Here is a 238,704-nt window from a genome sequence, read left to right as displayed (position 1 = left end):
TGTATTGTAGTATTTAACATTAGAAAAAGGTCCCTATTTTAGAGTGAAATTGGAGGACTTTAAATGATTATAATTCTGTTTCTACAATAGTTATAAGACATAGGAACACAGATAATATTGTACTCTAATTTATTGCATAGTTTCACGAGTAACCTGCTCCGCGCGTATTCACTGTATTGTAGTATTTAACGTTAGAAAAAGGTCCCTATTTTAGAGTGAAATTGGAGGACTTTAAATGATTATAATTCTGTTTCTACAATAGTTATAAGACATAGGAACACAGATAATATTGTACTCTAATTTATTGCATAGTTTCACGAGTAACCTGCTCCGCGCGTATTCACTGTATTGTAGTATTTAACGTTAGAAAAAGGTCCCTATTTTAGAGTGAAATTGGAGGACTTTAAATGATTATAATTCTGTTTCTACAATAGTTATAAGACATAGGAACACAGATAATATTGTACTCTAATTTATTGCATAGTTTCACGAGTAACCTGCTCCGCGCGTATTCACTGTATTGTAGTATTTAACGTTAGAAAAAGGTCCCTATTTTAGAGTGAAATTGGAGGACTTTAAATGATTATAATTCTGTTTCTACAATAGTTATAAGACATAGGAACACAGATAATATTGTACTCTAATTTATTGCATAGTTTCACGAGTAACCTGCTCCGCGCGTATTCACTGTATTGTAGTATTTAACGTTAGAAAAAGGTCCCTATTTTAGAGTGAAATTGGAGGACTTTAAATGATTATAATTCTGTTTCTACAATAGTTATAAGACATAGGAACACAGATAATATTGTACTCTAATTTATTGCATAGTTTCACGAGTAACCTGCTCCGCGCGTATTCACTGTATTGTAGTATTTAACGTTAGAAAAAGGTCCCTATTTTAGGGTGAAATTGGACTTCAGGAATGCAGATACTTACTATACGGAGGATGTGGTTGATGGATGGCGTGATTTGACCGAGTTTGGTGATAGCCATGGGTATTGGTAATGTATTGAACACCGTAAAGTGTGGGATGGAGCTGGTTCTATGGTGCGTGCTATTCAGGAACCCCATTACCGAATTATAAGGTGCGGCCGAATGTTTCACGAAGGTACCTATACATACAATCGCATGTCAGCCAGTCACGATATGTTCAACTAGACACCTAAGGGTGATATATATAGCTAATATACCTTCCTCATATCCCATTATATATATATATATATATATATATAAATATATATATATATATATATATATATATATATATATATATATATATATATATATATATATATATATATATATATATATATATATATATATATATATATATATATATATTTATATATATATATATATATATATATATATATATATATATATATATATATATATATATATATATATATATATATATATATATATATATATATATATATATGTATATATAATGGGATATGGGGAAGGCTATATATATATATATATATATATATCACCCTTAGGTGTCTAGTTCTGGAGGTCCCGGGTTCAAATCCCAAGGGGGGTAAAATAAATATAAGTGATTTTTTCACTGTCATATTTATTCAATATTACCCTGGACTGGTACCTGAAGCGGAGGGCTGATCACCTTTCCTTCATGTGTAAACGATCAAGATAACACGGCGTTTATATGACGCAGTGCCCTATGCACCATTGGGGTGCGGATAAGGGTTTTATTATTATTTTTATATATATATATATATATATATATATATATATATATATATATATATATATATATATATATATATAAATATATATATATACATATATATATATATATATATATATATATATATATATATATATATATATATATATATATATATATATATATTCATTTAATATTACCCTGGATTGGTACCTGAAGCGGAGGAGTGATCACATCTCCTTCATGTGTAAACGATCAGGATAATAAGTATATGTATTAATTTTAAATCAAACACAGACTTTTTGAGTCTACTTAGTTGTATTTTATCAACAAAACCACATAAAAAATTATACTGTGACAATTGTTTCACATTCGTTTGATAATGCCCTAACGAGGCGAAACAATTGTAGTTGTTTATGTTTTAATTACCTACATGAATGTGGAAAAGACAAAGATTGTTCGTAAAGACAGATTCGTGGGACGTTCTATTCTCTCTGCCTACCTCTGCGGAGAAGCGGCGTCATGTTTAGTTAAATATGTTTTAGCTGCATATTAAACTACCATAAAATTTGTTTTACCGTTCTTTCCTCACTCATTCGTTCCGCATGCCCAAACCCTCTCAACACACCTTTTATTAGATGGATAATGCTTATCTCAGCCTTGCACCCTTTCCTTACATCACAATCGAACATCTACCATGAACCGCTTTGCCACACATCCATCTGAGAGATAGCATTTGGACTGCATTCAGTATTTACATCTAAAATTCTCTTTGATATCACCGCATTGAAGCAAATCTCAGAAACTTTCAGCATCATTTATAATTTATTTATTTTCTACTCTATAATTACCGCTTCTAATTTTTTAATTACAGGGCAGATTACGGTGGCGATGTAGCGCGTGTTCAGCGGGAGAAGGTCTCGGGTTCGAATCCTGGGCGGGACTCACAGCTAAACCGGACCATATTATTATACAAACATATTTCGTCCGCCTCCGTAGTGTAATGGTCAGCATGCTCGGCTACCATTCTGGAGGTCCCGGGTTCGATTCCCAGGGGGGGTTAATAAATATATGTGATTTTTTCACTCTAATATTTATTCAATATTACACTGGACTGGTACCTGAAGTGGAGGGCTGATCACCTTTCCTTCATGTGTAAACGATCGAGATAACACTGCGTATATATGAAGCAGTGCCCTATGCACCATTGGGGTGCGGTAAGGGTTTTATTATTATTTATTATTATTATTATTATCATTTAAAAAAAGGGGAAAATTCTTATATTTTTTTTTGTTGTTCCTTTTTGCACCTTTTTTTGCTGCCAATGGTGCACTGGGCACTGCATAAAATCGGCACCATTGGTTATAACTCATGTTGAATATACATCCAGGTAAAAATTAAAAAAAAACAGATGTTAACAATGTATAAATATAGAATAAAATATAAATTAAACAAAATGTAATATAAAATAAAATAAACTTACTAACTAAACTAACTAACCATCACGCCGCTTCCCCGCAGGGGTAGGCAGAGAGAATAGAACGCCACACCACTCTGTCTTTGCAAACATTCTTCGCCTCTTTCACGTTCATGCATCTCCTCATACATACCCGCCGATTGTTACGACTCCTAACCTGACCACTTTCGAGTATTTGGCACACCTGATCGTGCCATGTTTTTCTCGGTCTTCCTCTGCAAATAAAATAAAGCGAAGGATAATTAGGGTAGAGAAACGTATAAACTAATAATTAATATATTATTTTTCATATTATTTTTTGACATCTCATCAAAGATGAAGAAGAATATGGAAGTCTGGGCATTTACGGGGCTGACGACCGTCATAGGCTGGTTTAAGTGATTACTTTACACACGTGTAACATTCACCAATTCTACCCATTATTGACAACCACACTACTCAAATTCTTGGAAGTTCTATATATATATGAACCAATTTAGAAACCTTGTTCTTGAATCACTAGAACTTCACTAGAGACATCTATTAGTGAGATGCCCATAGACAGCCCCGTAAATGCCCAGACTTCCATATTCTTCTTCATCTATGATGAGATGTCAAAAAATAATATGAAAATAACTCCTGTAATTGAAGATAATCCATATTTTGTGAACAAATATTTGGACACACTCAAAATGTTGTAAATATTATTTTTCCATATAAATATATATGTCTAAGTGAAACAAATCTTCTTTTTCGACTGAAGAATATGGCGTTTCATCCTCTTTGCTTACCTCTGCAGAGAAACGATGAAATAGTACTAGTAGTAGTAATGAGATTTAAAAAAAGTGTCGGGTTGTGGTCCCGTGGTTAGTGTCGCGGACTCTTAAGTCAGAGTTCCTCGGTTCGAACCCTATCACAATTTGATACCTATTTGTAATAATGAGCCGCTTAGGCTCACAGAAACAGTATGAAATAAAAATATTTGTGTTTATAATAAAAACAGGAATATTTCTCTTTTTAATATAAAATAAATATAATTTTTTGACATCTCATCAAAGATGAAGAAGAATATGGAAGTCTGGGCATTTACGGGGCTTACGACCGTCATAGGCTGGTTTGAGTGATCACTTTACACACGTGTAACATTCACCAATTCTACCCATTATTGACAACCACACTACTCAAATTCTTGGAAGTTCTATATATATGAACCAATTTAGAAACCTTGTTCATGAATCACTAGAACTTCACTAGAGACATCTATTGGTGAGATGTAAATTTAGACACACTCAAAATGTTGTAAATAAAATAAATAAATAAATAAATGAAATACTTAAAAGAAAGCATAGAATAATTAATGTAGACACTTTGATTTATAATTTTTTGAATTTAAACGTACAGAGTTATAATTAATCTATGATTTTTCTATATAAATATATACGAGGGTAGTATTTTCATCCCTTGTAGCAATTATTAACGGAACAAATCTCTGTTTTCGTTAATTACAATTCTATAAATAACGACAGGTCTCTCGGAGGTGGAATTATCCTCCAATTAGAGCCGGTCCAATCGACCGCGGTTCGGGTACAAATGTTCTCGATCCGTTTTATATTTTATGATTTCCTGGTAGGTTTGGTCCAATTATACAATTATTCGCGAGCAAAGGGTTGCTCAGGGCTGAGGGCTGGGGGCTGAGGGCCGAGGGCCGAGGTCGGGGGGTGAGGACATTCGACCCGAGGCGACTGGCCCTTAAAATCCGACTACAGGCTGATCGCAAACTCGCTTCACTTTTTCAAATTAGGTATTTTTTGGTTTTACAAAAAAATATTTGACTTGTCCGCCTCCGTAATAATATCAATAATTTGAATAGCCCCATTTTCGTAAAATACTACCTTTCATCAGTTGAACGCTAACCTTTGTAAAATTATAGCTTTTTTTAAAATTTTGAGTTGGGCATGTTTTCAGAATGCCCAGAAAATGTACTATATTCCAGCAAAAGAGGCATATTTTTAACTTAATATTTACCCGCTACAGGGCAGAAAATGTTTTTTTTTTGCATTTTGAAGAAAAGGTATTGTTTAATTATTTTATTAAATATACTAAATATTTTTCTAATGGAGAAAAAACCTTCAGGTTTTACCTAAAAAGATCTATTGCATAGTAAAAAGTTCAATAAAGGGCTTGATATTGAATTTTAATACATTGTGTTTTATTTTTAAACTTTAAAAACGTTCTCCTGAAAAATCAAGTTTTTTTTTATTTATGACGTTCTTGAAAAGAGTGAGCGATATATGAACCAATTTAGAAACCTTGTTCTTGAATCATTAGAACTTCACTAGAGACATCTATTGGTGAGATGTAGAGAAGCTTTTTATTAATGCCCAGACTTCCATATTCTTCTTCATCTTTGATTGGATGTCAAAAATAATATGAAAATAACTCCTGTAATTGGAGATAATCCAGATTTTGTGAACAAGTATTTGGAGACACTCAAAATGTTAGAGATAACTTGTTTATGAACAGCCTGTAGCCATTTCCTTGTAAGGATGTATCCTGCCCAGACGAAAACAATTAGATACCTACAGCATTTAGGAGTTAGGATAAATATAATGACCACTCTTTTTTACAGCTAATAATACCATTCATAGGAACAACCACAGATTTAAAAAAAAAAATAAAAAAACAAACATCAAACAAAACACGCCGTTTTTCTCGCAGCAGCCTGGAGCCCTCGCCTTTTGGCAATGGTAACGTTACAGACGCCCATCCTGTGGTGCACAAGGCACTGCGTCGGACCGACGCGGTGCCATCTGAATCGTGAATACGAAGGATGAGTCAGTCCTGCGCTCTGAACTGCGAAATGCTGAACATGGCTCATGGCGGGCAGCGTGGTTCTTGACACATAAAATATGCCAAAAAGTATACATATATATATATATATATATATATATATATATATATATGTATATATATATATATATATATATATATATATATATATATATATATATATATATATATATATATATATATATATATATATATATATATATATATATATATATATATATATATATATATATTCATTCATTCATTCGAACCCTTATCCGCACCCCAATGGTGCATAGGGCACTCACCATATACACGCAGTGTTATGTTGATCGTTAACACACGAAGGAAAGGTGATCAGCCCTCCGCTTTAGGTACCAGTCCAGGGTAATATTGAATAAATATTAAAATGAAAAAATCACTTATGTACCGATATCGTATACCCACAGTCGTTAAATAGAGAGATTCTATGCTTAATAAAAGCATTCCCTTTGTAACATAGATGTCGGTGGTGAACTCACATGAACTGTGTCACGAGTTTGATCAATATATCTAGGGGTTCCGAAATATGAGTAGTGTGGTTGTCAATCATGGGTAGAATTGATGAATTTTAGGTGTGTAAAAAAAAGCGAGTGTTTTTGCCTAGAATTTTTACTCATGAATTACATGAAATTATAGTAACTTTAAACATAAAGAGTAAAAATCCACTCACTAGTGGGGTCATGATAAGCGGTGTTGCATAAGCCGTAGATAGATTTCAGAGTCACTTGGACGTAAGGTAATTTAAAAAAAAAAATGTGTGTAAAGTGATCGCATAAACTCGCCTATGACGGTCGTAAGCCCTGTAAATGACCAGACCTCCATATTCTTCTTCATCTATGTTGATATTGGGGTGTCAAAAAAATATTTTTAGCCTTTCATTATTAAATTCGATATTAATATAAATAAAACCCTTATCCGCACCCCAATGGTGCATAGGGCACTGTGTCATATAAACGCAGTGTTATCTTGATCGTTTACACATGAAGGAAAGGTGATCGGCCCTCCGCTTCAGGTACCAGTCCATGGTAATATTGAATAAATATTACAGTGAAAAAATCACTTATATTTATTTTACCCCCCTTGGGAATCGAACCCGGGACCTCCAGAACGGTAGCCGAGCGTGCTGACCATTACACTACGGAGGCGGAAATTCGATTTTAACATAAACAAAACATAAGTAGGTAGAAAACAATGATTTTCTCTGACTTTTTAAAACACCCATGGTTTTCCTATGGTAAATCAAAATTAAATTGTCCGCCTTTATAGTGTACTGGTTAGCGCGCTAGACTACCATGCTGGAGGTCGCGGGTTCATTCCCAAGATGTTCAAAATAAATATTAGTGATTTTTCAGTCTAATATTTATTTAATATAACCCTGGACTGGTACCTGAAGCGGAGGGCCGATCACCTTTCCTTTGTGTGTTAACGATTAATCGTCTTAAGACAACACTGCGTTTATATGATGCAGTGCCCTATGCACCATCGGGTGCGGATAAGAAGAAGAAATTATAAAGACATGTCGATTTTTTGTGGCTGGTTGCGGTTACTGTAGGTACCCTATTTATATTGAAGGATAATTTCGACCCTTTTTTACGCTACATCCGTTCTAAAACTACCTCTAAAGGTAATTTTATACAATTATATAAATATTTTATGTTATTAAATATTAATGTCTCTGCTATGGGTGTAATTTTTCGATAATAAATAATATTTAGGTCTTTTTTTTATCTATGGAAGACAATTATAATATTTTTCCTTCACGATATGCTTTTGTATCGTACCAAGACACGAAGGGTAGCTGGCTTAAGGTTTTTTGGTTGGTTGGAAGATGTTGCTTTTTAGCAATAAGACCGCCTATGTATTTATTTATTTTCAGTAGATGAAGTTTAAATAAATAAATATGCGGCCAACCGCCGAAGAGGTAACACGTCTTTCATGTTTTTAAATAATGCATATTGGAATTTATACCTTTTTTAGAATATATCGTAGTCGTAGAGGTGAAAGTGGCCAACTAACAAAACGTAAAATGTTCAGGAGGGCCATTTAAGACACTTTTGCTTGGCAACAAAATAAACATCAATGCAGTTAGTCATTTTTAACAAGTTAATATATTATACTTACAAGTTTAAAATCCTTTGGGATATTTTCAGGGCAATATTAAGCTAGTAAGATATCAAATAGTCAATGATCGCGTTTTGTAAAAAATTCTCTACAGATTTCAATAAGAATGTTACCGATAGTCTTTAATTTTTCATATTAATTTATTAGCCAATAATCACACATCGTGATATTTATCCATTGTAGTTACCCCATCTGCGCCTAGTACCACAGTACATCCCGGCTATGACGTACTCGTAAAGCTACATGTAAGTACATAAAAGCACAAGTCTTGTTCTCATTCAAGAATTGATCAAAATGTGTTTCATTTTAATTCTTTCTCACATACATCGTCGTGGGGGGAGGCCGTAATTATGTCCTGGAGGTACGAGTTTCCTCGTAAGCGGCATATCTCGGCGTGGCGTGTACCGCATTATGTAGATACGCGGCTGTGAGGGAGCGGTCACTCCGGAACACTCCCACTAAATTCATATGTGGCTCTGAATCGTGCGTGATGTCTGCCGATATGCAGGGGTGTGGTGTTCGAGGGTTGGAGGGCGAATTGTTGTTTGGGTGTGTTTATTTGTACTATATATGCACCTCGGTGTAGAGAATTTGAGGTTAGAAAGTGTTCCATGTCGCGCAGAAATGTTCAAAGTTGCGCAGAAATGTTTGGATTGCACAGAAATGTTCAAAGATGCGCAGCTATGCTGTCGGAGTTGTGCAGCAATGCTCTTAGAGTTGTATAGGAATATAACATGATAAAAAATTGCAAATTATAACAATTTGCGCATAAATGTTTAAAGTTACGCAGAGACGTTTGAAGTTGCACATCAATGTTCTCAGAGTTGCGTAGGAATGTATGAAGTTGCACAGAAATATTTGGAGATGCATCGAAATGTTCAATGTTGCACATCTATGCTCTCGGATTTGCACAGGAATGTTCCAAGTTGCATAGCAATGTTCTCGGAGTTGAAGTGGCACGGAAATGTTCGGAGATTCACAGAAATGTTTAAAGTTGAGTGGCAATGCTCTCAGATTTGAACAGGAATGTTCACAGAAACTTATATGATTGCACAGGTATTCCAAGTTGCTGAAAAAGGTTTGGTGTTCCCAGTTGTCCCAAGTTGCAAAGAAAAAATTATATTTACAATATCACAGATTTTATGTATATGGAAAGTGAAACAAATAATAAAAAAAACTTTCTTAAAAATTGTTTTATTGTCTACTTACCTAGTTAAACCATATATAGTCGAACTCGGTTATAACAAGGATGAAGGGACCGACTCAATTTGCTCGTTATATCCGAGAATAGGTATTCTTTTTAAAAACATACCTACCTACCACATGAAGTATGTTATCTGGAATGGTCACATAACACAATATGTCGCAATCGAAACAAAATTCATACAATCCACCCATTACACACATCGCTCACTCCTTTCAAGAACGTCATAAATCAAAATACTTGATTTTTCAGGAGAACGATTTTATGGCTTATGACCGTCGTAAGCTAGTTTCAGTCACTTTATACATATCGCTCACTCCTTTCAACAACGTCATTTATCAACAAAAAAAAACAGGAGAACGTTTTTAAAGTTTAAAAATATAACACAATGTATTAAAAATAAATATCAAGCCACTTATTGAACTTTTTACTGTGCAACAGATCTTTTTAGGTAAAACCTGAAGGTTTTTTCTCCATTTGAAAAATATTTAGTATATTTAAAAAAAATAATTAAACAATACATTTTCTTCAAAATGCAAAAACAACACTTTCTGCCCTGTAGCGGGTAAATATTAAGTTAAAAATATGCCGCTTTTGCCCCAGCAATATATGTAGTACATTTTCTGGGCATTCTGAAAACATACACAACTGAAAATTGAGGATTTTTTATTTATGACGTTGTTGAAAGGAGAGAGCGATATTGTTAGTAGGTAATTTGATAATTATTAAGTTAAAAACATGCCTCTATTGCTGGGATATAGTACATTTTCTGGGCATTCCGAAAACATCCACAGCTAAAAAATGTCGATTTTTGATTTATGACGTTCTTGATTGGAGTGAGCGATATAGAATATGGAAACTATCGTAAAAATCCCCGAAACAAGCATGACGTTCAAAAACTATAAAATAAGTTATTTATTGTAATAAAGTAGGTCCTTACAGACATGACAAAGATGGTTTTTTCATCTATGCTAAGCTGAAAAAAAAAAATTTTTTTTTTCACAATTGTGATAAACATTGAGCACCCCTGCCTTACAAACGAACTCAGGTCATGTTTTTTTTTATCTGTTCTTTAATTCCATTCGTATGAATAACTACATATGTATATGCGATGCATATGTTTTACATATGTATGCAAGGTAATATACGAAGGAGATCTTATCCATGTATTATGTATTCCGTGTATACCAGTAATATCGCGCTACACTCAAACTCTGGCGTCAGAATAAGTTTATTTATTCATAAAAGCTTACTTAATTCGACCATAGATGCTGCCGAGAACTCGCACGCGTCAATTGTTGGATTAATACTTAATAATTAATATTGTAAGTTAAAAAATAAACTTTTTCTTCTAATAATAAATAAATATTTTATTGTTTATTATTGAAATGCTTTATTTTAAGTATATATATATATATATATATATATATATATATATATATATATATATATAATAATTAAAGAAAACACTTCGTTTTTTACCACTTGAGTTTAATTATAGACTACATGTTTCAGAAGCTAAACTTCCATCATTCAGGTCTGTATAATAACTAAAATATAAAATATTAAATTGTTCTATAAATAAGGATAGGGGGAAAGTAAGGGGAAGGGGTTAGTCAAGGAATGGAGTTTGAAAACAAAGGAAAAATTGAAAGCAATGGCGAAGAATTTTGAAACAATATATTATTTAATAAATTATTATTAGAATTCAGGTTTTTTTGTATTTCTAAATTTTCAAGATAATTCATAATTTGGCCTTTATAATTTATATTTTATATTTTATATTTATATAAATTTACAATTTTATATTTTATATTTTAGTTATTATACAGACCTGAATGATGGAAGTTTAGCTTCTGAAACATGTAGTCTATAATTAAACTCAAGTGGTAAAAAACGAAGTGTTTTCTTTAATTATTGTAACATGTCTTACCACAAAGTTAATGCCGAAACAATAAATAAAATATATATATATATATATATATATATATATATATATATATATATATATATATATATATATATATATATATATATATATATATATATATATATATATATATAAATATATATATATAAATCTAATGAACAAAAGCTAAACTGGTAGTACACAACGGAGTCTTGGTAATGTATGGAAGTGAAGCAAGGAGTTGGCAAAAGAACGATGAAAGTAGACTGAATGCAGAACGGTAAACGAATTTACGGGGCGAACGTCGTTGGAAAAAGGAGCAGAAGAAGACCGAGAAAAACTTGATAAAATCGGATATGTCAAATACTTGAAAGCGGTCGGGTCATCGTCGTGTATGTATGTATGCGGAGATGCATGAATTTGGAAGTGACAAATTCACTTTTGAAAAGACACAGTAGTATGGCGTTCTATTTATTGTACCTAGCATGATGGTAAGTTAAAGATATTGTCTCTTAACAATCAACGGAAAAACCATGTATGGTAGATGTTCCAATGGTGATATAAGGAAATAATGCATGTTTAAGATGAGCATTTTCCATCAAACCAAGAAAGGTGTGCTGGGATGGTTTGGGCACGTGGAACGAACGAGTGAGGCGAATGTACTTGTAGAATATTTCCAGTACGGGATCTTCAACCGGACCTGGGCTGCAAACCTGCAATTATGCATATAGCAGTTGGCTCGTTTCTGCATAAACACATCTATATGCAATTCACAAGATATCATTGCGGAGAGTATATATTATAATTAGCCCGCTGTAATTCAGTTCCACACGCTATCCATAATATTAAAGTATTGGGATTTAAGAAACCACTCCGATTCAATATATTGAAAATTAAAAGTATCGTAATAAAAGAAACCATTCATTCTACTTAATTTTTTTTTTCAAACCCTTATACGCACCCCAATGATGCATATGACACTGCTTCATATAAACGCAGTGTTATCTTGATCGTTAACACATGAAGGAAAGGTGATCAGCCCTCCGCTTCAGATACCAGTCCAGGGTAATATTAAATAAATATTACAGTGTAAATCACTTATATTTATTTTACCCCCTCTGGGAATCGAACCCAGGACCTCCAGAACGGTCGGCGAGCGTGCTGATCATTACACTACGGAGGCGGACTAAATTTCGGACTAAATTAACGGATTCAATATACTGAAACCATTCATTCCACTGTGATCAATTTAAACAATTCAAGATTTGGGATTAAAAAAACCATTGCATTTCGATAAAGTGAAAATAATAAGTATCGGAATGAATGAAACCATTCATTCTACTTTAGTAAATTAAAAAATTGAAGCTTTGGGATTCAAAAAACCATTGCATTTCGATAAAGTGAAAATAATAAGTATCGGAATGAATGAAACCATTCATTCTACTTTAGTAAATTAAAAAATTGAAGCTTTGGGATTCAAAAAACCATTGCATTTCGATAAAGTGAAAATAATAAGTATCGGAATGAATGAAACCATTCATTCTACTTTAGTAAATTAAAAAATTGAAGCTTTGGAATTCAAAAAACCATTGCATTTCGATAGAGTGCAAATAATAAGCATTGGAATAAAATAAACCATTTATTTTACTTAAATAAATTTAAAATATTCAAGTTTTGGCATTCTAGAAACCATTGTAATTCAACATACTGAAAATAATAAGTACAAAATTTTGAGTGTGTCCAAATACTAAAAAAAATATTTAAAAAAAAAAAATAAAAAAATTATATGAAAATAATAAGTATTGGAATATAAGAAACCATGCATTATGCTGTGTTAAATTATGAATATTCAAGTCTCGAGATTCAAGAAACCATTGCATTTCGATAAAGTGAAAATAATAAGTATCGGAATAAAAGAAACCATTCATTATACTGTGTTAAATTATAAATATTTAAGTTTGGGATTCAATACACCATTGCAATTCGATAAACTTAAAATAAACCAAGATTTGGAAACATTTTTTGTTTTAAACGCGGTTGATTAAAGTAAATATTAAATTTAAAATAGTAGTATTTACGCACTGGGTACCTAAAACATTTAAAACAATTAAAAATGAAACCATTCTACCAATAAACTAAAAATAGTATAGTATTGGAATTAAAGAAACCATTCTACTTCAATTAACTAGAAATATAATCATATTGGGTTTAATGAAACCATTCTACTTCAATTAACTAGAAATATAATCATATTGGGTTTGAAGAAACCATTCTACTTCAATTAACTAGAAATATAAACATATTGGGTTTGAAGAAACCATTCTACTTCAATTAACTAGAAATATAATCATATTGGGTTTGAAGAAACCATTCTACTTCAATTAACTAGAAATATAATCATATTGGGTTTGAAGAAACCATTCTACTTCAATTAACTAGAAATATAATCATATTGGGCTTGAAGAAACCATTCTACTTAATTTAAATAGAAATATTTAAGTTTTGGTATTAAAGAAACCATTCCACTTAATTTAACTAGAAATATTTAAGTTTTGGTATTAAAGAAACCATTCTACTTAATTTAACTAGAAATATTTAAGTTTTGGTATTAAAGAAACCATTCTACTTAATTTAACTAGAAATATTTAAGTTTTGGTATTAAAGAAACCATTCTACTTCAATTAACTAGAAATTTCAATGTATTGGGATCAAAGAAACCGTTCAACTTTAATAAATTAAAAATATTATGGTATTTGGATTGTAAAAACCGTTCTTCTTTGATAAGCTAGAAAGATTTAAGTATTAGGATTTAAGAAACCATTCTACTTCAACAAAATTAAAATTAAATTATTGGGATTAACTGCATCTTGGATATGACGTTAGTGAAGGAGCTCAGCGCAGAGGACATAACTGCTACCAGGAAAAGGAAATGGCAAGGGGATGGTAGGTACAACGGGATACAAGCTACTGCTAAGGGGACGAGTCCTTTGAGGCTTCTGAAATATGTTGATAAATAAATATTACATGTGTCGGACATGAGGTCTGGTCTCTTAACTCGCCAGAGGCGTAACTACGTACACGCACTTACGCCAATTCTATCTGCATATCATTACGGGGAATCGCGAGGTGATTGCGGGTGACGGGAGGTGACAAAAGATGACGTCAGGCGTCGCTATTACACGTGAGGTTTAAAGTTTAAATCGACAAGGTGATTTAAAACTAGAAAAAAAAATCGAGTGTTTGATAATGTCTTAATAAGACGAAACGCCTAACAAATTATGATATGTTATATATCTAAATAAAAGTAGAATTCAAATACGATCCCTCAGACGAATGTGAGGCAAAACGATGTTTGATTGATGTTCGAATAAGAAAAGAATGCAAGGCTGAGATAAGCATTATCAAGAATGTTTGCAAAGACAGAGTGCTATGGCGTTCGATTCTCTCTGCCTACCCATGCGGGGAAGCGGCGTGATGGTTAGTTAGGAAGTTAGTTAGAATTTAATCCAATAACCTGGTTTAATTTTTGATATCGTAGTCATGCAGGAGAAAGTGACCAAGTGCATTTTTACAAAAACGTGATCATTGACTATTTGATATCTTACTAGCTTAATATTGCCCTGAAAACATCCCAAAGGATTTTAAACTTGGAAGTATAATATATTAACTTGGTAAAAATGACTAACTGCATTGATGTTTATTTTGTTGCCAAGCAAAAGTGACTTAAATGGCCCTCCTGAACATTTTACGTTTTGTTAGTTGGTCACTTTCTCCTGTACGACTACGATAAATTACCCAAAAATTAAAAAAATTATATAATAACCATTTTAAATGGTTTTTACATCCTAAATACAAAATCCGCCTCCGTAGTGTAATGGTCAGCACGCTCGGCTACCGTTCTGGAGGTCCCGGGTTCGATTCCCAAGGGGGGTAAAATGAATATAAGTGATTTTTTCACTGTAATATTTATTCAATATTACCATGGACTGGTACCTGAAGCGGAGGGCTGATCACCCTTCCTTCATGTGTAAACGATCAAGATAACACTACGTTTATATGACACAGTGCCCTATGCACCATTGGGGTGCGGATAAGGGTTTTATCATTATTATTATAAATACAAAATAGTTAGTCAAAATTGACCACGGTTAATTTTAATATGGAATTTGAATGTGGAAGGGGCGAAGATTCTCTTCAAAGACATATTTTAGTGTTGCGTTATATCTCCCTGCCTACCCCTGCGGGGAAGTGACGAGATTGTTAGGTTAGGTTACTAATAGGTTAGGTTGAGTTAGGTTACTAATAGGTTAGGTTGAGTTAGGTTACTTATAGTTTAGGTTAGGTTAGATTACTAATAGGTTAGGAAACTAATTGATAGTCAGTTTTTTAAATAAGTCAGAACATCCCATGGCCTACGACCTGGCATTTGGCTGGCTTAAGCGATCGCGTTACACACTTGTGTAACGTTCACCATTCTGTCCATTTTTGGACATCCATATTGCATGAATTTTGTGATGTTTACATATCGCTCACTCCTTTCAAGAACGTCATAAATCAAAAATCGACGATTTTCAGTTGTGCATAGTTTCAGTTTTCGGAATGTCCAGAAAATGTACTATATCCCAGCAAAAGCGGCATATTTTTAACATAATATTTACCCGCTACAGGGCAGAAAGTGTTGTTTTTGCATTTTGAAGAAAAGGTATTGTTTAATTATTTTTTTAAATATACTAAATATTTTTCAAATGGAGAAAAAACCTTCAGGTTTTACCAAAAAAGATCTGTTGCACAGTAAAAAGTTCAATTAGTGGCTTGATATTTATATTTAATACATTGTGTTATATTTTTAAACTTTAAAAACGTTCTCCTGAAAAATCAAGTTTTTTGAATTATGACGTTCTTGAAAGGAGTATCTAAGCGATATGCGCTGGTGTATGATTCATGTCGCACGTTAGTTTCCAGACATTCCCCATACATCAATTGTCATTTTAATAAATCGATATATTAAATGTCTCAGAGTGTGTCATCAATTCCGAAATGAAAGAGACATCTATCCTTAACCCCGTTTCACACTCATATATAGCAAATATATCAGCATGTGGAAGTCCACAAGAAAAGAAATCCATCGCGTCATGTCGAAAAGACACCGTACAGGCTGCGTATGTGCTCTTTTTTTTGTAAAGTTTGCAAAGCCCTTACTTAAGGAGGCTTGTCTGAAACTAACTAACTAACCATCACGCCGCTTCCCCGCAGGGGTAGGCAGAGAGAATAGAACGACACACCACTCTGTCTTTGCAAACATTCTTCGCCTCTTCCACGTTCATGCATCTCCTCATACATACCCGCCGATTGTAACGACTCGTAACCTGAACACTTTCAAGTATTTGGCATACCTGATCGTGCCATGTTTTTCTCGGTCTTCCTCTCCTCTTTTTTCCACTTACATTCGCCTCATAAATTCGTTTTACCTTTTTTTCCTCACTCATTCGTTCTACATGTCCAAACCATCTCAACACACCTTTCTTTAATCGATAATGCTTATCTCAGCTTTGCATTCCTTCCTTGTTTCACTATTCGCACATCTATCATGCATCGTTTTGTCGCACATTCTTCTGAGAGATCGCATTTCGACTGCATTCAGTCTACTTTCATCCTTCTTTTGCCAACTCCATGTTCCACTTCCATATATTAGAGTTAGAACCAGGACTCCGTTGTGCACTGCCAGTTTAGCTTCCGCTGAAAGGTTTTTATTTGCTATAACTGATTTCAGTGCACCATTCACTTTGTTTTCAGCATTCATATTAGGATAGTAAGGATTTCATTTTTATCAAACCCTTATCCGCACCCCGATGGTGCATAGGGCACTGCGTCATACAAATGCAGTGTTATCTTGATCGTTAACACACGAAGGAAAGGTGATCAGCCCTCCGCTTCAGGTACCAGACCAGGGTAATATGGAATAAATATTAGAGTGAAAAATCATTTATTTGACCTTCCTGGGAATCGAACCCTGGACCTCCAGAACGGTAGCCGAGCGTGCTGACCATTACACTACGGAGGCGGACAGTAAGGATAGGGAAGGTAAATGTGAAAAATACATTACTAACACCCAGACCAATTGAAAATAATTCTTTCTTGAATTCATTATGCAATTGGCAGGAATCGAATCGACGACGCCAGTTTCGCAGTCGAGCGGCTACCCAACTACGCCACACCGCCTAGAAGAATGATAAGTCATCACTGTCTTATCATTCTTCTAGCTTTATATACATACAGTAATGTACTCAATAAATGTAGGTACCTACCTTTAGGGTAGGATTGAGTACCTTACCTAGTACTGTTCAATTGAAGATTGCGAAAATGTGCAGTGCCCTATGCACCATTGGGTGTGGGTATGCTCTTTAGAAGAGTTTTAGAGAAAAAACGTGCTTAATATAGAAAAAAACGAGCTTAATATAGAAAAAAACGTGTTTAATATTTAATATATTGGTTTTTGAAAATATTGGATGAAGTCTACAAAGCTCCGAGCCCATTTCTGGAGGCCGTCCACCGCCGCCGAAGACGCTATCGCATCAAAAACGTGAATAATAAATCTTTTAATTCGACAAAATGTCATACCGGCCGCCATCTTGCGTCCGCTCCAAACGTCAGATGGAGAAAGAGCGGGAATAAATAAATAATGTTGCCAGGCGTGTAATTTTATAGGTGGATATATCACGGGCGTGGGCGCGCGGTACCTACCCGCCCGGCCCACGGACCCACACACATGCAAATGCACATTTATACATATTTATATCTTTTATTTATGTTCAGAGACAATACCAGGCTCGGATTATAATTGTGGACATAAAAAAATACTTAATTATTGATAAAATTATTTTTTAACATAGAAGAAGAATATGGAATATTTATTATTAACTAACTAACTCACTAACTAACCATCACGCCGCTTCCCAGCAGGGGTAGGCAGAGAGAATCGAACGCCACACCACTCTGTCTTTGCAAACATTCTTTGCCTCTTCTACATTCATGCATCTCCGATTCATCATGATTATTACGACTCCTGCATCATGATTATTACGACTCCTAACCCGGACGCTTTCAAGTATTTGACATACCTGATTGTGCCAAGTTTTTCTCGGTCGTCCTCTGCTTCTTTATCCGCCAGGATATTTATTATTATTATTCTTATATATATATATATATATATATATATATATATATATATATATATATATATATATATATATATATATATATATATATATATATATATATATATATATATATATATATATATATATATCTTGTCCGCCTCCGTAGTGTAATGGTCAGCACGCTCAGCTACCGTTCACAAAATCTGGTTTATCTCCAATTACAGGAGTTATTTTCATATTATTTTTTGACATCTCATCAAAGATGAAGAAGAATATAAATAAGAATATGAATCATCGCCAGCTTCTCTTCATCGACTTCTTCGTCTTTGATGAGATTTCAAATAGTAATATTGTTTTAAAATCACTATTTATATTATATTATAACTTATTATTTTTTTTTTTGATATCTCATCAAAGATGAAGAAGAATATGGAAGTCTGGGCATTTACGGGGCTGACGACCGTCATAGGCTGGTTTAAGTGATCACTTTACACACGTGTAACATTCACCAATTCTACCCATTAATGACAACCACACTACTCAAGTTCTTGGAAGTTCTATATATATGAACCAATTTAGAAACCTTGTTCTTGAATTACTAGAACTTCACTAGAGACATCTATTGGTGAGACGTATAGAAACTTTTTTACTAAGCAGAAACTCTTATATTAGTATGTGAGATCCGAATCCTGGATTATAATCACACACATGAGAAACGCCAGAAAATACCATTTTCATTTTTATTATTGAGCTTATAATTTGACCAGATAATTTATTTACAACATTTATTACCTCACCAATAGATGTCTCTAGTCTGTCTCTGTCTTAGTAATTCTCTCGTTATCCATTCGCTCCACATGTCCATACCACCGCAAAGAACTCTTCCTAATATTTTCAACTATTCCTCGTTCAGCCTTACATTCCTTTCTTGTATCTTTGTTTTTAATTCTGTAATACAATTATTTTCCACACATTCGTCTGAGGGAGCGCATTTCAACAGAGTTTCACTCTGCTTTTATCCTTCCTTTGCCAGTTCCATGTTTCGCTTCCATACATTACGGCTGTCCAAATTTAAAACACAGTAAGGGACATTTTTTGTAGTAGGTTTTTTTTGCATTTTTGGACTTAGTAGAGTCTACTTAGTCCATAAATACAAAAAAAAACTACTACAAAAAAAATGTCCCTTACTGTGTTTTAAATTTGGACAGCCGATTAGTGTCATCACATATATATATATATATATATATATATATATATATATATATATATATATATATATATATATATATATATATATATATATATATATATATATATATATATATATATATATATATATATATATATATATATATATATATATATATATATATATATATATATATATATATATATATATATATATATATATATATATATATATATATATATATATATATATATATATATATATATATATATATATATATATATATATATATATATATATATATATATATATATATATATATATATATATATATATATATATATATATATATATATATATATATATATATATATATATATATATATATATATATAAATATATATATATATATATATATATACCGTCTCGCAGATGTAAAAGTGTAGAGGGTTAAATCGAGTGAGTAGGTACGACCTTTTCCCGCGTCAGAAGAACGCCACAGAATTCTCGTAACACATAAATCATGAAATACCAACGAAATTAATAGCGTATGGTCTCCTAAAATCTAAATTCATGGTGTGTGGGTACCTAGTACCTTACCTACCTACCTACATGGACAATAAATATTACCAGGCGAACATATTTAAGGAAAAGCGCACTTCTGTGTGGTTACGCAGAAACAAGCCAAGCGGATACTCGATTTAACCATAAAATATATTTATTGGTGAGATAAAAAGAAGCTTTTTATTGAGCAGAAACTCTTTTATTAGTATGTGAGATCCGAATCCTGAATTATAATCACACACATGAGAAACGCCAGAAAACATCATTTTCATTTTTATTATTTTAGCTTATAATTTCACCAATTAATTTATTTACACCATTGCCCATATCCTTCTTCATCTTTGATGATATATCAAAAAATAATTTCAAAATTAACTCCCATGTTTGGATATAATCTAGATTTGTGAACAAGTATTTGGACACACTCAAAATGTTGTAAATAAATTAACTGGTCAAATTATAAGCTTAAATAATAAAAATGAAAATGACATTTTCTGGCTTTTCTCGTGTATGTGATTATAATCCAGGATTCGGACCTCACATACTAATAAAAGAGTTTCTGCTCAATAAAAAGCTTCATTTCATCTCACCAATACATGTCTCCAGTGAAGTTCTAGTGATTCAAAAATAAAATATATTGATATGTGTGGCGAATGTGAGCGGGAAAACAGAACGAAGACTGCCGAAAAAGACTTGGCACGATCAGATCAATCAGAACCTAAAATCTGGTGGTGTCAAAAGTCTGCGTAATCGAAGGGCATGTATGATTAGATGTATGGATGTGAAGAAGGCGAGGAGTGTATGCCAGGACAGAAGAGAGTGGCGTCCCATCCTCTCTGGCTACTCCTGTGGGAAAACGGCGTGATAGTAGTAGTAAAAAATTAAGGTAAATGATTCATTTTCATCTTGGTATGGTATCTCTATAGGTGTTGAACGGGGATGTGTAATGTCATCGTGAATGTTCAATATATTCTTCGAACCCTTATCCTCACCCCAATGGTGCAAAGGGCAATGCATAATATAAACGCAGTGTTATCTTGATCGTTAGCACATAAACATTATCGATTGAATTAATGTTGGGATGGTTTAGATATGTAGAACGATGAGTGAAAAGAAAACAGTAAAATTAAATTATGAGGCAAATGTAGTTGGAAATTAAAAGCAGAGGGAAACCGAGGAAAAGTCGGCACGATGAAACGTGTCAAATATATGGGCGTGATCAGGTACTTTGCAAAGAAATGTTTGCAAAGACAGTATGATCTGGCGTTCTATTCTCTCTGCCTACCCCTGCGTGTGCAGTGTGGTTGTCAATCATGGGTGGATTTTACACGTGTATAAAGTGATCACTTAATACAGATCGGTGTGGCGTTCTATTCTCTCTGCCTACCCCTGCGGAGATGCGACGTGATGGTTACTTAGCTTTTTATTTACTTTTGTTTTAGCTAAATTGATACAAAATTTGATACTAATCAACCAATTTAGACGAATGGCTACCAGGAGTACAGAACAGCGCAGAAGGTATTTTAACATGTATCCAGCGCGAGCAGGTGAATGGAAGCGAGGGTTGGCTCCTTCCCGTTTATCTTCGACCAGTGAAGGAAGGCACATTCATCATGCCGGCTACACGGCCACAAGATGGCGTCCGCCGGGGCGTACTTTAAATTCAAAATATCTCCAGAAAATACATACGGACAGAATTATTTATTATTTTCGCTGTGAGAATGAATACTTGTGATATGTTACCGCGATATGTAGGTAGGTACCTGCCTTCGAGTATGTAGATATCCCTATATGTGCTGGCACCAACACAGACAGGCGAAGGGTCTATATTTGTTTTTTTTTTAATTAAATAATATACTGACTTCTCTATCGTAGTAAGTAACAAAACCTAACACATATCACTTTTAGTCAAAATAGCTTACATTTTTAGGCAATAAACTTCCATTGTACATAAAAAATAAAAATAAACTCAGAACTAAGTTTGGATACTTTCGTTAAAAGGAGGTAGATGGGTTATATTGGGAAATATATCGGTTATATTTGGGGAGAAAGATGGTTATATTGGGATAAAGATATATTATATTGGGATATACCATAGATGGTTAATATTGGGATAAGTATTGGGTACTTTTGGATATAGATGGGTTTATATTGGGATAAAGATTGATTATATTGGGATACAGATTGATAAGTTTGAGATATAGATGGGTTATATTGGGATAAAGATTGATTATATTGGGATACAGATTGATAAGTTTGAGATATAGATGGGTTATATTGGGATAAAGATTGATTATATTGGGATACAGATTGATAAGTTTGAGATATAGATGGGTTATATTGGGATAAAGATTGATTATATTGGGATACAGATTGATAAGTTTGAGATATAGATGGGTTATATTGGGATAAAGATTGATTATATTGGGATACAGATTGATATGTTTGAGATATAGATGGGTTATATTGGGATAAAGATTGATTATATTGGGATACAGATTGATAAGTTTGAGATATAGATGGGTTATATTGGGATAAAGATTGATTATATTGGGATACAGATTGATAAGTTTGAGATATAGATGGGTTATATTGGGATAAAGATTGATTATATTGGGATACAGATTGATATGTTTGAGATATAGATGGGTTATATTGGGATAAAGATTGATTATATTGGGATACAGATTGATAAGTTTGAGATATAGATGGGTTATATTGGGATAAAGATTGATTATATTGGGATACAGATTGATATGTTTGAGATATAGATGGGTTATATTGGGATAAAGATTGATTATATTGGGATATAGATGGGTTATATTGGGATAAATATTGAGTACATTGGGATATAGATGGGTTTATATTGGGATAAAGATTGATTATATTGGGATACAGATTGATAAGTTTGAGATATAGATGGGTTATATTGGTATATTATTAGATTAAAACCAATATTTTTAGCTTTTCCACTTTATTTTTATTTGACCAGCGACCGGGTTTCGTCGTTACCGACATTATATGTCGGTAACGACGAAACCCGGTCGCTGGTCAAATAAAAATAAAGTGGAAAAGCTAAAAATATTAGTTTTAATCCAATAATATATTAAAAATGCAATTCCATCAAGAAGTGTCAGTGGATAATATAAATCTATTAAAAAGGTTATATTGGGATAAAGATTGATTATATTGGGATAAAGATAGGTTATATTGGGATAAAAATTGATTATATTGGGATATAGATGGGTTATATTGGGATAAAAATTTATTGTATTGGGATATAGATGGGTTATATTGGGATATATGTAGATGGGTTATATTATATTGGAAGATAGACGTTTTTCTTGGCTCGTAACGCCGATATAGGTTTGTGGCAATATGATTTAATTTAGTACATTGTATTTCGGGGTATTATGCCCTTTATTGAGTTAGGTTTTTGAGAATGATCAGTGAGCCCCTGAGGTAATATAACAAAAATTTATCCAAGAATTTTCGGTTGAATTATTTTCATCCTAGCAAATGTATCACAAGGTGGAGATAAAATACAGGAGTCGTCAACATTTATATAAACTGATTTAGTAACTAACCTTCACGCTGCTTTCCGCAAGGGTAGGCAGAGGAAATAGAACGCCACACCACTCTGTCTTTGACAAATTACTCACCTCTGCCACATTCATGGATCTCCTTATACATACCTGCCGATTATTCCAACGTCTGACCTGACCACGCCTAAGTATTTGATATACTTGATAATGCAAAGTTTTCCTCGGTCTTCCAATGCTCCTTTTCCCAAATAATTCGCCTCATAAATTTGTGTAAGCGTTCTTTCGTATCGAGTGATCGTTTAGCTGGCAAAATGCCAATTCGTAAGTCCTGGGAATAAATCCAACCATAGATGGCTGTATTGAACTCAAATTTACAGTGTCATGAGGTTAAATGATAAATATAAGTGATCCGAGAATTTGAGTAGTGTGGTTGTCAATCATGGGTAGAATCAGTGAATTTATGTATTATTATTTTTTTTTGACATCTCATCAAAGATGAAGAAGAATATGGAAGTCTGGGCATTTGAGATGTCAAAAAATAATATGAAAATAACTCCTGTAATTGGAGATAATCTAGATTTTGTTAACAAGTATTTGGACACACTCAAAATGTTGTAAATTTATGTATTAATTTTAAATCAAACACAGATTTTTTGAGTCTACTAAGTTTACATAAAAAATTAATATCGTGACAATTGTTTCGACTAGTTATGGCGTTTATAAACGAATGTTTAAAAACGCCATAACTAGGCGAAACAGTGTTACAATATTAAATTTTTTGTGTGTTTTTATTAATAAAATACAACTTAGTAGACTGAAAAAAACTGTGTTTGATTTTAAATTAATACAAAAATTAAAATGGAGTTCTACAAATTAAACGCCAAATCATTAAATGAAGAATTAGTGAATGTTACACGCGTGTAAAGTGATCACTGAAACCAGCCTATGACGGTCGCAAGCCCTGTAAATACCCAGAATGCCAAATTCTTCTTCATCTAAGTGTGATTGTCAATAATGGGTAGAATTAGTGAATATTACACGTGTGTAAAGTGATCACTAAACCAGCCTATGGCGGTCATCAGCCCCGTAAATGCCCAGACTTCCATATTCTTCTTCATCTTTGATGAGATGTCAAAAAATAATATGTAAAAAAAACGCTATTTTATTGAAAATGAAAGGTTGGTCACTCCTGGAGCACATTGAACATCGATCTCGGGATTTTGGTCGATAATTTTTCTGTCCGACCATTCGCGGGAGCAATCAATCAACCGGGAAATACCTGGTTCGCATCCCGGCGACGGCGAAACTACGAACAAACTACAATCAAAATGCCCGCTCCCATACCAGCCTCGTACGTACATGATCAATGCGAGATGTGTATGGAGCCCAGAGAGGGGGTAGACGTGCCTACCAGCAAATTCAATTTTAGTTGCTACACAAACATTGTGAAATTAAACATATTAATTCGATTAATTGATTCGGCAGTCACTTTGCGGTAAAATCTATCCATTTTTAATTCATATTTGATAAGTAAATACCACATTTTTAAACACCATACGCTTTGAAAATGATACAGTAGATTTTAAGAAAAAGTGGTATTTACTAAGTAAAATATTAATTAAATATAATAATTCGAGACTGGCTAGAACACTTTATAAGGCTGAAAAGCCATTAAAAGGAAGAAGAAGAATTAAACATGTTAAGGTAACAGACGTGTATTTTATTTTACCCTGGACTGGTCCCTGAAACGCAGGAGTAATCACTCTGCCTTCATGTAAGTAAAAATCAAGATAACACTGCGTCAATACGATGCAGTGCCCTATGCACCATTGTCCTATTTATATATATATATATATATATATATATATATATATATATATATATATATATATATATATATATATATATATATATATGTATATGTATATATATATATATATATATATATATATATATATATATATATATATATATATATATATATATATATATATATATATATATATATATATATATATATATATATTATTCCTTGTTCAGCCTTACATTCCTTTCTTATATCTTCGTTATTAATTCTGTCATACAATGATTTTCCACTCATTCGTCCTTTGCCTGTAAAAGAAGTATATAAGCCTGCCAAAAGAAGTATATTTTTAACTTAATGTTTACCCGCTACAGGGCAGAAACTGTTGTTTTTTTCAATTTGAAGAAAAGGTATTGTTGAATTATTTTTTTAAATATATCATATATTTTTCAAATGGAGAAAAAACCTTCAGGTTTTACCTAGAAAGCTCTGTTGCACAGTAAAAAGTTCAATAAGTGGCTTGATATTTATTTTTAATACATTGTATTATATGTTTAAACTTTAAAAACGTTCTCTTGAAAAATCAAGTTTTTTGATTTATGACGTTGTTGAAAGGAGTGAGCGACATTTTATTTCAACAATTAATTTATAATTTTTCACAAACATCTCGTGGGTTAGGTTTACACAAGACGAGAACACAATTCTATATATTAGTGTTATATGTTCCTTCATATATTTCTTGTCTGAAAGACGTGCGTGAGGCATTTTTTTTCAGTTTTTCTCGCAAAACACGCAGGATGCTAGCACAGTCACGACATGTCCCCGCAGGGGTAAGCGGAGACAGGGAAACATCGTTTAAATTGGACTATAAGTCTTATTATTATCTTATCTATTATAAATAACAGAATCTTTGAAAATAACTGAGATTTTTGAAGCGAACTGATAATTTTAAGCGTGTCCAAATACTTGTTCACACATATGGATTATCTCCAATTACAGGAGTTATTTTACATATTATTTTTTGACATCTCAACATAGATGAAGAAGAATATGGAAGTCTGGGCATTTACGGGTTATGGGTTAACTTTACACGTGTGTAAAGTGATCACTTAAACCAGCCTATGACGGTTGCAAGCCCAGTAAATGCCCAGACTTCCATATTCTTCTTCATCTTTGTAGAAATGTCAAAATAATTCTGATAATTTTGCATTGAAATCAGTTTATTTTTTGACATCTCAACAAAGATGAAGAATTTGGAAGTCTGGGCATTTACAGGGCTTACGACCGTCTTAGGCTTGGTTGAGTGATCACTTTACACACGTGTAACATTCACCAGTTCTACCCATGATTGACAACCACACTACTCAAATTTTCGAAATATCTAAATATATTGATCAAACTCGTAACACAGTATGCGCGAGTTCACAATAGCCATCTATGGTGGGATGAGCAAAGCTTTCATTAAGCAGAGAGTCTTTATATTTGTATGTGAGGTCCGAATCCTGGATGATATTCAAGTGTGGAAATTAGTTATAGCAAATTAAAAACCTTTCAGGAAAAACTCAACTGGTCCTTATGCATGGAGTTGGCAAAAGAAGGATGAAAGTAGACTGGATGCAGTCGGAATGCGATCTCTCAGTGCGGCAAAACCATGTATGGTAGATGTTCCAATGGTGATATAAGGAAAGGGTGCAAGGCTGAGATAAGCATTATCTATCATACTAAGAAAGGTGTGTAGAGATGGTTTGGATGTGAATCGAACGAGTAAAGAAAAAACAGTAAAAAAATATTAACAAGGCCTATGTAGTTTGTAATATTAGCAGAAGAACGCCGAGAAAATCTTGGCAAGATCGAGTATATAAAATACCTACTCAAGAGTCACAACTATCGGCGGGCATGTCGCTCACTCCTTTCAACAACGTCATATATATTGTAAAAAAACTTGATTTTTCAGGAGATCGTTTTTAAAGTTTAAGAATATAATGAAATGTATTAAAAATAAATGTCAAGCCACTTATTGAACTTTTTACTGTGTAACAGATCTTTTTAGGTAAAACCTGAAGGTTTTTTTCCACATATGAAAAATATTTAGCATTTTTAAAAACTTAACTAAACAATACCTTTTCTTCAAAATGCAAAAACAACACTTTCTGCCCTGTATCGGGTAAAAATAAGTTAAAATTTGCCGCTTTTTCTGGGATATAGTACATTTTCTAGGCATTCCGAAAACATACACGACTGAAAATTGACGATTTTTGATATATGACTTTGTTGAAAGAAGTGAGCGATGTATGAGGCGATGCGCGAATGTTGGAGAGTCAAAGATTTTTTGCAAAGACAAATCGGTGTGGCGGTCTAGTCTCTCTGCCTACCCCTGCGGGAAGGTGGCGAGGTAGGTGTTATGATTTTATATATAGGGAATATTTATTTGTGTTCAAGTTTCCCGAAAAATAATATCATTAATCGTAACAGGTCTGAAATGAAATAATATTTTATTATTTATACGAAGTAGAGGTCGAGTTAGTATCGTACGAGCTTGAAGTATGATATTTATTGCTGAGTCCTTACAAATTCATATACACAGGATGCTCTGTTTTAATATTTACTTACATGAGAAACGCCAGAAAATACCATGTATAATTTGACCAGATAATTTATGTATAATAAATTATCTGGTCAAATTATAAGCTTAATAATAAAAATGAAAATGGTATTTTCTGGCGTTTCTCATGTGTGTGATTATAATCCAGGATTCGGATCTCACATACTAATATAAGAGTTTCTGCTTTATAAAAAGCTTCTTTACATCTCACCAATAGATGTCTCTAGTGAAGTTTTAGTGATTCATGAACAAGGTTTCTAAATTGGTTCATATATATAGAACTTCCAAGAATTTGAGTAGTGTGGTTGTCAATAATGGGTAGAATTGGTGAATGTTACACGTGTGTAAAGTGATCACTCAAACCAGCCTATGACGGTCGTAAGCCCCGTAAATGCCCAGACTTCCATATTCTTCTTCATCTTTGATGAGATGTCAAAAAATAATATGAAAATAACTCCTGTAATTGGAGATAATCCAGATTTTGTGAACAAGTATTTGGACACACTCAAAATGTTGTAAATATATATATATATATTGATATATATATATTGATATATATATATGCCAAATTTTTGTAAGCGGTCAGGTTAAGAGTCGTAATAATCGGCGTGTATGTATGAGGTAATGTTTGCAAAGACCGAGTGGTGTGGCGTTCTATTCTCTCTGCCTACCCCTGTGGAGAAGTGGCGTAATGGTTAGTTAGTTAGTTATATATAAGTATATATATATATATATATATATATATATATATATATATATATATATATATATATATATATATATACATATAAATATATATATAAATACATATATATATATATATATATATATATATATATATATATATGTATATATATTCTTCTCCGTCTTAATCCTCATTGCTGAGGGTTGTGACCCTTGCAGAAGCAATGACTCTTCTCCAGTTATCCCTTGACTGCGCTGCACGTAGCGCTCCAACCACTGAGGTGCCTGCTGCTGCCTTAATTTGATCGGTCCATCGTGTGGGGGATCTTCCTCTCCCTCTCTTTCCCTCCAGGCTACCGATCACAACTAGTCGTTCCAGGCTATCCTCGTTGCCACGCGCAACGTGTCCAAAGAACTGGAGAATCCGTCGGGTACAGATATTGGCCAGAGACAAGCCATCCAAGCGTAGTTCCTGGCGAATGGACTCATTGGTGCGTCTAGCTGTCCATGGAATTCGGAGCATGCGCCTCCAACACCACATTTCAAAGGCATCAATTTTTCTCCTTTCTGCTGCTTTTATAGTCCATGTTTCAGCAGCATAGAGAAAAATGGAGTGGACCAAGCTCCTGACAAGCTTCATCTTGGTGTTGTTACTCACACTCCGGTCTTTCCAGATTTTGTCTAGCTTAGACATGGCACTTTTGGCGATGGCGATACGACGTCTAATCTCTCCTTCACAAGTTCCTTCATTGCTGATTTGAGATCCAAGGAACTGGAACTCGTTTATTATCTCTAAACCTTCGAGTGAGTTCCCGAGATCACCAAACTTCTTAGATCGATCTATGATCATGATCTTGGTCTTGCTTTGGTTAATCTCTAGTCCCAGTGCCTTGCTCTCAATCTCTACTCGTTTAAGGAGATCTACCATCTCTTTTGGGTCTTTGGCCAAAAGTGTTGTGTCGTCCGCATATCGTATATTGGACAGCTTTACGCCACCAATGGACACTCCTCCATTCCATTCGTAGAGAGCCCTGCGCATGATGTATTCCCCATAGATGTTAAACAGGTCAGGGGAGAGTATGCATCCCTGTCTTACACCTTTCTCAGTGGGGAAGCTTGCAGTGTTTATGCCGTTGATTCTTACGATTGCCTTACTTTGGGCATAAAGTCCATGGATGAGTTTTATCAAATGGGATGGGACTCCCATCTCCATGAGTACTTTCCACAGATGTTCCCACTTCACGCAGTCGAAAGCTTTTTTGTAATCGATAAAGCATAAAACTGTTGGCGTCAGGAACTCTCGGCTTTTTTCGATCACTTGGCGGATGTTGAGGATCTGCTCTCTTGTTCCTCTTCCTTTCACAAAACCAGCTTGTTCCTTTGGTATTTGCCATCCAATGTAACTGTGTAATCGTGCTTTTAGAACATATAGCATTATCTTGCTGGTGTGAGAGATAAGTGCTATTGTCCTATAGTTTTCGCACTTTTTGGATGAGCCTTTTTTGTGAAGAGGAATGAAAACAGATTCAGCCCATTCCTGAGGCCATGTTCCCGTTCTCCATATGAGGTTGCAGAGATCCAGCACTGTTTTTATGCCCTTATCCCCTAGTTCTTTTAGAAGCTCGGCCTGTATGCAGTCATTGCCGGGGGACTTGTTGCATTTTAGTTTTTTCAGTGCATTTCGAATCTCTTCTTCCAAAATGTCGGGTTCCATGGTTTGATTCTCAAAGGAAGGACTTCCTGCTGTTGAGGTCTCGGCATATAGTCCGGAGCAGTAACCTCGCCATCTCTCCAAGACGCTGCCAATGTCCGTCAGAACGCTTACATTTTGGTCCTCTATTGCCCATGTCTGAGGTTTGAAGGCACGGGTTAAGAGTTTAACCTTTTGGAAAAGATCCTTTGTAGTGACGCTATTCGCTTTATCTTCTATCTCAGCACAGATATCCGAGATTTGTTTATTTTTGTCTCGTCGGCAATGTCTTTGTATATCTTTATTGAGCCATGTATATATATATATATATATATATATATATATATATATATATATATATATATATATATATATATATATATATATATATATATATATATATATATATATATATATATATATATATATATATATATATATATATATATATATATATATATATATATATATATATATATATGTATATCTCTGTCTATATCCATAAATTGATTATCATAGATTAAAATAAGAACTCTGTAATTTTTTCCACAATAATTTTATTTGACCAGCAACCGGGTGTCGTCGTAACCGACATAACTGTTACAACGAAACCCGGTTGCTTGTCAAATTAAATTCACGTTGAAAAACTACATATGTTTTTTTTTTTATTTTATCACCCTGTATAGGTCGGTCAATGTAAGGATTTTGGCTTGCCCTAACAACGTATGATTATCAAATTATAAATTGGTTCTAGTAATACATTTTTAAAAACTCAAAGGAGGGGGGGGGGACTGCCACCACCCGGCGGAGGGGTGATTTATGTTCCTGTTATATGTAATTGCAGAACATTTAAATCTAATCCATGTTTCTATTTCATTATTTACGACTCCAGCTGATACAGGCGGACCAAAGTCATGTCCACCTCCGTAGTGTAATGGTCAGCACGCTCGGCTACCGTTCTGGAGGTCCCCGGTTCGATTCCCAAGGGGGGTAAAATAAATATAAGTGATTTTCTCACTGTCATATTTATTCAATATTACCCTGGAGTGGTGCCTGAAGCGGAGGGCTGACCACCTTTCCTTCATGTGTAAACGATCAAGATAACACTGCGTTTATATGACGCAGTGCCCTATGCTCCATTGGGGTGCGGATAAGGGTTATTATTATTAAAGTCATGTTGCGTTTTGAAGTCTCAGCATAGACGAAGAAGGACATGGAAATCTGGGTATTTACAGGGCTTATGACCTGTCTAAATGAAGACATTCTAAGATAAATAGAAGGATGATTGCATACTCGATTTAAGACTTAGGTATGAATAATATTGATAGATTTTTCCGCATCTCAACAAAGATGAAGAAGAATATGAATTTCATCAATTGATTCGGCAGTCACTTTGTGGTAAAATCCATCCATTTTTAATTAATGTTTTACTTAGTAAATACCACTATTTCTTAAAATCTACTGTGACACGTGTTTCGATGCATTCCGCATCATTTTCAAACACAGTATACGGTAGATTTTAAGAAATAGTGGTATTTACTAAGTAAAACATTAATTAAAAAAAGAATATGGATTTCTGGGTATTTACAGGGCTTAGGACCGTCATAGGCTGGTATAAGTGATCACTTTACACACGTGTAACGTTCACCAATTCTACCCATGATTGACAACCACACTACTCAAATTCTTGGAACTTCTAGATATATTGATCAAATTCGAACCGTACTTTTTGAATCACTAGAATTTCACTACAGACATCTAGGATAAGATGAGAGAAGCTTTTTCTTAATCAGAAACTCTTTCATTTGTATGTGAAGTCCGAATCCTGGATTATATTCACATATCGCTCACTCCTTTCAAGAACGTCATAAATCAAAAAAATTTATTTTTCAGGAGAACGTTTTTAAAGTTTAAAAATATAATACAATGTGTAAAATAAATATCAAGCCACCCATTGAACTTTTAACTGTGCAACATATATTTTTATGTAAAACCTGAAGGTTTTTTCTCCATTTGAAAAATATTTAGTATGTTTCAAAAAATAATTAAACAATACCTTTTCTTCAAAATGCAAAAACAACATTTTCTGCCCTGTAGCGGGTAAATATTAAGATAAAAATATGCCTCTTTTGCTGGGATATAGTACATTTTCTGGGCATTCCGAAAACATGCACAACTGAAAATTGTCGATTTTTGATTTATGACGTTCTTGAAAGGAGTGAGCGATATGTACATACTGGAGAAACGCTAGAAAATATCACTTGGCTCATAATTTTACAGTTTAATTTATTTTCAAGATGTTGAGTGTGTCCAAATACTTAATAATAAATAAATCCCTTACCGCACCCCAATGGTGCATAGGGCACTGCTTCATATAAACGCAGTGTTACTTCGATCGATTACACATGAAGGAAAGGTGATCAGCCCTCCACTTCAGGTACCAGACCAGTGTAATATTGAATAAATATTAGAGTGAAAAAATCACTTATATTTATTAAACCCCCCTGGGAATCGAACCCGGGACCTCCAGAACGGTAGCCGAGCGTGCTGACCATTACGCTACGGAGGCGGACGGGAATACTTAGTATATAAAATACTTTAATAAAATACTAAACAAATTTGAATTATCTCCAATGAGAAGTTATTTTATTACATATTTTTTTTACATCTTAACATAGATGTAGAAAAATATGGAAGTCTGGGCATTTAAGAGGCTTATCGTTGCATATTTTAAATTGTCACATTTCTTTCGACCTCGCTGTATACGAAGCACATATGTATACGTATGTTTATACCTAATATATTATACATTTTTATATGCTAGAATATGTTATTTATACATTCCTGGTAATATTAGGTAAAAACCTTTATTTTTATGCCTTTTTATAGCACAAAACATCAAAGGGTTGATTAAGATATTACACATTTCACCCCTAATGTGAAAAAATTATGAGTAATCTAAAATTTGACAATTTTATTAGATAGAATGAACACTTAGCTGTTTTGTAATTTTTAAAAATTATACCTACATATGTGCATATATGGTAGAGACTGCTACTGGCTGAAATAGGAGGCACTTCAAAGATGGTAGTATGTATGAATATATGTAGGTACCTACCAAAAATAGGTCTGCTTCAAATTTTACTCTGAAATTCTCAACATTTTGAGTGTGTCCATATACTTGATCACAAATCAGATATATTTCCAATTATAGGAGTAATTTTTATATTATTTATAAACAATAATAAAACCCTTACCGCACCCCAATGGTGCATAGGGCACTGCTTTATATAAACGCAGTGTTATCTCGAACGATTACACATGAAGGAAAGGTGATCAGCCCTCCACTTCAGGTACCAGTCCAGTGTAATATTGAATAAATATTAGAGTGAAAAAATCACTTATATTTATTAAACCCTCCTGGGAATCGAACCCGGGACCTCCAGAACGGTAGACGAGCATGCTGACCATTACACTACGGAGGCGGAATAAATATTTATATAAATTTATAAATAATACGGAAAAACTCCTATAGTTGGAGATTTTACAGATTTGTGAATAAGTATTTGGACTCACTCAAGTGTGGCGTTCAATTCTCTCTGCCTACCCCTGCGGGGAAGCGAATCGACACTTAATTAGTCAATTAGTTTCATATCGTCTCAAAAATTCACCTTTTTTCATTCAATCGACGCAAAACAATGCTATAGAGACCTATGACTTATTTAAAGTGCTAAGAAATTTACCTGTATTTCGATAGGGTTCGCGTCTTCGCTAAAAGCTCTTTCAGTGGTTCGCTACTCGCCGCTAGATGGCAGTAGACGACGGTCCAATTAATTTAAATTAAGTCTACAGTACCTGATATATCTTTTAATGGGGATAATTGAATGGGCTAAAATACAATACAAGCGGCGCTGTACGTTTAACGTTAATTGTGCAAACATTCATCTTACTGATCGCTTGTAGCCGAATATTTTGTTAGTATGGCAATATCTTCATATCTTATATTATTTTTCGACATCTCAATTAAATGGGCTTACGACCGTTATAGGCTGGTTTAAGTGATCACTTTACACACGTGTAACGTTTACCAATTCTACCCATGATTGACAACCAAACAAACTAACTTACTAACCATCACGCTGCTTCCCCAAAGGGGTAGGCAGAGAGAATCGAACGCCACACCACTCTGTCTTTGCAAACATTCTTCGCCTCTTCCACATTCATGCATCTCCTCATACATACCCGACGATTATTAAGACTCATGACCCGGCCGTTTTGAAGTATTTGACATACTTGATTGTGCCAAGTTTTCATCGGTCTTCCTCTGCAAATTCTTGGAACTTCTAGATATATTGTTCAAATACGAAAGATATCGCTTGAATCACTAGAATTTCAATAGAAACATCTATGGTGAGATGAAAGAAGCTTTTTATTGAGCAATAACTCTTTCATTTGTATGTGAGGTACGAATCCTGAGTTAAACCAGCCTATGACGGTCGCAAACCCTGTAAATGCCCAGACTTCCAATTCTTAATTTATATTTGAAGCACTAACGTAGTGATTTTCCGTTTTATAAATAAAATGCAACTTATTTTTAAAATCACTGAATATTTTATTATAACTTAATTATAATGTCTACCGGTTTCCAAGCTAACCGCTTCAATGGTTATAATAAAATATTTTTAGTGATTTATTACATTATTACATTTTAATTATATATTTTTTATTTTACAGTGATTTTAACTTAAAGTTTTATTTTAATTATTCCATATTCTTCTTCATCTACATGTTGACATGTCAAAAAATGACACCTGACATCTCATCCGTAGGGTGATCATCTTCTTCTTTCTTAAAAAAGGGAAGCATGGTACATGTTTCAAATCAACTTGAGATACCTTTAAAAGTATTGATTATCAGAAAGACTTCACTTGGTTCTTCACACATCATTCTTCAGCAATTCCTTCTCTGTCCAAGCGGCCAGACTATGGAATGAATTACCTCTCCGCGTAAACAAATGCACCTTCTCTAATAACTTTTAAGAAACGTCTGAGACATTACTATCTATCATTAGAATCCTAACTGTCCATCAAAACCTCCTTCCCTACACTCCCTTCTTCCTTTGCCCTCCTTATTATCATCAATTTGTAATTTATGTTTTTTTTATGTTCTAGTACCATCTAACCTCTGATTGCAAACAGCTATATATGGTAACAAACGTTTTGACCAATATCACTAGTCTATTATTTTTTAACATCTCATCAAAGATGAAGAAGAATATGGACGTCTGGGCATTTACGGGGCTGACGACCGTCATAGGCTGGTTTAAGTGATCGCTTTACACACGTGTAACATTCACCAATTGTACCCATTATTGACAACCACACTACTCAAATTCTTGGAAGCTCTATATATATGAACCAATTTAGAAACCTTGTTCTTGAATCACTAGAACTTCACTAGAGACATCTATTGGTGATATGTAAAGAAGCTTTTTACTAAGCAGAAACTCTTATATTAGTATGTGAGGTCCGAATCCTGGATTATAATCACACAAATGAGAAACGCCAGAAAATACCATTTTCATTTTTATTACTAAGCTTATAATTTGACCTGATAATTATCTGATCACTAGTCTGTTTTTGATTGGTTGGAAGATATTGCTTTTTAGCAATAAGCCCGCCAATGTACTAATTTCTTTTCTGTACATGAAGTTTAAATAAATAACTTCATTCATCTCTTTCAAAAACCATCACTCATGATCATTTTTTTTTAACCATATCCGCTCCCTAGGTGGAGCATATGGAGTCCACAAACTGTCTCCAGGCTTTTCTGTCGGCTGCCAGCTCCCTTGCATTCTCCCAAGTCAGACCCGCGTCTCGAAGTTCTGACGAGAACTGCCGACGAATTGATCATAAACATGTAATTTATATGTTCAAGTACTATCTACTGTCTATTTTGTCCGCCTCCGTAGTGTAATGGTCAGCATGCTCGGCTACAATTCTGGACGTCCCGTGCTCGATTCCCAGGGGAGGGTCAAATAAACATAAGTGATTTTTTCACTCTATTACGTATTCAATATTACCCCGAAGCGGAAGGCTGATCACCTTTCCTTCATGTGTTAACGATCGAGATAACACTGTGTTTATGTGATGCAGTGCCCTATGCACCATTGGGGTGCGGATAAGGGTTTAATTGAAAAAAAATAACTATTTACCCCCTGATTGCAAACAGCTATATTATATGGTATCAAACGTTTTGATCTATATCAATAGTCAGTTTTACGTTGGTTGGAAGATATTACTTTTTAGCAATAAGCCCGCCAATGTAGGTAGGTACTTATTTCTTTTCTGTATATGATGCTTAAATAAATAAATAAATAAATAAATAAATGAATAAATAAATAAATAAATAAATTAAACCATCGATTGCCTTTTTCCGCATCGAATTCTTGTCACCTGTCGTCAATATCCCCGACAAAGCGAGTCCTCAAATTACACTACTCCCTTCATCCTGCGTGCCTAATGACACTCGGGGACGCGGGACTGTAATTTGCGACCCTCTGACGACGCCCCGAGACGGCGAAACCGCACAGATGACTTTGAAACTCACCCCCAATGTCCTGGCACGCTAACCACTGATCTTACCCATTTATACCTGCAAGTTTAAAAGGTTTTCCTATCATACCTGACGTCTCTTCATTCATAATTTAACCAACTAACTAACTAAACATCAGGTCGCTTCCCCGCAGGGATAGGCAGAGATGATAGAACGCCACAACACTCTGTCCTTGCAAACATTCTTCGCCTCTTCCACGTTCATGCATCTCCTCATACATACCCGCCGATTGTTACGACTCCTAACCTGACCACTTTCAAGTATTTGGCATACCTGATCGTGGCAAGTTTTTCTCGGTCTTCCTCTGTTCCTTTTTCCAAGTACATTCGCCTCATAAATTTGTTTTATAAACACAGTTACTTTAATTATATAATTATTATAATTATTTTTGATTTTCAAAAATAATTCAATTCACTTTCTAGATATATCTACTTATACAATTTTAAAATAAATAACGCAGTTCTCTCCAATAAAAAAAACTGAGCTCTTGTGCTTGGAGAGGAACTCACACTCATTATTTATTGTTACTTTGTCGGAAATATAATTTATTTTTATTATAAACATTTTTGGGTTTATTTTTTCATTTTTAGATTACATATTCATACATCTCCTCATACATAACCACCGATTATTCCAACTCCTTGACTAAACGCTCAAGTAATTGAAATACTTGAACATGTCCAGTTTTCCTCGGTCTTCCTCTGCTTCTATTAGCCCAACGACATTCGCCTCATAAATTTGTTTGACCGTTCTTTCTTCACTCATACTTCCACATGCCCAAACCATCTCAACACACCTTTCTTAGTTTGCTGGATAATGCTCATCTCACCCTTTCCTTATATCACCATTGGAACATCTACCATACATGGTCTTGCCGCACTGAGAGATGGCATCCCGACTGCATCCAGTCTACTCTCATCCTTCCCAAACCATCCCAAGCCGCCTTCCTTAGTTTGCTGGATAGTGCTCATCTCAGCCTTGCATTCTTTCCTTATATCACCATTGGAACATCTACCATACATGGCTTTTAATTTTTATTTATTTTTATAAAGTTACATTTTTAAGTACAATATAATACATTTTCTAAACATTTATACATATGGCAAACTTATAGTTTTAGATTCGCTGTGCCTCTCCAAAAAAGAGACTGAGCTCTTGTGCTTGGAGAGGGACTTACACTCATGGTTTAATGTTTTATATAATTAATGGTATAATAGTATTTTTTATATATTTTTTCAAGATTTATATGTATGTAATGGGCATTAATTTTTAAAAGAATTTTTATATGGTTTTGCATGTTTTTACATGGTTTTGCCGCACTGAGAGATGGCATTCCGACTGCATTCAGTCAACTTTCTTCCTTCTTTTTCCAACTCCACGCTTAAATCATTCAATTCACTGGCTAATGCTTATTTAGGCAATGAACACATTACAAATCGCATCAAATTTGTCGATTATTGTTTAAAAGACCCATCGCACGCGTTTCGCCACTGTCGCATCATCAGACGGGCCCTACTTAAGCCATCCGAACGTATAGTTAAACTAACGAACTCGGTATTTGAGATCTGACGACGCCTGGTCACGTGTCGATGGGCGAAACAGCTATTATTATTTTATCCTGCGACCTAATCACTGAACTGGAAATATCGTGTGTCATACTATACAGAAAGGGGGTATCTTTTGTAGGATAACATGACGATTTAAGGCTTAGTACTTGTAAAGTAGCATTCATTCCACTGGAGACCACCGGAGAGGTCATATGTCCCTTCACGAATGATTTAAAAAAAATAATGAATATGGGATTTTTTGTTTTTTTTAGACTAATCTTCCCTTCAAATCTTGATCGTTGTCTTGATCGTTGACACACGAATGTAAGCTGAACAGCCCTCCGCTTCAGGTACCAGTCCAGGGTAATATTGAATAAATATTATAGTAAAAAAATACCTATATTTATTTGATACCCCCCTGGGTATCGAACCCGGGACCTCCAGAACGGTAGCAGAGCGTGCTGACCACATTGCGGATGCGACCAATACATATATATATATATATAAATATATATATATATATATATATATATATATATATATATATATATATATATGTGTGTGTGTGTTAAAATAAATATAAATTTAACTATTTTTTTATTACACACCCCCCCTCCCCTGGGAATCGAACCCGGGACCTCCAGTACGGTAGCTAAACACGCTAACCATTACACCACGAAGGTTGACAAATACACATTTAGCTAAATGATTCGTAAAAAAGTTCATATGATCGAATCTAGAGATGCCAGATACCCCCTACGCGCTTAGTACTGCAGTAATCCTATTAGGGGTGTGGGAAAAGGAAAATCCACTCATCTGTGAATGATCTCGTAATTGTCTCTTCAGAGGGCGTTATATCCTCTACATGTACCTTCTTACATTAAATAAATAAAAGTGATTTTTTTACCGTCGTCCGGAGCATGTCGCTCACTCCTTTCAAGAACGTCATAAATCAAAAAACTTGATTTTTCAGGAGAACTAACTAACTAACTAACTAAACTTCCATCATTCACTAACTAACTAACTAACCATCACGCCGCTTCCCCGCAGGGGTAGGCAGAGAGAATAGAGCGCCACACCACTCTGTCCTTGCAAACATTCTTCGCCTCTTCCACGTTCATGCATCTCCTCATACATACATACGTTTTATAATGTTTAAAAATATATCACAATGTATTAAAAATAAATATCAAGCCACTTATTGAACTTTTTACTGTGCAACAGATCTTTTTAGGTAAAACCTGAAGGTTTTTTCTCCATTTGAAAAATATTTACTATATTTTAAAAAATAATTACACAATACATTTTCTTCAAAATGAAAAAAAAACACACTCTGCCCTGTAGCGGGTAAATATTAAGTTAAAAATATGCCTCTTTTTTTGGGATATAGTACATTTTCTGGGCATTCCGAAAACACGTACAACTGAAAGTTGACAATTTTTGATTTATGACGTTCTTGAAAGGAGTGAGCGATGTGTAGGTAAGACGGAGGATATCGTGATGTGGGGACGACAACGAAGGCGATACTGGAATTATCATGTAAACAGAATGTCAGATGACAGACTTCCATGTATCGCCCTTCGAGGAATCCCTGAAGGACGCTGACCCCCAGGCAGACCTCCATAAAGATGGAAAGACAGCTGGGAGTCGACATCCCAAGAGCTACAAGCGGAGGCACAAACAGATCCCTAGGATCTACAAAAAGAAGAAGAAGATTTTTTCAATCTAATATTTATTCTATATTTCCCTGGACTGGTGCCTGAAGCGGAGGGCTGATCACCTTACATTCGTGTGTTAAGGATCAATATAACAATGCATTTATATGAGGAAGTGCCCTATGCACCATTGGGTGCGGATAAGGGTATGAATATGAAGAAGTTCTTAGATTATATTGTAAACAGATCGATATAAAACAGAAATAATATTTTTTTAAATATATGTTTATATATTTATGGTGTCAAAAGTCTGCGTAATCGGAGGATATGTATGACTAGATGTATGGATGTGAAGGAGGCGAGGAGTGTATGTCAGGACAGAAGAGTGTGGCGTTCCATCCTCTCTGCCTACCCCTGCGGGGAAACGGCGTGATGGTAGTAGTACTAGTAGTATAAAAATGTATGTTTTTATTTATATGAAAATATGCGTCGATTATTCCTGACTCCAGACCTGACCACTTTCAAGCATTTGAAATATTTGAATATGCCAAGATTTCCTCGGTCTTCGTCTGCATTTATTACTTACCACATTCGCCTCATAAATTTGTTTTACTGTTCATTCTTTACTCATTCGTTCCACGTGCCCAAACCATCTCAACACACCTTCTTTGGTATTATTTTTTGACATCTCATCAAAGATGAAGAAGAATATGGAAGTCTGAGCATTTGCGGGGCTTACGACCGTCATAGGCTGGTTTAAGTGATCACTTTACACACGTGTAACATTCACCAATTCTACCCATTATTGACAACCACACTACTCAAATTCTTGGAAGTTCTGTATATATGAACCAATTTAGAAACCTTGTTCATGAATCACTAGAACTTCACTAGAGACATCTATTGGTGAGATGTAAAGAAGCTTTTTATTAAGCAGAAACTCTTACATTAGTATGTGAGATCCGAATCCTGGATTATAATCACACACATGAGAAACGCCAGAAAATACCATTTTCATTTTTATTATAAGCTTATAATTTGACCAGATAATTTATTTACAACCAGATAATCCAGATTTTGTGAACAAGTATTTGGACACACTCAAAATGTTGCACCTTTTTTGGTTTGATGGATAGTGCTCATCTCAGCCTTGTATTCCTTCCTTATATGACCATTGCAATATGTATGAGTGCCATGAATGTAGAAGAGGCGAAGACTATTTAAAGATACACCATGAGATGGCGTTCTGTTCTCTCTGCCTGCCCACGATGGTTAGTTTTGGTTAGTTATATGGTTTATTCGCTTGATAATGAGACTCTCACAAAATTCTTTCCCTTTGATTTAGACCCTCGATAATCAGTGTGTAGCTAAAAGGTGGTCGACTGTTAACAATGTTTTGACAAAAGGGACTAACGACAAAGCGATAATCTTTGATTTCGCATGGAGAATCGATGGGGTTTCTTTGTATGACACGTGCTTCGACTCTATGGGGTTTGTTAATATTAGAATATAATTAGTCCAAATCAACATACGAGGGGAGGTGATCAGTCGTGGGTTGGTCGTTTTATTGAAGTGAAACTTGCAGCGCAGGGATAGGCAGAGAGAATAGAAGGCCATGCCATTCTGTCTTTGCAAACGATGTTCGATTAATGCATCTAGGTACTCCTGTGGCTTGTACAAGAATTAGTCAGGTAGGCAGCATGGGTAGGTAGTAAGGTAAGCTAGATACTACTTTATTTTCTGACGTCTCAACAAAGATGAAGAAGAATATGGAAGTCTGGGCATTTACGGGGCTTACGACAGTCATAGGCAGGTTAAAGTGACCACTTCACACACGTGTAACATTCACCAATTCTCATTATTGACGGTCACAATATTCAAATTCTTTGAACTTATAGATATATTCATTTAACTCGAAACACAGTTTTTTAATTCTATATATATTTAGACTAACTAACTAACTAACTAACCATCACGCCGCTTCCCTGCAGGGGTAGGAAGAGAGAATAGAACGCCACACCACTCTGTCTTTGCAAACATTCTTCGCCTCTTCCGCGTTAATGCATCTCCTCATACATACCCGCCGATTATGAAGATGTATCTACTATATCCCAGCAAAAGTGGTCTATTTTTAACATAACATTTACCCGCTACAGGGCAAAAAGTGTTTTTTTTTTGCATTTTGAAGAAAAAATATTGTTTAATAATTTTTTTAAATATTAAAAATGTTATCAAATGGTGAAAAAACATTCAGAATTTAAATAAAAAGATCTCTTACACAGTGAAAAGTTCAATAAGTGGCTTGATATTTATTTTTAATATATTTTATTATATTTTTAATAATTTCATTAATTGATTCGGCAGTCACTTTGTGGTAAAATCTATCCATTTTTAATTAATGTTTTACTTAGTAAATACCACTATTTCTAGTATTATAGTGGTATTTACTAAGTAAAACATTAATTAAAAATATATTTTTAATCTTTAAAAACGATCTACTGAAAAATCAAGTTTTTTGATATATGACGTTGTTGAAAGGAGTGAGCTATGTATGGATTTCTTCATTATGGAGTTATTCTTACTGCAATTTTGGAAAAACAACATATATATCTTTATCCATCCTTACTGCCTACCCCTGCGGAGAAACAGCTTGATGGTAGTATTAGTAGTAATAGTATAAATGTATTTATTATTTTTTTAATTAATAAAAAAAAAACAAAATCTCCAGTTGAAACCCCCTTTCCAAAACACAATACATAAACCTTATATCTCCGAGCCGCGGTGTGTTTTTACGTTCCAAGGGGTCCCTCCGTCCCTCTCGCACTCGCGGGGCTCTCTCATAAGGGCAGCGGGTGCGAGCGAGACGGAGATAGCGTCGCCGCCCCCTCCTAGCGGCGCGCGCGTCTCGCTCGCTCTAGAGGGGAGCTTGGAAGAGAGAGAGAGACGGAGATAGGGACAAAAATCGTGAGGCTTGTAGTATCGATTGTCCTACAATGGAGGATGCAAGTGAAGTTGTGTATTGATTGTGTTCAGGGGTGTTCAACTGATTCATAGATTTGGCGTTTAATTTATGGAACTCCGTTTTAATTCATGTATTTATTTTTATTTTAAATCAAACACTGATTTTTTCAGTCTACTTATTTGTATTTTATTTTTAAAAAACATATAAAAATTATCTCAATTAAAACCATCAGAACCTAAAATCTGGCGGTGTCAAAAGTCTGCGTAATCCGAGGGCATGTATGACTAGATGTATGGATGTGAAGGAGGCGAGGAGTGTATGTCAGGACAGAAGAGTGTGGCGTTCCATCCTCTCTGCCTACCCCTGCGGGGAAACGGCGTGATGGTAGTAGTAGTAAATATTAATATATTGACATTGGTTTCGCCTAGTGAAGGCGTTTTCAAACGATAGTTTCGTTCGAAAATGCCATACATAACTGTCACAATATTAATTTTTAAGTGATTTTTTAACAATAAAATTCAAACTTAGTAGACTAAGAAAATCTGTGTTCGATTTAACAATCAATGCATAATATTCACTGCATATTGATCTTCAGCCCATAACGCATGTTTGCGCTAAAACCTTTAGTGCATGTTGGTCTTCGGGTCGACCAGAATCGCATGTGTTAAACATTTTGTGTAGTTTTAAATAGTAAATATAGTGTAAATAGTGCTATGGTAGTAGGTATAGTAGCGAAGGGTAGAATGGTTTGCATGCTGTGGTTGTGATTGTCCTGACGAAGAGACGGGTACGTCTGGAAACCGGTAGACATAAATATCTCGATGATGGCACTGCTTGCATTAGGGTAAGTGGTTCATTTTCATTCTGGTTTAGCATCTCTAAAGGTGTTAAACAGGGATGTGTAATGTCACCGTGGCTGTTTAACCTGTACATGGATTTAACGAATGTCACAAAATCTATTTTAATGTGTTTTTTAGACAATAAAATACAACTTAGTAGACTCAAAAACAATTGATTTAAGAATTAATACATAATATTTATTTATTTATTAAATATACTTACGTATACATATATATATATATATATATATATATATATATATATATATATATATATATATATATATATATATATATATATATATATATATATATATATATATATATATATATATATATATATACTTTTATATATTTTTTTAAACATATATAATACAATGGAAGTCTGGGCATTTACGGGGCTGACGACCGTCATAGGCTGGTTAAAGTGATCACTTTATACACGAGTAACATTCACTAATTGTACCCATTATTGACAATTATAATACATAACACACTACTCAAATTCTTGTAAGTTCTATGCAGTTCTATGAAGTTCGTCAGCCCCGTAAATGCCCAGACTTCCATATTCTTCTTCATCTTTGATGAGATGTCAAAAAATAATATGAAAATAACTCATGTAATTGGAGATAATCCAGATTTTGAAGTATTTGGACACACTCAAAATGTTCTAAAAATACTTCTTGGCGTGTTTTTTTTTGTTGAATTACCTAACGTCCAAGTGACTCTGAAATCTAGCTATATATATATATATATATATATATATATATATATATATATATATATATATATATATATATATATATATATATATATATATATATATATATATATATATATATATATATATATATATATATATATATATATATATATATATATATATATATATATATATATATATATATATATATATATATATATATATATATATATATATATATATATATATATATATATATATATATATATATATATATATATATATATATATAACGTGGTAATATTTTCCTTTTGAAAATTAAGTGTAAATAATATGTAAAGTGGGTGTATAATAATAAAATAAACAATGTGTTGCTTTGTAATTAAAGTTTATTCTTAATTTATCTTTATAATAATTTTTATATCTATCTATCTATCTGATTCTGACAGTTAACAATATTATCGGATCTCTTTTGTTTAATTCTGTGCGACGCATGCGACATCTGGTGGTAACTGTTTTATGTAGGTACTATTTGTAAGTACTTAATAAAATGTATAGGTAGGTACCTAGTTATTTTATTACATCTCCCCCCTTGGGGAAGAAAATTCATAGTAAAATTTTCACTCGTCCTCCGGATCATCTCCTTGTAGTGAAGGGACTGGTATAAGTTTAGTGATATGATAAAGTTTTTTGTTTTTCTTTTTTCCGTTCTTTTTTTTTTCTTTCTTTTTTTTTCTTCTTAACCCTTTTAAAGTAGACAAAGTTTTTTTTCAATCCATTTGTTATTTTCTTTTGAATTCCTTCATTTTTATTCTGATCTCTTAAAGTATCTTCTAATTTAACCGAATTTACAACTTTTAATTGTTCATCTGCATTTTCATTCGAGTTTAATACTGGATTCTTGCTTAGACAATCTACTTCTAAATTCTTCTTTCCTGGAGAATATTTTATTTTATCTTTCGTAGAAGTTTTTTCTACTTTATTTTTATTTTCATTTTTCAAGCACTGTTTCTGTGTTATTTGTATGTCTTCATTTTTATTCTGATCTTTTAAAATATCTTCTAATTTAACCAAATTTCCAACTTTTAATTGTTCATCTGCATTTTCATTCGATTTTAATACTGGATTCCTGCTTAGACAATCTACTTCTAAATTCTTCTTTCCTGGAGAATATTTTATTTTATTTTTATTTTCATTTTTCAAGCACTGTTTCTGTGTTATTTGTATGTCTTCATTTTTATTCTGATCTTTTAAAATATCTTCTAATTTAACCAAATTTACAACTTTTAATTGTTCATTTGCATTTTCCTTCGATTCTAATACTGGATTCCTGCTCACACAATCTGCTTCGAAATTCTTCTTTTCTGGAGTATATTTTATTTTATATTTTGTAGAAATTTTTTTCACATTATTTTTGTTTTCATTCTTCAAGCACTGTTTCTGTGTAATTGGTAAATCTTCATTTTTATTATTAATCTTATCATCCTCCTTTGTTTTAAACCAGCACGTTGCTTCAGGGTGATATCGAGTTCCCTTATTTAAATTTTCACAAATCTTACATGGACTTTTATCTTTGATTTTATCACTAGTTCTTAGATTTCCACGTCTTCTTTGATTATCTTCTGATCGTTTTCTTTGATCATCTTCTAATTTTTCTCTCTCACTCCGAACATATTGTAGTAATTGTTTTAATACATCTAATGTTTCATAATCCATTTCCAATTAACAAAATTGTCGTTTTATAACGTGGTAATATTTTCCTTTTGAAAATTAAGTGTAAATAATATGTAAAGTGGGTGTATAATAATAAAATAAACAATGTGTTGCTTTGTAATTAAAGTTTATTCTTAATTTATCTTTATAATAATTTTTATATCTATCTATCTATCTATCTATCTATCTGATTCTGACAGTTAACAATATTATCGGATCTCTTTTGTTTAATTCTGTGCGACGCATGCGACATCTGGTGGTAACTGTTTTATGTAGGTACTATTTGTAAGTACTTAATAAAATGTATAGGTAGGTACCTAGTTATTTTATTACATATATTTATATAAATATATATATATATATATATATATATATATATATATATATATATATATATATATATATATATATATATATATATATATATATATATATATATATATATATATATATATATATATATATATATATATATATATATGTATATATATATATACATACTCCGTCATTGACAACCCCTGTCTTCGTAATTCCACACAAGTGTAAGCCGGTACATAACAGCATATGTAGGTAGTGTAGGTTGGTACATAGCCATCTATCTACATTCACAGGTGAGGACTGGGTAGATATGCCATGAGAAATATCGTCGGAATGGTGCCCGCTGTGTAATTACCATGGGCGTGCAAGCCCGAAGGTCTCTGGTTCGAATGCTCGCATGGACACGACTATAATCATCGAGGAAGAAGAAAAAAAAAACGAAAAAAATATATTAAAAAATATAAAATTCATTATACGGATAAAATTTCAGGCTTACCTATTGGAAATTCTTGGCTAAATACAGGTTCTGAATTGATTGAATATTTTTTTATAACTTTTTATAAATATGTAGGTACTAATTCTTAGAAATACAATAATTAAAATATAATTTAAGGCCATATAAAAAAGGATTTTTTGACATCTTTACACGGTCTGGGTATTACGGTGCTTATGACCGTCATAGGCTGATGTAAGTGATCAGTTTACTCAGGAGCAGGTTACTCATGAAACTATTTAAATAATAATAAAATAATATGTTATGTACAAAGTGATCACTTAAATCAGCCACTGACGGCTTTGCAAATGATTATGACGTATTAAAAACGATACCAAACTCCAATTCGCAATTTTTAAAACTTTTGTATAGAGAAGGCACCATTTTAGCTTGCATACTCGTATGTAGGTAATATGTACAATTATTATTTTTTGACATCTCATCAAAGATGAAGAAGAATATGGAAGTCTGGGTATTTACGGGGCTGACGATCGTCATAGGCTGGTTTAAGTGACTACTTTACACACGTGTAACATTCACCTTACAATTATTACCTTAGTATATATCGCTCACTCCTTTCAAGAGCGTCATAAATAAAAAAAAACTTGATTTTTCAGGAGAACGTTTTTAAAGTTTAAACATACTTATAATACAATGTATTAAAAATAAATATCAAGCCACTTACTGAACTTTTTACTGTGCAACAGATCTTTTTAGGTAAAACCTTACGGTTTTTCATCCATTTGAAAAATATTTAGTAAGTCTCTTTAAAAAAAAATAAACCATACCCTTTCTTCAAAATGCAAAAACAACACTTTCTGCCCTGTAGCGGGTAAATATTGAGTTAAAAATATGCCGCTTTTGCTGGGATATAGTAAATTTTCTGGGCATTCCGAAAACATTCTGAAAATTGACGATTTTTGATTTATGACGTTCTTGAAAGGAGTGAGCGAATTATGCTCGTTATGAAGGGTTCCAATGTAGTTGTGTCAGATTAAGTTAAAAATATGCCGCTTTTACTGGGATATAGTACATTTTCTGGGCTTTCTGAAAACATGCACAACTGAAAATTTACGATTTTTTTTATTTATGACCTTCTTGAAAGGAGTGAGCGATATATAATAATTATTATTATTTCCTTGAAACATGCTTCTTACCTTAGGTACCTATGTTTTTTATATGTCTATTTATAGTACCTTTTATCGCTTTTATATTTACCCTGTGTTTTCTTATTCATTTTTCAGTCTTGTTGTCCTAAAATGAGTAATGGAAATTACTCATCAAGAATATTATATATGTTACTTTTGTATGTAATATGTTTAAAATAAATAAATTTATATGAATTATTCTTAGCCTTCTTATTGTCAATAACCGATTGATTTAAGATTTTGAACAAAGTGAGACTCGGATTTTTATTTATATGGATTACAATGTAAGCAAAAGAAAAGCATGGAGTTGGCAAAAGATGGATGAAAGTAGACTGGATGCAGTCGGGATGCCATCTCTCAGTGCGGCAAGACCATGTATGGTAGATGTTCCAATGGTGATATAAGGAAAGGGTGCAAGGCTGAGATGAGCACTATCCAGCAAACTAAGGAAGGCGGCTTGGGATGGTTTGGGAAGGATGAGAGTAGACTGGATGCAGTCGGGATGCCATCTCTCAGTGTGGCAAGACCATGTATGGTAGATGTTCCAATGGTGATATAAGGAAAGGGTGCAAGGCTGAGATGAGCACTATCCAGCAAACTAAGGAAGGCGGCTTGGGATGGTTTGGGAAGGATGAGAGTAGACTGGATGCAGTCGGGATGCCATCTCTCAGTGCGGCAAGACCATGTATGGTAGATGTTCCAATGGTGATATAAGGAAAGGGTGCAAGGCTGAGATGAGCACTATCCAGCAAACTAAGGAAGGCGGCTTGGGATGGTTTGGGAAGGATGAGAGTAGACTGGATGCAGTCGGGATGCCATCTCTCAGTGCGGCAAGACCATGTATGGTAGATGTTCCAATGGTGATATAAGGAAAGGGTGCAAGGCTGAGATAAGCACTCCAGCAAACCAAGGAAGGTGCGTTGAGATGGTTTGGACATGTGGAACGAATGAGGGAGTAAAGAGCGGTACAACAAATTTATGAGGCGAATGTAGAAAGGGAAAAAGCGCAGGTGAAGACCGAGGAAAACTTGGCATGATTAAGTACCTTTATTTTTATTAAGTACTTGGTGATATAAGGAAGGAATGCAAGGCTGAGATTAGCATTATCAATGAAATTGAGGAAGGTATGTTGAGATGGTTTGGGCATATGGATCGAATGTGTGGAGAAAGGCTATTTTAAACAAATTTATGCTAGTGTGTTTGGTAATATAAGCAGAGGAAAACCGAGTAAAACTTGGCATGATCAATTATTTTAAATACTTGGTCGAGAGTCGAATAATCGGCGGGTATGTATGAGGAGTACCATGAATGTGAAGAGGCGAGAGAATCCACTCACGAGTAAGTACCTATGTATAGTATAGGCCATAAAACGTATAATGCTTAAGCCTAGGCTTACGTAGTGCTATTATAAATGGTGTTGCATAAGCCGTAGCTAGATGTCGGAATAATCGGCGGGTATATATATATATATGAAGAAATGCATGAATGTGAAAGGGGAAAATATTTTTTTTCAGAGACAGAGCAGAGTGGCGTCCTATTCTCTCTGCCTACCCCTGCGGATAAGCGATATGACGGTTGATTAGTTAGTCAGCTTTAAGTCAGCAGTATTTTTAACGTGTATTTTTATTTCCAAATCAGCTTGAAGGCGCTTTAATTTGTTTTGTAACGTAAAGAAGTGTAGTTTGACAGGCGATCGGCCAATGGGCGTCGAGCTGGCGGCCGCCATCTTGCAAGATGGCGCCGCGCGTTCCCTTTTCGAATTCCCGATAGCGCAGAGAGGCGGGAAAACTGTACAAAAATTACATGTTTCACGTTTCCAACACATTCAGGCACACACGCCAAGAAATAGCGAGTGTTTTTGCCTAGAATTTTCACTCCGCCTCCGTAGTGCAATGGTCAGCACGCTCGGCTACCGTTCTGGAGGTCCCGGGTTCGATTCCCAAGGGGGGTAAAATAAATACAAGTGATTTTTCACTGTCATATTTATTCAATATTACCCTGGACTGGTACCTGAAGCGGAGGGCTGATCACCTTTTCTTCATGTGTAAACGATCAAGATAACACTGCGTTTATATGACGCAGTGCCCTATGCACCATTGGGGTGCGGATAAGGGTTTTATTATTATTATTATTATTTTCACTCATGGATTACATGAAATTATAGTGACCAACTTGTTTAAACCCCAGACTTCCATGTTCTTCATCGTCTATGTTGAGATATCAAAAAATAACTCGTAATTGGAGATTATTCAGATTTAACAAGTATTTGGACACACCCAGTAAAATTTTAAGCAAGGATCATAAATTTAAAAGTATATGTTCTAGCGTTTCTCATGTATGTGATTATAATCCAGGATTCTTCTTTCATCTCACCAATAGATGTCTCTAGTGAAATTCTAGTGATTCGATGTCAATATTGAGATGTCAAAAAATTGACGTTCGTTTGAAAATGTCATAACTAGGCGAAAAAATTGTCAGAAAATTGATTTTTATATTTTTTTTTACAATCAAATACAACTTGGTAGACTCTAAATATCAGTGTTTGATTTAACATTTAATACTTAGATACATTAAAGAAAGTTATTATTTTAGCCGCATTGGGAATCGAACCCGCTACCTCCAGTCTTCTTCTAACCCTTATCCGCACCCATTGGTGCATAGGGCACTGCATAATATAAAAGCAGTGTTATCTTGATCGTTACTTACATAAAGGCACGGTGATCACTTCTGCGCTTCAGGTACCAGTCCAGGATAATAATAAATAAAAATTGGCGTGTAAAATCACTGATATTTTTTTCACCCCCTCTTGGGAATCGAACCCGTGACCTCCAGCACGGTAGCCAAACATGCTAACCATAACACCACTGAGGTAGACTAACTAATACTGTATGGAAACTAAAAATTACTGCCATTAAAATATGTCCCGGCTCCAAAGAGTTACAATACGTACGCTAATAATATATTTAAAGCTCTTTTTCATGTGTAATTAAATTTATTAATCGAAATATATGTGGTTACATTTTGGATATGTTATGTTCCTTAATACATACAGCCCAGGTAAAAAATACCTCACCACCCACACGCCACAACTATGTTCCCAGTACCTACGCATCTACATCCCAAGGCATAAAGAATCGCATTAAACTAATAATAAAAATTTGAAAAATTGATAGTATAATATGTATATATATATATATATATATAGCGCCATTTTCCTAAAGTATTACCTGAAGGGCGCTTCGCTGTGAACGAATTTGGGAAAATAAGATTTTGGAAATGATTTAGCAAATAAAAATGTTTTTATATATTTTTTTATATTTCAAAATTGATGAAGAAGATCTCTTCTTCATCTATTTTGAGATGTCAAAAAATAATATTAAAAAAACTCCTGTAATTAGGGAAAATCTAGATTTGTGAACGAGTAAGTATTTGGACACACTCAGAGCGTTGTAAATATATTTCCTACATGGTTTTGTCTGTATATACATATATACATATATCATGCATGGATTTGCCTGTAAATATATATTCTACATGGTTTTGCCAGTAAATATATATCCTACTTGGTTTTGTCTGTAAATACATATATATCATGCATGGTTTTGCCTGTAAGTATATATCCTACATGGTTTTACCTGTAAATATACATCCAACATGGTTTTGCCTGTAAATATGTATATATCCTACATGGCTTTGCCTGTATTTACAGGATATATATTTATATATCCTACATGGTTTTGCCTGTAAATATATATCCAACATGGTTTTGTCTGTAAATATACCTATATCCTTCATGGTTTTGCCTGTAAATATACCTATATCCAACATGGTTTTGCTGTAAATATACCTATATCCTACATGGTTTTGCCTGTAAATATACCTATATCCAACATGGTTTTGCTGTAAATATACCTATATCCTACATGGTTTTGCCTGTAAATATATATCCAACATGGTTTTGTCTGTAAATACACCTATATCCTTCATGGTTTTGCCTGTAAATATACCTATATCCTTCATGGTTTAGCTTGTAAATATACCTGTATCCTACATGGTTTTGCCTGTAAATATACCTATATTCTACATGGTTTTGCCGCACATCGTGAATAGCCCCTCAGACCGCCGAGCGACAAAAGAGGTCAAGCTAGCGTCGCAGGTATGACGAGTCGCCGAGCCCAGTGCGGAACACGTAACGGCACCACGTTTACGTATTCCTCCTGCCTCCAAACTAGTAATTTTATTTATTTTTCGCTTAGAAAACCGTCGTATCTCGGGCAAAAATCTTAAACGCCACTTCTCTGCCTCGAAGGTCGGCCCTCTACCACATTCAAACCCGTCCGACGTGAAATCAACACTCGCAACGCAACTAGATCGAAACTTAAAACCCAGTGGACATGTGTGGAAAAATTGTAAAAGTCCACTGGGATTATGGAGAAAATTATCTATTGTATAAAACAACAAACTGAGTGACCAATGCGCCGTTTCCCCGCAAGGGTAGGCAGAGAGGATAGACAGCCACGCTACTCGATCTTTGCGAGCATTATTCCCCTCTTCACATTATTGAATTACTTATCTTACGTTCAAGTAGGTCTAAAATGTAGTTACAGCTTATGCAACACCACTTTTCATGACCTTACTTACCTAATATAGTCAGAATAAATGGTAGACTTTTAAAGGCATATAGGTACACAAGCTCTGACCTACACAAGATCTGGTCATCTGGAGGGTCTACAGAGTGTTCGACTAGATGTATCGAAGTAGAGTATGGCCTTCCATCCTCTCTACCTACCTAACATTTTGGTGTATCTGTAGTTCTATATTAAAATACAGATACCTCTCCCTAATAGCAAGAACTTAAGTATATGTTATATAGACAAGATTATCGCTCACTCCTTTCAACAACGTCATAAATCAAAAATCTTGATTTTTAAGGAGATCGTTTTTTAAGTTTTGGAATATAATGAAACGTATTAATGATAAATATCAAGTCACTTTTTGAACTTTTTACTGTGCAACAGATCTTTTAAGGTAAAACCTGAAGGTTTTTTCTCCTTTTGAAAAATATTTAGTATATTTAAAAAAATAATTATATAAAACTTTTTCTTCAAAATGCAAAAACAACACTTTCTGCCCTGTAGCGCGTAAATATTAAGTTAAAAATATGCCGCTTTTGCTGGGATGTAGTACATTTTCTAAGCATTCCGAAAACATGCACAACTGAAAATTGGCGATTTTTGATAAATGACGTTGTTGAAAGGAGTGAGCGATATATAGAAGCTAAAATCTGGTCATATGTAAAGTCTACAAAGAGTGTTTGACTCCATATATAGAAGCAGGACCGCGTGGCCTTCCATCCTATCTGCCTACCCCTGTAGGTATGACACAATTATATTTCGAGCCTATTTTAACGACCGTATGTCGCCAGAGCTCGGGCGGTTGGGGTCCCTCCATTAAATAATTATTTTTCAAAAACAAAAAAATATCGTACGACAAAATTACACGTCTGACATCTGCCTGAAGTCGGAACGGGATACAAATTAGTACCAAAATGGTGACTCCGAAGCATTCTATAAAAAATATTTGATAATTTAATGATATCCCTCTGTTTTACCCTTATTTGCGAGCCGTGGTGCACAAGGCACTGCGTCCTGTTAGCGCATTTATAACCTCAATCTTTGAAATTGAATTTGATTTATTATTTATAGATTTGATTTGATTTGTAGTAATTCATTTTACTTATAAATTCATTGTTAAAATCAAGCACTGATTTTTGGAGTATACTAAATTGTATTTTAATCTTGAAAACATATAAAAATCAAATTTGTGACAATTTTTTCGCCTTGTTATGGCATTAGTTTGAAAATGCCATAGCAAGGCTTAAGTGCTTTTAACAATAAAATCAGGTAATAATTATATCTACATACATAATTAATTATATCTACAGAAAATAAATATAAGGGTACATACCTACATCCCCCATTACCTAATGAACAAACCAACCTTATGTCTTCACTACTGCTAAACATATTTAAATAGACTATTACTGTACATCATCTCTCTCTATGTAAACGCTTGCATGATGCGTTATTGATAAACTAATAATCACATCTACATATATAAATTCTTAAAAATAATATTACCAACAATTGTATTAAGCTTTAAAATATTAATTCTCTAAAATATGGCCATGTCAATAAATTCTTCCTTTCCCAGAAAATAAATATAAGGGTACATACCTACATCCCCCATTAGCTACTGTTGTCTCCCATAAATTATTGCTGCACGTGTTAAAACTGTCACTTAGAATTGTATAGCTACATAAGGACCGTAGTCCATTTGATCTTCACATTCGTTTGATAATGCCCTAACAAGGCGAAACAATTGTCACAATATAATTTATGTGTTTTTGTTAATAAAATACAACTTAGTAGACTCAAAAATCTGTGTTTGATTTAAAATTAATACATAAAATAAAATCAGGGTTTAATTTTAACATTAAATATTATATATATATATATATATATATATATATATATATATATATATATATATATATATATATATATATATATATAATATATATATATATACATATACACTTTACTACTTACTACTACTGCTACTACAATCACGCCGTTTCCCTGCAGGCGTAGGCAGAGAGGACGGAACGCCACACTCTTCTGTCCTGACATACCTTCATAGCTTCTTTAGCATCCATAGATTCAGACATATATGCTATTCGATTCCGTAGAAATAAACGACTAACTAACTTACTAACGGCAGGGGTAGGGAAAGAGGGTAGAACGCCATACCAATCTGGCCTTTGCAAACAATCTTCGCCCGTTCCACATGCATGCATCTCCTCATACATACCCGCCAATTTAGTTTAGAATTTAACAATTTCATAACAAGCGAGAGCTAAGCTGGAAGTGCACAATGGAGTCCTGGTTCCAACTCTAGTGCATGGAAGTGAAGCATAGAGTTGGCAAAAGAAGGATGAGAGTATACTGGATGCAGTCAGAATGCGATCTCTTAGTGCGGCAAGACCATGTATGGTAGATGTTCCAATGGTGATACAAGGAAAGGGTGCAAGGCTGAGATGACCACTATCCAGCAAACTAAGGAAGGCGGCTTGGGATGGTTTGGGAAGGATGAGAGTAGACTGGATGCAGTCGGGATGCCATCTCTCAGTGCGGCAAAACCATGTATGGTAGATGTTCCAATGGTGATATAAGGAAAGGGTGCAAGGCTGAGATGAGCACTATCCAGCAAACTAAGGAAGGCGGCTTGGGATGGTTTGGGAAGGATGAGAGTAGACTGGATGCAGTCGGGATGCCATCTCTCAGTGCGGCAAAACCATGTATGGTAGATGTTCCAATGGTGATATAAGGAAAGGGTGCAAGGCTGAGATGAGCACTATCCAGCAAACTAAGGAAGGCGGCTTGGGATGGTTTGGGAAGGATGAGAGTAGACTGGATGCAGTCGGGATGCCATCTCTCAGTGCGGCAAGACCATGTATGGTAGACGTTCCAATGGTGATATAAGGAAAGGGTGCAAGGCTGAGATGAGCACTATCCAGCAAACTAAGAAATGTATGTTGAGATGGTTAGGAAGAAATAACAGTAAAACGAATATATAAGCAGAAGAAAACCGAGGAAAAAGTGTGTCAAATTCTTGAAATTAGTTTAGATCAAAAGTCGGAATAATCGGCGGGTTTGTATGTATGAAGAGATGCAAAAATATGGAAGAGGCGACGATTGTTTTGAAAATACAGATCGGTGTGGCATTCTATTCTCTCTGCCTACCCCTGCGGTGTTAGTCAGTTAGTTTAAATTTCATAATAATGTAAGTCAGATGATAATGATCGTTTTCCTGTGTGTTTTCTGAATGTAAGCAGCGTTCATGAATATTTATCGATAACCCATGGATCGACGATTACGTTTTATTGGTGAACCCATTTAAAATTCTAATTCAAGTAGCCTTTTTAGATTTCATACTCTTTTAAAATTATCATTAAATATATATTATAAAAATATTATTAATATACTTATTTTGGTATTGGGGTATTACTTTTAATTTTTTTTTTAATTATTTAATATTTATTTCTTCAGTTAGCTTATTTTAACAACTAATGTAAACAACTAAGGTATATATATATATATATATATATATATATATATATATATATATATATATATATATATATATATATATATATATATATATATATATATATAAATATATATATATATATACATATATATATGCATATATATATATATATATATATATATATATATATATATATATATATATATATATATATGTATATATATATATATTTATATATATTATATGGTTTGGACATGTAGAACGTATGAGTGAGGAAAGGACGGTAAAACAAATTTATGAGGCGAATGTTAGTGGGAAAAGAAGCAGAGGAAGACCGAGAAAAACATGGCACGATCAGGTATGCCAATTACTTGAAAGTGGTCAGGTTAGGGTCGCGGGTATGTATGAGGAGATGCATGAACGTGGAAGAAGCGAAGAATGTTTGCAAGGACAGAGTGGTGTGGCGCTCTATTCTCTCTGCCTACCCCTGCGGGGAAGCGGCGTGATGGTTAGTTAGTTAGTTATGTTTATATATTTTTTTTTCCAGTAAACAAAACAATTATTTTTAAATTCTTTCAGACTCTTTTCATTCTCCATACATTCAGGCATCTCATCATACATTTTCAAACCGTTGTTTATTAAACAATTTTGCGACTTGGTTTTCTTCAACGATGGTAGTCTTATTTTATCCTTATTTCTAGTAATATTGTATGTTCATGAAAATTTTTGTTTTAAACTATTTATTTCTATTAACTATGTGAAACTTTGAAATAGTGAACTCGATTAACAAGTATTTGGACACACTCAAAATGTTGTAAATAAATTAGCTGGTCAAGTTATAAGATGAAATAAAAAAATGATACTTATATACGTAAAACTTACCAACCATGACGCCGCTACCTCGCAGGGGTAGGCAGAGTGCTCTTATATTATATTCTTCTTCATCTATGTTAAGATGCCAAATAAATTATTTTTTTAGCGTTTTAAAACGATGGATGTTCCATTTAAAGTCGGGACACATATAATATTTAAAAAATGATTATCTTCTTCAGGAATCTATGCGTTCCGCGGTGAGTTGGAACTTCTGGGATAAATAATTATGCAGAGGAACCCTCATTATCCCGGCGTTTCGGCGACGCTTTGCGCTCCATCCTCGTGAATACAGGATAATGATATGCTAATGCATCCTCCGAATTATATTAAAATGATTCCTCAAAATTGTATCCTTTTTTGGCTAAAAAAAATACCGAAAAAAACACTTTCGGGCTATTATTTTTTAATAAAAACACTTGTACGTTTTGAAAAATAAATTATTAATATATTATCATTATGTCGGGGTCCTTTTTTCGTCTTTGGGCGAGTTTGGCGCCAGGGTATCGAATGAAATGATAATTAAATTAATTTTATTTGTGATTTTTTTATACGTCTCAACGTAGATGAAGAGGAATAAGGAAGTCTGGGCATTTACAGGGCTTACAACCGTCTTTAGGGTATTATAAACGATCAATTTGCACACGTGTAACATTCACCGATTTTACCTACTCATGATTGACAACCACACTACTCAAATTCTTGGAACTTCTATATACATCTATATATATATAAAGAAGAATTTGGAAGTCTGGGGATTAACGGGGCTTACGACCGTCATAGGCTAGTTTAAGTGATCACTTTACACACGTGTAACATTCACCAATTCTACTCATTATTGACAACCACGCTACTCAAATTCTTGGAAGTTCTATTTACATGAACCAATTTAGAAACCTTGTTCTTGAATCACTAGAACTTCATAAGAGACATCTATTAGAGAGATGTAAAGAAGCTTTTTATCAAGCAGAAACTCTTGTATTAGTATGTGAGGTCCAAATCCTGGATTACAATCACACACATGAGAAACGCCAGAAAATATCATTTTCATTTTTATTATTTAAGCTTATAATTTGACCAGATAATTTGTAATTAAAATACTCATAATTAATTACATTCCCTTAACAAAAACTTCCATACACTTATTTTCAATGTTTTATAATTTGATTAACCCTGATGATGACAAGGTTCTTGTTGAAACCGGTAGGTCAAAGTGTAGTCATAATAAAAAGTGGTTAAAACAAAGTTCTTTAATTTTATAAAGTTTAAAAAATGTGTCAAAAAGTATCTGCGAAAAATATTCAAGAAAAGGAATAAGGAAGTCTGGGCATTTACAGGGCTTACGACTGTCTTAAGGGTATTATAAACGATCACTTTACACACGTGTAACATTCACTGATTCAACCCATAATTGACAACCACAGTACTCAAATTCTTGGAACTTTCCATTCCATTCCTCGCCATAACACATCATTCTTCAGTGATTCCTTCTCTGTCCAAGCGGCCAGACTGTGGAATGAATTACCTCTCCGCTCCAACAAATGCACCTTCTCTAATAACTTTTAAGAAACGTCTGAGACATTACTATCTATCATTAGTATCCTAACTGTCCATCAAACCTCCTCCCTCTACCTCCTTCCCTAAACTCCCTTCTTCCTTTGCCCTCCTTATCTTTTGTAAAATATGTTTTTTTTAATGATAATTTGTAATTTATGTTTTTTTAATGTTCAATTACTGTCTACCCTCTGATTGCAAACAGCTATATATGGTATCAAACGTTTTGACCAATATCACTAGTCTGTTTTTGGTTGGTTGGTAGATATTGCTTTTTAGCAATAAGCCCGCCAATGTACTTATTTGTTTTCTATACATGAAGCTTAAATAAATACCACTATTTCTTAAAATCTAATGTGACACGTGATTCGATACATTCCGTATCATTTTCAAACACCGGAAACACAAACAAAATACTCACTGTGTCATCGAGGTTTTAAAAAAAAGTGGTGTTTACCAAGTAAAACCTGAATTAAAAATTAAAGAAAATATATTTAAAGTGGTAGTTTTTAGATAACACCTACAGTAGCTTATAAATCGCTCACTCCTTTCAACAACGGCATATAATATATAAAACATCGTCAATTTTCCATTGTGCATGTTTTCGAAATGCCTAGAAAATGTAGGTACTACATCCCAGCAAAAGCGGCATATTTTTAACACAATATTTACCCACTACAGGGCAGAAAGTGTTGTTTTTGCATTTTGAAGAAAATGTATTATTTAATTATTTTTTAAATATACATAATATTTTTCAAATGGACAAAAACCTTTAGGTTTTTCCTAAAAAGATCTGTTGCACAGTAAAAAGTTCATGGTAATTTTTAATACATTTTATTATATTCTTAAAATTTCCTGAAAAAATCAAGTTTTAGAAACTTCATTTTACATGTTAATATATCACTCACTCCTTTCAAGAACGTCATAAATCAAAAATCATCAATTTTCAGTTGTGCATGTTTTCGGAATGCCCATAAAACGTACTATATCCCAGCAAAAGAGGCATATTTTTAACTCAATATTTACCCGCTACAGGGCAGAAAGTGTTGTTTTTGCATTTTGAAAAAAAGGTATTGTTCAATTAGTTTTTTTAAATATACTAAATACTTTTAAAATGGAGAAATAACCTTCAGGTTTCACTTAAAAAGATCTGTTGCACAGTAAAAAGTTCAATAAGTGGCTTTGTATTCATTTTTAATCAATTGTATTATATTTTTAAACTTTAAAAACGTTCTCCTGAAAAATCAAGTTTTTTGATTTATGACGTTCTTGAAAGGAGTGAGCGATATATACTCTTCATATTGTTGTTAACAATTAAATATATGTTTTATTATTGTTTTAGTTCGTAACAACATGCCCCCGCCTTGTAACAACTTGCCCCTGTGTGGGGCAAGTTGTTACAATTTTTCAAATGTTTTAAATATGCTATAATTATTTTTGTGGACTTTGTTGGTACATATTTTAATTGTCTTATTATATTTTAATATATGTACATTACGATATAATCAATATTATCAAAATAAACAGTTACCAGATATTTAGCTTTTAATTTTTTTGTAACCACTAGCCCCCCCTTCCCCTACCTATGACATATATCAAAAATATACCTATGACGTTGTTGAAAGGAGTGAGCTTTATATAGAATTACCTTATCATTTAAATCTCCATGAGCCTTAGAAATCGGACCTATCCGCCTTTGAAAACCAGCTTCTGAAATTTAATAAATATTATTTATATGCATATGTAAATGGAGTTGTGTTCAAATGCAAATCAAACCCGCAAAATGGATTGGTAATCAACCATTTATCCTGTAAGCCGCGGGGCGATCGCTAGTCGCTCCTGTTAGCCGCATTGGTTCCCATAGAAGCAAAACAACACACAAAAAACAAATTACTGAAAATAAATATATTCACAAACTAACTACACCGCTTCCCGCCGTGGTAGGCAGAGAGAATAGAACGCCACACCAATCTGTCTTTGAAAACATTCTTCGCCCCTTCTACATTAATTCATCTCCTCATACATACCTCCGCCTCCGTAGTGTAATGGTCAGCATTCTCGCCTACCGTTCTGGAGGTCCTGGGTTCGATTCCCAGGGGGGTTTAATAAATATTAGTGATTTTTTCACCCTAATATTTATTCAATATTACACTGGACTGGTACCTGAAGTGGAGGGCTGATCACCTTTCCTTCATGTGTAATCGATCGAGATAACACTGCGTTTATATGATGCAGTGCCCTATGCACCATTGGGGTGCGGTAAGGGATTTATTATCATACATACCTACCCGCCGACTATTCCGACTCCTGACCTAACTGGGAATCGAGCCCGGGACCTCCAGAACGGTAGCCGAGCGTGCTGACCATTACACTACGGAGGCGGACAAATAAAAATATATATAAATGTAAGTGCAAATTTATAACATTTTGAGTGTGTCCTTATCTTGTTTTCAGGCGTTTCAGGCGGAAAATTATGTTTTCAGGCGTCTCCCAGTATATTTATTAATTCGGTAAGGTATTTGCATACATTTAAAGGGGTCTCTGTTACCCAATAGGTATTGAAAACCACACTACTCAAATTTTCGGTACTCCTTGATGTATATATTGATCAATCTCATGACGCAATACATATCGCTCACTCCTTTCAAAAACGTCATAAATCAAAAATCCTCAATTATGACGTTCTTGAAAAGAGTGGGCGATGTGTTAGGGTGACTGGTTCATTTTCACATTATTTTTTGACATCAAAGATGAAGAAGAATATGGAAGTTTGGGCATTTACGGGGCTGACGACCGTCATAGGCTGGTTAAGTGATCACTTTACACACGTGTAACATTCACCAATTCTAACCATTATTGACAACCACACTATTCAAATTCTTGGAAGTTCTATATTTATATACGAACCAATTTGGAAATCTTGTTCTTGAATCACTAGAACTTCACTAGAGACATCTATTAAGTGTCCAGGATTCCATATTCTTCTTCATCTTTGATTAGATATCAAAAATAATATGAAAATAACTCCTGTAATTGGAGATAATCCAGATTTTGTGAACAAGTATTTGGACACACTCAAAATGTTTAAAGCATTTACTTTGTAATAAGTCATTTTTACTTTATATATATATATATATATATATATATATATATATATATATATATATATATATATATATATATATATATATATATATATATATATATATATATATATATATATATATATATATATATAAATATTTTTTTACAAAAATGTTAGTATCTGACATTGGTACAGTGGAACCCCTCATAACGAGCATAATTCGCTCACTCCTTTCAAGAACGTCATTAATCAAAAATCGTCAGTTTTCAGTTGTGCATGTTTTCGGAATGCCCAGAAAATTTACTATATCCCAGCAAAAGCGGCATTTTAAACTTAATATTTACCCGCTACGGGGCAGAAAGTGTTGTTTTTGCATTTTGAAGAAAGGGTATTGTTTAATTATTTTTTTAAATATCCTAAATATTTTACAAATGGAGAAAAAATCTTCAGGTTTTACCTTAAAAGATCTGTTACACAGTAAAAAGTTCAATAAGTGGCTTACTATTTATTTTTAATACATTGTATTATATTTGTAAACTATAAAAACGTTCTCCTGAAAAATCAAGTTTTTTTTATTTATGACGTTCTTGAAAGGAGTGAGCGATTTGTTAACGAGGATTTGGACACAATCAAAACGTTATGTATCACATACTCTTCAACAAGACATCCAATTCATCCAGGTTTTTAATTTAAAATTTAAAACGACCGGTGTGTTCATTTCATTTGCCTTTAAATCGAAAACGAAAACCGAATATTAAATAATTTAAAATTTCGATTACGGTCCGCGCATATAATTACACGAGAACATCATATTTCCAGAGGCCGCTAAGTATATTATTTCGGACACCGTCATTATGGCGCAGAGTGGAGATGGCCGAGTCTGACTCCACTACAGCCTGATACACGAGAAAAAAATCATTGAATTCGTTTCAAAAGATCGCCGCTGCGAGATGCTTCAAACGACATTGGTGAGGAAACGTTTTGTGATGTGTGGATATATATATATATATATATATATATATATATATATATATATATATATATATATATATATATATATATATATATATATATATATATATATATATATATATATATATATATATATATATATATATATATATATATATATATATATATATATATATATATATATATATATATATATATATATATATATATATATAAATTGTGTGCGACCCATCATGACATATCGCTCACTCTTTTCAACAGCGTCATATATCAAAAATCGTCAATTTTCAGTTCTGCACGTTTTCGGAATGGCCAGAAAATGTACTATATCCCAGCAAAAGCGGCATATTTTAAACTTAATACTAACCCGCTACAGGGCAGAAAGTGTTGTTTTTTGCATTTTGAAGAAAACGTATTGTTTAATTATTTTTTAAATATACTAAATATTTTTCAAATGGAGAAAAAAAAATTAGGTTTTACCGAAAAAGATCTGTTGTACAGTAAAAAGTTCAATAAACGGCTTGATATTTATTTTTAATACATTGTGTTATATTTTTAAACTTTAAAAACGATGTCTTGAAAAAACAATGTTTTTTTTAAATATGATTAAAACGTTGTTAAAGGAGTGAGCGATATATCAAAAAAATTATGTATTTACATATAAACATATGATTTTAACAGAAAACAAAAAATATATTTTAAAATGAAAAGAGTTAGCAATTAAGTATGTAGGTAGGTAGGTACTATATGGGTTATATGTTTAAAATTTTTAAAAGAAGGTGCTGCTTAGATCTGTTTTTTTTTTAAATAAATAAATTTTACAAAATATAATTTTTTGACATCTCATTAAAGATGAAGAAGAATATGGAAGTCTGGGCATTTACGGGGCTTACGACCGTCATAGGCTGGTTTAAGTGATCACTTCACCGTCACACGTCACAATCGTTATTCAGAGTACCTGTCCTTCTAACTAATTTTGCGCGGAGTTCACCTATGTTTCCAATGTCTAGTGAGTACAAATTATGTTTTAGCCAAGTTGACATTTTCAATTGCGGAAAATCTGTGCTAAAAAGTCGAATGTCTTCTCAGGATCTTTAAAAACTATGCTTCTCTGCATTGCATGTATGTCCCTACTGGAATCAACAACACACGCGCACATATTCTCACATAAATACGTGTTTATTAGCTAGATCTACGCTAAATATTTAGTACTGATCTTTATGTTTCTGTGGTGAACTATAATTGGCTTATTATTTTTTAACATCTCATCAAAGATGAAGAAGAATATGGAAGTCTGGGCATTTACGGGGCTGACGACCGTCAAAGGCTGGTTTAAGTGATCACTTTACACACGTGTAACATTCACCAATTCTACCCATTATTGACAACCACACTACTCAAATTCTTGGAAGTTCTATATATATGAACCAATTTAGAAACCTTGTTCATGAATCACTAGAACTTCACTAGAGACATCTATTGGTGAGATGTAAAATAAAATTTTTAATCGACACAAATTTAGATAATTAGTGTCAATGATAATAATCTTTGTGTAATGAATTATATAGTTAAGGAGCAATGAAAAATGAGAGATTAAAAACTGAAAGGTTGTGTACCCCTGACGAGGAATGATCTCCTTGCTGGACCAGAGCTAGTAATACATACTTCCATAACAGATGATACTAAGTCCTAAATACATATTACGTGAAATTACAATTCTTAGGGGTTCGCCTTCTGTAATTGCATGCTTGGGTCGGCCGATAATCCTGCATCTCGGGCAGGGTCCACAACCACAGACACATATGTCAACTTGTTTCCTTGTCTTCTTCTTCTTTAGTTAGGGCAGAGTCTTATTATTCTCTGGTCTCCTCCTGGGAGGTGGAAGATCAACTGTCTTTCCTTTTCATTTTGGATAATTACTATTTATCATTAGAATTCTACCTGTCCATCGAACCTCCTCCCTCTACCTCCTTCCCTAAACTCCCTTTTTCCTTTGCCCTCCTTATTATCATCTTTTGTAGCGAGTGTTTTTGCCTAGAATTTTCACTCATGAATTACATGAAATTATAGTAACTTTAAACATAAAGAGTAAATCCACTCACAAGTAGGCATAGGCTATGAAACTTATAAAGTTGAAGCCTGAGTAGGGACATGATAAACGGTGTTGCATAAGCCGTAGCTAGATTTCAGAGTCACTTGGACGTTAGGTAATTCAAAAATTAAAAAAAATGTGATCGTCATTCATGGGTAGAATTGGTATGTTTTGTTTAAATGTTCAAGTACTATCTACCCTCTGATTGCAAACAGCTATATATGGTATCAAACGTTTTGATCAATATCACTAGTCTGTTTTTGGTTGGTTGGAAGATATTCGTTTTCAGCAATAAGCCCGCCAATGTAGGTATTTTTTTTTCTGTACATGAAGTTTAAATAAGCATTATCCATCAAACCAAGAAGGATGAAATTAGACGGAATGCTGTTGGCAAAAGATCTCTCAGTGCGGCAAAACCATGTATGTTAGATGTTCCCATGGTGATATAAGGAAAGGGTGCAAGGCTGAGATGAGCACTATCCAGCAAACTAAGAAAGGCGGCTTGGGATGGTTTGGGAAGGATGAGAGTAGACTGGATGCAGTCGGGATGCCATCTCTCAGTGCGGCAAGACCATGTATGGTAGATGTTCCAATGGTGATATAAGGAAAGGGTGCAGGGCTGAGATGAGCACTATCCAGCAAACTAAGGAAGGCGACTTGGGATGGTTTGGGAAGGATGAGAGTAGACTGGATGCAGTCGGGATGCCATCTCTCAGTGCGGCAAGACCATGTATGGTAGATGTTCCAATGGTGATATAAGGAAAGGGTGCAAGGCTGAGATGAGCACTATCCAGCAAACTAAGGAAGGCGGCTTGGGATGGTTTGGGAAGGATGAGAGTAGACTGGATGCAGTCGGGATGCCATCTCTCAGTGCGGCAAGACCATGTATGGTAGATGTTCCAATGGTGATATAAGGAAAGGGTGCAAGGCTGAGATGAGCACTATCCAGCAAACTAAGGAAGGCGGCTTGGGATGGTTTGGGAAGGATGAGAGTAGACTGGATGCAGTCGGGATGCCATCTCTCAGTGCGGCAAGACCATGTATGGTAGATGTTCCAATGGTGATATAAGTAAGGAAAGGGTGCAAGGCTGAGATAAGCATTATCCAGCAAACCAAGGAAAGTGTTAAGATGGTTAGAGAAGGTGCAATTTTGGTATGGAGATGCGGGCTGGTCCAGTGCAGAAATGGGTGAAGGATGCTGTGTTATGTGGAAGAATGGAAGTGTTCTCTCACGAGAAATGGAATACACCATGATTGGAAAGATAGGTAGGTACATATAAGATAGTAATGTGTTAGCAGTTTCTGAGGTAGGAATCACAGTTACTTTATTCTTCTTCTTCTTTTTCTAGATCCTAAGGATCTATTTGTGCCTCCGCTTGTAGCTCTTGGGATGTTGACTCCCAGCTGTCTTTCCACCTGTTTGGAGGTCTGCCTGGGGGTCTGCGTACTTCAGGGATTCCTCGAAGGGCGATACGTGGAAGTCTGTCATCTGACATTCTCTTAACATGATCATTCCAGTATCGCCTTCGTTGTCGTCCCCACCTCACGATATCCTCCGTCTTACACATGCTCCGGATGTCGGTATTTCTTACTCGGTCTCACAATGTGTTTCCGGTTATGGATCGGAGAGTCTTCATCCCGGAGGTTCGAAGTCGAGATTTTGTTCTAGTTTATTTCAACTTCCGCCTCCGTAGTGCAATGGTCAGCACGCTCGGCTACCGTTCTGGAGGTCCCGGGTTCGATTCCCAAGGGGGTTAAAATAAATATAAGTGATTTTTTCAGTGTCATATTTATTCAATATTACCCTGGACTGGTACCTGAAGCGGAAGGCTGATCACCTTTCCTTCGTGTGTTAACGATCAAGATAACACTGCGTTTATATGACGCGGTGCCCTATGCACCATTGGGGTGCGGATAAGGGTTTTATTATTATTTATTTATTATTATTTCTACTGTATTATTTACTTAAAAAACATGTTTTTCTGGACATATACCGTTCTTCCTCTGAGGATAGTTTTAAATAGACGTACTGTCCTTTTTATTATAAACATACGATTTATACAGACCATAACATTTATGATTCCCATGAATTACACGTTTTCCCAAAATATTATAATTTTAAGGAAAATATCAACATTTATTGGTAGGTAAGTCATCTGCTCAACTAACGAACTATAAATAAGGAAGAAAAACCATGTTTTATTTTTCAGATTTTTTTATGAGATGAGAGCATGTAAGTCATTTTCAAGGCTTACGACCTGTCATCGTCATTTTTCTTCAATAACTAAAACTAACTAACTAACCATCATGCCGCTTCCCCGCAGGGGTAGGCAGAGAGAATAGAGCGCCACACCACTCTGTCCTTGCAAACATTCTTCGCATCTTCGTTCATGCATCTCCTCATACATACCCGCCGATTGTTACGACTCCTAACCTGACCACTAGTATTTGGCATACCTGATCGTGCCATGTTTTTCTTTTATATATATATATATATATATATATATATATATATATATATATATATATATATATATATATATATATATATATATATATATATATATATATATATATACATATATATATATATATATATATATTACATAAGTAAGTTGTGAGCGAGTGTTTTTGCCTAGAATTTTCACTCATGAAATACATGAAATTATAGTAACTTTAAACATAAAGAGTAAATCCACTCACGAGTAGGCATAGGCTATGAAACTTATAAAGTTGAAGCCTGAGTAGGGACATGATAAACGGTGTTGCATAAGCCGTAGCTAGATTTCAGAGTCACTTGGACGTTAGGTAATTCAAAAATAAAAAAAATTGTGATCATCAATCATGGGTAGAATTGGTGAATATAAACTAAACTAACTAACTTACCATCACGCTGCTTCCCCGCAGGGGTAGGCAGAGAGAATAGAACGCCACACCACTGTGTCCTTGCAAACATTCTTCGCCTCTTCCATGTTCATGCATCTCCTCATACATACCCGCCGATTGTTACGACTCCTAACCTGACCATTTTTAAGTATTTGGCATACCTGATCGTGTCATGTTTTTCTCGGTCTTCCTCTGCTTCTTTTCCTAATTACATTCGCCTCATAAATTTGTTTTACCATTCTTTCCTCACTCATTCATTCTACAAATGTCCAAACCATCTCAACACACCTTTCTGAATTTTATCGATAAAGCTTATCTCAGCTTTGCATTCCTTCCTTATTTCACTATTCGCACATCTATCATACATCGTTTTGTCGCACATTCTTCTAAGAGATCGCATTCCGACTGCATTCAGTCTACTTTCATCCTTCTTTTGCCAACTCCATGTTTCACTTCCGTACATTAGAGTTGGAAGCAGGACTCCGTTGTGCACTGCCAGTTTAGCTTCCGCTGATGGGTTTTTATTTGCCATAACTGATTTCAGTGCACCATTCACTTTGTTCCCAGCATTCAATCTCTGAATCTCTTCACATTGGTGAATATATATGAAATTATTCCTAATTGGAGATAATCCAGATTTAACAAGTATTTGGACACACTCAAAAGGTTGTACATGAGGAACTTTCCATACACAGTTGAGACGCAGCCACCCAGGCCATGAATTACAGCGCCCTCCTGTGAGTGGCTCGTCAATTACGCCCTATTGTTGGCAACCCTTCAGCCTCACACACTCCGAGAGAACTAAGAACCCTTACCCAGTATTTTTTCATCCCTACGCCAGGAATTGCTACTTGCATTTCATCCCATCAATACAGTAATCTGGTTGGTTTAGTCTAGTAAAATTTCTGTCTTAACTAAACGAACCTAGGGTCATTTTGATTGTGTCCAAATGCTTGTTCACAAAATCTGGATTATCTCCAATTACAGGAGTTATTTTCATATTATTTTTTTGACATCTCATCAAGATGAAGAAGAACATGGAAGTCTGGGTATTTCTTTCTTCGTCTTGATGAGATGTCAAAAAAATAATATGAAAATAACTTCTGTAATTGGAGATAATCCAGATTTTGGACAGACTCCAAATGTTGTAAATAAATTATCTGGTCAAATTATATGCTTAAATAATAAAAATGAAAATGGTATTTTCTGGCGTTTCTCATGTGTGTGATTATAATCCAGGATTCGGACCTCACATACTAATATAAGAGTTTCTGCTTAGTAAAAAAGCTTCTTTACATCTCACCAATAGATGTCTCTAGTGAAGTTCTAGTGATTCAAGAACAAGGTTTCTAAATTGGTTCATATATATAGAACTTCCAAGAATTTGAGTAGTGTGGTTGTCAATAATGGGTAGAATTGGTGAATGTTACACTGTAAAATGATCACTTAAACCAGCCTATGACGGTCGTCAGCCCCGTAAATGCTCAGACTTCCATATTCTTCTTCATCTTTGATGAGATGTCAAAAAATAATATGAAAATAACTCCTGTAATTGGAGATAATCCAGATTTTGCAAACAAGTATTTGGACACACTCAAAATGTTGTGTATATATATATATATATATATATATATATATATATATATATATATATATATATATATATATATATATATATATATATATATATATATATATATATATATATATATATATATATATATATATATATATATATATATATATATATATATATATATATAGAACTTCCAAGAATTCTTGAGTAATGTGGTTGACAATAAAATTAGTGAATGTTACACGCGTGTAAAGTGATCAGAACCAGCTTAAACTTAAACAACTTCAACTTAAACCAGCCTATGACGGTCGTCCGCCCCGTAAATGCCGCGACTTCCATATTCTTCTTTATCTTTGATGAGATGTCAAAAAATAATATGAAAATAACTCCTGTAATTGGAGATAATCCAGATTTTGTGAAAAGTATTTGGACACACTCAAAATGTTGTACATATAAATATATATATAAATATACATATATATATATATTATATAATATATATATATATATATATATATATATATATATATATATATATATATATATATATATATATATATTTATATATATATATATATATATATATATATTTATTTATATATATATATATATATATATATATATATATATATATATATATATATAAATAAATATATATATATATATATATATATATATATATATATATATATACATATATATATATATATATATATATATATATATATATATATATATAAATATATATAAAATATAAATATATATATATATATATATATATATATATATATATATATATATATATATATATATATTTATATATATATATATATATATATATATATATATATATATATAATATATATATATATTTATATATATATATATATATATATATATATATATATATATATATATATATATATATATATATATGTATATAAATATATATATAGATATAGCCGAATATATATTTTTAAAGTTTTGTAAGGGAAGGGTAATAAACTATTACCTAACCATGAGTATTTTAATGTTTTAGAATTAGTACATAAACCCTGATGATGACAAGGTTCTTGTCGAAACCGGCAGGTTAAAGTGAAGGTACTAATAATAAAAAGTGGTTAAAACAAAGTTGTTTAATTATATATAGTTCAAAAAATGTGCCACAAAGTATGTCCGAAAACATTCAAGAAATATATAAATTTATTTAAAAACTGAATATCATATGTTACATACAAGTTAATGTAATCAATTCCGAGTTGCAATCTGTTCCGTACAATAATACATATAAGCGATTCAATGTGGTCACATTTTGAAACAGGATTGAGGCTTTTTGTTGACAAACTCACTTACTGAATATTTATTTATTTAATAATAATAATAATTAAACCCTTATCCGCACCCCAATGGTGCATAGGGCACTGTGTCATATTAACGCACTGTTATCTTGATCGTTTACACATGAAGGAAAGGTGATCAGCCCTCCGCTTCAGAATAAAGCATTATAAAATTCTCTGTCAATTAAAGGCATCTATTTGAACATCGATTTTATAGACTCGATTTTAGCTTCCGATAAGTTTCGCTTATTTTTATCTGGTTTTGGACTAATTTTACTTATAAATGTGCTGTATGATGCTGGATTCAGAGAGATTGGACCGTTGTTTCTGGTTTGAACGTTAGTTGCTAATATGTTTACGTTGGACCATTCCGTGTTTATTGCATGACTTGTTTTAAATGTCACTTGAAAGTGATTTTTTGTGAAATTAAGAACTGTTACTTTAGTAAATGGAATATTCGTATATATGAAATATTTTGAGCAAGGGGTAAAGTCTTTAAAATCGTTTCTTTTGAGAATTACAATACGATATGATTTCGAAGTGTTTATCTGTTTTAACAGCCTTAACAGGGAAAGAGTAAAGATACTCTGACACTTTCAAAATACTCTCAATTCTAGAGTGTACATTATCCACTTCTTCATCTTGAGGGGAATAAAAGCGTCCCCCCCTTTGTCTATGTTCCCTCTGATAAGAAATAAAAAAAAATTAAATTAATAAATAAAAATAAGAAACAGCTACTACCCCCTCTTCAACCTTCAACGTCTTAAGGACCCAACTCTAAAATTTAGAATAAGCTTCACATACGGTGTTTGAAAATGATGCGGAATGCATCGAAACACATGTCACAATAGATTTTAAGAAATAGTGGTATTTACTAAGTAAAACGTTAATTAAAAATGGATAGATTTTACCACAAAGTGACTGCCGAATCAATTAATGAAATTTTTAAAAAATGTTGGCATTTGGTCATTTATTGGGCAAACAAAGAATATGTGGTTAAGGTCTTCCTCTTCTAAACGACACTCGCAAATGGGGGAGTCAAAGACACCAATCCTAGCAATGTGCTCCAAGTGCTTATTTTCCCAGACTTTTCCTCTGTGTCAATAAGGGAAAAAATAATACAAATTAAACTAACTAACCACCACGCCGCTTCCCCGCAGGGGTAGGCAGAGAGAATAGAGCGCCACACCACTCTGTCCTTGCAAACATTCTTCGCCTCTTCCACGTTCATGCATCTCCTCATACATACCCGCCGATTGTTACGACTCCTAACCTGACCACTTTCAAGTATTTGGCATACCTGATCGAGCCATGTTTTTCTCGGTCTTCCTCTGCTTTTTTTCCCGCTAACATTCGCCTCATAATTTTGTTTTACCGTTCTTTCCTCACTCATTCGTTCTACATGTCCAAACCATCTCAACCAACTTTTCTTAATTTTATCGATAATGCTTATCTCAGCTTTGCATTCCTTCCTTATTTCACTATTCGCACATCTATCATACATCGTTTTGTCACACATTCTTCTGAGAGATCGAATTTTGCCTGCATTCAGTCTACTTTCATCCTTCTTTTGCCAACTCCATGTTTCACTTCCATACATTAGAGTTGGAACCGGGACTCCGTTGTGCACTGCCAGTTTAGCTTCCGCTGATAGGTTTTTATTTGCTATAACTGATTTCAGTGCACCATTCACTTTGTTCCCAGTACAAATTATCCAAATATATACTATTAATATGCGAAATATGCAGATCTACTGAAAACCTTTAAATTTAAATGAAATCAAAAATCGTCAAAAATGACATAGGCGTTTTCTTCACTCAGTGCTTCATATAAAATACAATACGAACGGCCGATTTCACTTAGTATGAAGGTAGGTAATGTGCGGTTGGTAAAAAAATGCCACTTCAAAGTGTAATGCGTTTGTATCGGAGTTAATCGAATGCGGTGAGAATTTTTGGGTCACTCGGTTGATAAGAAAACTACGTCCATGTGATTTGTACACAGTATGGGTATGTATACGATATATATTTCTTTATAGACCAACTTTTACTTTGCAGAAAAAAAATTGAATTTGAAATTTCGTTTTATCGTTTTTCGGTTAAGGGGCCAGTCTACTGTAGGACCTATAAAAATATCAGAGAAAGAAATAAGAGATTGGACGCGTATCAGGACTGTTTAGAGCTGACAATTAGGTACTCTCAAGTGGTAGCTGACAATTAGGTACTCTCAAGTGGTAGTCGACGTCAGGTGGACCCGATATGACACGAAAAGAAGAAGAAGAAGAAGATAAATAAGACAAAAATAACAAGTATTGACAAGACAAAAATAACAAGTATAATAATAAAACAAGTATTTGGACACACTCAAAATGTTGTATAATAATAATAAAACCCTTATCTGCACCCCAATGGTGCATAGGGCACTGCTTCATATAAACGCAGTGTTATCTTGATCGTTTACACATGAAGGAAAGGTGATCATCCCTCCGCTTCAGGTACCAGTCCGAGGTAATATTGAATAAGTATTACATATAAGACATGCATAGACACGAAAAATATAACTTAATTCTCTCATTTTTACATTTGAAAGAATGAGAGAATTATCAATGCTGGTTAGTACCTAAGTCATAATAACCTAACGTTGTCTCCGTAGTGTAATGGTCAGCACGCTCGGCCACCGTTCTGGATGTCCGGGGCTCGATTCCCAGAGGGGGTCAAATAAATATCAGTGATTTATTCACATTCATTATTACCCTGGACTGGTGCCTGAAGTGGACGGCTGATCAGAGAAAAATATGTATTAAAATGAAAAATACAATATTTTTAAATATAAAAAATGAGAGAATTATCAATTTACTAACTAACTAACCTGAGGGTTATTTGTAAGCAACTAACCACCAGGCTGCTTCACCGAAGGGATAGGCAGAGAGGCAGAATTTCAATTTACAATGCGATAATTCTCTCATTTATTCAAAATGTAAAAATGGGAGAATAAAGTCATGTTTTTCATTATTACACTTTTCGATTCCCTTTGATAATTCTCTCAATTTTTATAAAATGTAGAAATGGGAGAATGAAGTAATATTTTTCGAATTTTCGAAAATGGAACGTGGAACGCGTCGGATGTTTTTAAAAATAGAATAGAGCGTACTCTGTTATTAGTGGCTGGTACGGAGCCGGCGGGGGGCGTGCGTCCGCAGGACGGACCACTAATGTATTCAAGATGGAGAGCCCGCCATGCCACGGGCACAGGGTCACCGCAACGTCTCTGTCTGCTATGCCGGGCGGGCTGTGGAGGCGTCTGCGTCCCGGCCAACTGGATCTAGCTGACTAACCGAACTTACTAAATGCTGGTCCCTTTCACTGCCTACACCGGGGCACTTCTAGAAAGTTGGTGTTGGTTTTCAAAAACTAATTTTTTTATTTTATTTATTGTAACTGCTGACAGTTGGTAGAATTCCATATTGAATTGTTGGGTAATATATCCAAAATAAAACACGGTTTTTTGGATTGAATTCTACATTTATTTATGTATACGTGACGCGTTTCGTCTTCTTAGGACATTATCAAACACCGTGAGTGTTGTCCTGGGAAGACGAAACGCGACACGTATACATGAATATACATAAATAAATGTAGAATTCAATCCAAAAAACCGTGTTTTATTTTGGATATATTACCCAACAATTATTTTATTTATATTGGCAGCGACAGGGATAAATTAGCATTTTTTTAAATTTTCTGCAACGGGATGTAATGGTAAACATGCCCGGCTACTGTTCTGAAGGTCCCGGGTTTAATTTCCAGAGGGGGATAGGGGTCAAATAAACAAAGGTTATTTTTTTACTCTAATTTATTCAATACTACCCTGGATTGGTAACTGAAACGGAGGGCTGATCACCTTTCCTTCATGTGTTAACGATCAAGATAACACTGTTTTATATTATGCAGTACCCTATGCACCATTGGGGTCTATAGGGCACTGCATCATATAAACGCATCATTCATATCTATATTAATGAGGGTTTGAGAGAATTTTTCAATTTAAATGTAAATTCACAGTAAAACGGTATGGAATTTTGTTTTTCATTTTCAATAAAATTCGCAACTTAGTTCATAAAAAAATCCTTTGCAAGAGTAGGTCTGTCAGGAAGCCTAGATGCTTCTGTATCAGATCAGGGAATGCGGCGGGACAGCTTTCAATATAAATATATCTTCAACTAAATTTTAAACGAAAATGGGCCATAGCCAATTTTGGGCGGGAATGGTATTTCTACCGACGCGCTCGACCGGCACTTATCTGCGTTAGGGCGCTTGTCCACTACCCGGAATTTTACCGTCCGGCAGTCCAGTTTTGAAAATTGAAAGTGACTACGACGGTTTACTGACGTGCCGGACGGTAAAATTCTGTGTGGTTCCGTGTAGTGGACAAACGCCCTTACGGGTAGTACTTTTTACGCCGGCTGCTTTTTACAGGCGGGTAAGGTATTTCTACTTTTTACTTGCTCCATCATAACTTATCGTCTTTGTAGACTGTTAGGGTCAGCTCTCCCCGTCCTCAGGTTTAGGTCCTTCTATCTTTGTCCGCCTCCGTAGTGTTATGGTTAGCATGTTTAGTTGTCGCGCTGGAGGTTTCGAGTTCGATTCCCAGTTGTAAATTATAGGTAGAATTGGTGAATGTTATCTAGACGTGTGTTAAGTGATCACTCAAACTAGCCTAGTTATCTTGATCTTTATCATATGAAGGGAAGGTGATCAGCCTTCCGCTTCAGGTACCAGTCCAGGGTAATATAGAATGAATATTAGAGTGAAAAAATCACTAATATGTATTTGATTCCCCCACTGGGAATCGAACCCGGGACCTCCAGAACGCTAGCCGAGCGTGCTGACCATTACACTACAGAGGCGGACATATGAATATGGAAGAAAATAAACATTAAACATTTTGTTTTAATTTTTTTATTTTTGAAAATTTCAAACCACCCTATACTATCAGAAAAGCATTAAAATATCTCATATACATGTTTAATATAATCGTTTCGTTCTCACTCATACAAAACAAACGGGCTAAAGAGAGACAAAACACTCAACTTTCATTGATTCTCGATGGAGAATATACAACATATACTTCTGTTTCACTTATCACAAACCAATACAACGCGTTAGATAGAGACAACCGACGTCATATCGGATGTCAAATATAATAGTGTTTTGATATAAAAAAAATAAACTACTGATATCGCCGTCTTGTTCTACTCTATTTTAAAATCATAGCGATTGAGAGAAACAGGTATATCGCTCGTAGGTGTTTTCCGATTATGCATGCAGCCAAATATGGAATGTGTTGCTGTCTCCTTCGCTCTAATTAAACGGAAATGAGCGTAAATGGAAAGGCGATACGTTTTAAAGACAGAATTTAAAATTTGAAAATTTCCTAGGCTGTTATGTGCAATATGAGAATGTTGTCTGTAATTATTGTAAGGTAGGTACCTACCTGCAGAGGCGTGTCATATACAAACCGGTGTTAGTTGTAATATATATATATAAATATATATATTTTATTATAAAGCCTATCAGCGAAAGCTAAACTGGCAGTTCACAACGGAATCCTGGTTCCAAATCTAATGTTTGGAAGTGAAACATAGAGTCGGCGAAAGAATGATGAAATTAGACTAAATGCAGTCGGAATGCGATCTCTCAGAAGAATGCGCGACAAAACGATGTATGATAGATGTTCGAATAGTGAACTAAGAAAGGAATGCAAGTCTGAGATAAGCTTTATCGAAAAAATTAAGGAAGGTGTGTTGGGATGGTTTGGATATGTGGAACGAATGAGTGAGGAAAGAACAGTTAAACTAGTGTAAGGGGTGAATGCAGTTGAAAATATAAATGAAAGAGTGGTGTGGCGTTCTATTCTCTATGCCTATTCATGCGGAAAAGATCAATAAAAAAAACCTTTAATCTCACCAATAGATGCCTCTAGTGAAATTCTAATGATTCAAGCACAATGTTTTGAAATTAGATCATACATTCGTATATACTTATATAGAACTTCCAAGAATTTGAGAAGAGCGAGTGTTTTTTGCCTAGAATTTTCACTCATGAATTACATGAAATTATAGAAAATTTTAACATAAAGAGTAAATCCACTCACGAGTAGGCAAAGACTATAAAAAATAAAAAGTTTAACCCTGAGTAAGGGCATGATAAGCGGTGTTTCATAAGCCGTAGCTACATTTCAGAGTCACTTGGACCATAAGGAAATTAAAAAAAATATTGAGTAGTGTGGTTGTGAATTATGGGTAGAATTGGTGAATGTAACACGTGTGTAAAGTGATCACTTAAATTAGTCTATGACGGTCGTGAGCTCCGTACATGTCCAGACTTTCATATTTTTTTTCATCTGTAAAAGGTAAAAAAAAAATAATATGAAAAATAACTAGTATAATTGGAGATTATCCAGATTTGCGAACAAGTATTTGGACACACTCAAAATGCTGAAAAAAACAACGTAAAGTACCTACTATGTATGTATTTTGTATGTTAAAAGCATTGTTAACTTTGTGGTATGGTAAGAGATATAAAAATCTCCTTATCATTCATCGTTCACTTTGTTTGATCTAAAAAAATGATATTATGTGATTAATTTTGTCTGAAATCCGATGCAAAAATGTGTACCCCATAATTTGGAAGGGAGTAGGTTGCTATGGAAACAACGATCTAGCACACCAACCCCTAACGAAGGCTTCTGCTGGGAAAATCAACCCTTATGTAGAACATTATATATCAAAGTGTATATCACGTTTTGTTAATATATGCTTTGGAGAAAGATATAGGTGTAATGCAGTATTATCTGTGTTCTTATAACTTATAACTATATGTAATGAGTTATAATCATTTAAAGTCCTCCAATTTCACTCTAAAATAGGGACCTTTTTCTAACGTTAAATACTACAATACAGTGAATACGCGCGGAGCAGGTTACTCGTGAAACTATGCAATAAATTAGAGTACAATATTATCTGTGTTCCTATGTCTTATAACTATTGTAGAAACAGAATTATAATCATTTAAAGTCCTCCAATTTCACTCTAAAATATGGACCTTTTTCTAACGTTAAATACTCGTTGATGAGACATAATTCTTTGGCAAGTTCAGTGCCATATGCACCACTACACATGTGAGAGTAGCGGAATACAGCTTCCATGGTTTTGAGTACCGTAAACAATATAGCATTTCATAATAGTGAAACAGGGGCGGACGAGGGTCCTTAGCGGAAATGCATTGTCGCAACTCGGAGTGCACTTTATTTAGTAAGAAATGAAGTGCATAAATGCATCCAACGGGCCGCATTCCGCACTGCTCCCATCTGTTGACAAAAATTCTCATTTTTAGACACCCAGTCGTATAATTCTCACTTTAAAACAATTATGTACAGTAAAATAATTGCCTATTTTCACATATCGCTCACTCCTTTCAAGAACGTCATAAATCAATAACTTGATTTTTCAGGAGAACGTTTTTAAAGTTTAAACATAAAATACAATGTGTTAAAAATAAATATCAAGCCACTTGTGTAACTTTTTATTGTGCAACAGATCTTTTTAGGTAAAACCTGAAGGTTTTTTCTCCATTTGAAAATTATTTAGTATATTTAAAAAAACAATTAAACGAAACCTTTTCTTCAAAATGCAAAAACAACACTTTCTGCCCTGTAACGGTTAAATATTAAGTTAAAATTATGCTTCTTTTGCTGGGATATAGTACATTTTCTTGGCATTCCGAAAATATACACAACTGAAAATAAACGATTTTTGATTTATGAAGTTGTTGAAAGGAGTGAGCTATATATAATTCACTATGAACATTCGATGTTAAATTATTTCGGGAAATAAAAAATACTCATAAAATACTTTTTATACATATTTACTTTTATACATATTTAAAAATAAATATGTATAAAAAAAAACCCAACAACTTTTGAAACCCAACAACTTGTACACTGTTTCTTTTTTATATATATGTTTAGTCATAAATTAAACCCTGAAGAGGTCAACAGGTTGTTGCCGAAACTAGTTGGTTAATAAAAATGTGAGTGGATCAAAACACAAAATATTTATATTTCTCGAAATAATATATCAATATGATCCACAAAGTTAATGCTTTCAATATTCAAAACATTAAATTATTTGTTGATTCGGCATTAACTTTGTGGAACGACATGATTATTTTATTAAAATTAAACACTTGAATGTACAACTTTAATGAGTTTCATTTATATATACGACTAGTTTCGAAAACTTACTTTTAATTTGTACCATTTTCAATTATACCAATTTCAATTATACCAATTTCAATTATAGCAAATAAAAACCTGTCAGCGGAAGATAAACTGGCAGTGCACAACGGAATCCAGGTTCCAACTCTAATGTATGGAAGTGAAACATGGAGTTGGCAAAAGAAGGATGAAAGTAGACTGAATGCAGTCGAAATTCGATCTCTCAGAAGAATGTGCGACAAAACGATGTATGATATCGCTCACTCCTTTCAAGAACGTCATAAATCAAAAATCAATAATTTTCAGTTGTGCATGTTTTCGGAATGCCTACAAAAAGTACTATATCCCACCAAAAGAAGCATATTTTTTACTTAATATTTACCCGCTACAGGGCAGAAAAGGTTGTTTTTGCATTTTGAATAAAAAGGTATTATTTAATTATTTTTTGAAATGTACTAAATATTTTTCAAATGGATAAACACCTTCAGGTTTTACCTAAAAATATGTGTTGCACAGTAAAAAGTTCAATGAGGGGCTTGATATTTATTTTTAATACATTGTGTTATATTTTAAATCTTTAAAAACGTTCTACTGTAAAATCAAGTTTTTTGATTTATGACGTTCTTGAAAGGAGTGAGCGATATATGTACGAATAGTGAAATAAGGAAGAAATGCAAAGCTGAGATAAGCATTATCGATAAAATTAAGAAAGGTGTGTTGAGATGGTTTGGACATGTAGAACGAATGAGTGAGGAAAGAACGGTAAAACAAATTTATGAGGCGAATGTTAGCGGGAAAAGAAAAAGGGAAAACCGAGAAAAACATGGCACGATCAGGTATGCCAAATACTTGAAAGTGGTCAGGTTAGGAGTCGTAACAATCGGCGGGTATGTATGAGGAGATGCATGAACGTGGAAGAGGCGAAGAATGTTTGCAAGGACAGAGTGGTGTGGCGCTCTATTCGGCGTGATGGTTAGTTAGTTCGTTGATTTGTACCAGAATGTGAAAACATCTGTATGTTTTCGAAACTAGTCGTATTAATTTTAATTTAAAAAATTCGATATTAAGATGTGTGTATAATATTTATATACAGTGGAACCTCTCATAACGATCATAATTCGATCCTTACGAATCTTACCCGTGAAGTGAAACACTCGTTATGCGAAACATTTTTAGTTTTGACTAACGCGGATGTCTGGGCTCATAAGTTAAGGTTTTGATAAGGGTCCTTTCTCTAAAGCTCGCTATGTGAAATGTCGTTCGTTAAGGGAGCACCTTATTTATTTTTATTGTTGTTCGCTATGAGAGGTGCTCGTTTTAAGAGGTTCACACATACCTATATACGTCCGCCTCCATATCGTTATGGTCAGCACGCTCGGCTACCGCACTGGAGGTCCCGGGTTCGATTCTCAGGGTGGGGTCAAGTAAATATATCTAAGTGATTTTTCACTCTAATATTTATTTTGAAACGTTACTTTCCGATTTTATTTATATACCATATGCAGTCGAAACACGATCTCTCAGATGAATGTAGGGAAAGCGATTTACGATAGATGTTCGATAATGATGAAGATGATTGGCAAATGTGAGCGGAAGAACAGAGAGTCAAAAGTTTACGTAAACGGAGGGCCTGTATGACTAGATGTATGGGTGTGGAGGAATTTAGGAGAGTGTATGTCGAGACAGGAAAGTGTGGCGCTCCATCTTCTCTGCCAACCCCTACAGAAATGTTGTGATGGTAGTATCGTCATATTCCAACACTCATCCGCACCCTAATGGTGCATAGGGCACTGCATCATATAAACGCAGTGTTATCTTGATCGTAATTAACACATGAAAGTTGATCAGCCGTCCGGCTCACCCTCGGAATGGAACACGGACCTGCAGTACGGTAGCTGAGCGTGATGACCATTACACTATGGAGTCGGATATATATAACTAACTAACTAACTAACCACCACGCCACTTCCCCGCAGGGGTAGGCAGAGAGAATCGAACGCCACACCACTCTGTCCTTGCAAACATTCTTCACCTCTTCTACATTCATGCATCTCCTCATACATACCCGCCAATTGTTACGACTCCTAACCTGACCACTTTCAAGTATTTGGCATACCTGATCGTGCCATGTTTTTCTCGGTCTTCCTCTGCTTCTTTTACCGCTAACATTCGTCTCATAAATTTGTTTTACCGTTCTTTCCTCATTCATTCGTTCTACATGTCCAAACCATCTCAACACACCTTTCTTAATTTTATCGATAATGCTTATCTCAGCTTTGCATTCCTTCCTTATTTTACTATTCGTACATATATCATACATCGTTTTGTCGCACATTCTTCTGAGAGATCGAATTTCGACTGCATTCAGTCTACTTTCATCCTTCTTTTGCCAACTCCATGTTTCACTTCCATACATTAGAGTTGGAACCTGGATTCCGTTGTGCTGGACTTCTGACCCGGCCGCTTTCAAGTATTTGACATACCTGATTGCGCCAGGTTTTCGTCGGATATATATATATATATATATATATATATATATATATATATATATATATATATATATATATATATATAAATGGCACGATTAGGTATGCCAAATACTTGAAAGTGGTCAGGTTAGGAGTCGTAACAATCAGCGGGTATGTATGAGGAGATGCATGAACGTGGAAGAGGCGAAGAATGTTTGCAAGGACAGAGTGGTGTGGCGCTCTATTCTCTCTGCCTATCCCTGCGGGGAAGCGGCGTGATGATTAGTTAGTTATATATATATATATATATATATATATATATATATATATATATATATATATATATATATATATATATATATATATATATATATATATATATATATATATATATATATATATATATATATATATATACATAAACCCTCACCCATTATCATCGCTTTTAGCACTTTACCATTTGCGAGTGGATATTTCTGCTAAATTTTACGGTTCCCGCAATTTGTTTGGCAGAAGCGTTCTAAAAAATGGAAAACTGGATTAAGCTTTTAAGTAAAAAGTCGTAAAATAGATTTAAAATTCTGAAGACAAGAACGCAAAGTGAAATCTCTTTACTACGAGTGACGTATCTACGGAGGGAACGAGAATATTCGAGCGTGAAGCTAGTACAGGGTGAATTAAAAGGGTTGATGAATTTATTTATTTGATATAATTAACATTCTCATATTAGAAGAAGAATATGGAAGTCGGGGCATTTACGGGGCTGACGACCGTGATAGGCTGGTTTAAGTTATCACTTTACACACGTGTAACATTCACCAAACCTACCCATTATTGACAACCACACTACTCAAATTCTTGGAAGTTCTGTATATATGAACCAATTTAGAAACCTTGTTCTTGAATCACTAGAACTTCACTAGAGACATCTATTGGTGAGATGTAAAGAAGCTTTTTATTAAGCAGAAACTCTTATATTAGTATTTGAAAATAACTCCTGTAATTGGAGATAATCCAGATTTTGTGAACAAGTATTTGGACACATTCAAAATGTTGTAAATAAATTGTCTGGTCAAATTATACGCTTAAATAATAAAAATGAAAATGGTATTTACTGGCGTTTCTCATGTGTGTGATCCAGGATTCGGATCTCACATACTAATATAAGAGTTTCTGCTCAGTAAAAAGCTTCTTTACATCTCACCAATAGATGTCTCTAGTGAAATTCTAGTGATTCAAGAACAAGGTTTCTAAATTGGTTCATTTATATAGAACTTCCAAGAATTTAAGTAGTGTGGTTGTCAATAATGGGTAGAATTGGTGAATGTTACACGTGTGTAAAGTGATCACTTAAACCAGCCTATGACGGTCGTCAGCCCCGTAAATGCCCAGACTTCCATATTCTTCTTCATCTTTGATGAGATGTCAAAAATAATATGAAAATAACTCCTGTAACTGGAGATAATCCAGATTTTGTGAACAAATATTTGGACACACTCAAAATGTTGTAAATTAACATTCTCCATTAACAAAACAAAGAGCATGGTCACTTCGAGACTCCCAATACGATGTAAACTTGCAATCAATAATAAAAGCATAGAGCAAGTTATGCAATTCAAGTATTTGGGTGTCCAAGTGTCCAGCAGCAATGACCTCTACAATGAAGTAAGAGAGCGAGCAAATAAGGCCTCTGCTGCAGCTGGATGCTTAAAAAATTTAGTAGGGAGAAACAAATACATGCTGAAAGAGAGTAAGGTGTAATAATAATAATAATAAAACCCTGATCCGCACCACAATGGTGCATAGGGCACTGCGTCATATAAACGCAGTGTTATCTTGATCGTTTACACATGAAGGAAAGGTGATCAGCCATCCGCTTCAGGTACCAGTCCAGGATAATATTGAATAAATATGACGGTGAAAAAATCACTTCTATTTATTTTACCCCCCTTGGGAATCGAACCCGGGACCTCCAGAACGGTAGCCGAGCGTGCTGACCATTACACTACGGAGGCGGACAGAGTAAGGTGAGGATCTATAAAACCTGCGTAAGACCGATCCTGACATACGGCACGGAAACAAGAGCCGACACCGCGAGAACAAAAAGCCTTCTTAGGACATCCGAAATGAAGACTCTACGACCCATTGCAGGCCTAACACCTCGCGACAGAGTAAGAAACTCAGATATAAAAAAAATCTGCGATGTTGAAGATGTTGTGCGATGGGGAGGAGAAAGAAGACGTTTCTGGAGAGATCGTGTGAGAAGAGCGAGTTCGGATCGAGTGGTGAGGGTGGCAGCGGACAGCAGCATAGGCGGGATCAGACCCCCAGGAAGACCACCTAAACGATGGAAGGATAGCTGGTCTTCCACCTCCCAGGAGCGACCCGAGAATGACAGGACCTAGTCCTAAAAGAAGAAGAAGAAGAAGAAGATTTGATAATACTGGCCAACAATGATTTCGTAACTGAAATTTTGACGACTGATTTGGACTAAGTTAATCGTTCTTATTCAAAGTGTATATGGTGACAAGCTTGTATCACGTCAAGTTTTGCTGTTACTGTCATATTATTTTTTGTATGGACCCCATACGTTGAAACCGTAATAATGGATGGTATCTAGACATGCTTTAGTCTAAGGTCTAAGGGATTCAAAAAAAGTATTGATAATTATGGACAGTTAGAACAGTGGAAATATATTAACTTATTAATATTGAATACGATAGCATTATATGTTTATATATTGACAACATTTTGAGTGTGTCCAAATACTTGGTCACAAAATCTGGATTATCTCATATCATTTTTGGACATCTCATCAAAGATGAAGAAGAATATGGAAGTTTATGACGGTCGTCAGCCCAGACTAAATGCCCAGACTTCCATATTCTTGTTCATCTTTGATGAGATGTCAAAAAATTATATGTTTTTATATATTTAAAACTAACTTACTAACTAACCATCACGCCGCTTCCCCGCAGGGGTAGGCAGAGAGAATCGAACGCCACACCACTCTGTCTTTGCAAACATTCTTTGCCTCTTCTACATTCATGCATCTCCTCATACATACCCGACGATTATTACGACTCCCGGCCGCTTTCAAGTATTTGACATACCTGATTGTGCCTCCTTTTTTTTTTTCCTAAGTTTTCCTCGGTCGTCCTCTGCTTCTTTTTCCAACCACATTCGCTCCATAAATTTGTTTAACCGTTCTTTCTTCACTCATACGCTCCACATGTCCAAACCATCTCAACACACCTTTCTTAATTAATTTTATCGATAATGCTTATCTCAGCCTTACATTCTTTCTTTATTTCATCATTCGAACATCTATCAAACATCGTTTTGCCACACATTCGTCTGAGGAATCGCATTTACACATATATAATAAGATAAACATTAGTCAATATCAGAATTAAAAATACCCATAACTAAAAAATCTGACATTTTTTTTTTGTTTTCGTTTTTGAATTCAGCTATGCAAAGTGCATAAAGATTTTCATGACAGTTACAAAATAAAAGCTGTAAATTGTTGGCCAGTGTAATTTTTATTTGCACTTACAATATTAATCTTCTTTTATTTTCTGGCTTCATCCTAACTTATCGTCTTTGTAGACTGTTGTGGTCAGCTGTACTCGTCCTCAGGCTGTAGGTCCTTCTGTCATGGATAACGTCACCTAGGCCTTGCCTTCGTATCATGTTATCTTCCTGCAGCATCTAAGATTTTTTTTGTAGAATTATTTTATTTTTATTTTTTAAATTTATTCGGGAATTGTATAGCTTACGTATAAAAAAATGATATAAAACAATAGTTATATTAACAATAATAAACATTACATTACATTGACAAAAAATAGTTACGTTAAAAAAAAAGCCAATTAAACAATTCCACATTTATGTTATAAAACTATTAAAAAACATTCAGAGATTAAACAAAAAACAAAAAAAAACATAAAAAGGGTATTATATAAAATAATAGATTTAGCAGGAAGGAGAAGGATAGGGAATTGATAAGGGTGGTTAAAGGATTTTTTTTTCAATGTAAGAAGTTTAAAAATATAAGAATTATAATTGCAATAATATAAAATATTTTATGGGATTACCGTAAAATATTTCTCAATTCCGATATCTATTTTTTATTTTCCTATATATTTTTTCCTTTCAGTTTTTTCACGATGTGTTCATCTGAGTTGTGACCACCCTGTAGCTCGCTTAGAACCCCTGTGGAACAGCGTACACCCTCCCCTCCTCCCCCCCTCGCTCACCCCCACCCTGCACAGGATTCACGACACATTTTACATGCAAATTACTACCCCTCTATCGAGAAGGGTGCCAGGGCTTCCCAAAGTTTGGAAGACCCCAACAGATAAATTTTTATAAAAAAAAATATATATATATACAAAAATATTGGATATATCGTAGTCATACAGGAGAAAGTGACCAAGTGCATTGTTTTACAAAAACGTGATCATTGACTATTTGATATCTTACTAGCTTAATATTGCCCTGAAAAACATGCCAAAGGATTTTAAACTTGTAAGTGTAATATATTTACTTGTTAAAAATGACTAACTGCATTGGTGTTTATTTTGTTGCCAAGCAAAAGTGACTTAAATGGCCCTCCTGAACATTTTACGTTTTGTTAGTTGGTCACTTTCTCCTGTACGACTACGATATATTGTAACTGTAGACATGTAGAATTCCATATTGAATTATTGGGTAATATATCAAAAATTGAACACGGTTATTGGATTAAATTCTACTTTAATTTACATATATATATATATATATATATATATATATATATATATATATATATATATATATATATATATATATATATATATATATGATAATATATGACGCGTTTCGTCTTATTAAGACATTATCAAACACAACTTTTTATTAGTAGGTACTTTTTTCCAACCAGTTTCGACAAGGACCTTGTCATCATCAGGGTTGAACAAGTACATGTTTAACCCTGATAATGACAAAGTTCTTGCTAAAATCGGTTGGAGAAAAACGTGCCAATAAAATGAGCCACATGTGAGAAAAACGTTCAAGAAACTACATATCGCTCACTCCTTTCAACAACGTCATATATAAAAAATCGTCAATTTTCAGTTGAGCCAATGTTTTTGGAATGCCTAAATAATGTACTATATCCCAGTAAAAGCGGCATATTTTTAACATAATATTTACCCGCTACAGGGCAGAAAATGTTGTTTTTGCATTTTGAAGAAAAGGTATTAATAATATTTTTTTAAAAAATAAAATATTTTTCAAAGAGTTTTCGTCAGTTGGTAATGAATGACGATACAGAAACGATGGACATATTTTAATATTGGTAACATTGCTAAATTATTGGCGGCTACATTTGATGACGTCTATGGTCCACCCCCCTCCCCCCATATTTGGTAGTGCAGCGGTAAACAAACAATCCACACTACGACTATTCCAGCTCTATAGACCATACACAATAAACCATATGACGTCATAAAAATGTCCGTTGACGGAAAATTGATGACGTATGCGAACGCACGTTTTTCGTCTTAAAAAAATATGTAAAGTTTAAACCTTCATATCTCCCTTAGTTCCCTACAGATTTCAATGAGAATGCTACCGATAGTCTTGTGATTTTTTAAAATATTAATTTACTATATTATTTCAAGAAATAAAAATACTTTGTGTTCTGAACTACTCACATTTTTACTAACCAACTAGTTTCGGCAACAACCTGTTGCCCTACCAATATGACCCACAAAGTTAATGCCTTCAATATTCAAAACATTAATTTATTAGCCAGTAAACCGACATAGTGACAAAAATCTTTTGTCAACAGTTTTAGAACCACTGTAAATAAGACAGCGGCGCCTTCACCACCGCGACGTCCTCGTGTACACCAATATGTACTTATATACACGACGCCATGTACTTATATACTCACAAATACACCTACTATATACAAAATTCTTACTATGTACTATATACCGACTCGATACATAGCAATGGCTGACTTTAAGCGGCATTTGGCCCCGGAATATCTAACTATGTAGCTATGTATGCCATATTTATTTGCAACATTTTCGGTGTGTTCAAATCCTTGTTCACAAATCAGATATAATCCACATTGGATTTTTTTAGAATGAGTAAAGAAAGGGTAGTTAAACAAATTTCGGGGCGAATGTGGTAGGTTATAGAAGCAGAGAAAGGCCGAAGTAAATTTGGAAAGATCGAGAGATTTCGAATGCTTGAATGTGGTCAGTTTGAATTGGAGTGGAGAACGGATGAGGGGATGTATGAATGTGGAAGAGGCGAAGATTGTGTGCAAACACAGATTGGTGTAGAATTATATTCCCTCTGCCTACCCCCGCGGAGAAGTGATGTCAGGGATGAACGTAACTGCTATATGGGGAAAGAAATGGAGGAGGAAATCTAGGTTCTGTGGAAGTGACGTTACGTGAATGATGATTAAAATTTTATAAAAATACGTAAAATATTAAATATGTATATATATATATGTATATATATATATATATATATATATATATATATATATATATATATATATATATATATGTATATATATATATATACATATATATATATATATATATATATATATATATATATATATATATATATATATATATATATATATATATATATATATATATATATATATATATATATATATATATATGTATATATATATATATATATATATATATATATATATATATATATATATATATATATATATATATATATATATATAATCATAATTATAGGAGAAGAAAAAGAATAGCACAGATTGCTGTCTACATGGCGCTCGGGGTCGCATACCACTACTCGCACCAGCTTGTGTAAGTGACACAATCTCTAGAGTCCGAAGAGATAAGATTTGATTATGAAATAAAATATTTTTCAAATATTATTATAATATATATACATTTGAAAATTATGCGTTTTCAAAAGTGTGGCGAAATAGCTATCATAAAGTTTAAACACGCGTTTAAAAATACAATAACACGCGTTAAAAATAACCTCAAACATCTCCCCGCATATAGGAGTCATTAAATGTAATAATATATGATATTTATACGATCTCGATCAAATGCAATTATTTTTAGTTCGACTACTCGCCAATAGATGTCTCTACACGTCAACAATTAATATTTAAATAAAAATCCGAAAAATTGGTTCGAACTTGATACATTATATTTTACATATTTTTGAGATGTCAAAAGGTTAAAATTCTGGGTATTTACAGGGCTCAAGACTTGTCATAGGCTGGTTCAAGTGACCGTTTCATTCACGTGTTACATTCAACATTCTATCCATGATTGACAACCAGACTATTCATGCATTTTTTTTTTAATATAACTCGTATTGTGTGTGTGTGTGTGTGTGTGTGTGTGTGTGTGTGTGTGCGTGTTGAAATTCGTTCTCTTAGACAAATGTGCGGCGAAATGTTGTATGATAGCTGTTTGAATGGTGATATAAGAAAATAATGCAAGGCTGAGATAAGCATTATCCATCAAGCTAAGGAAGATGTGTTTGGACGATGATTTAAGCATTTCTTCTTCTTCATCTATGTTGAGATGTCAAAAATGTTAAAATATCTCTAATTGGAGATAATCCAGATATTTAACAAGGATCTGGACACATCTAAAATGTGAACAAGGATTTGGACACATCCAAAATGTGAACAGGGATCTGGACACTTCCAAAATGTGAACAGGGATTTGGACACACATCCAAAATGTGATCAAGGATTTGGACACACATCCAAAATGTAATCAAGGATTTGGACACACATGCAAAATGTGATCAATGATTTGGACACACATCCAAAATGTGATCAAGGATTTGGACACACATCCAAAATGTGATCAAGGATTTGGACACACATCCAAAATGTGATCAAGGATTTGGACACACATCCAAAATGTAATCAAGGATTTGGACACACATGCAAAATGTGATCAATGATTTGGACACACATCCAAAATGTGATCAAGGATTTGGACACACATCCAAAATGTAATCAAGGATTTGGACACACATGCAAAATGTGATCAATGATTTGGACACACATCCAAAATGTGATCAAGGATTTGGACACACATCCAAAATGTGATCAAGGATTTGGACACACATCCAAAATGTGATCAAGGATTTGGACACACATCCAAAATGTAATCAAGGATTTGGACACACATGCAAAATGTGATCAATGATTTGGACACACATCCAAAATGTGATCAAGGATTTGGACACACATCCAAAATGTGATCAAGGATTTGGACACACATCCAAAATGTGATCAAGGATTTGGACACACATCCAAAATGTGATCAAGGATTTGGACACACATCCAAAATGTAATCAAGGGTTTGGACGCACATGCAAAATGTGGTCAAGGATTTGGACATACCCAAAATGTGAACGACGATTTGGACACATCCAAAATATGCACAAGGATTTGGACACATCCAAAATGTGAACAAGGATTCGGGCACATCCAAAATGTAAACAAGGATTTGGGCACATCCAAAATTTCAACAAGGATTTGGGCACATCCAAAATTTGAAAAAGGATTTGGGCACATCCAAAATGTGAACAAGGATTTGGGCACATCCAAATTGTGAACAAGGATTTGGGCACATCCAAAATGTGAACAAGGATTTGGGCACATCCAAAATGTGAACAAGGATTTAGGCACATCCAAAATGTGAACAAGGATTTGGACGCACCTTAAATTTAGGCTGCTTTGGCGTTATATCCTCTCCTCTAACCCCTGCGGAGAGGTGGCGTGACGGTTAGTTAGCTACAACCTTCAGATCAGCCTAGTTTGATGAATGGATGTAAGGTACTGATGGCATGAAGCTACCAGGAGTACAGAACGGCGCAGGAGGTATTTGGTAGCCATGCTAGTTAGTCAGTAAATTATTATTTTGACTATAGTACTACAAAGGGATACATACAACCTTTCAATACAATCCAATAACACACATACGTTCTGATATTCCACTCATCATTTCCATACAAACTCCATGAAGTTACCAGGAGTACAGAACGGCGCAGGAGGTATTTGGTACCCACGCTTGTTAGTTAGTTAGTTATTATTTTGACTATAGTACTACAAAGGGATACATACAACCTTTCAGTACAATTCAATAACACACATACGTTCTGATATTCCACTCATCACTTCCATACAAACTCCATGCAGCTACCAGGAGTACAGAAGGACGCAGGAGGTATTTGGTATTCATATTAGTCAGTTAGTTAGGTTATAGAATCCCAATAGTCCCGCGGCAAGTTATAGCGTTCTCTGCCTGCCCCGGCGGGCACCGCTGGTGACTTTCTCCCGTCCTAGCGCGCAGATTAGTCCACTTGTGTCCTGATTGAGAGGAGGAAGTGGCCATTAAGGCAATCATGGCCCATTAGTGGCCATCCGACGCTGGCGTGCGCGCTCCGGGCTCCGGCGAACCGGCCGCCGGCCGCCGGCGACCTTGCTCCCCGCCGGTGGTGCACTGGGCACTGGGAGTGCGTCATGGTGTTTCAATATTTCAATCGGTATTGAAATATTGAAATATGCCATGGCGCGTGTTTATTGGCATCGAATGGTAAAAATGGGTTGGTAAATGATTGGCGATTTTTTGGAAATTTTGTTTGATTGTTTTGAGGCGATAGAGGGCGATATAAAAATGCTATCAGAATACTATATATATATATATATATATATATATATATATATATATATATATATATATATATATATATATATATATATATATATATATATATATATATATATATATATATATATATATATATATATATATATATATATATATATATATATATATATATATATATATATATATATATATATATATATATATATATATATATATATATATATATATATATATATATATATATATATATATATATATATATATATATATATATATATATATATATATATATATATATATATATATATATATATATATATATATATATATATATATATATATATATATATATATATATATATATATATATATATATATATATATATATATATATATATATATATATATTACTTATTAGTTATACTTATAACCCTTATCCGCACCCAATGGTGCATTGGGCACAGCATCGAATTGATGCAGTGTTTTCTTGATCATTACTTACATGAAGGCAAGGTGATCACTCTTGCGCTTCAGGAACCAGTCCAGGGTAATATTAAATAAATATTACAGTGTAAAATCCCTAATATTTATTTTCACCCCCCTGGGAATCGAACCTGGGACTTCCAGCACGGTAGCTAAACACGCTGACCATTACGCCACGGAGGCGGACAAAGCTAACAATGCTTGTAATATGTAAAATATACTGAATTTACTTAAAAAATACATTAAAAAAAATACAAGTAGGTACGATCTCCGTATATGTTGCCACTACTTACAGATCACTCCTTCCCTTAGACCATCCCCTATTTCCACCCTTTCGGGACATAATGCTTCCATTCATCCCCTTTGTCGGGCCGGGAGTCGAACAAAGCGACCGAGAACCGGAGCTAATGCCACTGTCCCACCGGGCCAACAACGCTATGCAAAAAATATCAATAAGTAGCTACCCGCACAAAGTGGTCGAGCGCCAGATTCCACTCCAGCACACCAAGGGCTCGGACAATGAGACGTCAACCCTAATTTGACCAATCGAAAATTTGACGTAAAAAATGTGACATAAATAAAAAGTGAGAAAAATTTCTTATTTTGTATATTAAAAGTATTGTTAACTTTGTGGTGTGGTAATAATCACTCTCCTTATCATTCATGCCGGTTTTTAAGTGATATTAACGATGAATGATAAGGATAATGTTTTAAGAAAAATATCAGATCTGATATTTTTCGGCAATATGGTATGTTTTTAATGGTTCTGTCCGCCTCCGTAGTGTAATGGTCAGCACGCTCGGCTACAGTTCTGGAGGTCCCGGGTTCGATTCCCAAGGGGGGTAAAATAAATACAAGTGATTTTTTCACTGTAATATTTATTCAATATTACCATGGACTGGTACCTGAAGCGGAGGGCTGATCACCTTTCCTTCATGTGTAAACGATCAAGATAACACTGCGTTTATATGACACAGTGCCCTATGCACCATTGGGGTGCGGATAAGGGTTTTTTTTTAATGGTTAAACGATTGTTGTTTAAGTGATCACTTTACATACGTGTAACATTCACCAATTCTACCCATTATTGAGAACCACGCTACTCAAATTCATGGAAGTTTATTTTATTATTTATATGCAAATATATATTAAAATATCATTTTTTGACATGTCATCAATGATGAAGAAGATATGGAAGTTTGGGCATTTACGGGGCTGACGATCGTCATACACTTCCTTATTCTTCTACATTTTTGATGAGATGTCTAAAAATAGTATGAAAAATAACCCCTTTAGTTGAAGATAATCCAGATTTGTGAACAAGTATATGGTCACACATAAAATGTTGTATACAACATTTTGAGTGTGTCCAAATACTTGTTCACAAAATCTGGATTATCTCCAATTACAGGAGTCATAATAATATGAAAATAACTCCTGTAATTGGAGATAATCCAGATTTTGTGAACAAGTATTTGGACACACTCAAAATGTTGTAAATAAATTATCTGGTCAAATTATAAGCTTAATAATAAAAATGAAAATGGTATTTTCTGGCGTTTCTCATGTGTGTGATTATAATCCAGGATTCGGACCTCACATACTAATATAAGAGTTTCTGCTTAGTAAAAAGCTTCTTTACATCTCACCAATAGATGTCTCTAGTGAAGTTCTAGTGATTCAAGAACAAGGTTTCTAAATTGGTTCATATATATAGAACTTCCAAGAATTTGAGTAGTGTGGTTGTCAATAATGGGTAGAATTGGTGAATGTTACACGTGTGTAAAGTGATCACTTAAACCAGCCTATGACGGTCGTCAGCCCCGCAAATGCCCAGACTTCCATATTCTTCTTCATCTTTGATGAGATGTCAAAAAAAAAAAAAAAACAAAACATAAAATGTTATAAATTATTATTTCAATTTAATTATATTTACTGACTTATTATATTGGCCAAAAAACATCGCCAAGTGAAAACAATTTAATATACGGTATTAAGCCAAATACTTGAAAGCGGTCAGGTTAGGAGTCGAAACAATCGGCTGGTATGTATGAGGAGATGCATGAAGTGGAAGAGGCGAAGAATGTTTGCAAAGACAGAGCGGTGTGGCGTTCTATTCTCTCTGCCAACCCCTGCGGGGAAGCGGCGTGATGGTTAGTTAGTTTACAATTTTATCATTGTTTAAAGACTTGTGAACAAAGATTTGGACACACTCAAAATATTGTAAATTAGGTCATTTTTTTTGCTTCCAAAATATCAGCATATCGGTTCAATCCTTTGATGGATTTCGCACAATGGATTGTTTTGAATTTTACAATAGCTATGGGACTGTCGGGTAGAAAGATGTCGGAATAAACTACTTATGAAAACATTGAACAAACAATTTTTTTCCCCATATTCCCATGGAATGGCCCCTGTTTTCTGCTTTTACGAGCACCCATTTAATCCGGATTACGTACTTTTGTGCCCTTTTTTTCTATTCACCCAATACAATGATCCTTTCACACTTGAATTGACATATTAGATGCGCAGTTTTGGGCGACCCGCTACATAAATATTTGGCCAGATTTTTTTTGGTAATACAATATTTCGTCTCTGTAGCGCAGTGGTTAGTGCGTTTATCTACCTAGCTGGCCGTCTCGGGATCGATTCCCAGGCTGGTCGAAAAAACATCGGTAATTTTTTACTCTACAACTCTCTTTATCATTCATCGTTCTCTTTGTGTAATGTGAAATACCACTTAAATGGTGTTACACACTTTTAAGTGGCTTTACACAACTAACATTCTCCTTATCATTCATAATTCTATTTATGTAACACCACTTTAATATGGTATTACACACTTTAAAGTGGTACTGCACACTTTAAAGTGGTATAACACAACTAACGCTCTCCTTAGCGCATCGTTCAAATTATGTAATACCACATAAGAATGGTATTACACACTTTTAAGTGGTATTCACAACTAACACTCTTCATATAATTGATCGTAAACATTGTGTTATACCGCTTGAAAATGGTATTACTTAATTTTAAGTGGTATTTCTCGACTAACACTATCCTTTTCCTTCATCTGTCACTTTGTGTTATATCACTCAATATGGTTTTGCACGCTTTTAAGTAGTATTACACAATCAACACATTCATTATCATTCATCGTCTTAAGTGTAAAACCACTTAATAATGGTATCACACACTTTTAAGTGGTATTACACAAAGTGAAGGATGAATGATAAGGAGAGTGTATATGTTATATTACCATACCACAAAGTTAACAAAGCTTTTAATATGCAATATATTTACTCTAATATTTATTTAATATCAACCTGCAGTGCCTTATGCACCATTGGGCGTGGATGAGATGCATAAGGCACTCCATTATAAAATTAAATAAATATTAGAGTGAAAATTATTTTGTATATAAAAAGTATTGTTAACTTTGTGGTATGGTAATATAACACTCTCCTTATCATTCATCCTTCACTTTATGTAATACCACTTAAAAGTGTGTGACACCATTTATAAGAGGTATTACACAAAATGAACAATGAATGACAAGGATAATGTTCAAAAGATAGTATTCATCGTTAACTTTGTGTAACAGATATAATTGGTGAATTTTAAAGATACATCTATAAAAAAAAATACTCTTAACAGGAGATAATCCAGATTTGTGAACAAGTATTTGGACACTCAAAATGTTGTAAATTTGTAATATTTTTGATATTTCTCTTTTTATACTTACTGTATTTTTGTCTCTTCCTCTCTTTCTATCTCTGTGTCCTTCACACTAAATCTTTTTCCTTTTTTTTAGTTACGATCTCCCTCCTTGCGTCTCTGCATGCCCCGGATTACGACACCCCGCTGGTAAAACATTTTAAAAATCCACAACACATCCGGTGGACCCGCCCATACGACGATAGCAAAAAAAATATATGTATACAATCGGTTCAAATTTTAAAAGTCCATTATCCTTCCGTTTGACATTTAAAAAGGCGGGAAACGTGTTTTGAATTTTGAATAAAGAACTGTGGGCGTTTCCGTTCGAGGGTTAAAAAAGTACCTACCCTTGCAATATGCAGCGCGTTTCGAGTTGCGTAGAAAGAGAGGATAGAATGCCATTACAGTTTACCCATTTTTGTATAATAAAATAAATATTATTTTTTGATATCTCATCAAAGATGAAGAAGAATATGGAAGTCTGGGCATTTACGGGGCTAACGACCGTCATAGGCTGGTTTAAGTGATCACTTTACACACGTGTAACATTCACCAATTCTACCCATTATTGTTAACCACACTACTCAAATTCTTGGAAGTTCTATATATATGAACCAATTTAGAAACCTTGTTCATGAATCACTAAAACTTCACTAGAGACATCTATTGGTGAGATGTAAAGAAGCTTTTTACTAAGCAGAAACTCTTATATTAGTATGTGAGATCCGAATCTTCCAGACTTCCATATCCAGACTTCCATATTCTTCTTCATCTTTGATGAGATGTCAAAAAATAATATGAAAATAACTCCTGTAATTGGAGATAATCCAGATTTTGTGTATTTGGACACACTCAAAATGTTGTAAAATACATATTCATTGAGAACCATTTAAATCTGGTGGTGTCAAAAGTCTGCGTAATAGGAGGGCATGTATGACTAGATGTATGGATGTGAAAGAGTGTATGTCAGGACAGAAGAGTGCGGCGTTCCATCCTCTCTGTCTACTCCTGCGTAAAAACGGCGTGATGGTAGTAATAGGAAGTGATAGTATAAAGTTAATATATTCAAATTATTTTTCTTCTTCCTCATCCATTTAGATAGTTGTTATAACACATCGCTTTCAGCAATATGTAGAGTGTGTTCAAATCATTGTTCACAAATTTTGTTGGCCCACTTTAGAGTTATTTTTATGTTTGCATATATTTGAATAAGATGAAGAAGAATATGGATGGTTGGGTATTTACAGGGCGTACGTCTTGTCATAGACTGGTTTAAGTGATCACTTTGTAACCACACTACTCAAATTTAGAAATCGAATTAAAAAAATTATTGTACTTTTGAAGTGGTGTAAAATATTTCAAATGTACATTATATTAATAAAAAAATTAAATGCTGTACAATATTCAAATCAACATTTGAGAAATGTTAAATATTTCCAATCCATAGTATTTGCATGTACACTTGAAATAGTGTTAAATACATCTAAATTATGTAAAAATTGTATAAAATACTTTTAAAATTGTGTAAAATATTGTAAATGTGTATCACTTAAAATATTTCAAGTATAGGTATATTATGTTAATTATCATTTCGAATAACTTTTATATTATCCACTGACACTTGGTGATGGAATTGCATTTTTAATTTATTATTAGATTAAAACCAATATTTTTAGCTTTTCCACTTTTTTATTTGACCAGCGACCGGGTTTCGTCGTTACCGACATCATCAGACTGGTGAGAGGCTATACAAATTGTTATGTTAACTATTTGTATAGCCTGAAACCCGGAAACCCGGTCGCTGGTCAAATAAAAAAGTGAAAAAGCTAAAAATATTGGTTTTAATCTAATAATAAATTAAATTTCGAATAACGTTAAATATTTCAAAAGCATATTATTTTAATATACATTTCGAATAGCGTTAAATATTTCAAATGTACATTTTATTAATATACATTTCGAATAACGTTAAGTATTTCAAAAGTATATTATTTTAATATACATTTCGAATAACGTTAAATATTTCAAATGTACATTATATTAATATTTATTTCGAATGTCGTTAAATATTTGAAATGTATATTATATTAATATACATTTCAAATGGCGTTAACTATTTCAAATGTACATTATATTAATATACATTTCGAATGTCGTTAAATATTTGAAATGTATATTATATTAATATACATTTCAAATGGCGTTAACTATTTCAAATGTACATTATATTAATATACATTTCGAATGTCGTTAAATATTTTAAATGATTATTATATTAATATATATTTCGAATAATGTTAAATATAATAAATGCTTATTTTTAAACGTTAAATATTTCATATTTATTTTATTTTAACCATTCCTTCAAGCTCAGGTGAATTGTAAGTATTTTTTTAAATTTTAGTTTTAAATAGAAAACACTTTTTGATCACCCGGTTTCAAAACGTCAAATTGATAAGTGCCACCCTGTCGTTTCGATGTTATTTTGTTGTGGTGCGCACCCGGTAGGGGTGCTGTATAATACGATAGTTTATCGCAGTGTGTAATTACCGCGCCGTACTTTTGGCACACGCTCTATAACTCAATACAATAAACACAATATTTAACGGACGTTTTTTTTCGTATTATTATATTTTAAAAGCAGTATCGAATTCCTAATTGACGTCTCACCATTTTTTATTATTCTCAATTCAATATATCGTTTGTTCAAAATCTTAAAACTTCTAAACTTATTCATTTTGATTACTTTGAGGTTTTGATTTTTTTTCACATAATTTAAGATATCTTCTTTTCTTTCACCCAATGGTGGAAGGCACTTCGTCGTATAGGTGCAGTGTTATCTTGAACGTCAAATATGTGAAGGAACGGTGAATATTCATGCGCTTCAGGTCCAGTCCAGGGATATATTAAATAAATATTACAGTAAAAATCACTAATATTTATTTTCATCCCCCCTGGGTATCGAACCCGGGACCTCCAGCACGGTAGCTTAACACGCTGACCATTACACCACGGAGGCGGACAAAAAATCTAATCAGGGATATGTTACATTTTTTTTAGATAATGTGATAAAAAGTGACATTTACTAAGTAAAACTTAGATAGATTGTACCACAAAGTGAGTGCCGAATCAATTAATAAAATATATCATACATTGTTATTTTATTGTATTGTAATTTAGATTTACTGTACCCATCAAAGAAAAATATTGTTTTGTCCGTAGTAAATGCAGTATTGGATTTTAACCCTTAAAATACCAACTTGGGTATATTGGTAATTAAAACAGTGGGTCGAAATTGGATTCGCAAGCTTTAAATACTATGTTTGTAAGTGAAGCATGGAGTTGGTAAGAGATGGATGAAAGTAGACTGAATGCAGTCTGTGATACCCCAGTGCGGCGAAACCATGTATGTTAGATGTTCCAATGGTGATATAAGGAAAGGGTGCAAGGCTGAGATGAGCACTATCCAGCAAACTAAGGAAGGCGGCTTGGGATGGTTTGGAAAGGATGAGAGTAGACTGGATGCTGTCGGGATGCTATCTCTCAGTGCGGCAAGACCATGTATGGTAGATGTTCCAATGGTGATATAAGGAAAGGGTGCGAGGCTGAGATGAGCACTACCCAGCAAACTACGGAAGGCGTGTTGGGATGGTTTGGGAAGGATGAGAGTAGACTGGATGCAGTCGGGATGCCATCTCTCAGTGCGGCAAGACCATGTATGGTAGATGTCCCAATGGTGATATAAGGAAAGGGTGCAAGGCTGAGATGAGCACTATCCAGCAAACTAAGGAAGGCGTGTTGAGATGGTTTGGGCATGTGCATCAAATGAGTGAAGAAAGGATAGTTAAACAAGTGCATTTTTTACAAAAACGTGATCATTGACTATTTGATCTCTTACTAGCTTAATATTGCAATGAAAAACATCCAAAAGGAATTTAAATTTGTAAGCATAATATATTGACTTGGTAAAAATGACTAACTGCATTGATGTTTATTTTGTTGCCAAGAAAAAGTGACTTAAATGGCCCTGCTGGACATTTTACGTTTTTATAGTATGTCATTTTATCCTGTACGACTACGATATGTAAATAAATGTAGAATTCAATCCAATAACCCTGTTAAATTTTGGTTATATTACCCAACAATTCAAATGGAATTTTACCAACTGTATGCAGGTCCCAATAAACTATTTCAATATCTCAACATGTCTTCCTTCAAACCCTCATCATACGACGATATATATATATATATATATATATATATATATATATATATATATATATATATATATATATATATATATATATATATATATATATATATATGTATATATATATATATATATATATATATATATATATATATATATATATATATATATATATATATATATATATATATATATATATATATACACACACATATATCGCTCATTCCTTTCAAGAACGTCATAAATCAAAAAACTTGATTTTTGAGGAGAATTTTTTAAAGTTTAAAAATATGATACAATGTATTAAAAATAAATATCAAGCCACTTATTGAACTTTTTACTGTGCAACAGATCTTTTTAGGTAAAACCTGAAGGTTTTTTCTCCTTTTGAAAAATATTTAGTATGTTTAATAAAATAATTATACAATACCTTTTCTTCAAAATGCAAAAACAACACCTTCTGCCCTGTAGCGGGTAAATATTAAGTTAAAAATATGCCGCTTTTGCTGGAAAAAAGTACATTTTCTGGGCATTTCGAAAACATGCACAACTGAAAACTGACGATTTTTGATTTATGACGTTCTTGAAAGGAGTGATCGATATATATATATATATATATATATATGTATATATATATATATATATATATATATATATATATATATATATATATATATATATATATATATATATATATACATATATATATCCTTTTCAATTCATTCATGCATCTCCTCATACATACTCGCCGATTATTTCGACTTCCGGCATGATCACTTTGAAGTGCCAAGTTTTCCTCGGTCTTCCTCCGCTCCCTTTTCCAACTACATTCTACCACAACTACGGTCCATGACAGAAGGACCTACAACCTGAGGACGAGGAGAGCTGACCCCAACAGTCTACAAAGACGATAAGTTGGGATGTAGCCAGGAAGAAGAAGATATTACTATGATTCTAAGAGAGACTACATCTGCAGTGTGGTCACTTTAGGGTTTTATGTCATGTGATGCGCAAAAACTGTGAATGTCGTCCTGCGCAGGCGCGTACGGTACTCCAATTACAGAGCCCGGCGGCGCCCTTTCAAGTCGAGTGTGCGCAAAAACCAGTTGCGCACAGGAATGTACGTGCGCACCGAAGTGCGCTGTGCGCAGTGCGCATGTAGGGAGCCTGCTGACGTCGAGCTGTGCTGGCGCGAGTGTCGATGTAGGATTGCGATGCTCCAATTCCGTTCAATAATAAACGAAGAGTACGAGTATGCGACCCCGAGTTCCTTCCAAACAAAGAAAACTTTTTCTTCATATTGTCTGATATATTCACTGCGCATTCATTGGATGATATTATTTCTTCTACGTACCACGTTTTTCTTTCTTTACATACATGTCATAGTCATAGATGCCCTCCGTACATTGTACATAGTACTCCGTACATAGTCGTACATTAGTCATACATGCCCTCCGTTTACGCAAACTTTTGACACAACCTCATTTTAGGTTCTGATTGATCTGATCGTGCCAAGCCTTTATTTTAAAAATAACTCACTTATATGGATCAGAGTTGGCACCAGAGCTCCCTTGTGTACTGCCATATGTTTATAATGGAGGTGTTATCTAATACAGTACCCTATGGACCATAATATGAGACAGAGAAGATGATTTCCTTACACCCCCCTTATTACATCCTTTCCTAATTTAGATAAATTTAGATTAGGTCAAGTTTTCTTAGGCCTTCTTCTGCTACTTTTCCCAGCTATATTTGCCTCATAAACTACAATAGTTTGACTATCCTTTCTTTACTCATTCATTCCACATGCCCAAACCATCTCAACACACCTTTCTTAATTTTTATCGATAATGCTTATTGCCTTGCACCTTTTCTTATATCACCATTGGAACATCTACCGTACACGGTTTTGATATATATATATATATATATATATATATATATATATATATATATATATATATATATATATATATATATATATATATATATATATATATATATATAATATATATATATATATATATATATATATATATATATATATATATATATATATATATATATATATATATAAATAAATATATATATATACATATATATATATATATATATATATATATATATATATATATATATATATATATATATATATATATATATATATATATATATATATATATATATATATATATATGTATATAGAACTTCCAAGAATTTGCATAGTATGGTTGTCAATCATGGGTATAATTGGTGAATGTTACACGTGTAAAGCGATCACTTAAACCAGCCTATGAGCAGTCGTAAGCCTAGTAAATGCCCAGACTTCCATATTTTTCTTGATCATGCCAAGTTATTCTAGGTCTTCCTAGGAGCAGTCAAAACTTTAATTAAGTTCTCTTCACAAATTTGTTTTACCATGCTTTCCTCACTCATTCGCTCCACATGTCCAAACTATCTCAGCACACCATCCTCAGTTTGATGGATAATGCTTATACCACTATGTATTTGAGTAGTGTGGTTGTCAATAATGGGTAGAATCGGTGAATGTTACACGTGTGTAAAGCGATCACTTAAACCAGCCTATAACGGTCGTATGCCTACTAAATGCCCAGACTTACATATTTTTCTTCATCTATGTTGAGATGTAAAAAAATAATATTTAAAATATCACGCAATATTTTGTGTTACCTGTAAAAAAATTGGGATAGGTTTTTTTTTTGTTATAAATAAAAATCAATTTTAATGAAATATTTCCTTTTATTATTATGGCAACTTTTGCATAATTAAATAGAGATCTCTTCAACAAAAATCAAAGACAATTATATCCATCTGGAGTAACACAATTTTTTTTTAAAACAAATAAAACATTTTTAAAAATCGACAAATTTGGAGATAACACAAACCGATTCTGCAGCGACCCGGGCCATATGTCAGGAATTATTTTTTTTAAATAATATTTTTAAAAATTGTTACAATATCTATGCATAGGAGTCGAATCCATTTTATGAACGTAAAAATACTTAATACCCATTTTTTCTATCTTAATCCTAGCTTAACGCTACGTCCTTACGCTAACTATACAAAAATTTACATTTTCTTCCTTAATAGTAGTTAGTGAAACATACTTAGAATATTTTTTACGATGTATCTTGGCTTGTTAGATTAAAAAAAAACACACACACATGTATGTACGGTAAAACCCCCTACAACGTTAAGATAGGTAGGTACAGCGTTATCGGAGGTAACGTTGTAAGGGATTATTGTTTTTAAATGATTTTTATTACATTTTAGCTTGCAGAAATGGCTGAAATGACTCATTTCAAATTGTGACTCATTTAAATGACTCATTTCAAGCTTTTAAATATAAATTCACAGTAAAATCGGGATACAATTTTGTGTTGTTTCACATTTTCAATAAATTTCGCAACTTAGTTAAAAAAATTGCTTAGCAAGATCAGATCTGTCAGGAAGCCTAGATGCTTCTGTATCAGATCTGGGCATGTGGTGGGACAGCTTTCAATATAAATAATTCTTCAACTATATATATTTCAAATTGTCGAGTGTTTTTGCCTAGAATTTTCACTCATGAATTATAGTAACTTTAAACATAAAGAGTAAATCCACTCACGAGCAGGCATAGGCTATAAAACTTAAAAAGTTGGAGCCTGAGTAGGGTCATGATAAGCGGTGTTGCATTAGCCGTAGCTAGATTTCAGAGTCACTTGGACGTTAGTTCATTTCAAATAAAAATACAATTTTAAAACAGTAACCGCCCTACAACGTTCTTATCTATCTCAACGTTATATGGGGACGTAATAAATTCTATTTAAGGTTTATTTGAAAAATTTAAAACATGAAATACAATGTTTTATTATCAAAAACCAAGATACATCGTAATTTTTTGTATGTTTTATCTTAATTTTATTTTATATACATTTTTACATTGTATTTTTTATAGCCCTGGTTAAAATCATAAATGAAAATTATCTATAAATTGTATGTACAGTGGAACCTCTCATAGCGAACACCTCTCACAACGAGTAATTCACATAGCGACCAAAACAAAATGTGAACAAGTTACAGGACAAAGGGCAAGTCCCTTATTCAAAACATATATTTTTCGCTTAATGAATAAGATTCTGGAACAAATTATGCTCGTTATGAGAGGTTAAACTGTATATGTGAATACAGAATATAAATATTACACATATACCCATTTTTTAAACAGCATTTTTTAAACAGGCATTGGCATATATTTTCAATTGTCTGGCGTTATGCGAAAAATGAAACAAGTCCAAAAAAACTATTACCATGGTTGTTATAAGATTCATCAAAAGTCCAAGAAATCAATTGAATTATTATTATTATTATCATTTTTTTTAAACCCTTATTCGCACCCCAATGGTGCATAGGGCACTGCGTTATATAAACGCAGTGTTATATTGATCTTTTACACATGAAGGAAAGGTGATCAGCCCATTGCTTTAAGTACCAGTCCAGGGTAATATTGAATAAATATTACAGTGAAAAAATTACTTATATTTATTTTACCCCCCTTGGGAATCGAACCCGGGACCTCCAGAACGGTAGCCGAGCGTGCTGACTATTACACTACGGAGGCGGACGGCATTGAATTAATACGCGTAATAAATGAATTTTGATTTGGAAGTAGTTTGTCGTTGAATGGTAAGATCGAGGGATAAGATCGATGTAGAGGACATCATGGATCGCGCGGCAAAACTCAAATGGTAGTAAGCAGGACATATAGCGAGACGGGACCCTACAAGATGGACCCCAAGAATTCTACGATGGAGACCTTGGGAGAGCAGAAGAGGTGTCGGAAGACCCCAAAAGAGATGGTCCGACGACATAACCGCTATGTGGGAATGAAGATTCCGCGTTATCGGGATTAATGTTTTACATTTGAATCAACAGATCTACCGCGTTATACGGGGGACCACCGTTATAGGAAAAACTACTGTAAACGTTATAGGGGAAAACTTTATACGAGGTTATAGGGGGGTTTTGAGGGGAAGCATGAATGTGGAAGAGCCGAAGACAGATCTCTCTGCCTACCCCTGCGGCAAGCGGCGTGATAGATTGTTGGTTTATAGTAATTATTCAAAATAATAATTAGATTGATTCACAGCATATTGGTTTAATTTGTATTGATGGACTTTTTTCTTTCGCTTAAAGTCATCCAATTTTGTCGAAATTTCGCCATTTTGAAGAAAACAGTATGTAAAAATAATACGAGATTCGGATCTAGCATACGTCCAAATAAAAGAGTCCCCGCTGAATAAAACCCATTCTCAATCCAACATGGATGACTGTTGCGAACTCACACGTACTGAGTCATGAGATTGGGATTTCAAAAAGTTGTGGAGTATGGCCATCAATCATGGGTAAAATGATGAATGTTACACGCGTATAAAGGAATCACTCAAACCAGCCCATGACGGATCGTAAGCCCCGTAAATCCCCAGACTTAAATATTATTTTTTAATTAATATTTTTTCCTTAGTGAAATCTTAAAATCTACTGTGACACGTGTTTGAAAATGATGCGGAATACATCGAAACACGTGACACAGTAGATTTTAAGAAATAGTGGTATTTACTAGGTAAAACATTAATTAAAAATGTATAGATTTTGTATAGATTTAGTCCGCCTCCGTAGTGTAATGGTCAGCACGTTCGGCTACTGTTCTGGAGGTCCCGGGTTCGATCCCCGGGGGGGGGGGGGTCAAATAAATATAAGTGATTGTTTCACTGTAATATTTATTCAATATTACCCTGGACTGGTACCTGAAGCGGAGGGCTGATCACCTTTCCTTCATATGTAAACGATCAAGATAACACTGAGTTTATATGAAGCAGTGCCCTATGTACCATTGGGGTGCGGATAAGGGTTTTATTATTATTATTATAGATTTTACTACAAAGTGACTGCCGAATCAATTGACGAAATTAAATATTCTTCTTCATCTATGTTGAGATGTCGAAATGTACAAATATATCAGATTTGTGAACGAGGATTTGGACACACAGAAGATTGTTATAACATTTACTTATTTAAAATTTATTTAAAGCATTTTTATGAATTTTCAATGACCACATCCGTTTGATTTAAAAAAAAACAACTTAGTTTAAACTAAACTTTTACGATTTGCACTTTTATTTAGGTATATTTATACTGAATTAAACACTAGTTTATTAAAACTATATTTATATCTTATTCACTGCACGAAAGCGTTTCTTTTCTCAGCTCCCTGCCTGTACACATCCAAGTAACCACCAATTGTTTATATTTTTCTAATCACTTTGTTCATTATAATTGTTTGAGATGGATTCCATCTTTACTATTGGCTAGACTGCAGGCCAGACGCTGTAACAAAAGAAAATGAAAAATTAATTTTGGTATAGTTGGGTATGTTTTCTAGGGATGGAAAGATTGATTAAGATATACAAATGGGAGCGAATGCTGAGGACAGAGTGAATGGTGCATTGAAATCAGTTGAAGCAAATAAAAACGTAACAGCGAAAGCCAAACTGGCAGTGAAGGTGAGGTGAAGCATAGAGTTGGCAAAAGAAAGATGAAAGTAGACTAAATGAAGTTATGCGTTCTCTCAGTGCTGCAAGACCATGTATGGTAGATGTTCCAATGGTGATATAAGGAAAGGGTGCAAGGCTGAGATGAGCAGTATCCAGCAAACTAAGGAAGGAGGTTTGGGATGGTTTGGGAAGGATGAAAGTAGACTGGATGCAGTCGGGATGCCATCTCTCAGTGCGGCAAGACCATGTATGGTAGATGTTCCAATGGTGATATAAGGAAAGGGTGCAAGGCTGAGATGAGCAGTATCCATCAAACTAAGGAAGGAGGTTTGGGATGGTTTGGGAAGGATGAAAGTAGACTGGACGCAGTCGGGATGCCATCTCTCAGTGCGGCAAGACCATGTATGGTAGATGTTCCAATGGTGATATAAGGAAAGGGTGCAAGGCTGAGATAAGCACTATCCAGCAAACTAAGGAAGGAGGTTTGGGATGGTTTGGGAAGGATGAAAGTAGACTGGATGCAGTCGGGATGCCATCTCTCAGTACGGCAAGACCATGTATGGTAGATGTTCCAATGGTGATATAAGGAAAGGGTGCAAGGCTGAGATAAGCACTATCCAGCAAACTAAGGAAGGAGGTTTGGGATGGTTTGGGAAGGATGAAAGTAGACTGGATGCAGTCGGGATGCCATCTCTCAGTGCGGCAAGACCATGTATGGTAGATGTTCCAATGGTGATATAAGGAAAGGGTGCAAGGCTGAGATAAGCATTATCCATCAAACCAAGGAAGGTGTGTTGAGATGGTTTGGACGTGTGGAACGAAGAAGGGAAGAAAGAACGGTAAAGCAAATTTATGAGGCAAATGCAGTTGGAAATGAAAAAAAAGAGGGAAACCGAGGAAAAACTGGCATAATCAAGTACTTCCAGTCAGAAGTGGGGATAATCGGAGGGTAAATAAGAGAAGATGCATTCATGTGGAAGAGGCAATGACAGATTGATGTGGCATTCCTCTCTTACTACCCCTGCAAAGAAGCAGCTTGATGGTTATTTAAAAACTGTAAATAATTAGATGTTTTCTTCACTCGTCTCATCTGCTTCCAAGAGTAGATGTATGAATGTGTAAGAGGTGAAAATGTTTGCAAAGACAGAGTTTTGTATAACAGAGTAGCGTTAATTTCTATCTGCCTACTCCTGCAGAGAAGTAGCGAAGAGGTGAGTTATATATCAAGTGCAACGACTGCTAGGTCACTGATTTCAAAACGTCATGGTAATCTGTTTGTCGACTTACGTTAATAGTCCAGCGGGTCCGGGGTCTGCCGGCTGGTACCAGGAGTATTGCGGCACGTAGCCGGGGTGGTGCGCGGGCTGCGGGGGTCCCAGCGGGCCCCCCAGGGGCGGAGCGCCCCCCGGGCCGCCGCCACCCGCACCGGGCTTCATGTCCCAACCGGGCGCGCCCCCCTGTAACAAGGAAATCAGAACGTTAGTGTCGAGGAATGCAAGGTATAATGAGAGATGGGTAGAAGAGTCTGGGAGTGGAAGGTAGGAGTGTTCAAGGTTAGGAGTGGAGGAATTGGAAGAGATGAGGATAGTTGAGAAGGGTAGGAAAGAGTCTCTGAGATGGTTTGGTCATGTGACAATAATGGATAGAGCAGTGTGTGATAGAGTATGACCAAGATTGCGTGCATTGCTAGAAGCCAGGGTTAGGAATGGATAAAATCAGGAGGGATGAGGATAGTTGAGAATATTAAGAAGAGGTTTCTAAGATGGTTTGGTCATGTGAACATAATAGACAGAGCAAAGTGTGATGGAGTATAACCAAGAGTCTACATAGCATGTTTGTCTAGAGAAAGCAGTGTGGGTGAGAATAGTTGAAAAGATTAGGTAAGAGTCCGGGAGTGGAAGGTAGGAGTATTCAAGGTTAGGAGTGGAGGAATTGGAAGAGATGAGGATAGTTGAGAAGGATGGGAAAGAGTCTCTGAGATGGTTTGGTCATGTAAAAATAATGGATAGAGAAGAATGTGATAGAGTATGGCCAAGAGTTTACATAGCATGTATAGCTAGAAGCTAGGATAGTTTTCTACGGTTTTTTTAGAATGGGGAAAGCAGTTAGGGTGAGAATAGTTGAAAAGATTAGGAAAGGGTCTCCAAGATGGTTTGGTCATGTGAAAATAATGGATTATGAAGAATGTAATAGAGTATGACCAAGAGTTTACATAGCTTGTAAGGCTAGAAGCTAGGATGTATGCCAAAGTAAGGAATGGAAAAATCAGAAGGGATATGCAGTTAGGATGGGTATAGTTGGAAAGAAAAAGGAAGGATCTAGAGATGCTTAGAAGATGGTTTGGTTACATCTTGGCCAATGTGTCAATAGAACAAGAGATGGATAGAAGAGTCTGTGACTAGAAAGACAGTTTGCTAGGGTTAAGAATGCAGTAATTAAAAGGTATGAGTATAGTTGAGAAGCTTAGAAAAGAATCTCTAAGATGGTTTGGTCATGTGAAAATAATGGATAAAGCAGTATGTGATACAGTATGACCAAGAGTCTATATAGCATGTGTGGCTAGAAGCTGGGACTGTATGCCAGGATTAGGAGTAGAGAAGTCAGAAGGAATGAGTATAGTTGAGAAGATTAGGAAAGGACCATCTAAGATGGTCTAATTTTAATTACATATAAGATAAATAAATTTCTTGAATGTTTTTCGCATAAACTTTGTGGCACATTTTATAAACTTTATAAAAAAAAACAACTTTGTTTTAACCACTTTTTATTGGTACGCATTTTCCAACCGGTTTCGACAAGAACCTTGTCATCATCAGGGTTTATGTACTAACATTAAGGAGTTTTTTCCCGTTTTTTAAATCACATTTTCATATGGTGTACGGAGTGCGTGGAAGTTATTGGTATCGTAAGGGAAGGGTAATTATCCATAACCTAACCAACTGAGTATTTCAATGTTTTAGAATTAGTACATGATGATGACAAGGTTCATGTTGAAACCGGTTGGAAAAAGTGTACCAATAAAAAGTGGTTAAAATAAAGTTATTTTATTTTATAAAGTTTAATAAATAAATAAGCTCCTTTTCATCGTTTAGTGATCTTCGAATAACGTTTCCATATCTGTGTTGAACTCACAGCCCTGTTTTGTTCTTCAATAACTAACGTGTTAGTTTACATGGTAATCTAATGTTAATCTAGTTATAGTTATTTTAATTTGACAAACATACGAAAAGTAATTGTACATAAATATTTATAAAAAAGTAAAACTAACCAAAAAGGAAGGATAATGCTGGTTGTAGGACCCCCCAGCAGGCTTGAACAAGAAAATACATATGTTAATTAGCATAAATCATTCATTTATAAACACAAATAGAACTACAACATTTTGAGTGTGTCCAAATACTTGTTCACAAAATCTAGATAATCTCCAATTACAGGAGTTGTTTTCATATTATTCTCATCAAAGATTGAATTACCAACTATCAATTTTACCCAAATTGATAGTTGGTAATTCAGCCCAGATTGAAAGTTAAGAATTTTACAAAGATTGAAAGTTAAGAGTTTAACTCAGATTGATAGTCAAGAATTTAACCCAGATTGACAGTTAAGAATTTAACCTAGATTAAAAGTTAAGAATTTAACCCAGACTGAATGTCAAGAATTAAACCTAGATAGTTTGTTGGGAATCTAACCTTAATTGAGAGTTAAAAATTTAACCTAGATTGACAGTTAAGAATTTAACCCAGATAGTTTGTTGGGAATCTAACCTCAATTGAAACTAAGAATTTAACCCAATTGACAGTTAAAAATTTAACCCAGATTGATAGTTATAATTTAACCCAGATTGACAGTTAAGAATGTAACCCAGATTGCTGGTTGGTAATGTAATGTATGGATATTCACCTTTACGTCCCACGGCACCGGCGGCGGCCCCTTGACGTCCCAGGGCGCGGGCGGGGAGAGGCCGGGGGAGAGCTCGCTGACGGGCGTGGACGAGGGCGTGGGCGAGTGGGTGCCCGCCTGCCCGGCAGGCCCCGACGCACCGCCCAGGTACTGGTTGGGCGAGTGCTGCGACCCGCTGCTGCTGCCGCCACCTATAGACGATAATTCACAACAATTAGTTCATCGTGTTGTAACGAAAAGCCACACGATCAAACCCAAAGGTAGACGACCAGAGATATGGTCTGACAGCTGGGAATCGATGGCGCAGTAGGACGATCCCTCTTAAAACCAGACTACAAGGCCAACCAAGACGTAGTAGGAGAATATGAAGAATAAGAAGACTAAGAAGACTAAGAAGAATAAGAAGACTAAGAAGACTAAGAAGAATAAGAAGACTAAGAAGACTAAGAGCACTAAGAAGACTAAGAAGACTAAGAAGACTAAGAAGACTAAGAAGACTAAGAAGACTAAGAAGAATAAGAAGAAAAAGAAGAATAAGCAGACTAAGAAGACTAAGAAGACTAAGAAGAATAAGAAGAACAAGAAGACCAAGAAGAATAAGATGAACAAGAAGAACAAGAAGAACAAGAAGAATAAGAATAATTAGAAGAATAAAAAGAATATAATTGAAAATGTGGAGGTCCTCACCAAAAAGATACATTTCCAATATTGCACAAAATATCATTTAAATGCAAATCTGTTATGTTGACTGTATTCTATCAAAATCTTTATTGAAGTTGCGACAAAACGTGACCAATCCTGTGTTAAACCAATATGAAATCATTAAATCGCACCAAAACGTAGCAATTTTACAAGCTAGAATTCCTGATTACTTGAAATCATTTATAATGGAAATGTAACGTTTTGGTGAAGACCTCCACATATGCACAAGAGAATGTGGCTCTGACAAAGAGATATGCAGAGAAGCTCAAGTGCTTATCACAGCCTTACACACTTTTCTTATATCACCATTGGATCATCTGCTGTACATGGTGTTGCCGCACTGAGAGATGGCATCCCGACTGCATCCAGTCTACTCTCATCCTTCCCAAACCATCCCAACCCGCCTTCCTTAGTTTCCTGGATAGTGCTCATCTCAGCCTTGCACCCTTTCCTTATATCACCATTGGAACATCTACCATACATGGTCTTGCCGCACTGAGAGATGGCATCCCGACTGCATCCAGTCTACTCTCATCCTTCCCAAACCATCCCAACCCGCCTTCCTTAGTTTCCTGGATAGTGCTCATCTCAGCCTTGCACCCTTTCCTTATATCACCATTGGAACATCTACCACACATGGTCTTGCCGCACTGAGAGATGGCATTCCGACTGCATCCAGTGTACTTTCATCCTTCCTTTGCTTGCCAACTCCATGTCTCACTTGAATAAGTATCCTTACCGTGCATTATCTGCGTGGAGTTGGGTGAGCCCCCCGGAGGCTGGAGCCCCAGCGGGTGTCCCAGGCCTCCCGGACCGGCCGGACCCCCTCCAGGTCCCGATTGAGCCGCCTTCATCATCTTCTTGTATTTACTTCTTCTGTTTTGAAACCAGATTTTGACCTGAAACGAGAAAAATGACAAATTATTATTATTTATTATTTAATTCATTTGTTGACTTAAGCCTTTTTCAACCATAAATTTTCCTTCAAATATGTCTTTCTCTCTAACCCTTATCCGCACCCTGATGATGCATAGGGCACTGCATCATATAAACGCAGTGTTATCTTGATCGTTAACACATGAAGGAAAGGTGATTAGCCCTCCGCTTCAGGTACCAGTCAGAGTAATATTGTTTTTCGAGTTTTTTTCATGTTATTTTTTGACATCTCATCAAAGATGTAGAAGAATGATGTCTTTAGTGAAGTTCTAGTGATTTGTTTCTAAATTGGTTCATATGGTATATATAGAACTTCCAAGAATTTGAGTAGTGTGCTTGTCAATAATAGGTAGAATTGGTGAATGTTACACGTGTGTAAAGTGATCACTTAACCCGCCTATGATAGACCATAATCCCTGTAAATACAAAGACTTCCATATTCTTCTTCATTCATGTTGACAAGTCAATATTTTCCATCTCTCATTCACAGCTATCTGTGACTCTTTCAATGATGTCATCCCAATCACCTCAGCATGACGTCATTAAGACTTGACGTACACGACAGGGTAGCTATTTTCAATGGCTTTGATTATTTTTATCAATAAAGTAAGGGTTGTTTCTTCACCGGTAATTATTTCACTCGGTTGGACTTCAGCTGAAGGGTGTAATACAAATATCCCAGCGTATTTGTAATACACAATTGCCATATTATTACCAGACGAGTGGGCCTTTAAAGAAGCTAATTTTCAATGGAGATGATATTACAAGTACACATATACATGTCGCTCACTCCTTTCAAGAACGTCATAAATCAAAAAACTTGATTTTTCAGGAGAACGTTTTTAAAGTTTAAAAATATAATACAATGTATTAAAAATAAATATCAAGGCACTTATTGAACTTTTTACTGTGCAACAGATCTTTTTAGGTAAAACCTGAAGGTTTTTTCTTCATTTGAAAAATATTTAGTATATATACAATAAAAAAATAATTAAACAATACTTTTTATTCAAAATGCAAAAACAACACTTTCTGCCCTGTAGCGGGTAAATATTAAGTTAAAAATATGCCGCTTTTGCTGGGATATAGTACATTTTCTGGGCATTCGGACAACATGCACAACTGAAAATGGACGATTTTTGATTTATGACGTTCTTGAAAGGAGTGTGCGATATATCAACTAAATTATGTACAACATTTGGAGTGTGTCCAAATGCTTGTTCGCAAATCTGGATTTTCTCCAATTAAATGCCCAGACTTCCATATTCTTCTTCATCTTTGATGAGACGTCAAGAAAATAATATGAAATTTATGAACTTCGTACATATAATAATAATAATAATAATAATAAAACCCTTATCCGCACCCCAATGGTGCATAGGGCACTGTGTCATATTAACGCAGTGTTATCTTAATCGTTTACACATGAAGGAAAGGTGATCAGCCCTCCGCTTCAGGTACCAGTCCATAGTAATATTGAATAAATATTACAGTGAAAAAATCACTTATATTTATTTTACCCCCCTTGGGAATCGAACCCGGGACCTCCAGAACGGTAGCCGAGCGTGCTGACCATTACACTACGGAGGCGGACTCGTACATATAATCAACTTTTTTTATTTTACAACATTTTGAGTGTGTCCAAATACTTGTCCACAAATCTGGATAATCTCCAATTATAGGAGTTATTTTTCATATTATTTTTTGACATCTCATCAAAGATGAAGAAGAATATGGAAGTCTGGGCGTTTACGGGGTTTACGACCGTCATAGGCTGGTTTAATTGATCACTTTACACACGTGTAACATTCGCCAATTCTACCCATGATTGACAACCACACTACTTAAATTCTTGGAAATTCTGCATATATTTGGTTCAATTTCGAAACATAGTGCTTGAATCACTAGAATTGCGCTAGAGACATCTATTGGTGTGATGAAATAAGCTTTTTGTTTAGCAGAAACTCTTGTATTAGTATGTGAGGTCCGAATCCTGGATTATATATAATTACATACATGAAAAACGCCAGAAAATATTATTTAAATTTAATTATTTTACCTTATAATTTGACCAGTTAATTTATTTACGATGTAATATGAAAAATAACTCCTATAATTGTAGATAATCAAGATAAGAGAACAAGTAAGTATTTGGACACACTCAAAATGTGGTACTTTTTTGTATTTATTACGAGTACCTATATTTAAACTTCTCCTCCATAGTGTAGCGGTTAGCGCGCTAGTCAACCACGCTGGAGGTCCCGGGTTCGATTTCCAAGAGGATCGCAATAAATATTAGCCATTTTACAGTCTAATATAAAATATATATATATAACGTGGTAGTATTTTTCTTTTGTAAATTGAGTGTAAATAATATGTAAAGTGGGTGTATAATAATAAAATAAACAATGTGTTGCTTTGTAATTAAAGAAACGACAATAAAAGTTTATTCTCAATTAATCTTTACAATAATTTTTATATCTATCTGATTCTGACAGTTAATAATAATATATTTTTTCTATCGGATCTCTTTTGTTTAATTCAGTGCGACGCATGCGACATCTGGTGGTAGAACTGTTTTATGTAGGTACTATTTGTAAGTACTTAATAAAATGTATAGGTAGGTACCTAGTTATTTTATTACATATATTTACAAAATAATACAACAAGAATGCAGTTTTTTCCACGTGAATTTTATTTGACCAGCACCCGAGTTTCGTCGTAACCGACATCATCAGACAGACGACGAATTTTATCGATTATTCTTTTCTCAGCTTTGCATTCCTTCCTTATTTCACTATTCGAACATCTATCATACATCGTTTTTCCGCACATTCTTCCGAGAGATCGCATTTCGACTGCATCCAGTCTACTTTCGTCCTCATACTGCCATCTCCAAGCTTCACTTCCACACTTCCGTTAGGGTTGGAACCAGGACTCCGTTGTGTGCTGCCAGTTTAGCGTTCGCTGATAGGTTTTTACCAGCATCAACTCTCCTTTTAAGCATTTGAACTAGTTTTTCTCGGTCTTCCTTTCTTCATTTTTCCAACTATATTCGCCTGGTAAATTCTTAGTACCTAATATTTATTTGAAATAATGAATTTGAAGCACCGCTGAGAGGTCCAATTATCGAAATGGGTTGACACAATAGACTCAAATTGCATTAACCCCCTTTTGTGAAGTCACCGTGGATTCAGTACGGCGAACATGATCTAAAAGGGACCATCCCTTCGATAATCTCAGAGCCTTAATTATTAATGAGGGTGCAGGGGTAGTGGTACCTATTACGAGCATATACATTGTATTGACAACATTTCGAGTGTGTCCAAATACATTTTTACAAATCTGGATTATCTCCAATTACAGGAGTTACTTTCATATTGTTTTTATGTATAAGTGATCACTTAAACCAGCCTATGACGGTCGTAAGCGCTGTAAATGCCCAGACTTCCATATTCTTCCTCGTCTCACACTCAGAACAGAACTCTTGTATTGGTATTTGAGGTCTGAATCTTGGATAATCATATACATACATGAGAAACGCCAGAAAATATTATTTTCATTAGTATTATTTTAGTTTATAATTTGACCAGTTAATTCCAGACTTACACATTCTTCTTCATCTTTGTTGAGATGACAAAAAATAATGGAAAAAATAACTCCTAATTGGAGGCAATCCAGATTTGTGAACAAGTATTTGGACACACTCAAAATGTTGTAAATAAATTTACTGAAAAAGAAAATGATATTTTCTGGCGTTTCTCATGTATGTGATTATAATCCAGGATTCGGACCTCACATACTAATAAAAGAGTTTCTGCTTAGTAAAAAAAATCTTCTTTCATCTCACTAATAGATGTCTCTAGTGAAAATTATAGTCAATTCAAGCACTATGTATATTTCGAATTTGATAAATATATCTATGTAGAATTTCCAAGAATTTGAGTAGTGTGCTTGTCAATAATGGGTAGAATTGGTGAATGTTACACGCGTGTAAAGTGATCTCTTAAACCAGCTAATGACGGTCGTAAGCCCCATAAATACCCAGACTTCCATATTCTTCTTTATCTTTGTTGAAATAAATAAAATACGTAAAATACGCCTTATATTTTTGTAATATTTTTAATATATATTTTTTGAATAGGTCTCGGGACAATATGGCTACCCTAGAATAGCCCCAACAAAGTCTTAAACAGAGGTTTCGTATTATATTTTAATGGGGAAATTTGCCATTGAAACAAAACACCATGCTACACACCCATAACAACTCCCTCACAAAACTATTTGATTATTTTGCCATATTTCTTACAACATTTTTAGTTAACTAATCACATACTGTCCGTCTCCGAAGTGTAATTAATGGTCAGCATGCTCGCCTACCGTTCTGGAGGTCCCGGGTTCGATTCCCAGGGGGGTTTAATAAATATAAGTGATTTTTTTCACTCTAATATTTATTCAATATTACACTGGACTGGCACCTGAAGTGGAGGGCTGATCACCTTTCCTTCATGTGTAATCGATCGAGATAACACTGCGTTTATATAAACGGGCATATAAAGGTTTATATAAAGGGCACTGCTTCATATGAAGCACCATTGGGGTATTACCATTTTCGTTTGTATGTGAGGTCCAAATCCATGACATCTCAACATAGACGAAGAAGAATATGGAAGTCTGGTTATGTTAACATGTCCTTGACTGAAAATATTATAACTATAGTTAATCGTCACTTTTGCGTCGTCTCCCACGACACCCCCTCAACGCCTTACCTGATCCTATACCATGGTTCCTCCTTACGCATATCAATTAACAGGGTGTAGGATCAAGTAAGGGGTTGGAGGTCCAAAACTGATGATTTACTAATAAAATGATTATACTGAAAATTTATATATGTAAGGAAATATCAGGGTTTTGGATCGGGTAAGGAGTTGGCCATCCAAAAGTGATGATTTACCAGTAAGAATTTATGGTACTGTGTGTGTTTTGAGAGTCAGCGTATAGGATCAGGTAAGGGGTTGAGAGGGTGTCGCGGAAGACAATGCGAATGTGATGATTTACTAGTAAAATTAGGACTATAAAATTTCAAAATACCGGAAATTGATGTGTGTAAACAATTCTCAAGGTATAGAGGATCAGGTAAGGGGTTGTCGTGGGAGACGACGCAAAAATGATGATTATAATCTGGCAATCTGATTAAAAGGGCGTCAAGGTGTAGGATCAGGTAAGGGGTTGAGGGGTGTCGTGAGAGACGATACAAAAGTAATAATTAATTAGTAAAAATTGGACAGTAAAAATCCGAGTTACTGCAAATTGGTGTATGTAAGGAAACATCAGTGTGTAGAATCAGGTAAGGAGTTGACGATCCAAAAGTGATTATTTACAAGTTACAATTGATGATGCTATAATTGATGTATGGGAGAAAATATCAGAAAGTAGGATCAGGTAAGGTGTTGTGGAGGTTAATTAACTAGAAAAATTGGAAATATCAGAGTTAAGTATCGGGTAAGGAGTTGACGATCCAAAAGTGATTATTTACAAGTTACAATTGATGATGCTATAATTGATGTATGGGAGAAAATATCAGAAAGTAGGATCAGGTAAGGTGTTGTGGAGGTTAATTAACTAGAAAAATTGGAAATATCAGAGTTAAGTATCGGGTAAGGAGTTGACGATCCAAAAGTGATTATTTACAAGTTACAATTGATGATGCTATAATTGATGTATGGGAGAAAATATCAGAAAGTAGGATCAGGTAAGGTGTTGTGGAGGTTAATTAACTAGAAAAATTGGAAATATCAGAGTTAAGTATCGGGTAAGGAGTTGACGATCCAAAAGTGATTATTTACAAGTTACAATTGATGATGCTATAATTGATGTATGGGAGAAAATATCAGAAAGTAGGATCAGGTAAGGTGTTGTGGAGGTTAATTAACTAGAAAAATTGGAAATATCAGAGTTAAGTATCGGGTAAGGAGTTGACGATCCAAAAGTGATTATTTACAAGTTACAATTGATGATGCTATAATTGATGTATGGGAGAAAATATCAGAAAGTAGGATCAGGTAAGGTGTTGTGGAGGTTAATTAACTAGAAAAATTGGAAATATCAGAGTTAAGTATCGGGTAAGGAGTTGACGATCCAAAAGTGATTATTTACAAGTTACAATTGATGATGCTATAAAATATTAGAAAGTAGGATCAGGTAAGGTGTTGAGGAGGTTATTAACTAGAATTTTAATATATACATATTAGAGTATCAGGTAAGGAGTTGACGGTCCAAAAGTGATTATTTACTAGTAACAATTGAGTATGCTATAAATTTATGTATGGGAGAAAATATTAGGAATTAGGATCAGGTAAGGTGTTGAGGAGGTTAATTAACTACAAAAATTTGAAATATCAGAGTATAGGATCAGGTAAGGAGTTGAAGATCCAAAAGTGATTATTTACTAGTAACAATTGATGATGCTATAAATTGATGTATGGATCAGGTAAGGTGTTGAGGAGGTTATTAACTAGAATTTTAATATATACATATTAGAGTATGGGATCAGGTAAGGAGTTGACGATCCAAAAGTGATTATTTACTAGTGACAATTGATGATGCTATAATTGATGTATGGGAGAAAATATCAGAAAGTAGGATCAGGTAAGGTGTTGTGGAGGTTAATTAACTATAAAAATTGGAAATATCAGAGTAAAGGATCGGGTAAGGAGTTGACGATCCAAAAGTGATTATTTACTAGTAACAATTGAAGATGCTATAAATTTATGTATGGGAGAAAATATTAGGAATTAGGATCAGGTAAGGTGTTGAGGAGGTTATTAACTAGAATTTAAAAATATACGTATTAGAGTATCGGATCAGGTAAGGAGTTGAAGATCCAAAAATGATGATTTACCAGTTAAAAATTAAGTGTGAAATAAAGTATCAAGGTACAGGATCAGGTAAGGGGTTGAGGGGGAATCGCGGCCGATCAACTAAACTAGTGACGTCTCGAGTCGGACGACATGTAGGTACATGGAAGAGGCTCCCTTGCAGCGGCGTGCGACGATGCGCGCACCGCAGCGAGACCGGTTGACAAGCCGTGACTCGGATCCCGCGAAGATACGACATAATGGCAATGCGGTGACACTCGGAGCATAAACGGGCTCCGCGGTCTAGTGACCACGGGAGCGAGGGTTCGACTCCCGGCAGCGACAATTTTTACGACACACCGTATTAAATTTTTTTTTATTATCAAAGACAGGTGACTTCTTTTGGTACATCTTGTATTTCATACCACTGAAAAGCTGCCGCTAGTTGAAATTATTCAAATTTCTGCGAGTACGGGTATGCTACCCCGAGCGCCCAACCCCTAACAGCACGGTTCTTCATTAAAAATATGAATTCTAGAATAATTCTTAAATTCTGTCTGTGTTGAAATTTCTGCGGGTACGGATATGCGACCCCGAGCGCCCAACACCTAACAGCTCAGTTCTTTATTGGCAAATTTTAATACTCGAATAATTCTTCAATTCAATTCTTCAATTGTATCTCGTAACCACGAAAAAGCGGCATCTTGTCTAAATTATGCATGTTTCTGCGAGTACGGGTATGCGACCCCGAGCTCCCAACCCCTTACAGCTCGCTTGTTTTTTAACAATTTCAATTATCATATAATTCTTCAATTGTATCTTGAACCACGAAAAAGCTGCATCTTTTATAAATTACACAAGTTTTTGTGAGTACGGGTATGCAACCCTAAGCGCCCAAGCCCTTTTAACTCGATTCTTTATTAATAAATTCAATTCTCGTACAATTATTGAAATTACTGAGGACCGAATGAATGAGGGAAGAAACGTCAAACAAATTTATCCGAATCACCGTTAGCGTGTTCAGCTACCGTGCGACTCGGGTTCGATTCCAGGAGTGGAGGGGGGTCAGGTGAGAAGTTTGTATGTATGAGAGATGCATGAATGTCGAAGGTGAGAAGAATGCACTGTACGACCAACCCCATGGTAGACGACTCCCGGGCAGACCACCAAAGAGATGGGCCGATAGCTGGGAATCGACGTCGCAGGAGGCTAATCCCTCTTAAAACCAGGCCGCAAGGCCTATAATAATATTAATAAGAAGAAGAGAAGAATGCTGTGGCGTTCTATCCTCTCTGCCCACCCTGCTGGGGAGTCTGAGTTAGTTTCGAACAACCTTGTAGCACATCGGTCGTAAATTCGATCATTCTTATACAATTTTTAGTGGCTCAAAGTAAATTCATTCCCATAATTATACGCTCGAACGATGTCGGACTGTCTTATGTTTCCGCTACAAAAAGAAATAAATAAAAACGACAATATTTATGTTCTACAATAAAAATAACAGAAAAAAAAACAAAATAAACTGTTCCCCTGCTAACACATCTAATGTCCAAAGATCTTCAAAAAATAAGCATAGATATATATATAAATTGGTTCATATATCACTCACTCCTTTCAAGAACGTCATAAATCAAAAAACTTGATTTTACAGGAGAACGTTTTTAAAGTTTAAAAATATAATACAATGTATTAAAAATAAATATCAAGCCACTTATTGAACTTTTTACTGTGCAACAGATCTTTTTAGGTAAAACCTGAGGTTTTTTCTTCATTTGAAAAATATTTAGTATATTTAAAAAAATAATTAAACAATACCCTTTATTCAAAATGCAAAAACAACACTTTCTGCCCTGTAGCGGGTAAATATTAAGTTAAAAATATGCCGCTTTTGCTGGGATATAGTAGATGTTCTGGGCATTCGGACAACATGCACAACTGAAAATGAACGATTTTTGATTTATGACGTTCTTGAAAGGAGTAAGCGATATGTCTGCCTCCGTAGTGTAATGGTCAGCACGCTCGGCTACCGTTCTGTATGTCCCGGGTTCGAAAATTATTTTAATTTAGTGTCAACTTTATCGTGAATACTTCCGGTCGGCTCGTGCTCCGCAGATACGACAGCCGCGTCTTCTATACAGCCGCCATACTTTAGGCCGCGAGTCCGTAAATGTTAATATTTTTGTGTAAATACACTATACAAACATAATAAGTAAAGTTCATTGTGTACTGTGAACATCTATGATGGATATCCGAAAGTTTCACTACAAAAAATAGGCAAAAATATGTTTTTTTTTGTCAAACATATTGTAATGTAAAATAATCCAGCACGGGACGGAAAGTTTGACACTCGAAATCGAGCAGCTTACAGGTTAAAAATAACTCCTATAATTGGAGATAATCCAGATTTGAGAACAAGTGTTTGGACACACTCAAAATGTTGTAATTTTTATAATATTTTTGACATCTCATCAAAGATGAAGAAGAATATGGAAGTCTGGGCATTTACGGGGCTGACGACCGTCATAGGTTTGTTTAAGTGATCAACAAGTGTAACATTCACCAATTCTACCCATTATTGTCAACCACACTACTCAAATTCTTGGAAGTTCTGTGAATCAATAGAACTTCACTAGAGACATCTATTGGTGAGATGTAAAGAAGCTTTTTATTAAGCAGAAACTCTTATATTAGTATGTGAGATCCGAATCCTGGATTATAATCACACACATGAGAAACGCCAGAAAAAACCATTTTCATTTTTATTATTTTAGCTTGTAATTTAATCAGACAATTTATTTACAACATTTTGAGTGTGTCCAAATACTTGTTCACAAAATCTGGATTATCTCCAATTTCAGGAGTTATTTTCATATTACTAAAATGGTATTTTCTGGCGTTTTTTACTCATATATAGTGCTTTTGGCGTGTGTTTGGGTGTTTAGCAGTGTTTGAACACAAGGGGTGTGTGTTTTTCGTTGTAAGCGGATGTGTCGTGATAAGGGAACGTTATTTATTGAGGCGCTCCCGTTTTTAGTACGAAACGTCCGATACAATCTGATATCTTACCTCGTTAAATCGCTAGCTTCTGTTAGATTTGTTCATTTTTACCAGTGCTAATACAAGGCGAGAGAGATATTAGTAAAACTAACCAACTAACCATCACGCCGCTTCCCCGCAGGGGTAGGCAGAGAGAATAGAACGCCACACCACTCTGTCTTTGCAAACATTCTTCGCTTCTTCCACGTTCATGCATCTCCTCATACATACCCGCCGATTGTTTCGGCTCCTAACCTGACCACTTTCAAGTATTTGGCATACCTGGTTTTTCTCGGTCTTCCTCTGCTCTTTTTTCCACTTACATTCGCCTCATAAATTTGTTTCACCGTTCTTTCCTCACTCATTCGTTCCACATGTCCAAACCATCTCAACACACCTTTCTTAATTTTATCGATAATGCTTATCTCAGCTTTGCATTCCTTCCTTATTTCACTATTCGCACATCTATCATACATCGTTTTGTCGCACATTCTTTTGAGAGATCGCATTTCGACTGCATTCAGTATGCTTTCATCCTTCTTTTGCCAACTCCATGTTTCACTTCCATACATTAGAGTAGGAACCAGGATGAGATGAGATGTTAGTATTTAACCTTAATAACCAAACACTCGACTAGCGGACTACGCAATTAAAAACGTGAAACTGAATCAAAAGTATTTATTAAAATTAGTAACCGGTTACATGACACTAAAGTGTGGTTTATTAGGAATGAATGCAAGAGACATTTGACAATACACAGCTACTACATATCGCTCACTCCTTTCAACAACGTCAAATATCAAAAAACTTGGTTTTTCAGGAGATCGTTTTTAAAGTGTAAAAATATAATCAAATGTATTAAAAATAAATATCAAGAAACTTATTGAACTTTTTACTGTGCAACAGATCTTTTTAGGTAAAACCTGAAGGTTTTTTCTTCATTTGAAAAATATTAAGTATATTTAAAAAAATAATTAAACAATACCTTTTCTTCAAAATGCAAAAACAACACTTTCTACCCTGTAGCGGGTAAATATTAAGTTAAAAATATGCCGCTTTTGCTGGGATATAGTACATTTTCTGGGCATTCCGAAAACATGCACAACTGAAAATTGACGATTTTTGATATTTGATGTTGTTGAAAGGAGTGAGCGATATGTCAATATTGGGAGATCCACAAATGGCATTATATTACATAGATAAAGTTCCAAATTGCGTGTGTTGTGGTGGTGGGGGAAGTTTGAGAAGGTATAGAAATGGGGGTGGAAAAAAAATACCATCTGATCCCGCTCCCGCAAGGCAAATTCCGATTTTTATTTAAAAAAAAACAGCGTATTTACAAACACTGTATTATAAAAATAATTAACATTAATGTCCGCCTCCGTAGTGTAATGGTCAGCACGCTCGGCTACCGTTCTCGAGGTCCCGGGTTCGATTCCCAAGGGGGGTAAAATAAATATAAGTGGTTGTTTCACTGTCATATTTATTCAATATTACCCTGGACCTGACTGACTGGAAAACGGAGGGCTGATCACTTTCCCTTCATGTGTAAACGATCAAGATAACACTGCGTTTATATGACGCAGTGCCCTATGCACCATTGGGGTGCGGATAAGGGTTTATTATTATTATAATAAAAAATAAAAATAATTTTATTGTAATTTATAATATAGCGCCATTTTCGTTAATTCTACTCCAAGGGGGCGGCTCTGTGATTATTTACCCCCTCAGACACATGGAACAGATGAATATCCGTCGTGATATTGATTAGCATAGCAGTAGCTCTTCCTACAGGCATAACCATCGGCAGGTTGGTCCTGTGTATAGGAATGGGAAACAATCTATGCCGACGCTGTCTTAGGTAACTATCGGGAACATACAGACCAATGTCCCGGATAGTTTCAGGATTATCCATCATACCGCGCAACGATCGATAAAAATGCGTAATCAAATACCCATTCCTCCTATATTATTTTTTGACATCTCAACATACATAGATGAAGAAAAATCGACTATCTTAGGCTGGTTTAAGTGATCACCTTACAAACTTGTATCATTCACTAATTCTACCTATGACCGACAACCGCACTTCGCAATTTCTTGGAACTTCTATATATGTATTGTACACATCGCTCACTCCTTTCAAGAACGTCATAAATCAAAAATCGTCGATTTTCAGTTGTGCATGTTTTCGGAATGCCCAGAAAATGTACTATATCCCAGTAAAAGAGGCATATTTGTAACTTAATATTTACCTGCTACAGGGCAGAAAGTGTTGATTTTGCATTTTGAGGAAAAGGTATTGTTTAATTATTTTTTTAAATAAACTAAATATTTTTCAAATGGAGAAAAAACCTTCAGGTTTTACCTCAAAAGATCTGTTGCATAGTAAAAAGTTTAATAAGTGGCTTGATATTTATTTATAATACATTGCATTATATTTTTAAACTTTAAAAACGTTCTCCTGAAAAATCAAGTATTTTGATTTATGACGTTCTTGAAAGGAGTGAGCGATATATTATCAAGTTCGAAGCATGTTGCTTGAATTGACTAGAATTTCATTAGAGGCAGACTTTTTAGAGTAGAAACTCATTCATTTAAATGTGAGGTTTGAATCCTGGATTTTATATATTCACATACTTGATTATTTGGACACTCCTTCGAGTCTCTAAACAATTGTGTCCAAGCATATTCTGGAGAAACTCGGTCGGGTGGAGCCAAAGATACGTATAATACCAAGGAAAATAAATTGTTTTTAATACATACACCCCTCTATATAGATTTAGGCGGCTCCCTGGTGTAGTATGGTTTGTAACAACGCCTCGACAACAAGTAGAAGCATGAATACCGAAAACACGAAGGTCCTCGAGCGTTTCCGCCTCCTGTATGGACGAATAACAAACGCAAGATGTGCGTGTTGTGTTTCTTTATTTTTTTATTATTTATTTATGAATTTTTATCGCTTTACACTATTATCGACATCCCTAAAGTGGTTAATTTCTATTTAGAGTTAAGGATATCAATGCCTGCATTGCTCCTGTTCTCTTATACGGCTGTGAAACACGGCACCTTACAAGGGCCCAGAGCAGCCGTGTACTAAGCGTTGAGAATAGGTGTCTGTGGAGAATTTTAGGCGTGATGTGGTTTGACTTTGTGAGGAATGAAGAGATAAGGCGTAGGACGCAGCAAATCTTGGTCACAACTGTCGTCAAGAAAAGGCGGTTTGGTTAGCTTGGCCATGTACTCCGCAAGCCTTACGAGAGCCGCCATCAAGCTTGCCTCCTTTACAAGAGATAGGTTGTTGGCAACTAGAAACTGTCAGCTGGAGTGTCCCTTAGAGACAAAATAAACAGTTCACGTATTCGTGGAAGCCTGGCTGTAACAGACATCAATAGTAAGGTAGAGGAAAGGCCATTGGAGATGGTATGGGCACATAGGACGCAGAGAACCTGATCATATTGTGAACCAGGCAATCGCCATGGATCTTCCGAGAAAGTCATCTAGAGGAAGGCTAAAGAATTCATGGATGCTGCAGAAAGATAACATGATACGAAGGCATGACCTAGGTGACGTTGTCCATGACAGAAGGACCTACAGCCTGAGGACGAGGAGAGCTGACCACAACAGTCTACAAAGATGATATGTCGGGATGGAGCCAGGAAGAAGAAGGTTCTTGTATTTATATACATATTTATTTATTTATTTTAACCTAATCTACAGAAGAGAAATAAGTACGTATATACGTACACAATATTGACAATATGACAATATTGTCAGACTTATTGATAAAAAGCAATATCTTCCAGTCAACTAAAAACAGACTAGTGATATTGGTCAAAACGTTTGATACCATATATAGCTGTTTGCAATCAGATGGTAGATAGCACTTAAACATTAAAAAAAGCATAAGTTACAAATTGATGATAATAAGGAAGGCAAAGGAAGAAGGGAGTGTAGGGAAGGAGGTAGAGGGAGGAGGTTTGATGGACAGTTAGGATTCTAATGATAGATAGTAATGTCTCAGACGTTTCTTAAAAGTTATTAGAGAAGGTGCATTTGTTTACGCGGAGAGGTAATTCATTCCATAGTCTGGCCGCTTGGACAGAGAAGGAATTACTGAAGAATGATGTGTTATGGCGAGGAATGGAAAGTGTTCTTTCTCGGGAAGGTGAATTTATAGAGACACAAGCGTGCTATGCACTGCAATAAACAATACATTAATATAACTTGTACAAATCGCTTTACACGTGGATGACTCTCGACTTTTTACGGCATTTTTTTATTGTTATTATAATATTTATTGTTGTTTTCTGAACATTTTGTTAGCAGTCTTCTCCCTCTGGCAGTCTCTCTACTTGTTGAACACACCGACGTGTAATTCGTACAATCAGTCACCTGGCTAGCCAAGCATTGAAACTACAGAGCGAATCGTCCAAGGAAATGCGGCGGTGCGACGCAAAACTCACAAGACCGATTTAATTATTTTATTTATTAAAATAAAATTTTAAATACATAAACTATTTACACTAATTCAAAAAAAAATGAACGTATTAAAATATTTCCTTTTGCAGAGACCCACAAAGCCACCTTGTGTGTCTTGTCGGTAGAATTCTTTTTTACATATGTGTTGAATATTTAAAAAAAAATACCATTTTAAGTGTGTCCAATTATCTATTCAAAAATCTGGATTATCTCCAGTCAGGATTTAATTTGAATAATGTTGACTTCTCAACATAGACAAAGAAGAATATGGATGCCTGGGCAATTACAGGGCTTACGACCGTCATAGGCTTGTTAGGGGTTATTTTTAGCATTTTTTACATCTCAACATAGACGAAGAAAAATTAAGATGTCTGGGCATTTACAGAGCTTACAGCCGTCATAGGCTTGTTAAGAGTTATTTTTAACATTTTTGACATCTCAACATAGATTAAGAAGAATATGCAAGTCTGGGTATTTACAGGACTTACGACCGTAATATAAAGTGAGTCTCTGCTTAACAAAAGCTTTCCTTATTCCAACGCAGACGGCTGTTGTGAACTCACATGTACTGTGTTACGAGATTGATCAATATATCTAGGAGTTCCAAAAAATTGAGTAGTGTGGTTGTCAATCATGGGTAGAATTGGTGAACGTTACACTTGTGTAAAGTGATCACATTTTGTGATGTCTAAAATGTTTATATTGGGAAATAATAAAAAAATTAAACATACTAAACAAAAAAAACCATGAGACGACAATCCGACATAATCTCTATTGAAAAATAATTTTAAATTTTTATAAATATTCAGTCATACAACTTTACAGACGAACACCTAAAATATGCATTATTCACAAATTCATTCGAAAAAATGGACATATTGATAGATACTAAATTTGAAAGGGGAAATTTATTCCCGTATTAATTTCTCATGCTCTCTTTCAATATTTTAAAACGGTTTCGAATACTAGGCGCATCGTCAGAAAATAATACTGAGGAAGACCGAGAAAATCTCGGCAAGGACTTCTATTACTTGGGCGTGGTCAGGTCGGGAGTCGGAAAAATCGGCGGGTGTAAAATGTATGAGGAGTTGCACGAATGTGGAAGAGGCGAAGATTGCTAGCGGATAAGGGTTTGAAATGAATATGTAAAGCGTCATAGTAAATTTTAGATTTAGAAGTATAATATGTCATGTATCTTAGCAATTTTAGATTTATTTATATAATGTTCCATGTATGTTAGTAAATTATAGATTTAGATATATAATATGACAAGCGTCTTAGCAAATTTTAGATTTAGATGTGTAAATTCAAGTATTTCAAGTAAAGTAAAATTGTAGATTAAGGTGCATAATATGTCAAGTATCTTAGTCAATTGTAGATTTAGGTGCATAATATGTCAAGTATCTTAGTCAATCGTAGATTTAGGTGCATAATATGTCAAGTATCTTAGTCAATTGTAGATTTAGGTGCATAATATGTCAAGTATCTTAGTCAATTGTAGATTTAGGTGCATAATATGTCAAGTATCTTAGTCAATTGTAGATTTAGGTGCATAATATGTCAAGTATCTTAGTCAATTATAGATTTAGGTGCATAACATGTCAAGTATCTTAGTCAATTGTAGATTTAGGTGCATAATATGTCAAGTATCTTAGTCAATTGTAGATTTAGGTGCATAATATGTCAAGTATCTTAGTCAATTGTAGATTTAGATGCGTAATATGTCAAGTATCTTAGTCGATTGTAGATTTAGGTGCATAATATGTCAAGTACCTTAGTCAATTGTAGATTTAATTGTCAAGTATCTTAATTGTAGATTTAGATATATTATACGTCATGTTTCTTGGCAAATTTTAGATTTAGATGTGTAATATGTCAAGTATCTTAGTCAATTGTAGATTTAGATGTACGAGTATGTAATATGTCATGTATCTTAGTAAATATGAGATGTATTTGTATAGTATGTCATGTAATATGGTAGTGATGTCCTTGGCAGACGCAAGTAACTTCATTAGACAATGCATTTCGTGTGCCGCATACGGTTATTTACGATTTCTCCATGTAAACGTACCGATAGAGGAGGGCCAGGCAAAACGTAGCAACCGAAAAAATTTCAATGTACTTTTTTTTTTATTTTAAATATTTTTTAAGGCGGGATAATCGATAGCTAGGAACTTAGTTTTCTTCAAACCCAAGTAACATTCGAAAATTGAATTTTTCGCTTAAACACCATTTTTGTAATGAATGGAAATAATTTATTCTTCGAAATAAATACATGTATGGTTTTGAAAAGAAAAATCTGTTAAAGGAAAGGAGCTTAAAAAAAATATTATATATTTTTTTTAGTATAAATTCATATAAAAAAATCTGATTCCAGCATATATTGTTTTTAAAAAATATGCGTGGAATTCACGTGTGACTCCTCTCGCACCCGGTCGCGTACTGAATTCAATGTTTGTGAGTACTCCCTTAATTTAAACACAACTAGTTTCGAGAACTACAGACGTTCTCATCAACAGGTGAAAATACAAACTTTTTGTTTTTTTTCACCATTTTATGAGTGGCTGGACTCGTACCTGAAGCGAAGGGCTAATCACCTTTCCTTCGTGTGTTTGTGTATATGATGCAGTGCCCTATGCACCATCGGGTTGCGGATAAGGGTTTTAAGAAGAAGATTGCACAGAGTGACCGTTGAATGACAAGGCGAGTGGAATACTATGACAATAGCACAAAGTTAACAATGTTTTTGAAATACAAAAAAATGAATTATTGGGTAATACATCTAAAATTAAATAAGGTTTTTTTGGCTGAATTCTACATTTATTGGTGTATATGTTAATACGTTACGCGTTTCGTCTTATTAAGGACATTATCGAACACTCTAATAAGACGAAACGAGTCACGTTTTAACATATCGCTAACTCCTTTCAAGAACGTCATAAATAAAAAATCGTCAATTTTCAGTTGTGCATGTTTTCAGAATGCCCAGAAAATGTACTATATCCCAGCGAAGTCGTCATTTTTTAAAGTTATTATTTACCCGCTATAGGGCAGAAAGTGTTGTTTTTGCATTTTGAAGAAAAGGTACTGTTTAATAATTTTTTTAAATATACTAAATATTTTCCAAATAGAGAAAAAACCTTCAGGTTTTACCTAAAAAGATCTGTTGCACAGTAACAAGTTCAACAAGTGGCTTTATATTTATTTTTAATACATTGTGTTATATTTTTAAACATTAAAAACGTTCTCCTGAAAAATCAAGTTTTTTGATTTATGACGTTCTTGAAAAGAGTGAGCGATATATATAAATAAATGTAGAATTCAACCAAATAAACTTTGTTTAATTTTGGAAATAGTACCCAACAATTCAATATGGAATTCTACCAACTGTCTGCAGTCACAATAAATAAATAAACAAAAACGATTTAGAAGAGGCCTTTTTCCAGCAGTGAAGAACAGAAGTCTAAAGAGGAAAAAGAAGACGATAATGATGAAATCACCATCGCAATGCCTTGCCCCGACATACTCAGAGACACAATAAAACCTAACGATAAAAAGCCGTGGGAATTGGCTGACTGATGTATGGGTACCAATCTAACAATACTTCCTTTGTTCAAAGCTTCAGATAAAGACCTACGCCATACCAATCCAAGTACACACTTTTTCACCAAACGCAGTCGAGAGAGATTACCTCTAAAATAACAAAAAAAGCCAAAGAAATGATTGCATAATGTAACCACTTCGTAATAACCACTTTTTACCATTGTGAGCAAGTCCCCATTTTGAGTTTTCCCATATTTATTGTAAGAAGACCCACCAATACTACATGATAGATGAGAATTTTCTATGCTTCAAAATACTTAAACAATTATTAACTAACCATCACGCCGCTTCCGTAGCGGTAGGCAGAGGGAAAGAACGCCACACTACTCTGTCCTTGCAAACCTCCTCCCTTAGTTTTCCTCTACCTCCTTCCCTAAACTCCCTTTTCCTTTGGCTTCCTTACATCATCAATCTGTAATTTATGTTTTTTTAAATGTTCAAGTACCATCTACCCTCTGATTGCAAGCAGCTATATATCGGCTGTCCAAACTCAAACACACAGTAAGGGACTATTTTTAGTACGTTTTTTTTTGCATTTTTGGACTAAGTAGATTCTACTTAGTCCAAAAATGCAAAAAAACGTACTACAAAAAAATGTCCTTTACTGTGTTTTGAGTTTGGACAGCCGATATGGTATCAAACGTTTTGACCAATATCACTAGTCTGTTTTTGGACTAACTACTAACTAACCATCACGCCACTGCCGTAGCGGTAGGCAGAGAGATTAGAACGCCACACCACTCTGTCCTCGCAAACATTCTTCGCCTCTTCCACGTTCATGCATCTCCTCGTACATACCCGCTGATTGTTTCGACTCCTAACCTGATTACTTTCAAGTACTTGGTATACTTGATTATGTCAAGTTTTTCTCAGTCTTCCTCTGCTCCTTTTTACAATTACATTGTGAACTCACATGAAGTGTGTTACAAGATTGATCAATATATCTAGGAGTTCCAAAAATTTGAGTAGTGTGGTTGTCAATCATGGGTAGAATTGGTGAAAGTTACACGTGTGTAAAGTGATCACTTAACCAAACCCAAGACAATCGTCAGCCCCGTAAATGCCCAGACTTCCATCTTCCTTTTCATCTTTGATGAGATGACCAAAAATAATATGAAAAATAACTCCTGTAATTGGAGATAATCCAGATTTGTGAACACGGACTGTGTATGTGACTTCCTGCGCTGCCGGTTGCATACTGAATAGTATATTTGAGAGAACACCCATAATGAACTCAAAAAGTGGTATTTTTTTAGCCTCCACTCGTTTGCGAGTGATTTGAAAGTGGTAAATAACACAAGTGTTTCAAAAAAATGTGGTAAATAATACAATTTTTTTCCACTTATTTATGCCGAATCAATGAATCTTCTTCATCTTATTCTTCTTTTTCTTCTTTTTCTTAATCTAAGGATCTGTTTGTGCCTCCGCTTGTAGCTCTTGGGATGTTGACTCCCAGCTGTCTTTTCACCTTTTCGGAGGTCTGCCTGGGGGTCTGCGTCCTTCAGGGATTCCTTGAAGAGCGATACGTGGAAGTCTGTCATCTGGTATTCTGTTTACATGATCATTCCAGTATCGCCTTCGTTGTCGTCCCCACCTCACGATATCCTCCGTCTTACACATGCTCCGGATGTCGGTATTTCTTACTCGGTCTCGAAATGTGTTTCCGGTTATGGATCGGAGAGTCTTCATCTCGGAAGTTCGAAGTCGAGATTTTGTTTTAAAAGTATCTGTTCTTGCCAATGAATGATATCCTTAATTCACCTATAAGTCCGTTATCAACACAGCTTGCATGGCAAAGCTCATTAAACTCGATAGTGCAATTAAAGCAAACATATATGTAACATGTATTCTCATTATTATGGATTAATTAAAAGATCTCGTTATAAAAATATTATGGCCGCCATAAAACTACATGAATGGGCGCCCAAGCAACCTTTATTTCCAGCGATCATAAAAATAACAAAAAAATCTCACAGAAAACTACTTCCAATCATGAATATTTTCATATTGCTTTTTGACATCTCATCAAAGATGAAGAAGAATATGGAAGTCTTGGCATTTACGGGGCTGACGACCGTCATAGATGTCTCTAGTGAAGTTCTAGTGATTCAAGAATAATGTTTCGAAAATTGGTTCATAAATAAGTATATATATATATGTATATAGAACTTCCAAGAATTTAAGTAGTGTGGTTGTCAATAATGGGTAGAATTGGTGAATGTTACACGTGTGTAAAGTGATCACTTTAACCAGTCTGTGACGGTCGCCAGCCCCGTAAATGCCCAGACTTCAATATCATTCTTCATCTTTGATGAGATGTCAAAAAATTATATCAAAATAACTCATGTAATTGGAGATAATCCAGCTTGTTTGAACAAGTATTTGGACACACTCAAAATGTTGTAAGAAGAAGATGGAGACATTGATAGAGAAGGGTCTCAGAGCGATGAGTACATATGGTACTAGTGTGTACTATACGACACGTGTGTATATATTACTTCCTATATAACAAGATAACATTGGAGAGATCGGATCGCTAATTGGACTGAATGGCCGAATTGAAGATACTACAGACAAACTGTTCAAAACATCTATTCACAAAATCTGTTAACATTTGACCTTGAAACGAATATATCAACTCATTTCGATATTGTTGGGTAATATATCCAAAATTAAACAAAATTATTGGATTGAATTCTACTTTTGTTTACATATATTTGATGATATGTGATGCGTTTCGTCTTATTAAGACATATTATCATATATCATATATCTTTCAACAACGTCATATATCAAAAATTGTCAATTTTCAGTTGTGCATGTTTTCGGAATGTCCGTAAAAAGTACTATATCCCAGCAAAGCGGCATGTTTTAAACTTAATATTTACCCGCTACAGAATGTGTTGTTTTTTTATGCATTTTGAAAACAATGTATAGTTTAATTTTTTTTTAAATATACTAAATATTTTTCAAATGGAGAAAAAACCTTCAGGTTTTACCTAAAAAGATCTGTTGCACAGTAAAACGTTCAGTGAGTGGCTTGATATTAAATTTTAAAACATTGTATTATATTATTAAACTTTAAAAACGATCTCCTGAAAAATTAACCTTTTTGATATATGACGTTGTTGAAAGGACTGAGCGATATATCGTAGTCACACAGGAGAATGTGATCAAGTGATTTATTTTTCTAAAACGTGATCATTGACTATTTGATATCTTACTAGCTTAATATTGCCCTGAAAAACATCCCAAAGTATTTTAAACTTGGAAGTATAATATATTGACTTGTTAAAAATGACTAACTGCATTGATGTTTATTTTGTTGCCAAGCAAAAGTGACTTAAATGGCCCTCCTGAACATTTTACATTTTATTAGTTAGTCACTTTCTCCTGTACGACTACGGTATATGCATATATCATGCGATTCACGTCATTTCAAGTGTGAGTTCTTGGCAACATCTATGGGCATCTACTTAGAGCAACGTTTCGTGACGGTTGTACTATACCTCGAGTGGGCTACTGTGAAACTACATAACAAGGAAGTGTCCTTTAAGCGGCGACATCCTTATACGTCACAGGCGATCATGACTGAGTGCTAGATCCAATACTTAAGGAAATTTATTCGTGCCCGGTAATTAAATGACTCGCAACCATTTCAATTTCAATATATGAACCATTTTCCATTTCAATATATCGTAGTCATACATAAACTGACCAAGTGCATTGTTTTACAAATCCGTGATCATTGACTATTTGATATCTTACTAGCTTAATATTGCCCTGAAAAACAACCCAAAGGATTTTAAACTTGGAAGTATAATATATTGATATGTAAAAAATGACTAACTGCATTGATGTTTATTTTGTTGCCAAGCAAAAGTGACTTAAATGGCCCTCCTGAACACGTTTTGTCAGTTGGACACTTTCTCCTGTACGACTACGATATGTACACTATATATTGTAAATGTCTCAACAAAGACGAAAGATATATTGGTTTCTGGAATGTTTTTCGCATTTTTATGGCTCATTTTATAAACTTTATAAAATAAACAACTGGACGTTTCTGGACGATTCCATTTGTAGTTCACAAGTTGTCGTCCGGAGTGGACGTATTCGCTACGCAATGCTCAATTAAAAGCAACATTTAGGAGTTTTTTTCCCGTTTTTTAAAATCAAATTTATCAAATCACATTTTAGTAGGCAGAAAGGATGGAACGCCACGCTCTTCTGTCCTGACATAACCTCCTCGCCTCCTTCACATCCATACATCTAGTCATACATGCCCTCCGATTACACAGACATTTGACACCACCAGCTTTTAGATTCTGATTGATCTGATCGTGCCAAGTCTTTTTCGGCCGTCCTCGTTCTGTCTTCCCATTTTAATTCGCCACAAATATTTTCTTAGTCATTCTCTCGCTATCCATTCGCTCCAAATTTAGTCATCTTTACATTTATTGGCGATTTTTTAGATCCGACTTTATTTGTTGAGATTGCTATCTGTTCACGGGTCACAGATAATGTACGATGTAATCTGCAATCATATATTTTTTTCCTTATAAAACGTCGTCTTAAGAAAATACTGTAACCCTTAAATGACTGCAATTAAAAAACGAAAATAATTTTTAAAAATTACATTTTCATATGGTGTACAAAATACGTATCAAAATACATGGCATTTGTCCACTACACGGAATTTACCGTCCGGCACGTCAGTTATCGTTTTCAAACGATGATTGACTTGGATTGGCTTGGATTGGCTTGTGGTTTTGTCCATCTTACTCCGGATCGGATCTATTGATCGGTGCGTGAACACGTTGCGCGTAAAATCGATCACGCTAAACTGTCGTAGTTGCTTTCATTTTTCAAAACCGGACTACCGGACTGTCGAATTCCGGGTAGTCGATAAGCGCCCTAAGGGAAGGGGCAAAGAATGTTTAAAATAATGTAGGTGTTAGATTAACAACATTTCAAGTGTGTCCCAATACTTCTTCGTCTCACCAATAGATGTCACTAGTGAAAATTCTAGTGACTCTTGTACAATGTTTCAAAATTGAACTACAAAGAATTTGAGTAGTGTGGTTATCAATCATGGAAAGAATTGGTGAATGTTACACCAGTGTAAAGTGATCACTTATACCAGCTAATGACGGTCGTAAGCCCCGTAAATGCGCAGACTTCCATATTCTTCTTCTTCTATGTTGAGATATCAGAAAATAATATAATGTAAGAGTAAGATATCCATTTTTATCATCTTCCTTGATAGTCAAATCATCTTTTCAAAACCTGGAGTATTCTTTGTTCTACTAAAATGTCACATACCTCTTGTACAAAAAACTGATTTTTTTAAAGATTTTTAGATAGTTTGTTAATGGTCTTTTAAAAATGACCCCAGGACGGTCGTTTGAGGGTTCTGATCATTAAAAGAGAATTAATCCGACAGTCATTATGTATTGTTAGTACATTCAAGGTCGGCTAGTCAGGGTTTTCTTGGCGTACTATCGTCTTCATCATCAGAGATACCATCTGTAGGTACCAAGCTGATAAATGCACTTCGAGCCTCATGTGACATGTAAAGCAGTACCTAACATATGTAAGGAAACGTTAGAAAAAGGTCCCTATTTTAGAGTGAAATTGGAGGACTTTAAATGATTATAATTCTGTTTCTACAATAGTTATAAGACATAGGAACACAGATAATATTGTACTCTAATTTATTGCATAGTTTCACGAGTAACCTGCTCCGCGCGTATTCACTGTATTGTAGTATTTAACGTTAGAAAAAGGTCCCTATTTTAGAGTGAAATTGGAGGACTTTAAATGATTATAATTCTGTTTCTACAATAGTTATAAGACATAGGAACACAGATAATATTGTACTCTAATTTATTGCATAGTTTCACGAGTAACCTGCTCCGCGCGTATTCACTGTATTGTAGTATTTAACGTTAGAAAAAGGTCCCTATTTTAGAGTGAAATTGGAGGACTTTAAATGATTATAATTCTGTTTCTACAATAGTTACAAGACAAAGATATAAAACCCTTACTTAGATCGTTTGAAGCCAATAATATCGTGGTTCTGAGTCGTTTCCGTACGATGTTTTTCTTTACAATTATCAGATTGAAGAATAATGTAATATGGCTGGACCGATACTGAGTGATTGAATTCAGATTAGCTTCAAGTGAGATAAGATCTCTTTGAATATCTAATGGCTAAGTGTAAAAACAGTCTCTCTTGCCGGTAACAGCATAAACATAGACCTTGGCATACAATCGTATAGCGAAATTGACTGCATAAATTATACAGGAACAGTAAAACCTCGATATAACGGACCGATTTTGAAATAATATCTTTAAACAAAATTGGAGGTTAAGGGGGTTCAAGATCAACAAAAAATATCTACATCTCTTAGTGGATCACTTTACATGAAACACATTTATTTTAACCTCAAAAACTCCGTTATATAAAAATTGGTTTGAAATAAATCAAAATACTTTTTGTTTAAAATATGACATAAATAATAATAACAATAATACTGCGTTTTGAGTGTGTCCAAATACTTGTTCACAAATCTGGATTCTCTCCAATTATGGGAGTGATTTTAAATTGCTTCAAATATATTTAGAACTTCCGAGAATTTGAGTAGTGTGGTTGTCAATAATGGGTAGAATTGGTGAATGTTACACGTGTGTTAAGTGATCATTTAAACCAGCCCATGACGGTGGACAGACCCGTATAGACTGGTTTGAGTGATTACTGTACACACGTGTAACATTCACCAATTCTACCCATGATTGACAACCACACTCCTAAAATTCTTGGTAGTTCTATATAAATATATATACATATATATGATCCAATTTCGAAACATTGTACAAGACTCACTATAATTTTCACTAGAAACATCTATTGATGAGATGAAGAAGCTTTTTATTGAGCAAAAACTTCTACAATTAGACAAAATCCATATTTGTGAACAAGTATTTGGACACATTCAAAATGTTGTTTTGTATTGTTAATTTTTATCTTAATAACTACTACTACTACTACCATCACGCCGTTTCCCCGCAGGGGTAGGCAGAGAGGATGGAACGCCACACTCTTCTGTCCTGACATACACTCCTAGCCTCCTTCACATCCATACATCTAGTCATACATGCCCTCCGATTACGCAGACTTTTGACACCGCCAGATTATCTTAATGGTCTTCATATTTCCAAAAATAAGTTTTACGATTTATTTAAAACCTGTTTTTATATAACGGACACCCCCTTCTCCCTAATTAGTCCGTTATATCGAGGTTTTACTGTACTCTGAGTTCTTTAGTTAATATCTGTATGCGGGTAGCGGTTGCAATATTAGCCAGAAAAACACAACAGGAAAATCGACAACAAACGCGTATCAATATCAACTAACTAACTAACCATCACGCCGGTAGGTAGAGCGAATAGAACGCTACACCAATCTCGGCTGTCCAAATTCAAAACACAGTAAGGGACATTTTTTGTAGTACGTTTTTTTTGCATTTTTGGACTTAGTTGATTCTACTACGTCCAAAAATGCAAAAAAAACGTACTACAAAAAAATGTCCCTTACTGTGTTTTAAGTTTGGACAGCCGATCTGTGTTCGCAAACAATCTTCGCCTCTTCTAAATTCGTGCATCTCCTCATACATACCCGCCGATTATTCCAAATCCTGACCTGACCATTTTCGAGTATTTAAAATACTTCATAATGCCATGTTTTACTCGGTCTTCCGCTGCTTATATTACCAACCACATTAGCCTGATAAATAATGCTTATTAATAATAATAAATAATATAATAAAACCCTTATCCGCACCCCAATGGTGCATAGGGCACTGCGTCATATAAACGCAGTGCTTATTAATCCGAATAAACTCTCAAATATGACATTATATAAGTTATTTTGTATTAGGATTATATTAAATAAATATAAGATTGAAAATCCCCCATATTATTAGTCTTGACCCCCCTGGGAATCGAACCCGGGACCTCCAGCACGGCAGCCAAACGCGCTGACCACTACACTACGGAGGCAGACACCATATGCGATATAAAAGCTTTCTCAATCGAACATAGACGGTCGTTGAGAACTCACTTACACTGTGTTACGAGATCAATCAATACATACAGGAGTTTCAAAAAATTTAGTAGTGTGGTTGTCAATCATGGCTAGAATGGTGAATGTTGCACGTGTGTGAAGTGATCACTTAAACCAGCCTATGATTTTCGATCTTTTTTATTTTTAGTCTGATCCGAGCCCAATGGTGCATAGGGCACTGCATCTTAGCGACGCAGTGTTATCTTGATTGTTAATTGCATGATATTCTTTTTTATATATATTTTTTTTTACATCTCATCAAAGATGATGAAGAAGTCTGGACATTTACGGGGCTGACGGCCGTCATAGGCTGGTTTAAGTGATCGCTTTACACACGTGTAACATTCATCATTATTGTTCTACCCATTATTGACAACTACTCAAATTCTTGGAAGTTCTATATATATGAACCAGTTTAGAAACATTTTTCTTGAATCACTAGAACTTCGCTAGAGACATCTATTGGTGAGATGAAAAGAAGCTTTTTATTGAGCAGAAACTCTTTTATTAGTATGAAAATAACTCCTGTAATTGGAGATAATCCAGATTTTGTGAACAAGTGTTTGGACACACTCGAAATGTTGTAAACTTTATTTTTCATCTATTTTGAGATAAACATCAGATTATTTTTATCTTAGAGCCGCGTGGAATCGAACTCGGGACGTTTGGCATGCTCTTTTACCACTCGACTACGTAATAATGATGGAGATATAGACGTCATGTTAAAATATAGATGGTTTTATGGTGTTTAGTTGATAGTTCGAACAAAATAAGCATGGATAGAATAGTAATATATGTGTAGGGAGTCCGTGCCCATCATGTGTGACGGGACTGTTCGTACTGTTGTTTCCTTCATACCGCTATAGGGTGACCATACATTCTCCTGTACTTTGTGTCCATTTAAAATAAAAAACCTTGTAAATGTTTTTCTTTATGACTCTTTAAAAGGTATATATAGATATCGCTCACTCCTTTTAAGAAGGTCATTAATCAAAAAACTTGATTTTTTAGGAGAACGTTTTTAAAGTTTAAAAATATAACACAATGTATTAAAAATAAATATCAAGCCACTTATTGAACTTCTTACTGTGCAACAGATCTTTCTAGGTAAAACCTGAAGGTTTTTCTCTACTTGAAAAACATTTAGTTTATTTAAAAAAATAATTAAACAATACGTTTTCTTCAAAATGCAAAAACAACATTTTCTGCCCTGTAGCGGGTAAATATAAAGTTAAAAATATGCCTCGTTCGCTGGGATATAGTACATTTTCTGGGCATTCCGAAAACATGCACGACTAAAAATTGACAATTTTTGATTTATGACGTTCTTGAAAGGAGTGAGCGATATATCATCCGTAGGGTAAAAAATAAAGTCTAAGATGATAAAAATATCGATTTATAAAATACAATTTTTACTTGGTGGCAATGGTGCATAGGACACTGCATCGTGAAGTAAATAATAGAGTTTAAAATTTCATTAATTGATTCGGCAGTCACTTTGTGGTGAAATCTATCCATTTTTAATTAATGTTTAACTTTGTAAAAAAAAACACTATTTCCTTTTTTAACCGAACTGGCTGGAAATAGTGGTATTTACTAAGTAAAATATTAATTAAAAAAATAAATATTTTTGTTTTTTTATTATTTATACAAATATTTTAATTTCATACTATTTCTGTGAGCCTAAGCGGCTCATTATTAGAAATAGATTACAAAGAGTGGGTTCGAACCGATGAATTTCTGACTCAGGAATCCGGGACACTAACCACGGGACCACAATCCGACATGTATGTTAATATTCACATACTCTAGAAACGCTTATAAACATGAATTTCAATTTATTTCAGCATAGGACCAGTTAATTTATTTACAACATTTTGAGTGTGTCCAAATACTTGTTCACAAATCTGGATTATCTCCAATTACAGGAGTGATTTTTCATATTATTTACCATTTTTTTCCTTTAATTGGAGATAATCCAGATTTATGTACAAGTATCATGTTTGATAAGATGACAAACAAAAATTATAATAATATTTATAAATTTATTTAAGATAACACTGCGTAAATCATACAGTGCCCTATGCACCATTAGGTACGGATAAAGGTCAGAATGTATATAGGTGTATATATATATATATATATATATATATATATATATATATATATATATATATATATATATATATATATATATCAATCAATCAAACCCTTATCCGCACCCCAATGGTGCATAGGGCACTGCATCATATAAAGCAGTGTTATCTTGATCGTTAACGCATGAAGGAAAGGTGATCAGCCCTCCGCTTCAGTTACCAGTCCAGGACAATATTGAATAAATATTAGAATTAAAAAATCACCAATGTTTATTTAACCCTTCCCTGGGAATCGAACCCGGGACCTCCAGAACGGTTGCCGAGCGTGCTGGCCATTACACTACGGAGGCGGACAAGATATATATATATATATATATATATATATATATATATATATATATATATATATATATATATATATATATATATATATATATATATATATATATATATATATATATATAGATTATATATTTCCTAGTCACCCTGTAGCCGAAGGCAGCTACAAAAGAGATGTGCTTTACGTCAATACCGACAAATTTCATAACTTATATATAATTTTTTTATTATTCTTTTTCTATTCACGTCTCGGCCCGCTACGCGCGAGCGCGCTATCCACTGCGCTGTCGCGGACCTATTGTCGTGGCGGGTCGGCGGCGCGGAACGCGACCATCGGGCCTGGAACCGCCGGCGAATGTGGCCGAGGAGACGGCCAGACGGAGGCATGTCCGAATGCGAATTTTTTGTCATCTTTGTCGAGATGACTTTGTATTCGCAAACTTCAACGTTCATGCATCTCATCATACATACCCGGCGATTATTACAACTCTAATATAACCTGACCGCTTTCAAGTATTTGGCATACCTGATCGTGCCAAGTTTGTCTCGGTCTTCCTCTGTTTTTTTTTTCAATTACATTCGCATCGTAAATTGGTTTTACCGTTCTTTCCTCACTCACTCGTTCCACATGTCCAAACCATCTCAACACACCTGTCTGAATTTTATCGATAATGCTTGTCTCAGCTTTGCATTCTTTCCTTATTTCACTATTCGAACATCTATCATACATCGTTTTGCCGCACATCCTTCTGAGAGATCGCATTTCGACTGCATTCAGTCTAATTGTTTATCATTTTATACATGTGTAACATTCACAATTCAAACAATGATTCTGATCACATATATCATCAGATAAAAGCGGAGTGAACGTCGTTGAAATACGCTCCCTCAGACAAATGTGTGGAAAATCATTGTATAAGATATAAGAAAGGAATATAAGGCTGAACTAGGGATTGTTGAAACGATTAAGAAGAGTTCTTGAAGAGGTGGTATGGACATGTGGAGCGAACGGATAACGAAAGAACGAGTAAGAAAGTATATGTGGCAAATAATGTGAGCGGGAGAACAGAACGAAGACGGCCGAAAAAGACAAAGTCAGATCAATCAGAACCTAAAATCTGGTGGTGTCAAAAGTCTGCGTAATCGGAGGGCACGTATGACTAGATGTATGGATGTGAAGGAGGCGAGGAGTGTATGTCAGCACAGAAGAGTGTGGCGTTTCATCCTTTCTGTCTACTTAAATGTGATTTGATAAATTTGATTTGAAAAAACGGGAAAAAAACTCCAAAATGTTGCTTTTAATTGAGCATTGCAGAGTATATGTCAGCACAGAAGAGTGCGGCGTTCCATCCTCTCTGCCTACAGCGTGATGGTAGTAGTAGTAGTATATTTATAAACATTATATCAAAGCCAATTTATTTATACTATACTTCTAATTATTAAATGCTCCGGGGTATTTGTAATAAAATTCTGCAGGAAGTTGCCTAATATATGAAAAAATACGTATTCATATAGGTACCTATATATTAAAACATTATCTCGGCCTCTGTGCATAATATTGTATATATAAATAAAGCAATATCATCTATCTGTACTCGATATGAGCGATAAGTATCTATACGAGTGGTGAAAAGAGTCAGATCTGCAAAAACATCGAAATATGGATGGAAAATGTCTACCAAACAATGCGTTTACTTCTTTTAACAACGTCATATATAAGAAATACTTGATTTTTCAGGAGATCGTTTTTAAAGTTTAAATATATATCAAAATGTGTTAAAAATTAATAAATCAAGCCACTTATTAAACTCTTTACTGTGCAACAGATTTTTTAAGGTAAAACCTGGAGGTTTTTTCTCCATTTGAAAAATATAAAGTATATTTAAAGAAATAATTAAACAATACCCCTTCTTCGAAATGCAAAAACAACACATTCTGCCCTGTAGCGGGTAAATATTAAGTTAAAAATAAGCCGCTTTGCTGGGATATAGTACATTTTCTGGGCATTCCCAAAACATGCACAACTGAAAAGTGACGATTTTTGATACATGACGTTGTTGAAAGGAGCGAGCGAATTGTCAGACCTGCTCTCCTCTATGGCTCCGAATGCTGGACGATGTATAGCACCTACTCTAGGCAACTAGAAACTGCTGAATTTCGGATGCTTAGATGGTCAGCTGGAGTGTCCCTTAGAGACAGAATAAAGAGTTCACGCATTCGTGGCAGCCTGGCTGTAACAGGCATCAATAGTAAGGTAGAGGAAAGGCAATTGGAGGTGGTATGGGCACATAGGACGCAGAGAACCTGATCATATTGTGAACCAGGCAATCGCCATGGATCTTCCGAGAAAGGCATCTAGAGGAAGAACTAAGAATTCATGGATGCTGCAGAAAGACAACATAGAAGAAGAATATAATTGCAAATGTGGGGGTCCTTGCCAAAAATTTACATTTCCAATACTGCTTAAAATAATCTTTTAAATGCAAATCTGTTCTGTTGACTGTATTCTATCGAGATCATAATTAGAATTGCGACATCCATACAATTGCGACATCCATACATCTAGTCATACATGCCCTCCGATTACGCAGGCTTTTGACACCGCCAGATTTTAGGTTCTGATTGATCTGATCGTGCCAAGTCTTTTTCGGTCGTCCACGTTCTGTTTTCCCTCTCACATTCGCCACATATATTTTCTTAGTCATTCTCTTGCTATCCATTCGCTCCGCATGTCCATACCACCGCAAAGAGCTCTTCCTAATCTTTTCAATTATTCCTCGTTCAGCCTTACATTCCTTTCTTATATCGTCGTTTTCAATTCTGTCGTACAATGATTTTCCACACATTCGTCTGAGGGAGCGCATTTCAACAGCGTTCACTCTGCTTTCATCCTTCCTTTGCCAGTTCCATGTTTCGCTTCCATACAGCTAGAACTCCTGATTACTTAAAATAATTTATAATATAAATGTAGCGTTTTGGTGAGGACCTCCACAAAAAATTTGTGATTTTAATTTTGTAGATATGTATTTTTCGGCAGCCGAACGTTCGTTTACCATCTGTATACTACGAACGGTAAATATATGTACAGTAAACTAGCCATTGAACTACGGTATTATTAATACAGAAATAACATTTGAAAAAAAAAGCAAAAAATTTTACTGGGTGGGCCATATAGTCTGCCAAATCGCAGGTGTTTTTTCATAACTACACCTATGGTCGATGTAAGAAATGATAACATATCTATATACATGTCAATAAAAATACATTTTTAGCGTGTCCAAATACGTGTTGACAAATACAGCTCACTCCTTTCAACAACGTCATATATCAGAAATCGACAATTTTCAGTAGTGCATGTTTTCGTAATGCCCATAAAATGTACTATATCCCAGCAAAAGCGGAATATTTTTAACTTAATATTTACCCGCTACAGGGCAGAATGGGTTGTTTTTGCATTTTGAAGAAAAGGTAATGTTTTTTTTTTTATAAATTTACTTACTAAATATTTTTCAAATGGAGAAAAAACCTTCAGGTTTTACCTAAAACGATCTGTTGCACAGTAAAAAGTTCAATAAGTGGCTTAATATTTATTTTTAATACATTGTATTATACATTGTATTTAATACATTGTATTGAAGGATGAAAGCAGAGTGAACGCTGTTGAAATGCGCTCCCTCAGACGAATGTGTGGAAAATCATTGTATGACAGAATTAAAAACGACGATATAAGAACGGAATGTAAGGCTGAACGAGGAATAATTGAAAAGATTAGGAAGAGCTCTTTGCGGTGGTATGGACATGTGGAGCGAATGGATAGCGAGAGAATGACTAAGAAAATATATGTGGCGAATGTGAGAGGGAAAACAGAACGTGGACGACCGAAAAAGACTTGGCACGATCAGATCAACCAGAACCTAAAATCTGGCGGTGTCAAAAGTCTGCGTAATCGGAGGGCATGTATGACTAGATGTATGGATGTGAAGGAGGCGAGGAGTGTATGTCAGGACAGAAGAGTGTGGCGTTCCATCCTCTCTGCCTACCCCTGCGGGGAAACGGCGTGATGGTAGTAGTAGTAGTAGTAGTAGTACTATATTTTTAAACTTAAAAACGTTCTCCTGAAAAATCAAGTTTTTTTTATTTATGACGTTCTTGAAAGGAGTGAGCGATTTGTGTGCAAGTATTTAGACACACTCAAAATGTTGTAATTATATTATAACGTATATACTCGATTTATTTCTCAGTAAACTTGTAAGTTTCAAGTGCTTCTTATAGAGAGCGGAAAACCCCGACCCGTGACCGCATGCCGGCTCGCAAGCGCGTCTACCGCACGACAGCTTGTGCATTGCCCGATTGGTATAAGTGGAATTGTATTCTGTGGAACAATCGACGTGGAATTGAAATGAAAAAGTTCCATTTCAAAGGACACTTATATACACCCTTTCCACTTAGAGGTACTCCAAACCGACACTGGGTCTGTGCAGGGGCGGATCAAGAAAAGGGCGAAAATTTATTACAACTTTCTCACCATACGCTGCCTCCCCGCAGGGGTAGGTAGAGAAATATAATGCAAACGATTTTCTCGTCATTCCTCATCCATGAATATAAATGGTAAAAATGTGTATATATATATATATATATATTTATACATATATATATATATATATATATATATATATATATATATATATATATATATATATATATATATATATATATATATATATATATATATATATATATATATATATATATATATATATATATCACATACAACAACATCATATAAAAAAACTTGATTTTTTAGTAGATCGTTTTGAACGTTTAAAAAAATAATAAAATATTTTAAAAATAAATATCAAGCCACTTATTGAACTTTTTACCTTACAAAAGATCTTTTTAGGTAAAATCTGAATGTTTTTTCTTCATTTGAAAAATATTGAGTAAATATTGAATACTTAAATAAAAAACCATTAAACCAGACCTTTTCTTCAAAATACAAAAAAACACTTTCTGCCTTGTAGCGGGTATATATAAAGTTTAAAATATAGTACATTTTCTGGGCATTCCGAAAACATCCACTACTGAAAATTGACGATTTTTGATATTAGACATTGTTGAAAGGAGTGAGCGATATGTGTTTTTTTTTTTAAAATCCTTTTAAGGGGTATTAAAATAACTCATAAAAAAAACTCATTTTTTCAATGCAAAAACGGTGTTTAAAGAAAAAAATCATTTACGCAAAATGTTACCTGGATTTAGAGAAAATAAAGTGACGGGTTGTGGTCCCGTGGTTAGTGTCGCGGACTCTTGAGTCAGAGTTTCTCGGTTCGAACGCACTCTCCCACAATTTGATGCCCATTTCTAATAATGAGCCAGGCTCACAGGGATTATATGAAATTAAAATATTTTTGTAAATAATAATAAAAAATCTCTTTTTAAGACAAATAAAAAAAAATTAAAAACTACTTAAAGAATACTTAGCCTGAATAAATACAGAAATGCAGGAATGATCCATTTATATAATCGCGATCAAGATAACACTGCGTCAATGCAATGCAGTGCTCTAAACGCCATTGGGTGAAGATAAGTGTTTGAATGTTACAATTTATTTTAGATGCTTATAAAAAAAAATGTTTAAAATGTATAGTCCGGTTCTGCACCTACAAAGTGAATCGAACACAATATTCACATCAACCACCTGTTATAGGACGGAGTATACACAATACTCACTGTAACACTGCACACATGTCATCCGAACGGAGTGTATTCTCGACATATTAGGGCATGCATTACCGGTTTTCTATATATCGGTAAATATGACCAAATTTCATCACCAAATTACAGATAACGCATTCAATCTAATCTAGTTTTCCTATACTTACCTTGACCCTCATCCGCACCCGACGGTGCATAGGGCACTGCACAATATAAACGCAGTGTTATCTTGATCGTTAACACATGAAGCGAAGATGATCAGCCCTCCACTTCAGGGTAATATTACAATAAATAATATAATTACATACATGTTCAAATGTTTATTCAAACTTACCGACCAATTTTTCAAATTCTTCTTTTTCTTTCCACCCCCGAACGGTGCATAGGGCACTTACTGCATTATATCAACGCAGAGTTTTTTTTAATATTTGCCATAATTACCTCAACGAATCTTTCCAGGGTGAAAATTAACAAATATATGTAGGTACCTAAATGTAAAAAATCACTGATGTTTTTTAGGGCTGCTGGAATCGAATCTGATACCTTCAGCTAGGAAGCCGAACGCGCTAACCACTACACCACGGAGGTGTACTTTTAATATAGTCGTTTAATAGCGTAGTCGAGCAGGATATAACGCCTTTCATCAGCATAATCCAGTTCAAATGTGGTAGATCGTTTTTCTTTATTTACCTGTAACAAAAGAAAAATATATATTAATAAAAATGAAAAAAAAGGCAAGACCATGTATGGTAGATGTTCCAATGGTGATATAAGGAAAGGGTGCAAGGCTGAGATGAGCACTATCCAGCAAACTAAGGAAGGCGGCTTGGGATGGTTTGGGAAGGACGAGAGTAGACTGGATGCAGTCGGGATGCCACCTCTCAGTGCGGCAAGACCATGTATGGTAGATGTTCCAATGGTGATATAAGGAAAGGGTGTAAGGCTGAGATGAGCACTATCCAGCAAACTAAGGAAGGTGGGTTGGGATGGTTTGGGAAGGATGAGAGTAGACTGGATGCAGTCGGGATGCCATCTCTCAGTGCGGCAAGACCATGTATGGTAGATGTTCCAATGGTGATATAAGGAAAGGGAGCAAGGCTGAGATGAGCACTATCCAGCAAACTAAGGAAGGCGGCTTGGGATGGTTTGGGAAGGATGAGAGTAGACTGGATGCAGTTGGGATGCCATCTCTCAGTGCGGCAAGACCATGTATGGTAGATGTTCCAATGGTGATATAAGGAAAGGGTGCAAGGCTGAGATGAGCACTATCCAGCAAACTAAGGAAGGCGGCTTGGGATGGTTTGGGAATGTGGATCAAATGAGTGACGAGTGTCAATCATGGGTAGAATCGGTGAATGTTACACGTGTGTAAAGTGATCACTCATACGAGCAGTAAGCCCCGTAAGTGCCTAGACATCCATATTCTTCTTCATATTTGATGAGATGTCAAAAAACAATATGAAAATAATTCCCGTAATTGGAGATAATCCAGATTTTGTGAACAAGTATTTCTACACACTCAAAATGTTGTAAAATATAGTAAAAAATGTATTGATTTATTATGTTTTAGATTACATTTAGACCTTAAGATGTAAGCATAGCTTCCGAAACTAGTTGTTATAATAAAATAACCTCAAGTGGTAAAAAACGAGTGATTTTTCTTTTACAATTTCATCATGTCATACCACAAAATGAATGCCGGAACAATACCAAACAATACCAAAATACAATTAAAGTATTGCATTTTAGTATTGTAACGTCATTTTGGTATCTCGAAGAAGAACTTTTCTTTAGATTTGAGTATTTTTTACCCTTAGATAGTTGAAAAATTCCTGTTTTTTAAAGTTTGTTTGTTAGTTTTAGAAAATGCGAAGAAAAAATGACAGACAGTTGTAGCGTGTTGAAAATATTAGATATGACAACGCGATATTGGATTGTATAAACCTTATCTTAGGAACGATTCATGATTGGCTTGTATGTTGTATGACGACACGAGATGTCTCGTGTCACCAGCTGTCGCAGTCTGTCCGACACGCACGGCTCCAAGGCATCGTACCCACGAAACAAGAAACTGGGAGTCTCATACCATTAAAAATGCATCATACCCAAGAATTTACTCAGAATTACTTGTAAACTCACCGTATAGACATGGGCGAACGAATAATACACGAGGACATAATAAAATACATGTGGAGCCGATAAACCCAGCTATGTTTGGAATTAGATCTTTATATTTATTTGAGCACTAACATAATACCTTTAGATGTCCTCCCAACACATGAGATTGCAAATACAATGCTTTGAATAATGTTTAAAACGACTCACAGTAACACCAAACCGATGTGAAGCAGAGAAATTCATCATTATAATATACGAGGACTAACAAAATACATTCTTCTTCTTCTTTCCATGTTCGCTCCCTAGGTGGAGCATATGGCCAACACGAGTCGTCTCCAAGTCACTCTGTCACGCGCCATCTCCTCGGCTTCCTCCCAGGTCAGTCCGGCGTCTCGAAGTTCCGCTGAGTATAGTCGGTGAATGGGCGCCGGAATCCTCGGGGTTGGAAGAAGAGACACGAGGGATTGATGCCCTCAGGTGGCATTCTAAGGACATGTCCCAACCATGTCCACCTTCTTCTCTTCAGGACTTCCAGTATGAGGGGCTGTTGAGTTCTTCTCCTCACATCGTCATTCCTGACGAAGTCATACCACTTTATACCCAGTATTCGCCTCATGGATCAACAAAACAAAATACATGTGGAGCCAATAAACACAACTTAATTTGAAGTAACGTCCTTGCAATATATTGGCTATACCCAAATTTACCAGCTGCTTGACATTTATAAACTAGGACCTAGTCAGGGATCCAATCTAAATCTTGGAAAAAATTAGAAAAAACTCACGAGTGTGATCAATATATCGTAGTCGTACAGGGGAAAGTGACCAACTAACAAAACGTAAAATGTTCAGGAGGGCCATTCAAGTCACTTTTGCTTGGCAACAAAATAAACATCAATGCAGTTAGTCATTTTTAACAGGTCAATAAATATATCATACTTTCGAGTTAAAAATCCTAAAGGAATTTTTTCAGGGCAACATGAAGCTAGTAAGATATCAAGAGTAGTGTGGTTGTTAATCATGGGTAGAACAGTAAATGGTGCATAGGGCACTGCGTCATATAAACGCAGTGTTTTCTTGATCGTTTACACATGAAGGAAAGGTGATCAGCCCTCCGCTTCAGGTACCAGTCCAGGATAATATTAAATAAATATTACAGTAAAAAAATCAGTTATATATTTATTTTATCCCCCTTGGGAATCGAACCCGGGACCTCCAGAACGGTAGCCGAGCGTGCTGACCATTACACTACGGAGGCGGACGCGTGTAAAGCGATCACTTAACCAGCCTACGACAGGTCATAAAACCACCGCAAATACCCAGACGTCCATATTCTTCATCTATATTAACATGTCAAAAAAAAATCACATTGAATTTTTTCATAATCAGTTTCTCATGGCTACATTACCGTGTCTCGGTTGAGTTTATTATTTTTATTTTTTATTATTTTTTTAATTAAAAATTCACGAGCCGTCAATGGGGGACGCAGGGGCGTTACTTGACATTGTCGGGGTAGAAATGAAGGAAAAAACGTTAAAAAATACTTGAAGAGCGCCGACACACCCACTACTCCGGTATATGTCGACTCACAAAGAACACTTCCGTCCGATTGAATTGTTCCAGTTTTATTTAAAAAAAACGAACATGTGTTGTTTTTTTATTCTTTTTATATATATATTTTTCAGTTTCTTAATTTGAATTTTTTTTTAAAGATTATTTAAACTTTTTCGTTTGCAGTAGTTTTGCGCCTAGAATTTTCACTCATCAATTAAATGAAATTATAGTAACTTTAAACATAAAGAGTAAATCCACTCACAAGTAGGCATAGGCTATAACACTTATAAAGTGAAGCCTGAGTAGGGTCATGATAAGCGGTGTTGCATAAGCCGTAGCTAGATTTCAGAGTCACTTGGACGTTAGGTAAATCAGTAAATTGAAATTTTTAATTTTTTTAAACATATTTTTTTAATCTTTTTTTACCGTTTTTAATATTATTTTTACTACTACTACCATCACGCCGTTTCCCCTCAGGAGTAGACAGAGAGGATGGAACGCCACACTCTTCACGAACGCAACACTTCCGACCGTTTGAATTGTTCCAATTTTATTTAAAAAACGAACATGTAATTTTTTTTTTTGTAAATAAAAAATTATCTTGTTTATTTGCAGTTTTATTTTTAGAAATTTTATTCTTATTTAAAAAAGTTTTTAATTTTTAATTTTTATTACTACAACTATCCTCACGCCGTTTTCCCGCAGGGCTAGGCAGAGAGGCTCTCCCACTCATATACACATATATCCAGTGTTGTTAGATTCCTAAAGCATGAAAGTGGTACATTGTTGTCATTCCAGTAGGATGCTTTATCAAATGGAGAGGCTCTAAAAGAAGAAGAAGAATGCATATATCTTGCATATAAATGAACGGAAATCCGTTATTCGGGATGCGTTCGGCGCTACTGCCAAAAAAATCGCAAAAAACATATGTTTCCGGTTTATTTGTTGTACGAGTATGTGGACCCCTGTGGTTCATATTTCAACATTCGTACCTACGAACCTAATACCGTATCATAAAAATCATTGTTAAAATGCTAGCGAGACTTCTAACTAACTAGCTAACCATCACGCCGCTCCGCAGGGGTAGGCAGAGAGAATACAAAGCCACACCAATCTGTCTCATATCAACGTAGATACATCATGAAGTCTGGGCAGACTTCTTGTACCATAAATACAAGACTGACGACCGTCATAGGTTGGGTACGGTGTTCACTTTACACGCATCGCTCACTCCTTCCAACAACGACATATTAAATATACAGTTTAAAAATATAATAAAATGTATTAAAAAAAAATATCAAGCCACTTATTAAACTTTTTACTGTGCAACAAATCTTTTTAGGTAAAATCTGAATGTTTTTCTCCATTTGAAAATATTTAGTATCTATAAAAAAATAATTAAACAATACTTTTCCTTCAAAATGCAAAAAACAACACTTTCTGCCCTGTAGCGGGTAAATATTAAGTTAAAAATATGCCGCTTTGCTGGGATATAATACATTTTCTGGGCATTCGTCGATTTTTTCTATATGACGTTGTTGAAAGGAGTGAGCAATATGTAAAGTGATCACTTGACCAGCCAACGAAAGCCCTATGAATACCCGGACTTCCATATTCTTCTTCATCTATGTTGAAATGTCAATATTCTAACACAAGTTTACGATTTTTTTTATGTTGCCTAGCTGGGATTTGAACCGAGCACCTTTCTCGCGTCACGCAAACAAATCAACGCACAAGGCCACCGTAGATGTAATTAAAAACTCATTACGGACCCATTCAACGTATAGTAGTCAACCTAACCAACAATACGAATTCAAAGGAAAATTAAAAGTTCATATTATTTGTTGGGTAATATATCCAAAATTAAACACGGTTATTGGATTGAATTCTACATTTATTGACTTAATTGTCAAAAGTATTAATCAGTCTTGATAAAGAAGCGGTTAGCTTTGAAATCGGTACACATTTTAATTAAGTTATAATAACATTTTGAGAATAACATTGCGAAAATTCAGCTATGTCTAAAAACTAAGGCGTTTAACCAATGCATCCATCCTGTATTAACTTATGGCGCAGAGACGTGGAATCTAACAGCAAGTCTTACTCATAAAATAAAAGTCATCCAGCGTGCTATGGAGAGATCCATGCTCGCAGTGTCGCTAAAAGATAGAATCCGAAACGAAGAAATACGCAGAAGAACTCAAGTAGGATGCTACCCAACGATAGGCACACTCGAGTGGCAATGGGCAGGACATATCTGTCGAAGAGACGACGGTCGATGGGGAAGAAAAGTATTGGAATGGCGCCCAAGAACTGGCAAACGAAGCATCGGCCGACCCCCTACAATATGGACTGACGATATAAGAAGAATAGCGGGAATGACCTGGATGCGGAAGGCGGAGGATCGAAGAGGATGGAGACTCATGTGGGAGGCCTACGTTCAACAGTGGACGGACACAGGTGTGTGTGTCCAAATACTTGTTCATAAAATCTGGATTATCTCCAATTACAGGAGTTATTTTCATATTATTTTTAACATCTCATCAAAGATGAAGAAGAATATGGAAGTCTGGGCAAAAGTTTGAAGTCTTATCAAGTCTTTGAATGTTAAAAATAATAAGTTATAATAAAAATATTTATAGTGATTTTAAAACAAAGTTAGTGCTTCAAATGTAAATTATATTATTTAAAAAAAATATGAAAATCCAGATTTGAGAACAAGTTTTTGGATACATTCGAAATGTTGTAAATAAATTATTGATTCCGAGTTCCAGACTCATGGATTTCCAACCCTTATTCGAACCCAATGGTGCATAGGACACTGCATCGTATTGGCGCAGTGTTATCTTGATCCTAACATACATGGAGCCAAGGTGATCAATCCTGCGCTTCAGGTACCAATCCAAGGATGCTTTAAAATAAATACACGAGTGAAAAGTCGCTAATATTTATAATATTATGAAGATGTATTATGTTTGCCAAGAATTGGTGTGGCGTTCGATTGTCTCTGCTTACCCCTGCGGTAAGCGAGCTGATGTTTGATTAATTGCCTTAAAATATCTGGTTATGCTAGCTTACCACCAATCACGAATTTTAATATATTTTTAAATATTATTTGTTCAGTATTAAAATACATTTAACTTATAAGTACAAAAAAATAAAATAATTTTTGCAGTAATATTTTAAATCCTGTTTATTTAAAAAATAGGTAAGATTTTTTAAAAATCCTTATTGATTATACCTCACGAATTTAATGACTAAATTATTTGAATTTTAAATAATTCAGTAAAGGTGTGTTGAGATGGTTTGGGCATGTGGAACGAACGAGTAAGGAAAGAATGGTAAATCAAATTTTCGAGGCGAATGTACATAGTTGGAAATTGGAGCAGAGGAAGACCGAGAAAAACTTGGCATGATCAGGTATGTCAAATACATGAAACCAGTCAGGAGTCGGAAAAATCGACCAGTATGTATTGAGGAGATTCATGAATGTGAAAGAGGAGGAGAATGTGTGCAAATACAGAAGTGTGGCGTTCTTTTCTCTCTGCCTACCCCTGCGGGGAAGTGGCATGATGGTAATTTTGTAAGTTTATAAATTTAGGTGTTTTGAGATGGTTTGGGCATGTGAATCGATTGTGTGAATAAAACTAATTTATGAGGCGAACGCGGTGGGTAATAGAATCAGAAGAAGACCGAGAAAAACTTGGCAAGAAAAGTATTTCATATTCTTTAAAGTGGTTAGGTCAGAAGTCGAAATAATTGACGGGTGTGTATATTAGAGGAAAATCATGAATTGGTAAAAACTAATTTATAAGGCGAATAATAGAAGCAGAAGAAGACCGAGGAAGTCTTGGCATTATTTTTTCATATAATTTAAAGTGGTAAGGTCAGGAGTCGAAATAAACATTGGGTATGTATGAGGCAGTGTAATGGTCTCTGCCTCCGTAGTGTAATGGTCAGCACGCTCGGCTACCGTTCTGGAGGTCCCGGGTTCGTTTCCCAAGGGGGGTAAAATAAATACAAGTGATTTTTTCACTGTAATATTTATTCAATATTACCCTGGACTGGTACCTGAAGCGGAGGGCTAATCACCTTTCCTTCATGTGTGAACGATCAAGATAACACTGCGTTGATATGACGCAGTGCCCTATGCACCATTGGGGTGCTGATAAGGGTTTTATTATTATATTATTATCATATGTATGAGGCATATGTATTAGGCGTGAATATGAAAGAGGCTAAGAATGTTTGCAAAGACAGATCGGTGTGGCGCTCTACTCACTCTGCCTACGCCTGCAGAAAGCGTCGTTATGGGTATTTTATTTAATTTTTAATTTTTAATATTATATATAAATTAATAAAATTGAAATTGACAGAAATAGGTTAGTTATAGCGGTACAAAGAACTACTTCTTATAACCGGTTCTTCGTAATTTCATTCAGTATATTCATATTATGATAAGATACGAAGGTACTAGTAAATAGGAACGGAAGTCTGTCGCAAAAACTGCATAAAACATTTAAAAAATATATCGCTCACTCCTTTCAAGAACGTCATAAATCAAAAAACTTGATTATTCAGGAGAACGTTTTTAAAGTTTGAAAATATAATACAATGTGTCAAAAATAAATATCAAGCCACTTGTTGAACTTTTTACTGTGCAACAGATCTTTCTAGGTAAAACCTGAAGGTTTTTTCTCCATTTGAAAAATATTTAGCATATTTAAAAAAAATATTAAACAATACCTTTTCTTCAAAATGCAAAAGCTATATTTTTGCCCTGTAGCGGGTAAATATTAAGTAAAAAATATGCATCTTTTGCTGGGATATAGTACATTTTCTGGGCATTCCGAAAACATGCACAACTGAAAATTGTCTATTTTTGATTTATGACGTTCTTGAAAGGAGTGAGCAATATGTATAGTTATCTCTACTTTATATTTACTTTTTGTCCGCCTCCGTAGTGTAATGGTCAGCACGCTCGGCTACCGTTCTGGAGGTCCCGGGTTCGATTCCCAAGGGGGGTAAAATAAATATAAGTGATTTTTTCACTGTCATATTTATTCAATATTACCCTGGACTGGTACCTGAGGCGGAGGGCTGATCACCCTTCCTTCATATTATTTTTTTGACATCTCATCAAAGATGAAGAAGTATATGGAAGTCTCGGCATTTACGGGGCTGACGACCGTCATAGGCTGGTTTAAGTGATCACTTTACACACATGTAACATTCACCAATTCTACCCATTATTGACAACCACACTACTCAAATTCTTGGAAGTTCTATATATATGAACCAATTTAGAAACCTTGTTCTTGAATCACTAGAACTTCACTAGAGACATCTATTGGTGAGTTTCTGCTTAATAAAAACCTTCTTAACATATCACATATTCACATATGATGTCAAAAAATAATACTTTAATAAATTGATCAATGAATAGAATTGTTTTTTTTTTTTTTAATACAAAGCTTGTCTCAATCCAACATAGATGGCTATTGTGAACTCATATGTACTGTGTCATGAACTTGATCATACATATATCTAAGTTCTGAAAATTTGAGTAGTGTGGTTGTCCATCATGGGTAGAATTGGTGAATGTTACACGTGTGTAAAGTGATCACTTATCAAATTTGATGACGGTCGTAAGTCCTGTTAATGGAAAAAAACTAGTCAAAAACTCTTGATCAGGTACTGACACCCTGAAGAAATTTTATTTGTAAAAGCATTATCCACAATTATTAGTAGAGTATTTACTCTGAACGTGTGTACTGCAGTCTGAATGGGGCGTACTGGAATATGACGAGAGATGTCTTACAAGAAATATGACTAAAAACAGGGTTTACAAATAATTTTAGTATGCAAAATATATAATATTCTCTAGGCAAATGGAAACTGTTGAAATACGAATGCTTAAATGGTCAGCTGGACCGTCATAGGCTGGTTGAGGGATCACTTTACACACGTAACTTTCACCAATTCTACCCATGATTGACAGACACTCATGTGTCTTTCTTGCCATGTTATGTATTGAAAAATATAACGTTAGAAACATGCGTGAATCACTTATGTGACATCTGTTTTTTTTTAAAATCTCTTCTTCAAACCTTTATCCCCACCCTATGGCGCATAGGGCACCGCATCATATAAACGCAGTGTTATCTTGATCGTTAACATATGAAGGAAAGGTGATCAACCCTCAGCTTCAGGTACCAGTCCAGGGTAATATGGAATAAATATTACAATGAAAAATTCATATTTTTAACTTGAAACACTCTCTAGGGAGAGTTAATAACTAATTCATTGTTGACTTTGTGTAATGCAACGTTTGTAAACACTTATTCGTGACTACCAAAAAAACCGTGAAAATTATGCAACAATGTGTGTTTTATTACCATACCACAAAGTTATCAATGCTTTTAAAATAAACAAAATACACTTATGTTTTTTTGAATAAGTATTTTTTAAATTTAATTTAATAACGATTTCTGGCAACCCTGTTTTTCAAACCAACCGACATACCACAGTCTCTCGTACAATCTCCGCGGGTCGGAGAGGGACGCACATAGCCATTATCCACTGGAGCGAGCGAGAGGACGCTATACACGGCGATAACCCAAGGTAAGCAGGATTTCGCGCGCAATAAACGAATAAAAAATCGGTTTATTTGAAAAATCGTTCCATTCTTTTTTCAAATTTTAAAAAATTATTCGAGAAATCAATGAATTTTGAATAATTTGCCATATATTTGGAATTTGAGTATGTTTTCTAGAAATGGAAAGGTTGATAAAGATATAGAAAGGAGAGTGGATGCTGTTACAGTGTGAATGGTGTACTGAATCTGTTATAGTAAATAAAAGCCTGACAGCGAAAGCTAAACAGGCAGTATACAATATGGACGTGAAGCATGGAGTTGCCAAAAGAATGATGAAAGTAGACTGGATGCAGTCGGGATGCCATCTCTCAGTGCGGCTAGACCATGTATGGTAGATGTTCCAATGGTGATATAAGGAAAAGGTGCAAGGCGGAGATGAGCACTATCCAGCAAACTAAGGAAGGCGGCTTGGGATGGTTTGGGAAGGATGAGAGTAGACTGGATGCAGTCGGGATGCCATCTCTCAGTGCGGCAAGACCATGTATGGTAGATGTTCCAATGGTGATATAAGGAAAGGGTGCAAGGCTGAGATGAGCACTATCCAGCAAACTAAGGAAGGCGGCTTGGGATGGTTTGGGAATGTGGATCAAATGAGTGACGGGTGTCAATCGTGGGTAGAATCGGTGAATGTGACACGTGTGTAAAGTACGGTAGCTAAATGTCAATATGTGGCCGAGTGATGCATACTGCGTAGGTGTGTTACAATGACATCATGTTCGAATCCTGGCTGCGTCAGATTCTAGACATCTCCTTTTGGAATGCTCTGATTTCATTAAGCTTATCTCAGCCTTGCATTCCTTCCTTAATTCACTATTCGAACACCTATCATACATCGTTTTGTCGTACATTCTTCTGAGAGATCGCATTTCAACTGCATTCAGTCTACTTTCATCCTGTTTATTGATTTGGCGTTTAATTTGTAGAACTCCTTTTTAATTTAAGTATTAAATTTAAAATCAAACACAGATTTTTTGAGTCTACTAAGGTTTATTTTATTTTAAAAAACACATAAAAATTAATATACAAATAAACTATTGTTGTCTCCTATAAATTATTACTGCACATGTTACAACTATTACCTAAGTACCTAGAATTGTAAAGCTACATACATGAGGACCGTCAGTCCATTTAATCTTCACATTTGTTTGAAAATGCCATAACTAGGCGAAACAATTGTCACAAAATTAATTTTTTAATAAAATTCAACTTAGTAGACTCAAAAAATCTGTGTTTAGTTTAAAAATTAATACATAAATACTTTCAACCTTCCATGCCAATTCCATGTTTCACTTCGATACATTAGGGTTGGAACCAGAGCTCCGTTGTGTATTGCCAGTTTATCTTCCGTTATTATATTTTTTTAATTAACAATTAATTTTTTCACAGATATTTATGGACTATCAGTTTCGTGGCAGCCAGTGATTCATTCCTTTATTTGTTTATTTACAATATACTCCGTGGACCGGTTGCGAACACAAAGGGGATATCTCAATAAAATGCCTTTCTGCGCGGGCCCATTGTTGTGCCACTCAGCGAGGCGCGCCTAGAATTGATTTAACTCTTTTCAACACGCACCGCAGACGATTCTCACCGTCGCACGGTGCGCTATACGAAATCTGCGCTCGAAGGAACTAATGTTCTGCGTTGCCTGGCTCTTTTAAGTTAAGTATGTTGACATCTCAACATAGCTGAAGAAGAATATGGAATATGCCACGATGCAGTACTCTATGCATTATGGGGTAGCTCTCGTAATTGTATAATACATTCTCCATATATATACTCACTCAAAGCGATCACTCAAACCATCCAATGACAGGTCGTAAGTCCTGTAAACACCTAGACTTCCATATTCTTCTTTATCTTTGTTGAGACAAGTTACTGAGAAAAATTACTCCTGTAATTGGAGATAATCCAGATTTTGTGAACAAGTATTTTTCGACACACTCAAAATGTTGTAAGTTAAATTTTAATAATAATAAAACCCTTATCAGCACCCCAATGGTGCATAGGGCACTGCGTCATATAAACGCAGTGTTATCTTGATCGTTTACACATGAAGGAAAGGTGATCAGCCCTCCGCTTCAGGTACCAGTCCAGGGTAATATTGAATAAATATTACAGTAAAAAAAAAAATACTTATATTTATTTTACCCCACTTGGGAATCGAACCCGGGACCTCCAGAACGGTAGCCGAGCGTGCTGACCATTACACTACGGAGGCGGACACTTCGTTTTAAAATCACCATAAAATCAGTATTGATAAAAAAGCGGTTAGCTTCGAAACCGGTAGACATTATAATTAAGTTATAATAAAATATTTATAGTAATTTTAAAACAAAGATCTTGCCCTGAAAAAATCCCAAAGCGATTTCAAACTTGGAAGTATAATATACTGACTTGCTTAAAATGACTAACTGCATTTATGTTTATTTTATTGCCAAGCAAAAGCGACTTAATTGGCCCTCCTGAACATTTTACATTCTGTTAATTTGTTTATTTGTTTGTCGAAATGCGATCTCTCAGAAGAATGTGCGACAAAACGATGTATGATAGATGTGCGAATAGTGAAATTAGGAAGGAATGCAAAGCTGAGATAAGTAAGCACTATCGATAAAATTAAGAAAGGTGTGTTGAGATGGTTTGGACATGTAGAACGAATGAGTGACGAAAGAGCGGAAAAACAAACTTATGAAGCGAATGTAATTAGGAAAAGAAGCAGAGGAAGACCGAGAAAAACATGGCGTGATCAGGTATGCCAAATACTTGAAAGTGGTCAGGTTAGGAGAAGTAACAATCGGCGGGTATGTATGAGGAGATGCATGAACGTGGAAGAGGCGATGAATATTTTACGTTTTGGTAGTTGGTCACTTTCTCCTGTACGACTACGATATATTTGATCAAATAGTGGTATTTATCATAGTAAAGTTTAGTTTACTACAATTTGTTATAGTTATAATAAGTCGGACTCGTGTCCTGCATGGTGCCGGACTCTGCTGAGAACAAGATCTACTTGTCAAGCCGTCCACTTCGTCTCAAAAGGTGCCGATTTGATTTAGAATGTCCTCACTGCATTCTGCATCCAGCCAACAGCGGCCCTCAAAATGTGTGAGCACATAAAATTTAAAATGTTTTTTTACGCCTGACGGGATTTGATGATTTGATATAGATTTAGTTAACTAACTAACTAACCAACACCGCTTCCCCGCAGGGGTAGGCAGGGAGAGTAGAACGCCACACCACTCTGTCTTGGCAAACATTCTTCGCCACTTCCACGTTCATGCATCTCCTCATACATACCCGCCGATTGTTACGACTTCTAACCTGACCACTTTCAAGTATTTGGCATACCTGATCGTGCCAAGTTTTTCTCTGTCTTCCTCTGCTCCTTTTTACAATTACATTCGCCTCATTCAGATTTAGTTAAGACCTTAATAAAGATATTGGTACATAATATGCATATAAAAACATCAAATAATTCCTATTTTCTTCCTTTCAAATGAGGCCGGCGCTGAAGCAAACGCTTTAACTGATTTCAGTGCACCATTCACTTTGTTCCCAGCATTCACTCTCCTTCCTATGTCTTTATCAATCTTTCCATCCCTAGAAAACATACTACCCAAATATACGAAATACTCGAAAGTGGTCAGGTTTGAAGAGGCGAAGAATGTTTGTAAATACAGACTGGTGTGGCGTTCTATTCTCTCTGCCTACCCCTGCGGGGAAGCGGCGTGATGGTTAGTTAGTTTTTTTTTAGTTTAAATGCTTTAAATATTAATAATATTTAGAATAAAATAACTCCTTCTTTTCTACCTTTGAAATGAAACAAACAGATATCTTACAAACGCCCCATATTTTTAATTCATTGCCTTTTTTTCTCGACACTTTGAGAAGCCATATTTTATATTTCTTTCATCCGTCGACTTGTTTCTCTGCGGCCGCTGCCGTGCGTACTCTGCGCGGCATTCCTCACTGCATAACCCCGCGGGGACAAAGGGACCGACGGAATGTCCAGAGGAAGTATGCGATCGGGTATTTGCTCCCGGAATTGCAAGGCGGTGACATTAAAAAAACTCAAATTGCGATATAAACTGCGCAAGGACATACTACATACACGCAGAGTAGGGTGGCTGCCAAAAGAATAAAAAAAATACAAATTACTTTGACTTGATAGTATAAATGGCAAAAATAAGGGATGAGAGATGATCCAGATTTGTGAACAAGCGTTTGGACACACAAAAAGTTGTAAATAAGACACTGGTCAATTTATAAGCTAATTTGGGTATAATTTACTAGCTGCCTGACAAATATAAAATAGTATTTTTTGACATCTCATCAAAGATGAAGAAGAATATGGAAGTCTGGGCATTTACGGGGCTGACGACCGTCATAGGCTGAGTTAAGTGATCACTTTACACACGAGTAACATTCACCAATTCTACCCATTATTGACAACCACACTACTCAAATTCTCGGAAGTTCAATATATATGAACCAATTTAGAAACCTTGTTCTTGAATCACTAGAACTTCACTAGAGACGTCTATTGGTGAGATGAAAATATTTTAAAAAAATAAAAATACATTATGGACAGATATATCGCTCACTCCTTTCAACAACGTCATAAAACAAAAACTTGATTTTCAGGAGATCGTTTTTAAAGTTTAAAAATATAATAAAATGTATTAAAAATAAATATCAAGCCACTTATTGAACTTTTCACGGTGCAACAGATCTTATTAGGTAAAACCTGAAGGTTTTTTCTCCATATGAAAAATATTTGGTGTATTTAAAAAAAAACCTTTTCTTCAAAATGCAAAAACAACACTTTCTGCCCTGTAGCGGGTAAATATTAAGTTAAAAATATGCCGCCTTAGCTGGGATGTAGTATATTTCTGGGCATTCCGAAAACATACAAAACTGAAAATTGACGTCGTTGAAAGGAGTGAGCGATATGTATGTAATATGTTTTGAAAAATAATTAAATAAAAACAATATATATATATATATATATATATATATATATATATATATATATATATATATATATATATATATATATATATATATATATATATATATATATATATATATATATATATATATATATATATATATATATATATATATATATATATATAAATGTATATGCAGATAATTCTATTGTACTATTGACAGCAGCGTCAGGATGTGGAAGGGTGTATCGTGAGTGAAAAACATGTCGTGGACACTTATCACCACTTGCGCGCAGTGTCGAAACCGGTATCCCTCAAACGAAACCAGTTTGGCACCACCAACCAAAAGTGAGGAGGAAAAAACTTAATTGTCGGTGAGTGAAACGTTATGTTGGTACGCCTGCCTCGCTGCGCGGACAAGAATACGTGCGCAAAAGAAAAGAAAAAAAAACTGACCAACCGTCACCCCGGCTCCTCGCAGGGGTAGGCAGAGAGAGTAGGCAAAGGACACAATCAAATTGTTAGATGGGAGATGCATTTTTTATTTGGCTTATTATTATGTGACTTACTAACAGGCAGGTAGGAGTAGGCGGAGAGAATAGAATGCCACATATTCCTCGCCTCTTCTACGTTCATGCATGTCCTCATACATACCTTTAGTATAGATCAATTAGTGAACCGAAAAACATGTTTTTTTTTAATCTGTTGACGGATGTGTTATTTTAATCACAAAGAAATTTATGAATAAGTATTTAGACACGCTCAATAAAATAACTGGTCAAATTTTAGCTGCATAAAATTGTAAATCATGTTTTCAGGCGTCTGCCGTTATGTAAAATAATCCGGTTAAGATCTTGCACACATCCGGGTAAATGTAAGGGTCTCTACCATTTTATTTTATATTTTAATTATAAGCTTAAATAATAAAGTAAAAATGATATTTTCTTGCGTTTCTCATGTATGTGATTATAATCCAGGATTCGGACCTCTCATACTAATAAAAGAGTTTCTGCTCAGTAAAAAAAAGCTTCTTTCATCTCACCAATAGATGTCTCTAGTGAAATTTCTAGTGATTCACTTACAATGTTTAGAAACAGGATCATTTATATACATATATAGAACTTTCGAGAAATTTAGTAGAGCGAGTGTTTTTGCCTAGAATTTTCACTCATGAATTACATGAAATTATAGTAACTTTAAACATAAAGAGTAAATCCACTCACGAGTAGGCATAGGCTATGAAACTTAAAAAGTTGAATCCTGAGTAGGGTCATGATAAGCAGTGTTGCATAAGCCGTAGCTAGATTTCAGAGTCACGTGGACGTTAGGTAATTAAAAAAACAACAAAAAAAGAATTTGAGAAATGTGGTTATCAATCAATGGTGAATTTTTGAATGTGAGGTACACGTGTGTAAAGTGATTACTTAAACCTACCTATGACGGTCTTAAGCTCCGTAAATGCCCAGACTTCCATATTCTTCTCCATCTATGTTGAGATGTCAAAATAATTATATGAAAAATAACTCCTATAATTGGAGATAATCCAGATTTGTGAACAAGTATTTGGACACACTCAAAATGTTGTATTAGAATTATATTACGATGGAAAATAAAATTATGGTGTTAATCATCTCATCGGCTGGCTTCGGTTTGTATAATATAATATACCGCCAAGGGTAGAATTTCCCTGTAGTATAGAGCCTAGTACTTACCCCCTTTCGGCTTATTAGCCTTCCCGATCAAATAACTTCCCTCGAATACGAGAGAAATTCAATATTTGTATGGGGAACTACTGGGGTGACCATTCACTGTTTATTTTTGTTTTTATTTTTTTATTATTTGGGTTAAAAACAGCAATATGTGTGAAACAAAACAATTAAAAGATAAAGGATTCGGATCTCACATACTAATATAAGAGTTTCTGCTTAATAAAAAGCTTCTTTACATCTCACCAATAGATGTCTCTAGTGAAGTTCTAGTGATTCATGAACAAGATTTTTAAATTGGTTCATATATCGCTCACTCCTTTCAAGAACGTCATAAATAAAAAATCGACAATTTTCAGTTGTGCATGTTTTCTGAATGCCCAGAAAATGTACTATATCCCAGCCAAAGCGACATATTTTTAACTTAATATTTACTCGCTGCAGTGCAGAAAGTGTTGTTTTTGCATTTTGAAGAAATTGTTTTGTTTAATTATTTTTTTAAATATACTAAATATTTTTCAAATGGAGGAAAAACCTTCAGGTTTTACCTAACAAGATCTGTTGCACAGTAAAAAGTTCAATAAGTGGCTTGATATTTATTTTTAATACATTGTATTATATTTTTAAACATTAAAAACGTTCTCTTGAAAAATCAAGTTTTTTGATTTATGACGTTCTTGAAAGGAGTGAGCGATATATAGAACTTCCAAGAATTTGAGTAGTGTGGTTGTCAATAATGGGTAGAATTGGTGAATGATCACTTAAACCAGCCTATGACGGTCGTCAGCCCCGTAAATGCCCAGACTTCCATATTCTTCTTCATCTTTGATGAGAAGTTAAAAAATAATAAGCCAATTATAGTTCACCATAGAAACATAAAGATCAGTACTAAATATTTATCGTAGATCTAGCAAATAAACACGTATTTATGAGAGAAAATGTGCGTGTGTGTTGTCGATTCCAGTAGGGACATACATGCAATGCAGAGAAGCATAGTTTTTAAAGATCCTGAGAAGACATTCGACTTTTTAGCACAGATTTTCCGCAATTGAAAATGTCAACTTGGCTAAAACATGAGTCGTACTCACTAGCCATTGGAAACATAGGTGAACTCTGCGCATAATTAGTTGGAAGGACAAATACTCTGAATAACGATTGTGACGTGTGACGGGTACAGTAAAACCTGAATGTTTTTTCTCCATTTAAAAAACATTTAGTAAATTAAAAAAAAATAACTAAACAATATCTTTTCTTCAAAATGCAAAAAAACACTTTCTGCCCTAAGCTGGTAAATATTAAGTTAAAAATATGCCGCTTTTGCTGGGATATAGTACATTTTCTGAGCATTCCGGAAACATGTACAACTGAAAATTGTCGATTTTTGAAATATGACGTTGTTGAAAGGAGTAAGCGATATGTATATGTGTACATTTATTTATAAAACAAATACACAAATATACATTTATTTATGAATGTAATAAACATAGTTTTGCATAGACTCACCAAGTCACCTTGTGTGTCTTGTCGGTGGAGTTTTTTTTTTACATATGTAAATTATTTTAATATATTTGAACAAACTGTACATACACACAAAAAAGAACACATAAAACTGTTTTACAATTTTTACAGTATTAACACTAACCCTTATCCGCAAGCAATGGTGCATAGGACACTGGATTGTTTCACATACCTTTCTTAGTCTGATGAATAATGCTCAACCTTGCATTCTATCCTTATATCACCATTGGAACATCTACCATACATGGTCTTGCCGCACTGAGAGATGGCATCCCGACTGCATCCAGTCTACTCTCATCCTTCCCAAACCATCCTAAGCCGCCTTCCTTAGTTTGTTGGATATTGCTCATCTCAGCCTTGCACCCTTTCCTTATATCACCATTGGAACATCTACCATACATAGTCTTGCCGCACTGAGAGATGGCATCCCGACTGCATCCAGTCTGCTCTCATCCTTCCCGAACCATCCCAAGCCGCCTTCCTTAGTTTGCCGGATAGTGCTCATCTCAGCCTTGCACCCTTTCCTTATATCACCATTGGAACATCTACCATACATGGTCTTGCCGCACTGAGAGATGGCATCCCGACTGCATCCAGTCTACTCTCATCCTTCCCAAACCATCCCAAGCCGCCTTCCTTAGTTTGCTGGATAGTGCTCATCTCAGCCTTGCACCCTTTCCTTATATCACCATTAGAACATCTACCATACATGGTCTTGCCGCACTGAGAGATGGCATCCCGACTGCATCCAGTCTACTCTCATCCTTCCCAAACCATCCCAACACGCCTTCCTTAGTTTGCTGGATAGTGCTCATCTCAGCCTTGCACCCTTTCCTTATATCACCATTGGAACATCTACCATACATGGTCTTGCCGCTCTGAGAGATGGCATCCCGACTGCATCCAGTCAGTCTACTTTCATCCTTCTTTTGCCAATTCCATGCCTTAGTTTTAAACACTTTAATTTTTAATTTAAGACTTTTGTAATTTTTTTTTTGGGTCCCGCATTTATGGATTAATGGTCGCCCTATTTATGACCAAATTTATGTGAATGTATACGCCCCGCTTTGAAATATAGGTATGTAACTTCATCATTATTTACAAAACACACACACACACAAATGCACAAACATGTGGGTAGGTACCCATATGTGTATTCCTACGCAATGCGGTGGTCACTGCAACCTACTCCGACACGATTTGACCAAGCCAGACATCGAACCCGGGAAGTCTAGGTTGGCACCGTGACGTAACGATTTAACCACTCGACTATCGAGTAATCCTAACTAGTTATTAATTTTTTTATTTTTTTATTATTTCTTATGTTAGCTTATATTACAACTAATATTAACTATTATATATATAATAAAACCCTTATCCGCACCCCAATGGTGCATAGGGCACTGTGTCATATAAACGCAGTGTTATCTTGATCGTTAACACATGAAGGAAAGGTGATCAGGGAGTAGTGTGATTGACAATCACACTACTCAAATTCTTGAAACTTCTAGATGTGGTGATTAAACTCGTAACACAGTATGAGCGAGTTCTCTGGAGACATCTATGGTTAGATGAAGAATATCAATATAAATAACTTTTTTAATAAATAATGCACTGCCATACAGTGCATAATTTGCACTGTATACTGGCAGTGCACAACGGAGTCCTGGTTCCAACTCTAATGTATGGAAGTGAAACATGGAATTGGCAAAAGAAGGATGAAAGTAGACTGAATGCAGTCGAAATGCGATCTCTCAGAAGAATGTGCGGCAAAACGATGTATGATAGATGTGCGAATAGTGAAATAAGGAAATCGAAATGCAAAGCTAAGACAAGCATTATCGATAAAATTAAGAAGGGTGTGTTGAGATGGTTTGGACATGTGGAACGAATGAGTGAGGAAAGAACGGTAAAACAAATTTATGAGGCGAATGTTAGTGGTAAAAGAAGCAGAGGAAGACCGAGAAAAACAAGCCACGATGAGGTATGCCGAATACTTGAAAGCGGTCAGGTTAGGAGTCGTAACAATCGGCGGGTATGTATGAGGAGATGCATGAACGTGGAAGAGGTGAAGAATGTTTGCAAGGATAGAGTGGTGTGGCGCTCTATTCTCTCTGCCTACCCCTGCGGTATGCGGAAGCGTGATGGTTAGTTAGTTAGTTAGTTAGTTAATTAATTATTTTTCTTTATAAAATTTAAAAAAAAAAAATTGTTTTAACCACTTTTATATTATTAGTACACTTTGACCTACCGGTTTCGACAAAAACCTTGTCATCATCAGGGTTTATTAAATTCTGAAATATTAAAAATATTAAAATACTCATAATTAATAACACTCCCTTACAAAAAACTCCTAAATGTTATTTTTTTTTTAATGTTTTAGAATCTAATAAACCCTGATGATGACAAGGTTCTTGTCGAAACCGACTGGATAAAGTGTGCCTATAAAAAGTGGCTAAAACAAAGTTCTTTAATTTTATAATAATAATAATAATAAAATCATTTTCCGCACCCCAATGGTGCATAGGGCACTGCGTCATATAAACGCAGTGTTATCTTGATCGTTTACACATGAAAGAAAGGTGATCACCCCTCCGCTTCAAGTACCAGTCCAGGGTAATATTGAATAAATATTACAATGAAAAAATCACTCATATTTATTCTTACACCCCCTGGGAATCGAACCCGGGTCCTCCAGAACTAATTAATTTTATAAAGCTTATAAAATGTGCCACAAAGTATCTGCGAAAAACCTTCAAGAAAATTATTTTTCATTAATTTTTCCTCAGAATACACTTACGGTCGGGTCCTGTATAAGCCGAAAAAATGTATGTAAATTCATATTTTAAAAAAGTGCCCCGTCATGAATAAATAATTTAGAGCCAGTCTGCTTATTGGTCCGCCACTGTGTAAAAATATCGACCAATCAGAAGGGAGCATTCCGATTTAAATTTAGAATAAATTATGTGACGTCATATAATGTATTACATAAAAATACATAAAAAATATTAGTACTATGCTCGCCTCCGTAGTGTAATGGTCATCACGCTCGGCTACCGTTCTGGAGGACCCGGGTTCGATTCCCAGGGGGGGTAAAAAGAAATATGAGTGATTTTTTCACTGTAATATTTATTCAATATTACCCTGGACTGGTACCTGAAGCGGAGGGCTGATCACCTTTCCTTCATGTGTAAACGATCAAGATAACACAGCGTTTATGTGACGCAGTGCCCTATGCACCATTGGGGTGCAAATAAGGGTTTTATTATTATTATTAGTATGCTAGGAAATATTTCTAAGGCAGTGGATAGTGTGCCATGCTTATTTTGCTTACAACATAATTTTATTATAAGAAAAAAAGAAAAAAATTGAGTGTATGTATGAGAAGATGCATGAATGTGGAAGAGGCGAAGATTGTGTGCAAAGACAGGTTGGTGTGGCGCTCTATTCTCTCTGCCTACCCCTGCGGGGAAGCAGCGTGGTGGTTAATTTGTTAGTTAGATGGCCATTATCATTTAAATATTTTTACATCTTAATAAAGATGAAGAAGAATATGGAAGTCTGGGTTTTTACAGGGCTTATGACATGTCATAGGCTTGGTTAAGTGATCACTTGACACGCGTGTAACGTTCACCAATTCTACCCATTATTTAGAACCACACTACTCAAATTATTGGAAGTTCTATATATATGGACCAATTGAGTAACATTTTTCTTGTATCACTAGAACTTCACTAGAGACATCTATTGGTGAGATGTAAAGAAGCTTTTTATTAAGCAGAAACTCTTATATTAGTATGTGAGGTCCGAATCCTGGATTATAATCACACACATGAGAAACGCCAGAAAATACCATTTTCATTTTTATTATTTAAGCTTATAATTTGACCAGATAATTTATTTGCAACATTTTGAAGAATAGAATAAACCCTTATCCGCACCCCAATGGTGCATAGGGCACTGTGTCATATAAACGCAGTGTTATCTTGATCGTTTACACATGAAGGAAGGGTGATCAGCCCTCCGCTTCAGGTACCAGTCCAGGGTAATATTGAATAAATATTACAGAGAAAAAATCACTTATATTTATTTTACCCCCCTTGGGAATCGAACCCGGGACCTCCAGAACGGTAGCCGAGCGTGCTGACCATTACACTACGGAGGCGGACAAAAAGTGCAACATTTTGAGTGTGTCCAAATACTTGTTTGCTCACTAGAGACATCTATTGGTGAGATGAAAAATAATATGAGAAAAAACTCCTTCTATTTTATTGTCCATGGTATAGTTACAGGTTTATTGAACGATCTCCATTTTATGTACGTTAAAATTATTTGCTGTGTGGGTTAGCTACTTTTGATACGGTCGGAGTACAAGCCAGAGAGAACCAGGCCTGGGAATTCATTATGAATATTCACTGCCCGAGGGGGTTTCGAACCGAAGACCGCTACTGTCTCGACCAATCGCATTACCACTATATTCAAAACAGTCCACATGCATTATTCATGACAGGCTGCCCCATAAATTTGATCCAAGTGCTTCTTTTAGTCTGGCCTCCATTACTCGCGTAATAAAAATTATAATAAAGTATATTTAAAATTATTAGAATATGTTGGAAGATGCCTCAAGAGTGGTAGGAAGGTTAGCAGGTGAATGGGAGGCCCATAGTGGATAGATAATACTGTCGGCTGAGATACAATACGAGTATGAGGACGTCCGGATGGGTAGAGGAGACTCCCGGAGCAGTAGGAAGGTCGCGGACTGGAGAGAGTGGCAGCACTTGCCAGGGAGGCCCATAGTGGATAGATAATACTGTCGGCTGAGATACAATACGAGTATGAGGACGTCCGGATGGGTAGAGGAGACTCCCGGAGCAGTAGGAAGGTCGCGGACTGGAGAGAGTGGCAGCACTTGCCAGGGAGGCCCATAGTGGATAGATAATACTGTCGGCTGAGATACAATACGAGTATGAGGACGTCCGGATGGGTAGAGGAGACTCCCGGAGCAGTAGGAAGGTCGCGGACTGGAGAGAGTGGCAGCACTTGCCAGGGAGGCCCATAGTGGATAGATAATACTGTCGGCTGAGATACAATACGAGTATGAGGACGTCCGGATGGGTAGAGGAGACTCCCGGAGCAGTAGGAAGGTCGCGGACTGGAGAGAGTGGCAGCACTTGCCAGGGAGGCCCATAGTGGATAGATAATACTGTCGGCTGAGATACAATACGAGTATGAGGACGTCCGGATGGGTAGAGGAGACTCCCGGAGCAGTAGGAAGGTCGCGGACTGGAGAGAGTGGCAGCACTTGCCAGGGAGGCCCATAGTGGATAGATAATACTGTCGGCTGAGATACAATACGAGTATGAGGACGTCCGGATGGGTAGAGGAGACTCCCGGAGCAGTAGGAAGGTCGCGGACTGGAGAGAGTGGCAGCACTTGCCAGGGACGCCCATAGTGGATAGATAATACTGTCGGCTGAGATACAATACGAGTATGAGGACGTCCGGATGGGTAGAGGAGACTCCCGGAGCAGTAGGAAGGTCGCGGACTTGAGAGAGTGGCAGCACTTGCCAGGGACGCCCATAGTGGATAGATAATACTGTCGGCTGAGATACAATACGAGTATGAGGACGTCCGGATGGGTAGAGGAGACTCCCGGAGCAGTAGGAAGGTCGCGGACTTGAGAGAGTGGCAGCACTTGCCAGGGACGCCCATAGTGGATAGATAATACTGTCGGCTGAGATACAATACGAGTATGAGGACGTCCGGATGGGTAGAGGAGACTCCCGGAGCAGTAGGAAGGTCGCGGACTTGAGAGAGTGGCAGCACTTGCCAGGGACGCCCATAGTGGATAGATAATACTGTCGGCTGAGATACAATACGAGTATGAGGACGTCCGGATGGGTAGAGGAGACTCCCGGAGCAGTAGGAAGGTCGCGGACTTGAGAGAGTGGCAGCACTTGCCAGGGACGCCCATAGTGGATAGATAATACTGTCGGCTGAGATACAATACGAGTATGAGGACGTCCGGATGGGTAGAGGAGACTCCCGGAGCAGTAGGAAGGTCGCGGACTTGAGAGAGTGGCAGCACTTGCCAGGGACGCCCATAGTGGATAGATAATACTGTCGGCTGAGATACAATACGAGTATGAGGACGTCCGGATGGGTAGAGGAGACTCCCGGAGCAGTAGGAAGGTCGCGGACTTGAGAGAGTGGCAGCACTTGCCAGGGACGCCCATAGTGGATAGATAATACTGTCGGCTGAGATACAATACGAGTATGAGGACGTCCGGATGGGTAGAGGAGACTCCCGGAGCAGTAGGAAGGTCGCGGACTGGAGAGAGTGGCAGCACTTGCCAGGGAGGCCCATAGTGGATAGATAATACTGTCGGCTGAGATACAATACGAGTATGAGGACGTCCGGATGGGTAGAGGAGACTCCCGGAGCAGTAGGAAGGTCGCGGACTGGAGAGAGTGGCAGCACTTGCCAGGGACGCCCATAGTGGATAGATAATACTGTCGGCTGAGATACAATACGAGTATGAGGACGTCCGGATGGGTAGAGGAGACTCCCGGAGCAGTAGGAAGGTCGCGGACTTGAGAGAGTGGCAGCACTTGCCAGGGACGCCCATAGTGGATAGATAATACTGTCGGCTGAGATACAATACGAGTATGAGGACGTCCGGATGGGTAGAGGAGACTCCCGGAGCAGTAGGAAGGTCGCGGACTGGAGAGAGTGGCAGCACTTGCCAGGGAGGCCCATAGTTGATAGATAATACTATCGGCTGAGATACAATACGAGTATGATGACGTCCGGATGGATAGAGAAGACTGAAGAGAGCAAGGAAGAGAATACAGAAGCTATAATTTTAACCGACGCATCATTAGATACCTTGAAATTATAGCCAAAATAAATTATTTATGAGCAACGCATGTTTTTTCAAAACTAAATTGAGAGGCGCTGGGAGTCGACGCAAGATATTTCGGTAGCCTCGCGAACGTGTAATTATCTTAGCCGTAATTTGTTTTGCAAGCTGTCTTAAAGCGGACATAAAAACAAATAAAAAAATTAATACAAAAATGATCGTAAAACAAAAATGCCTTGAAATGGATTCGACACAAAGCATTAATTCCAAAGCAAACTCGACGAATAATTTGAGAGAAATTAGAACTGACCCGATTCAGGCAGGTTTTCTTTGATAGTCTACCTTGTGCTGTTACCATTATCGTTAGAATTTATCGATCGTAGATCTATAATATAAAACAATTTATCGTTGCAGTGTTAAATAAACAAATATGTCTCGACTCGAGACAAACCATCTATCATTCTTTTAAAAGTCTGACCATTCCAGGGTACTCTTCAACTTCTTGAAGATGTAGGTATAAGTGTTCAAATGGTGATGATAGGAAGTCTAAGAAAACCATTATCGATAAAATTTCTACACCAAGAGAATGGTGAATATTCCAAATGTGTAAAGTGATCACTTAACCACCCTATGGCATTTCTTAATCCATTCATATTGCTCACTCCTTTCAACAATGTGATAACTCAAAAAACTTGATTTTCAGGAGATCGTTTTTAATGATTTAAAATATAACGAAGTGTATTAAAAATAAATATCAAGTCACTTATTGAACTTTTTACTGTGCAACTGTATCTTTTTAGGTAAAACTTGAATGATTTTTCTACATTTGAAATATATTTAGTATATTAAAAAAAATAATTAAACAATACCTTTTCTTCAAAATGCAAAAACAACACTTTCTGCCCTGTAGCGGGTAAATATTAAGTTAAAAATATGCCGCTTTTGCTGGGATATAGTACATTTTCTGGACATTCCGGAAACATAATGAAAATTGACGATTTTCGATATACGACGTTTTATAAGTATATATTTTTATATATATACTAATGAAATATATATATATATATATATATATATATATATATATATATATATATATATATATATATATTTATATATATATATATTTATATATATATATATATATATATATATATATATATATATATATATATATATATATATATATATATATATATACGATCAGGTATGCCATATACTTGAAAGTGGTCAGGTTAGGAGTCGTAACAATCGGCGGTTATGTATGAGGAGATGGATGAACGTGGAAGAGGCGAAGAATGTTTGCAAGGACAGAGTGATGTGGCGCTCTATTCTCTCTCCCTCCACTTGCGGAGAAGCGGCGTGATGGTTAGTTAGTTTATATATATATAGTGTAGGCTTGTCTATATATATATCTATATTGTATATCATATCACCTTGATGAAGACACACAAAAAAATCTCATTAAATCTTCAATATCTCTTATTACATTATTCCAATTTCCTATTATGCCTCTCTCAATAGAATCATACAAGACTTCGTTGTTTTCTTTTGTGCCGTCTTAACCTCTACTATTCACACCATCAATATGTAGCACAGTAGTTAAATTAGAGTTTTCGACGCGGGATTCCGGGTTCGGCTCCCAGCGGGACTCCATTAGTGGCGAGGCCACATTGTTTTGCACCTGTTTTGAACAAAAACCCATGCCGACAATTCGTTCCTGGCTTCGTATAACAAATTCGATTATTACACTTATGAATGGGATATGTATTTGACAGGCGAGTTTCCTTGATGGTATTTTTTACGTAACAGATCTGTACATCTCCAAAACTACGCATGTCAACGCACATATTCGGAAATAACGTATATTGTACCCGGCTACCGTACCCGTCACACGTCACAATCTTTATTCACTGTACCTGTCCTTCCAACTAATTAGGCGCGGAGTTCACCTATGTTTCCAATGGCTAGTGAGTACAACTCATATTTAAGCCAAGTTGACATTTTTACCTGCGGAAAATCTGTGTTGAAAAGTCGAATGGTAAGCATATTGTCCTCTCAGGATCTTTAAAAACTATGCTTCTCTGCATTGTATGTATGTCCCAGTGGCGGTACTTCCATAGAAGCCCATAAGCCTGGCTTGCCTAACAACTCCGAATAAAAATTACCAAATCTGCATCAAATGATTAAAAATACGTAATTAGTGCATGGTCGTTTTTAAATTATCGTGCGCTTTTTCGTTGTATTCGAATAATCTAGCCGAGAAAAGCGGAGATTACAATACGATGTTCATCTTTATAATAATTTTTGGAGGCTTACTGTACTGGGAATGGTAATAAGTGAAGAAATTATAGGTACGTCATGTATTCACTAAAGTGAAAAATAAGGGCTTTCCTTACTGGTAAACCCTAGGCACGCCACTGGTATGTCCCTACTAAAATCAATAACACACACACATATTCATTCATTTGCTAGATCTACACTTAATATTTTGTACTAATCTTTATGTTTCTGTGGTTAACTATAATTGGCTTGTTTAATGTATATCTTTTAACTGTTTTGTTTTACATATGTTGCTGTTTTTAACCCAAATAAAAAATAATAATAAAAAATAACCATGCATTATCTTTAGGTATATTGAAATTAAGGAATGTGTAAATGATCAAGAGTTAATTCTATGAAAATTGTAAAATAGTTTATACTCTCAATTTTCTCTCTATTTTTTTTGTGTATATTAGGTTAAATTGGATAAAAACAATAAAAAATGTGTGTAAAAAAAAACTCCACCGACAAGACACACAAGGTGGCTTGGTGGGTATCTGTCAATTATCCATCAGTTTATATATATATATATATATATATATATATATATATATATATATATATATATATATATATATATATATATATATATATATATATATATATATATATATATATATAACTAACTAACTAACTAACTAACTAACCATCACGCCGCTTTGCCGCAGGGGTAGGCAGAGAGAATCGAACGCCAAACCACTCGGTCTTTGCAAACATTCTTTGCCTCTTCCACATTCATGCATCTCCTCATATATACCCGACGATTATTACGACTCCTGACCCGGCCGCTTTCAAGTATTTGACAAACCTGATTGTCCCAAGTTTTCCTCGGTCGTCCTCTGCTTCTTTTTCCAACTACATTCGCCTCATAAATTTGTTTAACCGTTCTTTCTTCACTCATACGCTCCACATGTCCAAACCATCTCAACACACCTTTCTTAATTTTATCGATAATGCTTATCTCAGCCTTACATTCTTTAGATATATATATATATATATATATATATATATATATATATATATATATATATATATATATATATATATATATATATATATATATATATATATATATATATATATATATATATATGTATATATATATGTATTTATATATATATATATATATATATATATATATATATATATATATATATATACATGTATATATATATATATATATATATATATATATATATATATATATATATATATATATATATATATATATATATATATATATATATATATATATATATATATATATATATATATATATATATATATATATATACATATATTTAACACTCAAGTGGTTAAAAGAAGTGTTTTATTTATAATTTGACCATGTCTTACCACAAAGTGAATGCCGAAACAGTTAAATAACTTTGAATATTATGTTAAAAACACTATTTTTTATCCTCGTCCGATGAAGGGTTAGCGTGTAGTGTGACGATGGCGATGATGCTACACGTAGCCACCGCGATCTAAACTCTAAGATATGGGGGTATTTTTAATTTTTAATATACAAGATACGAAATCGCTTATCAATTTTAATACGGCCCGGTCCGTCCGATTCCGTGGAGTACCTCAGGGCGTCGGGCTAGGACCGCCCAAAACATTACGAATTCAAGTGGCCATATCTCCTCTTCCACATTACGGATCTGAGTGTTTTCCTCGTAGATCGCGCCGGCAGGTTGTGCTGTATTTTTTTCTGTTACCTCTTTGACTATCTGCTTTGACTCATCGGCGTTTTTGTGTCTCGAAGTGAGTAGCGAACGGTCGGACAGCGAGGCACATGTAGCCAGCGGCACTTCACACAAGACATTCTGTACGCCGTTCTGATTAATGATACTGCGTACCAGAAAGGAAATCATTAATGACTTTTCTATGCGTGCTCCAAACAGATGGCGTTCATCAAAAATGTCCAACCGATTTTATTAGATTTAGTAGTCTAAGGATGAAAGATTGATAAAGGCGTCGAAAGGACAGATAATGGTGGGAACATTATGAAATATTTTTTTGACATCTCATCAAAGATGAAGAAGAATATGGAAGTCTGGGCATTTACGGGGCTGACGACCGTCATAGGCTGGTTTAAGTTATCACTTTACACATGTCTAACATTCACCAATTCTACCCATTATTGACAACCGCACTACTGAAATTCTTGGAAGTTCTATATATATGAACCAATTTTGAAACATTATTCTTGAATCATGAGAACTTCACTAGAGACATCTATTGGTAAGATGAAAAGAAGCTTTTTATAGAGCAGAAACTCTTTTATTAGTATGTGAGATCCGAATCCTGGATTATTATCATTTTAGAAAAAATTAAGGAAGGTGTGTAGAGATGGTTTGGGCATGTGGAACGAATGATTGAGGAAAAAACGATAAAACAAATATATGAGGCGATAAAACAAATATATATGTCCTGGTGATGGGAGCCGATGAAAACAGAGAAAAATTTGGTATGATCAAGTGTTTTAAATAGTAGAGCGTGGTCAGGCCAGGAGTCGGAATAATCGGTGGGTATGGATGAGGAGATGCATGAATGTAAAAGACGCGCCAAAGATTGTTTTTAAAGACAGATCAGCTTGGCATTCTATTCTCTCCCGCCTACCCTTGAGGTAGTATCAGTTTTTGTAATTAACCATCATGCCATTTCCCCGCAGGGGCAGGCAGAGCAAATAGAACGCAACACCTATGTCTTAAAAATCAATCTTCGCCTCTTTCACATTCAAGCATCACCCCTGCATACCCGCCGACTAACATTGCACGGATTTTCAACCGGATTAAAATAGAAACTCATACAACCAATTTCGAAACGTTTACTACTGTTTTAAAATAATATAATAATAATAATAAAAATGCGAAAATTCTAAACAGCGTAAAAAAATATCAGAAATCGAATGTCGTAAAAATTAATGCTGTTTTTATTCTAATGCCGTGCCGCGCCGCGCGCGCGATGTACCGATTGAGGCAGATAGAGGCGGATAGAGGCAGCATGCCTTCTGCACAGGGTTATACATGAGCGCGAGCGAGACGGCTAGATTTCAACACCTCTCGCCTTAATTGGCGGGCAGCACGATCTGGAACGGGTGATGGATGGCTTTGGAATACACCTATGTTTAAATGTAATTATTTTGATATATGAAACGGCCACCGAATCCGTATTTGTACGAAATATCGTGGGAGCATATTTTTACAAATTGTCCAGTATGGATATGTTTGCTTTGCGAATTCCTCGTGCGCTGCGTATAGAGTGAGCTTATTGGCTCGCGTGTCTTTGCCGTTAAAGTTAAGAAAGGTGTTTTATTTTATTATTAGATTAAAACCAATATTTTTAGCTTTTCCACTTTTTTATTTGACCAGCGACCGGGTTTCGTCGTTACCGACATCATCAGACTGGTGAGAGGCTTTACAAATTTGTATGTTATATATAAAAGAAGGCAGGAGTTGATAACCATGATTTGATATAATTTTATGAGAAATTAATTTAATTTTAGTGAATTTAAGTATTGTATGATATTTTAAATATTTTTTTTTTTTTTTTTTTTTTTTCATACAATATATCATTTTTTTTTCATACAATATATTATATCATACAATACTTAAATTCACTAAAATTAAATTAATTTCTCATAAAATTATATCAAATCATGGTTATCAACTCCTGCCTTCTTTTATATATAACATACAAATTTGTAAAGCCTCTCACCAGTCTGATGATGTCGGTAACGACGAAACCCGGTCGCTGGTCAAATAAAAAAGTGGAAAAGCTAAAAATATTGGTTTTAATCTAATAATAAATTAAAAATGCAATTCCATCACGAAGTGTCAGTGGATAATAAAAATCTATTAAGAAAGGTGTGTTAGAAAGGTTACGCAGTCGAAATGCGATCTCTCAGAAGAATGTGCGACAAAACGATGTATGATAGATGTGCGAATAGTGAAAAAAGGAAGGAATGCAAAGCTGAGATAAGCATTATCGATAAAATTAAGAAAGGTGTGTTGAGATGGTTTGGACATGTGGAACGTATGAGTGAGGAAACAACGGTTAAACAAATTTAATCAGGCGAATGTAGTTGGAAAAAGAAGCAGAGGAAGACCGAGAAAAACATGGCACGATCAGGTATGCCAAATACTTGAAAGTGGTAAGGTTAGGAGTCATAACAATCGGCGGGTACGTATGAGGAGATGCATGAACGTGGAAGAGGCGAAGAATGTTTGCAAAGACAGAGTGGTGTGGCGTTCTATTCTCTCTGTCTACCCCTGCGGAGAAGCGACGTGATGGTAAGTTAGTTAGTTAGTTAGTTAGTGTCTTTGCCGTTGCGGGGACGATGGCATGAAATGATCTTCGAACCAGTAGTTAAAAATAAGGAGGGAGATTTCTTTAGATAAAAAAATCTAAAAACGCCTTTGTTTCCTAAATCGTCTCCTTTGCCCTAATCCAATCAGGGAAGCGCCTAGATTTGTCATTTATTTGCCTTGTCCTATTTTCTAAATAAGACACCATACATCCCATTTTTGTCCGCCTCCGTAGTGTAATGGTCAGCACGCTCGGCTACCGTTCTGGAGGTCCCGGGTTCGATTCCCAGGGGGGGCAAAATAAATATAAGTGATTTTTTCACTGTAATATTTATTCAATATTACGCTGCACTGGTACCTGAAGCGGAGGGCTGATCACCTTTCCTTCATGTGTAAACGATCAAGATAACACTGCGTTTACATGACGCAGTGCCCTATGCACCATTGGGGTGCGGATAAGGGTTTTATTCTTATTATTACTATGCTAGGAAATATTTCTAAGGCAATGGATAGTTTGCTATGCTCATTTTGCTAGAAACATAATATTATTATTAAATCCCATAGATTTTGTGAACAAGTATTTGGACACACTCAAAATGTTGTAAATAAATTATCTGGTCAAATTATAAACTTAATAATAAAAATGAAAATGGTATTTTCTGGCGTTTCTAATATAAGAGTTTCTGCTTAATAAAAAGCTTCTTTACATCTCACCAATAGATGTCTCTAGTGAAGTTCTAGTGATTCATGAACAAGGTTTCTAAATTGGTTCATATATATAGAACTTCCAAGAATTTGAGTACTGTGGTTGTCAATAATGGGTAGAATTGGTGAATGTTACACGTGTGTAAAGCGATCACTTAAACCAGCCTATGACGGTCGTAAGCCCCGTAAATGCCCAGACTTCCATATTCTTCTTCATCTTTGATGAGATGTCAAAAAATAATATAAATCCCATAGATCTTTATATTCTATTGCCTCATCAATTTGCGTCAACTGCATCAACCTTCTCTCGTATATTTTGATTCCAATTTCAATCTTGCTTTTTAAAAAATTGGACATGCCCACACTAAATGAGGGACATCTTATGATTTGTTGCTAATATATCCACAAAACAAGATTTGTTGGATTGGATTCAACATTTATTTATGTATATGTTAATACGTGACGCGTTTCCTCTTCTTGGGACATTATCAAACACTGTGTTTGATAATGTCCTAAGAAGTGGACTCCTAAGGGAGTGTTTAATAATGTCCTAAGAAGACGAAACGCGTTACATATTAACATACTTATAATAATAATAATAATAAATCCCTTATCCGCACCCCAATGGTGCATAGGGCACTGCGTCATATAAACGCAATGTTATCTTGATCGTATACACATGAAGGAAAGGTGATCAGCCCTCCGCTTCAGGTACCAGTCCAGGGTAATATTGAATAAATATTACAGTGAAAAAATCACTAATATTTATTTGACCCCCCTGGGAATCGAACCCGGGACCTCCAGAACGGTAGCTGAGCGTGCTGACCATTACACTACGGAGGCGGACAAACATACTTACACATAAATAAATGTAGAATTTAATCCAACAAACCTTGTTTTATTTAGAATATATTACCCAACAATTCAATATGGAATTCTACCAACTGTCTGCAGTTACAATAAATAAATCTTATGATGACGTCTCATCACATTCACAAATAGGGTTTTGTCTAGTTTTAAAACGGACATAGGACGCAGAGAACCTGAACATATTGTGAACCAGGCAATCTTTCTCTAAAGGAAGAGAATCTAGAGGAAGATCAAATAATTCATGGATGCTGCAGAAAGATAACTGCAGCATCCATGAATTATTTCTTTTTAAGAAATTTGTGGACTCCACATGTTCTTTTAGCTCTCGTTACTTCTAAATGATGACGTTTGATAAAAAGTACAAGTAGATCGTAAGGGTGTTATATTTGTGTAAGGTACTGCGTCGTGGTTAGGTTAGGTTAGGTTGGAAGAGCTTGGTGACAGTGTGGCCTCCACACGCTCCACATACGGTTGGAATGTTAGGGATGTTGGTTTTCTTTACAATTTGTGTCTATGTTAGATCTAGGCTCGCGACCAGCTCAAGATGCAAGACCATGGAGACAGTGTGGACTCCACACGCTCTACATATGATTGAATTGCAAGAATTATTGGCTTTCTTTGCATATTTGATTCTGCTTTAGCCCTAGGCTCTCAGCCAGCTCAAGATGCAAGGTTCTGGCTACAGTTTGTGGACTCCACATAACTATGTGGAGTCCATAACTAACTAGTTAGCCCTCGTTACTTCTAAATGATGACGTTTGTCAGGAAGCTCACCTGCGTCTGCGTGAGGCCCAGGCTGGCGGCCAGCTCGGCCCGCTCCGGCAGCGCCAGGTATTGCGTGCGCTGGAAGCGGCGGTTGAGCTGCTGCAGCTGCAGCGAGCTGTAGATGGTGCGCGGCTTCCTCATCTTCTTGCCCTTGCCGTTGACCCTGAGCGACCCTTCGTCTGTGAGGCCGCATTTCTCTGAAATCAGAGTTACAAGGTTTTAGAAAAACATTCATACATGGGTTGGATATTTTCAAATTTTCAATGTGTATATTCAATAAATATATATATATATATATATATATATATATATATATATATATATATATATATATATATATATATATATACATATATATATATATATATAAATAATATATATATATATTTATATATATATATATATATATAAATATATATATATATATATATACATATATATATATATATATATATATATATATATATATATATATATATATATATATATAAATATATATATATATATATACATATATATATATATATATATATATATATATATATATATATATATATATATATATATATATACATATATATATATACATATATATATATATACATATATATATATATATATATATATATATATATACATATATATATATATATATATATATATATATATATATATATATATATATATATATATATATATATATATATATATATATATATATATACATATATATACATAAAGATTTATATAGTCATTTTTACTTATTTATTTTTTTACAAAAAATTAAGTAATTTATATGTCTACCGGACAAATAAAATTCACGTGGAAAAAAATACATAAGTATGTAGTTATTTTATTCTATGTAAAATTTATTTTTTTCTCATCATCATCCAACCCTTATCCGCAGCCAATGGTGCATAGGGCACTGCATCGTATAGAAGCAGTGTTATCTTGATCGTCGCTTACATGAAGGCAAAATGATCAATCCTGCGCTTCAGGGACCAGTCCGGGGGAATATTAAATAAATATTAGAGTGTAAAATCACTAATATTTATTTTCACCCCTTGGGAATCGAATTAGGGACTTCCGGCACGGTAGATAAACGTGCTAACTATTTTATGTAAGTACATATATATTTTAGTATGTTACAATTTTTCAATAAAGGTGAAGAAGAATATGTATTGCTGGGCATTTACAGGGCTTATGACCGTCATTGAATCCGTTCAATCGAAATGATCTTCATATTCACATAGATGATGAAGAATATGTTGGGTATTTAAAGCGCTGACGACATTTCATGGTATTCAATAATGGATAGAATTTTAAATACTGCACTAAGTAAAATGGTCACTTAAACCAGCCTATGTCGGGTCGTAAGCCCTGTAAATACCCAGACTTTCTACGTCCTATCACACAGGCCATCTACATGTATGCTATTATTTCAATAAAAAAATATGTATACAGTTATAATACGGTAAAATTTCGATATACGCACAATTCGCTTATTCGTGTCCGAATATCGAACGATCCGTAATGCGAGTGTAACGGCAGCCTGGACGTGATTCACAATAAACAGTAGCGAGACATCAATTCGTATGCATGAAAATAAACTGTTTTTTAATAATATATATAAGAATTCTCTCCGATATAATAATAACATATCATTAAGCTACATATCGGTCATATACGAGTTGCCGGAATGCCTCGAACTGCTTATTAAATAGAAGTTATAATTATCGTGTGATGTATTAGCTGTTACGGAGATGTTATTACAGATTATAGCCCACTTGGCCGCTCCGTAGCGCAGTGAATAGCGCGCCGCGACGGAAGGTCACACGTGACAATTGATCGTATATCGATTTTTCACCCTACGGATGATATATCAAGAAATTGTGTCGGGTTGTGGTCCCGTGGTTAGTATCGCGGACTCTCGAGTTAGAGTTTATTGGTTCGAACCCACTCTACCACAATTTGATACCTATTTCTAATAATGAGCCGCTTAGACTCACAGAAATAGTATGAAATTGAAATATTTATGTTAATAATAAAAACACAAATATTTCTCTCTTTTTTTAAAAAAAAAAAAGATTTTAAGGGTGTATGGATTTGAGACGAAGGATAATTGGGTAAATAATCATCGTATGGGGTAGGCAGAGAGAATAGAACGCCATTTCTGTAGATATTTGTAAACAAGTTAAGCCTCTTCTACATTCGTGCGTCTCTTCACACATATTCGTCCATTATTCCGACTCTTGGCTTGATTGTTTTCAAATATTGATTGAAATAAAAATTGAAATATTTGAACATACCTACTAAGTTTTCAATATATATATATATATTAAAAAATATATATATTTATATATATATATATATATATATATATATATATATATATATATATATATATATATATATATATATATATATATATATATATATATATATATATATAAACTTCAATTCTACAAAAAAGTAAGAAAGAAAAATTATAGTAAAATATTTACACTTTCAGTATCATTCATTGTTCACCTCATGTAATACCACTCAAATTTAAGTGGTATTACAGAAAATGAACGATGAATGATAAGGAGAGTGTTATATTACCAAATCATAAAGTTATCAATGCTATTATCATCGCAAAAGTTAAATAATATGCTTTTTTTTTTAAATATTAATTGATCAATAACACAATTTTTTAAAAATCTATTGTGACACGTGTTTCGACGCATATCATATCATTTTCAAACATTATACAGTGGTTGAAAATGATCCATCGAAACATGTGTCACGATTTATTTTAAGAAATAGTGGTATATAGCAAATAAAACATATATTAAAAATTGATAGAAAAATTGGCTTATGAATCAATTATTGAAATTTCAAAAATAACTAATTGACCATCACGCCGCTTCCCGTAGGTGTAGACAGATTTAATAGAACGCCACACAAATCTGACATTTCTTTGATAGCTATGAATTGATTCATTTTTCAGGCGTTCTATCCACATTCCTATGCCACGAGACAAGCGCTGATGTTCTCCAATATGACTGTACGTCATGTTGTGTTAATATTTTTTACGTTATTTCGCCTGGGGACTTTTTGGTAAGGGGCGTGCCTCGAAAAGCTTCGTTTAGGTTCTGACTAGGTATGGATACATAGCATCATACGTACATACGTGAGTATACATGAAACGGGGGCTGCTAACGCCATTTTACCTTAAGTATTAAAAAAAAATAGTACTTTTAATGATGTATTCAAGCTTTTCAATGTACAGTATTTATTATCCAATAAAAAAGTTCTTTCATCTCACTATAGATGTCTCTAGTAAAATTCTAGTGAATTCAAGCACTATGTTTCGAATTAACAGCACTATTTTGCAACCGAGTTTCGTCGTAACCGACATAATACCGACATATAATATGGAACAAAGGCAAAATGAAGGAATGGGTAAATGATCAAGAGTTACTACTACTACTACTACTACTACCATCACGCCGTTTCCCCGCAGGGGTAGGCAGAGAGGATGGAACGCCACACTCTTCTGTACTGACATACACTCCTCGCCTCCTTCACATCCATACATCTAGTCATACATGCCCTCAGATTACGCAGACTTTTGACACCGCCAGATTTTAGGTTCTGATTGATCTGATCGTACCAAGTCTTTTTCGGTCGTCCACGTTCTGTTTTCCCTCTCACATTCGCCACATATATTTTCTTAGTTATTCTCTCGCTATCCATTCGCTCCACATGTCCATACCACCGCAAAGAGCTCTTCCTAATCTTTTCAATCATTCCTCGTTCAGCCTTACATTCCTTTCTTATATCAAGAGTTAATTCTATGAAAATTGTAAAATAGTTTATTTTCTTTTTTTCTCTTTTTTGTGTCTATATTAGGTTAAAATCGTTAAAAACAATAAAAGATGTATTAACAAAAGATCTCCACTGACAAGACACACAAGGTGGCTTGGTGGGTCTCTGCCAAAAATTCTATAAATGTAAAAATTGTGATTTTAATAAATGTATACAAATTATAATAAATAAATAAGACTTGTGATGTCAGTTACGACGAAACCCGGTTGCTGGTCGAATAAAATTCATGTGGAACAGTTACATAGTACCAAACTTTAAACTCCATGCTTCACTTTTATACTTTCCCGTTCATTCCACATAATATATCGCTCACTCCGTTCAACAACGTCATATATCAACAATCGACAATTTTCAGTCATGTTTTTGGAATGACCAGAAAACGTACTATATCCCAGCAAAAGCGGCATATTTTCAACTTAATATTTACCCGCTACAGGGCAGAAAGTGATGTTTTTGCATTTTGAAGAAAAGGTATTGTTTAATTATGTTTTTAAATATACTAAATATTTTTCAAATGGAGAAAAAACATCCAAGTTTTACCTTAAAAGATCTGTTGCACAGTAAAAAGTTCGATAAGTGGCTTGATAATTATTTTTAATACTTTTTATTATATTCTTAAACTTTAAAAACGATCTCCTGAAAAATCAAGTTTTTTGATTATGACGTTGTTAAAAGGAGTTATTATATATAAGTATCATAGTTTTTTTAAATAATTTTTGAATTAATTATTTAAAATTTAATTAACATCTTTTTCCACTGGACTACGTATTAATAATATGTATTAAAAAACGACTATTTTTCCCTTGAAACAAGCATTGTGTTCTGTGGGCGGTACTCGACCCAAACTTTGAATTTGGTACGAGCGGTTGATCTTTTCATACCTACATATTTTGAGAAATATCGTGTTTTTTATCAATTTTTTAATTTATTTATTCTCAAGTCTTAAAAAAGCCACACACCACCCAAGTTACCGTTCGAGAGACGTGTGATGGAGAGCGTTCTGTCAGACGAATGTGTGGTAAAACTTTGTATAATATAATAAATGTTCCAATGGTGGTATAAGGAAAGGGTGCAAGGCTGAGATGAGCACTATCCAGCAAACTAAGGAAGGCGGCTTGGGATGGTTTGGGAAGGATGAGAGTAGACTGGATGCCATCTCTCAGTGCGGCAAGACCATGTATGGTAGATGTTCCAATGGTGATATAAGGAAAGGGTGCAAGGCTGAGATGACCACTATCCAGCAAACTAAGGAAGGCGGGTTGGGATGGTTTGGGAAGGATGAGAGTAGACCGGATGCAGTCGGGATGCCATTTCTCAGTGCGGCAAGACCATGTATGGTAGATGTTCCAATGGTGATATAAGGAAAGGGTGCAAGGCTGAGATGAGCACTATCCAGCAAACCAAGGAAGGTGTGTCGGGATAGTTTGGGGCTGAATGCAGAGTGCGTTCTCTCAGACTAATGTGCGGCAAAACCACATGGTTTACAGTAGATTTATAGTTTATGGTTTTGGTAGATGTTCTCATGGTGACATAAGGAAAGGGTGCAAGGCTGAGATAAGCGTTATCCATCAAACCAAGGAAGGTGTGTTGAGATAGTTTGTACCTACGTTACATAAATTTTTGAGTGTGTCCAAATACTTGTTCACAAATAACACATGTTTCAAAATCATGTCCAATCAGAAGTTATTTTTACATATTTTTTTTACATCTTAACATAGATGAAAAAAAATATGGAAAATAATATAATATAAAAAATAAGAAATAAGTCTGGGCATTTACGAGGCTTACGACTGTCCCGCCACAGATGACTATTGTGAACTCGCGCTTACTCAGTTACGAGCTTGATCAATATATATATAGAAGTTAAAAAAAAAAGACCGAGAAAAACATGGCACGATCAGGTATGCCAAATACTTAAAAGTGGTCAGGTTAGGAGTCGGAACCATCGGCGGGTATGTATGAGGAGATGCATGAACGTGGAAGAGGCGAAGAATGTTTGCAAGGACAGAGTGGTGTGGCGCTCTATTCTCTCTGCCTACCCCGGCGGGGAAGCGGCGTGATGGTTAGTTAGTTAGTTAGTTAGTTTAGTTTAAAATTTTTGAGTAGTGTGGTTGTCAATCGTAGGTAGAATCGGTGAATACGGCCTCTGACGGTCGTAATCCCTGCCTAAAAATGCCCAGACTTCCATATTCTTCGTCAGCAATATTGAGATCTTGAAAAATAATATGAAAAATATTTTTAAAAAATCATTAATGTAGACTTTGCCGGATACCGATCCAGGGACCTCTAAAATAACGTTTCGACGCGCATTCATAGGGTGTCGATTCAACTGGCTTCTGACGGTATCGACAGAATAGCTCAGATTATGTCGAAAACAAATTATAATGATGATAATATCCGAGAATATGTGCGCAAAAAGTTGTTTATTGCCCTCGGAGGGCAGTCTATCCTCGAAAGGTACTCTAGTAATAAAATAAAAACATATTTTAAGTATGAAAAATTTTAAATTCCAAATACAAATCTCGATTATGTCTAATTTATTTTCTTCTTTTAACCCTTATCCGCACCCAATGGTGCATGAGGCACTGCACGTAGCGACGCAGCGTTAACTTGATCGTTAACTGCATTAAGGCAAGGTGATCAGCCCTCCGCTTCAGGTACCAGTCCAGGGTAGTATTGAATAAACAAGAGTGAAAAAATCACCAATATTTTCATTGGGAATTATTTTTACATCATTTTATGAGATCATAACATATGAAAAAGTACACAGAAGGAATATGTTGAAAAAATGTAAAAAAATAGCTGCTAATTGGAGATAATCCAGATTTGTGAACAAGTATTTGGACACACTCAAAAAGTAAATAAATGAACAGGTCAAATTATAAACTAAAATTCATTAAAAATGTATTTTGGGGTTTCTCTAGTATGTGATTATAATCCATACAAATTAAAGAGTTTCTACTCAATGAAAAAGCTTCTTTCATCTCACCATAGGTGTCTCTAGTGAAATTCTTGTGAAATCAAACACTTTGTTTCGAATTTGAACTTTATATATATATATATATATATATATATATATATATATATATATATATATATATATATATATATATATATATATATATATATATATATATATATATATATATATATATATATATATATATATATATATATATATATATATATATATATATATATATATATATATATATATATATATATATATATATATATATATATATATATATATATATCTATATATATATATATGTATATATATATATATACATATATATATATATATATATATATATATATATATATATATATATATATATATATATATATATATATATATATATATATATATATATATATATATATATATATATATATATATATATATATATAGAAGTTAAAAGAGTTTGAGTAGTGTGTTTGTCAATCATGGGTAGATTTAGTGAATGTTACACATTTGTGATCACTTAAACCAGCCTATGACGGTCGTAATCCCTGTAAACCCAGACTTCCATATTCTTCTTCGTCTATGTTAAGATGTAAAAAACTTTGCAATCATATTTATTGCTTTCAAAGTAGGTAGGTGAATACATTTGAGATTACAGAAGCTAATTTTCAAGACGAAAAATCTATCAGCAAAAGCTGAACTGGCAGTACATAACGGAGTCCTGGTTCCAACCCTAATGCATGGAAGTAAAGTGTGGAGTTGATCAAAACATAATGACCTTTTAACATGTAGTTTGGTTTTCGTCTTTCGTGGTCACTCTCCACGCGTCTCTATCTAACACTCATCTCTTCAACACGGCGATTTTAACATTTCATTTTTCATTCAAACCCTTATCCGCACCCCAATGGTGCATAGGGCACTGCATCATATAAACGCAGTGTTATCTTGATCGTTAGCACATGAAGGAAAGATGATCAGCCCTCCGCTTCCGGTATCAGTCCAAGGTAATATAGAAAAATTATAAGAGTGAAAAAATCACTTAAATATTTAACATAAGTAACATTTTTAAAGTTTAAATTAAAAATTAATGAAGTTGACAACCTTTTCGACGCGGTTGGACTGTCCAAACATTTACTTAAGCAGTTTTAAATATGCCTTCTTTAAAATTGTATGCGAGAAACTGCCTCGAGGAGTGGGCTGCATCCCATGGAGCCCGGCTCGAGTCCCGCCCACGGCCCGGCGGACGCACGACCGTCTGAGCGATCCTATCTTTATATCTTTTCTTTTTAATTTTTAATATTATTCCCATCTTGAGGCGATGACTGATTCCTCGACGTTCTACGAAGTGAGATGAAACCAAGAGTCGGCGGCTGAATGAAGGATATTCCTCGAAAATTCTGGCTTTTTGATGTAATCAAATTGATTAAATCTAGGCGTTATAATGTCGCGATCCCTCAGAATAATGTGTGGAAAAATCGGTTAAAAACGATGATTTCCAACATTAATGTGATGGTTTTTAAAGAACGTACATAAATTGGGTGTATTTTATTAAAATTAAACACTTGAATAAACCACTTTATTGAGTTTTATTTTTATTTACGACTAGTTTCGAAAACGACAGATTTTTTTATCTTCTGGTACAAATTAAAACAGAAGATGAAAACATCTGTCGTTTTCGAAACTAGTCTTGAATATAAATATAATACTAGATAAAGTGGTATATTCAAGTTATTTTTTGACATCTCATCAAAGATGAAGAAGAATATGGAAGTCTGGGCATTTACGGGGCTGACGACCGCCATAGGCTGGTTTAAGTGATCACTTTACACACGTGTAACATTCACCAATTCTACCCATTATTGACAACCACACTACTCAAAATTTCGGAATTTCTGTATATATGAACCAATTTAGAAACCTTGTTCTTGAATCACTAGAACTTCACTAGAGACATCTATTGGTGAGATGTAATTCCAAGAATTTGAGTAGTGTGGTTGTCAATAATGGGTAGAATTGGTGAATGTTACACGTGTGTAAAGTGATCACTTAAACTATGATGGTCGTCAGCCCCGTAAATACCCAGACTTCCATATTCTACTTCATCTTTGATGAGATGTCAAAAAGTAATATGAAAATAACTCCTGTAATTGGAGATAATCCAGATTTTGTGAACAAGTATTTGGACACACTCAAAATGTTGTATATTCAAGTGTTTAATTTTAATAAAATAATCATGCCATTCCACAAAGTTAATGCCGAATCAATAAATAATATAAATTGGGTATTTTTTTGTTTGTTTTTTTTTAAATCCACGAGTATAAAATAAAAATTTTATTATATTTTTTTAACACCTTACCTTTTAAAAACTCTTTTGAGAAAAAAAAATCATGTACGTTAACTTTTTATTTTATTTATTCAAAATTTTATTTCTTTAAAAGGAATAACCTGCAAAGCTTCTATTAAAGGCTTGTCTGCAGGTAGGATAGTAAGGACAGGGAAGGTAAATGTGAAAAATACATCAAGAACACCCAGACCAATTGAAAACTAAACTTTCTTGAATTTATTTAGCACTTGGCGGGAATCGAACCCGTGACGCCAGTTTCGCAGTCGAGCGTCTACCCAACTACGCCACGGCGCCTGTCCTTTACGTAAAATGTTGCCAAATACTTGTTCACAAATCTGCAATCATCAGACTTCCATATTCTTCATCATCTATGTCAAAAAATAATATGAAAAACTTTGATATTGTTGCAATGAGAGTTGCATGTGAGATTGTTTGCAAAGACAGATCAGTTTGGCGTTCTAATCTCTCTGCCTACTCCTGCAAAGAACGGCGTGTAGTATTAGTGAAAACAACTGTATGTGTTTCTTTGAAAATGATGCGGAATGCATCGAAACACGTGTCAATATAGATTTTAAGAAATAGTGGTATTTACTAAGTAAAACGTTAATTAAAAATACATAGATATTACCACAGAGTGATTGCCGAATCAATTAATGAAATTTAAAAAATAGACAATCATCACGGAGGCGCAGAGAATAGAACGCCATACAAATCTGTTTATGCAATTAGTAAAATTATATTATCTACCGCCTCCGTTGTGTAATAGTCAACATGCTCGGCTACCGTACTGGAGGTCCCGGGCTCGATTCCCAGGGAGGGGTCACATTAATAAAAGTATTTTTCTCTCTCATATATTTATTGAATATTACCCTGGACTGGTACCTGAGGCGGAGGGCTGTTACCTTTCCTTCATGTGTTAACGACCAAGAGAACACTGCGTTTATATGACGCAGTGCCCTATGCACCATCAGGGTTTGAATTAATATTATTTACCACTTAAACCAGCCAACGACCTGTCGCGATAGACTCAAGTCAAAACGCGATTGATTTTAGACGTTAGGTCCATATTCCATGAAACTATTTTTTTTTTAAACTTCAAATTATTAACTTATACAATGTTTTGAAAGCTTTCTTGCAACCGTAACGCAGCGATTAACCTTAAAAAATCGATCGTATTCATGAATAAATAAGTCATTCAACGGTCATACCGGCGGTCGAATAATTGTCTATAGGCGTTATATCCTCCGAATGTATTTTTATGTAAATATTCCATGTAAAATAATACTACACAAAAAAATCTCCCATAGTATCTACTTTTCACCGGTAGTATGAAGTAATTACACCTAGAATGAGCAAAACGAATATTTTTCACTTTTTTTTTTTATATGACGCAGTGCCCTATGCACCATTGGGTGCGGATAAGGGTGTTTATTTATTATTTATTAAATAAAACACAGATTTTTTTGAGTGAGGAATTCACTTATTTATTTTTTTACAAAAATGTTAATTATATTAGTACATAACCATTATGTCCGCCTCCGTAGTGTAATGGTCAGCACGCTCGGCTACCGTTCTGGAGGTCCCGGGTTCGATTCCCAAGGGGGGTAAAATAAATATAAGTGATTTATTCACTGTAATATTTATTCAATACTACCCTGGACTGGTACCTGAAGCGGAGGCCTGATCACCTTTCCTTCATGTGTTAACGATCAAGATAACACGGTGTTTATATGACACAGTGCCCTATGCATCATTGGGGTGCGGATACGGGTTTTATTATTATTATTATTATTATTATTATTATTATTATTATTATTATTATATAACCACTCACCGAGATTTTTATGTCTACCGGTTTCGAGACGTACCCGTCTCTTCGTCAGGACAATCACTACCACAGCATGCAAACAATACCACCCTTCACCACCATAGCACCATTTACACACTTAAAACTACACAAAATGTTTATCACATGCGATTCAAAGACCAATATGCACTAAATGTTTCAGCACAAACATGCGATACGAGCCGAGGTTTAATATGAATTTTCGTTTGACATATTTTAAATATTTCGTTTCATTCAAACCCTTATCCGCACCCGAAGGTGCATGGGGCACTGCGTCATATAAACGCAGTATTATCTCGATCGTTAATTCATGAAGGAAAGGTGATCAGCCTCCGCTCCAAGGTAATATTGAATAAATATTAGAGTGAAAAAAACACTTACATTTCATATTATTTTTTGACATCTCATCAAAGATGAAGAAGAATATGGAAGTCTGGCATTAACGGGGCTGAAGACCGTCCTATGACGGTTAATGCCGGTTTTATATTTATTTGACCCCCCTGGGAATAGAACCCGGGACCTTCGTACGGTAACCGAGCTTGCTGACTATTAAACCACGGAGGCGGACAAATAAATGTTTTAAATAGTAAAAATATATATTGTTTATATTTGAAGCACTTACTTTGTGATTTTCCATTTTATAATTAAAATGTAACTTTGTTTTAAAATCATGATTTTAAAACAAATTTATAATAAAATTATATGTGAGTTAAGATATATTTCAGCCTTTTCATAGGCCGACTTCGATTTGTTTCAATGTCATAATCGGGCAGTTTGATTTATTTAATAAAAACGGCGTCTCACTCCTTGCGGCCGCAAGCGACTCCACTCTAAGTAAATCAATAATTTATGTTATTGGACAGGAATAATTGCACACCTTATACATTATGCAGCGCCGGGAAGCGAACCGGGGCCCGCTGCGTGGATAATCCGTAATTACAGCACTCGACTGTCGGCTGCTACCGAAAAATAACACTCACAGACAAGGTGCTCGCTTTGGTCGGGCGGTGTGAGTACATTAGGTACATAACATTGTGTACGGGTACATTTGGGCTTGTGTAATTGTACATATTGAAAGCTGTCCCACCGCATGCCCAGGTCTGATACAGAAGCATCTCGGCTGTCCAAACTTAAAACACAGTAAGGGACATTTTTTTGTAGTATGTTTTTTTTTTGCATTTTTGGACTAAGTAGAATCTACTTAGTTCAAAAATGCAAAAAACTACTGTGTCTTGAGTTTGGACAGCCGATCTAGGCTTCCTGACAGATCTGCTCTTGCTAAGCAATTTTTTTTTTGAACTAAGTTGCGAAATTTATTGAAAATGTGAAACAATATAAAATTGTATGCCGATTTTACTGTGAATTTACATTTAAAAGCTTTCAATATACCTGTCACTGCCAATCTAAATAAATACAAATTCGTAAGTCCATCACTAAATTTTCTAGAAGCTCCACAGTGTAGGCAGTGAAAGGTTTACTGTTTAGTTCAATTAGTCAGCTAGATCCGATTCCGACTCGACGTTGGCCGGTACACAGACGTGTGTGAGCGGAGGGCTGATCACCTTTCATCACGTGTTAACGATCAAGATAACACTGCGTTTACATGCAGTGCCCTATGCACCACTGGGGTGCGGGTAAGGGTTTGAAGATGAAGAATGAAGAATTATTTGCTCATTAAATTAATTTAATCGTGAAAATTACGGGAAATTTAAAGTGCCCCTAATAATTTGGCCACCCACTGTATATATGGTATCAAACGTTTTGATCAATTGCAATAGTCTGTTTTTAGTTGGTTGGAAGATATTGCTTTTTAGCAATAAGCCCGCCAATGTTTAAACTTATTTCTTTTCTGTATATGAAGTTTAAATAAATAAATATTTATGTACAACATTTCGAGTGTGTCCAAATACTTGTTCACAAAATCTGGATTATCTCCAATTACAGGAGTTATTTTCATATTATTTTTTGACATCTCATCATAGATGAAGAAGAATATGGACCGTCATAGGCTGGTTTAAGTGATCACTTTACATACGTGCAACATTCCCCAGATTATAATTCAGGATTTAGACCTCACATATTAATAAAAGAATTTCTGCTTAATAAAAAGCTTCTTTTCATCTCACCAATAGATGTCTCTAGTGAAATTCTAGTGATTCAAGACTAATGTTTCAAAATTGGTTCATATGTATAACTTCCAAGAATTTAAGTAGTGTGGTTGTCAATAATGGGTAGAATTGGTGAATGAAACTAGCCTTTGACGGTCGTCAGCCCCGTAAATGCCTAGACTTCCATATTCGTCATCTTTGTAGAGATGTCAAAAAATAATATGGAAATACATATTTGAGATATTTGTCCGCCTCCGTGGTGTAATGGTCAGCATGTTTATCTACCGTGCTGGAGGTCCCGGGTTCGATTCCCAGGGGGAGTGAAAATAAATATTAGTGATTTTACACTGTAATATTTATTTAATATTACCCTGGACTGGTTCCTGAGGCGCAAGAGTGATCACCTTGCCTTCGTGTAAGTAATGATCAAGATAACACTGCGTCAATTCGATGCAGTGCCCTATGCACCATTGGGTGCGGATAAGGGTTATAAATATTTGAGAGAAGTAGTTCTTAACAAAAAATTAGTTTTGGTCTGTTGGTAATAGCGCCTAAAACTAGTTTCACTGGCTACCGTTTACGCCGAGAACATTACATTTTATAGGCATGATTTATAAAATTACATATTTAAAAACTATATATATTGTGTACTAGATATATGTACGTGAATATGGTGAATTTACATATGTAGATTATTGCAGCGGGCGTGGAGAATCACTGTATCAAATATTCTAATGTACAAACGTCGGAAGCAATCACCGATTGGTCACACTAAACCATGATAAATGATACAGAAAGATGTGTTCCAATTCTAGCTGCGTTTGTAAGAATTTCGAAATTCAATTATTTAATTATATTTCAGGTGTTTAGATTAAAAAATGGCATCCTCCAAAAAAAATTATAAATACTTATATACATATTTATAATTTTTAATTTATGAGGCGAATGTTAGTGGGAAAAGAAGTAGAGGAAAAACATGGCACGATCAGGTATGCCAAATACTTGAAAGTGGTCAGGTTAGGAGTCGTAACAATCGGCGGGTACGTATGAGGAGATGCATGAACGTGGAAGAGGCGAAGAATGTTTGTAAGGACAGAGTGGTGTGGCGCTCTATTCTCTCTGCCTACCCCTGCGGAGAAGCGGCGTGATAGTTAGTTAGTTAGTTAGTTTTTTGTTATAATTTTTTAAAATAAATATATATGTATACATATATATATATATATATATATATATATATATATATATATATATATATATATATATATATATATATATATATATATATATATATATATATATATATATATATATATATATATATATATATATATATATATATATATATACATATATGTATAGGGGATGGAACGCCACACTGTCCTGACATACACTCTTCACATCCATACATCTAGTCATACGTGCCCTCCGATTACGCAGACTAAGGTTCTAAGACACCACCAGATTTTAGATTCTGATTGATCTGATCGTGCCAAGTCTTTTTTGGCCATCCTCGTTCAGTTCTCTTTCTCACATTCGCCACATATAAATGCGTAATCATTCTCTAGCTATCCATTCGCTCCACATGTCCATATCACCCTAAAGAACTCTTCCTAATAATTTTGATTATCCCTTGTTCAGCCTTACATTCCTTTCTTATGTCGTCGTTTTCAATACTGTCACACCTACACACATAATTTTTCCACACATTCGTCTGAGGGATCGCATTTCAACAGCTTATATTCAACCCACACAAGTAAACAAACATCCGGACACACTCAAAATATTACAAGAAATATATGTTGAGACGGTTTGGGCACGTGGAACAAATACGCGAAGCAAGGTGTGGTCATTTCAAGAATCGTTATAATCGGCGAGCATATATGAGAATATGCACTAATATGAAAGAGGCAAAGAATATTTGTGAAAATAGAGTGCTGTGGCATTCTATCCTCTCTACCCTACTCCAGGAATCGGCGTGACGGCTAGTTAGTCAGCTAGAATTTTTTTTAAATAAATTAATCAATAGATAGATAGGAATATTTAATCAATTGGGACACAGATAGAGATTGCGAAAACAGAGTGCTGTGGCGTTCTATCCTCTCTGCCTATCCCTTCGGGGAAGTGGCGTGATGATTAGTTACTCAGTTAGATAGTTTTTTTTAAATACATTAATCAAGAGATAGGAATATTTAATCAATTGGGATACAGATAGCGATTGCGAAAACAGAGTGCTCTGGCGTTCTATCCTCTCTGCCTACCCTTTCGGCGAAGCGACGTGATGGTTAGTTAGTCAGCTAGATAGTTTTTTAAATCAATTAATCAATGGATAGGAATATTTAATCATACGAATATCGGGTACCTTTTGAGCACCAATTCAATACATCTCAATGGCTGTACAATGGGGCAATTTGCGTCGAGATGTACCTAGGCACAATAAACACGCGTCGGTTCATTGACTCGACATCCCCACGTGTTTCAAATCGACGAAACGTGTTGCGAAAGCGACCTCAGATCGCGTATTTCGAATGATACAGCCCATAAACTTCATAATATTTGTCGAGGATAAATATCAATTAGAAAAGGGTGGATTGACGATAACTCTATGAGTAAAAATATACAAGGGTGAAAAATTCACGTTATTAAATTTGTATTATAATATACAAGGAGGTATTTTTTAATTTTTTGAATATTGAAAGCATTAACATTGTGGATCATAGTGATATATTATTTTGAGAAGTAAAAAGATTTTGTTTTTTGGTCCACTCACATTTTTACTAACAACCAACTAGTTTCGGCAACAACCTGTTACCCTCTTCAGGGTTTATTTATTTTATTTTTATTTTTATAAATACATAAATTTTTAAATAAATCTGAATAAATATATTTTTTATTATTCATAAATAAACCTTGAAGAGGGCAACAGGTTGTTGCCGAAACTAGTTGGTTGTTAATAAAAATGTGAGTGGATCAAAAAAATGTCTTTTTATTTCTCCAAATAATATATTTTGTCCTCATCTAAAGTAGACTGAATGCGATATCTTAGAAAAATGTGCCGCAAAATGGTGTTTGACGGATGTTTTAATGGTGAAATAAATATTATTTTACAACTTCGAGTGAGGGGCTATCTTACATCGTGAGTATTCATTGAAAAAAATCATAATAATCAAACAATTTTTTTTTAATGTGCATTTTTTCTAGTACTAATAATTTGTTTAGTATTTGAGTTAGTTAATAAAGTGTTAAGATGTCATGAAAAGATCGTGTGCCAAGGTTTGAAGACACCAAAGATACTGCCGAAATTTAGTGCCTTTTGTTGGTGCCCTGTTAAACACCACACAGTCGGCGAAGTCGCTTAATTGGTACACATGGATTAATTACCAGGTCAAGAGGTTAAAGCTGTTGGTCGTCTTGTAGGGGTACCGGGTTCGAATATCAACTCGACTGCGTATCCAATTTGTTAGTGTCAATCAATTATATCGTTATGGACTGTTCAAATTGACCGCTAACAGTGGTGGGAAATTAGCAGTGAGGAAAGAAATTAAAAAAGAATTGGAAAAAATGGGTATGTACGAGAAGATTCTTTGAAAAAACAGAATGGTGTGGTGTTATATTCTCTCTGCCTACCCCTGCGGTTATAGTAAGGTTAGGTTAGGTTAACATGACAGAAGAACCTGCAACAAAAAAAAAACCTTACAAAGGCAATTCGGCTGTCCAAACTTAAAACGCAGTAAGAGATTTTTTTTGTAGTACGTTTTTTTTTGCATTTTTGGACTAAGTAGAATCTACTAATGTAAGAAGAGATGCCTGAATTTGGAATATTCTTTGCAAAGACAGACTGGTGTGGTGTTATATTCTCTCTGCCTACCCCTTCGGTTATAGTAAGGTAAGGTTAGGTTAACATGATAGAAGAACCTGCAACAAAGAAAAACCTTACAAAGGCAATTCGGCTGTTCAAACTTAAAACACAGTAAGGGACATTTTTTGTAGCACGTTTTTTTTCGCATTTTTGGACTAAGTAGAATCTACTAAGTCCAAAAATACAAACAAAATTACTACAAAAAAAATGTCCCTCACTGTGTTTTGATTCTGGACAGCCGAATTGATAGTACAGGCACATGGGACGCAGAGAACCTGATCATATTGTGAACCAGGCAATCGCCATAGAAAGGCATCTAGAGGAAGATCGAAGAATTCTTGGATGCTGCAGAGAGATGACTAAGTGACGTTGTCCATGACAGAAGGACCTACCACCTGAGGACGAGGAGAGCTGACTCCAGTTGTTTACAAAGACGATAAGTTGGGATGTAGCCAGGAAGAAGATGATCTTAATTTAGATCAAGAATAATATGGATGTCTGGGTATTGATAGGTCGATCAAAGATTGGTTAAGTGATCACTTCACACACGTGCAACACTCACCATTCTACCCATGATTGACAACCCCACATTACTCAAATTTTTGGAATTCCTAGATATATTAACAAGGGATCAGGAAGAAAAGTATGTAAGAGCAAATGCATAAACGTGGAAGAGACGAAGACGTTAAAATACAGACTGGCGTGGCGTTCTATTCTCTCTGCCTTCCCCTGCGGTTATGGTTAGGTTAGGTTAGGATAACATGATTCAAAAGGGTGGCCTAGGTGACGTTTTTTTAGGACCTACAACCTGAGGACAAGAAGAGGTGACCACAATAGTTTACAAAGACGATAAATTAGGACTGAGCCAGAAAGCAGTATACCTATATCTCTCACTCCTTTCAAGAACGTTATAAATCAAAAAACTTGATTTTAGAGAACGTTTTTAAAGTTCAAAAATATATTACAATGTATTAAAAATAAATATCGAGCCACTTATTGAACATTTTACTGTGCAACAGATCTTTTTAGGTAAAATCTGAAGGTTTTTACTTCATTTGAAAAATATTTAGTTAATTAAAAAAAAAAAATTAAACAAAACCTTTTATTCAAAATGTAAAAACGACACTTTCTGCCATGTAGCGGGTAAATATTAAGTTAAAAATATGCCGCTTTTGCTGGGATATAGTACATTTTCTGGGCATTCCGAAAACACGCACAACTAAAAATTGACGATTTTTGATTAATGACGTTTTTGAAAGGAGTGAGCGATATAAGGATTGATCAGATTTTTATGACGTTATATTATCTCTGCTTGCCCCTGCGGCGCTGTTTTATCACCTAGTTTCGTAGCTACTTTTGCCCCCAAAAACATAATTAGCATTGATGTGATAAAATCAACTAGCAGCCCCTATTATATATTTCAAGTTTTGAACATTTCAACCCTCGCGTATGGATGATATCATCCCCAATCAGAGGCATATTGTGGCCGTTAGCCTCCGTAAATAATCCACAGGGTGAGGGTCCCTGGCGCCCGCTAGGGGTGGGTATCGACCAATGGGGCGCCAGCGACCCCCCAGAAAAGGAAAGTTAGATTTGCCAGACACGCAACATAACAATAACGAAAGAACAATCACTAAAATTCTCTAAAAATGACACAGTGCATAGTGTTTTACAATAATACATGAAAACTTCTTTTCTTGAATGTTTTCCGCAGATTTTATAAACTTTATAAAATAAACAACTTTGTTTTTATTGGTACACTTTATCCAACCGGTTTCGACAAGAAACTTGTCATCATCAGGGTTTATGTACTAATTCTAAAACATTGAAATACTCATAGTTAGGTTAACGTTAATTATTCTTCCCTTACGATACCAAGAACTTCCACGCACTCCGTACACATTTCATACAATAAATTAATCAACTTTGCTTATTTTAGGCATTTTTACGGAGATACTTTGTGGCACATTTTATAAACTTTATAAAATTAATCAACTGTGTTTATTTTAGGCATTTTTACGGAGTTACTTTGTGGCACATTTTATAAACTTTATAAAATTAATCAACTTTGTTTATTTTAGGCATTTTTACGGAGATATTTTGCGGCACATTTTATAAAGTTTATAAAATCAATCTAATTTGTTTATTTCAGGATTTTTTAAGGAGATACTTTGTGGCACATTTTATAAACTTTATAAAATTAATCAACTTTGTTTATTTTCCGTATATTATATTTATGCCCGTTTATAGTCCACCTCCGTAGTGTAATGGTCAGCACGCTCGGCTACCGTTCTGGAGGTCCCGGGTTCGATTCCCAAGGGGGGTAAAATAAATACAAGTGATTTTTTCATTGTAATATTTATTCAATATTACCCTGGACTGGTACCTGAAGCGGAGGGCTGATCACCTTTCCTTCATGTGTGAACGATCAAGATAACACTGCGTTTATATGACACAGTGCCCTATGCACCATTGGGGTGCGGATAAGGGTTTTATTATTATTAATATTTGGAGACACTCGAAATGTTGTTTAATCGAGGTTCTAGTGTGTGGTACTTAGTCCCACACGTCCAAAAGTTTGTAGTGCATGGCAGAGTTGGCACCATAACCCTGTTGCGACCAGCTGCGAGACGTGTAAGACCATCTCGTCGGATGCCACTCCGAGCCAATGGCTATTAATTGAATTAAGCGAAATACTTGGTATAAAGGAGTTGCGAGAAAAAACCGGGCGGCTGTCTTTGGCGGTGTGACAAAGAGACTGTCCGGGGTGGTTCAAGAGCGAAGGCGGTAAAATTTATACTTAATAAAAAATAAAAATAAAATTTGAATTGTTGCGTAATATATATTTCAAATTAAACAAGGTTTATTGGATTGAATTCTACATTTATTTATGTATATGTTAATACGTGACGCGTTTCGTCTTATTAAGACATTATCAAACACTGTTTAATTTTGGATATATTACCCAACAATTCAACATGGAATTCTACCAACTGTCTGCAGTTACAATAAATGAAAATAAAAGTTTTCGAATAGCCTTTTGAAAAGGATTATTTCTACTTTGGAGGTATTTTGTACATTTTTGACATCTCAACCTAGAGATTTTTACGTTGAAACTAAATAACTAACTAACCACCACGCTGCTTCACCGCAGAAGTAGGCAGAGAGAATAGAACCCCACACCAAACTGTCTTCGCACACAATCTTCGCCTATTCCACACTCCTGCATCCCCTCATACGATTTCGACTCTAAACCAACCGCTTTCAAGTATTTGACAAACCTGATCATGACTAGTTTTTTTCGGTCTTTCTTCTAATATAAGCCACATTCGCCTGATAAATTCGTGTAACTATCCTTTCTCCATTCATTCGATTCACATGCCCAAACCATATATTTTTTAAAAATTATATCGTTAATGTTTATTTAAGCTTTTTCAATTTTCAATTTCAATTTTCATTTTATTTAATAAAAAAATAATACATACATTACAAACAATATTCAAGGCGTATATATTATAATAAAAGTAAGCAATAAGACTTAAAGGTGTAGAAGAATCCCGCTTCGGAAAACTCCTTCGGACACATGGAACATGGACATTTTTATACATCCTTATATCACCGCACTGAGAGATCGCATTCCGACTGCATTCAGTCAACTTTCATCCTTCTTGGTTTGATGGATAATGCTTATCTCAGCCTTGCACCTTTTCCTTATATCACCATTGGAACATGTACCATACATGGTCTTGCCGCACTGAGAGATGGCATCCCGATTGCATTCAGTCTACTTTCATCCTTCTTTTGCCAACTCCATGCTTTCATTGAAGTCGAGATATCAATGCAAAAAAAAATCAAATTTGCCAGATTTAGTCATTTTTGCAAATCTTTTTTTCAATTTGAAACGTACGTATCTACCTTGTTACTATAATTGATACCTTATTTTAGTTGAAATATCAAAACAAAAAAATCTAAGTTCCCAGGTTTTAGTCATTTTAGCTAATACTTTTTTTTAAATTTGAAATGTTGTTTGTGCGTATCTACTGAACTACCTTATTACTGTCGTTGTTGCCTCATTTTAGTTGAGATATTAATGCAAAAAATTCTCAGAAAAGTTCCCAGATATTAGTCATTTTTGCAATTTTTTTTTTCAGTGTCAAATGTACTTTTCTGCTGAACTACCTTGTTGCTGTCCATAGGATCGCATCCCACCGCGCAATTCCTCCCAAATAACTCTATCGAGAGCGCGAGCCTTCCCTCGGCTGCGCAGTGCGGTACATCGGGATGCAACTGTCGCAGGACGCTCTCGACTGCTGCAGTTTTTGCGCGCCCACACTATGGTGTCAATGATCCACAAAGGACGCTAAGGCGGCTTTACATCGAGCTAGTTACTAGCTTCAAATACAGGCCAAGTCAGTGGTGACTTACTACTTGTTACTATCGCGAGGCGGATTTATATTAAGCCAGTTACTGACGCCAGTACTAGCGCGAGAACTGACTTTCAATTTGACTATTCATTAACTAAAACAACTAACTAATAGAGAAAAAGAAAGGCAATTGGGATGGTATGGGCACCTAAGACGTAGAGAACCTGAACATATTGTAAACAAGGCGATCGCCATAGATCTTCCTCGAAAGAAATCTAGAGGAAGACCAAAAAATTCACGGATGCTGCAGAAATATAACATGATTCGATGGTATAGCCTAGGTGGCGTTGTCCATGACACAAAGACCTACAACTTGAGGATGAGGAGAGCTGGCCACAATACTTTACAAAGACGATAAGTTGGAATCCAGCCAGAAAGAAGAAGAAAATTTATGATGATATGATTATGGAGTTAATGACAAATTAAAAATTATTAACTAGTTTCGAAATAATAATCAACATGTCATTCTACAAAGTTAATGCCGAATCAATTTAATATAATTACTTGTTTCTTACCGTCTTTAGGTGGGCTGGCGCAGTGTGGAGCGTACGATCCCAGATGGTATCCAGGATATACATTCTGATGGACTGGAGGAAAGGCGTATCCCAGAGCAGCTCTTGGACTAGGGAAGCCGCCGCCCTCTCCCTGCCCGCCGAACTGCTGGTGCTGGTAGCCGCCCTTGAAGGCCGCGTAGTGTTGTTGCTGGTGCTGATGCTGCAGCTCCACGAAGGCGGACTTGGAGGGCGGCGGCGGCGGGTCCAGCTGATGCTGCTCCATGTCGGGGGTCCCGGGGGGCGGCTCCCGCCCGCCGCCCCCCGGACCGAATGGGTCGGAGAAATTCAGCGTGGCTTGCCCGTGGTTAGCCACTTTGATGGAGGATCCTACAGCCGTTGCGGATGATTTGATCTCTTCCTGATCTATCGCTTCCTGCACCGGGATTTTTATTTTGATCACACCGTTTTTGTTTCTTCACAATCTCCAATTATTATTCATTAACCCTGTTTACAAACCTTCACTTTATAATAATCGGTTATCAAATTTTAAAAATCAACTTTTATTTTATAATTTTTCTTAAATTTTCACTTCGGTATACAATTTCGATCACGCCGTTTTTATTTCTTCACAATCTCTAATTATTATTTATTAAATCACACAAAAAACCTTCACTTTTAATAATTAACTATAAAATCTAAAAAATCAACCTTTATTTTATTATTTTTTTCCAAAATGATCACTCCAGTTTTCAAATTTAAAAATTTTATATTCGTCCTCAATTGACTAAATTATACTAAGGATCATTTCGTAGCATGTCATATTTGTTTTTGAGGTGTGATCGACGATTTTTAATTTGACAAATTTCATATCTAAAACTTTCGAGGTTTTCGCGAAAATGATACACTTTTAAAATTGTTAACTGTATTTCATTTGATTTATTTTCCAGTTATCTGAAAAAAAAATGAAAAAAATTGTTAGTAAAGCAAAATATTATAATAACAACCACTGATCACAAGAAAACAAGTCATTTAAAAAATATCACTGATAAACATCAGCTAATGCCAATTCACAGCATTCGGAAAAAAATTGCCATTTGATGCTGCCCGTCAATTGGTGAATACGTTTGTAATATCTAGAGACGATTATTGTAGCAGTATATACATGGGTTTACCAAACAGTAAAGTAACTCCACTTCAATCAGCGTTATAGCTGCAGCAAGACTGTCATATCACTCCACTACTTCACCAACTGCACTGGGCACGCTTTCCCCAAAAGGTATAGTATGAACTCTATCTCCCTATGTGTAAATCAATGCATACAAATTTTTTTAGATGAGAATTGCATTTATTATCTTCCTTGCTTATTGTGCACAATGTTCAATCACAAAGATCAATTGGTGGATTTTTGTTTCTTTTAGCTAAAAATGCTTTATTTCAATCTGTATTGGGAACAGGAGGGATAATCTAGTGTAGGCTTATCATGACCTTGTCAGCATTTGCTCATTGCTGGGAGGAAACCACGTTGCACTCCTCAGGAGAAGGTGGACTGCTGACTGTCGTCAACAGGCCTTCCGTTCCACTAGAAGAGGGTTCGGCATTTAGCATTCTAGCTTGGTTTATGGTACCATTGTCCTTTGATATTTTTTTCATGTACGATACCAAATCAATGCGTAATATGGCTCCAGAGTATCTAAAAGAGCTGTGTATTCCAGATCAATTGGTTGACAATATATCTCCGGCTACAACAACTGCAATGGGTAAAGTGATACCAAAGTGATGAAACCTACAAGCTCGCAAGCAGGGTTAAGCTCGTTAAATTTTGCAAGCATTCCTTTGCTGTTGTGGGACCACCAATAGTTAGAAAGAAACACTAAGGTTAACATGATCTTTAAAAAAATGCATTTGTTTACTAAGTCATTTCCTTTTCCCCGATTTCTCGTTTCCCCCTTTTCTACAATCACAGTAAAAAAGAGCCCTTGAGGTAAAAAAAGGCGCAATATAAATTATCAAAAATTATTATTAATATCGTCAAGGGGTTTTTTAATCACCCTGTATCTCCAACTAATTAACTGACTAATAAAACGTGTCAAACCCACAATTATGATTTCGTCTAAAAACGAAGAAGATGATAAATTCGAAACGTTTAAACTTTAAACTAAACCCATTCACGCCCTGTGCATTCATTAAAAATTAAATTAAATAAAAACATTTTTAATTTAAGTTTTACTTGGTAATAACCACTTCTTCTTAAAATCAGCTGCGACACGTGTTTCGATGCATTTTGAATCATTTTCAAACACCTTAAATGATGCGGAATGCATCGAATTGTCACAATGGATTTCAATAAATTGTGGTATTTATCTACCAAGTAAAAATTAAAAATGAATGGATTTCACCTCAATGTGACTGCCGAATAAATTAACGAAATTAAATTTAATTAAAATTCAAATCGTTTATTTGTCCACAACATTTTTAGTGTGTCCAAATACTTGTTTACAAATATAGGTTTTTTTCCATTTAGTCATTTCAACAATTATTTAGCAAATATGACTATTTCTTAAAATCTATAGTGACACATGTTTCGATACAATCCACATTATTTTCAAATACCGTATGGAGTCTAAAAATGATGCGCAATGCATCGAAACACGTGTCACAATTCAAACTCAAATTAAAAATAAATTAATTGAATTAAAATTTAACACTCTCCTTATCATTCATGGTTTACTTTGTGTGATACCACTTTTATTGTGGTATTACACAGAGTAAACGATGAATTCCTTTTCCTTCCTCCTTCCTTCCTTCTCCTTCCTGCTAAATCAATTATTTTTTTTACTTAAAACCATTTTTTTAAATCTCTGAATGTTTTTTAATAGTTTTATAACACAAATGTGGAATTGTTAAATTGGCTTTTTTTTAAACGTAACAATTTTTTGTTAATGTAATGTAATGTTTATATATCATATTTTTATATGTAAGCTGTACAATTCCCGAATATAAAAATATAAAAAAATAATGATAAGGAGAGTGTTATATTACCATACCACAAAGTAATCAATTCTTTTAATATACAAAATTTATTAAAATTTAATTAAATTAAATTAAAAATATCCGAATTATATGTATTTTTATTATTTAGGTACCAGGAGAGAATAGGTTGAAAGGTTCATATTAGTAGGCGGAGACATTTTGAGAAAAAACGATTTAAGGGGTGTGGGAATACTAAATTCGAGACTTTGGCGCCTCTAACCTTTAAAATGCATTCATATATCTCATTCTTAACAAAAAAACAACAAAATGTTGTGTATATATACATACATATTTATATATATATATATAAACATAATACTTACGATATTATATTTTTAATAAATTAAAATTAAAATAAACCACATTTTTAAGACCATTTTATAGTTTATCATCAGCAAACAAAAAGACTTTATTAATTTGTATTTTCACCTATTGATAAACGTACCTAGGTATTTGTAATTCTCGAAACTAGAAGTGTTTACCATGTTTAAAAGCCTGTTGTGGTCCCGTGGTTAGTGTCGCGTACTCTTTGGTAAGAGTTTCTAGGTTCGAACCCACTCTACCACAATTTGATACCTATTTCTAATAATGAGCCGCTCAGGCTCACGCAAATTGAAATATTTATGTAAATAATAAAACACAAATATTTCTCTTTAAAAAAAAACTTAAAAGTGGTCTTGTTCAAGTTTTTATAATTGAATCATTGTGTTATACCACAAAGTGAATGGTAAATTAATAAATACTTTAATGCCCATATGACTACTGAACCAAGTATCTAACTAATAATATAAACTCATCAGTGGTCTAAAACAAATGTATTTTATTTATATTTATATTATCATGTTTTTCCATAAAGTTAATGTGAAATCAAAAATTCAATAATTCCCATATAACCGTTGAACCAAGTATCTAACTAATATAATCTCGAAACTGGTCTGAAACAAATGTTTTATTTTTATACTCAAATCACCTTGTTATTCCATAAAGTAAATGTCAAATCAAATTATACGTTTTAAACTCAATAAGACCACAGAACAAAGTATTTAACTAAAATAAACTCAAAACCGGTCCAAAACAAGTTTTTATTATTCATCTCTTATTAAAATCATTTTTTTTATTAATTGATTCGGATGTCACTTTGAGGTAAAATATATTACCATTTTAAATTATAGTTTCGAACCCTTATCCGCACCCAATGGTGCATAGGGCACTGCATCATATAAACGCAGTGTTATCTTGATCGTTAACACACGAAGGAAAGGTGATCAGCCCTCCGCTTCGGTTCCAGTCCAGGGTAATGTTGAATAAATATTCAAATGAAAAAATCACTTATATTTATTAGACCCCCCTCTGGAAATCGAACTGAGACCTCCAGAACGGTAGCCGAGCGTGCTGACCATTACACTACGGAGGCGGATTATAGTTTACTTAGTAAATACCATTATTTCTTAAAATACAGTGTTTGAAAATGATTTGGAATGCATCGAAACACGTGTCACAGTAGATTTTAAGAAATAGTGGTATTTACTAGGTAAAACATTAATTAAAAATCATTTTTGTTCGTATTTTTATCTCTAATAGGTTGTATTAAGCACATTTATGGCGTTGTATCCTCTCTGCATACCCCTGCGAGTTACCGGAGCCGTCCTAACGCTGCCGGATCCAGTAATTAATTGATGAATGATATTTATTTAAAGAACATTCGTCTTTATTAAAAAAAATGTTTTCTCCGCCCTAATCCAATTAGGCCCGAGTTATCCGTTCACAAACGATCAAAACTTTTTAAATTATCATTCAACAATAAATATTAAAAACGAATCATTCATTATTAATGACGCGAGCTCCCATGACCGCCGCATTTCTGGTCGCAGACTATCACAACTCAAAATATGCATTCCGCCATAAAAACATCATGGTTTTTCGACATCTCAACGTAGGCGAAGAGGAATATAGAGTTCTGGGCATTTACGGGGCTTACGACCGTCATAGGCTGGTTTAAGTGATCACTTTACACTTTTATAACATTCACCAATTCCACCTTTGATTGACAACCAAACTATTGAAATTATTATATAAACATATGTGGTTGGAAAAAGAAGCAGAGGACGACCGAGGAAAACTTGACACAATCAGGTTTGTCAAATACTTGAAATCGGCAGGGTCAGGAGTCGTTATAATCGTCGGATATGAATGAGGATTTGCATGAATGTAGAAGAGGCGTATTAACTTTTTTTTTTAAATAAATAATTTAATTTAATTTTTATTTTGTGCACTTGCTCGATGTTAGGGTACATTACCATAATGATAGTTTTTAATTAATTTTAATGGTTTACAGCTAATAAATTATAAAATACAGAAATACAAACTTCCTTCAATGTTTTTTAAAGATATAACAATTAATAAAAATATGAATAATATTTACCAGAAAATATAAATAAATTAAACAAACACAAGGAAGTATTGGTTCCAACCCTAATTTATGGAAGCTAAGCATGCAGTTGGCAAAAGAAGGATGAGAGTAGGCTGGATGCAGTCGGGATGCCATCTCTCAGTGCGGCAAGACCATGTATGGTAGATGTTCCAATGGTGATATAAGGAAAGGGTGCAAGGCTGAGATGAGCACTATCCAGCAAACTAAGGAAGGCGGCTTGGGATGGTTTGGGAAGGATGAGAGTAGACTGGATGCAGTCGGGATGCTATCTCTCAGTGCGGCAAGACCATGTATGGTAGATGTTCCAATGGTGATATAAGGAAAGGGTGCAAGGCTGAGATGAGCACTATCCAGCAAACTAAGGAAGGCGGCTTGGGATGGTTTGGGAAGGATGAGAGTAGACTGGATGCAGTCGGGATGCCATCTCTCAGTGCGGCAAGACCATGTATGGTAGATGTTCCAATGGTGATATAAGGAAAGGGTGCAAGGCTGAGATGAGCACTATCCAGCAAACTAAGGAAGGCGGGTTGGGATGGTTTGGGAAGGATGAGAGTAGACTGGATGCAGTCGGGATGCCATCTCTCAGTGCGGCAAGACCATGTATGGTAGATGTTCCAATGGTGATATAAGGAAAGGGTGCAAGGCTGAGATGAGCACTATCCAGCAAACTAAGGAAGGCGGGTTGGGATGGTTTGGGAAGGATGAGAGTAGACTGGATGCAGTCGGGATGCCATCTCTCAGTGCGGCAAGACCATGTATGGTAGATGTTTCAATGGTGATATAAGGAAAGGGTGCAAGGCTGAAATGAGCACTATCCAGCGAACTAAGGAAGGCGGCTTAAGATGATTTGGACATGTGAAACGAAAGAGTGAAGAAATAACAGTAAAAAAAATATGAGGCGATTGTAGTTGGAAATAGGAGCAGAGGAAGACCAGTCCAGGGTAATCTGCACCATTTAACACTACGTTATATGATGCAGTGCCCAAAGCACCAATGGGGAGTGGATAAGAAAATATTTGAACTATTTCTGAAATATCCATGCCACATGGTGAATTAATAGTGCTAACGTTCAAGATAACACTGCGTTTTATGATGCAGTGCCCTATGCACCATTGGGGTGCAGTTAAGGGTTTTGATGATTTTACCATACAGGTCTTTTAGACTACGCGCGATTGAAATGGCGTTTAAAATGAGGTAAATTATGAAATTTAAATGTGTAATAAATAATATTTTTCATAGATGGCGCCTTGTAGTTTCAACTCTATTAACTCAGCGTTATAAAACAGAGCGGTGTTCTTAGAAGAAGAAAAAAGGGAATTATTAAATATATTATCATAAGTAGGTACACCAGGCAAAGGGCGTGTGCACCATGAATAGACAAGCAAAAAAAATAAATACATTTTTTAAAATTATTTTTTGACATCTCATAAAAGATGAAGAAGAATATGGAAGTCTGGGCATTTACGGGGCTGACGACCGTCATAGGCTGGTTTAAGTGATTACTTTACACACGTGTAGCATTCACCAATTCTACCCATTATTGACAACGACACTACGCAAATTCTTGGAAGTTCTATATACATGAACCAATTCAGAAATATTGTTCTTGAATCACTAGAACTTCACTAGAGACATCTATTGGTGAGATGAAAAGAAACTTTTTATTGAACAGAAACTCTTATATAAGTATGTGAGATCCGAATCCTGGATTATAATCACACACATGAGAAACCCCAGAAAATATCGTTTTAATTTTTACTATTTAAGCTTATTTTTTTACTAATGATTTTTTTTACAAAAATGTTAATAATTCCTCGGTTCGAACCCACTCTACCACAATTTGATACCTATTTCTAATAATGAGCCGATCAAGCTCACAGAAATAGTGTGATTTTTTAAATATATGTGCAAATAGTAAAAACGCAAATATTTCTCTTTTTTTTCAAAAGAAAAAAACACGGGACCATAACCCGATAAGATTTCTGGTCGAATACTGGTGAAGTCACCCTTTGGAGAATTTTCCTTGCAGATGCTTATCACGCAGGATGATTCACACGCGATTTCCAATTCCAACGTTATTATTGCTCGTGTCCGCGACTGTGTGACTGTGTACGGCCGCATGCGACGGCCGCACTCGGAGCTGCACACACGCAACCGTAACTGCATGTCGATACAGCTAATCACTGCGCTCAAATCCGAATGCAAACTAAATAAAACATTATTATTTTTTTAAATTGAAAATTTGACAGCTATGTCGCCTGGAGTCATATAAACATACACTTTGCCCATTTTTTGACATTTCGCTCACTGCTTTCATGAACGTCATAAATCAAAAATCGTCAATTTTCAGTTGTGCATGTTTTCGGAATGCCCAGAAAATGTACTATATCCCAGCAAAAGAGCCATATTTTTAATTTAATATTTACCCGCTACAGGGCAGAAAGTGTTGTTTTTTGCATTTTTAAGAAAAGGTATCATTTAATTATTTTTTTAAATAAACTAAATATTTTTAAATGGAGAAAAAACTTTCAGGTTTTATCTAAAAAGATCTGTTGCACAGTAGAAAGTTTAAAAAGTGGCTTGATATTTATTTTTAATACATTGTGTTATATTTATAAACTTTAAAAACGTTCTCCTGAAAAATCAAGTTTTTTTTATTTATGACGTTCTTGAAAGGAGTGAGCGATTTATCGATAATGCTTATCTCAGCCTTGCATTTTTACCTCATTTCATCATTCAAACATCTATCAAACATCGTTTTGCCACACATTCGTCTGAGGGATTGTCAATGTAAAATAATCCGGGAAGAATCCTTACATACATTTCATGGGGCTATGTGCTAAAGGATCTCAACTGTTTTATTTACAACGTTTTGAGTGTGTCCTAATACTTGTTCACATATTTTTTTTATATTTTAGACATCTCAACATAGATGAAGAAGAATATGGAGGTCTGGGCATTTACAGGACTTACGACCGCCGTCGTACATTAAGAAGCATCACCCTAATAAGGAGATGGCTGTTCGTGCAGCAAATTTATTCAATGATAATGCTGTGGCACATTTTCGCCAAATTGAAAAGAAAAAACAAATGTCTGTAGACAGTTTTCTAGTTAAAACGGATTGATTATTTGTCATAAAATCATATTTTTACTAAATTTTTTTTTGTATAAACGTCATTAAAAATATAATTAAAAAAAATGTATGATAGATGTTCGAAAAGTGAAATAGGAAGGCATAAGCACTATCGATAAAATTAAGAAAGGTGTGTTGGGATGGTTTGGACATGTGGAACGAATGAGTGAGGAACGAACGGTAAAACAAATTTATGAGGCGAATGTAATTGGAAAAAGTAGCAGTAGGAAAACCGAGAAAACTTGGCACGATCAGGTATGCCCAATACTTAAAAGCGGTCAGGCGGGTGTGTATGAGGATATGCATGAACGTGGAAGAGGCGAGGAATGTTTGCAAAGACAGAATTGTGTGGCGTTCTATTCTCTCTGCCTACCCCTACGGATACCCCAAGCGGCGTGATGGTTAGTTAGTTAGTTAGTTAGTTAATTAAAAATATATATATATATATATTATTCTGTCGACATGGAAATATTTTACATAGATTTACATAACGAGTAAGATGCTGGAACGAACTATGCTCGTTGTGAGAGGTTCCACTGTATTTGAAAGAGGATGGAAGTCTAAGCATCCCAGGGATTACGACATGCTATTCGGCTGATCACAAAGTGATCACTCAAACCATCCAATAGCTTGTCTTTTACACTGTCTAAGACACTTCGTACCTTCGCGATCGGCTGTAACCTTGTACATTGCAGTTTGCAGCTAGTAACATGTGTACTGTGAACTAATTATGCTAATGTAACGCGCGGCACACACAGAACTCTGCGTTATAAAGTGCCCCACACACAAATCAACATTTGTAATTAGCATAACTGGTTTTATAGGAAGGCAGCCGTGGGTAGGCGAATTCTGTAAATATTGTACAAGTATATTATCTATAAAACGCGACGGATGCGGTGTTATCTTGGTTCGCATAGCCTGATTCGTGTTTTTGTTCATTTAGAAATATGTAATAAATTCAATAAAATATTGTATTTACATATTATTTTTTGACATCTCATCAAAGATGAAGAAGAATATGGAAGTCTGGGCATTTACGGGGCTGACGACCGTCATAGGCTGGTTTAAGTGATCACATTACACACGTGTAACATTCACCAATTCTACCCATTATTGACAACCACACTACTCAAATTCTTAGGTGTTCTATATATATGAACCAATTTTGAAACATTGCTCTTGAATCACTAGAACTTCAATAGAGACATCTTTTGGTGAGATGAAAAGAAGCTTTTTATTGAGCAGAAACTATTAATTTACGGGGCTGACGACCGTCATAGGCTGGTTTAAGTGATCACTTTACACACGTGTAACATTCACCAATTCTACCCATTATTGACAACCACACTACATCTTTGATGAGATGTCAAAAAAATATATGAAAAATAATCCTAAAATTGGAGATAATCCAGATTTGTGAACAAGTGAATTGTTGGGTAATATATCCAAAATAAAACAAGGTTTGTTGGATTGATTACATTTATTTAACTAACTAACTAACTAACTAACCATCACGCCGCTTCCCCGCAGGGGTAGGCATAGAGAATAGAGCGCCACACCACTCTGTCCTTGCAAACATTCTTCGCCTCTTCCACGTTCATGCATCTCCTCATACATACCCGCCGATTGTATTGTATATTTTATTGGTTGTATATTTTAATACGTGACGCGTTTCGTCTTCTTAGGACATTATCAAACACTCATTAGAGTGTTTGATAATGTCCTAAGAAGATGAAACGCGTCACGTATTAACAAAAACATAAATAAATGTAGAATTCAATCCAAAAAACCTTGTTTTATTTTGAATATATAACCCAAAAATTCAATATGGAATTCTACAAACTGCCTGCAGTTACAATGAATCGTGAACAAGTATTTGGATACACTCAAAATGGTGTAAAAAGAGAGTGAATGCTGGAAACAGAGTGATATTCTTCTTCATCTTTGATGAGATGTCAAAAAAATCATGAATTAAAACATTCTAGATTCCCCGGCCCGCTACGATCACTTAAAAATTTGAACCGTAATAATTTCTCGAGGCTTGTTTATCTCCATCGCAGTCTGTGCGATGCAGAAGCCAGATAGCGACTGATCTAATTACAATTTTGCATATAAATGTAATTACTTTGATGACTATCGACAAATTGCAAGCAAAAGTCGTTCGTGCACTCTGCCAGAGACCAAGAGAGATTCGAGACAAGCCCCGAGAATCCAAAAATGCAAAATGGCATCCTGTTTTCCGACATTATTTATTCGGTCGTAAAAATAATTGTTTTTTAAAGATACTGAGTAAATAACCCTTTTAAAAGTGCATCAACAGAACCCATGCTAAAAGCTAATTGCAAGATAATTTACTGGTGAAGAGTGTGTGAGGAGAATCCATGGAGTAAAAGCAATGGATCTTCCTCGAAAGATATATAGAGGAAAACCAAAAAATTCATGGATGCTGCAAAGCGAGAACATACGTATGTCCAAAGCCAAATAGCCCCAAGATAAAAACAGTAGTTTTGAGAAAAACGAATTTATATTTAACTTAAAATGATGCAGACTTCCATATTCTTCTTCATCTTTGATGAGATGTTAAAAAATAATATGGAAATAACTCCTGTAATTGGAGATAATCTAGATTTTGTGAACAAGTATTTGGACACACTCAAAATGCTGTAAATACATTATCTGGTCAAATTATAAGCTTAATAATAAAAATGAAAATGGTATTCTCTGGCGTTTCTCATGTGTGTGCTTATAATCCAGGATTCGGACCTCACATACTAATATAAGAGTTTCTGCTTAGTAAAAAGCTTCTTTACATCTCACCAATAGATGTCACTAGTGAAGTTCTAGTGATTCAAGAACAAGGTTTCTAAATTGTTTCATATATATAGAACTTCCAAGAATTCGAGTAGTGTGGTTGTCAATAATGGGTAGAATTGGTGAATGTTACACGTGTGTAAAGTGATCACTTCAACCAGCCTATTGCACACAAATATATTGCATTTGCCAATGTCAAGTCAATTGAATTCTTAATTATAAAATATGATAGACTTATTTTTAAATTATAAATTTATTCCATTTAATTTCAAAAAAACAACTAACAGTCTGTACATAATAGGGTTCCTGCTCGCCAGGATGAGATGGATATCTGTAGGGAGGGGAATAAGCGGGGCCAGAGATTTAAAAAAATGGCATTTGGTCATTTATTGGGCAAACAAAGAATATGTGGTAGAGGTCTTCCTCTTCAAAACGACACTCGCAAATGGGGGAGTCAAAGACGCCAATCCTCGCAAGGTGCTCTCTCGTACAGCAATGACCCATCCTCATTCATCAAATGGATGGACTAGATCGACTGTTTTAATGTAATTTTGTATTCATTGCACAGTTTAAAAATTAACCTAACGGTTCATATTTCATGTTTTAATTTATTCCTACGTACGTGGATATTTGATCCAATTGAATTTTACCATAAGAAACTTATCTACGTTTATCAGAAACCGGTTTACCTACTCTTTAGTGCTGGAGATAACGAGCGGTAACAGCATTTTAACGTGTAGTTATCTGCATGCCTCTGTATTTTTCAGTTTTATAGTAATTATTCCAAGATATCGAACTGTAGCAATAGCGGTATTGGAACTACCCATAACTGTATAGAAATGAGTAGCTATGTACAATCACCTGTGGCGTTCCTAAGGGCTCGCCAATAAACCCACTCCTTTTTTCTTTTCAAACCCTTATCCGCACCCTAATGGTGCGTAGGGCAGTGCATCATATAAACGCAGTGTTATCTTGATCGTTAATACATATCATTTGCAAGATAAGACTCATTACTTAAGATACAATTATTCATTGAATGATTCAGAAGTAAATACCAACTAATTTTTTAAACATAATAACCAGCTAACTAGCAGACAGAATAGAACGCCACACAACCCCGTCCATATAAATAATCTTCGTCTCTTTCTCATTCCTTCACACTCAAAATATTGTGGACATAGTTTTTTTTTAACTTTATTAATATTTCATTCATTCATTCAAACCGTCATGCGCACCCCAATGTTGCATAGGGCACTACATCATATAAACGCAGTGTTATCTTGATCGTTAATACATGAAGAAAAGGCGATTAGCCCTCCATTTCAGGTACCAGTCATGGGTAATATTGAATAAATATAAGAGTGAAAAAATCAAATTAATAAAAACTTGATTTTTCAGGAGAACGTTTTTTAAGTTTAAAAATATAATACAATGTATTAAAAATAAATATCAAGCCACTTATTGAGCTTTTTACTGTGCAACAGATTTTTTCATATAAAACCTGAAGGTTTTTTCTCCATTTGAAAAATATTTAGTTTATTTAAAAAAATAATTAAATGATACCTTTTCTTAAAAATGCAAAAACAACACTTTCTGCCCTGTATCGGGTAAATATTAAGTTAAAAATATGCCTCTTTTGCTGGGATATAGTACATTTTCTGGGCATTCCGAAAACACGCACGACTGAAAATTGTCGATTTTTGATTAATGACGTTCTTGAAAGGAGTGAGCGATATATGTAAATAAAAGTAGAATTCAATCCAATCCAACCTTGTTCAATTTTGGATATATTACCCAACAATTCAGTATGGAATTCTACCAAAAACAATTAATAAAATACAACTTAATAGACTCAAATAACCAGTGTTTGATTTTACTTTTAAAATATTAATTAGGCACTGCTTTTCTGCCTATATGGAATGCACTCCCCTGCTTATAGACCATATTCTTCTTCATCTATGTTGAGATGTCATTATATACAATGGTCGAACGCAGTGTCGGAATGTTATTCTTGAAAATACAGTCACCCCAGTCGATTTAGTGGAAGCGATTATTTAATTTGTAGAGCTATTTGCAGTAGCGAGGGTGACCAATGATCTGTGACAATTCGGGTCATAAATAAAGCTGCGATAGCATCGGAATTAATTCAATTTATTCGGCTTTACAGACTGGGGGATTGCGTCAGTAAAACTACTCATCCCGCCGACACCACGAGGACTCCCTTCATGCCATATGTTTGTCGACCCATGGCACTTTATTTGTTAATCGTTTAGCCCTATGAGGGTGGATTTTTTTATAACCGTAGTGGTAGGCAGAGAGAATCGAACGCCACACCACTCTGTCTTTGCAAAAATTCTTCGCCTCTTCCACATCATGGATCTCCTCATACATACCCGACGATTATAAAGTTAAAACGAAATTGGAAATGGTCCGGTCAGGAGTCTGAATAATGAACGGGTATGTATGAGGAGATACAAAAATGTGGAAGAGAAGACTGTTTGCAAAGATACAAAGATTGGTGCCGCGTTCTATTATAGTAAATTTACTCAATGCTGTTGGAGAATAAGAACTAGCTAACAGAGAGGATAGAACGCCACAGCAATCTGTCTTTACACAATCTTCGCCTGTTCTACATTCATATTATATATCCAATTATTTCGACATCTGACCTGAAAATTTTCAAGCTTTTGAAATACTGCCAAAAGGTTGCCAAATTTTCCTCGGTATTCCTTTGCTTTTATTACCGACCACATTTGTTTAACTGTTCTTTCTTTACTCATTCGATCCACGTGCCCAAACCATCTCAACACACCTTCCTTAGTTTGACGGATAGTGCTCAACTCAGCCTTGCACCCTTTCCTTATATCATCATTGGAACATCTTCCATACATGGTCTTGCCGCACTGAGAGATGGCATCCCGACTGCATCCAGTCTACTCTCATCCTTCCCAAACCATCCCAACCTGCCTTGCTTAGTTTGCTGGATAGTGCTCATCTCAGCCTTGCACCCTTTCCTTATATCACCATTGGAACATCTACCATACATGGACTTGCCGCACTGAGAGATGGCATCCCGACTGCATCCAGTCTACTCTCATCCTTCCCAAACCATCCCAAGCCACCTTCCTTAGTTTGCTGGATAGTGCTCATCTCAGCCTTGCACCCTTTCCTTATATCACCATTGGAACATCTACCATACATGGTCTTGCCGCACTGAGAGATGGCATCCCGACTGCATCCAGTCTACTCTCATCCTTCCCAAACCATCCCAACCCGCCTTCCTTAGTTTGCTGGATAGTGTCCATCTCAGCCTTGCACCCTTTCCTCATATCACCATTGGAACATCTACCATACATGGTCTTGCCACACTGAGAGATGGCATCCCGACTGCATCCAGCCTACTCTCATCCTTCCCAAACCATCCCAAGCCGCCTTCATTAGTTTGCTGGATAGTGCTCATCTCAGCCTTGCACCCTTTCCTTATATCACCATTGGAACATCTACCATACATGGTCTTGCCGCACTGAGAGATGGCATCCCGACTGCATCCAGTCTACTCTCATCCTTCCCAAACCATCCCAAGCCGCCTTCCTTAGTTTGCTGGATAGTGCTCATCTCAGCCTTGCACCTTTCCCTTATATCACCATTGGAACATTTACCATACATGGTCTTGCCGCACTGAGAGATGGCATCCCGACTGCATCCAGTCTACTCTCATCCTTCCCAAACCATCCCAAGCCGCCTTCCTTAGTTTGCTGGATAGTGCTCATCTCAGCCTTGCAACCTTTCCTTATATCACCATTGGAACATCTACCATACATGGTCTTGCCGCACTGAGAGATAGCATCCCGACTGCATCCAGTCTACTCTCATCCTTCCCAAACCATCCCAAGCCGCCTTCCTTAGTTTGCTGGATAGTGCTCATCTCAGCCTTGCACCCTTTCCTTATATCACCATTGGAACATCTACCATACATGGTTTTGCCACATTTAAAGATCGCATTTCGACTGCATTCATCCTTCTTTTTCCAACTCCATGCTTTTATCCCGATATCTGACAGCATGTTACACTATTTTAAATGGATATACAATTTGTTTACAATATGTTACAGTCAAAAATATTTATCTAGAATCAAATTACACACGTATTAAGTGTATGTTTTTTTTAATGTACACACATGTTTATGACAGCTTTTGATGTGACAATAGTTAAACGCGACATAAATTAATGTCGGAAAACTTTTGTATAAAAAAATGTTTAGCCTTCACGAATTCACACGTTCCCATATACAATTAAATAACAAGTAGGTATTCACAACATTTTGAATGTGTCCACCCACTTATATAAAATAATATGTTTAAATAAAACGCTGGATAAAAAATATCATGTTTGCATTCGTCTCCCAGTATGTAAAATAACCCATTTAGGATCTTGAATACATCCAAATAAAAGGATCTCTTCTAACGGTGTCGGGTTGTGGTCCCGTGGCTAGTGTCGCGGACTCTTAAGTCAGAGTTTCTCGGTTCGAACCCACTTTACCACAATTTGATACCTATTTCTAATAATGAGCCGCTTAGGCTCACAGAAATAGTATGAAATTGAAATATTTGTGTAAATAATAAAAACACAAATATTTCTCTTTTTAAAAACAATCGTTGGTAGAATTGGTGAATGTTACACGCGTGTAAAGTGATCACTAGCCTATGACGGTCGTAAGCCCCGTTAATTCCCAGACTTCAATATTCTTCCTTATCTTTTGAGATGTCAAAAAAATAATATGGAAAATAAATCCTGTAATTAGACACACTCAATGTGTTGTGCATATCGCTCACTCCTTTCAAGAACGTCATAAATAAAAAAAACTTGATTTTTCAGAAGATCGTTTTGAAAGTTTAAAAATATAACACTATGTATTAAAAATAAATATCAAGCCACTTATTGAACTTTTTACTGTGCAACAGATCTTTTTAGGTAAAACCTGAAAGTTTTTTCTCCATTTGAAAAATATTTAGCATATTAAAAAAAAAATTAAACAATACCTTTTCTTCAAAATGCAAAAACAACACTTTCTGCCCTGTAGCGGGTAAATATTAAGTTAAAAATATGCCGCCTTTACTGGGATATAATAGTACATTTTCTGGGCATTCTAAAAATATGCACAAGTGAAAATTGACGATTTTTGATTTATGACTTTCTTGAAAGGAGCGAGCAATATGTTTATATATATGTAATAAAATACCTAGGTACCTACCTATACATTTTATTAAGTACTTACAAAAAGTACCTACATAAAACAGTTCTACCACCAGATGCCGCATGCGTCGCTCAGAATAAAACAAAAGACTTCCGATAATATTATTAACTGTCAGAATCAGATAGATAGATAGATAGATAGATATAAAAATTATTATAAAGATAAATTAAGAATAAACTTTAATTACAAAGCAACACATTGTTTATTTTATTATTATACACCCACTTTACATATTATTTACACTTAATTTTCAAAAGGAAAATATTACCACGTTATAAAACGACAATTTTGTTAATTGGAAATGGATTATGAAACATTAGATGTATTAAAACAATTACTACAATATGTTCGGAGTGAGAGAGAAAAATTAGAAGATGATCAAAGAAAACGATTAGAAGATAATCAAAGAAGACGTGGAAATCTAAGAACTAGTGATAAAATTAAAGATAAAAGTCCATGTAAGATTTGTGAAAATTTAAATAAGGGAACTCGATATCACTCTGAAGCAACGTGCTGGTTTAAAACAAAGGAGGATGATAAGATTAATAATAAAAATGAAGATTTACAAATTACACAGAAACAGTGCTTGAAGAATGAAAATAAAAATAATGTGGAAAAAATTTCTACAAAATATAAAATAAAATATACTCCAGAAAAGAAGAATTTCGAAGCAGATTGTATGAGCAGGAATCCAGTATTAGAATCGAAAGAAAATGCAAATGAACAATTAAAAGTTGTAAATTTGGTTAAATTAGAAGATAATTTAAAAGATCAGGATAAAAATAAAGACATACAAATAACACAGAAACAGTGCTTGAAAAATGAAAATAAAAATAAAGTAGAAAAAACTTCTACGAAAGATAAAATAAAATATTCTCCCGGAAAGAAGAATTTAGAAGTAGATTGTCTAAGCAGGAATCCAGTATTAAACTCGAATGAAAATGCAGATGAACAATTAAAAGTTGTAAATTTGGTTAGATTAGAAGATACTTTAAGAGGTCAGAATAAAAATGAAGGAATTCAAAAGATAAAAACAAATGGATTGAAAAAAAACTGTGTCTACTTTAAAAGGGTCAAGAAGAAAAAAAAATACAAAAAAAAAAAAGGAAAAAAAAGAACGGAAAAAAGAAAAAAAAAAAGAAAGAAAAAAAAACAAGAAAGAAAAAAAAGAAAAAAAAGAAGGAAAAAAGAAAGAAAGAAAAAAAAAATTTATCATATCACTAAGTTTATACCAGTCCTTTCACTACAAGAAGATGATACGGAGGACGAGTGAAAATTTTACTATGAATTTTCATCCCCAAGGGGGGAGATGTAATAAAATACCTAGGTACCTACCTATACATTTTATTAAGTACTTACAAAAAGTACCTACATAAAACAGTTCTACCACCAGATGCCGCATGCGTCGCTCAGAATAAAACAAAAGACTTCCAATAATATTATTAACTGTCAGAATCAGATAGATAGATAGATAGATAGATATAAAAATTATTATAAAGATAAATTAAGAATAAACTTTAATTACAAAGCAACACATTGTTTATTTTATTATTATACACCCACTTTACATATTATTTACACTTAATTTTCAAAAGGAAAATATTACCACGTTATATATATATATATATATATATATATATATATATATATATATATATATATATATATATATATATATATATATATATTATTTATATATATATATATATATATATATATATATATATATATATATATATATATATATATATATATATATATATATATATATATATATATATATATATATATATGTATATATATATATATATATGTGTGTATATATATATATATATATAAGTATAAATGTCTAAATTCTTGATAAAAAGCACACATAATGACCCGGGATGTATGCCTGCGAGGGGGTACATGGAGTTTCCATTGTCGACCGCTTAGGAAGCGGTTGAGGTCGACAGAATGCCTCGTTTCGACATCATCGCGGCACAATCGCTATTAAATTACCGTCTTCCTCAATTACCTCCACACACATGTCATACCAAATCATATTTTTTTCAATAATAACTCCGTGTTTGCACAATAAATATATTTTGTGAACGTACCGGGCATTACGCAAGCGTGCGACATCCTGCCTGATACAATGTCACATTGTATCCGAGACCTTTGTGAAAATCTAATCCTAAAAAAACATACGTGGATAGTAATCATATTAATATGTTTAATGTATGGAAACAAAACTGCTGAAATGCGAATGCTTAGATGGCCAACAGGAGTGTCTCCTGGAGGCAAAATAAAGAATTCAAGCATTCGTGGAAGCCTAGCTGTAACAGGCATCAATAATAAGGTAGAATTAAGGCATATCAAGGCAGAGGAAAAGCGTATGCAAAACCTTTGTGAAAATCTAATCCTAAAAAATATACGCAGATAGTAAACATATTAATATGTTTAATCTATGGAAACAAAACTGCTGAAATGCGAATGCTTAGATGGCCAACAGGAGTGTCCCTTAGAGACAAAATAAAGAGTTCACGCATTCGTGGCAGCCTGGCTGTAACAGACATCAATAGTAAGGTAGAGGAAAGGCATATTGAAGTTGTACTATATACTTTTTGACATCTCAACGAAGATCTCGATGATGAAAAATGTGGAGGTCTTCATATCAATTTGAGACATATAAGATATAACACTTACAGGGTGTCAATACCTCCTCTATGGCTCCGAATGCTGGACGATGTATGACACCTACGAACGGTGAATGTTACACGTGTATAAAGCGATCACTTAAAGCAACCTATGATAAGTCGTAAGATAGACTAGATAGTCATGTTAATATAATATATCATGTATTTAATTTTCTGTTTTTGTTACTGTTAACGCTCATTCAGCGAAAACCTGTAATTGGAGCTTTTTTCAATAATTAATATGTATTCTTATATGTTATTTTTCTCTGTTGGTTTTCCAAATAAAAAATAATAAATAAATTATAATAATAATAAAACCCTTATCCGCACCCCAATGGTGCATAGGGCACTGCGTCATATAAACGCAGTGTTATCTTGATCGTTTACATATGAAGGAAAGGTGATCAGCCCTCCGCTTCAGGTACCAGTCCAGGGTAGTATTGAATAAATATTACAGTGAAAAAATCACTTATATTTATTTTACCCCCCTTGGGAATCGAACCCGGGACCTCTAGAACGGTAGCCGAGCGTGCTGACCTTTACACTACAGAGTGTAAAACCTGAAGTTTACTTTCACACTAAAACCGGAAGTTTTTTTCTACATTTGAAAAATATTTAGCATATTTAAAAAAATAATTAAACAATACGTTTTCTTCAAAATGCAAAAACAACACTTTCTGCCCTGTAGCGGGTAAACATTAAGTTAAAAATATGCCGCTTTTACTGGGATAAAGTACATTTTCTGGACATTCCAAAAACATGCACAACTGAAAATTGACGATTTTTTTTATTTATGACGCTCTTGAAAGGAGTAAGCGATTTGTATCACCAAAATTAAATGTCAGTTTAAATTTGGTGATCATGTTTATTCATAGGATTGATGGCTTTGGACCGTCGATGATAACATTGATCACGTAGATACTAGATAGTCATGTAAAACCCATTGTTCGATGGGAAAAGTGATGCGTTCACAGATTCTTATCCATAAATGGTTTTTTAATATGGCATTCACGCATTTTGCAATGTTTTTTAGCATTTGGGCTAATCACCTTTTGTTTGTTTTATCTAGTACCAATTTAGGGGACCTTCATTGAATGGCTATGTTTTTATCAAAGGTAGAAAAAGGTTTTTAAAAGTACCTCAATTATGATTCTGGCTTTGATAACTCAAAGTTTCTAGATTTTTAAAGGCATTTTTAAGATTGAGATGAACATTTTCTACTGCAGGCACATTTACCATACACTGTTCTACCATTCAGGGAGTGTGACCTCCATAAATAATTGATAATAATAATAATGATTAAAGAAAACACTTGTTTTTTACCACTTGAGTTTTATTATAGACTACATGTTTCAGAAGTTAAACTTCCATCATTCAGGTCTGTATAGTAACTAAAATATAAAATATAAAATTGTTCTATAAATAAGGAGAGGGGAAAGTAAGGGTAAGGGGTTAGTCAAGGGACGGAGTTTGAAAACAAAGGAAAAATGGAAAGCAAAGGTGAAGAATTTTTAAACAAAATATTATTTAATAAATTATTATTAGAATTTAGGTTTTTTTGGATTTCTAAATTTTCAAGATAATTCATAATTTGGCCTTTATATGGAACAAGGTGTAATAATTTTAATTTATGAGAGTGAAATGAGTGATTAGTAAACTTCGCCCCTTGACTAACCCCTTCTCCTTACTTTCCCCTCTCCTTATTTATAAAACAATTTTAAATTTTATATTTTAGTTATTATACAGACCTAAATGAAGGAAGTTTAATCTCACCAATAGATGTCTCTAGTGAAGTTCTAGTGATTCATGAACAAGGTTTCTAAATTGGTTCATATATATAGAACTTCCAAGAATTTGAGTAGTGTGGTTGTCAATAATGGGTAGAATTGGTGAATGTTACACGTGTGTAAAGTGATCACTTAAACCAGCCTATGACGGTCGTAAGCCCCGTAAATGCCCAGACTTCCATATTCTTCTTCATCGTTGATGAGATGTCAAAAAATAATAAGGAAGTTTAACTTCTGAAACATGTAGTCTATAATAAAACTCAAGTGGTAAAAAACAAGTGTTTTCATTAATCATTGTAACATGTCTTAACACAAAGTTAATGCCGAAACAATAAATAAAATAATAATAATAAATTTGGATAACTTATATAGCGCCATTTTCGAAAAAAAAATACCTCAAGGGCGCTTCACTGTGAATGAATTGGGGAAAATATTATGATGGAAGTGATGTAGCAAACATGGATAGTCCTCCCTTACATTACACACTCATTCCGGCTGCAGGTACATCTACTATACACTGTCCTATCATTCGCATACACTTGAATTTATCATCTTAATGTCAAATTTAGCATAATATATGCGATATTATTAATACATTTACGTAATTTATTACTAATACTGATGGAATGCGAAAAAGATGCTGTCAGACATGTCGCTCACTCCTTTTAACAACGTCATATATCAATAAACTTGATTTTTCAGGAGATCGTTTTCAAAGTTTAAGAATATCATAAAATGTATTAAAAATTAATATAATAATAATAAAACCCTTATCCGCACCCCAATGGTGCATAGGGTACTGTGTCATATTAACGCAGTGTTTTCATGAATGAAAGGTGATCAGCCCTCCGCTTCAGGTACCAGTCCATGGTAATATTGAATACATATTACAGTGAAATAATCATTTATATTTATTTTACCCCCCTTGGGAATCGAGCCCGGGACCTCCAGAACGGTAGCCGAGCGTGCTGACCATTACACTACGGAGGCGGACAAATAAATATCAAGCCACTTATTGAACTTTTTACTTGCACCATAGCTTTTTAGGTAAAACCTGAATGTTTTTTCTCCATTTTAAAAATATTTAGTATGTTTAAAAAAATAATTAAACAATACCTCTTCTTCAAAATGCAAAAACAACACTTTCTGCCCTGTAGCGGGTAAATATTCAGTTAAAAATATGTCGCTTTTGCTGGGATATAGTACATTTTCTGGGCATTCCGAAAACATGCACAAATGAAAATTGACGATTTTTGAAATATGACGTTGTTGAAAGGAGTGATCGATGTGTCATATGTCATATGTATATTATATGATAGTAATTCAATATTATTTGATTTATATTTTTTTTTAAAAAGGGTGAAGCCATGTATAAAAGACCGGCACAGATCTCTCATTCCCGAACGCCCTGAGGATGGCACGGAACTTTAGAAGTAGAGAGTGATAGATCAAAGATCATATGTGGCAACCAAAATATCCACCATCCTCGCTCATGAATACAAAAAACACCAAAAGAACAAGGTATAAATGTCTAGCAAATTTAAAAAGGAAATTTTACGGTATTTCACAAAACTAATTGACCGTCGTGCCACTTCTCCGCCGAGGCAGGCAGAAAATAGAACGCCACACTAATCTGTGTTTACAAACCATCATCGCATCTTTCAAATTGATGCATCTAAAAATGTTTTAAATGAATTAACTGGTCAAATTATAAGCCAAACTAAAAAATGAACAGGATATTTTCTTGCGTTTCTCTTGTATGTGAATATAATCCAGGATTCGGACCTCACATACAAATTAAAGAGTTTCTGCTCATCTTTCATAACACCGATAGATACGTTTCAGTCTCTAGTGAAATTCTAGTCAATTCGAGCAAAATGTTTTGAATTTAAATCAATAATATATATATATATATATATATATATATATATATATATATATATATATATATATATATATATATATATATATATATATATATATATATATATATATATATATATATATATATATATATATATATATATATATATATATATTTATATATATATATATATATATATATATATATATATATATATATATATATATATATATATATTTTTTTTTTTTATTAAAATGAAACACTTGAATATAACACTTTATCGGGTTTTATTTTTATTTACGACTAGTTTCGAAAACGACAGATGTTTTCATCTTCTGGTAGGTATAAATTAAAACTTAAATTTCGCATTTATATTTTTAAAAGTTTTAATTTGTACCAGAATATGAAAAACTAGTCTTTTCGAAACTAGTCGTAAATAAAAATAAAACTCTATAAAGTGGTATATTGAAGTGTTTAATTTGAATAAAACAATCATTTCATTCCACAAAGTTAATGCCGAATCAATAAATAATATAATATATATTAGTTACAATAATTTGAGTAGTGTGGTTGTCAATCATGGGTAAAATTGGTGAATGTTACACGTGTGTAAAGTGCACTGGCAGTGCACAACGGAGTCCTGGTTCCAACTCTAATGTATGGAAGTGAAACATGGAGTTGACAAAAGAAGGATGAAAGTAGACTGAATGCAGTCGAAATGCGATCTCTCAGAAGAATGTGTAACAAAACGATGTGCGAATAGTGAAATAAGGAAGGAATGCAAAGCTGGGATAAGCATTATCGATAAAATTAAGAAAGGTGTGTTGAGATGGTTTGGACATGTAGAACGAATGAGTGAGGAAAGAACGGTAAAACAAATTTATGAGGCGAATGTTAGCGGGAAAAGAAGCAGAGGAAGACCGAGAAAAACATGGCACGATCAGGTATGCCAAATACTTGAAAGTGGTCAGGTTAGGAGTCGTAACAATCGGCGGGTATGTATGAGGAGATGCATGAACGTGGAAGAGGCGAAGAATGTTTGCAAGGACAGAGTGGTGTGGCGCTCTATTCTCTCTGCCTACCCCTGCGGGGAAGCGGTGTGATGGTTAGTTAGTTAGTTAGTTAGTGTAAAGTGATAATATAAACCAGCGTATGACGGTCGTAAGCCCCGTAAATGCCCAGACTTCCATATTCTTCTTGATCTACGTTTATATGTCAAAAAATAATGTAAAAATTCACTAAATTTCATATATGTATGGTAAATATTAATAAAGTTCGCATTTATATTTTTAAAAGTCAGTAAATCACTTAGGTAACCTATAAAATTAATGAAATGGGGAAATTAGTTGATTTCTTTTAGTAAAACTACAATTTTATGTTGAATGATCTCCATTAAATTTAATGGAGTATGACACATCTACACATTCCCTATTTTGCTGTAAAAAGGCGCCGACGCGACGCAAAGTTATGTAAAATTAACTTAAAAAGTGGTATCTGCATACAAATTGTATTAAAAAATCATTAAAATTATACTTTAAATAAATATATATAAATTACACAAATAGTGTATTTATTTATTTCACATATCGCTTACTCCTTTCAACAACGTCATATATCAAAAGACTTGATTTTTCAGGAGATCGTTTTTAAAGTTTAAAAATATAATCGAATGTATTAAAAATAAATATCAAGCCAGTTTTTGAACTTTTTACTGTGCAACAGATCTTTTTAGGTAAAACCTGAATGTTTTTTCTCCATTTAAAAAATATTTAGTTTATTTAAAAAAATAATTAAACAATACCTTTTCTTCGAAATGCAAAAACAACACTTTCTGCCCTGTAGCGGGTAAATATTAAGTTAAATATATGCCGCTTTTCCGCAGGGGTGGGCAGAGAGAATAGAACGCCACAACACTCTGTCTTTGCAAACATTCCTCGCCTCTTCCACGTTCATGCATCTCCTCACAAGCGGAGATAAGCAATATCGATTAAATTAAAAATAAATTAATGAATAATAAACGCCATGACAAATATATCATGCAAATGCAGTCAAAAATAGAAGCAGAGGAAAGCCGAGGAAAACTCGGCATATTTGGTAATTCAAATATTTAAAAAAAAACAGTTCAGCACTCGGAATAATCGGTGGGTACCTACCAATGAAGCGATGCGCGAATGTAAAGAGGCGAATAATGTTTACAAAGACATATTGGTGTCGCGTTCTATTCTCTCTGCCTACCCCTGCGGAAAAGCGGCGTGATGGTTGATCGACCGAATCGAATTAAAGTCGATATTAATCAATCGACTAATTTCGAAGAATCGGTGTATGAATTTGGTTTTTATATACCAGGAGTACAGAGCGGCGCAGAAGGTATTTTTCGTTCTGATTTATCAAATGAAAACTGATAATTAATTAAAACGCAATGTGTAAATATGTCGGATATTTGCGATTGTAATTTTTGTACGGCTAATTGCAGAAGAATTTTGATTTGATAGTTACATTAGGAATTATATAAATAAATTAAAACGAGATTTCTTATGTAAGTTTTCCAGTAAATAAGTCATTAGGTAGATGCATATGGAGAAAAAAGTGAATTACCTGTAGTCTATAATACAGAGAATGATTTACCGAGTTTATATATATATATATAAATATATAAATATATATAAATATATATATATATATATATATATATATATATATATATATATATATATATATATATATATATATATATTTATATATATTTATATATATGTATATATATATATATATAAACAGAATATGCTATACAAATCCTTGTACATAAGAGGCATATCGCCATCATCGATAGTATTTATGAGAAGTTTTGCAAATACAGAGCGGTGCGGCATTCTATCCTCTCTGCATACCCCGTTGGGAACGGGTTGATGGTTAATAAGTAAGTAAGTGCAATGGTTTTTTCGCTATAATATTTATTCAATATTCCCTGGACTAGTTTCTGAAGCGGAGGGCTGATCACCTTTCCCTCGTATGTTTATATGATGCGGTGCCCTATGCACCATCGGGTGCGGATAAGGGTTTGAAGAAGAAGCGCAATGGTCAAATCGGCGTTCTCAAACCAACGAAAGCATACAGAGAAAGTCTATCCATTTTTAATTTACGTTTTACTCGGAAAAAAACATTTTTTCTTAAAATATATTGTGACATGTGTTTCGATACATCCTGCGTTATTTTCAAACACCGCATATGATGTGGAATGCATCGAAACAAGTGTCATAATAGATTTTAAGAAATAGAGTTATTTACTTTGTAAAACTTATTATAAAAATCGACATTATTTATTATCAGACACATCATTTTCAAACACCAAAATCAGTATTTTAGTTTTCTTTGTATCACCAAGATTTAAACAGAATTGCAAGGAAAAATATTTTCCCAACTGTTTTGTGATAGAGGAAAATTAATAATAAGTTAGACACTTTCAAAATGTTGTAAATAAATTATCTGGTCAAATTATAAGCGTAAATAATAAAAAATAAAATGATATATTCTGGCGTTTCTCATGTGTGTGATTATAATCCAGGACTCGGACCTCACATACTAATATAAAAGTTTCTACTCAATAAAAAGCTTCTTTTCATCTCACCAATAGATGTCTCTAGTGAAGTTCTAGTGATTCAAGAACAATGTTTCAAACTTGGTTCATATATATATATATAGAACTTCCAAGAATTTGAGTAGTGTGGTTGTCAATAATGGATAGAATTGGTGAAGTGTGTAAAGTGTATGATACAAGTGTGTAAATTGATCACTCAAACCACCTAATGACGGTCGGCAGCCCCGTAAATGCAAAGACTTCCATATTCTTCTTCATCTTTGATGAGATGTCAAAAAATATATGAATAAGTTAGAATTAATAAATGGTGTAGGGTGAAGTTCGCGTAATTGTACCATTATCTAAATTGGACCACAGCGTTTAAAGGTGATCCGAATTTTCATGGAAGACAAACCGTTCCACGTCATTAATATTTGAACTATTTTTAAAACATCTATACCACATGGTCAATTAATATGTTCTGTATTATTCTCATCCATTATTTTATGCCTCCGTGGTGTAATAGTCAGCACGCTCGGCTGCCGTTCTGGAGGTCCCGGGTTCGGTTCCCATGGGAGGGGGGGTCAAATAAATACAAGTGATTTTTTGACTCTAATATTTATTCAATGTTATACCGGACTGGTACCTAAAGAAGAAGGCTGATCAAATTTCCTTGATGTGTTAACGATCAAATTAACACTGCGTTTATATGATGCAATACCCAATGCACCATTGACGTGTGGATAAGGGAATATTTGAACTAATTCTGAAATTCAACAACGTCAAATATCAAAAAACTTGATTTTTCAGGAGATCCTTTTTAAAGTTTAAAAATATAATACAATGTATTAAAAATAAATACCAAGCCACTTATTGAACTTTTTACTGTGCAACAGATCTTTTTTGGTAAAACCTGAGTTTTTTTTCTCCATTTGAAAAATATTTAGTATATTTAAAATAATAATTAAACAATACCTTTTACTCAAAATGCAAAAACAACACTTTCTGCCCTGTAGCGGGTAAATATTAAGTTAAAAATATGTCGCTTTTGCTGGGATATAGTACATTTCTTGGGCATTCCGAAAACATGCACAACTGAAAATCGACAGCAAAGGCACGCTCGACAAACTTAATGCGAAACCTCCGTATTATAGAATTTTCTCTAGCGAGAATGGAGATAGAAGAGCCTAAAAATATAAATAAATTCTCAAATAATATGAAAATTATAAAATGATTTTTTTAATGTCATTTGATATTGTCGGGAACCCAACCCACGATGACATATTTTCATTCTAGCGTCTACTCTACTAAGTCTGTCAATATAAATAGTGCCGAGATCGATAAACGACTGTTTTTTAATAAATCAATATCATCATCATATCACCTACGACTTCATAAGCACCCTCGATATTAAATATTATATTTAACGAAAATATCGCTATATATCGCTCACTCCTTTCAAGAACGTCATAAATCAAAAATTGACAATTTTCAGTTGTGCATGTTTTCGGAATGCCCAGAAAATGTACTATATCCCAGCAAAAGCGGCATATTTTTAACTAAATATTTACCCGCTACAGGGCAGAAAGTGTTGCTTTTGCATTTTGAAAAAAAGGTATTGTTTAATTATTTTTTTAAATATACTAATTATTTTTCAAATGGAGAAAAAACCTTCAGGTTTTACCTAAAAAGATCTGTTGCACAGTAAAAAGTTCAATAATTGGCTTGATATTTATTTTTAATATATTGTATTATATTTTCAAACTTTAAAAACGTTGTCCTGAAAAATCAAGTTTTTTTTATTTATGACGTTCTTAAAAGGAGTGAGCGATATGTGTCGGGTTGTGGTCCCGTGGTTAGTGCCGCGGACTCTTAAGTCCGTGTTTCTCGGTTCGAACCCACTCTACCACAATTTGATACCTAATTCTAATAATGAGCCGCTTAGGCTCACAGAAATAGTATGAAGTTTAAATATTTGTGTAAATAATATAAACACAAATATTTCTCTTTTTGAAAAAATAATAATAATGGTATATATGAGAAGATACACAAATGTGGAAGAGGCGAAGAATGTTTGCAAAGACAGAATGGTGTGGCGATATATTCTCTCTGCCTACCCCTGCGGGGAAGCGGCATGATAGTTTGTAAGTTCGTTTTTTTTTATATTCCAATATTATCTTATTTGTAAGATCACGGAGGAACCTTAACATTAGATAATTATCTTCTACTAAGTACTACTACTACTAAAATCACGCCGTTTCTCTGCAGGGGTAGGCAGAGAGGATGGAACGCCAAACCACATACACTCCAAGCTTCCTTCACATCCATACTTATCATACATGTTTTCCGTTTACGCAGACTTTTGACACCACCAGATTTTAGATTCTGATTGATCTGATCGTGCCGAATCTTTTTCGGTCTGTTCTACGGTTCACGTTCGCCAGATACTCTCTTAGTCATTCTAGCGTTATACATTCGCTCCACATGTCCATACCACCAAAAGAACCGTTCTTAATCTTGTTAATTATCCTTCGTTCAGTCTTACATTGGTTTCTCATATTCTAATAAGATTTTTACTAGATCTTTACAATAACAATAATTTTTAATAATTTATCTTGAACTGTTACTGGTACCCTGGAATGGTGCCTGAAGCGGAGGGCTGATCACCTTTACTCCAAATGCAAACGATCAAGAAAACGTTAAACGTTAAAGAAAGCGTTCATATGATGCAGTGCCCTATGCACCATTGGGGTGCGGACGAGGGTTCGAAGGAAAGAATTTATATTGCGAGATTTTCCTTAAATACTACCTCAAGGAAGCTTCACTGCGAAGCGAGTGTTTTTGCCTAGAATTTTCACTCATGAATTACATGAAATTATAGTAACTTTGAACATAAAGAGTAAATCCACTCACAAGTAGGCATAGGCTACGAAACTTATAAAGTTGAAGCCTGAGTAGGGACATGATAAACGGTGTTGCATAAGCCGTACCTAGATTTCAGAGTCACTTGGACGTTAGGTAGATAATTTTGGGGAAAAATTAAATTTTTTTGCTTAATTGTGGGAAATCCTGTCCATCAAACCTCCTCCCTCTACCTCCTTCCCTAAACTCCCTTTTTCCTTTGCCCTCCTTATTATCATGAATTTGTAATTTTTTTATGTTCAAGTACTATCTACCCTCTGATTGCAAATAGCTATAAGTATATGGTAACAAACGTTTTGATCAATATCACTAGTCTGTTTTTGGTTGGTCGGAAGATATTGCTTTTTAGCAATACGCCCGTCAATATTCTTAGGTATTTCTTTTCTGTACATGAAGTTTAAATAAAAAATAAATTAAAAATCGTCAAAAATAAAATTTGTAAATAAAAAATTAAATAAAAATTGTGTGACTCACGTTTTTATATAATCCTTAATTCGGCATTTCACTGTGTTTTAAAAATGAAATCACTTTTGTCAGACACATTCGAAGGCACAAACACGCAAAAAAAAAGTCTCGTCGTTCACCGTACGTCAATCTGTGGTCGTAATTCGAAAATTGCACAAAAAACGGCGTGAGTCACTGCTTATAATTCGCCAAAAGATGATTCTACACTCTCTTCTTCGTCTGTTCTACACGCGAGGACACAAATATCACAGTTTTTACAACAAAAAAATCACAATTTTTTACTATTTTTCTAAGATTTGGGACACATATGAAGAGTATTTCACGAAAATTGGGCAATTTTTCAATGAGTTTCTGTTGCACTGTCGTATATTCACGTTCTCGGTTCAATTTCTACCAAAACGGACACATATTTGATAATTTTGACACACGCGCTCGCGCATTGTATATTTTTTTTAATTTTTGAGCTAAGTATACACATTTAGCGTGTTTTAATGGCGGACAATTTGAACGAACGCGTGCGGGCTTACCGAAAGTTAACTACATAATGACTAGTTTGGTGAAGTTTCCCCTAGAATCCGTTTCGCGCTCGCAGCGCTGCGGGCCCTCCGATTGGCCGGGAGGAGAGAAGCCCCTCCCAGATGCGCTGCCATTGGCCAGAGGTCCTCCATTTTTTTTTTCGACACGTTCAAACGGCGGCGTCTGATTGGGCGGCTGGAAAATCGAATGGTGCTCTGGGCGCGGCTTGGAAGGCAGAATTCGAGTTCGGTTTTGGAACCATCAGTAGCATTCTAGGGCTAGCCAGTGGACAATGAACCATGTGATTTTTTTGCTGTCCATTTCTAAGCAAAGTGTCCATTTCTAAGGAAAAAAACTAAACACAAATTTTTGTTCCTACATTTTTTTTTACAAATAATGCGTTTTTAAGAGGGAAAATGAAAAAACAGAGTGGTGTGACGTTCTATTGCAAAGACAGAGTGGTGTGGCGTTATATTCTCTCTGCCTACCCCTGCGGGGAAGCAGCGTGATGGTTAATAAGTTAATTAGACAGTTTCTTGTTTTTATTTACGAAAATTTGTTTTCGTTCATTAAAAATTTTCAAACGACAGTTTTTATATAAAAACGCGTAAACTTTTTAAAAGAGACATTAAATTTTCTTTAAAAATAACTCTAACTAAACAAAACGTTAACTAACCGTCTCCCCGCCTCTCCGCAGAGGCTGACAGAGAGAATAGAATGCCACACCGATCTGTCTTTGTAAGCGTTCGTGCATCTCATACATACCCGCCGATTATACCGACTCCTGACCTGCCCACCTTCAAGTATTTTAAATACTAGATCTAACTAAATTCTCCTCATAAATATTTTTTACTGTATTTTCTTCACTCGTTCGATTCACATGCCCAAACCATCTCAACACACCTTCCTTGGTTTTCTGGATAGTGCTCATCTCAGCCTTGCACCCTTTCCTTATATCACCAATGGAGCACCTACCATACATGGTCTTGCCGCACTGAGAGATGGCATCCCGACTGCATTCAGTCTACTTTTATCCTTCTTGGTTTGCTGGATAATGCTTAACTCAGCCTTGCACCCTTTCCTTATCTATATCGCCATAGGAACATCTACCACACATGGTTTTGCCGCACTGAAAGATGGCATCCCGACTGCATTCAGTCTACTTTTATCCTTCTTGGTTCGATGGATAATGCTCATCTCAGCCTTGCACCCTTTCCTTATCTATATCGCCATTGGAACATCTACCATACATGGTCTTGCCGCACTGAGAGATCCCTTCCGACTGCATTCAGTCTACTTTCATCCTTCTTATGCCAACTCCATGCTTGATTTTATACATAAGTGTTGAAACCAGGACTCCGTTATGTACCTACTAACTGCTAGTTTAATTTTCTTTGATAAATTTTTCTTTTTAAATAACCTACTTTAAGAACAGACAACATAAACGTATCTATCTAGGTAGAAAACAACATACTTAGGTATCAATATTTTGAATCACCTAACGTCCAAGTGACAATGAAACCTATCTGCGGCTTATGCAACACCGTTTATCATGGGCCCACTTCAACTTTATAAGTTTCATAGCCTATCTATAGGCTATTCGTGAGTGGTTTTACTCTTTACGTTTAAAGTTACATTAAAATCATAAATTCATGAGTGAAAATTCTAGACAAAAAGAGTCTTACTAACTAACCATCACGCCGCTTCATCGCAGGGGTAGGCAGAGAGAAAAGAACGCCATACCACCCTGTCTTTGCAAACTTTCTTCGCCTCTACCAGATTCATGCATCTCTTCATACAAACACTCTAACTTATTAATATATCGTAGTCGTACAGGAGAAAGTGACCGACTAACAAAACGTAAAATGTTCAGGAGGGCCATTTAAGTCATCTTTGCTTGGCAACAAAATAAACATCAATGCAGTCATTGCTAACAAGTCAATATATTATACTTTCATGTTTAAAATCCTTTAGGATTATTTTCAGGGCAAGATGAAGCTAGTAAGATAGCAAATAGTCAATGATCACGTTTTTGTATAAAATGCACTTGGTGAGTTTCTCCTGTATGACTACGATTTATTTCAAAATGGTCCAACATATACGGGTACCCTCCCATACAAACATATAAAACTATTCTATATGTACCTAATAGGCAGCGGTGGGCTGCAGGGGGCTCGGAGGGGCTCGCGCGAGCCCCTTGTTAAATTAAGAGAAATCAATATTCTCTTATAAAATCAGTACATAAATGCAATTTTAGTGGCTGGTTTTAATAGACCTATTATGACTTTTTTATTGCCTTTTGAAATTTCTCGAAAAATGTATCTAAAACTAATATTAAATATTTGATTCGCTGAATTAATTTTGTCCGCCTCCGTAGTGTAATGGCCAGCGCGCTCGGCTTCCGTTCTGGAGGTCCCGGGTTCGATTCCCAGGGAGGGGGGGTAAAATAAATATGTGTGATTTTTTCACTCTAATATTTATTCAATATTACCCTGGACTGGTGCCTAGGGCAGAAGGTTGATCACCTTTCCTTCATGTAATATATTATCGATCAAGATAACACTGCGTTTGTAAGATGCAGTGCCCTATGCACCATTGGGGTGCGGATAAGGGTTTGAATGAATGAATGAATTGAAGAATTTTCTACCATAAAAAATAAGTCATATATATATTTTATCGTAATTTTTATTATTTTAATTATTATGTATTTTGGATAGTTAAAACATCTACCCCCTCCCCCCACCCCCTTGCACCCATGTTAAAAAATTGGCAGTCCACCCCTTCTAATAGGAAGGTATATAAAAAAATGTGTCGGATAGTACGGTTGTCCAATTTTAAAACACAGTAAGGGACATTATTTTTGTAGTACGTTTTTTTGCATTTTTGGACTAAGTAGAATCTACTTAGTCCAAAAATGCAAAAAAAACATACTACAAAAAATTGTCCCTTACTGTGTTTTGAGTTTGGACAGCTGAGTAGGTACGGCTGTCCAAACTTAAAACACAGTAAGGGACATTTTTTTTGGAGTAGGTTTTTTTCATTTTTGGACTAAGTAGAATCTTCTTAGTCCAAAAACGTACTACAAAAAATGTCCCTTACTGTGTTTTGAGTTTGGACAGCCGTGTAGGTGATATACATAGATGCTTCGTAGGTATATTTGGGAAGTATGTATGTTTTCTAGGGATGGAAAGATTGATGAAGATATAGGAAGGAGAGTCAATACCTACTGGGGACAGAGTAAACGAAGCACAGAAGTCAGTTATGATGTCATATAACCCCTCTGCCCTTTTTTTTAACCTACCTAACGTCCAAGTGACTCTGAAATCTAGCTACGGCTTATGCAACACCGCTTATCATGTCCCTACTCAGGCTTCAACTTTATAAGTTTCATAGCCTATGCCTACTCGTGAGTGGATTTACTATTAACGTTTAAAGTTACTATAATTTCATGTAATTCATGAGTGAAAATTCTAGGCAAAAACACTCGCTCCCCTCTGCCCTTAGCACTGCAGTAATCCTATTAGGGGTGTGGGAAACGGAAAATCCGTTCATCTGCGCATGATCTCATAATTGCATCTTCAAAGGGCGCTATATCCTCTACATGTACGTACATTAAATAAATATGAGTGCTTTTTTTTAATCTAATATTTATTCTATATTATCTACCCTGGACTCTCACTTCTCCTTCTTCATCACTTTTCCTTCACGTGTTAAGGATCAATATAACACTGCGTTTATATGATGCAGTGCCCTATGCACCAATGGGGATTAGCGTTTGAAGAAGAAGAAGAAGAAGTACTTACTTTACCAACAGATTTATTGAAAACAGAAAAACTAACGAAAAAATCACATTTACAAAAAAATTGTTAGTTATTTTTTTACTTTTTGACATCACAACATAGATGAAGAAGAGTATAAAAGTATGGCTTACGACCATCATAGGCTGGTTTAAGTGATCACTTTACACACGTGTAACATTTACCAATTCTACCCATGATTGACAAAAACAATACGCAAATTCTTGAAACTTCTATATATATATTGATCAAATTCACAAAAAGTGCTTGAATTTACTGGAATTTCACTACAGACTACAATGGTGAGATGAAAGAAGCTTTTGTATTGAGCAGAAATTTCTCTTTTCATCTCACTATAGATGTTTCTAGTAAGAGATTTAACCACTTTATTTCGAAATTGAACCACATTTTTTCTAATTTGTTATATTTTTTCAGTTCATACATTGTGGATCCCTGACTGGGTTCTAGTTTATATATCGCCCACTCCTTTCAACAACGTCATAAATCAAAAAACTAAAATTTTCAGGAGATCGTTTTTAAAGTTTAAGAAAATAATAAAATGTATCAAAAATAAATATCAAGCCATTTATCGAACTTTTTACTGTGCAACAGATCTTTTTAGGTAAAACCTGAAGGTTTTTTCCCAATTTGAAAAATATTAAGCATATTTAAAAAAATAATTAAACGATATATTTTCTTCAAAATGCAAAAACAACACTTTCTGCCCTGTAGCGGGTAAATATTAAGTAAAAAATATGCCGCTTTTGCTGGAATATAGTACATTTTCTGGGCAACTGAAAATTGATGATTTTTGACATGTATATGACGTTGTTGAAAGGAGTGAGCGATATGTCAGGCAGCTGGTTAATTTGGGTATAACCAATATATTGTATGGATCTTACTCCAAACTTAGATGTGCTTATCGGCTCCACGTGTATTTCATTATGTCCTCGTGTATTATGATGATGATGTTTATTTATTGTCGTGTATTTGTGTACCTACTGAGAGATTGCACTCCGATCTCTCAGTCTACTTCCATCGTTCTTTTGCCACCTCCATGCTTCACTCCTTTTTTTATTATATATATATATATATATATATATATATATATATATATATATATATATATATATATATATATATATATATATATATATATATATATATATATATATATATATATATATATATATATATATATATATATATATATATATATATATAAATATATATATATATATATAAATTTATTATTAGATTAAAACCAGCGACCGGGTTTCGTCGTTACCGACATCATCAGACTGGTCAGTCACCAGTCATATATATATATATATATATATATATATATATATATATATATATATATATATATATATATATATATATATATATATGAAGAAATGCCTGAGGGAATTTAGTGGCTTATTCTTTAATTCAAAGAAATATGTCTGGTACATTTACCGACATCATCAGACTGGTCAGTCACCAGTCATATATATATATTTTTTTTTTTTTTTTTTTTTTTAACTCTTTATTCCAGCTTATATATATATATATATATATATATATATATATATATATATATATATATATATATATATATATATATATATATATATATATATATATATATATATATATGAAGAAATGCCTGAGGGAATTTAGTAGCTTATTCTTTAATTCAAAGAAATATGTCTGGTATATTTCAGTACCTATAATATTATAAATGCTTTGGATATGAAATTTTTATTGTAGGGTTCCAATTAAACCTTTTCTAGGGCCCTTGGGTGTTTGGGGCCATAAAAACTGTAAAATTAGCACTTTTTATAAGATCAAGCTTCGTTTATCTTCTGCGAAATGTACCCACCTATCTTCCGAATGCATAACACTCACACTCCTTTCAAGAACGTCATAAATCTAAAATCGTCAATTTTCAGTTGTGCATGTTATCGGAATGCCAAGAAAATGTACTATATCCCAGCAAAAACGGCATATTTTTACTTAATA

At 34.8% G+C, this 238,704-nt stretch overlaps 1 protein-coding gene across 2 annotated transcripts; it reads right to left on the bottom strand.

Moving 5' to 3' along the window:
* Positions 1-105,574: 105,574 nt before the first annotated feature.
* Positions 105,575-232,930, bottom strand: LOC148306600 (uncharacterized). 2 transcript variants are annotated; one of them, XM_088264713.1, is made up of 8 exons: positions 232,394-232,930; positions 202,457-203,386; positions 180,532-180,719; positions 111,727-111,886; positions 110,286-110,476; positions 109,654-109,695; positions 107,673-107,842; positions 105,575-106,218 (listed from the first exon to the last, which is right to left on the bottom strand). In XM_088264713.1, the coding sequence occupies exons 2-8, from the start codon at positions 202,716-202,718 to the stop codon at positions 106,200-106,202; spliced, it is 1,032 nt and encodes a 343-aa protein (XP_088120839.1). In that variant the 5' UTR covers positions 202,719-203,386; positions 232,394-232,930; the 3' UTR covers positions 105,575-106,199. The 2 variants fall into 2 exon arrangements, with proteins under 2 accessions (XP_088120839.1, XP_088120840.1); XM_088264714.1 differs by having other exon boundaries at positions 180,532-180,701; positions 232,394-232,906.
* Between the last annotated feature and the right edge of the window lie 5,774 nt (positions 232,931-238,704).

Source organism: Brachycentrus maculatus, unplaced genomic scaffold (assembly GCF_059751285.1).
Source record: "Brachycentrus maculatus isolate JH-2025_06_01 unplaced genomic scaffold, ASM5975128v1 h1tg000236l, whole genome shotgun sequence".
Taxonomy (NCBI): domain Eukaryota; kingdom Metazoa; phylum Arthropoda; class Insecta; order Trichoptera; family Brachycentridae; genus Brachycentrus; species Brachycentrus maculatus.
Note: the sequence above shows the minus strand (reverse complement) of the source record. Positions and strands in the feature narration are given on the sequence as shown.

Coding starts and splice junctions, on each gene's coding strand:
- LOC148306600 (XM_088264713.1), bottom strand. CDS start 202,718: ATGGAGCAGCATCAGCTGGACCCGCCGCCGCCGCCCTCCAAGTCCGCC. Junction 109,696..110,285: donor CGGTGCCGTGGGACGTAAAG/GTGAATATCCAT, acceptor TTCTTGTTCAAG/CCTGCTGGGGGGTCCTACAA. Junction 107,843..109,653: donor AGCATTATCCTTCCTTTTTG/GTTAGTTTTACT, acceptor TCCTTGTTACAG/GGGGGCGCGCCCGGTTGGGA.